The sequence below is a fragment of the Pleurodeles waltl genome, chromosome 3_1 (genome assembly GCF_031143425.1).
Source record: "Pleurodeles waltl isolate 20211129_DDA chromosome 3_1, aPleWal1.hap1.20221129, whole genome shotgun sequence".
Taxonomy (NCBI): Eukaryota; Metazoa; Chordata; class Amphibia; order Caudata; family Salamandridae; genus Pleurodeles; species Pleurodeles waltl.
In genome coordinates, this window is record NC_090440.1 from 1291084217 (window position 1) to 1291372574 (window position 288358).

Below are 288358 nucleotides of genomic sequence, written 5' to 3' on the forward strand. Positions count from 1 at the left end.
GGGGCACCTCAGCCGGATGAGTGCACGACGCCAGCTCCACGAGGGGGCACCATGCCCATTGATGTATCCTGGGGAGTGCAAAGCCACAGTCTCTCAAGTCTCTCCAGTGGGTGGGTTGCCCACTGCTATATCCTGGGGAGTGCAAAGCCACAGTCTCACAAGTCTCTCCAGTGGGTGGTTTGCCCACTGCTTTGTCCTGGGGAGTGTAAAGCCATAGTCTCTCAAGTCTCTCCAGTGGGTGGGTTGCCCACTGCTTTATCCTGGGGAGTGCAAAGCCACAGTCTCACAAGTCTCTCCAGTGGGTGGTTTGCCCACTGCTTTATCCTGGGGAGTGCAAAGCCACAGTCTCTAAAGTCTCTCCAGTGGGTGGTTTGCCCACTGCTTTATCCTGGGGAGTGCAAAGCCACAGTCTCTCAAGTGGATAACAGTTCTCCACTGGTTCTGGAGGGGGCTTTGTGCCCAGAGTGCTTCATCCTGCCAAGGACAGAGGTAGTGGATGTGATACTCCACTGGTTCTGGAGGGGGCTTTGTGCCCAGAGTGCTTCATCCTGCCAAGGACAGAGGTGGTGGATGCCTTTCTCCACTGGTTCTGGAGGGGGCTTTGTGCCCAGAGTGCTTCATCCTGCCTAGGACAGAGGTAGTGGATGTGATACTCCACTGGTTCTGGAGGGGGCTTTGTGCCCAGAGTGCTTCATCCTGCCAAGGACAGAGGTAGTGGATGCCTTTCTCCACTGGTTCTGGAGGGGGCTTTGTGCCCAGAGTGCTTCATCCTGCCAAGGACAGAGGTAGTGGATGCCTTTCTCCACTGGTTATGGAGGGGGATTTGTGCCCAGTGTGCTTCATCCTGCCAGGGACAGAGGTAGTGGATGCCTTTCTCCACTGGTTCTGGAGGGGGCTTTGTGTCCAGAGTGCTTCATCCTGCCAAGGACAGAGGCAGTGGATGTGACACTCCACTGACGGTGGGCCTACATGGAAGCTGTCCAGGCCCCTGGAACTGACCACCAGCTTTGTATGACTGACCACTGGGGATGGCAGCCATGTCTGCGATGGTGCCACTGGCACATGATATGGCGTGGCTGCTGGCGGTGCTTGTGGCGGCCTCCGTAGCGGCGGTGCTTGCGGGGGCTCATTGGCCAGCGGTGCTGGTGGGTGGCTCAGTGAGCGTGCTGCTGGCGGCGGTGTCCAGGGCAGCGGTGCTGGTGGCGGCGGTGTCCTGGGAAGCGGTGCTGGTGGCGGCGGTGCATGTGGCGGTCTTGTCCGCAGTGCAGGTTGGTGGCGACTTCCCTTTCTTTCTCTGTCCCTTCCCCACCTTGGATGGTGGCGCAGCTGTCTTGCCACTCCCAACTGTAGTCCTGGGGGAGCCCTTGGTGGCAGGTCTTTTGCCCTTCTCCCTCCGGGCTGTGGCCAACTTCTTATGTTTCTGAGGTGGGGGACTGTCCTTGGCCTGGCTCCTTGGCACACTGGCTGCCCTGCTACTTGGCGCACTCCAGGAGCCGGTTACTGCTGGCACCACTGTTCACGGTGATGTGGTGGCTGAGGTCCTGGGTTGGGACCTGGAAAGGCGGGCCCTAGGGAATGGAAGGGGTGGGGGGGGTGAAGGGAAGAGGTCAAGGTTTGACAGGAAATGTTTTTTAGACACACTGGGATGGGTAGATGGAGGGGTTTGGGGAGTGGAGGAAGAGGTAGTGGTTGTACGAAGTGTTCGTTTGCTGACTTTGGGTGAAGGTGCATGGGCTGGAGGCTGTTGTGAGGTGGATGGCTGTTGGGTGGGTGTGTGACTGCGTTTGTGTAGTTTGGGAGATGGGCTCACAGACACACTGGTAGAGGATACAGGGGATGTGTGAATGGTAGTGGGGTGGTGAGTGCATGTGAGCGGTGTGTGCAGATGGGCGTGCTGGTGATGGGCGTAGTGGCTGAAGATGTAGTGCATGCAGGTGTGAGTGGAGACGTGACAGGGGGAGAGGAGGGAGACGAGGCAGTGGATGTTGGTATGTGTGCATGGGTATGATGCTTGTGTGAGTGCCTGTGGGATGTGTGGTGCTTATGTTTGCCAGAGCTACCCTTGTGTGTTGAGGTGTGTGCATGCTGGTCTGATGGTGTGCTTGGGATAGGCTGAGGTACTGGGGATTGGGGCTGGGTGGAGGAAGTTGGATGGGTGAGGCTGGACACAGGGACAATAGCTGCCATCAGTGCTGAGGCCAGAATCCGAAAAGCTCGCTGTTGGGCTGCCTGACCAGAATGAATGCCCTCCAGGTATGCATTCGTCTGTTGCAACTGCCTCTCTACACCCTGGATGGCATTCAGAATGGTAGACTGCCCAACAGTGAGGGATCTGAGGAGGTCAATGGCCTCCTCACTGAGGGCAGCAGGGCTGACAGGGACAGGGGCTGAGGTGCCTGGGGCAAGGAGATGCCCACCCTCCTGGGTGAGCAGCCACAGGGCACACTCTGAGGGGCTGCTGGGGGGCGGTGCTGGTAGGGGGGGTGGTGGCTGTACCTGTAGATGCGGTGGGCACAGAGGGGCCCGCCACCACACGGGAGCTCCCATCAGAGGAGGAGTCGGTGTCGCTGGTCTCAGCTCCTGTCCCCGCCGTGGAGCTCCCCTCGCCCTCCGTCCCACTGGTGAATTCAGAGTCCGTAGTCTCGCCCTCCAGGGCCATGTGGGATGCAGCTCCCTCCTGCTCCAGTGGCACTGCTCCTCCGCGTGATGATACTAATGCACACAAGAAAAGGGAGACCACAAAAATGGGGGGGAAGAAAGTAGAAAGACATGTTCAGTGCATGCAATACCGCTACCGTTGGCGGACACTACAGACACAGCAGCCCTCTGCACTACGCCATGCACTTAGAGTTCCCTAATTAATCATAGGGCCATGGGGTACAAGGCCTATGCCCGATTGCTGCACACATGGAAGTCACAGGACCCTGACTAGGGGGAAATGGCTCTTAACACTGGTGGGATGGGATGCCACATGGCCTGCCTTACGAAGGGACCTTGCCTACAAAACTCACCCTGGCCTAGGGTTACCCACAGCCCACCTCCCCCACCCAGACATCTCCAATGCGCGCTGAATCAGATGAATGTGACTGTACTCACCCCCTTGTGGCTGCTGTGATGCCCTCAAGTGCCCATCCAACTCCGCATACGCCACCACCAGCATCCGGAACATCAGGGGGGTCATGGTGCGACAGGCACCCCTCCCACTTTGGGAGGCCATCCCCAGCTGGGCCTCCGCCATCTTCTTTCTCCAGTGGCGAATGTCCTCCCATCTTTTTCCGGCAGTGGGTGCTCCGTCTGTGGTGGACCCCCAGGGTCCGGACTTCCTTGGCGATGGCACGCCAAATATCCTTCTTCTGGTGGGAGCTGACCTACAGGAATAGTACAGGGGAAAAGGGGAAGATATAACCATCCAGACCGTCACAGTCATTGGCCCACTTTCCTACCCTTGCCATGACGCACATACACTCACCGTCGTTTCATGCACGCCTCATTCCCCCCCACCAATCTCCCATCCACACCACTCCAAACAGGCATTGCCCATACAGCATGCTCACAGTGTACTCACCTGTTTGTCTGGAGGACCATAGAGTAGCGTGTACTGGGGGAGGACCCCATCCACTAGTTTGTCCAACTCCTCCGATGTGAAGGCAGGGGCCCTTTCCCCAGACACTTGAGCCATTGTCACTTCCAGACTGAGGTCACAGCAGCACTTGCAGTGTAGGTCTTCTCCTGTTGAAGATCAGGTATCAAGTGAGTGAACAGTGAGAAAATGGCAGTCACGTCCGCGGCGGTGCGTACCGTCACCACTGGTGTACATCGTCATTGGCTCCTGGGACCCATAGGGTCCAATTTTAACCAATGCAGGATTGCGCCGCGGTCTTCGACCGCCTACCGCAACGGTGTACAACGCCAGCGCTGTTACCTCATATCCCCTTGTCCCACCTTACAGGTCAGACAGCCTCCATTTCAGGGGGCCACATGGCATTAATTGTTAATGGGTCACACATATCTAGGCCTTGCATACACACTAAGACAGGCACATAGCAGATTGAAAAATGTGTGCAATAAATATTCTATTCAATACCTCAGTGTTGGGTGACTCTGCTCGCTGTTCTCATCCATAGGGCACATCCGCTGGGGCAGGTGAGGAGATGGCGGCATCCTCCGGTGTGCAGATCGCTGGTGGGCCTGTCGACAATGGAAGAGCGACATGTAATTGTCACCTACAGACTTGATCGTGCCACAATCCAGGAACTGTGTGCCCGGTTGGAGCCAGACCTGATGTCAGCAATCTGCCATCCCACAGGGATCCCGCCTCTAGTGCAGGTCCTGTCAGTACTCCATTTCCTGGCAAGTGGGTCTTTTCAAACTACAGGGGCCATAGCATCAGGGATGTCCCAGCCTATGTTCTCCAACATGTTGTCCAGAGTGTTGTCTGCCCTGATGAAACACATGCGCAGCTACATCGTTTTCCCTCAGGTGGAGGATTTGCCTACAGTGAAAGGTGATTTCTATGCCCTGGGACATATCCCCAACATCATAGGTGCCATTGATGGGACACATGTGGCCTTGTTACCCGCCGCAGGAGTGAACAGGTGTACAGAAATCGGAAGAGTTACCATTCCATGAATGTGCAGATGGTGTGTTTGGACGACCAGTACATCTCCCATGTGAATGCCAAGTTTCCTGGTTCAGTGCATGACGCTTACATTCTAAGGAATAGCAGCATCCCGTATGTGATGGGCCAACTCCAGAGGCACCGTGTGTGGCATTTAGGTGAGGACAAGGACCCTATACCATGTGAATAGTTGTCTGGGTCTGGGGTTGTCCCTTAGGGTTAGTGTATGTCTAACAGTTGTCCCTCGACATTTGCAGGTGACTCTGGGTACCCCAAACTGTCATGGCTACTGACCCCAGTGAGGAATCCTAGGACAAGGGCAGAAGAACGCTACAATGAGGCACATGGCCGAACTAGGAGGGTTATAGAGAGGACCTTCGGCTTCCTGAAGGCCAGGTTCCGGTGCCTCCATATGACAGGTGGTTCCCTCTACTACTCACCAAAGAAGGTGTGCCAGATCATTGTGGCCTGCTGTATGCTGCACAACTTGGCTTTGCGACGACAGGTGCCTTTTCTGCAGGAGGATGGTCCAAATGGAGGTGTTGTGGAAGCTGTGGAGCCTGTGGACAGTGAAGAAGAGGAGGCAGAAGAAGAGGACATAGACAACAGAAACACTGTGATCCATCAATACTTCCAATGAGACACAGGTAAGAAGACAGCACTGCCTCCTACATCTGATACAATTGTTCGACCTCTCATCTGTCTGTCACTTTCACCCAGTGTATGGACCCTGATTTGTAACTTTTCCTTTCGATTTCACAGATGTGGGTCCCACTGTGTGACCTCTGCTATGTAACCTCATGGACTAGAGCTGTGTGACATAGGTATGTTGACAATACAATGGACATTGCTATTTCCCTCAGTTATTGCAAATACACATTTGTGAAAGCACAGACTGACTCCAGATAGTTTTGTGATTTAAGGGTGTTTATTTAAGTGCTAAATATTGGAGGGGTTGTAAAATGGTCAGGGGTGATGGTGGAGGAATGTCCATGGCAGAGTTCAGTCTATTAGTCTCACAGGTGCATTGTCCAAAGGGGCAAAGGAAGTGGAGCTGGGGCAGTTTAAGGATGGACAGGGTGACAAAGTGGGACAGAAGGATGACAATCAGGGTGGTCTCATTTCTTGGCGGGGGTCTTGGCATTGTTCTCTGTCTTTGTCCTGGATCTCAGGGACCACTTGTGGGGTGGTTCTTCATCTGCAGGGGGTGGGGTGCTGGTGTCGTGGTCCTGTGGCGGTGCCTCCTGTCCACTATCGCCGGCGGAGGTGGTGGGCAGTTCATCATCCAGGCTAGTGGCAGGGGCCCCTTGTTGAGCCACAGTGTCCCTCCTGGTGTTCACGAGTTCCTTCAGCACCCCTACAATGGTGCCCAGGGTGGTATTGATGGATTTGAGTTCCTCCCTGAACCCCAAATACTGTTCCTCTTGCAGCCACTGGGTCTCCTGAAACTTGGCCAGTACCGTTGCCATCGTCTCCTGGGAATGATGGTAGGCTCCCATGATGTTGGAGAGGGCCTAGTGGAGAGTGGGTTCCCTGGGCCTGTCCTCCCCCTGTCGCACAGCAGCCCTCCCAGTTCCCCTGTGTTCCTGGGCCTCTGTCCCCTGAACCGTGTGCCCACTACCACTGCCCCCAGGTCCCTGCTGTTCTTGGGGTGGTGGGTTAGCCTGGGTTCCCTGTAGTGGTGGACACACTGCTGCTTGACGTGTCCTGGGGACAGAGGTATGGGCCCGCTGGGTGGGTGCTGTGCTGGTGTTTCCAGAGGGGGGAGGCTCTGTTGTGGCTTGTGCCAGTGTGAGGGGAACCGACTGTCCTGAGTCCCAGATGGGCCAGGCTGGTCATCTAGATCCAGTTGGACAGAGCTGCTGTCATCACCGTGAGCCTCTTCTGTGGGTGGAGTGGACATGTCTGGACCCTCCTGTCCAGTGACGTTGGGTAGGGGTCCTGCAGGGGTGTAAAGGCATGATTATTGCATCTGTGTGTGCCATGGTGTGCAATGGGTGGGTTACCCTGTACCCCAGTGCTTGCATTCCTGTGTAGGACCTTGTGTGCTAATTGTTTAGGGGTCTGTGTGGGTATGTGTAGTGGCCATGCATTGGTGATGGGTGTCAATGCTTTGTTGTTGCATGCAGAGTTTGGTGTTGGGATGTGTGGTTTGTGATAGTGGGACATATGTGAGGAGTTGGAGTGATGGGGGTAAGGGTGAGGGTTGGGGTGGGGGTATGTGACTGCATGCAGGTAGGGTGGGGGATGTAATAGTTAAGATTTGAATTACCAGAGTCCATTCCTCCTGCTACTCCTGCGAGGCCCTCAGGATGCAGTATAGCCAAGACCTGCTCCTCCCATGTTGTTAGTTGTGGGGGAGGAGGTGAGGGTCCGCCGCCAGTCCTCTGAACTGCGATGTGGTGTCTTGAGACCACGGAACGCACCTTCCCCCGTAGGTCGTTCCACCTCTTCCTGATGTCATCACATGCTCTTGGGTGTTGTCCCACTGCGTTGACCCTGTCCACAATTCTGCACCATAGCTCCATCTTCCTAGCTATGGTGGTGTGCTGCACCTGTGATCCGAATAGCTGTGGCTCTACCCGGATGATTTCCTTCACCATGACCATGAGCTCCTCCTCAGGAAACCTGGGGTGTCTTTGCAGTGCCATGGGGTGGTGTGGGTGATGTGTGAGGCGGTGTGTGTTGTGATGTGTGGGGTGATGTTTAGGGGTGTGTGGTATTTTGTGAGTGGATGTGTATGTGTGATGGTGTTGTGTGCCTATGTATGCTGGTGTTGTCTTTGCTGTGCTGTCTCTCTGGTCTTCATCTAAATTTTTGGTAGTTAGGGTTTGTGGGTAATGTCGGTGTGTGTTTTATATTGTATTGGGTGTGTGGGAGTGGTGTGTGTATGTGTATCAGGGTGTGTGTATTTGGAATTGTCCAATGTGGTAGTGTTTTGTAAATGTGTGTGTACTTTGAGCGCGGCGGTGTGTACCGCCAATGGAATACCGCGGTTGAAAGACTGCTGCGTGGATTCGTGGGTCATGATAGTGTGGGCGTATTCCTGTTGGCGTGACGGTGGAGGTTTTGTTATCACCAGTTTATCACTGACCTTTGGTGTGGCTGACTTGTGTGGGTGTCTAGATTTTGGCAGATTCCGAGCTGTGGGTCGTAATAGCTGTGGCGGAATTCCGCAGCCGCGGCGGTGTGTGGTTGGTCTTCTGCACGGCGGTAAGCGTCATTTACCGCCAATGTTGTAATTGTTTAGTCTATTAATAGTTTTGATAATGGTCTCAAACGATGGCCATTAGTAGCATTCTCAAATGGTAGTCATTAGTAGCGCTTGCACATTAGTAACAGCTTCGATAAATATACGGTCTTGCTTGCGTGGCATACTTTTCTCTATTGGTTGTGATCTTGGATGCTGACGTCGCTTTTGTATTTATCCAATTCAGACAGGGCCGAGCCGCAACCTTTGGAGATCGTGGCAAGATCAGCAACCTTCTGTGACCTTCGGTGTTCGCAGCGAGAAGATGCAGACAGCAAAGTAGTAGAAGATGTTGAGGCCTAGATAAACTCTTTAGGGAGAGCTCGTCAGCGCATGATGTTTGCCTCACCAAGTTCTCTTGAGGCAAAGCGTCTTCCAGAACTTGGGCGAGCTTTAAATAACTGTGCCCAAGATGGCCGCTGGGATTTGCCGCATTCTTGCGAGAGCTTGGCAAATCCTGCGGTAGCGCTCCAGTGCAGTCCCCGACTAATATTCAGTGTTGGGAAATGTGAGTTCTTTACCAAACAGCATTGTGCTGGGAGGCTGAGATAATACAGGGGTCACACACTGTCCAAGGGTCAAAAGTCAGGAACAGGCACGAAGTGCCAGGTCAGAGGTTCCCTTGGATACTACAACATAACACTGTATCCTCAATTGTGGCATGATCATAATAACCTTTGGGCACTCAATAACTCAGGTGTTATGTACACAGGTAGGAGGTGGGTAACTATGGAACCTGACTATGGACTCTGACTATGGGACCTGTCTATGGCACATCAGTACCGTGTCATTCTGTGAAAGAGTTAGCATGGCTTCTCATGTATCTGAAAATAAAATAAAACATGAATGAAAGCAAATATAATCAAACAATTGTTGATAGCTTCTTTGTGCAGTTTCAGCAAAACTGATGACATCTTCACAATGAATTCAAGTTAATTTGTGTCAAAGTCAGACCCCAACTTCACCTTGTTCTTCTTCTAAGAGTGTTATCCTACTGAAGACTAGACCCTAAAGGTTGTTGCAAAGTTCAATTTACATGTTAATTTATTTAGAAATGTCAGTTGACTTCTGTCTAATCATAAAATCAAGAGTCTGTAAAAATCAAAAGTGGCAGCTTTAAACATGGAGATTTATTGAAGTCAGCCAGGGGATCATCTGTCACAAGTATGTTCAAGCTAGCTTCATTCTGTACAAAATATGTTGATTCAGAAACAGGGTACCTTCGACTAGCTTTCCGATTTCTACTTGATCTCCTGACAACTGGCTGTTCACAGTCACTGTTACTTCACTCACTTATCTCTGTCTCCTTGTTGATGACCTATGGAATGCGTTGTCTGGATAGAGAAACTCTTTGTCTTTCACCTCTCCTTGGACACAGCTAATTTCTAGGCCTGATTCTGGCCACACTACTCGTATCTTCTCCAAACCCATCACATGTTTGTAGGTCCTAAATTTGAGGTACCCATGGCTACTTGTAACTCATTCACAGTAGGCCACACACTTGCCTCAGACTGACTTTGAGGCACTTGAGTGCACTCTTTGTTTTCTCCTTCTGAGCTCTCAGGCTGCACTGGATTCAGCCTTTGTGCATAAGTAGTGGCTGTCACTACCTCTTCTTCAGCTTGTTTCACTCTACAAGTGTAGAATACATTTATACAATTCAGTACACCGCCACACTTAGGAGGGATATTAGTGCCCAATATGACCTCGAAGGGACCATGCCATCAAGGGATCCTTGTGTGCTTCTTCATCAAAAGCCAATCACCTCGATTGAGGTAATGACACTGCTCCTGCCTCTGGACTGAGGTCGCCAACTTAATCTGATGAAAGACAGAAAGCACCACATCAGCCAGGCAATATGGCTACAGTAAGACTGTCATTTCTTCTGTTAAGGTATTCCTCTACCCAACGGGAAAGAGGCAGACCACCATCAAGATGTTATACAGCCCATTGCAGACAGGCATCCCAACAAATTCAAGCTGTATGAGATTAAACGAACTACCTGATCTTCCTACGTGGTTCTTCTGCCTGTGTTCAACTGTTGACATGTAGCACACTGGTGACACAACTCAGCTGTAACTACACAAAGCCTAGGATTGAAACAATAAGTGCTACTCACATAAGTGGAAACCATTGCTTTTCCACCTATGTGAGTAGCACCAGGGAAATTACGTGCCATACAGGATGACATTGAATCATGCAAAATAAGACGACTATCAAAAGAGAACCAAACTTCATGCTCACTCTTAGTACACCCTGCTCGGACACACTTCTGCTCAAACTCTGGTGCTTCTTCTTCCAGTCTTTTCACCTCTTCCCACATATCAGCAGCAGCAATCAACAGATTCACAGAAGTGTTATATTCTGATTCCTTTGAAAATTCTCTATTAAACGCACAGAATCCAAGAGCACAATATCTGGGGATTTCACTGCAATACTCATTTCCAGCAGTGACAAAATCATTGTGGCTCATATTTGCTATGCAATTCACAACATCCACTTCAGTCAGCCTTTGTAAAGCTTTGAGGAGCTCCATAACATAATGGTCATCATGAATCAGGGAGCCAGGCGAGATCACGAATCCCCGCTGGGACCACAACTGTCCAAAATCAGGGATACACCAAACCTGTATTCCCAATCAGTATAAATGGTGACCCGTAAATTGTCAGAGACACATCACGGTGTGGTAAAAGCGATCAGTTCAGCCACCTGTGCAGAAGTTATATTGCACAAACGGGAGGCTTTCACTACACCTTCTAAGTGCAAATGACATAGGCTTATTTCAAATTCCCTTTATCATCTCTCAGAGCCATCAACAAACATCATATACTCCGGATCCTCTAGAAGGGCATCTTGCATGTCAGGTCTTGGTTTGGCATGCAATTCTGTCACATCAAGAGAGTCATGATCAGCCCCATCTTCATTTTCACCCCGATCAGGCAATGGCAGCAACATTGCCGGATTAAGAAATTAACATCTTTTCAATGTTACATTTTCAGCTGCAAGGATTGGTGGCTCTTACTTTGTTAATTTGCTATGGGTCATGTATTGGGTTCAAGTGAGGGTAAGTAGAACTTCTACAGAGTGGGGTACCATAACTGTAAGGGGGTACTCTATTACTTCTCATTGTTGAATGTTGACACCTACTTTGGCCACTGCCTGTAGGCAATCCAGCAATGTTGCAGCGACTGGGTCAAGAGAGGACGAAAAATATGCCTCAGGACATTTGAAAGTTCTGTGTATCAGAGTAAGTACTGATGGGGAGCACCCATCTCACTCAGAACAGTAAAGAGTAAAAGGTTTCTCATAGTCTGGTATTCCTAGAGCCAATGCATGGCAGAGACTATCTCTAAGCTCCTGAAAAGCTTTTTCACTATCGTTGCCCCATGGTAGCAGATCTGGCACACCTTGTGTAAGCCTCTATTAATGTTTACCCACTAGGGAAAAGTTAGGAACCCACTAACAACAGTAGTCCACAATTCCCAGCTTATCTGAAACATAACAGATATTCTTTTCTAAGACACTTTTGTTGCTCCTTTTTCATTGCGGTGTCCTAGATACAGGACTTCTTTTCGGCAATACTGCAGCTTTGCTGGGGACACCTTATGCCAATTTTTAGCTAGGGGATCTAACAAGGCAATGGTATCTTCTTTGCATGTTTCTTGCGTTGTCGATGCCAGTAGCAGGACATTGATATACTGAATTAGGGCAGAATTACATGGCAACTCCAGGGTCTCCAGATTCTTTTTGAAGTTCTGGCCAGCCTGAATATTTCTGCCCCGCAAACACAGAAGCAGTGGACCCACACCCAATAGTGGGCACCTCAGATGGCTGATCCTCACGGGGGAAGTACTACCTTTGGGAGGGAAACTGAGGAACATTAACGGTGTTGGGGGGAACCTTGACAGCAGATATTGCAGTGTCTTCGTCAAACCCACCTCTAATGCTGACTGCACGTACCACCTTCCCCTAAGAGGACAGAGGGAAGGCAGGAGGGTTAGCATTTGGGTGCTGCACCTTCTGTTGCTTCTGGCTCCACTGTTCCATGGCCAGAGACAACTAAACCACAGCCTGGCAGGAAGCAAGGCGCCCATACAAGTTTAACCACTCAGGGACATCCCGCTACTGGTAGACTCCCAGGAGAAGGGAAGAGTGCAGCTGATACATCAGTGAATTTAGCCACCATCACCTAGTCCAGAGAGTCCTTGGAGGCCTGGAGTGCTGCAGTGTGAGCAGATGTAACGCTGTTCTGACAGAACTTGCAGCAAGTGGTGGACATAGTCACCGAGGAGGAGGGCAGGGTGTCAGAATCAGAAGAATCTGAAAACCCTGCAACATTCCATGGCTATAATGATGGCGGCAACCAGAGATTTATTATCCAGGTTGGAGGGAGTGGAGGGAAGGGCCAGTAGGAACAACCTACTCTTTGTGGCTTTCATGGAGGGCTGTGAAGATCCCCTCCCAAGATAAATTCTTGGAGCACTAGTGAAAATCCTTTCTACCACCAGATACATTGTCCCCATTTTTCATCCAATGGGCACACAGGGCTCTGGTGCAGTAACTGCCTGCGTGGGCTCCCACCCAATGATTGTAAGCTACTCATTTATGACACAGATGCCATTCTTCCTCATGGCCACTGCCAGATGTCATGACTCTTCGAGTCCCACTGGATTATGATCTTCCCAGATTACACATGCTTGGCTTAGCAACAACAGAAATACTTTGTTGAAGGTAAACAGAAACTATATAGAATATTAGACATATGCTCCTCTACCCTGTGAAGCTTTAGGTGATCTTTCAAGTTCAGACCTTAATTTTTGAAACAGCAGAGGAAGTGTGGGAATGGGCAGAGGAATGCAGTACTACAGTGCTGAATGCAGTACTTCCATTCAGTGGCAATCCTACCTATCGGATTGAAACAGAGGGTCTACTGCTAAAGCGCCCGCACCTGCAGCAGATTTTGATCCAGAATCAAGAGGACTATGATAGTGTTTCCCCCAGCGCAGGAAAAAGAGACTGAAGGCGAAACTGAAGTTGAATCAGGAGTGTTCGAGGCCCAGACAGAGTCATCCCCTCTAACCAGTAGGAGATGACAGTGGAATATCTCCCCAGACACAAGTCAGTGCCCACAACTGGACTCAATGGTCGAGTGGTGACAAGTTCCTCAGTGTACAGTCAGCTCCTCTGACTGACTTTGGAGATGGAATTCTAAGTAAAGAGGGGCTTGGGAGAAATACGTTACACCAACAAACCCCCTCCCTTTTTCATCCCTGTGTTTTCCTTCTTGCCTTTTTTCCTGTACTTATGATGAATGTTATAGGTGATGTAACGTCGAAGGAAGGTGTTTTAGGATTTATGAGAATGATGGGAAGTTCAATGCATAGCAATCTTATTTGTTGCTGGTTTGCACAAAGTTTGTTGGCCCCGTACAGTGTTATGACAGATGCTTTAAATTTTCAAAGTGTAGAGTGGGAGATGGGGGCAAAAAGATGAGGGGGGTTGTTGTTTCTGTTTTCTTGGTTGATCTCTTACTGTCATGGACACACAGCAAATGGAGACCTTCCCAACATACCCCCACCCCATGTTTTATCCCCGTCCTCTGTTCAGTGTCCATGACCCCGGAGGCTGATCCTGGAATAGTAAGAGTCTTCCACTGGAACATCAATGGAACTCTTAACTGCATTAAATGTCATGCAGTCCTGAGAGCAGCAAAATGCCCTCCTTTTATAAGAATCTCACCCAATGGACAACAACTGCCTTTTTGGCACACATCATTTTTCCAAGGGTGTACCATGAAGGCCTCCCCAGGGTTTCCAGGGGAGTACCTATTCTCCTACAAAATGGGCTACTAGGTTTAGCAAGATCCCCTTGACAGATACCTAGAAATAACTGGTCTCCTTTATTGGATACAACTCTCACTACTCTACTTAGATGACCCTCCTTTTGACTGCATGCTTTCTGGAAATGGTGGGGAAGCTAGTGGTGCAATTTCCCCATGGATTATGATTAACAGGGGGACATTTCAATGGGGTGGTGACCTGGGAGGGGACTGATGTGGGAGGCCGAGAGTTTTCGCTACGGGGTGACCCTGCTAGCTAAGTTCATGATAGACTTAGATCTGGCAGATTTGTGGAGGTTGCTTCACCCCAGGGAACCGGGGTACTTCTTTTACAGAAGGGGGAAGAAACATTTTTCCCACCTGGATTATTTCCTGGTACCCGACTACAGCATCCAGCAAATAGCTGATGATCAGATTCTGGCACCGGGACTCTCTGATCACACAAGCCGTGGAGCTTCTGTGGAGGATGAGTGCCATGACTGTGAGGCCAAATGAGGTAAAAGCAAAGGTTTTTTACATTATGAGTCTCTACAGTGGTTCTACACCTGACATCCATGTTTTCAGAGGCAGTGGCACAAGGAGTTCTACTTGCAGACCTCTGCTTGGCAGAGGTTGTAGTCATTCATAAATCAGGGAGACCCCCAGAGCAGAGTTCATCATACCATCCAATTTCCTTGCTGAATATAGAAGTGAATGTCTTCACCAAATTACTGCAGAATCACCTAATAACAGTTACTAACTCACTAGTGACAATAGACCAATCCAAATGTATGTTGAAAAGGGTGGCAGAACCCAAGATAAGCAAAGTTTTCAATGCGTTAGCACTGAGTGGCAGGTGCCAGAGCCCACTGGCGCTGTTCCTCGTCGAAGTTGAAAAAGCGTTTGATTTGGTAGGATTATCTGTTCCTTTATTGCAGAAACTCAAATTCAGCTCACAGTTTTGTCATTATGTCAAACTCTTGTATTCAGACCAGAAGGAGGGTTTCACTACCACTACAGACCCCCACTACGTAGGGGGTCTATGTCATGCTAGACCCTCAGCAAGCTTGGCAGAAAATCTTCCAAACCTTATTGGATAGGTTATTGGCAGATATTGTATTCTGGTCAGCATTACCTCTGTTGCTCCTCAGCAGGTTGGCTATCGTTGAAATGATTTTCCTGCCCCATGTAGTCTATCATCTACGGAATTACCCCTTCATTCTCCACAGAAGCATTTTCATTAGATTAGCTGTGATCCTGAGGGGCTTTCTGTGGCAAGAAAATGTAGCCAGAATCCCTCTGGGTAATTGCTTAAAATCAATTAATGGTGGGGATATAGCAATGACAGCCCTTCTGTTTATCCTCCATGAGTGATGGCATAATACAGACAATGATCCAGCCTTCACCTTGGAGTTATGGGCAATGCAAGGAGTATACGTACTACACCACCTAAATGGGAGAACAACTGCGTTGGATCTCCTGCTGGCCACAAGAGTTGTGTTGACAACTTGGAATGGCGCAATAAGGTCGTTAATGTAGAAGGGCAGACTATCTGAGGAGACCATGGTGTGGGTGGGGATCCAGCTCTCCAAGTGGTACACCTTATGGGTTCCACCACTGGGACATGATTGGGATATCTACACTTGGGACGTACTGCAGGGAGTCACCATGAAGTCCTTTGCTATGTTACAGGTGGAGTTTGATGCCCTTTGCAGTGAATTCTTGGTGCAAGCATTTGCGCCTTATGTCGGAGGACTGCCAAGTCTGCTCGTGCCAGCCCCCTAGAGACCAAAATATTGGCTGAAGACTTTAGAGCCCATACACTTTCACACATTTATAAAACCTTGGTGATCAATACACCTGACTTATTCCTGCATTTACAGGAAGCCTGGGGAGCTGACCATGGGCCACTTGAGGAGGACAATTGAATGGAGGCTCTGGCTTCACCACAGGAGGCAGCGGTAGTGGTATAATTCCATTTTATTAAATTACACTATTTCCATCGCACATATTGGATGCAATGCAAGCTATGGAAATGATTGTTGGTGTTGCCCTTGTGATGCGTACATTGCCAGGAGGAAGGGTGCAATATATTGCATATGGGACAAAGTTGTGAGGTACTGGGAAGTGGTACTTTCAGCAATAGGAGAAGTGTTAGGTTGGCACTTCCCAGGATAGCCCAGAATGGCCCTGTTACACATACAGATAGACCTGGATAGTAATAGATACAAGATGGCCCTGCTGTGGATTCCTTTGATGATGGCCAAGAGAGAAATCTGTAAGGTTGGACTACAGGGCTAGATCATTGTATGATTATGGAAGGCCCCGTATTTGCAGCCAGAGGTTGCCCACATAAATATTTGAAGGCTTTGGGAGAGGAATTCTGTTGGAACTCGGCAGGATCCAGCAGTGGTCCATAGACAAGGAAAACCAATCCTTCTTAATTATTGGTTAATGGATGAGATTTCTGTACTATTGACGGGAGGTTGAGAAGGGGACATGGAGGGAGACTGTTGTATAAATGATTATGTACTGCAAATGGCTAATGATGAGATCTGTGTTTGTCTTTGACAATGGTTTTGGAGGAAATGTAATAAAATGATTTTGAAACAAAAAATGAAGGGGCTCTCTGTATACCATTGTGGGACTTGCCACCATGCCATAACTGAATCCAAAATTGAAGAGAAACTGTCTGTCTTCGTGCAAATGGATTGAAAATAATTCTTGCCACAAGTCAATTACAAAGAACCACTTTGTGTCACAATCTATTTGGAACAATATTACAGCTAGATTCTGTACAACAGGACAACATGGGATGACAATATTATTGATTTTTTGCAGATCCTAAATGACCTGCCATTTTTGGTTTGATTTCTGTATTCCCATGACCAGTGAAATACAAGGACTTCCTAAGATATCCTTTAGGGTGCCTTGCTGTAAAATGGATTCAATCACAGGGGCAATACCAGCCACATTCTCTGCTGACAGGTTATATTGGGGCATTTGAGGAAACTCATAATCTTGTCCGAGAGTTATTTTCACAAGCTCAACATGGTTAATTAGACCAAGGTCTTCAACAGCATAATCTCAGGCTTCTGTTTTTACGTATCTCTCAAATTGGGCAGCAGATCTTTTTTTATAAAATGGGAGCAACCCAACAACAGGTTTCTTTGAACTCATGTTAAAATCTGTGTCTTTATCAAAGGTTCAACACCATCTGGGGTACAGCGATTAACACAATTGAACTTGCACAAAGATTCCTCCCCAAAAGACTTAGAGGAAGTAGGGCACAAAATTCCAAAGCTACCCTCTTTCGGGTTTTTCTAAAGGACAGTGCTAGTGGAACACTGACATAAGCCATTCGTAGTAGGCATACACTGAGTCCTTTGAATCTTATGTGGTTCTTGAGATTCTTTTTTAATCAATCAGTCTTTCCTGTAGAACCTTAGTTTTGAAAAAATTTATCACCTAGAGATATTTCTCAATAACTACAGGAGATAAAGCATTTATGAAAGCCTAACTTAGTGGCTCTGCTGCTGGCCATTGTACTGCAACCTTAAATTCAGCCCAAAAACCACTGAGGATGACCTGTCAAAGAAAGTATTCATATCCTCCCAAAGTACCTTTACCATTTTCACAAATTTGTCAGCCTGAGTATACCACTGATCAGGACTTTTTCTCAACTGTGGAAATAGTTTTGTAAATGTAATACGATCAGCACAACTCCGAAGCACATGCACATAATCTCTTCCATGTACTTCCCTCAACAGATAAGCCTTGACCTGAGAATCACTCCTCCTCTCAGTCTACTCAAACCCTCCTTATTGTAGGAAGCTGGCCTGGTGTGTGGTGGGTACCTAAGGTACTTACACCTTATACCAGGTCCAGGTATCCCCTATTAGTGAAGTGTGGGCAGTGCCCAGAAGCCAGGCTCTCTAGAGGTAGCTGTGGATGAGCAGCCAAGGCTTATCTAGGAGATATGCAAAGCTCATACAAAACCACTATAGTCACACAGCACTTACAGACATGAAAGAAAAAACTCACTTGTACAAAAATAAAGGTACTTTATTTTTTAAACACAATTCCACAAAATACTAAACAGGCAACCCTTTAATAGGAGGTAAGTAATAGACTAGATATATACACCAGTAAACAGTAACAGCATAGAAAAGGTTAGAGGGGAGCTGGAAGTACTAGAAAACTACAGAAGTAAGTAACACAGCACACCCCAGCGACCAGAAATGTAGGCGTAAATCACTGGAATTTCCCCACCCACTGAAAAAGAAGGAAAAGAAGAAAATAAGACACCCAGACAAGACTGCAAGAACCCAGCAGTGGATTCCTGGAAAAGAAGATCTGTGGAGATAGGGGACCAAGTCTAAGAGTCACAGCGGAGTCCAGGAGGAGTAGGAGCTACTACCCACCCAGCTGTACTTGCAGGAGTTAGTCAACGGTGAGGAAGAACAGGTCAGCACTGCAGCCCTGGAGCCGGAGAAGAGTTCCAGATGGATGCAGAACATGTCCCTCGCTGGAGTGAAAATTGCAGGTGGGTGTCGGTGCAGGAATTCCACCAACAAGCCTTGGCAAAGGCAAATTTGCGGTTAGTGGAAAAGTGCTGCTGCCAGGGACCAGCAAGGCCCAGGAGGACTCAACCCAGAAGGGGGAGCCAGAGGGGACCCTCAGCAACACAGAAAGCCCACAGGAGCAAAGACAGCACCCACAGGACGGGACACAGAAGTTGCAGAAGAAGCCCACGCAACACTGCAGAAAGGGATCCCATGCCACAGGAGAACCACACAGAGGGCTGTGCGTCACAGGAAGGAGTGCTGGGGGCTGGAGCTGCAAGGAGCCTGAAGTTCCCTCAGAGGAGATGCAAACAAGCTTTGGAAGCTGCAAGAGACGAGGTGCACAGGGGTACTGTCCTGCGTGGGAAGGCAAGGGCTTACCTCCACCAAAGTTGGACAGAGAAGACCAAGAGAACTACTCCAGACCACCACCCGGAATACAGGATCCACACAGCTTAGGATGAGAGGAGATCCATGCAGCGGGTAGTCATTGCAGTAGGTGCCTGCCGATGCAGGGGAGTGACTCCTTCACTCCAAGGGAGATTCCTTCTTCCTTCTCATGCAGACTGAAAACTTGCACCCTCAGAGGATGCACAGCTCGGGAAATGTTGCAGAAGCTGGAAGGAGCCATGGAAACAATGTTGCAAGAAGAGTCTTCTTCGTGGATGCAGATTGTCGGTTCCTGGAGGGTCCAGTGGCAGTTCCAGTGGATAGAAGTCGAAGTGGAGATCGCAGAGGAGTCCTGCTGGAATCTTGGAAGCAGACTCTGAGGACCCAACCAAGAGGAAGATCCTAAACAGCCCTAAGAATGGTCTTGGTCACCTAGCCAGGTGACTACCTATCAGAAGGTGCCTCTGACATCACCTGCCTGGCTTGGCCACTCAGATGCTCCCAGAGTTCCCTGCCAACCTTGGAAACAAGATGGCAGAACCTAGAAACCCTCTGGAGGAGCACTGAGCACCACCACTGGGATATTGATGGACAGGGGAGAGGTGACTCCCCTTTCCATTGTCCTGTTTCGCACCAGAGCAGGAACTGGGGGTCCCTGAACTGGTGTGGACTGGTTTATGCACGGAGGGCACCAAATGTGCCCTTCAAAGCACACTAGTTGCTTGGGGAAGCTACCCCTCCCAATCCAGTCACACCTATTTCAAATGGGAAAGGGTGTTACCTCCCTCTCTTAAAGGAAATCCTTTGTTCTGCCATCCTGGCCTTGATCAGATCAAGCAGCTGGAGGGCAGAAATCTGGCTGAGGGGTGGCAGCAGCTTGGGCTGCCCGGACAGGGTTGCTGTCCTAAGGATTGTAAAGCTAGACAGAAGTGCTGTTTTAGCAGGGCTATAGCAGGACAAAATAAGGGTTCAAAAGGCTCTAAAGGAGAACAGGGTTGTTGTCCAACCTGAGGTAGAGCAAGACAGGGTTGCTGTCCTAAAGGCTCTACCGAAGGACAGGTTTGCTGTCCTAAGGTGTTATGAGTGGTGCAGGGTTGCTGCACTGAAGTTTCTCTGGGAGGGCAGGAGGTCTAATCCAAGTTTTCTAAGACAGGGTAGGTTTGGTTTTCTGTCCTAGGTTTCTTCCAAAGGGGTGCGTTTACCCTGGGAGCTCAGCTGCTGTAGCTTTTGGCACCTGTGGTACAGGCTCCACCCTGGGGGTTGTATCCTCCCTCAGAGTAGTGAGATCCTAAGTGGGAGGGCGGGCAGGGGATAATTTGGTATCCTGCATGCCTGTGTTTGTAGGAGTGCTCTGGGCCATTATTACAGGTCCCAGGGCTCCTTCCCTACTTTGCTCTTTAGTCTGCTTAGAGAGTAAAGGGAACAAATATTTTGGGATGCCCAGCATGGCAGCATGGGCAAGGAACTCTACCACAGTCCAATCTGAGGTCTCCAGGTCATTCCCAAAGAGACACCCAATAGGTAGGTTAGGTGAGACTGCCACCTATTTAGAGCCAGTAACTCCACCCCAGCTAAAGTGTACTACAGCTAAGGGGAGGCACTGAGTGGAGTTGTTGACATCAGTGACTTGGTACTGGTGACCAAGTAGGTGTTGTGCAAGTGACACTAACTTTTCAGTAGCTATGGTGACACTGGCACCCGTGTCCCTGTAGGCCTCAGCCTCAACACCATTTACCTGGATGTGCTGCTTGTACTTACCCATATTAAGGGGCAAGGCAGCTAGGGTGGCAAGGCCAGTACCACCCTGGGAGACAGAAAGTGTCTTAGAGGTCTCTAAACCTACCCCGGATTCCACTATGGACTCAATTGTGAACCCAACTACAATTTTGGGCTGACAACTGCCAGTAATCCCACCACTACTACTACTACTACTACTACTAGGGGCACTAGGCCTGGAAGTGGAGGTAGTAGTGTTGGAAGGCTCAGGGTCTTTACCAAGGCAGGAGCTGTCCCTTGGCCCATGGCCTTTATTTCTGCACACATAGCACCAGGGCTTTTTAATATGTACAGAGGGGGAAGGGGTTTTAGCCCCACACCAGAGGCGTTTTGTGGGCCTGATGGAGAGTCCTTACTTTTGTCTTTGTTCCACCCTTGTCCTGTGACTTACTTGTTTCCTAGTTCTTGTCACCCCCTGTATGAGCTTTTCTGCTCACCTTTGTTCTGGCCCATTTGTCTGCCTTCTTTCCCAATTCTTGTCGAGAGGTCAGATCTGAGTCAACCAAGTACCGGTGCAACAACTCAGACACACAATTATTGTTAAGTATATGCTCTCTCAGAATAAGATTGTGTAAGCCCTCATTATCATTGGCTTTGCTACCATGTAACCAGCCTTCCAAAGCTTTCACAGAGCAATCCACAAAATCAACTGAATCCTGGGAGGGCTCTTTCCTGATCTCTCTGAACTTTCTCCTGTATCGTTCAGTGGTAAGACCAAACCCATCCAAAAGAGCAGACTTCAACATAGTGTAATTATCAGCATCTTCCTCTCTGAAAGTAAGGAGTCTATCCCTTCCCTTGCCAGGGAAGGAGAGCCAAAGGATAGCATCCCACTGTCTCTGGGGGACCCTCTGTACTTTATAGGACCTCTCTGGAGCAGGGAACCACTTGTCGTTGTCATCCGCCACCTTGTAAGGGGGAACAACTTTACTTAAGCTTCTGGAATTAAAAGAGTCCTCCTTGGAGTTGTGCAGTGGGTCCCCTCAGATGCTGAGGAGATGTGAGATTGGGCAGAGGAGGATCTATTCCTACTCTGGGGCACCCTCTAAACCAGCCTTCTAGGGACAAAGGTGGACCTACGATCATGCCCCCCATTACACTACTGACAGTGCTCCTAGCAGGACTGTGTGTGTACCTAGGCTTTGCCTGATCCTCCTTGGGTATGTCCTGACCCAACTCAGTGGCTACATTCTCTTTTTCTAGCACTGGGGGGGGGCAGAGTCTACTTCATCTGCCTCCTCCTCCTCCTGGCTACCAGCATGTTCCTGGTTATCCTGGAGGAGCAGGCCCAGAAGTAGAGTCTCCCAGCCTTCAGCTTTCTTTCTGCACATAACTCCTTAAGCTCTTGGAATGTCATTTCCTCATAAGGAGACTCCATGACCTTAGTTGTGCGCTCTGCTGAAGACATGTCAGCTAGCTGGAGTGGTGTAGGATCCATAACTACTCTAACTAAGTCCCTAAAAAGAGGTTTGGAGTAAGGGCTGTGCTTAAAACCCTTCTGTTACCCAATCTCAAGAGACTGTTTCCCTGTTACCAGGTACAGTATAGACCCCTAGGTAGTAAGTGGTCTTACCTGTGGAAAGTATCAAGTGACAGAGTGGTAAGGCAATACCCACCTCTGAACCACCAATGTAGGAAGCTGGCTTAGTGTGTGCTGGGTACCGAAGGTACGTACACCTCAAACCAGGTCCAGGTATCACCTATTAGTGAAGGTAGGCAGTGTCTAGAGGCCAGGCTCTCTAGAGGTAGATGTAGATGAGCAGCCAAGGCTTATCTAGGAGACATGCAAAGCTTATGTAAAACCACTATAGTCACACAGCACTTACAGATAAAAACTCAGTTGTACAAAAATAAAGGTACTTTATTTTTTAAATACAATTCCACAAAATACTAAAGAGGCAACCCTCTAATAGGAGGTAAGTAATACACTAAATATATATACTAGTAAACAGTACTAGGCATTGAAAAGGTTAGAAAACAGTGCAAAATGCAATAACCAGTAGTGACCCTAGTGGAAGACCAAACGATATACAAAAATAATGGAATGCAAACACAGGACCCCCACCTAAGTAAGTGTAATGTGTTGAGGGGAGCTGGGAGTACTAGAAAATCACAGAGGTAAGTAACACAGTACCCCCCAGCGACCAGAAAAATAGGAGTAAATCACAAGAATTTGCCCACCCACCGAAAAGGATGGAAAAGAAGAAAAGAAGACACCCAGACAAGACTGCAAGAAACCAGCGGTGGATTCCTGGAGAAGAAGATCTGTGGAAAGAGGGGACCAAGTCTAAGAGTCACAGTGGAGTCCAGGAGCAGTAGGAGCTACTACCCACCCAGCTGTACTTGCAGGAGTTAGTCAACGGTGAGGAAGAACAGGTCAGCACTGCAGCCCTGGAGTCAGAGAAGAGTTCCATATGGATGCAGAAAATGTCCCACGCTGGAGTGAAGATTGCAGGTGGGTGTTGGTGCAGGAATTGCACCAACAAGCCTGTGCAAAGGCAAATGTGCTGTTAGTGGAAAAGTGGTGCTGCTGGGGACTAGCAAGGCCCAGGAGGACTCAACCCAGTAGGGGGAGTCAGAGGGGATCCTCAGCAACACAGAGAGCCCACAGGAGCAAAGACAGCACCCACAGGAGTCCCACATGACAGGAATACAGAAGTCGCAGAAGGAGCCCACGCAACACTGCAGAAAAGGATCTCATGCCGCAGGAGAACGACAAAGAGGGCTGTGCATCCCAGGAAGGAGTGCTGGAGGTTGGAACTGCACATAGCCTTAAGTTCCCTCGGAGGAGATGCAAACGAGCCTTGGCAGTACAAGATACGCAGTGCACAGGGGTACTGTCCTGCGTGGGTAGGCAAGGGCTTACCTCCACCAAAGTTAGACAGATGGCAGAGAGGACCAAGAGGACTACTCCAGACCACCATCCGTGATGCAGGACCCATGCAGCTCAAGGTGAGAGGAGATCCACGCAGCCAGTCATCATTGCAGGAGGTGCCTGCAGATGCAGGGGAGTGACTCCTTCACTCCAAGGGAGATTCCTTCTTCCTTCTTGTGCAGACTGAAGACTTGCTGCCCTCAAAGGATGCACAGCTGGGGAAATGTGGCAGAAGCTGGAAGGAGCCGTGAAAACAATGTTGCAAGAAGAGTCTTCTTCGTGGATGCAGATTGTCGGTTCCTGGAGGGTCCAGTGGCGGTTCCAGTGGCTAGAAGTCGAAGTGGAGGTTGCAGAGGAGTCCTGCTAGAATCTTGAAAGCCAACTCTGAGGACCCACCCAAGAGGAAGACCCTAAATAGCCCTAAGAGTAGGTTTGGTCACCTAGCCAGGTGACCACCTATCAGAAGGTGCCTCTGACTTCACCTGCCTGGCTTGGCCACTCAGATGCACCCAGAGTTTCCTGCCACCCTTAGAAACAAGATGGCAGAACCCAGGGACCCCCTGGAGGAGCACTGAGTACCAACCCTGGGGTGTTGATGGACAGGGGGGTGGTCACTCCCCTTTCCATTGTCCAGTTCCATGCCAGAGCAGGGGTTGGGGCCCCTGAACCGGTGTGGACTGGTTTATGTATGGAGGACACCAAATGTGCCCTTCAAAGCACACCAGTGGCTTGGGGAGGCTACCCCTCCCAAGCCAGTCACATCTATTTCCAAAGGGAGAGGGTGTTACCTCCCTCTCCCAAAGGAAATCCTTTGTTCTGCCTTCCTGTCTTGATCAGATCAAGCAGCAGGAGGGCAGAAACCTGTCTGAGGGGTGGCAGCAGCTTGGACTGCCCGGAAATCCCTGTAAGACTAGTGGTAGCAATTTTGAGGGTCCTCTAAGGATCCCGCAGAGTGCATGGAATCAGACTTCCAATACTTGCAACAGTATTGGGGTATGATTCCGACATGTTTGATACCAAACATGCCTAGGTTCAGAGTAACCATTATGTAGCTGAACATAGGCATTGACCTATGTCCAGTACACGCATAAAATGGCATCGCCGCACTCACGAAGTCTAGGAAAATGAAGCTGGAGTTCGTGGGGGCACCTCTGCTAGTGCAGGGGTGCCCTCACACACAGGTACTAGAGCCCTGCCCTCTGGGCTAAGAGGGCCTGTCATAGGGGTGACTTACAGTGACCTGGTGCAGTGACCTGGTAGTGAATGGGTGCATGCACCCTTTCACGCAGGCTGCAGTGACAGGCCTGCAGAACACTTTGCATGGGCTCCCTATGGATGGCATAATACATGCTGCAGCCCACAGGCATCCCCTGGTACCCCAATGCCCTGGGTACCTATGTACCATATACTAGGGACTTACATGGGGGCACCAGTATGCCAAATGTAAGGTGAAAAAAAGATTCCAGCAACCATGTTTAAAAGGAGAGAGTATAATCACTGGGGTCCTGGTTAGCAGTATCCTAGTGAACACAGTCAAATACACTAACAAACAGGCAAAAAGTGGGGGTAACCATGCTAGAAAGAGGCTACTTTCCTACACTTATCATCCTTCTTTTCCCTTTTCCTTTTCTGAGCTCACCTATTTCTAAACTTTTGGGTGAATGTTATCAACTAGTTCCTTTAATTGCACCTTTAACCCTGGGTCAGCATACTAGTAAGAACATCTTCTGTCATAAATATTTTGAAGCTCTTTCTGATACTCGCACTTGAATCCCAAACTCAGTATTGATGCCTACAAGAGCCTCTTGTGTCACAGCAGCACCTCTAGTGGCTTCCTTATACAGATGCAAACGTTCTTCTTCATTCTACCTTTCTATGAACCCCAAATCCAAAGTTCCCTTAATGATTTCATCCGGCTCTACCTTCACTCTCATATCTTCCTCTCTCAAAGGGGCGTTGGACTCTGTTGACTGGGACATAGGGCTATCAATCTCTTTTGTCAATCCACAGACAATGGTAGCTGCTCCTGTTTGGGGTCTAGCTCCCAAGTTCAAAGGGAGCTCTGGGCCGGAAGCAGCACTAGAATTCCCAGGGGACTTTCTCTGTTCGGTTGAAGGGAAATCTGTGGCCACTTCTGTTGAGTTGTAAGTAGAATGGGCAGCATTTCCTTGGGAGCTTGAAGTGGAAATGGCGCTAACTGAGGACTTTGAGATGCCACAGGCATTAACTGTAGTGAAGGAAGTGTACCTGGTACTTTTTTGTCAAGGAAATCCTGGTCCAAAGGTGCACTGGCAGTCGCCTTGACAGGAGACAGGAGTCCAACAGAAGGCTGACCTTCCCTACCTATGAAGCTACATGATATGGGGGTTGTCAAGAAAGCGGTAATTCATCTATGAAATCATCACCAGAATTGCTATCATTCTTCACTTTAGCCACATTCCCCTCTTGTACTTTCTTTTTCTACAAGTTAGTCAATGCAGGATACATCCTAACTCCCCTGGTTATATCTCTCATCTATACCTGTTGCTCAGCATTCTACTTTGAATCTGTGCAATTGTGGATTGACTTTTTATCTTGAGTCTGATATTTCTCCATATCCTTTGCATGTGCAGCATGCTTCCATGCTTCCATGCATTCAAAACTTCATACTGAGCAGGTCTAGGTGGGGGTTTCATCTCATATAGTACTCACCTCAATGAGCAGGCGTACCCTTAGGAGGTGCCCCCTCACCCTTTCAGACAGGTATTCCCACACTGTCGCTGAATAAAGCCTTTCATTTCTTTAGAAATGTAATTTTTTCAAAATTCCTAAAATGATACAATTCAATTAAGTGGCAATTGAAATAACCAGCTGCACCCAGCAAATCACAGGAACAACACTATCTTGCAATCCCAGTGCAGCAAAATTAAGCTGTCTACTCATATTGCAACACTGTCTGATGTAATGACCAACCTAAGCATGTATCACACCAATCAATGCAGAACCTTATGACGCAACACACACACCCTCACAGCAACTCCCTCTCAGTACCATTTCAGTTTGGCAAAAGCACACTAATGAAATACAAAAACTTGTCTGTTCCACTAAAAAAATTCAAGATACACAATCATACTAAAGGGGATCAGGGTAAACAAAAAAAGGACATCTACACATACAAAGTGAAACCTCAACCAGCGGGAAATCACCTTGACTAGTGCAGTCTACTCCCCTGAGCAAAGGGATAATCAAACACCAGTCTCTATTGTATGTCTATTGGACAACCTCACTGTTAGACTTGGCATCCTTGGCGTGGTCTCCCCAAACTTTTTGCCTCTATTTCCCAGGTTGTTGATGTGTGCTGGACTCTGTGTTTGCTGTTTTTGATACTCTGGGCACTATACCACTGCTATCCAGTGCTAAAGTACAAGTGCTCCTATGTAAAATATATGTGTAATTGCCTTTCCATGATTGGCATATTTGATTTACTAGTAAGTCCCCACTACAGTGCACTAAAGGTGCCCAGGGATTGTAAACCAAATGCTAGTAGCGGGCCTGCATCACTGGTTGTGCCACCCACATTAGTAGCTCTGTAAACATGGCTCAGACCTACTACTGCAGTGTCTGTGTGTGCAGTTATAAAATGCCAATTTGACTCGACAAGTGTAGCCACTTGCCAGGCCTAAGCTTTCCCTTTTCATACAGGTAAGGCACCCCTGAGGTAGGCCCTAGGTAGCCTCATGAGCAGTGTGCAGTGTATGTTTAAGGGAGGACATATACTAATGTGTTTTATATGTCCTAACAGTGAAATACTGCCAAAGTCGGTTTTCACTGTACAAGTCATGTCTCTCTCATAGGTTAACATGGGCGCTGCCATTAAATATTATTAAAGTGCAGATTCGCTTTGGGAGCAGATAGAAATTTGGAGTTTAGGGTCTCTGCACTCACAATTTAAAAATCCATCTTTTGGTAAAGGTTGTTTTTAGACTGTGGGCCTGATTCCCCCAGGAGCCCCAGGACACCCCTTACCGCCAGCCTCTTCCTGGTGGTGAAAACCGCCAGAAACAGGCTGGCGGTACAGGGGTCAGAATCCCTAGGGTAGCGCTGCTTGCAGCGCTGCCCTGGCGGATTCTCCCAGCCGGGGCAAAAACGGCGGATGACCGCCGGCCCCGGCAATCCGACCGCGGGTTTACCGCCGTGGTCGGAATGGGGATTGAAGCACCGCCAGCCTGTTGGCGGTGCTTCCGTCATTCGTGGCCCTGGCGGTCTTGGACCGCCAGGGTCAGAATGACCCCCTGTGTGTTTGAAAATACCACTTTTAAAAAGTAGGCATTTTCTTGCTTAAACTGTTCTGTGACTCTGCCTGTTTGTGGATTCCCTGTCTGGGTCAGTTTGACAGTTGAGCTGTTTGCACCTCTCCTCTAGACAGTGACACAACAGGAACTGGGGTGTAGCCTGCATATCCTGATGAGCCATCTGTGCTGTCAGGGAGGGGAGGATTGGTCACTCACACCTGAAAGGGTTGTGCCTGCCCTCACACGATGCAGTCTCCAACCCCCTGGTGTGTGTCTGGGGCCTGGAAGGATCTTACAAATAGGAGAGACTTTCCTTTGACGTTGCCCATTTCAAAGGCAGAAAGGGGTATAAGTAGTGGACCCAAACCCCCTGAAAATTAGATCTCTTCTGGAATCAAGAGGAACCTCTGCCAAGGAGAAGAGCTGAAAAGAAGGTCTGCCGCTGCCTGTGACTGTGCTTTGTTGGGCTCTTCTGCAGTTGTTGCTTCTGCCTGTGAAAGGGGGCAAAGACTGGACTTTGTTGTGCATTCCTGCTTGAGAAGACTCTCCAAGGGCTTGAATTGAGCTTGCCTCCTGTTGTTGACATCTAAGGGCCTTCAAAGACTTTCCCTTCCAGCACCTGGCCAATTGGTGCCCTTTCCAGTCCCTAGGCCCCTGAAAGGTGAAGCTAGCAGACAAGAGCTGAAAATTCAAGAACAGAACGCCATGCGGGGAAATGTACGCACCTTCTGCAAATCGGCTGATAAACAATGCGCCACCAGCTTCGCGGCTGAAATCAATGCTCCACCTGCATCGCGGCTGGGAGATCGACACATCGCGGCTGGAGAAACAACGCGCAACACCCACTTACGGAGGCTGATAACGACACAAAACCCACGCGGCATGGTTTTCTGATACCGTGTGACCAGATTTTCCACGCATCGTCCCAGGGCTTCCAAGTCAACCCGACTCTGCGCGGATCCTAGGTACCCCATCCGGAAATCGATGCATCGCTCTCTTGGGAGGGAGAAAAACGATGCATCGGCAACTCGATCGGAGAAAAAAACAATTCACTGCCTCACCTGCGAGTAAGGAATTGACGCTGACTTTTCCGATGCACATTTGCCTGAGCAGCTTTATTTTTTACTCTAACCAGGGACTTTATGTACCAATAGCATTCTCACTGTTTTCTAAGGTTTAAGACTCCTATTCTTTTGAAAATGTATATCTTGACTTGTGTATGTTGGATTTTTGTTGTTTTGGTCTTGTTTGATTTAGATCAATATTACCTAAGTTTCTAAACTGGTGTGGTGTCCATTTTGTAGTGTTTTCACTGTATTACTGTGTGTGTTGGTACAAATACTTTACAAATTGCTTCTGAAGTTAAGCCTGCCTGCTCGTGCTAAGCTACCAAGGGGGTGAGCGTGGGTTAACTGAGTGTGATTCTCCTTTACCCTGAGTAGAGTGAGGGTCCTTGCTTGGACAGGAGGTAACCTGACTGCAAACCAAATACCCCATTTTTAACATTGGTGATCAGCAGTGAGGATTTGAACTTGTATTTGTACTTGACATACAGTGATTAAGTGTAAACTACTGTTTTTAGTGCAGGCCATTACATAACCACATACAGCTTGTTTTTGCTTTTTCTATTTTTGGAATTTGTTTTCCCTACTTTTATATATTTGCTGATCTTTTATTGACTTTTGATCTTCACTGGAAACTCTTTTTTTCTGCCTTGGAACTTGACTTTTGTTGATTCTTCATCATGTCTCAATCTGGAGATTGAGCTGCTTTCGACTTAGGGAAACTGGAGAGCTATACAGTTGCTCAGTTGAGGCAGTTCTGCAAACTCTTGCCTGTCCCATTAAGGGCTCCACCAGGAATTAGGAGCTGCAGAAGGCACTGAGGGGCTGGATGACAGCCAAGGATGCTGAGGGGCACACAGAGAAGGAGGAGGGTGAGGGTGAGGTGGTGCAATCCATACACAATGGTATAGTGGGTGGGCCTGTTCTGTCCAGGGATGGTGTCTCCAGGGCAGGTAGCAGTGTGTCATCCAAGGGTCTGACTCCTGAAGAGTTAAAGGACAACAGACAGGCAGTGAGGGCACACCAGTTGGAGTTGGAGAAGTTTAGGATGCAAAGGGAGATGGAAGAAAGGAGGATGACCATAGAGGAGAAGAAGATAGTGCTGGATCATGAGGTCAGCTTGAAGGAGCTAGATCAGAGGAGCCAGCCCAGTAGGGATGGTGGCAGCAATATCACAGTGCAGCCTGAGAGGAGGGTGTATATTCCTAGGGACCTTGTGATGGATTATAAAAGGGAGGATGACATAATCTTGTGGTTCAAGGGGTATGAGTCTGCTCTCCATATGAATCTGGTCCCTGAAGCTCATTGGGGGGTGTGTCTGTGGAAGCACTTTGAGGTAGAGGGGAGGGGTACTCTGACATCCTTAGGGGATCTTCAGGGGCTCACTTACTCTATGATGAAGGACACCCTACTTATAAGGTATGGTCTCAGCCCTGAGCAGAATAAGGACAACTTTAGGTCCTATAAAAAGAAGGAATCCCAAATATGGTTGGAATATATTGATTCTTTTTGCAGGTCACTGGATGGTTGGGTGAAGCGTATGAGGGGCTTTTGCAATTTAATTGGTTAGGAGCACTTGTACAGTTTATATTTTCCAGAGCTGCACCAGCACTTAATTGACAGCAAGCTGACTGACCCCAGGAAGCTTGCACAGGAAGCGGAACGCTGGGAGAGCACAAGGGTCCAGAAGAGGTATGGGGGAGACCACGCCAAGGGTGGGCAGCGTCCCTCTCAGAAGAAAGGGGGGTAAGGGTAAACAAGGGGAGTTCTCAAAAGGGTCCCAACCTAGTTCCCAGGGTAAGGATTCCCAGCCCCCCCAGTGAAAATAAAATATGGGTCTCCAAAGGGAAACCTGTGGAAGGGGGCCCCACTCCTAAGTGTTATGCATGTGACCAGGTGGGTCATGTGAGAGGGGACCCCAAGTGTCCCAAGGGTACACCAGCACCCACTGGTGCTCAGTCACAGGGTTTGGCCAGTGTAGTGCTTGGGGAGGAGTTGGTTCCACGTGGGTGGGAGCCAGCTGAGATGAGCCTTGTCTCACTAGGGGACAGTGAGATGGTCCAGAGAATCGTAGTGCCTGAGAACACTAAAAAGTACAGGCAGTGGGTGACCGTTATTGGGCAGACAGTGGAGGCTCTGAGAGACACAGGAGCCAGTGTGACTACAGTGAGGAGTCACCTGGTGTCTGAAAAGCAGATAGATCCCTGTGTATTTCATCAAGCAATTGCAGTGGACAACTCAGAGCGCCTGTGCAGAGTGGTGCAGGTTTCCTTTGAATGGGGGGGGGTCTCAGGTTTCTTGAAGGTAGCTGTGAGTCAACCATACCTGTGGAGTTTTTGCTTGACAATGATCTGGGGGATTCCCCTTGGATGAAGTTGTAGCACAGGTCACATTGGAGATGTTGGGTCTGCCTGGGTGGGTATAAGTATCCACCCAGTCAATGGCAGCCCATCAGGGTGGTCAGAAGCCCTGGCGCCTGAAACAGTGGCCCAGGGCACTGACAAAAAGAGGAAGGGCAAAGGGGTACAGGAAACTGGTCCCAGAAGTTCCCGCGGTCTGGGAGGAGGTGGAGCCTGAGGATGAAGCCCCAGAGCCGAAAGGGGAACAGGTGGTTGAGCTGGGGGAGGTCCCTGAGCTGTCACAGTGGAAACAGGAAGGGGGACCCACCAGGGAGGCATTCTGTGAGGCACAGAAGACATGCCGTACTCTAGTGGGTTTGCAGCAGCAGGAGGCAAACCAGGCGGCTGGCAAGGAGCCAGGATCTCACCTGATTTATTGGGAGGACGGCCTCCTGTATAGTGAGCCTACGTTTGCTGAGCCTGGGTCAGCCCGTGTGCTGGTGGTACCCTAGTGCTTCAGAGCCTTCCTACTGGGTCTGGCTCATGATGTGCCTTTAGCTGGGCATTTGGGGCAGGACAAGACCTTTGAACGGCTTGTCACCCACTTTTACTGGCCCCTAATGCACAGGCACTCGGATGCTCATTGTAGGTCTTTCTCAACTTGTCAGACAAGTGGCAAGAGTGGGGGGAAATGCAAGGCTCCCCTCCAACCTTTTCCAGTGGCTAGTACCCCCTTTAAAAAGGGTTGGTATTGACATTATGGGGCCTCTGGATTCCCAAGACAGCCATGGGCAACAGGGTCATCCTGGTCTTGGTGGACCATGCCACTTGGTACCCAGAAGCTATTCCTATGAGGTCAATCACCTTCCCTGTGGTGGGTCGTGCATTGATGGGGGTTTTTACCCACATGGGGTTCCCCAAGAAAGTGGTATCTGATAGGGGTACCAACTTCATATCTACTTATATGAATTCTCTGTGAAAGGAGTGTGGGGTAACGTATAAGTTCACCACTCCTTACCACCCCCAAAGCAATGGTCTGGTTGAGAGATTCAACCACAGCTTAAAAGGCATGATCATGGGCCTGTCAGAGCCCTTGAGGCGGAATTGGGACGTCCTCTTGCCATGCCTTCTGTTCACCTAAAGGGAGGTACTTCAAAAATGACTTGGAATTAGTCCTTTTGAGTTACTGTATGACCACCCTGCTAGGGGACCTTCGAGTCTGGTGAAGGAGGGCTTAGAGAAAGCCCTCCTTAAACTTCCCCAGGATGTATTTAGGTTCATGCTGGCCTTCGGAAACCAGACTGCCTGCTTCAGAGCTCTCGCACAAGAGAACCTGGAAGCAAGCCAGGCAGACATGAAACGGTGGTATGACCAGAATGCCAATCTGGTCGAGTTTCAGCCTGGGCAAAAAGTGTGGGCAATGGCGCCAGTGGAGCCCAGAGTGCTCCAGGACAAGTGGACAGGGCCATTTGGGATGGTGGAGCGCAAGTGCAAAGTCACCTATCTGGTAGACTTGCGGACTCCCAGTAACCTCTTAAGGGTCCTGCATGTGAACCGTCTCAAGCCACACTTTGACCGGACTGAATTGTCCATGCTCCTAGCGACAGATGATGGGGTGGAGGAAGAGAGTGAGCCTCTTCTTTTCCTCCTGTCTGCTGGAGAGAAGGATGGGTCTGTGGAGGGAGTGAACCTTTCTCCCTCCCTAACCTCAGAACAACAGAGGGACTGTCACCAGGTACTGGGTCAGTTCACCTCCCTGTTCTCCTTGATCCCAGGGGTCACACACTTGTGCACACATGATGTGGACACTGGGGACAGTCCACCCATTAAGCAGAAGGTTTATAGGGTGACTGATAAGGTCAGGGCAAGCATCAAAGATGAGGTGTCTAAGATAATATCCCTCTGGGTAACTGAGTTTTCTAGCAGTCCCTGGGCCAGCCCTGTGATCTTGGTCCCAAAGGCTGCTGCTCCTGGTGCCGCTCCATAACTCCAGTTCTGTGTGGACTACCGGGATCTCAATGCAGTCACTAAAACTGACGTGCACCCCATTCCCCGTGCTGATGAGCTCATTGATCGGTTGGGAGCTGCCAAATACCTCAGCACATTTGATTTGACATCTGGGTATTGGCAGATTGCCCTAACTGAAGGGGCCAAGGAGAGGCCAGCATTTTCTACCCCAGATGGACACTTCCAATTTAAAGTGATGCCATTTGGGATGAAAAATGCCCCTACCACATTCCAGAAGTTGGTCAACCAGGTGTTGACTGGGCTGGATGACTTCAGCGCAGCATACCTGGATGACACTGCAGTGTTCAGTTCCACTTAGGAGGAACATTTTCAGCACCTCTACAGAGTGTAGAGGCCCTGCAAAAGACAGGCCTCACTGTTAAGACAAGCAAGTGCCAAATAGGGCAGGGTTCAGTGGTGTATTTGAGACATCAGGTAGGGAGTGACCAGGTGACACCGCTACAGCCCAAAATTTACACCATTCTGGTTTGGGAGCCTCCCAAGACCCAGACTGAGGTGAGGCCTTTTACTGGAGGTTTGTCAAAGGGTATGGCACCATTGTTGCCCCCTTGAATGAGTTGACTTCCAAGAAGCAACCAAAGAAGGTGATCTGGACAGAGGCTTGCCAGACCGCCTCTGATGCCCTGAGGGCTGCCATGTGCACAGCACCCATGCTGAAGGCACCTGACTATTCCAAGGAGTTTGTTGTGCGAACAGATGCCTCAGAGCATAGTATAGGAGCAGTACTCTCACAGCTTAATGAAGAGGGTACAGAACAACCTGTAGCCTTCATTACCAGGAGGTTACTTCCCAGGGAACGTAGGTGGAGTGCAATGGAGCGTGAAGCTTTTGCTGTGGTCTGGGTGCTGAAGACGCTACGACCCTACTTGAGACTCACTTCCCGGTTAAGACCGACCACAGGTCCCTCACATGGTTAATGCAGATGAGGGGTGAGAATCCAAAATTGTTGAGGTGGTCCATTTCCCTACAGGGAATGAACTTTATGGTGGAACACCGCCCTGGCACAGAACACACCAATGCTGATGGTCTGTCCAGATTCATCTGCCTTAGTGATGAGAACTCCAAAGAGGTTGGGTAGTTGCTCTCCCCTTTTTCAGCTGGGGGAACAAGTGTTAGGCTTGGCATCCTTAGCATTGTCTCCCCTAACTTTTTACCTTTGTTTTCCTGGTTGTTGAAGTGTGCTGGACTCTGTTTTTGCTGTTTTTGATACTCTGGGCACTTTACCACTGCTACCCAGTGGTAAAGTACAAGTGTGCTCCTATGTAAAATATATGTGTAATTGGCTTTCCAGGATTGGCATATTTGATTTACTAATACGTACCTAGTACAGTGCACTAGAGGTGCCCAGGGCCTGTAAACCAAATGCTACTTTTGGGCCTGCAGCAATGGTTGTGCCACTCACATTAGTAGCCCTGTAAACATGGCTCAGACCTGCCACTGCAGTGTCTGTGTGTGCAGTTTTAAACTGCCAATTCGATTTGGCAAGTGCACCCACCTGCCAGGCCCAAACCTTCCCTTTTCATACATGCAAGGCACCCCTGAGGTAGGCCCTAGGTATCCCCATGAGCAGGGTGCAGCGTATGTTTAAGGTAGGACATATACTAATGTGTTTTATATGTCCTAACAGTGAAATACTGCCAAATTCGGTTTTCACTGTGCAAGGCCTGTCTCTCTCATAGGTTAACATGGGGGCTGCCTTTAAATATTATTGAAGTGCAGATTCCCTTTAGAAGCAGATAGAAATATGGAGTTTAGAGTCTCTGAACTCACAGTTTGAAAATACATTTTTTGGTAACGGTTGTTTTTAGACTGTGGGGGTCATTCCGACCCCGGCGGTCAAGGACCGCCGGGGTCGGCGGGAGCACCGCCAACAGGCTGGCGGTGCTCCGCAGGGCATTCTGACTGCGGCGGTATGGCCGCGGTCAGAACAGGAAAACCGGCAGTGTCCCGCCGGTTTTCCGCGGCCCTGAGGAATCCCCCATGGCGGCGCAGCTTGCTGCGCTGCCATGGGGGATTCCGACCCCCTCACCGCCATCCTGTTCCTGGCAGTTCCGACCGCCAGGAACAGGATGGCGGTGAGGGGTGTCGTGGGGCCCCTGGGGGCCCCTGCAGTGCCCATGCCAATGGCATGGGCACTGCAGGGGCCCCCGTAAGAGGGCCCCACTTTGAATTTCAGTGTCTGCTTAGCAGACACTGAAATTTGCGACGGGTGCTACTGCACCCGTCGCACCCTTCCCACTCCGCCGGCTCCATTCGGAGCCGGCTTCCTCGTCGGAAGGGGTTTCCCGCTGGGCTGGCGGGCGGCCTTCTGGCGGTCGCCCGCCAGCCCAGCGGGAAAGCCAGAATGGCCTCCGCGGTCTTTTGACCGCGGAGCGGCCATATGGCGGTTCCCGCCAGGCGGGCGGCGACCGCCGCCCGCCGGCCTCAGAATGAGGCCCTGTGTGTTTGAAAATACCACTGTTTTAGAGTAGGCATTTTCTTACTTAAATCATTCTGTGACTCTGCCTGTTTGTGGATTCCCTGTCTGGGTCAGTTTGACAGTTGGTCTGTTTGCACCTCTGTGAGAAAGTAGCCTCTTTCTAGCCTTGTTACCCCCACTTTTGGCCTGTTTGTGAGTATATGTCAGGGTGTTTTCACTGTCTCACTGGGATCCTGCTAGCCAGGGCCCAGTGCTCATAGTGGAAACCCTATGTTGTCAGTATGTTTGTTATGTGTCACTGGGACCCTGCTAGCCAGGACCCCAGTGCTCATAAGTTTGTGGCCTATATGTATGTGTTCCCTGTGTGATGCCTAACTGTCTCACTGAGGCTCTGCTAACCAGAACCTCAGTGGTTATTACTCTCTCTGCTTTCCAAATTTGTCACTAACAGGCTAGTGACTAAATTTACCAATTCACATTGGCATACTGGTACACCCATATAATTCCCTAGTATATGGTACTGAGGTACCCAGGGTATTGGGGTTCCAGAAGATCCCTATGGGCTGCAGCATTTCTTTTGCCACCCATAGGGAGCTCTGACAATTCATACACAGGCCTGCCACTGCAGCCTGCGTGAAATAACGTCCACGTTATTTCACAGCCATTTATCACTGCACTTAAGTAACTTATAAGTCACCTATATGTCTAACCTTCACCTGGTGAAGGTTGGGTGCAAAGTTACTTAGTGTGTGGGCACCCTGGCACTAGCCAAGGTGCCCCCACATCGTTCAGGGCAAATTCCCCAGACTTTGTGAGTGCGGGGACATCATTACATGTGTGCACTGTAAATAGGTCACTACCTATGTACAGCGTCACAATGGTAACTCCGAACATGGCCATGTAACGTGTCTAAGAGCATGGAATTGTCACCCCAATGCCATTCTGGCATTGGGGTGACAATTCCATGATCCCCCGGGTCTCTAGCACAGAACCCGGGTACTGCCAAACTGCCTTTCCGGGGTCTCCACTGCAGCTGCTGCTGCTGCTGCCAACCCCTCAGACAGGTTTCTGCCCTCCTGGGGTCCAGGCAGCCCTGGCCCAGGAAGGCAGAACAAAGAACTTCCTTTGAGGGAGGGTGTAACACCCTCTCCCTTTGGAAATAGGTGTGAAGGCTGGGAAGGAGAAGCCTCCCCCAGCCTCTGGAAATGCTTTGATGGGCACTGATGCTGCCCATCTCTGCATAAGCCAGTCTACACCGGTTCAGGGATCCCCCAGCCCTGCTCTGGCGCGAAACTGGACAAAGGAAAGGGGAGTGACCACTCCCCTGACCTGCACCTCCCAGGGGAGGTGCCCAGAGCTCCTCCAGTGTGTCCCAGACCTCTGCCATCTTGGAAACAGAGGTGTTTGTGGCACACTGGACTGCTCTGAGTGGCCAGTGCCAGCAGGTGACATCAGAGGCTCCTTCTGATAGGCTCTTACCTCTCTTGGTAGCCAATCCTCCTTCCTAGGTAGCCAAACCTCCTTTTCTGGCTATTTAGGGACTCTGCTGTGGGGATCTCATCAGATAACGAATGCAAGAGCTCACCAGAGTTCCTCTGCATCTCCCTCTTCATTTCTGGCAAAGGATCAACCGCTGACTGCTCAGGACGCCTGCAAAACCGCAACAAAGTAGCAAGACGACTACTAGCAACCTTGTATCGCCTCATCCTGACGGCTTTCTCAATTGTTTCCAGGTTGTGCATGCTCTGGGGGTAGCCTGCCTCCTATCTGCACCAGGAGCTCTGAAAAAATCTCCTGTGGGTCGACGGAATTTTCCCCCTGCAACCGCAGACAACAAAAGACTGCATCACCGGTCCTCTGGGTCCCCTCTCAGCACGACGAGTGTGGTCCCTGGAACTCAGCAACTCTGTCCAAGTGACTCCCACAGTCCAGTGCCTCTTCAGTCCAAGTTTGGTGGAGGTAAGTCCTTGCCTCCCCACGCCAGACTGCATTGCTGGGTACCGCGTGATTTGTAGCTGCTCCGGCTCCTGTGCACTCTTCCAGGATTTCCTTTGTGCACAGCCAAGCTTGGGTCCCCGACACTCTAACCTGCAGTGCCCAACCTTCTGAGTTGTCCTCCGGCGTCGTGGGACTCCCTTTTGTGACTTCGGGTGGACTCTGGTTTACTTTTCTTCTAAGTGCCTGTTCAGGTACTTCTGCGGGTGCTGCTTGCTTCTGTGAGGGCTACCTACGTTGCTGGGCACCCCCTCTGTCTCCTCATCCAAGTGGCAAAATCCTGGTCCCTTCTGGGCCACAGCAGCACCCAAAAACCCTAACAGCGACACTTGCAGCTAGCAAGGCTTGTTTGTGGTCTTTCTGCGTGGGAACACCTCTGCAAGCTTCTTCACGACGTGGGACATCCATCCTCCAAAGGGGAAGTTCCTAGTCCTCTTCGTTCTTGCAGAACACTAAGCTTCTTCCAGCAGGTGGCAGCTTCCTTGCACCCTCAGCTGGCATTTCTTGGGCTCCTGCCCACTCTCGACACTGTCGCGACTCTTGGACTTGGTCCCCTTGTCTTACAGGTACTCAGGTCCGGAAATCCACTGTTGTTGCATTGCTGGTGTTTGTTCTTCCTGCAGAATCCCCCTATCACGACTTCTGTGCTCTCTGGGGGTAGTAGGTGCACCTTACACCTACCTTTCAGGGTCTTGGGGTGGGCTATTTTTCTAACCCTCACTGTTTTCTTACAGTCCCAGCGACCCTCTACAAGCTCACCTAGGGTTGGGGTCCATTTGTGGTTCGCATTCCACTTTTGGAGTATATGGTTTGTGTTGTCCCATACCTATGTGCTCCTATTGCAATCTACTGTAACTTTACATTGCTTGTATTACTTCCTTTTGCTATTATCTGCATAATTTTGGTTTGTGTACATATATCTTGTGTATATTTCTTATCCTCATACTGAGGGTACTCACTGAGATACTTTTGGCATATTGTCATAAAAATAAAGTACCTTTATTTTTAGTATATCTGTGTATTGTGTTTTCTTATGATATTGTACATATGACATCAGTGGTATAGTAGGAGCTTTACATGTCTCCTAGTTCAGCCTAAGCTGCTTTGCCATAGCTACCTTCTATCAGCCTAAGCTGCTAGAAACACCTCTTCTACACTAATAAGGGATAAATGGACCTGGCACAAGGTCTAAGTACCTCTGGTACCCACTACAAGCCAGGCCAGCCTCCTACAACCTCTCCTCTAGACAGTGACAAAAGGGGAGCTGGGGTGTAGCTACCATATCCTGATGAGCCATCTGTGCTGGGAGGGAGGTGAGGATTGGTCACTCACATCTGAAAGGGCTGTGCCTGGCCTCACACAATGCAGTCTCCAACCCCCTGGTGTGTGCCTGGGGCCTGTCCAGGGCAAGGCAGGATCATACAAACAAGAGAGACTTTCCTTTGAAGTTGCCTACTTCAAAGGGAGAAAGGGGAATAACTAGTGTACCCAAAACACCCGAAAATTAGATCACTTCTGGAATCAAGAGGAACCTCTGCCAAGGAGAAGAGCTGAAAAGCTGAGGAGAAGTGCTGCCCCTGCCTGTGACTGTGCTTTGTTGGGCTATCTTGCAGTTGCTGTTTCTGCCTGCAAAAGGGGACAAAGACTGGATTTTGTTGTGCATTCCTGTTTCAGAAGAATGTCCAAGGGCTTGAATTAAGCTTGCCTCCTGTTGTTGAAGACTCAGGGCCATCAAAGACTTTCCCCGCCAGCACCTGGACTCTCTGCTGACACTCCTGCCCTGCCAGGTGGTGCCCTATCCAGTCCCTGGGCCCTTGACAGGTGAAGCTGGCAGACCAGAGCTGAAAATCCACGCACACAATGGAGTGCAGGGAAATTTACGACACACCTTCTGTAACGCAGCTGATAATCGACATGCTGCCGGCTTCGTAGCTGAAAACGACACTCCACCTGCATCACCGCTGGGAGATCACCGCATCGTGGCTGGAGAAACAACGCACAACACCCGCTTACGGAGGCTGACAATGATGCAAACCCCACGCAGCACGGTTTTCTGATACCGTTCGACCGGATTTTCCATGCATCGTCCCTCGGCGTCCAAGTCAACCCCACTCTGCGTGGATCCTAGGTACCCCATCCAGAAATCGACGCATCACTCTCTTGCGGGGGAGAAAAACGACGCATCTGCGACTCGATTCAGAGAAGGAAACAACGTACTGCCTCACCTGCGAGTAAGGAATTGACGCATTGCTGACGTTTCCGACGCACGTTTGCCCATGAGGATTTATTTTTGATGCTAACCAGGTAACAACAGCATTCTCACTGTTTTCTAAGGATTAAGACTCTTATTCTTTTGACAATTCAGATGTTGACTTGTGTATGTTGGATTTTTGTCATTTTTCTAAACTGGTGTGGTGTCCATTTTGTAGTGTTTTCACTGTATTATTTTGTGTGTTGGTACAAATACTTTACACATTGCTTCTGAAGTTAATCCTGCCTGCTCGTGCCAAGCTACCATGGGGTTGAGCGGGGGTTAACTGAGTGTGATTCTCCTTTACCCTGACTAGAGTGAGGGTCCTTGCTTGAACAGGGGGTAACCTGAATGCCAACCAAAGACCCCATTTCTAACACTCACAATAGAAGTTAAACTCCCTATCTCAATGTGCTGCAAATAGAGCTTCAAGGCACACACCACTAGCCTTAAAAAATAAAGTACAACTTAATGTACTTAATATCTATCCTGGGATCTCAGAATTCGATAAGTCTGATAACCAAAACTTCAACTATTGCAGCAAGTGCGCTTAGCTTCAAAAGCACAGGCAAAATACATAGTCAGCCTCATAATCCTATTAACAACACAAACCTCTCTCAGAATCAAAATGGACATCATTCTGCACAACATACTAATTCATCAAATCTCACAAAACACTGCAAAGATCAACAACACTTTCCAAGCCTACTATGCTCACACTCCTAGGTCTGTAACGGAAAACCACTAATTCTCCAAGTTGGACCATATGGAATTTGAGGGCGCGGATTTGGCATGGCCAGATTTGGACAGATTTTAAGGCAAATTCTATCCACGCCTCAGTGAGAACCATCCTTTTCTAACAGATTGATAGCAAGATTGAATAAATAAGGATGGTGTCCTGTGCCTCGTTTATCTCAGTGCAAACTTGAAACTTTACTATCTCCACCCAGAGGAGTCTTTGTCGCAAACGGAGGCTGAAATCACTTAGTGCCAGATGTAGGTAGGTAAAATTTTGCGACTTGCAATTTGCGAGTCATACCGACTCGCAAATTGCAACTCGCAAAAGTGCATGCAGAAAGGTGTCTCAGACACCTTCTGCGACTCGCTATGGGGTCGCAAACACCCACCTCATGAATATTAATGAGGTGGGTCGCATTTTGCGACCCCATAGCGAGTCCATGCACTCACAGGGATTGTGGCCTGCTGGAGACAGCAGACCTCCATGTCTGTGACTGCTTTTTTTAATAAAGCAGTTTTTTTTTTCTTTTTGCAGCACGTTTTCCTTAAAGGTAAACGAGTTGCAAAAAGAAAAACTTCTGAAACCATTTGGTTTCGGTCCTGCTCTGAAAAAACATTTATTTTGTCATTCACAAAGGGGAAGGGATCCCATGGGGACCCCTTCCCTTTTGCAAATGAGTTACCATCCACTTCAAGTGGGTGGTAACTGCGAGTTGGTTTGCGGTCACAAAGCAACTCAGCATGGCGATGCGGTCGCAAATAGGAAGGGAACACCCCTTCTATTAGCGAGTCGCAGCCTCAAATTGCGAGTCGGTACCGACTCGCAATTTGAGGTTGTGCATCGCGTTAGGCCTTTTGCACGTCGCAAACTGCGTTTTTCGCAGTTTGCGACGTGCAAAAGGCTTTCTACATCTGGCCCAAAATGTGTTAACAATTCATTGACTGTGAATTAGATTTTCCCATAGTAAATACAGAAAATAATGCATTTGCAAACAATGTAGGCTCAATAATAAGATTGAGAAAATGTCCTCTTAGGTCAATTCAATTATGTACAATCGTTATTTCCTTGGATACAACATGCGTGAGTATAATCCAAGCAGTACAATCGATAATCCAAATGTTTAGTATGTCAAAAGCATAATGTGCAAAGTGTTTCCATAAAGAAAACATTTAATTCTATGCTAAACATTTTGGTAGATTGTTGAAATTTAATAGCAGTTGGTATCAGCAAATATAGAATCGAATGAGCAACCAAATAAAGGTTCCTATTAGAAACAGAAGAAAGGCACTTGCTCTTGAGATTATCTCAATGAACAGGAAATAAGGAGCAGTGGACTCAGTAGGTGAGAAAAGGCGTCCACTGGAACAAGTGTTATCTCTTTCTCCCACCGTGCCCTTCACGATATCACCCAAAGGAGCATCAACTCTGTAGCTTTCACTTCCACTGCAGGTGTTGAGTGTTCAGTCCAAACCACAAGTCACTGTACTCTTACCTTCAGAACGTAAGCTAGCAAAGAAAAACATTTTTAATGAGCACATAATGACGTTAGCATCTGCAATAGAAATTATTATGCTAAGCAATGGAAAAAACAATGTTCATTCCAATATTGCATGGAGCACCTAGGCTCACTCATGCTAACTTTAAATGCACACTGGCTAACTGAAGTTAATCAAATATATGTATGCTGTTCCCTCTACTAAATCTAAATGTAAATAGCATGGAACTAAAAAGTGACACAATTCAAGTATATAATGAACCACTCTACAAGTAACTAGCATGGAACTAAAAGTGACATAACTCAAGTATATAATGATCCAAGCATGTGTAAATCATGTATGCTAGAGTTAATGCAGGTTATAGGTTAACATTATCAAATTTGCGCCATTAACAGTACCCATCTTTTACATAAGATAGAAAGGGATGGGTTGTGCAATGACTGCAGGGAGATCTGTGGATGGAAATAGAAAACCACTGAGCAGGTATGCTGGATGAGACCGGGAGCCATGACAATAGAACTTTCCAAAAGGCCCCCAAACAGAATTGGCTTTTAATGGGAAACAATGCTGAGAGTGTTAAACAAGAAACTCAAATTCATGACAGAAAAGTAAACAATATGATGGCACAAGTGACAGCAAACTAACAAACCTGCAACAGAACACATGAGCTTGATTGACATCTCACAGAACACATTGAGCAGAACGCTTACCATACTTCCAACACATCGTAGAGGAACCGAACCCTGAAGTCAGCTATCAGGGTGCCAAACAACACTCATCACCAAAACACACACAGACACACACAACAGGTATGACCTTCGACCTAGAAATAGAAAATAAGAAATAATTGTGTCAAGTCCTCTGACCTTAACTGTTAAAATTCAAAGTTTTTCACTCACTTTTAAATGGTTAAGAAACAGTCACCTAACTAAGAATACCATCAGAACACAAATACCATAAATACATCATTGCAAGCCTAATCACACAGTGGTAGTCCCAGAACTGGGTGGAAAGTCAGCAACTGCTGAAAAACGATACCCATCCATACAATGGGAGAATATGCACTCTACACAAAGGACCATATTTTAAAATATAGTACTTTGAACTCAATACACACTTGATTATGTGCATGTAAATATGAATTATTATCCTAATGACCTTATATATATGGGAGCTAACTGTATTTGTGGATCTGACCTTGACAGTAGAGATTTCTTCATAGGCAGAGCAGAGACTATAATGCAGAGAAGAGCCCATAGAGCGAGTAAGGAATTAGTATTTGCAAAGAATTTGAGCTAGAGTTGTATTGTGGAGAATTTGTACTGCCAACAGTCAAAGTCCATGGGTTTAGGCACTCAGTGAAGGGCTACATACTTTCACAAACATTCACTTTGTGTAATTATATAGTCATAATTAGCAAAGAAATGCTGAGTTCTGAATCGCCTTGAAGAACTGCTTCCCAATTCGTAGAGCGGATCTGATGTGCCTGTTTTTATGAACAACTCTAAGCAAATGGCTGGGTTGATAGAGAAGCACTAACATCAATGTCTGATTAACAAACGGGGAGAGACCATACAATTTTAAGTTGAGCCTGTTGAGAGAGCTCAACCATAAAGCCCTTTATTTGAATTCAACATTTTCTTCTGGGGAGCTTTGCTGGCCTACATAAGTGGGTGATGCTATGAGTTCTTCAGAAATATTCAGTTATTACTAGTGCATTGTCATGGGCCCTTGCAAAAGCCTCAAGGTCACCTTAGCAGTTAGCCTTTCTTTGTCACATTGTTTCAAATTGTAGTTGCCTTGCATTGGAAAGCTCATTACATTTCCGACATCAAGCATGTTCACTATAAAGGTTAACAGTCAGAAGACTGCCAGAAAGATGCATCCAAATCTCTCATAATAAGTTGTTGTTGATGTAAGGAAATAGTTTCTTCAAGATCTTGAGTTGTCTAAAGCACATACCAGACACTTTAGTCACTTGTGTTTCGAGTGATGGACTAGTGTTGAAATAGATGCCCAGAGTGTGTGTGACCTTAGATTGGGATGGAGGAGGGTGCATAATTAAAGGCCAGTAGGCAAAGACCCAGGAAGGATATACTTTGGGTGTTAGCAGCACCTCAGTTTTGGGATAAATTATCTCCGGGAAGATAGAGGACACCTAACAAAGTACAGCAGTTGGTCAAAGACTTTACATCTTGAGAAACGTTTTTATTTGTACTAGGATTATACAGACTAAATATAATTTGAGTGACATCAACGTACATGTAGTGTCGCGTAGGCTCTCATTATTCTAATGAGACTACTAGATTTGAGCGGCAGAATCGCCTGTGGTGTGGTAGACTGAGTCTTAATCTACTACAGGTGACACAAGTCGCCCCAATCCGGGTTGCGCTCCAGCTAACTAGAAGAGCCTCATCTATACCCAAGAGCAGGGATGATTGGCAGCTGAGCGCATGACACAATTGACTCCTCAGGGAAATCGTGGTCACTCAGATCTCATCCATTTCTCTCAGTTACATCAGTCTCATGTATACAAGGACAAGCAGAGGCAGTATATGTTTCAATAAGGTTTTAATGAAGCAACTGCATCTTAGACAATAAAGCATGTACTGCAATAACCAGCACGATACAGCATGACAGGATTAAAATTGTGACAAGCAGAGTAAAATATAGAAATAATGCTACCATATGGTCACTAGAGTCAATGGACTAATTCCTATCTAGGCTATATTAGAGCACAGCATGTTAAGCTCCAGTTCTGCCCTTCAGGTTCCCCTGGGAAGACATCATCCTTCATACCTGAGTAAAGGCTTGAAGTCTGCATAGGCAGCTGTAGCGAAACGTTCAGCAATCAGCATGCAGTCGTGGTCATCTGTTCGGAATCTCCCTCTAATGTGTATGGGACAGGGAAGTGTTTTTATAATAAAAAAGCTGATGTTCTGAGAAAATGTCCCTACGCAAGGATGTGTATGTTTCTTCGAATACCAGAGACTAAACATTACCACGTTTACCGCACACCTATCTTACTGCAGCCTTGAGAGAAGCATTAATCTGACACTAGTCATTACTTGCGTGAAATTCCAGTCTATGTTTTTATTCACTGTGTTAATACTGTCAGGGACCAGCCTTGTGCAAATAGGTCTGGGTCCTGCTCAGGTAGGAAAACTTCCACTATGCCATCCCATGTCCTTCTCACCAGAAACACTAGATCCCCTGGACTGGAATGATTTGAAGATTGCATCTTATCACCCAGTAACCTACAGGCCCCACATCTGGACCTACTGAGTGCAGTTAGGAAGTTTCACTGAGAAGAAGAAAAAGGTGGAGGGCACAGCATTTAAAGTAGTTTTAACCCCTGATAATTACTGTAGTAAGCATTCCAGGTCATAATTTTGTTCCACAGTGTGCTACAGAAGAGGAACAAACATATGCAAATCAGTCTTGGTATTTCTACCGAAAACGTAGAAAAATGAATTTGGGCATGTGCTTTCCAGGTGTGCAAAACTGGGAAAAATCATTGTATGCGGGCAAAAGGATATATATCTCAAAACAGTTAACTGAATCTACATCTTGCTAATTCACAAAAGTTAATGTACTCTGGAACCGTCTCAATATATACTAATAATTAGTATCAGAACTTTTAAAGGCTGCACGGAGGTGCTAGGGGTATTGTAGACATAGCACAGGGAACACCCCTTTGAATCATTTCAACTTACATAGCATTGCATTCTAGTAGGTTCACTTTTAACAATGGTAATCACACTCAGAAAAAACCTAAACTGATAATGCTTTATTTGTAGAGCATTCTGCTGTCCTTTCACTAGGTCTGGCATGTGCTTTATAATCTTTCAAACTGAAAGGTAGAAGTAGCAGAATTCAGATTTATCTCATTTAGTCCTATTGCTTAACTGTATATAGACAAATATTACTTTCAATGAAAGTCAATCTATTTTCAACTATTTTGTTTTGTTTCATAACATTGTTGCTCAAAACCTTTCTGTTCAACACATCTTATCTTGTACTGGGAATCTGGGAAACCATCTTGAAATACATTTAAGCCACAATGACCCCTCCCCCCAAGGGCATACTACATTCTGCAACACGCCTCAACAACAATGCCCTGCAACAACGCATCAATAAAAACACCCACAACAGCAAGGAACTTTTCACCGTCATCAAAGAGTTCACCAACCCCAACTCCACCTCCACTGACATCCCCCGTCGCAAAAACTCTGCAAAAACCTTGCCAACTACTTCCACCGCAAGATCGCAGACATTTATGACAGCTTCACTACCCAGGGCCCCTCCACTACTCTCACCACCAGCCCATCAACCGAATCGTAACCACACCCCCTGCCCTCCTCCCCTGGAACAACATCACTGACAATGAGACCCGCAACATGATGGCAACCATCCACTCAGGAGCACCCACCGACCCCTGCCCTCCACACATCTTCAACAAAGCCAGCGACATCATCGCACCCAGACTCCGGCATACCATTAACCGCTCCCTCGAAATAGCCACCTTCCCAGAGAGTTGGAAACATGGCAAGATCTACCTTCTACTGAAGAAACCCACCTCCAACCCGACAGACCTCAAGAACTACCGGCCCATCGCCCTGCTCCCCTTTCCGGCCAAAGTCATCAAGAAGGCAGTCAACAAGCAACTCACTGCCTTCCTGAAAGCCAACAACATCATGGACCCCTCTCTGCCAGGATTCAGAAGCAACCATAGCACCGAGACCGCCCTCCTCGCCACCACAGATAACATCCGCACCCTCCTCGATCGAGGCGAGACCATCGCCCTCATCCTCTTGGACCTTTCTGCCGCCTTTGACACAGTCTCACACAAAACGCTACACACCCGTCTCCACGACGCCGGCATCCGGGACTTAGCACTGCAATGGCTCTCCTCGTTCCTCACCGGCAGAACACAGAAGGTCCGACTCCCCCCCTTTCTCTCGGAAGCCACCAAGATCACCTGTGGCATCCCCCAAGGATCCTGGCTGAGTCCCACCCTCTTCAACCTCTGCATGACCCCACTGGCCACCATCATCAGAAGCCACGCACTCCATATCGTCTCCTAAGCCGACGACACCCAACTTATCGTATCCCCACCAATCCGACCACCGCCAAAAACAATTTCCACGAAGGAATGAAAGCAGTCGCCGCCTGGGTGAAAGACAGTTGCTTCAAACTGAACTTGGACAAAACAGAAGTCCTCATCCTCGGCTCCACACCCTCCGCCTGGAATGATTGCTGGTGGCCCCCACCCTTGGGAATGCCCCCACCCCCACCTACTACACCTGCAAACTCGGCGTCATCTTAGATTCATCGCTCTCAATGGACCGACAGGTGAGCGCCACATCAACGGGCTGCTTCCACACCCTGTGCATGCTTTGAAAAATCTACAAGTGGATCCCTACCAAAGACAGAAGGACAGTCACACAGGCCCTTGTCAGCAGGCGCCTCGACTACCGCAATGCACTCCACGCTGGAACCACCGCCAAGACCTGGAAAAGACTACAACCCATTCAGAACACCTCTGCCCATCTCATCAAGAACACCCTCGACACAGCCACACCTCCGCCCTTCTGAGAGGCCTACACTGGATGCCTATCGACAAGAGAATCACCTTAAAGCTCTAGACCCTTACCTGCAAGGCCCTACACGACACCGGACCAGCCTACCTCCACTAAAGACTCTCCTTCTACACTCCCGCCAGACAACTCTGCTTCGCCAACCAGGCCCTCGCCAAGGTCCCCCGCATCCAGAAAACCACAGCCAGAGGAAGATCCTTCTTCCACATGACTGCCAAGACCTGGAACACCCTCCCCATTCATCTCAGGCAGTCCCCCACCCTGTCACAGTTCAGGAAGGACCTCAACACCTGGCTCTTCAACTGATCCTCAGCTGCCCCCCTAGCTTCCCCAGCGTCTTGAGACCCTCACTGAGTAGCCATGCTTTACAAATCCCTGATTGATTGATTGATTGGCCTGAATAAATATGACCACCTAACCCCAGCCTGGTTGAATTCCACAGGCTCCATATGCCGGCTAGCACCACCTTCACAAGCAGATACATTATCTACAAAAACATAATTTCGTTCCTCCATGCTTATTTGGATTTCAAGACCACACTCTCCTGTGGCTGTATCCACAACCACAGCCAGGAGAGCTTCAGTAGGAAGACAAATAAGAGTAAAAAAGTTAAAATCAAGGCAAAAGGCATTCTTCATCTATGCACCAGCGATCCGAACAGTATCCTCCTATTCTTCCAGATGGCCTTAACCCAGTTCCAATTTAGAAAACAGCTGAGTTTTCGCCTCTTTAAAAAAACACTACACCACAAAACCGAAACAGTCCCCAAACCTGCTACTCCTCCTAACACATGCTGAGGATGTCTTTGCGTTTGACCAAGGACAGTTCTTTGCTGCCTTACTATTAGGTATAAAAATATCACATGCAAACATCATAATGTACCAATCTCGAACAAAATTGTTAACACTGCAGTAGAGATATAGGCGTTATAAAGGACCAGGCCAAGTTTTTCCACCAAGTGAGACTGGTATAATGTATTTCCACTTAATAGGATTTTTAAATATATGTACTTATTTTATTAGGGCTACTATATCTGTATTGTTTTACTGGTCCCGCACCGGGAAAGTATTTTTTGCGACACTGCTTCAACAAAGTCAGAGGATTACTAGTTAGTTTATTGCATTTCCTGTGATGTCGTGTTGTATGTATTTTAGAAGAACCTTACACGTTTCGTTTTTGCCCAGAGCTCCAAAATCCTGATGCGACCATGTTGTCTTATGCAAGAGCGCCGTCCATCTTAATTATCAAGTGACGTGGACATTTTATAACAATGGCAAACGTTTGGTATGCTATGTGACTTTATGCAATCCCAAAATTGTTATGTGCGTAAAGCGGACATTTGTCATTTTGAAAGAGTTCACCATGGCAGTTAAACAATAAAAACTCAAAGATCGCACTTTTATAGCTGAGCTGTAGCCACCGCCACCTATTCCATTAGCACAGACCACCCTCAAATACCGAGGTCAAAATTCTTATTAAACATAAATACACTAGTAAATCCCAGTAACACCTCAGTGATTCTCATGAGTTAGATCGCCGGTTTAAAACGAGAATGTGTGTTAGAGTTTTACCAAGTTGACGACGTGCCAACATGCGCGTGCCCATTATATAACTGCAGTGTTTAACACACTGACCTGCAATGCTGCCGGTATTTTTAACCATAGTATTAAGGATGATTCTAAATTTTGAACTGCTAATTCACGCTGCTGGCAGTCAGTCCATGGAGAGATTTCTCTGTCTAGACCCCATACAAGTTTAATTGGATTGGAAGGACTCGAGGTAAGCCTGCGGCCTGAAGCCTAAATCCAGTGACACTTCAGCATGGCCGCCTCTCTGCATACACCTGTCGAACAAAGCAGCATTCAAGTTGCATAAAAAGCCACTTGCCCCGCACATGCATACCGCACGCCAAGACGTTCTCCCACATTCCAGTAGAGGGCTTTATTGTTCTGGCCATTGAAAGTTGTCGCTAGACCACCTGAAGACAAGCAGAAGAGCTTCGCGGCTCCCATTCATACAATTTTTCCGGCCTGGGTTTGCAATTCCCACTTCTATGGTGAATGGAGACGACTCCAAAGCTGACAATGGCTCCTAGTGCTGAGTGTCTTGTGAATGGGAGAAGGCACTGTGTTTTTTAATGTGAAGAAGTTGCTCATAGTCACGGAAGCCGCAATAGGGGCCTGGTTAAAATTTAACAACCCTAATTAGATAGACAACAAAGTGCCTCGAGTATACTCGGCTGCCAATATTTGTCCCCACTATTGCAAAGGCTCCGGGAAGAGGGAAGTTGGCTTTCAACCAGGTAGCGTTAAGGCCAAACAAACACTGATGCTGCTCATTCCCCACTGTGAAATATTTGACTGCTCCTCTCTTTATTGGGGCGTAAATTTGTGCTAGCAACAGGAAACGTTGGCACATTCCTTTCTGTGGAACAGAGAAACATGTGACAAGTTGGACCTCGACTTGGTAAACAGCAAGACTCCGATGCACTGTAGGGAGTTTTGTTGGCATTTTTGTAGGTGAGCTAACAGGAAAAAAGTGTCCACGTTTTGTGCACATTTCATGACGAAAGTAAAAACCATTATGAAGGGGTACAGAAACAGCAATTTAAACCACTTACTTATCTGTTGCTGCGATAGTGCACTGGTTTAGCAGTTCTTTTACAATGTCATGCATGTTGAAAATAAGAGAGGCGTTAGCAGCCACTTTTGATCAGACAATGACTGTGTGAGTCATAGTTGGTTCATACACATAGTCAACTATCTTTCAATTTTATCAAGCTATAAAGTCTTAAAATATATGTGCCTATGTGTTTGGCGGGATTCTATGAATTATATATGCGATGCATGCACATGATAAGAAAGTGGGGGCTCTCAACATTTTGAACCGGTACAGCACCAAGATTTGTATTGCTCAGTACCTGGATGCATGCACATTCAAAACCTCTTTGAAGAGCCTGTGACCTGTGTGCTTATCTAAGCATAGTTACCTAGGGCGTGGCTCTTCAACACAAATATCAAGACTCTGGATAACTGCAGGAGGACTTTGAGGATGCTGGTATGGAATATCACCTAAATGAGAATGGTGTTAGAACTTGAATAATGGTTTGCTCGTGTGCCTATACATTCCTCTCTGAGTTAAACACCCACCTGAGATATATTTCTCTAACCTTCATGTGACTCACGTCTTTACTGTATATATGCTGTAAGTGATAAAAGCTCATACTAGTCTGCTATCCCGGATCAGTTCTGCAGGAAATTGAAGATTACACTTGCTGCCTTCTGTACATCCTTGCCAACAAGCTTCGATGAGCACAGCAGCAGCTCTTGAGGAAAAATAAACTATAGTACTCTATTTTCCCTATTGATTCCCATTTGAGTGAAAGCAATTTTAGGCAGAGGAACAAAAATAAAGGCATTTTTGGCTTTAATTATAGGTAGTATCCTGCCTGAATCAGGTGCGTTGGCATGTATGCCTGCAAGAAGGGAAGTTTGCTATGCTACTTCTTCTATGAAAAAGCAAAGCTTACACTGCTGCGACTTGATTTGTATGAGTCCAGTGATGGGGATAGTGTGTTCTCATCCTGTCCTAGCTGTACCTGCCCTCTGAAGGAGAAAAGCTTGCAATGTGTCTCCCCATGGAGTAACTGTTCTATGAAGAAGGTTTTGCTATCGTCTTCTTATAAAAAAGAAAAGGTTATATTGAATGCACTATATGCACGCTATGTTACATAGCTTATCACCCTTTCTTGAGGAAGGTGCCTAACGGCTGTATTTAAGCACCGACACATTGGCAGTTTGTGAATGTTCACTCATTCAAAGAAAATAGGAGGGTCAGTTGCACGACTCTCTTGTCTGTAATCACCTACACGCAATTTTAATATAGGCCTGACAGTTTAACAAAGGAAGATCATAAATGTTAACATAAGGTACCTCACCCAAACTTCGGAACTCATAATTAGGAGACTATACAAGCAGTAAACAGTAGTACACTTGGATGCTTCCTAGTGCTAGATGCCGAACCTGCAAATTAAGCATACTATAAAAGGAAGGTGGGTTTTCATCATCATATAAGACTATATGAGTGTAAAGTAATTCAATAAGAGTTTTGACTGGTTTTTCCATGAATTTTGTAATTATTTTATGTTTATGTGTTTATAGCAAGCATAACACATTCATCAAACTCTACACACACCCTCTTCGGTGTGTTAGATAATTGTGTTGTAAATGTCCTGCATGTGTGACTAAGTGATGTGATGTTTCTCCTTATAATGTGACTTGCGCTTTGCCTATTCATTGCCTTAGAAAGGGTAGCACTGCTGCTGTCCATTTTGTACTTTTGTTATATTGTGAAGCTTAGTACAAAACGTTCCACTACACAAAAGACAATCGATTGCTACTGCATGTTTTAACTCATGATATAATTGAACGAATGAATATTTACAAAATGTGTGAGCATGGTTTACTTTTGTTTTAGATGTAGCGCAGTTTGGAAAATGGACTAGACGATTTTGTAAAAGTATAAAACAGCAGACTTTGTTCCATGTGATCTTTAATACCTTTAGACAATTCTGGCATTTCAACCAACAGCACTTTGCATTCTGTTGTTTGAAGTCCTCAATGAAACTTTTAAAAGAAAAACTAAAATACTCACAATGTAACACGCAGTTGGCTGAAAAGACCAGAATGACTGATGATATCATACATCTTAACGTCTTTTGTCAGACGTGTGAATTGCAAAATAAAATTGAAGTTCTTGACATTCTGTTTTTTTTCTTCTTGGGCATTCATCAAGGGTTAAACAGTCCAGTGAATGAGAGGGCAGAGTTAGCTTTTCAAATACAAATGCAACAACGTCGCTTCTAATGGTCTAACACTAATACTCTTTATTTAAACAAAAGTTTATGGTAAATTATGACAACAATGTGCTTGAGGGGCGGAGTCTGGTTCTTGGGATGGCAGCGCTTCATTAGAACTCCATGCTAATCAGCACTCATGAACTGATTTCGGCGCTCTCAATAACTGAAAAACGAACACATACTGGTGAGAAGGAAGCAGAGGTGGTGTAAACCCACAAATAGGGCAACCCAGAGACGGAGAGGAGATCAGACAGTGATCGAGGTGGCCTAGAGGGCAGGTCTCCGAATAGACATGGTGCTGCGAGCAGTAAGGAGGCCTACAGATCATGATACAACAGAGACAGGCTTGATACCCCTCCACCGCTGAAAGGCCCCCACACAATGCCGACAGAGACCAGCAAGAGCATGGAAAGAGAAAGCGAGGTGATGATGCCCATTTCTACTGACTATCCATCTGCACAGAAGTTCATGAGTGCTTGGTTAAAGGCTGTGAATAGATCAAGCCTTCTCACACATATGAAGAGCATACAGGAAATCGGCCATAGGCCAGAGTTGTGCTGTCTATGAGACAGAGTGGACCGGCACTGAATCAGAGAAAGGGGATCTTGAGCTTGGCAGTACACTCAAAGAGGAGACCTGTCCCTGTCTATGATAACAACTTTCATAAGCCAGCAGACTTCTGATTGAAGATGAGGGGATTATTACTGAATTCGGTTTCTTCAGATATTCAGTTATGTCACCCACTTAGGGAGGAACTGTCCCCCAATTCTAAATTGCGCAATAGGCATAGGTTGATATTCAAGTGACTATCAAGGACTGAAAAGGGGTGACAGAGCCCAATCACACATGAAATTAAAAGCACTTGGCAAGTAATGGGAATCCCACTTTACTTAACAGCTCAAGGAGTTCTTTATGAGTATGATAAGACCTGGAAGGAAACCAATACTTAAACAGTTGCTCTAAGCTTCCCTGCCACAATTTTGAAATCAGTTAGACCAGTGTTTCCCTATGGGTGGGTTACAATCTGTTTTTTGATGGTTTCTAAAAGTCCAAGTAATAAAAAAGATGCCTCTAAACTCTGTATTTAACTTGTCACATTTGCTGTACTTCAAAGACAGAGGTCAAATGTCAGGCTATGACTTCTGACAATTGGCTGCTTACCTTTTTTAACATGGGGGCTTGTGATCACAAACCCATTTCACTTTGCAGTCAGAGAAAGAGAGGTAAAGTCAGTTATTTGGCTATCTTGTTGAGGTACATTGAGTGTGAAAGGAAAGGCTGTAGGATGCTATTTTAACACACAACAAAATGTAAATACCTGTAAATGAACTTTACACATTCAGCAGTTAGGAAAGCAAAAATGAAGCACATTTTTTGTAATTCTGAAGTCTGATCGAAAACAAAGATTTTGATCAGATCATATAAAATCAAGACTCTTTACTTGGTGATGCACAAATAATGAATATTCACTGCAAGCCAATATGAATACATTATCATGAGTAAGTTGTATGGTCTTACCATCCTAGTAAAAATAGCCCAGTTCTTGATTATAAGGCCTCCTCCAGACATACCATAATGGAGATCTTGCTATCCTGATTGAAAGGGGACAGTCACTTAAGGTACACAAGACTTGGCATTACCCACATGGCTGCTTTGTTTTTATTAAAAGCACACCACAAACCCAAATGTTACATTACTCATTGTGTCAGTATAGGCACACCATTGAACAATAAGCATGAGAAATTGAGTGGACTACCCAAAATACTACTTCATCATACCAGAACTAAAGTGTTCTTAGGAGGGGTGTTGGAAATTGGGTCTCTAGTCGGCAGAGGTATGCACTCTGTCCAAGTAGGGACCACAATCCTAGTCAGGGTAAGTCTGATACACCCACCTAAATTAATATGTGCTCACTCTGGAGGAGTGTGGCTCAATGGTTAGAGCAGCAGAACCTGATGCAGAAAGCTAGCCTGGGACCAGGGTTCAAGTCCTGCCTCGGTGGGTCTTGGGCTCAGTTTCCTTGGACCTGATAATTCTCGCATTGGTGCCTAATCTAATTCATGGGTCCCACTCTGTAACTTGGGGCAATAGCTTGCTTAATCTCCACAATGGCCCCAACAGTGCTGGGATGCCTGGCTTCACCTTGGAGGTTGCCCAGGAGTGGGCACCTCACAGGGAAAAGCCAGGAGGGATTCCACAGTGGTATGCGTACAGTGCCTTGAGACCCTAACAGGTGAGTAGTGCGCTATACAAGTACGAAGTTTACTCTCTTGTAGCTTGGCACAGAGCAGTCAGGCTTAACTTAGGAGGGAATGTGTAAACTATTTGTGCAACACTTATATTACAATAACACAGCAAAAACACCACAAAAAGACTCCACACTAGTTTTGAAAAAATTAGAATATATATGTGAGTAAAACAAGACCAAAATGACAAAAATCCAGTAAGTATAAGTCGACACATGAATTGTTAAAGATTAAATGTGAAACACTGCATAGAAGTCAACAGCAGTCAAAAGGTTACTTGAGCTTGCGAGAGACAATCCAGGCAGACTACGAAGAAGGGGGGGGGGGAGCTACAGAACCCACGCAGGGTCAACTGAAACAGTACCTTTAATGGAGCAAAGCAGTGAGGGCACAATATTTAGGGATTTTCCACACAGTCGTGTCAAACTGAAGTGAATGAGATGTGTCGTCATCGAGCTGCACAGAGCATCGTTGTTGGGCCGTGCAGGCTGTTATTCTGCTGTCACCGAACAGCCTCTGTGATGACATCAAAGGAGAAATGCGCTGATTTTCTTCACACACCCGTGGCAATGTGTAGGTTTTTGCAGAACTCTGCTGGAGAACCCAGTTCTGAGACCCAGGACTGGAGGGGGGGCACCTCAGAAAAGGGTAGGACACACATATGGCACAGTCCAGAAGCACCAGGAGAGTTTGATGTCCCTGAGACTGCAGAAACAGGGGGCAAGCCAACAAGCCCTTGGAGAATTTTGGGTTCCAGGATGTAGAGAGAAAGTCCAGTCATTCTCACTGCAGGTAAGGAGAAACAGGCAGCAGGACAACACAGCAAAGCAAGTAGCAAAGTGGCAGTCCTTCCTACAGCACAGCACACAGCAAGCAGTAGGCCAACACAGCAATGCAGTTGCAGAATGGCAGTCTCTCCTGGCAGCACAGCAGTCCTTCTTCCTGGCAGAATGTCCTTGGTCCCAGTAGAGTTCTGATTTGGTGGGGTTTGGGGTCCAGTACTTATGCCCACATGTGCCTTTGAAGTGGGGGAGACTTCAACAAGGCCTTTGAAGATCACAAGATCCCTCATTTCTTCCCCTGGCTCCAGACACTCAGCACTGGGTTATGCAGCCCTTTGTGTGAGGAGAGGCACAGCCCTTTTCAAGTTTATCAGTTCCTCCCATCCATCTAGCCCACGAAGACCCATCAGCCTGGTGATGGGCCATCAGTATGCAAATGTCACACCCAAGCTACTTTTGTGCGTGACTGTCTAAATGGAATGCACAAAGCCAAAGTGTCATCCACCCCAGACGCGTATTCAGAGATAGGCAGAGGCACAAAATGGTTAAAGTAAGAAAATGCCAACATTCTGAAAGTGGCATTTTCAGACTTACAATTTTAAATCCGATTTCACCATAAGTTGTGATTTTAAATTGTGAATCTTCAGACACCAAACTCCATATTTCTATATTTTCCCAATTGAAAGTTACACTTAAAGGATGCTTCAAGACAAGCCCAATGTTAACTTATGGGAGAGACAGGCCTTGTAGTAGTGAAATACAAATTAATCAGTTTTTCACTACCTAGACATGTTAAACGTATATGTCCAACTTTTTAAATACACTGCACCCTGCACTTGGCGCAAACCAGGTCCTACCTCAGGGGTGACGTATATGTAATAAAAAGGAAGGTTTGGGTCTGGCAAGTGGGTGCACTTGCCAGGCCAAATTTCAGTTTAAAACTGCACACACAGGCTCTGCATTGGCAGGCCTGAGGCATATTTGTAAGGCTACTGTTGTGGGTGGCACAATCAGAGCTCCAGACCCACTAGTAGTATTTAATTTACAGGTCCTGGACACACATAGTTCTCTTTACTAGGGACTTAAGTAAATTAAATTTGCCAATTGTGGAGATGCCAATATTAACATGTTTAGAGTTCAAAGCACTTGCACTTTAGCACTTGTCAGCACTGGTAAGGTTCCCAGAATCCTAAAGCCAACAAAAACTAATTCAGCAAAGAGTAGAGGGAAAAGGTAAAAAGTCTGGGGATGACCCTGAAGAAAGGGCCAGGTCCAACAAGGGATTTGGGATATAGTTTTGGACCCATTTTGGTTATATTAGACCATCTGTTGATGTCACACAGATAAAGGCTTACTGGGAAACTTGATGGCAGACTGTTCCCTAATGGACACATGGAGGCTTGTGGACACAATGGGGAAAGACTGTACATATACCTCCTGTGCCCATGGCATGCGTACTCATATAGACTATTTATTGGCTTCAACCCCACTACAAAGCCAAGTAAATAACACATGTATACAACTGAGAAGCGTTTCAGACCATGATGCTATTCAGATATGGGTTGATTTTGATATTGTGAGACACCCTGCTGGCCAAAAGAGGTTGAAAATGTCCTAATATAGATTCTTTTTGATAAACAAAATTACTGAGAGCATTCCTTATTACATATCTGGGGGTAAATAAAAGCACACAAGCTTCCACCCTGATTGTAGTAGTGAAAGCATATTTACTGTGTGAGATTATGCAGGCCTTAGTGCACTGCAAAAGAGAAATGATCTAGAAATTGAAGTAAATACGTTAATTTCTAAATATTGCCCCACCATTTCACAAGAGACAGTCCATTTGTTGCTCAATGTGAAATTTGAGCTTAATAATGCGCATACCTCAAAAGCAGAAATAGTTTTGTGAAAGGGGAGAAAAAGCAGATGTACTGCCTATGCAGGTGAGACTGCAAAAGGCCTGTCACTCCATTCCAGCTATTTGAAATGCCCAAAGTAACACATTTAAGCAACCCATAGAAACTCCAGACACATTTAATTACTTTTATAAAGCTAGACAGTCCTCAAACATCCAGGATATTGAGTTGGAGGTGGACAAATGAATGTCCATTGTTGAGATAACAAAACTGCCACATGAACAGGCACAAAGTCTGGAACTGGAAGTTACACTAGACTAAATTAGGAAACTAGGAGACAAACTTCCCTATAACAAGGCCCACAGGGTTGATGGATATACTGCGGAAATTACAAAGTTAACAAGGACTCACTAGTCCCTTTACTCTACAAAGTATTCAGATAAGCCCAATGGGAACACTAGACCAGGGATGTGGAACTCCTATTGCCTGGGACATATTGTTTGGGGTCAAGGGCAACATGTTTATTTTGTCTTTAGGACAAGTAGGCCCAATCCTTTACCGGACAAACCCTTTGGCTGCCAGTTTACAGAGAATGGAACTGTCTCAGTTCAGGTAATATGTATGTCCATCTGTTAATGCTGTTCGAACTTGTAGTTATGGGTCATTAGTCAAAAGCCTTCATTACTACAGTCAGCGCTGCAAGGAAATTGTTTAGGGTCACACTGCACTACTGACAGTGGTTCCAGTAAAAAAAAAAAAAAAAGGTCACACATATATTAGAAAAGTTTAACAATACGAGGCTAAGTATAATGTTCCCAGAGTGCTCTCTGATTAAATGCAAATGTTTGCAGAAGGTTGTAAGCAAGAGTGACGATTCTTTGCTTTCAAAATAAAATGTTCAGAAAAGAATGCTAGTAGGAAAAAAAAACATTTGGCTACTGTGAAATTTTAGGTGCTATTTCTTTGAAGTGTAATTTTGTAAAATGTGCTGATGCATGCTAGCATTTCCAAAAATATTATTCCCAATGGAAAATCAGTGTAACCATTTTCAGCAAGATTATGGGAAGCATAAAAATAAACACGCGCTGGCAAAGCCAACCGATCCAATATTTTTTGCGAGTCTTTTTATTTCGTCAAAGCATGTCTTGTTTTGACATGGCTTTTATAACACTATTGTTGTGGGAGATGCCAGGCCCTCGCCATTGTAACAAACACTGTCAAAAAGAAAAACAAAGGTTTTGGTCTTAAAAAGCACACATTGCTACCAGTGGTGTAACAAAGGCCCCGCAGCCCACCCTCCAGGGGGCCCCTTCAACACAGCACCTGCCCAGAGTCTGGAGGTGGGGCCCCTCCATGTTCTTTGCATGGGGCCCCCCTCCAGTTTCGTTACGTCACTGACTGCCAGAGTAGTTCCTGGCACTGAACAAAACTACTTTGTGTGACAATATGATCCTTGTGGAAGAGCAGAATGCAAAAACTCACAGTAAAGCTAGCCAATAGACAGAGAAATAAAAGTTTAATGAAAACAAAATGTCTTTGTTAATGCCAGACCTAATTAGGGACCCAATTCTTAAAGAAAGTTACAAAAGTGCACCCATGGTATAAGTCTTTGAATTAGTGGCTTTCATGAATTCACAAGAACTTATAGAAGTAGACCAGGAAATTATACTCCTAGAAAATATTTGTGAACTGTATTTTAGCACAAGGAAATATGCATGTCCAGATTTGGTCATGTGAAAATCTATTGAGCGTTTACAAGTTCACTTTCCCTCCAACCACATTTTTCATAACTCTGGAAAAACTTCTACTTCTGCCACTGTCATGAGTAAATTTCCAACCTTTCTCATTATAGGAAAAGATTAGAGAAGATCTTGTGAAAATCCTTAAAACGTGCAGGGAAACGCAGACTCAAAGGCGTTCCAGCCCTGGAACTATTGCTTACTGCTTCCTCCAGCCCCAGTATGTAGATCTGCGGAAAGGTGGCAAAATAAAGAAATTACTATAGTAGGGATTAAATTGCAAGAATGCCCTACTATAGTAGTAGCCCTGGCATAATCAGAGAGGCTATTATCAAAGGTCATACTTAATGAGACTGCTGCCATAATTTGTCACCGCACTACTTGGCAGCAAAGTGACAAGTATATTTTTTTACAGGACCAGTAGATTTAAGAAGAAACTTGTCCCATGGACAAGTAGATATTGTATTAAGTTCCACACCCCTGCTAGACCTTTCAGGGTAATCAAGGGAGCCAAATATCACTGATCCACAAGCCCAGTAAAGATCAGCTGAGTGGTGCCATCTAGAGATCAACGTCCCTTCTTAATGTGAATACTACGATTGTGACCTAAGTCTTGGCCAGCAAACTGAAAGCCATTCTCTCTGTCCCTGTTCACCAGTACCAAGTAGGTTTTGTCCAATACTGACCCTCTCTGTCACATCTTAGATAACTCACACGTGTGCTTTGGCAAGTCCTTCAAACTCTAGATAGTTGTAACCATTCCTTGCTACTACTGCCTTTGGAGTTGTGTATGGTCATTTTACTTTTGCTATAATTGGTGCTCCTATGCTTATCTTTTCCATGACTTGGAACAAATACTCCCATTCAACCCTAACAAAGGTTTTGTCTGCGTCCAATGATACTGCCATACACAACATGATAGTCAGTGGCAACCATGCAATGGTTACAACTCCCCAGAGTTTGAAGTCAAGTGAAACATTAGGCAGAGATCACTTCTTTCATCTTTTGCCCTTTATGTTAGCGTTAGAATCTACACAAGTGCAATTCACCAAGCCAATGGCATAAAGAGGATAATGATGCCAGCATGGGACCACAAAGCCCTATTCTATGTGGCCCACATAGTTGTGACCCTATCAGAGATGACTACACCCATCACAGCCCTCACTGATGTAATCTCAAGCTTCTCAACCTTTTCTTGGTAGAGGAATAATTGGTAAAATTGTGCGTATCTAGTTTAAAATATTTGGGGATTGATAAAACAACTGGCCTGGACTCTGTAGCTAACTTCAACATAAACCGACAGATTGTGAATATCAAATCTGATATTTGCGAGGCAAAACACAGATGCCTCAGTTACGTATTTTAGAAGCTTCCACTATGTATTCCTACACAACTGATAAGAGACACACAAATTACTGAAAACTTTCAAATAGGGTGAGCGAAAACGGCGTTTAAAAATGTTTAAACTACATGCAGCAACTGATAATGGTATTTACAACTGCCCTACTGAGAAACTTGCTGGCTGTCTTCAGTTGGCTCAAATATGATACATATTACACGATTTCCCAGACACCCCCATGTGGATTGAAATGGAGAAAACCTTGTTAGGCAAAGCAGGTAGAATTGGAACACTGGCCACGGAGAACCCTAAGTGACTGATTGCCTCTAAACTCGTGTTGTCTCCAATGACATATGATTGATAAGCATATAACCTTATAGGAGAAACAAGAGGAGACATAATAATACACCTATATGGTGTAGTAGTGTCTTGTGAGGAATTTGAAGTCATAGCTATGACAAACATGAAAAACCTCCTCATTGATGGTGATCTGAAAATGTTTGCTGTTGCACAAGAGGTATTTGAACTACAACCTTGCCATTTTTGGAATTATTAACATCTCACTCACTGTCTCCATTGGCAACTGGGGCCCCAACCAATAGTACCTAATGAATCTTCCATTAAACAGTTATTGTATTGTATTGTAAGCATATTTATATAGCGCTTACTACCCCTGACGAGGCGTCGAAGCGCTTTTCGATGAGTAGCACGCTACTCTGGAACCCAACAAGAATTAGTGATGGATTAGTATCGGGAAATAATGAGTACAGTTTTAGTATTATTATGAGTTAATGTGAGCCGCGGATAAGAGAGTTTGTTAGTTAGATTGACTGGAGTAATGGAGGGGTGGAGGAGGAAAGAAATCCAGAAGTGTTAATTGGGAGTATATCCTTCATTTACTCAACCCAAAGGCTTGGGATGAGTAAAGGGGGGTGGAGGAGGGAAGAGTATGTGGAAGAGTTAGGGAGAGCATAGTAGCAGAGTGAGATAAATGCGGGAGAACTTAGTAGGGTTGTGTGGGAGGTCACAGTAGTAGAGTGAGGTTTGGTGAGTTAGATGTGGAAGCGGAGGGAAGAGTTTAGGCAGAGTTATTTAGGAGATGAAAGTAGTAGAAGGGATTTGGGATGAGTCAGAGTGAGAATGGAGGATAGTTTGATAGAGACATGACATATGATGATGAGTAGATAAGTGTGATAGGATGAGAGCAAGAATTCATAGATATCTAGTATAACAACCCACCCAGGAGTCATGCAATGATCCACGAACATGCCAAGCACAGAAACAGCATATACACATACATACATATCTATATCCACACACACACACACACGAATACACACACATATGCACATACAATACATAATTAGAACCATGGGTAAGAAATACTTAGTCAAACAGGTTTAAAGAATGTGTGTGTATTTTATAGTTATGACATAGTAGCGATACATATTTTCTAAAGAAACTATAAATAAATAGAAAGATACACATAATCTGAAAAAATATTTATCAACATAGGCACATGCAGTTCATAGTTGTTTGAATATGGTGGTTATGAAGGAAAGAGCCAACTCTTGAGTAGTTTTCTGAAGACAAGAAAGTTATCTGTAGCTCTTATAGTTGGGGGTAATGAATTCCATAGTTTGGCTGCTTGGACGGAGAAGGATGTACCACCTATAGTCTTTTTCTTGTATGGTGGTGTTCTAAGGCGGGGTGCCAATCTTGAGCAGAGGTTTCTTTGTTGGATGTATTTGGTAATTTTCTTTCTGATAAAAAGCGGTCCTGTTCCATGTATAGCTTTGTGGGTGATACAAAACAGCTTGAAAGTGCATCTTCTGGCAACTGGTAACCAGTGTAGTGCTCTCAAGGCAGGGGTGATGTGGGCTTGTGGCTTTACAGTAATAGTAGCCTGGCTGCGGAATTCTGGATACGTTGTAGTTGTTTCATAACAGATAGAGATGATCCATGGTAGAGACCACTGGCATAATCCAGTTTGGATAGTACAAGCGAGATAGTAGCTTGCACCTGGGGACATGCACATGGGGAACTAGGAACAATCATACGGGTATTATACAGACTTTAGAAAACTAATGATAGATTTGGTAATCTCAGACCTGGTATCAAACGACTGATAGACTGGTAGCCAACCCAACTACAGGTAGATTACTCAGATGAGGAGTGGACAGACCTTACAACACTGCATGTCAGGCCCCTAAGGGAAGAATGTTTAAAACTAGGTTGAGTCAAGATTTTACACAGATGACACAGATCCCAGAGTATCACTTTGATACTCCCTGACATAGAATTCTGGAGATGTAAAAACCTGAAAAGAGGTATTGTACACCTACTTTGGGGATGCCTACTTTAAATTACTGCTGGACTATAGTGTGGAGGAGAATGAATGAAACAATCAATATTGCGGGCCTGTGACAATCCAGGCAGACCTCTTACGTGAGTTTGCCCTGTACCCATAAATCACGCACCAATAAACGAGATGGTTTGCAACAACCATAACCATATAGAAGTTTGGAATCCTAAGGCATTGGGAAACTGATTGCTGCCCTAGCATAGAGTCATTGTTGCAAGAGATTCAAAACAAGCATTTGCAATGCAATTGGTCTCGCGTTTGCTCGAGTAAGAGCTGTTAGCATTGTAAATTTCTAACTGGACTTTTCTTGCCACATAAATTGAAAACAAAAAGTAAAACAGTTGACATAAGCAAGCTGATTCAAAGCACCACAGCCACCATGAGCGTGACCGCAAAGGAGAGACACAAAGGGAAAAAGAAGTTCGCTCGCAGTCAAAGGTATCGGCTAAAGTGCAATTATCCATGTAACAGGGTTGATGGCCAAGGCGGTAACAAAGTTACCCCAAGGAGGGACAAACGTAAAGCATTTACCAATAATAAAAAAGGTTTTTTGAAAGGCAAGCCCTTGAACAAGTGATAATGATGGGTATGCAGTGGGCGTGGTTAAAAGCCCACAGACAGATTACAACAGGCCAGAGCGCTTGCGGACTCGACCTAAAAACTGCTTAATAGGAAAGGGTGAATTACAGCATAAACAACCAGTTAGACACATTTCAAGAAATATGTGGTAGATTGATTAATTATTTAATGGCTGAAGACTCTTTGCTCCTTTAAGATGAAACATTTGTATAATCAAAAATACCCTACTCAGGATGTTTGAATTAACCTGGAAAGGCAGAGGGCATTGAAAGATCACACTTTAGCAGAATTGCTATGATTCAATACCTTCATATGATGCCACAGGTTTGTAAACATCCTCCAAAGATGTACGACTTCACAACGTAATAAAGAGGTTAAATATGCGAAAGGGAATGGCAGCCAGAAATCTGGATTGCGTTTTTAGGAGACTATTTGAAGCATAATTGTAAGGAGGTATATATTGTGATGTACGTTATTAAAGAATATATTTTCAATAGATCAGCAGTGCCCAAGGGAGGTTATATAGCTATAGATTCTAGTGTATTAGAAACTGGGGTAGGGAAAAAAGGGTGGAAAATGTGTATATGTATACTGATAATGACTGTTGTGGTTTGATGTCAGAAAAGTATAGTCGCTGTGCAAGGGAAAGAAGCTGTTAATAAATAATTGTTAAAACCAAAACAATGTGAGCAGCAACAGCTGAGCCTGTCTGAAGCAACACCGAGAAAGGACGTACTGGCTTCCCCATCTTCTTCACGAGCCCGTCCTCGGCTAAAGAGTGGATGTGATTTAGGTGAATCACCTACAAAACCAGTGGTGATCCTTCCTTGAACACGTGCAGCACTCGAGGGCCACCAGTGTGATGAGATATAAGCAGCGTGGTCACAGTGTTGGAGAGCTGCCAAGTTTTCCCAATTCTGAAATAAACCAAGCATTAACTAAAATACATTTTTCTAATGAAAAATCCCACATTGCCACATTTGACACTGGTACTGAAGGGGACTATTATTAAGGCAAATGTGCACTCTGTGAAAGAACAGAATGCCATTGCTCACAATTAAGTAAGCTAATGGCTGAAGTGGGCGAAACCTTTGCCCCATGTGCACGCTTCAATGGGCAGAATACAAATATGAATGACACAGTGACTGGCCAATGGATAAAAGGGGACTGACTGAAACTCTGGAAGTATACTGCATATATAATTTTATTAGCACCGAAATGTCTTAGCAAACTCCTAACACGCAATCCATCAGCTTAGTGGAACCTAACACAAAGAAATAAAAACAAGTCCCAACCAAAAAAGGATGACCACAACCTTCCTGTCTTCCCACGACTTGCCATGCAATGGCAGCAGAAGAGCCAATGCAGCTATAGGAGGAAAAGCGAGTTCAGTGGGGATCCTTCTCAATTCAGCATTATTGTTTTTAAGTGAAGAACATTGACAGAAATGGTGCATGGATAATGAATGGGAATGCTCTTCTGATATGCAGCAGTAAAGATGTTCCTACTGTGGAATGGAGAAGAAGGTCCCCAAGCAGAGGCAATTCTGGACTTTTTGTGGATGCGATGCCACTGTGCAAGTTTTAATCCCAGGATTAAAAACAAACCAGCACCAGTGTGTCCATAGAGAAAGAATGCCCTTGGGAGACTGGATGACCAGAACTGCTGCAGCACTGAATAGTCGGGTCACCTACACAAAATGAGAAGAAGAGGAGCCACTCTTAATGTCTGTGGAACTGGAGGGACCTGTGCAACATGCAGTGCTGGTCTGGCCATTTATTCCATTGGGAATTTACTGTAGTGACTTCAGCCATTGGAGGCCTGTTTTTGAATCTGGATAGGTGTCACATCTGTCTCCACTACCCGGGATTTGTGCAGCAGACACACCTGGATGGAAGGGAAGATCAAAAAAGAGATAAAGAATGAATGGGCGGAAAGAGAGAAGGAGGAGGTGGTTAGAACATTTTTGCCAGAAATTAATTTGCTTACCAATCTTACCCTAGGCATGTGTCAGACAATGTGGCTGGGGGTGGGGCATCACCGCAAAAATCCTGCTTGTAACAGAGATCTGAGTGCAATCAGTGTTGGAGTGTTGACTGGCCTACTGGCGTAATTAGCACTGCAAGAAGGGTCAGCTTGAAAGGGGCTGTGTATGGGCCATTTCTGTGGTCCTGTGGGCGTTTCCAGCAGGCCAACTTACGAAGCCAGACTGAATCAGTCCATGCCCGAGTGCAGGTAGGTGATGGCCTAATTATCTTTTCTTAGTCTTGTGTGCAAGAACATAATTAGAGCTGGTGTAAATAGTGGCCTGGCATTGGCCTTTTTTAAGATTGACCAGAGCTTGAAAGTATCCAAAATCCAAAGACTTTCCAGTGAAGATACAAGGATGAAGAAAGAAACGTAGAAAAATGAAGTAAAGCATGCTTTCTTCACAACGCAGATTTCAGACGTTGATTCTTTACACTGAGGCATGTGCTTAAAATGTATCAGACTTGTGCTTAAAAAGCATCAACGAGAACTCTGCTGTTTCTTGCTTCAGTCTCTTTTAAAGTCTAGTATGAGGAAGTTCTATTGCAGGTAAAAGTTCCTGTTGAGCATCAGAGTGCTTTCTTGCGTAGCAGAGAGAGGGCGTGAAAAGAATGACAATGTGTACTACTTTCCATATGTCCTCTATTTATTTGTACATTATCTATTCTAATTGCCTACCAGCGACCCACAAAGGTATTCAACCATATGCTGGTACTTTATGTAGGATCACTCAGGACCTGATAGAGACTTTCTTGAGCTATGGTGACAGTGACATGTGTGTTCGGCTAAATATACCTGTTACTCAATCTCACACAAGAAATAATACTTAATCCCTCTGGAATTCGCTGCGCTCTAGAAATGTCTTAACATAACATCTCTGGTTTGTTCCACATCACATTTGCTGAGTAAAGAACACGAAAGAAATACAGTTACCATGATAATTCTATCATTTCAAGACGGTATTGCTTTATTAGGTCACATGATTACCAAATCAGAATTCATGCTCAACTTGATGATGTTTGCCGGCATCTATTCTAGGCTGAAATAAATCAGTATCATAATAATTGCCAGTCTCGTCATAGGTTACAAAATCAGTTTTAAGGAGGTGAAAACTATTGTTAAAAATGAAATTGTAAGCTTGTGCACCTTATGCTAAATGCTAAAATACATGCTTTCAAAATTAAGCATATCCCTAAATGATTGTACATATTCCCAAATATGCTGCAGGATAGCTCAATAAAAGTGCTCCTCTGTCTTGAGGGTGACTCAGTTAATATGTATGAAGGGGCAAAAACATACTAAACATTGAGTGCTAATATGTCGATACATGTTCTAGATTTTTCTAGAAACATTGAGGGCGGTTTTCTAGAGCCGTGAAAGAGTGCCAATCTGAATCAGAAATCCAGTTGTACTACAACCATTCCACAACGCAATGAGTAGTATTTGAGTAAGATGTGTTCCAGGTAAGTAATCAATCCCATGAAACGTTACAGGGATAGTAAGTGCAAACCCAAAACTTTCTTTTATTAATGGCTACACACTCAAGAACACTAGTACAAAAGGGATACATTTTACACACATATATATATATATATATATATATATATATATATATATATATATATATATATATATATATATATATGTATATATATAGATATATAACATCAGAATCTTAGTCTAATGCCCACAGTATGAATTGTAATCACAATGAAGACAAATAAAATGGCAGCAGCAACGTTTACCTAAAGCAAAATAGGAGGAACCACTCTAAAACTGTTGCATTTATAAATCAGAAGTGATTCCTTAGTCTGCAGCTTGTAAGTGCACATGCAAAGCTAGCTCAGGCGAAAATAAAAACCTATTTTGTATTTCAAGTATGGTACACACCCATATATCGGTTTGATCAATAGCTCTCATGTTCGATGCAGTTGCAAGGTCTGCTATTTTCGTCTTACGAGGCCAGCTTCACTGATAACCCAGGGAACAAAGCCTTGATGCCTTCTGTTCCAGAAGCCCTCAAACTGGAACTGGAAATACATGGCTGTACGAATTGTTCCAGTGTCACGTGGCGTGAACATTACCCTTTACCTGTCACTCTCTGCACTAGACTTTTATAATATAATCTCATTGTTGTTAGAAACTCTTAGCAAAAACAATTGACAGAAGGTGTCCTGTTGTACTTTCAATTTGTTTCATTCCCCAAGATTGTGTTCTTTTGAAACACAGTTCCTAAGGTCTGACAGCCTGATGCTTCTGAACATTTCAAGAATAAAACTTTATTGGAGAGGGAAGTGCCCACTTATATTAGTACTCGGCCGACAAATATGGAACACCCTGCCAGAAGATATTACAACTAAGCCTACTCGCTGGGTTTCAGGAAAACATGTATTTTGACTCTCTAGTCTTGCCACGCTATTGATTACAATTGTGGTGAAGCACTACAACGTCCTAGCAAAGTTTCTATTTAGGTAAGGCACAAGAACTGGCACCTAGAGAGGATTCATTTTGTAGAGTGACATATAAATAAGTAAATAACACTCATTTAGCACAGACACACCTAAATAAATTCTGTAACCTACTGAAAAGGACATGATGGGATCCCTTTTGATTGTTACCATAATTATACGGACATATATTCCCATCAAAATAGAGCAAGTCTTTGAAGAGGCCGGCAATTCTACAAGATTGTGTTCTTTTGAAATAACAGTAAACTGGACACATAGCTGTCAACCTTGTACAGACTCTTAGAAATCAGTAACAAACTAATGTAAAATGAAGCAGGCAGCATTCAAAACGAATACTGCAAATATCGGCCCTCATTATGACATTGGCAGTAAATCCTACTTACCGTCATGCTGACTGCTGTCAACATACCGCCCCGCAGCGGATATCCGTTCACCATATTATGACACACACACAGCAATCCGTCACTATTCAGCCACAGACACAAGTCCGCCAAACCAAAGGTCAGTGATAAACTGGTGGTACAAAAACCCACACCATTACGCCAACAGAACTACGCCCATCACATTATGACCCATGAATCGCCATGGCTGACATTCAACTGCGGTAAACCATTGGCGGTACACACCGCAGTGCTCAAAATACACACATACAAAACAACACCACATTGGACAATCCGAACTACACACACCTGACACCCATACACACACCACACACCCACTATAAAACACACACCCACACTACCCACAACCCCTTACGAATACAAACCATTTCCAACAGACTGACATCACAACTGCAGACAAAACCAGACCCACACACCACTATCACCTATACACCACCCACGCACCTTGCATCACACAGTACAACACATCACCCTACACACCCTCACTCACACTACTCACACAACACCCATGGCACCACAAAGACACCCCCGATTCTCAGAGGAGGAGCTAAGGGTCATGGTGGAGGAAATCATCTGGGTAGAGCCACATCTATTTGGAGCACACGTCCAGCAGATATCCATTGCTAGGAAGATGGAGCTATGGCGGAGGATCGTGGACAGGGTCAATGCCGTGGGACAGCACCCCAGAACCAGGGATGACACCAGGAAGAGGTGGAACGATCTACGGGGGAAGGTACGTTCTACTGCAGAAAGACCCCAGCACGCTGTACAGAGGACTGGCAGTGGACCCCCACCTCCTCCCTCACAACTAACAACGTGGGAGGAGCAAGTCTTGGCAATCATGCATCCTGAGGGCCTGCCAGAGTAGCAGGAGGACTGGACTCTGGTAAGTGAACTCTATACTACTATCACCCCCACCTGCTTGCCATCACATACCACCACCTCACCCTCACTCCCATCACTCCACCACTTCCCACACTCCCCACATCGCATATCACTCCTCCCAATGCCAAGCCCTGCATGCCATACCAATGCATGGACACCACTCACAGACCTGCATGGACACCTGTCACCAAAGCATGCACACTAGAGAGAATCAGCTAGCCCACTACATACCAACTTACACAAGTAAAAGCTTCCAGGGCAAATCCAGCCAAAGAGGGCAACCCACTGATGCACAGTATGTCACACACAGAAACAATAACATTGCATTCACATCCCCACAGGTACCCCAGCCAATGTCACCCGAGAAGAGGTGCTAGCAATATCCAGTCCTCCCACAGAAGAGGCCCACAGTGATGACAGTGACTCTGGATGCCTGGATTTGGATGACCAATCTGGCCCATCAGGGACCTCTGGACAGTCGGTAACCCAGCCACAGTCACACACCACCACAGAGCCTCCCCCATCAGGAAACACCACCACAGCACCCACCCAGCGTACTCACACCTCTGTCCCCAGGACACGTCAATCAGCAGTGTGTCCACCACTCCAGGGACCCCAGGGCACATCTCGCCCCCAAGACAATCCGGGACCTGGGGTCAGTGGCAGTGGGAACACGATTCAGGGGACAGAGGCACAGGACAACAGGGAGGAGTGCTGTGCGCCGGGGGAGGACAGGCCCAGGGAATCCACTCTCCAAGAGGCACTCACCGAGATCCTGGGAGCCTACCATCATTCCCAGGATATGCTGGGCAAGATCCTGGCCAACGTGCAGGAGAACAGGCGGATGCAGGAGGGACAGTACCAGGGGATCAGGGAGGACTTGCAGGCCATTAACACCACCCTGGTCTCCATTGCAGGGATGCTGGCTGACATGGCCAACATTATGAGAGAGGCAGCGTCACAACAGCGGCCCCCCTGCCAATAGCCAGACATCTGAACTGCCTTCCACCTCCACTGCTGCTAGTGGACAGGAGGCCCTGCCAGAGGATCAACAGGCCACCAGCACCGCTCCCGCTGCAAAAGGAGAACCACCCCACAAACATTCCCTGTGATCCAGGCAGAAGCCAGAGACTATTGCCAAAACCCCGCGAGGAAATGATACTTTCCTGAATGTCACCCTTGTATCCCACTCTGTGATCCGGTCCACATTGAACTGCCATTGCTTCCCTTCCCCTTGGACAATGCACCTGTGCTACAAATAGACTGGAACTATACCCTGGACTTTCCTCCATCATCACCCCAGCCCAATGCACTTGCCCCCCTACTCTTTAGCCCTTAAATAAACACCCTTTGAAAAAATACAAGTATGGAGTATGTCAAATGATTTCAGCATGTATTCGTGTAACCAGATTCAAACATTGCATTACAAATATACAGTAATGTTCACATTGTAAAGACCTGTAGTTGGCTGCAGTGATCACACCAGGAGCGATAGTGGGGAACCAACATCTACAAAATGAGTTACCAAAGGGTACAGTGAGTGGGCATTGAAGTGGGAAATAACAGCATGCCAGTGATAAAGATAATCAAAATAATGACAATGAAATGTGAAGTAGCACTGTCCTACCTGTGTGTCATTTGAAGTATTGTCTGATCACTGCAGTTCTGTTGTCCTCATCTTCATCCTCTGCCTCCTCATCCTCACTGTCCACAGGGTCCACTGCTGCCACACGGCCATCACCAGCCTTCTCCTCCAGCAGAAAAGGCACAAAACGTCTCAAAGGCAAGGTTGTGCAACATGCAGCATGCCACGATGATCTGGCAGACGTTTTGGGTGAGTAGCACAGGGATCCACCTGTTAGATGGAGGCATGGAAACCTGGCCTTCAGGAGGCCAAAGGTATGTCCTATAATCCTTCTTGGTATGCCCAGGTGCCTTATTGTAACGTTCTTCTGCCCATGTCCTGGGATTCCTCACAGGGGTCAGTAGCCATGATAGGTTGGGGTAAAGTGAGTCACCTGCATATATGGAGGGACAACATTTAGCCACACCCATATGGCCTACACCATACCCATACACCAAGATCTACTGGGTTGGAACCAGGGCTCACCTATTAGCCACACCCTGTGCCTCTGTAGTTGGGCCATCACATTAGGGATGCTGCTATTCCTCAGGACAAAGGCATCATGCACCGACCCAGGATACTTAGCATTGGCATGGGAGATGTACTGGTCCGCCAGGCACACCATCTGGACATTCATGGAATGATATCTTTTTCGATTTTGGAATACCTGTTCATTTTGCCGGGGAGGGGGGCAAATGCAAAATGTGTTCCATCAATAGCCCCTATTATGTTTGGGATATGTCCCATTGCACAGAAGTCAGCCTTCACTGTGGATAAATCCTTGACTTGTGAGAAAACAATGTAGATGCACATGTGTTTAATCAGGGCAGACAACACTCTGGTCAGCACGTTAGAGAACATTGGCCGTGACATTCCTGCTGCCAAGCCCACTGTCTCTTGGAAAGAAACAGTAGCCAAGAAATGGAGCACAGATAGGACTTGCACAAGAAGGGGAATCCCAGTGGGGTGACGGATAGCAGATATCAGGTTAGGCTCCAGTTTGGCACACAGATCCGTTATTGTGGCCCTGTCAAGTCTGTAGGTGAGGATAATGTGCCTGTCCTCCATTGTTGCCAAGTCCACCAGGGGTCTGTACACAGGGGTATGTCTCCATCTCCTATTCATCTGCAGCGGTTACAGTCTAAGGGACAAAGGAGTGAGCAGCCAGTCACAAACTGAACATTGGAGCCACAACAGTACAATGCATGATGTCAATTTTAAATGTATAAGTAGCATTTGTCTTGTATGTCCAATTGTGAACGGTGACGAAGTTATAATCCAGGGCCTGCCCCCCCCCTGAAATGGCATCCACCTGTCCTGTGTGGAGGGACAGGTGGAAGTGAGGTAATGCCGCTGACGTTGTGCGCCGTTGCGGGAGGCGGTTGAGAACCGCCGTGCAACTCCTCATTGGATAACATTGGGCCCTACGGAGTACAGTGGCCAATGGTGACATACGCCGGCGGTGACGGAATGCACAGCCGCAGACATCATCGCCATTTTCTATCTGTTCTCTCACTTGCTACCTGACCTTCAAAAGGAGAGGACCTACACTGCATGTGCTGCTGTGACCTGTGTCTGGGACCTACCATGGCACGTGTGACTGGGGAAACGGCCCCTGCCTTCACCTCGGAGGAGTTGGAGTGATTGGTGGATGGGGTCCTACCCCTGTATGGACAGCTGTATGGGCCTCCAGACCAACAGGTGAGTACACTGCTGAGTACGATGCATGGGGCATGAATGTACTGGGGTGGTGTGTGTGAAGGGCTTGTGTGGGGGGGTTGGTGGATGTCCCATGGGCGGTGTACAGCTTGTGGGCTGGGCAAATGACGATGTGAAGGGGTATGGTGGGCCAAAAGTGTAACAGCCAGGACGGGTTGACTAATGGCTTTCCCTGTGTGTATTTCTCTGCAGGTCAGCGCCCATCAAAAGAAGGGTAGATGGCGTGCTATTGCCAAGGACGTGCGGACCCTGGGGGTCTACCCCAGGTGGAGCACCCACTGTCGGAAACGGTCGAATGACCTGAGACGCTGGGCATGGAAGATGGCAGAGGCCCAGCTGGGGATGGGCTCCCAACGAGGAAGAGGTGCCCGTCGAACCCTGGCCCCCCTGATGGCCCGCATACTGGAAGTGGCCTATCCTGAGCTGGATGGGCGCTTGAGGGCATCACAGTAGCCACAAGGGGGTGAGTACAGTGCCCATCATTACAACTTACGCCTGGTAGGGTGGTATCCGGGTGGAGGATGTGTGTCAGTGGGTACCCCTAAGCCAGGCCTGACATTACACAGTAGGTCCCGTGTTGGACAGAGTTCTAAAGTGATATTCCTCCTACCTAGCTTGTAGGTATCCTCTACTGGGCAGTGCTGTGTGGGTCCCAGGTATGCTGCAATTTGCGGGATGTGCCCCTCCCCATGCCCTGGAGGCTAGCATAGATACTGTTAGTGAATTGCACAGTGTGTACGCCTGTTACCTGTGTGTGAGTGTGGTATGTACACCAACGGTGGTGCTGGTGCAGCCATTGACCATGTGTATCCTTTGTCTCTCCCCCCCCTTTTTGTTTTGTCATCCTGTCCTTATGTCCATTAGCATCATCTGGCGGAGGAGCAGAGGCACAGGCGACGGAGGGAGCTGCATCCCACAGGACCCAGGAGGCAGAGTCCACCGACAGTGAGGGCACCAGTGGGACGGAGGGTAAGGTGAGCACCAAGGCAGAGACAGGAGGGGACAGTTCAGACACAGATACCTCCTCCGATGGAAGCTCCCTGGTGGCGGTGGACACTTCTGTGATCACTCCAGCAACAGGTACATCCGCCACCCCCGTACCAGCACCGCCCTCCTAGCAGCCCCTAATCGAGTTGCCTGTTGACGTTCACCCAGAAGGGTGGGCATCTCCTTAGACCCAGGCACCTCAGGCCCTGCCCCAGTTAGCCCTGCTGCCCTGAGTGAGGAGGCTATTGACCTCTTGCGATCCATCTCTGTAGGGCAGCCAACCATTGTGAATGCCATCCAGGGGCTGGCAGCCCGAATGCAACAGAAAAATGCATTTCTGGATGGCATTCACACTGGCTTGGCGGCCGAACAGAGATCAATCCAGGCTCTGGCCTCCTCTCTGATGGCAGCCATTGTCCCTGTTTCCACCCTCCCTCCTTCAACTTCCTCTTCCCAATCCCATTCCCCTCAACCCCAAGCACACAGGCAGACAAGCATGCACACAGGACAACACACAAGAGTGGACATGGCAAACACAAGTATCACGCATCATTCCACAGGCACTCACACAAACACCATTCAGATGCAGACATACCAACATCTACTGCCTCCACTGTGTCCCCTTCCTCCTCCTCCCCCAGCTCCCTCCCAGTTGCATCTACACTCACACCTGCATGCACTACACCATCATCCACTACCAGCATACACACATCCCCTGTGTCCTCTCCCACTGTGTCTGTCCCCCCCTCCCAAGGTACACAAACACAAACACTCAGACACCCAACAGCCATCCACCTCACAACAGCATTCAGCCCATGCACCTGCACCCAAACACAGCAGACAGACACCTCCTGCAACCACTCCCTCTTCCTCCACTCCCACACCTTCTCCCTCTTCCCACCCCAGTGTCCCTAATCAGCTTTTCCTCTCAATCATTGACCTCTTCCCTACCCCTCCACCCCATCCTTCACGTCTGGCTAGGGTGGCAAAAACCCAGGCAAGCACCCCACCCACCCAGTCCACGGGCACAGTAGTGTCCACACCCACTCATGGTGGTAAAGGATCCAGGGCACCTGGCAGCCTCAAGGAAGGGGTGCCATCCCCAAGTGCTGCCCGGTAGGGCAAGGAGCCTGCTCTACTGCTGCCAGGAATAGCAAGGTGCAATCCCCAGCTGCTAACAGGAAGGGCAAGGACCAATCCCCAGCTGCTGCCAGGAAGGGCAAGGGGCCTGCAGCAGCAGGCAGGAAGGACAAGGGGCCTGGTGCTGGGACTCAGTCGGAGCCCACACCACCAACCATGGTTGTGCAGCTGTCCGAGGCTGCAGGGGATGGGATGGAGCTTCACCCCACAACCGCCTCCACCAGCAGCAGCAGCACCAGCACCAGTGGGCAGCCATCCGAGGCTGCAGGGGATGGGCTGGAGCTTCCCCCCACAACCGCCACCACCAGCAGAAGCAGCACCACCACCAGTGGGCACCCATCTGAAGCTGCAGGGGATGGGCTGGAGCCTCCCCCCACGAGAAGCAGCAGCACCACCCCCGCCACTACCAGTGGGCAGCCATCCGAGGCTGCAGGGCATGGGCTGAAGCTTCCCCCCACCAGCGGCTGCAGCAGCACCTCTACCACCACTGAGCGGCCGTCACCACCGGCGGATGGTCTGTAGTCCTGCCTCCATGGGCTGTTGTGCTGACTGCCCCCTGCAAATCCAGTGGGTATGACACCTAGCTGAGAGACTGTGACCTTGCACTCCCCAGGATCAGAAGCACAGGGCACGATGCCCCCTCCAGAACCAGTGGGTATGCCACCCACTCACCCCATCCTCCCAGGATCAGACGCACAGTGCACAATACCCCCTCCAGAACCAGTGGGTATGCCACCCACTCACCCCAACCTCCCAAGATCAGAAGCACAGGGCACAATGACCCCTCCAGAACCAGTGGGTATGCCACCCACTCACCCCATCCTTCCCAGGATCAAAAGCCCAGGGCACGATGCCCCCCTCCAGAGCATGTGGGAAAGTCACCCACTTGAGAGACTGTGGCCTTGCACTTCCAGGACAGAGCACAGGGCATGTTGCCCCCTCCAGAGCGTGTGGGCAAGTCACCCAATTGAAAGTCTGTGGCTTTGCACTCCCCAGGATCAAGCACACGGCATGTTGCCCCCTCAAGAGCATGTGGGCAAGTTAACCAATTGAGAGACAGTGGCCTTGTACTCCCCAGGATCAAGCACAGGACATGTTGCCCCCACCAGGGCATGTGGGAAGGTCACCCACTTGAGAGACTGTGGCCTTGCACTACCCAGCACCAAGCACAGGGCATGTTGTCCCCTCCAGAACCAGTGGATTTATTCCATCTGCCGGCTGAGGTACTCCCCGTTACCTGTCCCCCTGAGGTGCCTGCCTATTTTCCAACTGATGCCCCTACAGTGTTCTCTCTGTTTTGGTGCAGCAGACAGGTAGGGCCTTGGACTTTGTCATGTGGCTCTGTGGGCCACGCACATTGAGGACGGGGCAGTGTCCCTTGTAATGTACATATGTATATACTTGTAGATTGAATGTTTGTATTTTTACTGTTTTTATATTATTGTATTCACTTTCATCTATTCCTTTTGTCCTTGCATTATTCCTGAGGGGTACGGGGTAGATATGTTGTCTTACTGCATCTGATTGTATCTATGGTGTTGGGGGTGGGGTGTGTGTTGTGCATGTGTGTGTCACTCCCTTTCTCCTCCCCCCCTCCCCTGTGTGCTAGGAGGCTGTACTCACCGTGGTCATCTTTGCCGTTGTTGGGGTTCGTGGTGGAGCAGGACGTAAAATATCATGAGAAATATTTGCAGCTCGGGCTCCATGGCATTGTTGTGCTTTCCCTTCTGAGGTCTGTTTCCACCCACCTTTTGATGTAGTTGGTACCGCCCCAGAAAAGGTAGTGGTTTCAGGGGTCCTAATATGGTGGGCAGAACATTGACTTTGACTTCCGCATGGCAGTGGCTGTGGTGGCTGTTGTTTCTGCACTGGCAGTTGGTGCGGGTAAGTGGCTGTCTATCTGAGTTTTTGCCGCCATGTTCATAATTTGGCAGTAGTTACCGCCAGCCTGTTGGCGGTATTACTGCCACTTTATCACCGACTGCCAGGGTTGAAATGAGAACCATGGTCATGTAAGCCTGATTATCACATTTCAGAACATAATACTATATATACTGTGTCATATTAATCACACAGATTCAGCAGTTTACTAATCTGACGTATTCACTTTTTGATTGATTGTCACATACAAATCAAGTAGGTGAATATACCCAGAAAAATAAATATATAATATTCATAACAATATGAGGTTGCCAGTTTGAAACTCTATAAATATATTCAAACTGTGGTTTGTTAAAAAAATACGACCCTATAAAAGAAATTGAGGCACAAGTAATGAGCCCATTAAACGTAAAGTAGATTTTTTATTCAGAAGTATCACATTCCCAAAAAATACCAAGTATCCTGTGGCAGGCAAAGTCCAAAGGTCATGATTTAAACAACTGCAGAAGCAAGGAATCGTGAGAAAGGCATCCAAACAAAAAAATATAGCATTAATGCCTTTCACGTCCTATTCTTCCTCCCCTAACTCTGTACAATTTACACATATCCAGATGTGTGATGCATGCAGAATTATAGGAGTTAAGTATTCATATATTGTGAGCGATTATATAATTTACAAAAGCCTATGAGACCAAGTAGTTCTCCATAGAACACTAGATTCAATTCACCCGGCTTTGTCCCTTGGTGAAGAAGAATGGAGGGGTTAAAAACATTGACAGGATTCTTGGTGCCTTGGAAAAAATGCAGAATTAGAACATTCAGATCTCTTTTCTTTTTAAGTGTCAAGTAGCAGGATAAAAAAACATGAACTTCTATGCATCCATGGTCCCACCTAGTGACGGGTAATTTGATTATTTAGAGTTCACCATGTTTGTCACAATTGTAAATATAACGGAAGTAGATAATAGAACTGTATGTGTGACAATGTAATCGTGGAATATTATATTTTCCTTCAATTGCTATCTTTTATTAATCTTTTCATTTAGTTTGTTGAATTTGCCCTATCTCTTATTACTTGGGCGACACTATTAGTGTAACTGGAGTATATTTTCTCTCTTGTTCAGTGTTGTTTGCCTGTGTTAATGGTCATGGTAATTGTTTGTGTTGCTGTGTATTATGTACTTCTACAACTAGAATACTTCCAGGGAATGAACTGTCTGTCTGCTTAAAAGCGTCCGTTTACGTGAGAGATAGAGATATTTCCCCTCGAAGGTAACACATACTTCCACCTCCATTTTCTTGCTGACAACCGAAGAGCTCATTATCAAGTGCAGAAGTGGAAATAAACTTGTGTCGATGCAGTATTTACTGTTCATCCAAATAAATAAGGGGTGTCCTTTGCTTAGAAGCAGAGGTGAAAACATTTTTGGACACTTTTAACTGTTATTAGAATGGGACAGGATGCACTGAATGACTGTATATGTTACATACGATGGTCAGATATACATTTCAACACTAAATAAAGTGAGGGCACGGAACTCCATCATTTCAGGAAGAAGGTGCAAAATAAGAGTATATTACAAACAGCCATGATTCACTGTTTGAAAGGAGGAAAGACTAACATATAATGTTGGCAAACAATTACTAGAAATAATTTGAGATCAATTTATGTTATGTTGCAGGAAGTAAGGAAGGAACTTTGCTTGAAAAGGGATCTTTCTCCAAAGAGGGTTTTAGCTGGAGAATAGAACCGATGCAGAGTGCCAAATGCACTAGGCCAATTGAGCTGTAGAAAAGTTGGAAAGAGAGGGCAGGCACAGGCATCATAGGCGTATGTTACAAGAGTCACATGTTTGCAAAAAATAATGCCATTGTAAAGATGGAAAGGAATATTGGGTAACTCAGTTTTGTCACTATTATGCTTTTCTTAAAGTCGGGACCTATGGAATTAGGTATTTATGTCCTTGCAGCCTTTTTTGCACGATCATGGATTTGTTGCACTTGCCAAATAATCCATCATCTTATCCACATAATATACATATTCTTAAAAACATGTTTCTATCTAAAACCGACCAAAAGTTAGAAAAACATTACCACATTTGTTGCTGTACAGAGGCAGGCCTTTTGCGGTGCAGAGGGAGGTTACCTTTCGTAACATAATTCCAATGGCCTTGCTCCAAGGACTGTCCTGCAGTGAAAATGGCTTGAGGACATTGTGAAAAACAGAACATATCATCAAATATTGCAGACATGATAACACAGATGAGGCCCATATCATTGGGGAGTTGGAGAAACAATGAGAAGGCATAATATTTCCAAAGGGATGTATGTGAACTACAGAGCCCCATTTATGCGATTCATGGAAGCAGCAGAAATACATGGGACTGTTATTTATATCTGTTAATTATCACTACTTATTTGTTTCCAGTAACTTAATCGAAACAAAAAAAGTCAAACTTTTCCAAAGCAGAGAATTTACCTTCAAATTGGGACGGTGTACTGGCAAACACACTTCTTTTATAGGAATGGATGATATAAAGTGACAACTGAAAGTGCTAATTTAATGTGTCCTCTCTGTCTCAGTTTTGAGCTGAAAAATGTTTAAACAAGCATTGGCAATGCCAAGAGGTCTGGCTTTAAAGGAGAATTGCACAGTAATGTAAAGTATAACAAGTAAATTGCATGGGGATAGACATTTACTTGTGTGGAAGCAAAGAACTGTAGAATAATATTGGTGAAGGTTAAAAGGTCAGATGATGGTTGTACTGTCAAGCCTGACCTAAAAATCCATGTAGGTTAATGACTGCCCCTCCGATCTGTTTTTTGTGCCAGAGAAAAACAATTTAAATTATGCAGTTATCTAAGACACTTTAATAGCATTCTGTTAGAAATTGGGTTTTTGGTTGGCAGTCAAGTTACCCTCTGTCCAAGCAAGAACCCTCACTCTAGTCAGGGTAAGTCACACACAATCCAAATTATCCTGTGCCCACCCTCTGGTAGCTTGGCACGAGCAGTCAGGCTTAACTTAGAAGGCAATGTGTAAAGTATTTGTGCAATAAATCATACACTAACACAATATAGCACCACAAAAATACACCACACAGTGTTTAGAAAAATATATAATATTTATCTGGATATTTGCAGGTCAAAACGAATAAAGATGCAATATGAAATTGTAGAGATATCACTGAAAAGTGATATAAAGTGTCTTAAGCAAACAAAGTCTCTTTCAAGCACAAAGTACCTGGTTTAAAGTGGAAAATCTCTGCAAAGGGCCGCAGAGGAAGAGATACGTGGAAAAATGGTGTGTGCGTCGATTTCTCCCCTGCACACACGGACTTGCGTCGATATTTTTTACGCGGGGAAGTCGTGCGTCATTTTCTGGCGCGCGGACAGTCTCCTTCTGTGGTTCACAGGATTACCAGATGTCCCAGGGTCTGTGCGTTGAATCCTAGGCTTGTTTTCCGGCTGCGTGTCGTTCCGGTGGGCTGTGCGTGGAATCTTCTCCCTCTCGGCAGGCGTCGTGTCGATTTCCTTTCTGAAGTCGGGCGGCGTCGTCCAGGCGAGGCCATGCGTCGAAGTTCCGGTCGCACCGCAGGAGTGGCGTCGAGCGGTGTCTTTCCGGATCGGCGTGCGGTCAATTTTTCACTGCGGAGCAAGCTGTGCGTCAAATTTTTCGGCGCACAGGGCGTCCAAATGAAAAAGAGAAGTCTTTGTGGTCCTGAGACTTCAGGGAACAGGAGGCAAGCTCTATCCAAGCCCTTGGAGAGCACTTCAGCAGCAAGACAACAGTTCAGCAAGGCAGCAGGGCAACAGCAAGGCAGCAGTCCTTTGTAGAAAGCAGTCAGGTGAGTCCTTTAGGCAGCCAGGCAGTTCTTCTTGGCAGGATGCAGGTTCAGGTTCAGGTTTCTTCTCCAGCAAGTGTCTGATGAGGTAGGGCAGAGGCCCTGTTTTATACTAAATTGTGCCTTTGAAGTGGGGGTGACTTCAAAGAGTGTCTAAGAAATGCACCAGGTCCTCTTTCAGTTCAATCCTGTCTGCCAGGGTCCCAGTAGGGGGTGTGGCAGTCCTTTGTGTGAGGGCAGGCCCTCCACCCTCCCAGCCCAGGAAGACCCATTCAAAATGCAGATGTATGCAAGTGAGACTGAGTACCCTGTGTTTGGGGTGTGTCTGAGTGAATGCACAAGGAGCTGTCAACTAAACCTAGCCAGACTTGGATTGAAAGGCACAGAAAGATTTAAGTGCAGAGAAATGCTCACTTTCTGAAAGTGGCATTTCTAACATAATCATATTAAATCCAACTTCACCAGTCAGCAGGATTTTGTATTACCATTCTGAACATACTAAATATGACCTTCCTGCTCCTTTCAGAGCAGCAGCTGCCACTTCAACAATGTATGAGGGCAGCCCCAATGTTAGCCTATGAAGGGAGCAGGCCTCACAGTAGTGTAAAAACGAATTTAGGAGTTTTACACTACCAGGACATATAAACTACACAGGTACATGTCCTGCCTTTTACCCACACAGCACCCTGCTCTAGGAGTTACCTAGGGCACACATTAGGGGTGACTTATATGTAGAAAAAGGGGAGGTTTAGGCTTGGCAAGTACTTTTAAATGGCAAGTCGAAGTGGCAGTGAAAGTGCACACACAGGCCTTGCAATGGCAGGCCTGAGACAAGGTTAAGGGAATACTGAAGTGGGTGGAACAACCAGTGCTGCAGGCCCACTAGTAGCATTTAATCTACAGGCCCTAGGCACATATAGTGCACTCTACTAGGGTCTTACAAGTAAATCAAATAGCCAATCATGGATAAACCAATCAACAGTACAATTTATACAGAGAGCATATGCACTTTAGCACTGGTTAGCAGTGGTAAGGTGCCCAGAGTTCAAAAGCCAACAACAACAGGTCAGAAAAAATAGGAGGAATGAGGCAAAAAGTTTGGTCAAACACATTCCAATGTCATGTGTGCCCCTGAAAGTTCACACTTAGGCAGCTGGATAAAAAAAATACATAACGATCACCGCTGCATGGAGGGCAAGTACCTTTTGTGGAAGCACACAACCTCTGCCAAATCAAAACATGTACTCCTGCCTCCCAACCTGTGGGTGGAGCCAAAGCCCCTCTCTAGTAATGCTCAAATAATTACCTGGCGACAGCTGCACTGTTAAGCCAGATCATAAATAGCTGAAGGTGGAAAGCCCTGATAGGTTACCATCTTAGGCACTGGTAAGTGTTTGTTACTAGAACAGTGGCAGTGTTTAGGCTACAGCAGCATTTGTTCATGTTTCAAAAGTAACTAAAAGCACAATAACATAACAAAAAGCTAAAATAGTAGCAAAACAAATAATGTTGCATAATACAACTGAACAAACCAGGTAGGTAAATATTTATTGTTTCAGTTGATTAAAACCATAACAATTTTGCCAAATTACATGGTGAAAACATTCTAAGGAAAAGAAAGAAAATTAAGATTGTGATTCAAGAAAATTAGGTGTGGATGAAAAAATTTGTGTTACAATTAGTTAAGACCATAACAGTTTTGAAGGTTAAAATTAATAAATCATTAAAAAATGACTTGATTATAGTGGGGGGGGTAAAAGATATGCAGGCCGAGGATTCAGAATACAGTTAGAGATAAGTTTATTACTGTCCCGGTCTTGAGAAGTATCATTGGTACTTATATGCCTTTTGTGGTGTGCGAGCACTTGGCACGCTGGAGCTAAGCACCTGAACATCATTTTCTACATAGATTTTTTCAGGAACTTATTTGGATTACAGTTTAACTGAGGGGACACTATGCATAACGTGTTTCAAAAACTTGACGAACTTGAAATTTAACTGGGGATCGTGTGGATTAAAGCAGTCTACAATGGCCCCCTCAAGTTCTAATAACTCTGTCAATGAACAGCCTCTTGAGGAATCTCTTTCGTAGTTCTAGCAGGCCCGACAGATGCAGATTATGTATATTAGATCTTCCTTTTGGTAAGCACAGTGCCTGCACTGCTGTGAGGTAATGTTCTTCCAGGACGGAGCGTTGGTCATAGTTGCCAGGTTGCCTAGTCGCATTGTTAAGATTATGTTTCATGAGTGGTGCAAACGTTGTGGAGAGGTAGGCAGCCGGTTCAAGTTTGGCATAGTGTTTTATGTTCATCCATACGTGTGCCCGGACACTCAATTTTTCTTTGTCTTCTATGACCAAAAGGATTTTGGTGGTCTTGGTAGCCCCTCTAAAAAAAGAATTGTATGTTGGGGCTGCCTCCACAGATCCTTGAGTCGTAACTCGACAATTGAGGATCAAAGGTACTTATGGTAGGCTGGTCATATTCTAGGGCCTGCCAAACAGCCTAGTTCAGTATGTCTGCAGAGCGAATGATTTTGTACCAGGGTTTAACCGCTTCTGCTCTTGCAGCCAGGTCTTTCCAAACAAGTCCAAATTCAAGGGGGAGCTGTGCCGGGGAGGCGGAGTTTGGTAATTTGAATTCTAGCCTGAATACTTTGAGCTGTGCTTTATCTATCAGGGGCTCGTCTTGACCGTGCATAGCCACTCTGGTGTAGGTTAGGGTGAGAAGCAGTTTAGATTAAATGACTGTTAGCAGAGGGCAAAGTGACGGCCCATGTAGTCCTTTGGCCTGTAAGAAGAAAGCGTAAGTTAGTGCTGGGACTCTTTGCGCAATGTATTTCTTCTGATGACAGAAGGAGCCCTGGACATCTTAAATTACTCCAAGATATTTGTAATATGGCACCATCTATAATGAAACATTGTTTAAAGCCATCCTGGATTTGAGGCAGTCCTTGCAGTCAACAGACATTATTTTTTATTTTGAGACATTGATTTCCTGCTGGTTGGATTGAATATAGTCATAGACAGGTCTAGCGTCAAAATATAAATATGGAGTTCAGTTTGCACTGAATTAGCGTAAAAAAAATAACGCTAATTCAGGCCAAAGATAGTATAAATATGTCCCTTAGTCTATCCAAGGTTCTGCTCCCAGATCCAGAGCACTAGTGACAACAGGTTAATTAGGGGTTATTGTGACCACAGTTGCATGAGGGGCAGTAACGAAAACAGATTTACTAAGTACACCTAATGAAGGGTCTGTGGCAGCAGGGTGCAAACACCCTCTAGAGGCTCATGCTCCACTGGTGCACTTGCACTTCCTATAGGGGCTGTCCTACCTCCCATGGCCCCCCAATTGCGGTTGTGGTGCATTACAGGTTGATGATAGTCAATATCTTTACCATTCTTAGTCTCTCTTGTTATCCCCACCATCCTCTTGTGACTCTTTTTCACTGCTGTCCTTTACTTAACGATTGCAGAATATACACCCAAACATCTAGTACACTTTCTTGCCATCCCTGCTGACTCACATTCTGTCTTGTCTCCATTCAATTTACAGAGCTTATTTCTTGTTTAGTTTGTATGTTTCTCCTTCTCCTTTTCATGTGCTGCAAGTTTCCCTGGCATTCATTATTTCAAACTGTACAGGCATGACTGGGGTCATTTCATAAATCACTAGTCTCAATTTTTTTATTTTTCTCACAGTGCAGGTACTATGTAGATGAAAATTCAAGTGGCCATCAATCATTGTGATCTTATTCCATTGTTTGATCCAAACACAAGTGTGAAATCCGACAGTAGTGACCATATCATATGTGGGTGTGACCTCACTGACAGGTGTATCAACAGTTTTCAACATAGCTCCAATTTTCTTAAAGAATTTCATTTTTGCAACCCACAAAATGTGAACATAAGATTTGTCAATCTTAAATTGAAATATCCTGCAGTTTGTCCAGGCAGAAGAGATTTAAGGAGAAATTAATGCTGGCACAGACTAGGTTGGCACAAAAGGGACATCAAAACGGTCCGTATGTGGTGGATTCAGGGTTTAAATCTGTCCCTTTTGTCAGGTGAGGAATGCAGGGAGCCAGTTTCAAAGTTGTTGATCAGATAGTAGAAGCATTACATTTTGGTCTGCAAGTCAGAGGCTGAGAAATAGCTGTTGATTCAAATGCAGAGATAAACATGTCGAAGAAGACTACTCCTTGTCACATTTTTATAACAAGGTGGGCTTTTGGGAATGAGTATGTAGATTGAACCCAAATCGTGTGCAAAATGAGGTTCACATGTCATAAGTGAATCTAATGCCAATGCAGAATATGCTGGTTCAAAGGTCATATAATGCTAGTGTGCCCCATGCCCCAATGATGCAACAAAACACTGAAGGTACAGCTTGAATACGAACGCCATGATTCATCAGAATCCCTTCATAGCTGTTGACAACCTTCAACAATTCCCATTTTGTTGCAGTTCCACTGGACTGGAACCTGATCAATCACAATGACAAGATGGGAGGAGGATTGCATGCTTGCCACTGTTTTAGAGGTAGTCTAGAGTGGGCCATATGTAGAAGGAGAGGGGACAAGCAACTTTGTAACATTTCTGACTGCTACTGGAGCTACCCACTCTACTGTGGGAAAAAGTGGCAGTCCCAAACCTACCCATGTAAAAAAAACAAGTCCAAGTTATGAGCATTTGAAACAAACAGAACAAATCCAGTTTCAACTAAGGTCACTAAAAATAATGTTCTTCGAGAATGAACACCAGTTTGTAATATGTGACTTTAGTTCAGTTAATCTGTTGAGCAGGGGTTAACTCTGCACACTAAACTGTGTGATCAATTGCACACTCAACATTGTGGAGCTTCAGATACATGATGAGGATGTAGCCTTTAAGTTGAAAGCATGAGAATAAGCAGTTGGCCCTTTTCCAGTCCTGACAAAGGAGGACTTACCTTCCAACTTAAGATGTACGGTGAATGAGGAAGTCTGGCACTCTACAGGCAAAGACATTTGCTTGATTAAGAGTGTCAAACCAGTGAAAATCACAGAGAAGCTTAATAAAGAGTATCCCCAAATGCCCCAGAACAACCTCCAACCTGAAGTGCTGTTAGGAATCATGCCCGTCATTGAATCCATGATAGAACAGAGCATCCTGAAGGAAGTGCTAGGGAATCTCTGCAACTCAGCAGTGATAGGTCTGCAGAAACCAAATAAGAAATGGAGAATAGTTTAGGACCTGAGAAGTGTGAATCAAATTGTTGTCCCATGTTGTTCTGTGACACTGAATCCTGCCATTATACTTTTTCAAATTCCATGTGATGTCGAATGCTTCTTGTTCATTTGTGTCAAGCATTCTTCTCCGTCCTCTTACTTGAGGGTAGTCAGTTTTTTTGCATTCCGATTTTTAAGGAAAATCCTTGTGTGGTGGTGAGTAACACAAGCGTATACAGAGAGCCCCCTCATAGGATCTTGAAGAAAATTCTGGAGACCTAGCAGTTGCCTTTAATTCTGTCCTGATCCATTATATTGACAACCTACTAGTGGTTTCAATAGCACAAGGAGCTTGCAAGCAAGACACAATTGCACTGCTAAATCACCTCACAGAAAATGGGCATAAGGTGTCCCATACAAAATTACAGAAGTAGGGGCCAGATGTAGCAAACGATTGCGACTCGCAAACGGACCGATTCGCAATTTGAGACAGTGCAAAATCGGAAATGGGATGCAAAAAGCCCATTTCCGACTCGCAAAAAGCGATGGGACCCGTTTGCGAGTCGCATCCGTTGCAACCCCATTTTGCGACCCGCAAATTGCAAGTCGCAATTTGCGAGTCGCAAACCTTATGCAATTGCAACTCGCAAATTGCGACTAGTCGCAAAAAGCCCAGTTTGCAAGTCGCATTTACCACTAACTCAGAGCAGGTGGTAACCATTACCAAAGTATAAAAGGAGACCCAGAAGGCATCTGGGTCACTCAAGATGGCGGACATATACCTGATAGCAGTGAGGAGGAGAGTCTACGCAGCCCAGCAGAGGAGGAGGAGGGGCCACAGACAGGAGAAGATATATAGAACAAGGCAGACCCTTTTCCAGCAAACTGAAGAGGAGATCTATGATAAATACCGCCTTAGCAGCGCTGCCATTCTAGAATTAATAGATTTACTAAAACCACAGCTAGAACACAAGACTCTGCGTGGCTGCGCCATCCCTACGCATGTGCAAGTACTATGCGCACTGCACCTCTTGGCCTCAGGGAGCTATCAGGGGGTCATTGCCGTGGCAGGTGGGGTATCCCAAAGTGCAGTGTCAAGGTTCCTCAGGGCATTCCTAGATGCCTTAGTAGCGCACAGGTCTCAGTTCATATACTTACCAAGGAATGAGGCAGAAATTAACAGCACGAAGCTGGACTTTTACCGCATTGCCCACTTCCCCCATGTCATTGGATGTGTAGATGGGACACACATTCAAATATGCCCCCGCTAATCTGGAACATATTTTCCGCAACAGAAAGTGTACCCACTCACTCAACATACAGGTTGTTTGTGATGCCCATTATGTCATCACGGACATCGTAGCTAAGTTTCCAGGCAGTACCCATGACTCATAAATTTTTAGACATAGTGGGATACATCAACGCCTGGAACGTGGGGAGTTTGGAGACGGATACCTCCTAGGTCGCGCTGCATACACCTTGCAGACATACACAAGGTCACTGTGCACGACTATCTGGACTTACTAACAGTGTACTTTTGTGCCCAACAGGTGACAGTGCATATGCTCTAAGGCCATGGATCATGACTCCATTTTTAACACCCAGCAATGATTCAGAGAGGCAATACAACAGTGCGCATAAGAGGACCAGGAACCTCATAGAGCGCACCTTCGGACTCCTGAAGGCAAGATTCCGATGCCTCCATCGCAGCGGAGGCGCCCTCCAATACACCCCCCCATTACCGCCTTCAAAATTGTGGTCGCATGCGCCATCCTCCACAACATAGCCACCAGACGTGGGCTACCTCTCACCCCTGCAGACCCAGATCCTGATGAGGAAGAGCAAGAACAACCACACCGCCATCATGGGGATAGGAGTCTAGCTAATCAAGGCAGACTGAGACGGGAACACATTGCAACGCAATATTTTGGATGGTACGTGTAAACTCCCACCATACTCACCCATTAACCAAACACTCCTTTTGTTAAGTGGAAGAAAAATAACTGTTTTAATAATGTAATGCATGAACTATATACAAGATGAAATTGTCCATGGGCAGGGAAATGCCAACCACTCATGTGGCACATTAAAGCCATGTGCCACATTTGTTTGTCCGGGCTGTTGGCTAACTTCTCCTGCCCCTCCTGCCAGCCTGGCTGGTCCCAGCCGCATCTATGGTGCTCTGCCTCCCACTCCTTAGCACCCTACTGTCAGTGGCAGATACACTGCTCACTGTGGAGCCCTCTTCACTATCTTGGGGTGTTTCCCCGGTGGCCCTCGACATCTCACGTGTCTCCATTAGTTCTATGATATGTGTGAGACGTCCCAGGCCCCTGGCAACATCCCCAGCAAAATGGCCCATCTCAATTTGCAGGCCAACTGTCCTCCTCGACAGGCCTGTTGTGTTGATGGCTAGCCTGCCGATTGATGTGGCCATCCTGTCCAGTCTTAACATAATCTGGCGATCCCTGCGCCGCCCTGCCTCTGCCTGACCCAGCAGTCCGGCCGCCAGTTCCCTGATGGCAGAGGCAATGTCCCCAGTGTTCTGGCACATCAGGTCCATCCGCCTCTTGAGGTGCTGCATGCTTGCATGGTTTTGTCTTTCAATGCGGTGCAGCACCCCACTGATCCTGCCCAATATTGTGTTCTGCAGGCGCTGAACCCGCAGCAGATGTGCCTCACTGCTGGTTGGAGGATGAATCCGGAAATCAAATGCTCTTGCCCTGCGACGCCTGCGCAGTGGTGGCTGCCCTGTCCTCGCACCTGTATCCTCCCTGGCTGTTGCTGGGGCAGCTCCTGGCGTTGCTGTTGCAGCAGGCGTTACAACTGCAGGAATGCTGCTGACTGTGCATGTGGGGGTGCTGGAGGGTCCTGGGGTGTCCTCCTGGGCCTGGGTGCTTGGGGTGTAGGGGGTGTCTTGCTGGAGACCTGTGGGACATGGGGAACACACTGTCAGTGTCTAGTATCTTTTGCACAATTCCTAATAAACATTTGCCTATGCACTGCCTATTGGACTACATTTCCCATAATGCATCATTCTGGCTTTTTCTACCCTGAAATAGAGCTAATTTGGTTGTGCATGCACATGTGTACATGGTGGGTGGGGTATGACATTGATAGGGGTACAGGCTTATCACATGGTACTCACCGGTTGATGTGCTGGGCTCTGAAGTGTCCAGGTCCCCAAATCCACACACTGCCTCCGGCTCAAAGGTTTGCTCAATCCTGCCTTCAAGGGGTGTGGGTGGTGGCACAGATGATGGTCCCCCTCCAGTGCCTCTCATCTCCCGGAGCCTTTCTGCCACCCTCTTCTTGGTCCGGGAGCGGAGGTCATACCACCTCTTCCTTATGTCCTCAATTGTCCTGTGGCTCACCCCCAGGGCATTGATTTTCTCTTGCATTTCCTGCCAGATTTTCTTTTTGGTGGCCTCTGGAACAGTGAGGGCAGCTCTCCCAAAGAGCTCATCATGGTGCTGACAACATTCTTCGGTCAGCACCTCAAGCTCCCTCTCAGAGAATTTAATTTTCCTTTTTCGGGGGGTTCCCTCCATGGCTGCTGCAGCTAGCTCAGTGTGCAGACTGGCAGTTGTAAAAGGGTGTGGTCCAGCCTCCTCCCAGGTGTATTTGTTAACTTCCTGGCTGTGATGTCATCATCATGTGCCAGGAAGTGTTTCCAGAGTGTTTTGGTGTGCTTTCTGGAGTGTTCTGCTGCACCTGCAAGCAATTTTGAGGGAACTCGCAATTTGCGACTCCAACTCGCTAATTGCGAGTTCGTTTTTTGCACACTCGCAAACAGCGACCTCGCAATCTGCGGACTCGCACACAGCGTTGCGAGTCCGGATGCGAGTCGCTAAATCGGACCGGTTTATTTCCTGGCATACCAAATTGCGAGTCGCATTTTGCGAGTCGCATTGACTCGCAAAATGCGACTCGCAATTTTTATTTTTCCTACATCTGGCCCTAGGTTCTCTATCTTTGACATCACATTGAGAAACAATCTAGGAAAGTGTCCCAAACACATATCTCTACAGGCTTGAAAATTGAGCCCCATATAACGCTGAGAGAAGGCAGGATGTTCCTAGAAATGGGAGCCTACTGTATTAGATACCACAGAGACATACACACAATGAAGTGACAGATCTGCTACCCTGGGACAGCTAGTGTATGAACATCTTCTTAGAACTCAGAGAGAAACTACTGCATACCAGCACTAGGAATTTTTGATTATGTCAAGGACTTTGGTGGTCATTACAACCCTAGCGGTCGGTGTTAAAGCGGCGGTAAGACCACCAACAGGCCGGCGAAAAACAAAAATGGAACTACGACCGTGGTGGAAACTGCCAACAAAGACAGCCACTTTAACACTCCGACTGCCACGGCGGTACAAACATACAGCGCGGCGGTCACCGCCAGCAGACAGGCGGGAGACAATGTACCGCCCACAGTATTACAACCTACCAATCCGCCACCTTTTCCGGGGCGGATTCACCGCGAACAAAAACACAGCGGAAACAGGACTTCGAAGGGAAAACGCTCACCTCTGCACACCCCATGAGGAACCAGGACGTCATAGAACCAGAGCTCCACATTTTTTCAGCCTTTATCTTCTTGCTCCTCTACCAGGAGCACGAACGCCGGCGGCGAAGACCACGGTGAGTCCTGCACCTACGACACAGGGGAGGGAAAAAACAGTGACACACACATGCAACACGCAACACCCTCATCCCCACCCTCATCCACGACAACACACACACTAATACAGAATGATACATTACAGTTACACCCCGCAACCCCCAGGAAGAATGCAAAGACAAAAGGAAATGAGGTGAACGATTGTAATATACTAAAATTCAGTAGTCAAATAATATACATACACTATTTACAAATATATACACCAAGAATAATAGTCCAAGGTATTCCACCCTTAAAGTCCGTGGACCACTGGGCCCACACTGCATGGGCGAGGCCCACACAAGATACCCGAACATGACGGAGAGAACACTGCAGGGGCATCAGATAGAAATAAAACAGGCACCTCAGGGGGAAGGGAAAGGGTGGGCACCTCAGCGGGTTGAGTTCACAACGCCAAATCCACGAGGGGGCCCCATGCCCACTGTTCCATCCTGGGGAATGCAAAACCACAGTCTCACAAGTCTCTACAGTGGGTGGGTTTCCCACTGCTATATCCTAGGGAGTGCAAAGCCACAGTCTCTCAAGTCTCTACAGTGGGTGGGTTGCCCACTGCTATATCCTGGGGAGTGCAAAGCCACAGTCTCACAAGTCTCTACAGTGGGTGGGTTGCCCACTGCTATATCCTGGGGAGTGCAAAGCCACAGTCTCTCAAGTCTCTACAGTGGGTGGTTTGCCCACTGTTCAATCCTGGGGAGTGCAAAGCCACAGTCTCTCAAGTCTCTACAGTGGGTGGGTTGCCCACTGCTTTATCCTGGGGAGTGCAAAGCCACAGTCTCTCAAGTCTCTACAGTGGGTGGGTTGCCCACTGTTCAATCCTGGGGAGTGCAAAGCCACAGTCTCTCAAGTGGATAACAGTCTCTACTGGTTCTGGAGGGGGCTTTGTGCCCAGAGTGCTTCACCCTGCCAAGGACAGAGGCAGTGGATGTAAATCTCCACTGGTTCTGGAGGGGGCTGTGTGCCCAGAGTGCTTCATCCTGCCAAGGACAGAGGTAGTGGATGTAAATCTCCACTGGTTCTGGAGGGGGCTTTGTGCCCAGAGTGCTTCATCCTGCCAAGGACAGAGGTAGTGGATGTAAATCTCCACTGGTTCTGGAGGGGGCTTGGTGCCCAGAGTGCTTCATCCTGCCAGGGACAGAGGTAGTGGATGTAAATCTCCACTGGTTCTGGAGGGGGCTGTGTGCCCAGAGTGCTTCATCCTGCCAAGGACACATTTGTGCCCAGAGTGCTTCATCCTGCCAAGGACAGAGGATGTAAATCTCCACTGGTTTTGGAGGGTGCTTGGTGCCCAGAGTGCTTCATCCTGCTCGTGGCGGCCTCAGTAGCGTCAGTGCTTTTGGCGCTCATGGGCCTGTGGTGCTTGTGGCGGCGGTGTCTTTGGCAGAGGTGCTTGTGGCGGCGGTGTCCTTGGCAGCGGTGCTTGTGGTGGTGGTGTCCTTGGCAGTGGTGCCTGTGGCGGCTGTGTCCTTGGCAGCGGTGATTGTGGCGGTGGTGTCCTTGGCAGCGCTTCAGCTGCTGGCGGTCCTGTCTTGGGCAGCGGGCTGCTGGCAGTCGCCTCCTGGGCAGCGGGGCTGCTGCTGGCGGTCCTGTCTGGGCCAGCGGGGCTCATGGCAGTCGCCTCCTGGGCAGCGGGGCTGATGCTGGCGGTCCTGTCTGGGCCAGCGGGGCTGCTGGCGGTCGCCTCTTAGGCAGCGGGGCTGCTGCTGGCGGTCCTGTCTGGACCAGCAGGGCTGCTGGCGGTCCTGTCTGGGCCAGTGGGGCTGCTGCTGTCGGTCCTGTCTGGGCCAGCGGGGCTGCTGCTGTCGGTCCTGTCTGGACCAGCGGGGCTGCTGGAGGTCACCTCCTGGGCAGCGGGCAGATGCTGGCGGTCCTGTCTGGGCCAGCGGGGCTGCTGCTGTCGGTCCTGTCTGGGGCAGAGGGGCTGCTGCTGCCCGGCTCCTGGGCAGCAGGGCTGATGGCGGTCTTCTCCGCCGTGCTGATCTTCTCAGACTTGCCGGGTTTCTTGTGCTCTTCCCCACCTTGGAAGGTGTCGCAGCAGACTCCACACTCCCACCTGTACCCCTGGGAGCGGCTTTGGTGGCTGTTGTCTTCACCCTCTCCCGCCGGGCACTGGCCAACTTTTGATGCTTGACAGGTGGGGGACTGTCCCTGCTGTGGCTCCTTGCCACACTTGCTGCCCTGCTGCCTGGTGCACTCCAGAATCTGGTGACTACTGGCACCACTGGTCCCGCCGATGTTGTGGCTGAGGTGCTAGGCTGGGACCTGGAGAGTCGGGCCCTAGGAGACTGACGGGGTGGGGAAGGTGAGGGAAAGAGGTCAAGGGTGGACAGGAAAAGTTTCTTAGGAACACTGGGACGGGTAGCTGGAGGGGGTTTGGGAGTGGAGGAAGAGGTTGTGGTTGTAGGAGGTGTACGTTTGGTGACTTTGGGTGAAGGTGCATGCGCTGGAGGCTGTCGTGAGGTGGATGGCTGTTGGGTGGGTGTGTGCCTGCGTTTGTGTACCTTGGGAGGTGGCGTCACAGACACACTGGGAGAGGACACAGGGGATGTGTGAATGCTAGTGGGGGTGGTGACTGCACGTGAGCGGGGTGTGGTGGTGGGTGTGCTGGTGATGGAAGTAGTGGCTGTAGAGGTAGTGCATGCAGGTGTGAGTGGAGACGAGACTGGGAGGGAGGAGGGAGACGAGGAGGAGGGGGACACAGTGGAGGCAGTGGATGTTGCTATGTCTGCATGTGTGTGATGCTTGCGTGAGTGCCTGTGGGATGTGTGGTGCTTATGTTTGCCTGAGCTTCCCTTGTGTGTTGAGGTGTGTGCATGCTGGTCTGATGGTGTGCTTGGGGTAGGCAGAGGTACATGGGATTGGGTCTGGGTGGAGGAAGTTGGAGGGGGGAGGCTAGAGACAGGGACAATGGCTGCCATCAGGGCTGAGGCCAGAGTCTGAAAAGCTCGCTGAAGGGCTGCCTGACCAGAATAAATGCCCTCCAGGAATGCATTGGTTTGTTGCAACTGCCTCTCTACACCCTGGATGGCATTCAAAATGGTAGACTGCCCAACAGTGAGGGACCTGAGGAGGTCAATGGCCTCCTCACTGAGAGCAGGAGGGGTGACTGGGGCAGAGGCTGAGGTGCCTGGGGCGAAGGAGATGCCCACCCTCCTGGGTGAGCGGGCACGGGGCAAAGGCTGAGGGGCTCCTGGGAGGGCGGTGCTGGGGGTGGGGTGGCGGCTGTACCTGTAGATGTGGGGGGCACAGATGGGGCCGCCACCACAAGGGAGCTCCCATCAGAGGATGAGTCCTATCACTGGAGTCAGCTCCTGTCCCCGCTGTGGAGCTCCCCTCGCCCTCCGTCCCACTGGTGAAATCAGACTCCGTGGTGTCCCTCTCCAGGGCCATGTGGGATGCAGCTCCCTCCTGCTCTGGTGCCACTGCTCCCCTGTCTGATGATGCTAATGCACACATGTACAGGGAGACCAGAAAAAGGGGGGGGAGACAGAAGAAAGACATGTTGAGTGCATGCATTACCGCTACCGTTGGCGGACACGACAGACACAGAAGCCCCCTGCACTATGCCGCGCAGTTGGGGTCCACTATTCAATCCCTGGGACATGGCCTACAAGGCCATGGCCGATATCTGCACACATGGATGTCTCAGGACCCTGACTAGGTGTAGTTGGCACTGTACCCAGATGGGGTTGAGTGCCACAGGGTCTGCCTGAAAAAGGGGGACTTAACTAGCACACTCGCCCTGGCCTAGGGAAACCCACAGCCCACCTCCCCCACCCAGACACCTCCACTGCGTGCTGAATCCGCAGAATGAGAGTGTACTCACCCCCTTGTTGCTGCTGTGATGCCCTCAAGCGCCCATCCAACTCCAGGTACGCTACCGCCAGGATCCTGAACATCATGGGGGTCATGGTGCGACGGGCACCCCTCCCACATTGGGAGGCCATCTCCAGCTGGGCCTCCGCCGTCTTCTTGCTCCAGCGGCGAATGTTCTCCCATCTTTTCCGGCAGTGGGTGCTCCATCTGTGATAGACCCCCAGGGTCCGGACGTCCTTGGCGATGGCACGCCAAATATCCTTCTTCTGGTGGGCACTGACCTACATGAATTGAACAGGGGGAAAAGAGAAGTTATTATCAACTGCACTGTCACAGTCATTGGCCCGCATCCCTATCCTTGCCATGTGGCACATGAACTCACCGTCATTTCATGCACGCATCATTCCCCCCCCAACCCCCCATCTTTCATCCACACCACTCCACACAGGCATTGCCCATACAGCATGCTCACAGTGTACATACCTGTTTGTCTGGAGGACCGTAGAGTATCGTGTCCTGGGGGAGGACCCCATCCACAAGTTTCTCTAACTCCTCGGTGCTGAAGGCAGGGTCCCTTTCCCCAGACTTACAAGCCATTGTCTCTTCCAGACTGAGGTCACAGCAGCACTTGCAGTGTTGGTCCTCTCCTGTCGAAGATCAGGTATCGAGTGATTGAACAGATAGAAAATGGCGGTCATGTCCGCGGCAGTGCGTATCGTCACCGCCAGCGTACATCGTCATTGGCTCCTGGGACCCATAGGGTCCAATGTTAACCAATGCAGAATTGCACCACAGTCTTCGACCGCCTACCGCGACGGTGTACAACGCCAGTGCAGTTACCTCACATCCCATCGTCCGCGCAGCGGGCGCGCCAGAGGCAAGCCCGTCTGCGCCCGTCCGCGCCTGTACCGCGCCCAGGGCCACCCCCCCTGGTCCTCGCGCCTCCCGCGCCCACTTCTCGGCCGAAGAGCTCCGCGCCCTCAACCCCGGGCCCTCCACTGAATGCTTCCGGGCATCCCCGAAGCTCCTCAAGACCTGGCTCTTCGACCGCTAAACAGCCTCTCCACCCCCCCCACCTCAGCGCCTCGAAACCCTAACGGGTACATAGCGCGCTTTATAAATACTATGATTGATTGATTGATGGATTACCTCAGGTCATTATCTCGGATCGGGGTCCTCAAAATATCTCCCGCTTCTGGAAACAGTTCTGTAAGACCCTGGGGATAGAAGTGGCCTTATCATCAGGGTTCCATCCTCAAAATAATGGACAGACAGAACGACTAAATCAAGGCCTCAAACAATATTTACGCAGCTTCTGCAATGCTACGCAGAGTAATTGGTCAACCTATTTACCACTGGCAGAATTCTCCTACAACAACTCAATACATAGTGCCTCGAAAGTCTCCCCTTTCTATGGATCTTACGGTTTCCATCCTAAGGCCTTTCCAACGCCCCTGAAAGATATTTCCAATCTTCCGGCCATCTCCTCCTATGTTCGGCAGCTACGGAGTGTCCAACGTGTTATCCATTCCAACCTTGTGGCCACTAAGGCACGCATGAAAAGAATGGCTGATAAAAGAAGTTGTGAGGCTCCACAATATCAGGTCCACGATAAGGTTTGGCTTTCCTCTAGATTTTTACCTCTCCGACTTACCCAGAACAAATTTAAGCCTCGTTATTATGGTCCATTCCTGATTCTCCGGAAGATTAATCCAGTTTCTGTGTGTCTTCGTTTACCCCAGACATGGAAGATTCATCCTGTGTTCCATGTCTCACAACTTAAACTTTACCTTCCTGATCCTTATCACAGACAATTTTCCTATCCTCCCCCTCTACTGATTGATGACGTACCCGAATACGTGGTCCAGGAAATCTGTGACTCTCGGTTTTTCCATGGGCGCCTTCAATATCTTGTTCATTGGAAAGGGTACCCTATGAGTGAGTGTTCCTGGGAAGATGCCCCTTCAGTTCATGCCCCTCTTTTGGTCCGTCACTTTTTCCGGCTTTTCCCTCACAAACATGGGGCCTCGGGGGGGACCTATTGTCGCGCCGCGGCCGCGAGCACAGGCCGCCGCGGTACGGCACTTTGGAGACGCTGCGGCCCGCAAACAGGCCGCGGGGGAAACCGCGGCTCGAGTCAGGGGTCGCAGCACTCGCCGCGCCCCCTTTCTTCGTCCGCCGCTTCCAGGGCAGACGCGGCAGGGGAAGAGACTCCGAGTTGGGTCTCAAACCTGCCGCGCATAGCGCATTCAGCGCGCATAACACTCCTTTTAATTTACACATGTTTGGGACACCCAGGTAAACCCTCTTTGCCCTCACTTACCGGTCACACTGGAAAAAGCCGAATGCATGCACATGATTGCCTTTTATGCATGCTTTTCCCTTTCTCAGCATGCTGTTCACATCCTCTCTTCCCTGCATGCATTACTTCTCTTTTCTAGATGCATGTTCTCTATCATTAATCATGACTTTTCCCCAATCTAAGATGGTGGTATTTCTACTTCCTGTTTTTCACTTCCTGTCTAGGGGTATATAAGGGGAATCTAGCTTCGTTCTCATTGCGTTGCAACACTCCTGTGGTGGTAGTCACGCTCCGGCTGGTTTCCTCTTGTGAAGCCAGTTATTCTTGACCTATCTTTCGTCTCCAGTATTCCTGAACTCCAGTATCTTCCGTCCTAACGTCCTTGTGTCCTCCTTCTGTTTCAGGGAGTTCCTGTTGGAGGTTTTTTACCCGTTTTGGGGTTTTTCCTCTGGGACTCCTTCTGGAGGGCACGGACTGTAGTGGCTTACTATTGTCAAACAGCACCGTGGCTACCGGAAGGGGTCGCCCCTACCTCGGCCAAAGCAGGACCTGCAGGAACCGGGGCCGTTCACCACCTCTCACCAACCTCGACGGTAAGCCCAGGGTGAATCGTGACAGTCCCACTGCGTTGACCCTGTCCACTATTCTTCGCCATAGCTCCATCTTCCTAGCTATGGAGGTGTGCTGCACCTGTGATCCGAATAGCTGTGGCTCTACCTGGATGATTTCCTCCACCATGACCCTGAGCTCCTCCTCAGAGAACCTGGGGTGTCTTTGCCGTGCCATGGGGTGGTGTGGGTGATGTGTGGGGTGGTGTGTGTTGTGATATGTGGGGTGATATTTTGTGGTGTGTTGTGTGAGGTGCGTGGATGTTATGTGGGTGATGGTATTGTGTGCCTGTGGATGCTTGGTTGTAGATTGTAGTGTCTCTCTGGTCTTCTGTCACAATTGTGGTCGTAGGGGTTTGTGGGTGACGTGGGTGTGTGTTTTATATTGTATTGGGTGTGTGGGAGTGGTGTGTGTATGTGTATCAGGTGTGTGTATTTTGAATTGTCCAATGTGGTAGTGTTTGGTATATGTGTGTGTATTTTCAGCGCGGCCGTGTGTACAGCCAATGGAATACCGTGGTTGAAAGACCGCTGCGTGGATTTGTGGGTCGTGATAGTGTGGGCGTATTTCTGTTGGCGTGACTGTGGAGGTTTTGTTATCGCCAGTTTATCACGGACCTTTGGTGTGGCGGACTTGTGTGGGTGACTCAATTTGGGCAGATTACGAGCTGTGGGTCATAATGACCGTGGTGAAATTCGGCTGCCGCGGCGGTGTGTTGGAAGCCTTCTGCACGGTGGTAAGTGGCTTTTACCGCCAATGTTGTAATGAGGGCCTTTGTCCTCTACTGCCATGAGAAAGAAGGGTGCACCTTGCCTGTGCTGACACAGACCCATGGTGAAGCAACACAACTAGTGGCTTATTTCTCTACCATGCTTGATCGAGTGGCTGCCCCCTTCCCAGAGTAACATAATATTGCAGCCACTGTGGGTGTTTAGCATCCAGCAATGTGGAGGTATTCATTATGGGCTACTCTCCTATATTGATAGTTCCACTTTCAGTTGAGATTTTCCTGACCTGCACTTGAACTCAACACAAGACAAACAGCAGTCTCACTAAACATGAACAAGTAATTTGGGCTGCAGTATATGTCTCTCAGGATATGCAATGTTTTGAACGCTGATACTCTTTTGCCCCTTTCAGAAGGTAATTCTGATGATGGTGACATTGTCCATGACTCAATTGATGTTACTGTATTGTACACCAAGCCAAGACCTGACATTCAAGATGTTCCCCCCGAAGAGGACAATTTTACCTTGTTTGTGGATGGCTCTTGTTTAAGTGACAGGCAAGGAATTCTGAGAGCAAAATATGTCAGGTGTGCAACACAGCTGGTGTTGTGGAAGCCTTCTATTTGTACAATGTAATTTCCACACAGATGGCTGAACTTGATTGCCCTTTCCAGATCATGTTGCCTTTCCAAAAGTTTGAGTGTCACCATCTATACCGACAGTGAAAGCGGGTTTGGTATGGTTCACAATTTTGGGCACCTGTGGTTACAGAGGGATTTCCTGACTTCCTGTGGTTCCCCAATTAGGAATGGAAAATATGTTATGGATTTGTTGGAAGCATTGATACTGCCTAAAGATATATCAGTTGCAAGTGCACAAGAGTGGATCGGATTTTGTCACTTCCAGAAACCACAATTCGGGTAGGATGGCGAGCTAGAGTGCTCCTAAGTCCTGTACATTTAATGGAGAAGAACAAGGTGAAACTGACAATGACTCCATTCCAAAGTGTTATTCAGTACTATCAATACCTTTGAGGAATAGAGAGAATTACAAATGAAGCACAGATAAGGAAAAGTGGGCAAGGTCAGAGTGTGTAAAGAATCAGAGTGAAATTTGGGCTTCAAGGGACGTGAGACCTGTTTTGCCTGAAGCTATGTTATCTCCTATGGCCCAACATTCCATGGTTACACTCATATAGGAAGAGGTGCTATGATTCACACCTTCAGGACTTACTGGTATAACTTTCTTTTTCATGTCATTGCTGAGACCCTGTGTCACAGATGAATTATGTGCCAGCAGTTAAATGTAGGCAAGAGGACAGTTGTGACCACAAGTCACACTGGAAAGTCTGATGGTCCTCTGAATCGAATGCTGTTGGATTTCATATAGATTATTATCTGTAGTGGACTCCGCTAAATTCTGATAGTGGATTATCTCTTTTCCTGTTGGGCTGAGCTCACACAACCAGGAGAAGTGATACCATTTCCACTGCCAAATTATTATTAAGGGAACTTGTTCCTGAGTTTGGACATTAGTTTCTCTGTGTCATGTCCCAGTCATGCTGCATGGTGTGTACCTTGCATTTCCAGACCCTCCGTGGTTCCATGCCCTGCTCCCCAGACTGACAAGATCCAGGAAGCTGGCCACCGCAATGTGGACCCTTTCAGGTCTTTTACTTGTTTACTGTTGCTTTTCCATTGTCCCAATAGCCCCATTTAAAGGCCTCCACTCGGGTGTATGACATGTTCTGGATGGTCCATCCTTTCCAAACTCTTGGGAGATCTCGGGAGAGGTGACCATCTTGAGCATGGTACAATTTATACTGTGCCACTCCATGTTAGCCTTGCTTGACTTTGAGACCTCCTGGTGAAAGGAAGTCTTGCTCAATGCCTCTACTTCAGGGCTTAACTCATGCTTGTTTTTTCCGGTGCTGAGCACCAGCACTTATTTTTTAGGGCCGGGGCTTATTCTTCTGCCTCAAGCATTTGCTGCGAGCAAAAGACACATATGGAAAAGAAAGAGGAATGGAAAAACAAAAAAGCGTCGTAAAGGGAGAAAGTAGAAAGCTGCAAGAGTGAGCTGAAGGGGCAGGGAGTGGCTTTATTTGGATTGAAGAAGCACGAGATGGCTTCAGGATTACGCCGCCTCAGTATTCTGTGTTCACACATTTAATTGCAAAAGCCGCATGTTTAAGAGTAGGGCTTTGCGCACCGCCACCTTTTTCTTTACAAATTATGCACTGCTCTACTTACCTGGATCGAATTTGGAGTCCCTTAGCAGCTCCAGCAGCTCCTCATGATGCTCCTTCTCACTGACTCACCTCCTCTCGGGAATCTTCCCCCTGTAAGAAAGAAAGACATATTCAGAAAAGATACAACAGTTCAGTAAAACACAGAATGGCGTGGCAACAAGAAACTATGGAACAATGAAGGTTAGTGCACTAATCAAACAAAAGTTAAAGCATTGTGTTTAAACAACATTGTTACTCTATTAAAAAAGAAACTGTGAGCACTACAAAAAATAGAACTTTCTAATAACTTTAAAAAATACTTGCAAGGTGAGTCAAAGACAAGAGACAATAGCGTGCATAAGCAACTCACATGAACTAATGTTGCCTCTATGTTTATGACCTAATTCATCTGTTATTGTTGTAATTTTGTTTAATGGAGGCGCAAAAACCCAACAGTGGAAAACTGGCAGAATATTTATAAGAGGGTGTGACATTCCAGGCTTACACGTACTGGAGGTATTTTTGGGATAGCTCTGGGGCTGTGGGGGGGCGCTAAAAGAATGAGAAGGAAACTAAAAAATATGTAAGAGCTAAATGGTTGATGTTCATTTGTTTTCAAGGAGCAAATAGAAAACCCTGAGTTCCCTGTCTGAGATCCGTTAGAATCCATGACTTCACATGAAACCAAACACATCCAAGGTCATATGAGCGTTGGCAGTAAGAAACAGAAGGCATTGCATTTCATCTCTCTTCTGTTCCCCCTCCCTCACACTATATATCCCCTCCCCTTTTCCCATGGAGAAATTTCTTCTCTGAATAACATAGCATGGGGGAGACATGTTCACAGGGGTATTAATGGTTTGTTCTTCGCGACTGCAGATCCATGGAACTCAGGTGAGTGGATTTGGCATCTTAACACTCTGGAGTCAGATCGTGGTAACATTTTTAGAGTGAAATCTCAAAATTGTTGTGTGCATCACTAGGGATTGACCAGAGATTCCACTGCAGTTACAGGCTTGAAGCTTCTAGTATTGCGTAGCACAGTGGTTCCCAAACTTTTTCACTCCCCGGCTCCTTTGACCTATTGGCCATGTGGGCCACGGCTCCCCATTATGTTATTTTTTTTTGGCAGTTGGGGGAATGTAATCCCAGCCTCGGGAGTACTTCCATTTTTAGCCTGGAAAATAATTGGGATGAAACTGATGAAGGTATTATATTCATAGATGTAACAAAATAAAAATATAACAGTTGTTTAATAAAAAACTTTAATTGGTTAAGTGAGAAACAATAGAAGGGAAACCCTGAAAACTGGTGTCTGCATACGGAATCATGGGTGTCCAAATTACTAAAGAAATTCCACTGGTGGATTCATCTTTAGATTAGCACTTGCTTCATAAATCAAGAGATTCTTCTTTACCATCTACCACTAAATTAGGGCCTAGACTGCTGGACTGTGAGGGAACTACGCTAGTGTGTGTGATACACTATCCATCCTTCCCTGGAGACACCCTCTCTCCTTCTTAAGTCTTCACTTTGCCATTTAGTTTTCTATATGTTCTTTGGCTCCCTGGCCTAGAATGTTCCTTCTCATTCTACTCTCTTTCAATTTACTAATCCATTGCTCTCTCCCTCTTCTCCATTCATTCTTTCTCCATTCTTTCATTTTGCCTTGCCTTCATCAATCTGCTTCTCTAGCTTTGCTTTCCTTTATTCTGTGCTCTTTCTTCTTTTCCATATGTCGCCTCTCTCTCTCTTCTTTCCTCTTCCCATCTCGTCATGACAGTGTGTGTGGCAGTATGATGATGAAGTACTAGTTTACTTGCAGTGCACTTCACTGTTGCCTGTTGCCCAAGCCACTCCGAGTTGGAAATTTTTAAATCCCAAATGAAAAGCCATTAATGAGCCAGAGCTGCATTGATATTTACAATGCATCTTCCTTCCTAGGAGTGAAGACACATTTTTCTTTCATTTCTGCTTCTTTATTGTTTGAATCAGAAGTGTTATACAAACTCCTTCAATAAATGAAATTGTCGTCCTGTCATGCTTGAATCGATCTCACTATAGGTCTCACAAGAGTTAAATTTACTTTACTCTGGAAAGAGAAGTCCAATTGTTTTTTTAGAATCAATTGGACACAGTTTACTATCTCACAGTCAACAATAAAGTAAAACCCTTCTGTTGAGGTTACTATTGAGATCGCTGGAGTGTACAGTGACTTTACAAACTTCATAAAGGTGGATTCTGTGACACAAATGGGCATGGTCTGGTACAAGGAGATCAACTGTGGGAATGCTTGCAAATTGAAGAGTTTATATGGTTGCATGGATGTCACCAAATTTCAGGACCTACCATTATAAACTTAAAATAGCATTTATGTACTAAAGATGCTGGATAAAAAACTATTTAACTTGCTCTAAGTGCTCTACGAATACCAATCCAACCACATCAGTAAACAGTAGTTTCTGTGCAAAATTCCCCAAAGGAGACTGTTTGCTTAAAAAATATTACATCATTACAGACAACAATCATGAATCAGACCCTCACATATTCACCAACTACCCTGTTCTTCAAAGGTCTCTGGTCACAAAAGGCAGAGCCTTGCTTACATTCCGTAGTTTTTTTTAAAGCTCCCAGTGCAGAAGATCTTCCCACACTGATTCTTCCTCCCATGAAAATGCTTAGCATGCTTCAGGACTTCCTGCACACGCCAGAACCGGTCCTGGCCTCTTCTCGGTATCCAACCTGCACAAACTAAGGAACACCATGCTTGGGTCGGCAGTGACTACCGGTCAACAACTTCTTTAACCACTTGAGGGCGCTCTAGGACAAAATTAAAGATCTGCTACAACTGCGTTTTCAAATTGTTTAGTTTTATTTTGTCCGAACTGGCCCAAGGGCAATGGATAGCTCAGTGATTCCCAAACTGTGTGCGGCGCCCCTGGCTTGTTTTGACGGTGCACCAGGGAGCCGCGGCGCACAGATTGGGAATCACTGGCGTAGCAGATTAACGGCAGTCTAAAATCTCAATTGGCCAAGGTGTGTGTCTCTACCTTTTTAAAATGGCCTGACACTCATTCTCTTGTTCTGATGAACCTTCAACGTACCTCAAATTGTAGGACTGGCCTCTCTCTCTCCATTAAGTCCAGATAGGGAGAGCTATGAAAATCCCATTTGTGCCTACGACAATGCTTGTGAATATATCAGATGATATGGTTCTTGACTATTGCAAACGATTGGCTGAGGTGGTGCATTCTGTTCCTCATCAGGTTGACTTAACTTCATCATCTTCAAGACAAGAACTGTGACATGACCTGAGTGCAAGTGGTTGGGTCCTGGTGAAAAAACACTTCAGGAAATCGTATCTTGAACCCCAATGGTTCAAGACACTAAGGGGCTCATTATGAACCCGGCCTGTCAGACCGCCATGCCGGCGGCGGTGGTAAATACCGCCACCAGCATGGCGGTCTGAACCGCTGACAGGCAGCCTGACAATGGCAGATATCATTATCCGACAGGGCAGCGCCGCAAGCAGCGCCACCCTACGGATAATGAAGCCTGTTTCCTCCAGCCTTTCCCTTGCGAAGGCTGGCAGAAGGGGTGTTCTGGGGCAATCCTGGGGGCCCCTGCACTGCCCATGCACATGGCATGGGCAGTGCAGGGGGCCCCCATGCAGTGCCCCGTCACGCAGGTCACTGCCCGATTTAAGGGCAGTGATCTGCGCGACGGGTGCTGCTGCACCCGCCGCACTGAGACATTGACGGCAGCTCCATGTGGAGCCGTCGGCAATGTCCTGGCCCAGTAGAATGTTTATAATTCGGCCAGCAAAGTCTCAAGGGGGCTGGCAGTCTATGAAAAGACCGCCAGCATGAACTCGGTGGGGTTTCCCGCAATGTTTATAATGAGCCCCTAAATCTTTCTTGTGATTAACAATAGTGTATAGCATGGGATATTACCATACTGTATCCATGCCTCTCATACGAAGGGCGTGAAACATTCGGTGAACAAGTGGAAGAAACAACCACTGATTCACAAAGTGAAACGTAAGTGGTCCATATTCACTTGTAATTAGTAGGACCATGCAGCTAGGTGGACTAAAACACTGTCCTGTTTGGTTAGTAATAATAATAATAGTTCTGCTGTATCCAAGAGGAACTCTGATGAACGCCAGGTAATATCTGAAAGTAAATGACATAATCAACCCCATCAGGAATAAGAAACCCAGAGCTACTGCTAGACCAAAGGCAGTAGAGGAAGCCTAGACCTACCTAATTGACATGTCCCACATAATTGATATATGTTTATATCTGTGTACACCAAAATTTACAGATGAGCTAGCCCCCTACCCCCAAAACGGATGAGAAATACAAGATGACACTGGAATAGTAGGCTCAATCCCATGGAGAGGCAGCAGAGAGTGGAACCTAGTGGACATATGTGACCCAGTCCTAACATCAAGTGAGCGGACCAACTCCCGGGCACAAATAGACTGAATTCTGGCTCTGGTACAAGAGACTAGAACAGTACTTGAATCCATAATTGACACCGTGACCCTGGTCGTGCCCCTGCTATGTACAGACAAATGTAAGAATAAGCCATACCAAAACGACTTTAGAAGAGATAACGTCACAAATGCTGGGTGTACAAATTAACTTTGTAGGCATGTATGAGAGAGTAAGATTCTTGGAATACAGGGTCAGGCATGCTGAAGGCCAGGCACAGAGAAGTAATATCAGTGTGGATGATATCAGTTTGGATACCCAAATAAACAGAAGGAGACGATAGAAGATACTGAACACTTCCTAATGAATCGGCTGTCCACCACTGGTGCCCAGGGAGCCCTGAGGATTGATTTGCTGTGAAAAGAGCACATCTGGCCACCTCCTCCAGGGGTACACCCCCTCCCCCCCACAGGCCCATCATTGCTAAATTGCTGCATTACTGTCATTGGGGAAGTATCCTACAATATGCCCCTACAAATAGCCACTCTAAAATCAATAGTGCCAATGCGCGGATTTTTGCTGAATATGTCGATGCAGCACAATCACAGAGGCATTCTTTCTTTGATGTGGAGGGGAAACTTTGGGAACTACAAATCAAATATATTATTTTGTTTGCAGCCACAATTAAAATGTATTAGAAAGCCAAAAAGACTTCTTCAAAAGACTGGGGGAGTCTAGGATTGGCTGGAGCAGAATAATGAACAACCATGTACAAATGCCAGAACCTTAAACAATGGCCCTACACCGCAGAGAACACAAGGAATCCTTCATAATGAAGGAGGAATTGGAACAGGCAAGATGCTAGCAGATCAGAAGGCAATGGTGTCAGCTGTCAAGCACATGAATAAAGCAACGGCCTCATCCATGTCCATTAGCTCTGCTAACAGTGCTAGGACTGGCCTGGAAGACGCAACTGCATAAGTGATGGAGGGTAAGAAGGGAGCTTGTAACACCCTGATGACCTATGAATATGTCACTTGAAGTGGGGCTGTAAGCGTGACTATGGCCCTCATTACAACATTGGCGGTAAAAGCCGCTTACCGCCGTGCAGAAGACCGCCAACACACGGCCGCGGAAATCCGCCACAGCTATTATGACCCACATCTCGGAATCCGCCAAAAGTCAGACACCCACACAAGCCCGCCACACCAAAGGTCAGTGATAAACTGGCGAAAACAAATCCTCCACCGTCACACCAACAGGAATATGCTCACACTATCACGACACACAAATCCACGCAGCGGTCTTTAATCCGCGGTATTCCATTGGTGGTACACACCGCCTCGCTCAAAATACACACACTCTTACAAAACATAGCCACATTGGACAATTCCAAATACACACACCTGATACACATACACACACCACTCCCACACACACAGTACAATATAAAACACACACCCACATCACCCACAAACCCCCACGACCGAAAATTCCAAAAGAAGGCCAGAGAGAGACACCACCAGCAAGAACAACAGCATCCACAGGCACACAACACCATCACCCACACAACTTCCACGCACCTCACTCAACACACCAATACATATCACCACACTTATCACCACACACTCCACCCCACACATCACCTACACCACCCCAAGGCACGGGAAAAACACCACAGGTTCTCGGAGGAGGAGTTCAGGGTCATGGTGGAGGAAATTGTCCGGGTAGAGCCACAGCTATTTGGATCACAGGTGCAGCACACCTCCATAGCTAGGAAGATGGAGTTATGGCGAAGAATAGTGGACAGGGTCAACGCAGTGGGACAGCACCCAAGAAATCGGGAGGACATCAGAAAGAGGTGGAACGATCTACGGGGAAGGTGCGTTCCGTGGTCTCAAGACACCACCTGGTGGTTCAGCGGACTGGCAGCGGACCCCCACCTCCTCCCCCACAACTAACAACATGGGAGGAGCAGGTCTTGGCGATTCTGCCTCCTGAGGGCCTCGCAGGAGTAGGTGGAGGAATGGACTCTGGGAAGTCAAAGCTTTACTATCACATACCCCCACCCTCACCCTCAACCCCAGCACCCCAACTTCTCACATATGTCCCAACATCACAAACCACACATCCCAACACCAAGCCCTGCATGCAACAACAAAGCATGGACGCCCATCACCAAAGCATGCCCACTGCACATACCCATACACCACCCTAAACCATCATAATACAAGCTCCCACACAGGAATGCTAGCACTGGGGTACACAGTCACCCACCCATTGCACACCATTACACACACAGATTTAATAAACATCCTTTTATACCCCTGCAGGACCACTACCCAACGTCACCAGACAGGAGGGTCCACACACGTCCACACCACCAACAGAAGAGGCCCACAGTGATGACAGCAGCTCTGTCCAACTGGATCTAGATGACCAGCCCAGACCATCGGGGACCTCTGGACAGTCGGTTCCCCTCACACATGCACAGGCCATCACAGACCTTCCCCCCTCTGGAAACAACAGCACAGCACCCACCCAGCGGGCCCATATCTCCGTCCCCAGGACACGTCAATCAGCAGTGTGTCCACCACTACAGGGAACCTAGGCTAACCCACCACCCCAACAACAACAGGGACCTGGGGGCAGTGGTAGTGGGCACACAGTCCAGGGGACGGAGGCCCAGGAACACAGGGGAACTGGGAGGGCTGCTGTGCGACAGGGGACGGACAGGCCAAGGGAACCCACTTTCCACGAGGCCCTCTCCTCCATCATGGGAGCCTACCACCACTCCCAGGAGACGATGGCAGCGGTACTGGCCAAGTTTCAGGAGACCCAGCGCATGCAGGAGGAACAGTATATGGCCTTCAGGGAGGAACTCAGAACCATCAGCTCCACCCTGGGCACCATCGTAGGGGTGCTGAAGGAAGTACTCAACACCAGGAGGGACACTGTGGCACTAAAGGGGCCCTTGACACTAGCATGGACGATGAACTGCCCACCACCTCCGCCGGCGCTAGTGGACAGGACGCCCCGCCACAGGACCACCACACCAGCACCCCACCCCCTGCAGAGGGAGAACCACCCCGCAAACGGTCCCTGAGATCCAGGACAAAGACAGAGCACGATGCCAAGACCCCCGCCAAGAAATGAGACCACCCTGATTGTCATCCTACTGTTCCACTTTGTCACCCTGTCCATAATTAAACTGCCCGAGCTCCACTTCCTATGCCCATGTGGGCAATGCACCTGTGAGTCTAATAGACTGGACTCTGCCATGGACACTCCTCCGCCATCACCCCACATCATTTCACTACCCCCTCCAATATTGAGCATTTAAATAAACACACCTAAAGCACAAAACGATCTGGAGTCTGTCTGTGATTTTGAAATAGTGTATTAGCAATTACAGTGCTAAAATGTTTTTTAAATAGTAATGTCAACATACCTATGTTACACAGCTCTAGTCCATGAGGAATCTAAGCAGATGTCACACAGTGGGACCCACATCTGTGAAATCGTAAGGGAAAGTGACAACTCAGTGACCATACACTGGGTGAAAACGACAGACAGGAGAGAGGTAGTAGTGTCAAAGTACATGTAGTAAGCAGGTTTGGATTCCTACCTGTGTCGCATTGGAAATATTGCAGGATCACTGAGTCCCTGTTGTGCATGTCTTCTTCCTCGGCTTCCTCCTCATCACTGTCCATAGGCTCCACAGCTGCCACAACACCGCCATCTGGACCACCCTCCTGCAGAAAAGGCACATGGCATCGCAAAGCCAAGTTGTGAAGCATACAGCAGGCCACGATGATCTGGCACACCTTCTTTGGTGAGTAGAATAGGGATCCACCTGTCATATGGAGGCACCGGAACCTGGCCTTCAGGAGGCCGAAGGTCCGCTCGATCACCCTCCTAGTTCGCCCATGGGCCTCATTGTAGCGTTCCTCTGCCCTTGTCCTGGTATTCCTCACTGGGGTCAGTAGCCATGACAGGATGGGGTAACCAGAGTCACCTGCAAATGACGAGGGACAACTGTTAGACACACACTAACCTGTAGGGATAACTCCAGACCCAGACAACCATTCCCAATGACTTGCTCCCAGGTGCCTCTGGAGTTGACCCATCACATAAGGGATGCTGCTATTACGCAGGATGTAGGCGTCATGCACTGAGCCAGGGAACATGGCATTCACATGGGAGATGTACTGGTCTGCCAAACATACCATCTGTACATTCATAGAATGATAACTCCTCCGGTTTCTGTACACCTGTTCACTCCTGTGGGGGGGGACCAAAGCCACAGGGGTCCCATCAATGGCACCTATGATGTTGGGGATATGTTCTAGGGCATAGAAATCACCTTTCACTGTAGGCAAATCCTCCACCTGAGGGAAAACGATGTAGCTCCGCATGTGTTTCAGAAGGGCAGACAACACTCTGGACAATACGTTGGAAAACATAGGCTGGGACATCCCTGATGCCATGGCCACAGTTGTTTGAAAAGAGCCACTACCAAGGAAATGGAGCACTGACAGCACCTGCACTTGAGGGGGATTCCTGTGGGATGGCGGATTGCTGACATCAGGTATGGCTCCAACTGGGTACACAGTTCCTGGATTGTGGCCCGGTCAAGCCTGTAGGTGATAATCAAATGTCGCTCCTCCATTGTCGACAGGTCCACCAACGGTCGGTACACCGGAGGATGCCTCCATCTCCTCACATGTCCCAGTGGACGGTGCCTATGAAGGATAACAGCGAGCACAGAGTCACCCAACTCAGAGGTACGTACCCACAGTTTACACAGAATACCATCCATACACAAAAGGTGGCTTGTATGTGTGTTGAGTCTGGGCCTAGGTATATGTGACGCAGTTGAAAATGAAGCCATGTGGGCCCCTGAAATGGCGGCTGCCTGACCTCTTAAGTGGGGCATTGGGATGTGAGGTAACTGCGCTGGCGTTGTACACCGTTGCGGTAGGTGGTTGAAGACCGCGGCGCAATGCTGCATTGGTTAACATTGGACCCTATGGGTCCCAGGAGCCAATAACGATGTACGCTGGCGGTGACGGTACGCACCGCTGCGGACGTGACCGCCATTTTCTATCTGTTCAATCACTCGATACCTGATCTTCGACAGGAGAGGACCTACACTGCAAGTGCTGCTGTGACCTCGGTCTGGAAGAGACAATGGCTCGTGCGTCTGGGGAAAGGGCCCCTGCCTTCATATCGGAGGAGTTGGAGAAACTCGTGGACGGGGTCCTCCCCCAGTACACGCTACTCTACAGTCCTCCAGACAAACAGGTAAGTACACAGGGAGCATGTTGTATGGGCTATGCCTGTGTGGAGAGGGCTGGATGTAAGAAGGAAGGGAGCAGAGTGCTGCGTGCATGAAAGACGGTGAATGCATGTGCCACATGGCAAGGGTAGGGATGGGGGCCAATCACTTTGACGGTGCAGTTGGTAATGACTTCTCCTTTTCCCCTGTACATTTCATGTAGGTCAGCGCACACCAGAAGAAAGATATTTGCCGTGCCATCGCCAAGGACGTCCGGACCCTGGGGGTCTACCACAGACAGAGCACCCACTGCCGGAAAAGATGGGAGGACATTCGCCGCTGGAGCAAGAATACGGCGGAGGCTCAGCTGGGGATGGCCTCCCAACGTGGGAGGGGTGCCCGTCGCACCATGACCCCCTTGATGTTCAGGATCCTGGCAGTGGCCTACCCGGAGTTGGATGGGCGCTTGAGGGCATCACAGCAGACACAAGGGGGTGAGTACACTCTCATTCTGCTGACTGTGCGTGCAGTGGAGGTGTCTGGGTGGGGAAGGAGGGCTGTGGGTTTCCCTAGGGCAGGGCGAGTTCCGTAGGCAAGGTCCCTCCATAAGGCAGGCCATGTGGCACCCCACACCACCTCTGTAGAGTGCCAAGTACAGCTATTCATGCCCCTGTGTCATCTATGTGTGCAGATGTCGTCCATAGCCTTGTAGGCCATTTCCCAGGAATTGAACAGTGGAGCCCAAGAGCGCGGCGTAGTGCAGGGGGCTTCTGTGTCTGTCGTGTCCGCCAACTGTAGCGGTAATCCATGCACTCAACATGTCTTTCTTCTGTCGTTCCCCCCCCTTTTTGTGGTCTCCCTGTTCTTGTGTGCATTAGCATCATCAGGCGGAGGAGCAGTGGCACCGGAGCACGAGGGAGCTGCATCCCACATGGCCCTGGAGGGCAAGAATACGGACTCGGAAATCACGAGTTTGACGGAGGGCGAGGGGAGCTCCACAGCGGGGACAGGAGCTGAGACCAGCGACACAGACTCGTACTCTGATGGGAACTCCCTTGTGGTGGCGGCAACATCTGTGCCCCCGCATCTACAGGTACAGCCGCCACCCCCCCTACCAGCACCGCCCTCCCAGCAGCCCCTCAGTCTTCGCCCGCTCACTTGGGAGGGTGGGCATCACCTTCGCCCAAGGCACCTCCGGCCCTGCCCCAGTCACCTGTGCTGCCCTCAGTGAGGAGGCCATTGACCTCCTCAGGTCCCTCACTGTTGGGCAGTCTACCATTTTGAATGCCATCCAGGGTGTAGAAAGGCAGTTGCAACAAACCAATGCATTCCTGGAGGGCATTCATTCTGGTCAGGCGGCCCTTCACCGAGCTTTTCAGACTCTGGCCTCAGCACTGATGGCAGCTATTGTCCCCGTCTCTAGCCTCCCCCCTACAACTTCCTCCACCCAGACCCAATCCCCTGTACCTCTGCTTATCCCAAGCACACCATCAGACCAGCCTGCACACACCTCAACACACAAGGGAAGCTCAGGCAAACATAAGCACCACACATCCCACAGGCCCTCACGCAAGCAACACACACATACAGACACACCAACATCCACTGCCTCCACTGTGTCCCCCTCCTCGTCGTCTCCCTCCTTCCTCCCAGTCTCGTCTACACTCACACCTGCATGCACTACCTCTACAGCCACTACGTCCCTCACCAGCACACCCACCAGCACACCACGCTCACGTGCAGTCACCACCCCCACTACCATTCACACGTCCACTGTGTCCTCTCCCAGTGTGTTGTGACGCCCCCTCCCAAGATACACAAACGCAGGCACACACCCACCCAACAGCCATCCACATCACAACAGCCTCCAGCGCATGCACCTTCACCCAAAGTCACCAAACGTACACCTCCTACTACCACCACCTCTTCCTCCACTCCCAAACCCCCTCCAGCTACCCGTCCCAGTGTATCCCAAAAACTTTTCCTGTCCACCCTTGACCTTTTTCCCCACACCTCCCCTCCCTGTCCATCTGATAGGTCCCGAAGTTGCATCTCAGCCACAACATCTCCGGGACCAGTGGTGCCTGTAGTCACCGGTATGTGGAGTGCACCGGCCACCAGGACAGCCAGTGTGGCACGGAGCCACAGCACAGACAGTCCCCCACCTGTGAAGCATCAGAAGTTGGCCAGTGCCTGGCGGGAGAGGGGGAAGACTCCAGCCACCAAAGCCGCTCCCAGGGGTCCCGTTGGGAGTGTGGAGTCAGCTGTGACACCTTCCAAGGTTGGGAAGGGCCACAAGAAACCCGGCAAGTCTGGGAAGAGCAGCAGGGCGGAGAAGTCCGCCATCATCCGCGCGGCCCAGGAGGCCACCGCCAGCCCCATCCCAGCTGCCCAGGAGGCCACCGCCAGCCCCATCCCAGCTGCCCAGGAGGCCACTGCCAGCCCCAGCTCAGCTGCCCAGGAGGTCACCGCCAGCCCCAGCCCAGCTGCCCAGGAGGCCACCGCCAGCCCCAGCCCAGCTGCTCAGGAGGCCACCGCCAGCCCCATCCCAGCTGCCCAGGAGGCCACCGCCAGCCCCAGCCCAGCTGCCCAGGAGGCCACCGCCAGCCCCAGCCCAGCTGCCCAGGAGGCCACTGCCAGCACCAGCCCCGCTGGGCCATGAAGGACCGCCAGCACAAGCCCTGCTGGGCCATGAAGGACCGTCAGCACAAGCCCCGCTGGGCCATGAAGGACCGCTAGCAGCTGAGACCCTGCAATGTAGACCGCCATCTGAAGCACCGCTGAACAGGGCACCGCCATCACAAGCACCGCTGAACAGGGCACCGCCATCACAAGCACAGCTGAACAGGGCACCGCCATCTGAAGCACCGCTAGCCCATGAGCGGCAGGGGCACTGACGCAACTGGGTCCGTCACGGGGTGAGTGATGCACTCTGGGCACCAGTCCCCCTCCAGAACCAGTGGAGAGATCCATCCACTACCTCTGTCCTTCACAGGATGAAGCACTCTGGGCACCAGTCCCCCTCCAGAACCAGTGGAGACTGTCATCCACTACCTCCGTCCTTCACAGAATGAAGCACTCTGGGCACCAGTCCCCCTCCAGAACCAGTGGAAAGATCCATCCACTACCTCTGTCCTTCACAGGATGAAGCACTCTGGGCACCAGTCCCCCTCCAGAACCAGTGGAGAGATCCATCCACTACCTCTGTCCTTCACAGGATGAAGCACTCTGGGCACCAGTCCCCCTCCAGAACCAGTGGAGACTGTCATCCACTTGAGAGACTGTGGCTTTGCACTCCCCAGGATTGAACAGTGGGCAAGCCACCCACTGTAGAGACTTGTGAGACTGTGGCTTTGCACTCCCCAGGATTGAACAGTGGGCAAGCCACCCACTGTAGAGACTTGAGAGACTGTGGCTTTGCACTCCCCAGGATTGAACAGTGGGCAACCCACCCACTGTATAGACTTGAGAGACTGTGGCTTTGCACTCCCCAGGATGGAACAGTGGGCAAGCCACCCACTGTAGAGACTTGAGAGACTGTGGCTTTGCACTCCCCAGAATTGAACAGTGGGCAACCCACCCACTGTATAGACTTGAGAGACTGTGGCTTTGCACTCCCCAGGATGGAACAGTGGGCAAGCCACCCACTGTAGAGACTTGAGAGACTGTGGCTTTGCACTCCCCAGGATTGAACAGTGGGCAACCCACCCCTGTATAGACTTGAGAGACTGTGGCTTTGCACTCCCCAGGATGGAACAGTGGGCAAGCCACCCACTGTAGAGACTTGAGAGACTGTGGCTTTGCACACCCCACGATTGAACAGTGGGCAACCCACCCACTGTATAGACTTTGGAGACTGTGGCTTTGCACTCCCCAGGATGGAACAGTGGGCAAGCCACCCACTGTAGAGACTTGAGAGACTGTGGCTTTGCACTCCTCAGGATTGAACAGTGGGCAACCCACCCACAGTATAGACTTGAGAGACTGTGGCTTTGCACTCCCCAGGATGGAACAGTGGGCATGTGGCCCCCTCGTTGATTTGGCGTCGTGCACTCAAGCGGCTGAGGTGCCCCCCCTTTCCCTCCCCCTGAGGTGCCTGTTTTCTTGCTCTCTGATGCCCCTGCAGTGTTCTCTCCGTCATGGTGGGGGATCTTGTGTGTGCCTCGCCCATACTGTGTGGTCCCAGTGTTCCACGGACTTTCTTTGTGCAGTACCTGGACTACTATGCCTGGTATTTATTTTGTACATTGTGTATATATATATTTCTGCCTACTTGTTTTTAATATATTCCGATGGTTACACTCATTTTCTTTGGTCTTTGCATTCTTCTGGGGGATTTGGGGGGTGTAACTGTGATGTATTGATATGCATTAGTGAGTGTGTTGTGGTGGGTGAGGGTGGGGGTGTTGCGTGTGTGTGTCCCTGTTTTTTCCCTCCCCCCTCCCCTGTGTCGTAGGTGCAGTACTCACCGTGGTCTTCGCCGCCGGCATTCGTGCTCCTGGTAGAGGAGCAGGAAGACTATCGCATCACTGACTGCAATGCAGAAGCCATAATCTGAGATGGTATCCTTGTTAACCATATGGGTGTTATTGTGAACGCACAAACAGTGCTAAATGACATATTCGCAGATTAATACAATTTCCTCTACACACGTCCCCCAGATATTGCACTGATACATAAATTCATTGAGACATCTATCTTAATGACACTAAAGAGAGACGGGCAGAGATTCTGGAATTACTAGTAATGACTAAAGAGCTGAAGGAGGAAATCCCAATCCTTGGGAGAAGCAAGAGAACTGATTTGGATGTCTAGCAGTGGAGTTTCATGATTCTATGATAACTTTGCCTCTAAATGATGTTGCAACAGCGTGAAGATGAACTGGAAAGAAAATCAAACAAACCACTGTTGCTATTGAACCCTAATAACAAAGTACTTGCTAAGGTAGGGTCGAAGAAGGTTACTCTAAATGCTGCCTAATTTGATCCACACATATCAAAGCAGATTTATTCTGGATTGAAACCCTCATAGAAGGTTTCAATGAGCTGTCTTCAGTTCCTCTAGATTTTTGAAATGCTGCAGTTATTCCATTTGGACACAGAGAGAGCATTGTATTCTTGGGGTGGATTTGCAGTGTTGGAGAAATTTGGGATTGACCGTCAAATGTTGGATTGGGTTGTTATGCTCATCCCCTGCCGATAGGGTCAAGAGAGGTCAGGTTTGCTGTGCAAGATGGGGTGTTGATTGATGTACAAGGTAGGATTCCCCTTCTCAATCATGATGTTTGCAATGGCGAAGGAAACCCTAGTGTGGCACTTTAGAACGTATAGTGCAGAGCAAGAGTCGGAGGTGGTGGGATACTGTCATATAATAAACCTTTATGCAGATGACATAGTGTTGTATATTAAATTACATAATCAGCGTTATTATTATGTTGCTAAAAGGGCTCCCACCTCTTTAACACTGTAAACCTGACTCCCTATATTAGTGCTTGTGCAGACTTTTACTGCTGAGCGCCATGCACGCACCTTTGCACCATAGTGCAAGGGTGTGTCCATAAGGCTAGCATAGGTCCCCTTCCAGTACAAAATAATAAGCCTAGACAACTTTAAAAATGTTTCCTACTTTGTATGTGTGTTGTACAGTGCCGCACATGTAAATAGTGGGAAAAGAAATGAGAAATGCAAACATTTCTCCTTTAAATGCCTTTTTTCAAGTAGCGTTAATTTTATTAGCAAAACCCTGTCTCATATTTTTGGCAGATAGGGTTTTGCATCAAAAAGCATTAGTAGTTGCCTGGGAATGCCCATGTACCACCATGTAATGACCACTTGATGCTAAACAACTCAAACAGTGCTTTGTGCTGCTTTGTGTTACTTTTAGACAAGTTTTTTGCTGGAAAGTAAATAACAAAAAAACATTTTGTGCTGATTTGTGTCACTCTTGTGATGCAAATACAGCGCAAAGTGTTTGTAAATCTGGCCACGTGAGTACTGCATAATCCCACACATAACCATCCCTAGCCGCTTCACTCTGCTTCTGCGGGGTATCTGTAGATTGGAAACGAGTCACCGAATTCGGCAAGAACTTTGATATTGTAGATTTGAAGATAACGCCTGCCCTGCGTCTGTTGAGATGTTGCCTTCTCTGTATGTTTTTTTTTTTTCATTTTTGATGTCTTGCTCATGGTTAACATGTTTTTCCATGAAGAAAACGCTCTTCAATATGCAATGAGTTGTATATAGTGTGTCGGGAATATGTAGAATTTGACTCTATTTACATTTAACAATTAAAATGTGTTTCAAAAGATACTAGAGATCAGAGTATATTCACATTACAGAGTTTTAAAATGTATTTGTATGAAAAAAAATTCAAGCAGATTTTCAAAAATGTTTTTTGAATACTTTTCATCGGGAAATTCTCCTGGGCCTCAGAAATTAGGGTGATCAAGAACTGGCACTTGAAACACCCAATGGTGTAATACCAAAATATAGAGGGTTTTTTACATCGACCTGCACATATATCATGTACACAATATTGACCTTCAAAAATCGTCATGGTAAGTAAATGTGCAGATTGAATAGTAAAATCTACTTACTCGACTTTTGCTTGATGGCAGGGCCAGATAAGTCTTTAATTCCACTGCCATTTCCTCAGTGTGCTGGAGCACTAGGTCAGTTTTGAAAGCCCAGGACCGCTCCTGGTGCCTTTGCCATCTTCCGCAGAAGTTAATAGCAGGCAGACAGTGGAGGCTTCCATATAGAGAGAAAGAGAGGAAGGGAGGGAGAAGGCAGAGAGAAAGCAATCAGGGAGAAGAGAGGAGAGTGGGAGAATGGATGGATGGAAAGGGAATAGTTGTGCAAGAAGCTGAAGGGAGTGGGCCTGGTTTGTGCATTTTTGCCAGGGCTGCTTTTGATTCCCTAGTCGGCCCTGCTTTATGATTTGTTAGAAAGTGGTATTATGCAATTGATATGCACGTCGATATATTTGACCTCCATATTTTGACCTACAACCAATTTGAACAAACAATGGATTGAGTTGACTGGAAACATTAACATATGCTCTTCAGAAGGGTTTACATTATTGAGTATAAGGACATACTTTATTTTCTGACAGCTACCATATAAGAAAACGTACTTAAGTAATCCTGGACATCTGTTCTCTTACGCATTGCATCCTTTCTCCCTACCCACTTAGGAAAACTACATTTTAATAAAGCCTACTATGACAATGTGGTATATTTATGGTTATGAGAAAAGATAATATAGCCAGGTGGCCTAATGCATATCCCAGGAGGCCGATACAGTATGACTTTGACTTTGGAAAAACATCTACTATTCTGCAGACGAGACATGGCCAATCAAATCTGATAGAAGAGGCAGATGGATCCTCAAAGCTGAAAGAGTTAAAACATTAGTAAACAAATGACATATAAAGGAACATACGGAAGAAGGATGCTAATGGGTGAATAATTGTCTGGTTTAAAGTCACCAAGTGTCTGGTGCATGTTAAACCCTAAATTAATCAACAGGAAATATGTTGTGGAGGGAATTTAATGCCAACTTATGTGAGCTGTATGTATCCTGCCAGCTCTCACTTATACCGACTGACAGGGGTACAAAGCAGATCTATGTTTCTTTCACATGTGGCAGTTGTGCCATGACTGTAAGATTTGGTAGAAAGAAACACTGCATCAGGAAAGTCATTATTTGGGCATTAGGAAGAAAAGAAGACTAGGATATGCAATTCCACCAATCAACTGCAACCAGAAATGGAAGGTTTTCCACAATAATGGTGACAGAAGCTGGCAGAGGTTGCATCCAAGTTGATCAGGTGTCAGCAGGGTTCTTAGCTTCATCTTTGGACACGTGGCTCTCAACCACAGTCAATAAATACCTAGGGATACCCTTCTCCCTGTAACTTAATTAATTTGATGGTTAAAGATTAACCTGGGGGCATTTGATCAAGAAGTAAGCCAACATGGGAGGCACTGTTTTAATTGAGTGATCATTTACCGGCTCACAGGGAGAAAGCTAAAGGATTTTGCCTTCCCCAAAGAACGGGGGCCTTTTGCTTCACAAAATGCATCTGAATTCGAATTAGTTGCCAGTGCAGTAACACAGCATCTGTTTAACAGCTTTGTAGAATTAGTTGGAGGCAACTCTGATTGCCATGGTGACGCTAAGAGTCAAATCGAGAATGTTAGGACTTCTCAGCCAAGTTAAGCAGATCAGATGCCCTATTTTTTTAGAAGGGATACTCTGGCAACAAGCAAAATGCCTCCAAGTAACCCCTAAGAGTCGCTAGAAGCTTTGTTGTTTCTGGCCCCCAGCGTGGGGTATCAGTGTTTTTTGTTTTTTTTTAAAGAGGATCACATGCTCCTGAAGCTGTAAACAAGTCATAGGGAGGTGGGGAAAAAGTGAGGCCTTGTTGACAATCTCAGCCAATCAAGATGTGACATGCACAAAGGCATCACACATTACTCTGACTCTCATGGAGCTAATCCCTCGTGAATTGCTAGTAAATATTTCTTCCCGATCTGTCCAACCGAACAGAGGCTCCTTTGAGCAAACTTTGTTTGTTAGGTTGTTTTCTGAGGTATTGGATTTGTTGTGGTCTATTGGTGACTAAAATAACATGCTATGTTTTACCATTGTTGGGGAAAGGGAGCAGCATCATAATCCATTTGAATCTTCCCCTCTTAGACAGTCATTGCCACTCCCTACATTCAACAAGGTAATAATTATCAAATTGTACCGACTAGGAACAGCCATATGAGTTAATTGATCAGTAAATATGGTTTATTCCATGCTGATTTTTCATTTGCATGCATTGTAAACAAAGTTATTTAACCAGAACACAATATCCAGTGGCTGAACCTGGGTAACAGCATTGATTCTTTTTTTAAATCATGAAAGAAACTCTGAACCCAACAACTGATTCAAGTATTACATTAAAATTAAAAATGCATTTAAATATACCTGTTCTGGAAAAGATGGATACAACTATCATACTCTAGATTTCTCAAGAAATATTGAGGCAAATAATGATCTGCTTGGCAGCCTGTGTATTATCACCATCTCTTCCAAGTACATTCTGGTTGTTGCAACGCATAGTAGGTTTAGGTACTCACAAGAAGAAAATGTGTTAGTGCATCCAGAGCTTGACATCTGGGGACACAGTGATTTGTTGATTATTGCCAATCATCCGCAGGGAGTAGCCATTTGGATTTGGGCGGTGCATGAAATGCTCCATACAGTTTATCAAATGAGGGACTACTCCAAAGCATGCATGTGCATCCCAAGACTGTCCAGCCAAACAGCTTCATGGAGCCTAACAATTACAAGTGGGTGAGAGCACTCTACCAGCATATCAGCACTTTCTACGAGAGTGCACTTCCTAGACTGCCTGAGAGGGGCTTCAGAAATTTACTCTAAAAGGTTGTGTTTTTGAGAGGTGGGCTGAATGCCCCAGGATGGTTAGTGCAACACACTCTCTCATTTTACAGATCCAAAAGAGATGTGTTCACCGCCTCCATCCCCTACCTTTTGACAAAGCAAGTCTGTCACACACTGATAGTACAACATTGTTCTGGTAGCGGAACCAAGTATGTGCCCTGACATACATCCCTCTTGTCACTGCAGAAAAGGACTCAGGACCCGACAATATCAAGGGTGTCACTTGTTGAATGCATACGTCGGCATCCGCTTACAGGGTTCATATGGGCCTTTTGTAGAGGCCAGGTACAAAATGCATAAAGCTCCACTCCAAAAAATGTGTGCCAGTGTGCTCTCTCCGCTGGTGATGAAGTAATGCCCTTCAGTCCGCCATTGTATATAAAATGGTCCTACAAGCTTACATTAATTTACTCACTCATGTGTGGTCTAGAGATTCTCATTATGACATTCCTCAGCAGTCTAAACATCTAATCAGTGTTATAACAACCTGTATTACAGTTGGGGAGTGAGTGAGTAAGTAAGTGAGTGAGTGAGTGGATTTTCAAAGATTAACTATGAAGGGCACTGCAGCTATTGGTTAACATTGGGTATCACATCGCTTGGCTGATATTGGTGTTCAGTATTCGACAACACCATACCAAGCAGCAAAACTGCATTGGCAAAGCAACACACACTGGATAAAGAAGAAACTCAAGAAATATTAGGACAAAATATCAGACATTTTTTGGGGAATCCAAAGAAATGATGCACACTGAGCATTCTCTTAAAAGCTAAGTTTAGACCTGGGGAATGTGGAACTTTGCGTATCATTCCAAAAAAATGAAAAATACTCAATCATTATAACTCAAAAGCAGATGCATTTAGGAACTATCTCACAGTACTTGGTTAAATGTTATTTGGCCGGATTACATATACTGCCTGGTTGTAAAGTCTTTATTGGTGTTCTGCTTTGCTTCATTCCTATAGCAGCAGCAAAAAACATAAATGTTACAATTACCAAGAGCAATACAATAAATACCATTTTGCATACTGTAACAGTGTGCTCTTTTACATCATTTAGTTTGCAACCATCAGTGATGGTTTCAGACAGTAGAAATCGATGTTATGAACTGTTTATACAGACAAAAAAACATTGTCCTTTTCTCATTCAAGAGAACATGAGAGGGGTCTCATCAGCTTTTGTTTTTGGAGGGGTCAACCCCTTATCTTCTCTTCGTCTCAGGTGCAGGAGGCATATGTCCTATTAGCCTAGAATACTCTTCCCCTGTTGTCTTTCACTGAAGGCATGGACCACCTAGTCTAACACTTAATCATTTTCTCCATGTATAATACAGACTCACTAGCACAGAAATGAACCTCAGAGACAGCAGTTTGCACCAACAGAACACATATTTGCAAGTAAATGGTCGTTGGGGAATTTGACCTTTGGTGATTAGTGCACACTCAGAAATTTGAGACCTAATTATGGGTTCACATGGCAAGATATTCTTGCGCATTTTTTAAACTGAGTTAAAAAGGGTCTCCAAGTATTTAACTATTTTTTAAGTTGGATTTGGGCGTTCCATGTGTTCAAACAAACAAAATGTTTGTGAAGATTAATATTTTTTATTGAAATGTCTAAAGTGCTATTAGGTTTTTAATGGTTTTATAAGTGGTTGCATTAAGTATGACTAAACTGTCTTTTTAAGTTTTAAAATCTCCACAAGGATGATCTAAAAGGTTTAAACGCTGCAAGTGTTTAAATGTTCTAGTGCTACAGTTTTTCTTTTACATTTTTACAAAAGCTTATTGTAAAGTTGTACATTCGAAGACTGTCAAGAAAATGGGCCAACCTTAATTAGCAGGTTAAACAAAAGCTATACGTATTTTTTCGAAAGTAAGAGCACCTTGATAACTGTTGGAAACATTATTTGAACATTATATTCAATTTTAAAGGATTTGTTCTAAGTTTTCAACTTGTGAATTAAACTTCTGTATATGTGTTGGAACCTGAAATTCACACTTTAAACTTGTTTTAAAATCCTACACAGCTTAAATAAACAAATGTACATAATATAGATATACCCATTAGTTGATAACTTGGAACCTTTGCAGTAAATACAGTCAATGTGTTTAAAGTATTCCTTAACAGAAAGAGCTCTGCAAAGTTTCTGCATGTTTGCTACTGTGACAAATACATTTAAAAAATGTTACAACTTTTCTAAAACAACGTTCATATTAGAAATGCCATCATCAATAGCTTCTGAAAAATATTTTGGACTTTGTAATAAAGTGTTAAAATGTATTTAAACCTTAAAAAGAATGGTAGACAATGTTAATGTAACATTTGCAAACTGTTTTTAAAAAAAAAATAATTATTTGAATAGCATTTTGACAAATTACTTTGTTATATCCATATACTTAGAGCTTAAAACATATGTGGTTTAAATCACTGTGTAACTCCTTTTACCAGAATGCTTTTATGTAAACTCATTCAATCAAACTAACAGATTTTTTAAAATATTACTCCAACTTTTCAAGAACCTCTCAAAAAACACTGGAATTTTAATAAACCACTTCAAACTGTTTTCAGTTCTTTAAAAGACACCCTTAACGTTAATTTTACATTATCTGTACCACGAAGAGCTTGTTTTAAAAAGCAAAGGTACTCAAAACATTTGAGAAAATACTTATGGGTTTTAGAAAAGGTACAACATATATTTTCCAGAACCACCAAATTTTCTTCAGACACAGCTAAAAAACCTGAACTTGCCAAAAATGTGGGTGGTAGGCTTTAGAAACATGAATTGGTAAGATTTGTTAGTGAATTAGACGAGATGAGGTGGTTGTCTATTGACACTTTGTGCATATCTATGAATACGGAAGCACCTTTTGAATTCCACTAAACTCACTACAATGTGGGGAACTATGTGGCACATAGTTTCTACTTGAACGGTCTCTTTCATATGTTTGTTAGCTGTAGCTCAACTTGAAAGCATGAGCTAGCTTTTGATTATGGAACCTTATGAATATGAAGAGAAACTATTCATGGAAAAAGACCCTCCTCCAAGGAAGCTAGCACAAGATAATCCTGTAAGAACGCTGATTTATGTTTCATATTATGTACATGTACATCACTTTACCTTTTCACAACTTCAGCAGGATATTGAAAGACTTTAAGCGACTGCTTGTTGTAAGAATACATCCATTTTCTCACTTTGACGCTTTCTCATAAGTTGAGTAAACAGTAGGTTGAAAATTTTTTCATGTCCCATACACTTTTCAATTCACCACGGCTCAGGAAGTGGCTTTGACTCTCGGTCTTCAAAGTCGGCCATTATAGATCCCAGTGTATTCATTACATTACTGCTGTAGTTAGAAACCTTTCATTTACATCTTTTCACACTGCTTTGCAATCTGTCATCTATATTCGAGCAAAAGCTTCAACTAAGAGTGAAATAATTACTTTTATCAACAGCTCAGTTTTAGGGCTAGGTTCTCCACACCAGTTTCAGATTGATAGATCCATTTAGGTCAGTTCAGGGGTGTATCTTGATAACTCAGATTTCAGGGTATCAACAAACTATGAGTTAGTACATACTGTTGTGCTCTGGTGCAAAAATTGGTGATTTTAACTTAGAGCGCTCTCAACTTGTATCAATTAACAATGAAATGGGAGAAAAGATACCAAAAGCATCTGAGATTAATTTAGTGTACATAACCATAACACTCTACAAAGTCTGATTGAATATTCATTCTTTGGTTTGAGTGCAATAGCTACTCTTGCTGTTTAATTTGATTCTGTTGCAATATGTTTAATATTTGATTTGTTCACTGAGAAAGTTATCGCATCTATAATCTGGTATTCTGTTGCATACCCTTTTTAACATACAGAAAAAAAATATATATTTTTTAAAATCATTGAACCAACCTTTTTTGAATTTATAACCACAATCTTTTGCCTTGCAGAACAAAGCGATGGCTTTCCCTACTTCTGTTTTCTTGAATCTTGATAGTTTTCACTGCTGCACAGAGCACCTTTATGTTCAATGGTTTAAGTATGGATAGTGCATACGTCATAACACAGTACGCTATGTGCAATAAGAAGCAACTAACACCCAAACTTGTTTGAGTCTTTCAAATATCACTGTAAGGGCTCTCTACAGCTTCGCTTCATGCTACTGCAGGCTCTCGTCAGTAATCACAGCATCAGGGGATGTCTTCATGTAGCAAAACTCCACTTCACAAGTGCAAATCTTTAGTCCTTTTTTAAAGACTCTAGAAGCAAAAGGCTATGTCCAAATCAGAGATGTTAGATTATACTTATTTCTTTGATGCTAGTTCCAAGCTCTTGAAGGTCGTCAGCATTTCACTAAGTCCTTTGAGGGATCTCTCTACAATATGGCTTGCAATAAATTGTTCTGTAGCTATCGTGCTCTCACCTGGCGCCTAGCATACAGCTGCCTGGGGTATATATTCTGAATGCCACCATGCAGGATAATTAGGTAGTAAAGTATTACAGCTGCTCCCATTGCTCCGCTAATAAAAGTGTCTTCCAAATTTCACGGCGCTCTCCACATTTCGTAGGACGAATGTCCCTGGTTCCCCATCTTCCTCGCCATCCGCCGTCTCATACACTTCTTGCGTGGTTTTCAGCAGGGTCTGCTGCCTGACAAAATTCAAAAGTGAATGTCCAGGCATATATCAGATTTTTTAAACTGTGCTATCTGCATCAGATCCTGTTCGCAGTTGCTGAAATGAGAGCCTAGTCATTTAGACATTTTTTTTCACCCAATGTTCCCATCCTGTATCTGATGTTACAGAGCCTTCCCCTGAATAAAGCCTAAGCTTGTGCTGTGTGGTCTTTTCGTACTTTTGAGAACAAGGATGAATGATTAAAAGTACAAAACTCTTGCTCTTCCGCCATTTGAGGTTCTTTGCAAAATGTTCAGTACATCTCTGACCCCAAGATTCTCAGCCTTTCCAATGTACTAGGGGATCAGAGGAGAAAGATCCCATCAGACACTAAAATAAAGGAAAAGGAAACCAGATGATAATGTCCACTGACTGCTCTGTGTTGTTGGGGTGTACTTGTGTATTTCATTCCACCCATGCCTGACTGGCAGCATGCCTGCTGGATGGCGTGTAGGACTGCACTGGGTACATCCTTTCATCCGCAAAGGCTGCGGCTTGAGTCCAATGGCAGCACTCCTGATCCATGAATGGGCTAAATAAATTACTCCACTATGAATAAACAAACAAAGGGGTTTGTCACCCTTCCTGCCGAGGACATCTGGGAAGGAGGGGAAGAGAGGAGCTTTCATTTAGTAGTACACAGAGGCTTGCGGGTTCCCCTGAGGTGAAGCGTTTTGTAGTGAGGTGGTGTTGAGAGACTGGGTGACTCTGAATTTGTCATTTTCTTTTCTGCTTGAATTCTCCAGCTGCGTAATTTAGGAGGCAATGTTATTTTGTTTTCACTCTGCTACCAGATGCGGGAGATAGCATTGAATCACTAAAGGAGTCCATGATTTTCAGAAGGCAGTGAGAAATGCTACTTGAGTGCAGTGCCTAATTTGTGCAGGTGGTAGCAGGTGGTGGGCAGTTGTACTCACAGTAAGGGACCGGAACTTATTTTGCATCGTTAAACAACTGTGGATAACTGTTGTAATTACGTTGTATGTTTGAGCATGTAATTGAGAAAGTAAGTGGGTCGACAGTGGGAAATGACTGATGGTACGGTGTTTGAAAGCTGCTAAGTTGTTTATACTGAATTTAAAACAATAGAAAGAAATATAAAAAAGAGAGGAAGTCAGAAAAGTGATAAATAATGGGGAAAAGAGACATGAAAACAGTGGCAAAGGAATAAAGGAACCACTGAAAAGAGCATAACGAGACAGGAAGTGTGGATGACGTGTTAAGAACAGGGCTGAGGTGGAGTCAAAACTAATCAGCCTAGTTACTTGGCAACACTGGCGTTTGGCAGTGCCTGCGGCGGGCTAAACATTTTTACAAGCTAGACACTTGAAGGGGCAACAGCAGAGATAGGTGCTCGGTAACATCTGCCAAGATTTGAGACATATTCAAATTAAGCATTTGTGAGGTGAGCTCCACCCACGGACCCTAAACCTTTGCAGTCTGCTAGACAAACTAGGCTTCTACCCACTGAATCAACAGAAGTCGAAGCCGTATTTCTGCTACGTATGATTGGCAGCCAGGTTGGACTCTGACATTGAAAACCCCACGACTTTACTTCGTTCCTTTTCCAGTTTTGCTTCAACAATATAGAACAAAATACCCTTATTTTAAGAAAAGCCCCCCCCCCCCCTCCTTCAAAACCCACCGGAAGAATGGGCCGCTCCAGAAGCAGACTGTTACGTCATGACGCGCTGGTCCGTCGCACGTGACGTTTGTTGGAGGAAGTAGCACAAGAGTATTTTTTCCTCCTCACGAGCGTCTCCGGGACACCCTCCATCTTTCAGTGATCCTCTGCCAACTTTTCTCCTCTCTCTTCCTATTACCTTCCTCGCGTTCCTCTCTCATCTCCTCGTGTACCGTCTGCCACCTTGCTGAATACTCTCTCTATACTTATCAGTATGTTACTGTGGATTATTGTTGTAAACTATTATCATTTATGTGCAATGAGCACACGCGGTGTCACTCTTCCCCTAACAGGTGAATGTAAGCTGGGGTGAACACTGTCACCACAAAAACGAACATCTTACATTTTCCTGCATTCTTTGAAGAGCGCACTAACTACGTTCTTCAAGAACGTCCGTTCTATACACAGCGCACAATAAATAGTCTCCAAAAACAATGTATTGCACTTGGTAGAGTGAGCTAAAACTATTCTTCTAGTTTCCCCTACTGATGGGGCCTGATACACTGGAACCCCTAAGTTCCCAGAACAGAGTCATAAATTGTAGGCTGTGTAGTGGGCCTGCGCAGGTCAATAATGAGACACACACACACAGTGTAGTTGACGGCACAGGGGAAACTGCGTCAGCGCAGCCCCGTCTTCATTTCTATAAGCTTGGTCCGCGCTCTGCCCAGACACGCGGAACAGGACACAAAGTATAGGAGAGTCCGGATGGCTCGCTACATCCCTACCATGTTTTACTTCACACAGAAGGAAAGTGATCACATAGAAAGAAAAGACATAACCAAATAATAGGATCCAAGACTGGAGTGGGGAGGGAAAAAGAGAGAGAACGGAAAAAGAGAGAGGAGAAGAAGAACAAACAGAGAACAGAACCAGAAAAATTCCATTGTTCATATGAGCACCGGAGTGGTGCGCACCCAGCCTTCGCACAGTAGTCCACTTGTTTCTCCAGATCTCTGGATCTGTCCTCCTGTCGCCGACTCATGACGCCACAGAGGTCCAGCAGATGGATGGTGGTGCTGGGATACAGTTCATGACTGATCTAGCTTACAGACAAAGTCCTTCAGCTGACTGTTCGGTGCTGGGTTGGGACGCAGATGATACTTTCCACTTCGGGTGAGCGATCCCTCGTGGCCGGTGTCACCAGACGGCGGGTCTTGCGTACTAGGCACTGCTACCCGGGCACTCCCTGTCCCTTCATCTCCGCTCTTGGATATACCCGTCGCTTCGTCTATCTCTTCTTCCTCTTCAGACGGGGCCGAGACTCCAGCTCTCCTGAAGTGTGACGCGTTCCTGGTAACCATCTGCCTGCCTCGGGCTGCCGTTATCATGGCGCCTCGAATACCGATGATCTCCCACGCTTCAGGCTCGAACAGTGTTTGGAACTTTCCTCCTGCCCGACGACTCTTCACTACCACCCTATCACCTTCCTGAAGGTCTCGATGTCCAGTTCGCCGTTTTGCATTAGCCTTTTGCTTAGTGAGTTTTTGGCGTCGCTGGGTGGCTTCTACATCTAGTTCTGGTGACTCCCAGTGAGGGCCAACCGGGATGCAATCTTGTGGTGGGACCTTGAACATCAAAGCTGCGGGTGCACACCCAGTGGTACTATGGGGTGTCTGGCGATAGGCGCTCAGGAATTGCTTCAGGCATTGTTCCACCTCTTCTCTCTGTTCCACGCCTATCCGGAGGGCCCGATTCAGAGTTCACATGAACCTTTCAACGTCACCGTTTGCCTGAGGCCAGTACGGCATGATCTTGCAGTGACGTATGGCCAAGCCATCAAGGTAGGACCGGAATTCTTGTCCATGGAAAGGGGGCCCATTGTCTGTCCTGATCTCGACAGGGAGCCCAAACATCGCAAATGTCTTTTGAAGTACTGGACGTACGGTTTCAAACGAGGTAGATGCTATGACCTCAACAACGGGAAATTTAGTGTATGTGTCCATAAGAACGACTGTCAGCCGAGCATCTGGGAAGCTTCCGAAATCCAGGCTCACCTTCACCCATTGTTTCTGACTGGCAGGTTCGGTGATGATTGGGCAGCTGGGTGGTTCTCCAGATGTGATGACGCATGAATTACATCTCCCCACCATTTTGTCCACCTGGCTGTCCATGCCAGGGAACCATACCTTGGCGCGCAACCAAGCCTTGGTTTTTGCAGCACCTTGGTGGCCCTGGTGTGCTAACTCTATCATTCGAGTCCACAAGCTCTGAGGAAGTACAATTCTCCTTCCTCGAAGAATCAGGCCTTCACTGTCCGTGGACAGCTCATTGCACGCCCTCCACATCCCTTGCATCGCCATCTTGTTTTCATGGTTGGACACGTTCGTTTTTTCCAAGAAGTGCTTCCATTTTCTGTGGTCTAACGCTTCCTTGACCTGGTTCAGCACCGCATCAGCCTTGGTGGCGTTTACAATGTCTGCTATGACAAGGGCATTGGGACATGCGGATTGTACGACCATGCTTACAAAGACTTCGGTGCTCTCCTCGTCTTGTTCTTGGTATTCATCCGATGTTTTCGGGGACAGGTGACGAGATAAGTAATCAGCCGGGGTGTTCACCCCCGGTCGATAGACGACTGTAAACCGGTAGGGTTGGAGCAGGACGGTCTATCGTTCGATTCGGGGAGGTACCAGCCGCGGGCTTCCGGCAAATAGCGAAACTAAAGGCTTATGATCAGTCACCACTTGGAACTCGTGCCCGTAGATATATAAATGAAAGTGTTTGCATGCCCATCGGATCGCTAAGGCCTCCCGCTCAATCTGAGCATATTGTGTTTCGACTACGGATAGCGCCCTGCTGGCATATGCAACTGGAACCCACTCCTGATGGTTTTGCTCCTGGAGGAGAACGGCCCCAAGACCCACAGGGCTAGCGTCTACCACCACCTCCGTCCTTTTGTGAGGGTTGAAGTAAGCCAGGGTTGACTTGTCCAGCAGTGCTGCTTTAATGTCAGCAAACACCTTGTCCGCGGCCTGGCTCCACTCCCAGCGGTGCGCTCCTTTGGTGAGCTGTCGGAGAGGCTCCGCCATTGTGGCAAACTGCGATATGATCCTGCTGCAATACGTCGCCATTCCCAAGAAACTCATTACTTCGGTGGGACTTTGGGGAAGTAGAGCTTGACGAATGGCATCTGCTTTGCGCGGGTCCACTTGCAGACCATCCTTCGAGAAGATGTAACCAAAGAATTCCACAGACGTTTGATAAAACACGCATTTCTTCTTGTGGAGGGTCAGCCCCGCATCTGCTAGTCTCCGCAACGTGGCCCTTAGATGGCGATGGTGTTCGTCCCTTGTCCTAGAGTGGATTAGGATATCGTCACTCAAGTTGGTCACCCCCGGCAGCTCTGACAGGGTCTCTCTGATGGCATTCTGGAACACTTCCACTGCTGAGGACACCCAAAGCTCAGCCTCCTATACCGCCGGAGCCCCATGTGTGTTGAGAAGGTGGTGATGTTCCTGCTATCGGGGTCCAGTTCCAGCTGATGATAACCAGCGTTGAGATCCAGTTTTGAGAACCACTGCGCCCTGTTCAGATCTGCTATGATGTCGTCCATCGTGGGCGTTATGTGTCTCTCTCTCCGGATGGCTTTGTTGGGTATACGCATATCAACGCAGAGGCAAATGGCTCCGGGTTGCTTGGGTTTCGGTGCTATCACCAAAAGCGAAACCCACAGTGTTGGCTCTTCTACCTTTTCTTTGACTCCCTGTTCTTCGAGCAACTGCAGTTCTTTTTCCACCACTGGTCGTACGTGAAACGGCACACGGCGGTGTCTTAGGGCGACTGGAGTGACACCTGGGTCTATGTGGAGCTTGATGCGTTTCCCTTTAAGCCGTCCCAACCCTTCAAAGAGCTGCGGAAACTCACTGATGAGGTGTTTGACGTGAGAGTCATATACTTGGCGTGCAAAGAATACTAACTCCACATCCTCTGCGGTGTGACACCCCAACAGGGTGCCTTGATCTGCGGTCACCACATAAAACTTTGCTTGTGTCGAGAATTTTCCACTGGTTACTGATACATCCACCGTGCCCTTCAGAGGAAGGGGCTCTCGTCCTCCATAGTTGTATATATTGGTGGTGGTTGGGGTGAGAGATGGTGTAGGGGTTAACTGTTGGAACAGGGTCTCATCCATTACGTTAACTGACATCCCCGTATCTATGAGTACTGTTGCTAACGTGCCGTTGACCTGTACGTTGCTCATGGGAGGCGGATGCTTCTTCTGTTGTCTCCCGCCGGTGAATGAGATTACAAAGATGTCTTCGTCCTCATCTTCCTCAAAGATGGACATTCCAGGGGCTGTGTTTTCTCTGGAGTCATCATTTTCTTTGGTTATGCTCTGACCTTGGCGTCCTTTCCCTTCTGGTCTCCTTGCCTGTTTCTTCCTGACTTACACATTTTTGCAAAATGGTTGCTTTTGCCACACCTAATACATGATTTTCCTTTTGCCGGGCAGCCCATTGCTAATTTGTGTTCATTTCCACAGCTTCTGCAGGTACATTCGCTGGGACTAAAGGAGTTTGGTCTGCGTCCTGGTGGTTGGCGTGTTTGAATGGCACCTACCTGCTCTTCTTTCACCTGGACTAGACGTGTGGTCGAGGCAGCTGCCAACGATTGTCCTCTCACCGTCGTCATGGCATCCGCCCGGACCGCTGATAGTTCGTAGGAGCGTGCAAGGACCAGGATTTCGTCGAGGGAGATGCCTTGCTGGCGCAAGATGAGCTTTCTCAGAGCATTGGACCGGCATCCCTCGATGATCTGGGCTCTAATCTCCTCTTGTTGATTGAGGCCTACGCACGAGCTTGCTAGCTTTCTCAGTCGTGCGTAGAACATGTCCACTGACTTGACATCCGTTTGTTGTGCCTGGCGAAGTTTGAAGCGTTCATAGTCTGGATTCAGTTGGGGGTCAAAGTGTTTATTTAGGGCTCCTACTGCCGCATCAAAGTCAGATTTGTCGCCTGTGTCTGGGAGCAAATCAAATAATTCTTGCAGTTCGTCCCCGCCCATCAACAACATGAGACACCTGTGCACTGCTCCATCCGTTTCCCTGGTGGCGCAGAAATAGTTGTCTAGACGATTTAACCATAGGCGCCATCTTGGCACCGCTGTGGCCGGATCAATAATTTGGCTGAACGAGGGCAATGCTGGGATTGAGGAGTGGGCACTGGTGTTCAGTTGTGCGGGCAGCTGGGGATTTTCCTGTGGTGGTGCACTCATCCTGTCACCCCCTATGTATGTACTTTCTAGTTACTTGCTGCTTGGGTGCAGTTTTCCTCTCTGTGTTTTTCTTTTCTTTTATTGTTATATATTTTTTTCTAGTGTCTATTTCCCCACGCCAGTGCTCTTTCTATATATATATTTTTTTTCTATTGTGCTTGTCAGTATATATATATTTTTTTCTTTTGCTCTTGGGCACCACCGGGGTATTCTCCTGTGTTAGAGACGGGGACTTACCCCTCCGGCGATGATCCACTCGCTCCCCGGGCCCCTCACCTCCAGGGAACACGATCTAGGCTTTTTGTTGCAGTTGCTCGGCAACAGGGTGTGCGTGTGTCTCCAGCCGCGCACCCCCCACGTGTTGTCTTTGCGTCTTTGACGGGAGCACAGGGCCGGGCTCACCGTTGGAGGCTGGACGGCGTTGTCACTCCCGCAGGCCACATCGAGGGAAGCCACCGGACCCATTGCGGCACAGGCGGTCCAGGTGAGGTGGCAGCTGCTACCGTGCGTCTGCACTCGCAGGTGGTGGTGCGAGGCGCGCCCTTCGACGCACTTCAGCTGGCGCAGAGAGAGGGTGGGAGAAGGGGCAGACACAGGTCCGTTCGCTGCCGGGCGTCGTTTTTTTTTTCTTCTCTTCGTGCCCTTCTTCACGACACCGTTCTCCGGGGCCCGATGTTGCGCTGTGCGGGTGATCTTAGTCCCGCTTGTCGCCAATGTAGTGGGCCTGCGCAGGTCAATAATGAGACACACACACACACAGTGTAGTTGACGGCACACGGGAAACTGCGTCAGCGAAGCCCCATCTTTATTTTTATAAGCTCACTCCACCAGGACGCACGGAACAGGACACAAAGTATAGGAGAGTCCGGATGGCTCTCTACAGGCTGCAGTAATCATACGCTCATACCGTCACTGCTTCTAGAAAGAAATAGGTAACTAGATCCTCATCTTCAAATACAATAGACTTCTAGGTTGGAGAAACTTCCATTGATTGGTGGTGGTGTCTGCCTTAAAGGGCGATTATACTAGTGTTCCCTAATATTTTAATTTGTTTGGATTCATCTGATCTAACAAATACCCTTTACTTGCCATTGGGCTGTCAGCCTCTAAGCATGAATATCATTAACAAGAAAAGAACTGCAAAAGAGCCATTTAGCTGAATAAGATCGGACTCTACATGTAGTAGCTGTGGCAACTACCGGCAGTGCCCACTACCGGCTGTTAACCAAGAGGCAGCAAGAGGCCAATGCTGCTTTGCAGTGCCACCACTGTACGCTTTGGGAATATCCTTAAGGGCAGAGTTCCCAGTCTGTATCATGCACATTGGGAGTAGCTTGCCCACTGCTTGATTAAGGAATTCACAAAGTTGGTCTTATTCCATCACCCAGACAAACTCTCTAGCTTTTCCTAAGATGTGGTTGTGTGGAACCCGTACACATCTGGCCATGTTGTGCATGTTCCAGTGCTGTGTGTGTTTTTTCTGCAGTGCTGCGAGAGCTTGTCACCCACAGAATGGTGGGTTCTAAAAACACGACTGCCTGCCCACCACCAGTACTGAATATGAGACAAGGAAATGCCTCAGGAGGCTATTTTATCCGAAGCAGAGTAAGAACACTTTCTGCGATCTGATTTCACCTCAGATGACTGCCATCTATTATAAAATGCAGCTCAACAACGTAAGTGCTACTTGTCACATAAGGGGACCAAGCTGGTAAAGGAAAACTTGATATTACACACACATGTGCAAGATTTCCCCTTTTGCATTTCTTCCCAGCTATTTGAGCCAGACTTAAGGATTTCCTGACAGGCAGTAGTAGTTTTTTACAGCGACGTATGTTTTTATTTTATCCTGCCAATATTAAGGCGCAGGTGAAAGGTAAGAAGTGTGAGCTCTTAAGTACTACAGTGTGATTCTATTAAAAAAAACATCTTTTGGATTATTCTATCATTGTTCAGTGAAAACACCTCCAGAGATCCAGGACACATAACAGTAGCATTGGAAAAACCAGTAGGTTTGACATTAGTGTGATGTTCAGATGAGGCGTGCAGATCTGATGTACAAACATGTTGGAAATGGCCTTTGTACAGGGTCACACCCAAACTTTTTGCCTTCCTCCTCCTCTTTTTCTGACCTCATTTTTGCTCACTTTAGGACTCTGCACACTTTACCACTGCTAATCAGTGCTGAAGTGCACATGCTCTCTCCTTAAAACATGGTGACATTGGCTCATACCCAATTGGCTTATTTAATTTACTCGTAAGTCCCTAGTCAAGGGCACTATATGTGCCCAGGGCCTGTAAATTAAATGCTACTAGTGGTCTGCAGCACTGGTTGTGCCACCCACATAAGTAGCCTCCTAACCATGGCTCAGGCCTGCCATTGCAGGGCCTGTGAGTGCAGTTTCACTGCCACTTCGACTTGGCATTTAAAAGTAATTGCCAAGCCTTAAATTCCCCTTTTCTAATATACGTCACCCCTAAGGTAGGCCCTAGGTAGCCCATAGGACAGGGTGCTATATAGGTAAAAGGCAGGACATGAACGTGTGTTCTATATGTCCGGATAGTGTAAAACTCCTAAATTCGTTTTACACTGCTGTGAGGCCTGCTTCTTTCATAGGATAGTATTAGGGCTACCCTCATACACTGTTTGAGTGGTAGATTCTGATCTGAAAGGAGTAGCCAGGTGATATTTAGTATGGGCAGAATAGTAACAGAAAATCCTGCTTATTGGTGAAGTTGGACTTAATATTGCTGTTCTAAAAATGCCCCTTTTAGAAAGTGAGCATTTCTCTACACTCAAATCCTTCTGTGCCTTACAATCCACCTCTGGCTAGGTTTAGTTGACAGCTCCCTTGTGCATTCACTCAGACAATCCCAAACCCAGGATGCTCACATCTGCACTTTGAATGGGTCTTCCTGGGCTGGGAGGGTGGAGGGCTTGACACTTACATGTCAAAGGACAGTAGCCTGCCCTCACACAAAGGACTGCCACACCCCCTACAGGGACCCTGGCAGACATGATGGAACTGAAAGGGGACATTGTGCACTTATAAGCCACTCTTTTAAGTCTCCCCACTTCAAAGGCACATTTGGGTATTTAAGCAGGGTCTCTGTCCCTACCAACTCAGACACTTCTACTTCACAAGACACTTCCGGACAAGGTACCACTGGAGACGAAACACTGAACCAGAACCTGCAACCTGTCAAGAGAAACTGCCTGGCTGCTGAAAGGACTCACATGACTGCTTTTCTGCAAAGGACTGCTGCCCTGCTGTTGCCCTGCTGCCTTGCTGTCCTCTGGCTCTGCTGAGAAGTGCTCTCCAAGGGTTGGATTGGGCTTGCTTCCTGTTCCCTGAAGTCTCAGGACCAAAAATACTTAATTCCTGCAAAAGAACTCCTTGTGCAGTGCAAATCGACGCACAGCCTGCCAGAAACGACACACAGCCTGCATCGCGGTGAGAAAATCACTGCAAGCCAAACCGGATCGACGCAGCCCGACTTCCTGAAGAGGAGAATGACACAGCACCAACGTTGCGATCGAAAATTCAACATACGACCCACTGGATCGACGCAAAGCTGAGCCGGAATGACGCAGCCTGACTTCGTTGGGGGAATTGATGTAGCGCCTGCCGTGTGGCAGAAATTTCCACGCATCGCCCACCGGTTCGACGCAGCCCCTGTGACTTCGCCCTGCACACCCATGATTTCAACACATCGTCCCTGGGGTGTCCGAAAACCCCACAACCTGAAGAGGATCCCAGTCTACGTGCCAGAAATCGACACAAAGCCTGCCCTGTGTGAAAACTCACTGGCACATCGTCTGTGTGCGCCGGAAAAATTCAACACCACCTACCTGTTTTCCACACAACTCCTCCTCTGTGGTCCCTTCTGGAGAATTTGATCAATAACCTGGTACTTTGTGCTTGCAAGAGACATTTGTTGCTTTTTAAGAACTAAAGACTCTTTATATAATTTTCTAAGTGCTATTTCAACGTGTACTTATTGAACTTTAATCATTTTGATCTGCATTTAACCCAATAAAAATTATATATTTTTCTTAACACTGTGTTGTGTACTTTTGTGGTGTTATACTGTGTGATTACATGATTTATTACACAAATACTTTACACATTGCCTTCTAAGTTAAGCCGACAGCTCAGTGTCAAGCTACCAGAGGGTTGGCACAGGATAATTTAGATTGTGTGTGACTTGCCCTGACTAGAGTGAGGGTCCTTGCTTGGACAGGGAGTAACCTGACTGCCAACCAAAGACCCCATTTCTAACATTGGTGATCAGTGGTGAGGATAGGACTTATATTTGTGCAGTGAAATACAATAGCTATGTGTACACTACCTACCCACAGTTAAAGGCCATTACACGTTGTTTTCTCCTTTTTTCTCTCCATTGGTCATTTTTTCCAATTTGAATCCTACCTCTCCTTTGTAAATTTGGAACTTTATGTTGTGCCTATGATATCTTAGAACAGCTTGGAAATGGATTCCAGCTTCACAGAAGACTGCAACAAGTCAGACCTTGTCCCAACCGAAACCCACACCAAGGCTGAGTTGAGGGAGCTTTGCAAAGACAGAGGGCTGACTGTGTCAAGGAGATCCACTGAGCAGGAACTGCAGGATGCCTTTGTAGCCTTTGAGGAAGCACGCTGGGAAGAGGAACAGGCAGCAAAGAACCAAAAGGGTGATGGCCCTGAGAAGGGTAAGGAGGAGGAGGAGAAAAATGACTTAGCAGTGGCTCCAGAGGAGAAAAGGGAACCCACAGAGAGTGAGTCCCTTACTGGATCATATGCGGGAAGCAGGGTCTTCTCCTATGCCGTGTCTTCTGAAGAGCTGAGGGACAGACAGGCTGTGAGGGACCTGAAGCTGCAGCAAGCTCAACTGGCTGCAGAGGAGAAAAGAGCTGAGGCTGACAAAGCCCTGGCAGAGGGGAGAAGAGCTGAGGCTGAGAAAGCTTTAGCAGAAAGAAAAATCTTGTTGGCTCATGAACTGAGCCTGAAGGAACTGGACTTAAAAGCGCAGAAAGTAGAGTCCAGTGGTGGCAGCAAAACTTCAATGTCCAGTGCTGAGAAAGAGGTCAAACCACCCAGAGATTTGGTACCTGACTTCAGTGAGGAGGATGACATAGACAAGTGGTTTGAGGTGTATGAGTTCACTCTAGTAGCGCACAGGATCCCTGAAGAGGATTGGGGGGCTGTCCTATGGGGGCATATACCTGGTAATGGGAGGGATGCCCTTCTGGCTCTAGTTGGGAGAGACAGATTGAGGTATCCAACCATGAAGGCGACCTTTGTCAAGAGATATGGCTTCCTCCCAGAGGAGTGCAGGTTGAGATTCAGGGGAAGTAGGAAACTGGCTCACCAGTCATGGGTGGATTTTGTGGGACACGTTTGCAAGGCACTCGATGGCTGGGTGAAGGGTAGTATGGTAAACACTTTTGAGGGGGCTGTACAATTTGATGGCCAGAGAGCACATGTTCAGTCACTGTTTTCCAGGGCTACGCCAACACTTGGTTGATTGTAAGTTCTCTGCCCGCAGGGAACTTGCAAAAGAGGCAGACCTCTGGGTGCGTACCAGAGTGTCTGAAAAGGCATTTGGGAGTGATCCTAAGGAGAGTGGTTTAGGTTCCCCTCAACAGAGTTGGGGGGAGGTACACAGTGACCAAGATTGGTCCCATAATGGTAAGGGGGAAAGGCGCCCCATGTCCCTTCTAAAGGTAGGAGGAGAGGTGGGGGTGGGCAAAGGCCCAGGGTACCCTATTTCCAGCCCCAGTGCTTGGCCTGTTCCCACGGGTGACCCAAGCAGGGAAACCTAGTCTGCACTGAGAGACCGTCCCCTGATGGGAGCTCCTCAGTGTCAGGAGAGTTGAGAGCGGTGACCCCTAAGTGCACCCTGACAGTTCAGTTATCTGGCAGTACCCCTCCCCAGAGGAGGGCACGGATGTCCAGAGGTAGGGGCAAGGTGAGGGAGGACTAACCCTTGTCCCCTGTTCAGCCTCAGGGTACAGACCCTGGGTTGAGTGACCAGTATCACTGAACTGATGGGAGGTAGGATGGAGAAGGGGTTCAAGACCCCTGGGTCACTGCCCCCCATTCTGAGATGCCTCAGGAGCCCATTGGGAGCTCCCTGTCAGCCCTCCAGCTGAAGGAGAAGCTCATCCAAAAGCCCCACTCAGGGTTTCCACTTAGCAGTGGATGGTCTGGGGCCTGGCTCATGACACTGACAGCTGTGAGTGACCTCTTTTGGTTACTGTCCTTGTGGACAGAATTTTCCCTGGGATGGGGACAGAAGTCAGACCCAAGGGGTGGAATGGGGACACATCACTTTGTTGGCCATAGTGGTACTGTTTGCATACTGGGATGCATCTGTGAGCAAATTAAAGTTAGGAGCTTCACAGATGTGGTCCTCAGATGATGATGATGGTTCCCCATGGGTCAGTTCAGTGGCCCCAGAGAGTATAGATGGAGGAGACTCACTGAGTTCAGAAAGGCGTAGAACTGGCAAATGCCCCGGCAGTACTGGACCATTGTCCATGTTCTATTGCCTTAAGCAGGGAAGTCCATCAGAGTATTGATTAACCTACCCTGGCTTTAAGCTGGAAGGGGGATATGTTGGAAATGGCCTTTCTACAGGGTCACCCCCAAACCTTTTGCCTTCCTTCTCCTCTTTTTCTGACCTCATTTTTGCTCACTTTAGGACTCTGCGCAATTTACCACTGCTAATCAGTGCTAAAGTGCATATGCTCTCTCCTTAAAACATAGTGACATTGGCTCATACCCAACTGGCTTATTTAATTTACTTGTAAGTTCCTAGTCAAGTGCACTAACTGTGCCCAGGCCCTGTAAATTAAATGTTACTAGTGGGCTGCAGCACTGGTTGTGCCACCCACATAAGTAGCCCCCTAACCATGTCTCAGGCCTGCCATTGCAGGGCCTGTGTGTGCAGTTTCACTGCCACTTCAACTTGGCATTTAAAAGTAATTGCCAAGCCTTAAACTCCCCTTTTTCTACATATAAGTCACCCCTAAGGTAGGCCCTAGGTAGCCCATAGGACAGGGTTCTATATAGGTAAAAGGCATGACATGAACGTGTGTTCTATATGTCCTGATAGTGTAAAACTCCTGCAAGAAACGACGCACAGCCTGCATCGCGGTGAGAAAATCACTGCACGCCAGCCGGATCGAAGCAGCCCGACTTCCCGAAGAGGAGAACGATGCAGTGCCAGCGTTGCGATCGGAAATTCAATGCACGGCCCACTGGATCGACTTCGAGCTGGAACGACGCAGCCCAGCTTCCTGAGAGGAATTGATGCCTGCCGTGCGGCAGAAATTTCCACGCATCACCCACCGGATCGACGCAGCCCTGTGACTTCGTCCTGAATGCCCAGGATTTAAAGCACCGTCCCCGGGGCGTCCGAAAACCTCGCAACCCGAAGAGGATTCCAGTCTACGCGCCGGAAATCGACGCAAGGCCTGCCCTGCGTGAAAACTCACCAACGCATCGTCTGTGTGCGCTGGAAAAATCGATGCACACCTCCCCGTTTTCCACACAACTCAACCTCTGCGGTCCCTTGCGGAGAATTTGAATGCAAACCAGGTACTTTGTGCTTGCAATAGACATTTGTTGCTTTTTAAGAACTAAAGACTCTTTATATCATTTTCTAAGTGATATTTCAATGTGTACTTATTGAACTTTAATCATTTTGACCTGCATTTAACCAGATAAATATTATATATTTTTCTAAATACTGTGTGGTGTATTTTAGTGGTGTTATAATGTGCTATTGCATGATTTATTGCACAACTACTTTACATATTGCCTTCTAAGTTAAGCCTGACTGCCCAGTGCCAAGCTACCAGAGCGTGGGCACAGAATACATTGCATTATGTGTGACTTGCCCTGACTAGAGTGAGGGTCCTTGCTTGGACAGGGTGTAACCTGACTGCCAACAAGGACCCCATTTCTAACAGAACACTTTCACAAATCAGACCTTTTGGCTTTCCAATGTTTAATTTTTTTCTGCAGCACTGGGGAGTCAGTACAGTAAAAGGCAACAGAAAAAAGGATCCTTAAGAAAAAAGGTTTCTTTCTATTCTGTAGCTTTCATTTTTTCAGATACTTCCTCCGTGCTCCATCCGTTCTAAAGGCCACTTGCTGACAAATTTCTGTTGGGAAAGTCTCTTGTGCATTCAAGTGGGGAAGGAGGGGCATTTTCAAACAGCCAAAAGAAAAACTGTGAGACAAAAACATCATGAAGGTGGATACAGGAAGTCATTAACAATGTCTCATGACAGTGGCTGAAGATTCTGGAGCACCAGGAGCCAGTGGTTAAAGGAAGCAGACCCAAAGCCCCTTAAAGTAGATATAGATCACATTTTGTTCATCATGAATGGCACCAGGGTCATACACAATACCCAAAAATAAAATCAGAGATCGGCTTATAGGGTAGGTTATGACTTCAATCACAGTTGTGGAGTGGGACTATTATACAAGACACCAAGGGGAGAATAAAAGGCAAAGTAAGTTTGTTTCCTGAGTAGATTGCTTGCCAAGAATATTTATTTTATTCAGTTCAACCCTTGGTCATCACATTCCTTTGAGTTTGAAGGACAGATGACCAGGCTTCCCTTTTTTTTTGTTTCTCCTATTTTCTCTTTGTAGTTACAAGGTGGTCATTTTTGAGAGTAATGACTTTCAGGGGTTTCTCTAAAGAGCATCTATGATCTCTAATGGGAGCAACACCCAGTACATTCCGATGGCAATATCCTAAATGAATAAAGGTTCAGATTCATAAGTTGTGATAAATTGGGTTTTCATTCATTCAAACATGCATTTTGCAGCATTTGTTACTCATGGTAGTCAGTACTCATACACAAGGAAGTTCACTTGAAATGCTATTATGGCCTAGGTGCATCCTCAAACTGCAAGAATTTGGTCAAGTTAATCAAGCAAAGCAGCAATGCTCTGATTACTTACTGACAAGGTTTTATTCATTGCAATGAGTCTAACTTTTCCGTGTTGCAGTCTTGGTGGTCCATCCTTAGCAGACTCATAGGGCCTGAATCAAGGTTGGCTGGTAATGGGAATTCACCTGGAAAATATTGATACAGCTGGAGTAGTATTTACCCAGATGTGGAAAATACCCATTATTCCGTCATACAATCTGACAAATTAGGAATTTCATGCGAAATGCAACATTTCCACACCAATTTGCGCTTGTATCAGAACTTACCACACGTTTTTCCCACTTATTTCAGAAGGTTTGACCTGCTGAAATTTACCCCAGGAAAATTGTGGGGATGCGGCATTAACCATAGCACTCAGGATTTGGATCCAGGCATAAATAGGAGTTTGTGCAGTGATTAGCTCTGTACCAGCCCACTTGTAATCATGGTCTTAGTATAATCTTTAACCAATATTGATAATGCATTTGGATATACAGAGGTTAAAAACTAAACAGGGATGGCCCCATAAATATAAAATTCAGAAATCTGCACCCAGAGGTTTATTAGCATGCATGGGTCCAGATTATTGAATTTTCATACTTCTCAAAGGTTTCAAAGAGTACACCTGGAGACCTGTGACAGTCACAGGTTTACTGGAGTACTAATTGAAATCTATTTTGGGTTATCACCTATTTTCACCCTAGATACAATGCCAGCATCTCAAAACCACCACATTCCACACTACTGCAAGTCCAAAACCTCAGTCTGTGACATTTCAACACCTTACCACTTAAGATGCTACTACCATCCCGCTTTCTTCCTATAATGCCAGCATGCCTTATTGAAAAATGACTGGCATCCGTAACCTCTTCAGAATATCACATCCTTCAACCAACCACGTCCTTTGGGAAGATTCCCTTTTATTAAAGTTTCTTGTCTCATGTTCCACACTGCCACCTCCTAATACACCACTCAGTCTGAACCATCTAAAACCCAGGATCATCTCCTGTAGCTACTTACTCCATCAACAACTTCCCAGACCTTCAGATCCTCGAAGTCTGTTGATAAAATGTGGCCTTATGACTACCAGCCCAGCCTTGAAGCACGTATTGGACATCTGTGATCTCTTTGAGACAAGTTGCAATCTAGTTGAAGTAACTGAATCTTGTTTTCGATGTGCCTCCATATCCTCTCTCGACAACCTGCTCCCCTTGTCACAAAAACATATTGATGAACTGAAAGAGGCAGAAGGGAGGTGGAGTAGCACAAGGATAGGATAGGATAGGCTAGCTTCTTAATATGCATATTGTACCTCACATAACTCACTCATCATTCATTTGCTGAGATGTCTGTTGAGCAATCAGACACATTTAATCCTTCTTCACAGCAGTGGTCTACCCCTCCCATGGGTGTGCCCTCCAGATTCATGAATGACTGTGTAGAAATGGCAATACTTTTACAGGTTAAAGTCAATACAATCCTGATCTTATATGATTTCAACAAATGGGCGAACAAGTTAGGTTTAGTACCTGCTGCAAACCTCATTGAGATCATGTAAGTCCTATGCTTCTCACAGGTGGTGAGTTCCATAACACATACTGATGGGGGTACACTACATCTCACATTCTATGGCCTAGATGACCTTAGAGGTGCAAACAAAGCTCTGGTTGGATCACTCCTTCTTAATCATGAGCCTCACAAATGTACCTTAGGTTGAAATGTAGAGAAGACAGATATTAGTAGTGGTGGGGCAATGAATGCGGGTCAGGTGATTCCAAAGAACTGGCAATTGTTTCACAAATCTATGCAGTTTTAAATTCAAAGAACTAAAGAAGGTCTTGGTGTAGTTTTGGAAAACACAATTTAAGAACATTGGACTGTTCAATGTAAATGTTAACCATTTACCTGATTTTATTGAGTGTTTTATTGATGGGTTTGGAATAGTAAGCATTCTTTACCTCATAACTACTCTGTGGTATGCTCTGCAGTATATTATCCATCTGGCATTGTGTTCTTGGGTCCGGCATGTGGGGTGGTGCTTGGGCTTATTCTTTGGGTGAGAACTAAAAGACTATGCAGGTGTTTAAATTGTAATGTAACTATCATAATGAGCACCCAATTGAGCTATGTTCAGTTGGGTGCTAACTATGATAGTTGTATTAAAATTCTTAAGGGTTTCAACAGCTTCCCAAATGATGGCCTGCACACAAAAAGTATGTTGATCCTTGGTCACAGGAACTGCTTTTCATACAACCTTGTTTCAACATCAGTCCCCCTGTCATTGTCTTGAATGTCTTGAAATTATCCTTTCAGTCCTGGCAAGAGGCGAAGATGTGACCATCTGCTCTTGGAAATCATTACGGTCAGGCTGTACAGATGCAGGAAGGTGCAAGATACAAGAATAGCTGTTTGCTGGTTCTTGGGGCTGGCAGGGCAGGGCAGGTACTTATCCATTGGGCAGTCTACCTTCCCTTCTCTAGTTCAAAGCAAAATAAGCTCATCTGCAGCCCTTTAGGTCTGATCCCAACACCTGATAGGATTACAGCCAGCCTTCCTCTCTTTTGTGCATTCCTTATATAGCCAGACTCAGCAGTTCCACTGAGATGTAAGGGTGAACACATTTCTTGGCCCATAAGCCTATTTAATTCTTTAGACAGTGTGGAACATGGAATTTAACCATACATTCTGAATGTGTGCAGCACTTGAATGTGTGGAGGAAATCTGACCAGGTAAATTTTTTAAAATTTGCATTTAACTGCCTGGAAATGAACATCCCATTCTTTTCTCAAAGTTCAGGTTCCATGTTGATGCCATACATCCCACAGCATCACCAAGGTTAGTAGATTCAACTCAGACAGTCCATCACCAACTTCTGTATTTGTTACTGAGTCTCATTCTTCTTATGCCAGATTTGACTGCAGCGGGTGTGGGGTGGAGGAAGGCATTCAGGCCATATTTATTGTTTAGGTGTTGCCTTGATTTGGCCCTTAGCAGAGTCTTTGGAAAGAAGATGCTTTCTTACAGGCCTTAGTCTGACCTGTGTCAGTTGGTAGGAACCAAGGAAGGTATCACAAATATTCGCACCATGTTCAATCAGTATTTTTGTGTACAGGAAGTAGACATACAATACCCAGGCTACAATGGCCTGGGGAAGGAGGAGGATGAGAACAACAGGTATCTGCAGAGAAACAGGGATATTGCAATCATTGTACCCATGTTGGCCAAACATGGCATGAAATCCTTTTAGGGTCCACACATACTCTGGGGGACCCACTGCAGTCACCCAGCCCCTGCTACACACACATCACATAATCTGGGTAGGGAGATTCCGCAGACTACATAGATTTACATAAGCGAGCTAGGGCATATTTAAGAGCCTCTAGTGCCACCGGAGCATCACATTTTGTGACGCTTCATTGGCACAGTGCCCTGCGCCATGTTTACAAGGCGGTGTTAAGCCACTTTTTGTGGCTTAACGCCACCTTGTAAATACGGCCCCTTCACATGCAGTACTTTGCGTTGAAGGGGCATGCAATGGGTGTTGCTGTGGGCGTGCCACAGCAACACCCATTGCATTTTGACACTGCCTCAGATTTACGGGTTTTCATAAACCTGAGGCAGCGCCAAAATCTAATGCCACCCCAGAGGTAGGGTTAGAGTGGTGCAACGAGGAGAAATGCTTTCATTTCTCCTCGTTTTTTGCCCTTTCCATGTGTGCTGCATTCTGCAGCACACATAGAAAGACCAAATCGCCATTTAAGACAGTTTTTGTGCAGGAAGGTTTTCCCTCCTCAACGCAGCCATCCTTGAACTATGGTGCAAGAGTTGCTGCTTTAGGGCACTGCAGCAAATGTAGCGATGGCGCAGCGGGAAACACAGGGGTGCGCCATATTCTATTAAATACGGTGCATCCCTGCATTTTGAAAATGACGGTATGCGACGCTGACAAATTTGGCGCAGCAACGCTCATCGTCATTTTCTGTTAAATCTGGCCCCTAGTCGGCAACCTCCCCAACTTGGAGGACAGATAAAAAGCCGTTTTCCAATGACTCCCTCATCAACGTCTGCAATCCATCAGTCATGTCATAGCATAAACATAGTAGTCATCCCTATTAAAAAGTATATTGCTTCTCTAGTGGCAGTTTATGAACAGTGAGTGTAGCGAGGCTGCTGACAGAAAGACAATTCAAAGTACACATTTTTTTGCACTTAGGCCACTGATATCTGCACACACATGCACCACACATTCAGATGTACACCCAGATTCATGTATGCACACATTCTGGCACACTCTTACCCACACATGCTCATGCACAAATACACACGCACATAGCATTTGACAGTTTTACTTAATTGTTTGTACCCTCTTGCTTGACCATGTTCTGCTTCTGGTCCTCACAGTTGAAGCCCCCCTGAGAAAAGACCTGGAGTCACACCCACAGTGTGATTGACAAGACAGGCCTGATTTGGTCTTGCACTGTCAATCACACGGTAAACGCAACAAGTGGCCTTACAATTGGTTAGAGCACTGTGAAGCAGCACTTTTTATGAGAGCTGCAAGGCATGCTTGAAGGTATACCTCTACTTAAACAGAGCTCTGTCTGTCAGGTCTGTACGTACGCAAGCTATGCCTGAGTCCTTGGATGAAGTTTTGTCGCCAGCCCAGACGTGCACAGTTTGTGTACCATTTTCTAATGTCACTTCAAAAGTCTGAAGCTGTGATGCATGGTGGGGAAAAAAGCAAGTGTGCAACGACAGAATGCCTTAATGGGTAAGCTGCCACTAGTTGGACTCCGTCTAGGGCAGAGTTGCGTATACAATTGGTGAGTTACTCATTAGTGAAAACATATACAGTACCTGCCAGGGTACGGAATATGTGAGTCTTTGAGCAGACAGCATGCTAAGGGGCCTATTCACAAAAGTGAATTTTCACATATATATTTATTCAGGTGTATATTTACTACTAAACCAAGGTGTAACTCTATACTTTTTTATAACCACCATTTCTGAATGTAGATTCACACCTAGGTGTAAACAATCAGTGGGCGAAGCCTCCTACAACAGTGTTTACATGTGTAAAGTTACTACTAGGAAGGTTGCACACATATCTGAATCTCTCCTCTACCTTAGATCTTCCTATGTGAAAGTATAGGGAAAATTATTATATAAATTATAATTTGTTTTTTATTCTTTAAAATTAACTCCCCACCATCGTAGCTTCTATCTACCTATGGGAATGTATATGGAAAATTATTATTTGCTTACTCTTTAAATACAACTAATAAAGTATGTTAATTCAAAAGGTAAATGTACAGTATTGAAGCACAATAACTGATCAAGTGAAATGCGTATTAAACATTGAATTAATTTGAATACATTCATTTAATTAAAAAAAGCTTTTAAGTAGTAAACAAAAAAACAACGTTTTTCTTTTTTATTTATTGTGTAATACATTCTTGTTAGAAATTCTGGGCCTGATTAACAAGCTACACTTTGTAGTACATTTTGTGGTATTATAAAACGTTGTATGAAGCTTTATGATGCTGCACTCCTTATACTGGTGTGTGCGGAGTTCTCAGCTCTGCTTACTGAGTCTCTGGATGCAGAGAACACCGCACACTTAGACAAAGGGAGTGTGGAGTCATAGAACTCCACACATGGGCCCATATTTATATCTTTTTTGCGCCGTTTTTATGTAATTTTTTTACGGGAAAGCGGCGCAAACGTACAAAATACAGTTATATTTTGTAAGTTTGCGCCGCTTTTGTGTCAAAAAATGATGCAAATGCGGCACAAAAAAAGTATAAATATGAGCCATAGTTTGTGAATAACAAAAAGTAGTAAATGGAGACAAAAATATTAGTTTACCTATGTGAATCAGGCCCCCATGTGGCTGAAAAACACGTGTAAGAGTAGTTTGTGAATTACAGTAGTCTTACTCATTTGTGGATGTGGATGTTTTACCATGTACCTTCCGAAACTCCTCCTTAAGTTTCCCTAAACACCTCTCATTTTAGTAGAAAATATTCCCCATTTTCCAGCCACTCCCCGTCCTTTCCAAATTTACTACTAAAATATATACTTATGTGCGCAGATCTCCTCACAGAATAGGTAGGTGAAGAGGAGGTGTCAGTCTCCAGTTATAGGGTTTTGGATAGCATTTTGTAGTACTACGTAGGCACTACAAAATGCAGTTTATAAATAGGCCCCTGAGTGTGTTAGAAAATGAAATGATGCAATACGGAAATGGACAGCACAGCATGACGGCATCAGGAAAGCATGATCCTACAATGCAAATGTCCATGGATACTCATCCACCTAAGTTACACCTGGGAAATATATGCTATTGTTTAAACTTCGCACAAAGAAGCGCAAAGTGATAAATACTTGTACTGAGAAAGCTTTGCAGCACAACATACCATTTGCATTGGAAAGTAAATATCTTCGCAAAAAATAATTGTTGTGACTTTGCCAAAAAGATTCGGAATAAATCGGACATAAAATATATAAAAAGAGGAGGACTGCCATGAACTGCCACTTTAGCAGCTTGAAGTGGTGGGTGCCACTGGGTAGTTTGTTGTGCAGGTATAAAGGGAGGGGCAAATGGAGAGAAAGATGGATGGAGAGAAGGAAGGGTGGAGAGGAGAAAGGAAATAGGATGTATGGAGGGATACAGAGGTAGATGGATGGAGAAAAGGACTGATGGATAGATAGATGAATCAATGCAGAGAAGAGTGGATAGGCAAAATGATCAGTTGAGTGATAGAAGGAGGGGAAGATGATGGGTGGATGGTGGGAAGGATGAAGGTAAGGATATACATGGATGGATCAGAGAAATAAGGATGTAGGGATGGATGACAGAAGGAAGAGTGGAAGGAGATGTAAAAGAAGGAAGTCAAATAAGATAGAGAGAAGGTAGGAAAGACTGATAAAAGGAAGGATGTGAGAAATATAGAGGAATGTCAAAAACTGAAAGAATGATGAAGCATGGATGGTTGGATGGAAATACAGAAAGGATATAAAGAAGGAAAGAAAGCAAAGTTGAAAAAAGACAGGAATAAGGATAAAGGAAGGAAGGAAGGAAGGAAGGAAGGAAGGAAGGAAGGAAGGAAGGAAGGAAGGATGAAAAAGAGGCCCTGGCAGTTCAGGGTCAATTGCTGCAGGTTCGGAATGGACTTTTCCCAAGAAGAGCACGGTCAATACTGGTTTGGATAAGACTGGCACATGAGCGAATAACAGGTTGGAATGCTACCCAGAGCATTTGCCAGTGGTTTAATTATTTGCAAACGTTTCTCCCATCACCTTTTTGTGTGACTGATGTATTGCCCTAAGTGGCCAAGGGTATACCTAAATGTGGGCCCCTTGTTCCCTCTTTCATAGGATCCAAGCTATACCTCACTTAAGAGGCCTAAAAAGCCTGAAACTGGTCTGGGGTTGCTTGTGTTTCTTTCTGGAGGTGGCACTGCATGGTGAACCCCATGGTTGAGCCAGAAAGCTATAGATTTCTGAAAAGTAAACAAAATTCCAAATTCACCAAGGGGTCATACCTGTAGATCCTTCAAGGTTTTGCCAAAGAAAATAACTCCTGAAATAAAGAATTATTGAAACTTAGTAGAAGAAAATGGGCTTTTGTGACAACATTTTAATCTATAACTTTTGTCATGATGGCTGGTTGGCAAAACAATATAAAATTAAGTCTGCTAGACCATCTAGGTGTGGGTGATTTATATGGTTTGTAGGTTCTCCAAGAGCCCCAGGTACCCAGAGCCAGCAACTGAGCTGCACCATACAATGTTTTTTTATTGAGAACGGCATATATCACAATTGTTACAGAGAAATAGGCACAGTGAAAACATGGGTATCAAGGAAACATGTATTTCCGAAATGGGCACAAGATATAGGGTCATATTAAGAGCAGTGGTTATTTCTACATCTCTGAATTTGTAGGCACCCATACTAGTGTACAATTTGGAGGGTATTTTTCAAAATTTCATCTTCCTTACACACTGGCTTACATTTAAAAGGCCCAAATACAGCGAAATCTAATAATCCAAGAATGTTCTGCTATTCTGTGCTCCCACAAGTATCCAAATAAAAATGGTACCTCACTTGTGTGGGTAGGATTAGTGCCCATGACAGGAAAAGCCCCAAAACTCAAAATGGACACAGCACATTTTTTTCACAAAAAAATTGCCTTTTTTCCAATGTAGCTAGCTCGCGATTGTGGACCTTGCTCAGCCGGCACCTCAGGTTGCCTCTGGGCCTGGAACACACTGAGGCCCCTTTGGTAATCACCATTGGGCACTTGAAATCCCCCTGGACTGTGCACTGGGTGTTGGGTGTGATCTGAGCAATGGCAAACCACTGTGAATCTCAACTCCTACCATGACTCATCCCACAGCAAAATACCCTAAGAGGGCTCCTGCCCTGTCCCTCCCCCCCCCCACTGTTGGATGGCCTTTCACACCATTCAGACAATCACAATGGGCATGCTCTGTTCTGCCACACCAGCACCACCTTCAAACACCACCCTTCCATTCACTGTGTGGGACAGCCCAATGCTGGAAGCATCCTCATCTCTCTCTGTGTCCAACAAGTTGGAACAAGTGTTGGCTGCCATCGAGCACTCCATAGTTTCTATGGAAACTAGATTTGGGACACTAGCCACCGAGTTGAGTTTTTGCTGCATGACAACCGGAAACTGGTGGACAAAGTTTCAGAAGATGAAAAGACACTCACCTCCCTCCAGCCATTAGTAACCAACAACCAGGCTGCACTCCAGGGCTTGCGAACTAAGGTTCAGCAACTCGAAAACCTAGCAGAGGATGCGGAGGGACGCTCCCACAGGAGTAACATCCGCATACAGGGGTTGCCGGAGTGAATTAAGGGCCCCAACCCTGCATCCTACTTGGAACAATGGTTCAAGACATTTACTCCAGCAAAGGATCTTACTCCCTTCTACACACTGGAGTGAGCCCACAGAGTCCTGGCCAGCCATCTTCCGCCGGATGCTCCACCGTGTCCCATGCTGGTCAAACTTCCACATTATCAAGATCATGATACCATCCTCTGAGCGGCCAGGCAGGCAGGTCCATTGCATGTTGTGGACAAAACAGTTATGCTCTTCCTGGACTATGCCCATTCAGTGAAACAGAGGAGATCCTCATTCTTGGTGGTCAAAAACCACCTCTGCCAGCTTGGGGTCCAATACTCACTACTATTGCTAGCACAGTTAAAGGTCTTGTCCAACGAAACCCCCACTTTTTTCACAGACCGCAAGGATGCCTAAGATTGAGCAGATCGGCATGAAGGCACACGCTCGTCATCTCTTCCTAGGCTTCCAGCCCATCCACCACCCTGGATGACACCATAAAGGTAAGGCGAGACTGACCAACACCCTCCACCCCACCAAATATGCATCTGCAGATCACGAGCAAATTATCACAGAGCAGAAAAGTCTAAAGACAGCAGCCAACTTAGGTTCCATAGCAGCATCCACAGATAAGGAATCCAGTCCACACATCTATAGCTCTGGTGATGGCTCTATACCATCTGCTGACACCCACCAGGACTTGCAGTCGCTCCCATTGGTGACCCCCACAGACAGTGGATAGTTTGGCATAACTGTTTAGCACCTTTAATCGTCACAATGCATGCTCATCTTTCTATATGCTAGGCACTTTAGCACTCCTCTTGCTTCTTTGCATGCCTTGTCATGCGCTTGCTCTCAACCTTGCATATTGCTCAATTCACTACCACTATATTGGAGCTTGGTGGTTTTAACCACCGCAATCAATCACGCTGTCTTGCTGACCTCTTTATTCAGTCTTTCTCTTGCAATGCGGATCTACACAACCCAGCAATCTCCCGCGCCAGACGGAATCTTACATTTATTACACAGGGCTTAATGGACACATAGGCCCTCATTAAGATCCTGGTGGTGTGTGATAAAGTGGCGGTAATCCTGCCAACAGGCTGGCGGTAAGTACCACCAAATTATGACCATGGCGGTGATATCTCCAATAGACAGCCAATCTACCACACCAACTGCCAGGGCGGAAACAACAGACACCACAGAAGTCAAAGTTCCACCCACCATATTTTTACCATGCAAACCACCACCTTTTCTTGGGTGGTAACAACGCCAACAAAAGCCTGGCGGAAACAGAGCACAGAAGTGAAAGGACTCACCATTGGAGACACATGGAAGAACCACGCTGCCACGGAAACTGCACTGCAAGTTTTCCCAATGATCTTCTAAGTCATGCTCCACAACGAACACCAACGCCAATGAAGACGACGACGGTGAGTCAATAGCCTCCTCACTCAGGGCAGCAGGGCTCACTGGGACAGGGCCTGAGGTGCCTGGGGCGAAGGAGATGCCCACCTCCTGGGTGAGCGGGCATGGGCAACTCGCTGAGGGGCTACTGGGAGGGCGGTGCTTGAATGGGAGGTGGAGTAGGAGGCTGGCATGGTTTGTAGTGGGTACCTTGGGTACTTACACCTTATACCAGGTCCATTTATCCATTATTAGTAAAGTAGTAGTGTTCTAGCAGCTTAGGCTGATAGAGGTAGCTATAGCAGAGCAGCTTAGGTTGAACTAGGAGACATGCAAAGCTCATGCAATACCACTTATAGTTACACAGTACTCATACCCAAGTAAAGACAATACTCAGTGTTACCAAAAATAAAGGTATTTATTTGGGTGACACAGTACCAAAAATCTCTTAGAGACAATACTCCTTCTGGACGGAAGTATTATACACAATATATACACTAGACACCAAAATTAGACAAGTAAATAATCATAGAACAGTGCAAGCAATAGGAAATGCTGTAGAATGCAATGGGAGAAAACAGGCCTGGGACAACACAAACCATATACTAAGAAAGTGGAATGTGAATCACGAATTCCCCCCTAGACAAGTGCAGTGTGCAGAATCGCTTGGAGAATAAGAATACAGTAAAGGTAAGTAAATTACCCCACCCCAGAGCCCAGAAAAGCAGGAGTAAAGTACTGCAAGTTTCCTTAGGACACACTACACCTCATGATTGGCATTTTGTAGTAACCAACCAAGTCTGCAAACAACAACTGCTGGATTCCTGGACCTGAAGACCTGCAAAAGAAGGGTACCAAGTCCAGAAGTCGAAAGAAGTTCCAGGAAGGACAGGAGCCCCTGCCAAACTGGAAGAATAGTCCCCTGTTAGTTGAAGACTGCAGGAATGCACCCTAGGAAGGTGCCAGTGGGTTCCTGCATGATGCAAAGGATGTCCCACGACGTGAGGATGGATGCAGAAGTGATTTTGTGGTGGAAGTTGCCAACAAGCCTTGGTTACGACACACAATGGCACTGGCTGGACCCAGGAGGGACCTGGGGGCCTCAACTCTGTGTGAGGAGGAAGAGGGGGCTCTCAGCACTTTAGAGAGCCCTCAGGATGCCAGACAGCACCCCTGGGAGTCCCAGGACACGGGGACAAAGGAGGTGCAAAACACGGTTGGTGCAGCACAACAAAGGAAGGTCCCACGCCGCCGGAGAACAACTCAGCAAGTTTAGCATTGCAGGATGGAGTGCTGGGGACCTGGGCCAGGCTGTGCACAAAGGACATTTACAAATAGTGAACAGAGGCCTCAGGAGGTGAAGAAGACACAGTACACAGGGGTACCGTCGCTCTCAGGGAAGGCAAGGTATTACCTCCTCCAAATTGCATCAGCAGGACCTCAGGACAGTCTATGTCGATGGGGTCCAACCGCTATGTCCTTAGGAGCATGCTTGTTGCTGTGAGAGGAGTCCAAGGGTACCGGACCTTATTTTAGAAGGTGCCTGCTGGAGCAGGGGAGTGACTCTGTCACCCCACAGGAGATTTCTTCAGTCCTTCTGGTGCAGGGTGAAGACAGGGAGTCCTCAGAGTGTGCACACCATGGAAACCGTTGCAGTTGCTGGCTGGAGCTGAATTTGCAGAGGAAAAGTATCCCTTGTGGATACTTTGTTGCTGTTACAGCGGTTCCTGGAGCAGGCTGCGGTTGATCTGAGGTCAGAGGATGATGAAGTAGTTGCAGAGGATTCCTGAAGGAAACTTGCAAGCAGAATATGAAGAGAACCCACAGGAGAGACCCTAAATAGCCCTGAGAGGGGGATTGGCTACCTTATCAGGTATGGACCTGTCAGGAGGGGTCCCTGACGTCACCAGCTGGCACTGGCCACTCAGAGCCCTCCAGAGTGCCCCCAGACCTTGCAAAGCAAGATGGCGGAAGTCTGGGACACACTGGAGGAGTTCTGGGCACCACCCCTAGGGTAGTGATGGACAGGGGAGTGGTCACTCCCCTTTCCTTTGTCCAGTTGTCCAGTTTCGCACCAGAGCAGGGTACAAGGGGTCCCTGAACCGGTGTAGATTGGCTTATGCAAGGAGGCACCATCTGTGCGCTTCTAAACATATCCAGAGACTAGTGGAGGATTCCCCTTCCCAGCCTGTAACACCTATTTCCAAAGGGAGAGGGTGTAACACCCTGCTCTCAGAGGAAATGCTTTGTTCTGCCTTCCTGGGACTGGGCTGCCCAGATCCCAGGAGGGCAGAACCCTGACTGTGAGGTGAGGTGGCAGCAGCTGCAGTGCAAGCCTCATAGAGCTGGTTTGGCAGTACTGGGGGTCCATGGTGGAGCCCCCAGTATGCATGGAGTTGGCTCCCCAATATCAGATTTGGAATGGGGGGACAATTCCATGATCTTACCATTGTGAAGCTACATATAGGTATTGACCTATATGTAGTGCACGCGTGTAATGGCGTCCCCGCACTCACAAAGTCCCGGGAAATGGCCCTGAACTATGTGGGGGCACCTTTGCTAGTGCAAGGGTGCCCTCACACTAAGTAACTTTGCACCTAACCTTCAGTAAGTGAAGGTTAGACATTTAGGAGACTTATAAGTTACTTAAGTGCAGTTAAAATGCCTGTGAAATAACGTGTGCGTTATTTCATGAAGGCTGCAATGGCAGGCCTGTGCAACGGTTTGTCTGAGCTCCCTATGGGTGGCAAAAGAAATGCTGCAGCCCATATGGATCCCCAATGCCCTGGGTATCTAGGTACCATATACTAGGGACTTATAAGGGGGGTCCAGTGTGCCAAATGAAATTGGTAAATGAAGTCACTAGCCTATAGTGACAAATTTAAAAGCAGAGCGAGCATAAGCACTGAGGTTCTGATTAGCAGAGCCTCAGTGACACAGTCAAGCACTATACAGACACATGCATTAGACATAAACTATGACCACTGGGGTCCTGACCAGCAGGATCCCACTGAGACAGGCAAAAACATACTGACAAATAGGTAAAAATGGGGGTAACATGCCAAGAAAGATGGTCCTTTCCTACAGGTGGCGGCTGTACCTGCAGCTGGGGGGTCACAGAGGTGTCCGCCACTACCAGGGAGCTCCCAACGTAGGAGGTATCTGAGTCTGTGTTGTCACCTCCAGTCTCCGCCGTGGTGCTCCCCTCGCCCTCCGTCCCACTGGTTCCCTCAGCGTCAGTGGACTCTGCCTCTGGGTCCTGTGGGATGCTGCTCCCTCTGTCGCCAGTGACTCTGCTCCTCCGCCAGATGATGCTAATGCATATAAGGACAGGATGACTAAAAAAAAGGGAGAGAGAGAGAGAGACAAAGGATACACTGGGTCAATGACTGCATCAACACCACCGTTGGTGTACACACCACTCTCACACACAGGGAACAGGCCTATGCACTATGTATTGCACTACCAGTGAAATGGCTAGTCACCAAGGCATAAGGTGGGGCACACACCGCCAACTGCGCCCACTTGGGACCCACACAGATCTGCCTAGAAGTGAATACTGGGTAACGTATTTTCTCTTCAACCCTTAGCCTCCAGAGGACCGACACTGCTAAGTCTGGCCTGGCCTTAGGGGCACCCATTAACACAACCACCACCCGGATACCACCCCACCAGCCATAAGTTGTAATTATAGTCACTGTACTCACCCCCTTGTGGCTGCTGTGATGTCTTCATGCACCCATCCAGCTCAGGGTAGGCCACTGCCAGTATGCGGGCCATCAGGGGGGGTCAGGGTCCAACGGTACCCCTTCCTCGTTGAGAGGCCATTCCAGTGTTTCCGACAGTGGGTGCTCCACCTATCATTGACCCCCAGGGTCAGCACATCCTTGGCGATGGCACGCCATATTCCCTTCTTTTGATGGGCGCTGACCTGCAGAGGCAAAACAGACAGGAGAACATCATTAGACAAACAGTCCAGCCTGTCACACAAATGGCCCACCATACCCGTTTCCATCACCACTGGCACACACATAGCCCAGCACACACCATTTACACCGCTAAGAGGAAATCTACTCCCCCTTACATGATGCCTTCACACACAACTCCATGCATTCATGCCACATGGATTGTGCCCACAGTGCACTCACCTGTTGGTCTGGAGGCCCATACAGCTGTCTGCACTGGTGTAGGACCCTATCCACGAGTCGCTCTAACTCCTCCGAAGTGAAGGCTGGGGCCCTTTCCCCGGTCACACAGGCCATGGTAGGTTCCAGACACAGGTCGCAACAGTACATGCATTGTAGGTCCTCTCCTATGGAAGGTCAGGAAACAAGTGAGGAATGTGAAATAAAATGGCAGTCACGTCCACGGCGGTGCATACGTCACTGCCGGCATAGATCCCCATTGGCCACTGTACCCCATAGGGCCCAATATAAACCAATGAGGAATTGCACGTCAGTTCACGACCGCCTACTGCCACGGTGAACAACGTCAGTGGCATCACCTCACTTCCACCTCTCCCTCCACACAGGACAGGTGGATGCCATTTTAGGGGGGGGGGGGTCAGCAGGCTTATTAATAATTTCTGCGTCACAGGATATATGGGCACATACTTTTAAATTACACTTTCCCAAAACATGATTGCACAATGTGGACTGCTGTTGTGGTATAGTTGTTCAAATTGTGACAGCCTACTCACTCTTGTGTCCCTTAGATACCTACAGATGCGGATGAACAGTAGATGGAGACATACCCCCGTATACAGGCTCCGGGTGGACTTGGCTACACTGGAGTACAGGCACATTATACTCACCTATAGACTGGACAGGGCCACAATCACAGAGCTGTGTGCCTAGGTGGAGCCTGACCTGATCACAGCTATCCGTCACCTGACTGGGATCCCCCCTCTTGTGCAAGTTCTATCAGTGCTCCATTTCCTGGCAACTGGTTCTTTCCAAGTGACAGTGGGCTTGGCAGCAGGAATGTCACAGCCAATGTTCTCAATTGTGCTGGCAAGAGTCTTGTCTGTCCTGATAAAACACATGTGAAGCTGCATTGCTTCCCCACAAGTAGAGGATTTGGCCACTATTAAGGCCGGTTTTTATGCAGTATGAAATATCCCCAATATAATTCGGGCGATTGATGGAACACATATTACTTTTGTCCCCCCCCCGGCAAAATGAACAGGTGTACAGGAATCGTAAGAGTTTCCACTCCATGAATGTGCAGATGGTGTGCCTGGCTCAACAGAACATCTTCCACGTCAATGCTAAGTATCCTGGGTCGGTGCATGGTGCCTTTGTCCTAAGGAACAGCAGCATCCCAAATGTGATGTCCCAACTACAGAAGAACAGGGTGTGGCTAATAGGTGAGCCTTGGTCCCCACCCAGTGTATGTTGATGTATGCCTATGCTGTTGGCCCAATAGGATAGTGTGTGGCTAAACATTGTCCCTCAATATTTGCAGGTGACTCTGGTTACCCAAACCTATTGTGGTTGCTGACCCCTGTGAGGAATGCCAGGTCAAGGGCAGAAGAATGTTATAATGAGGCACATGGGCGAACCAGAAGGATCATTCAGAGGACTTCGGCCTGCTGAAGGCCAGGTTCAGGTGCCTCCATCTGACAGGTGGATCCCTCTGCTACTTACCGAAGAACGTCTGCCAGATAGTAATGGCATGTTGCATGTTGCACAACCTGGCCCTCAGACGCCATGTACCTTTTCTGTAGGAGGAGGAGACTGGAGATGCCCCTGTGATAGCAGTGGACCCTGAGGTTAGTGAGGATGAGGAGGCAGAGGATGAGGATGTGGACAACAGAACATTAGTGATACGTCAGTACTTCCAATGACACACAGGTGAGACAGTGCAACTTCACATTTCTATGACTATTGGTGTATTCTGTGTGGCATTGGCATGCTGGCATTACCCACTTATTTCCCCTACTTACTGTAACCTATGGATATTCATTTTACAGATGTTGGTGATTTGACAACAATGTCCTGATGTGATCACAACAGCCAGCAACAGGTCATTCATTCTATGCTCACACTATGTACAGTTCATTTGCAATGGTCGTAGTTGTTTCAATCAATACCAAAAATACTTAATTCCTGCAAAAGAACTCCTTGTGCAGTGCAAATCGACGCACAGCCTGCCAGAAACGACACACAGCCTGCATCGCGGTGAGAAAATCACTGCAAGCCAAACCGGATCGACGCAGCCCGACTTCCTGAAGAGGAGAATGACACAGCACCAACGTTGCGATCGAAAATTCAACATACGACCCACTGGATCGACGCAAAGCTGAGCCGGAATGACGCAGCCTGACTTCGTTGGGGGAATTGATGTAGCGCCTGCCGTGTGGCAGAAATTTCCACGCATCGCCCACCGGTTCGACGCAGCCCCTGTGACTTCGCCCTGCACACCCATGATTTCAACACATCGTCCCTGGGGTGTCCGAAAACCCCACAACCTGAAGAGGATCCCAGTCTACGTGCCAGAAATCGACACAAAGCCTGCCCTGTGTGAAAACTCACTGGCACATCGTCTGTGTGCGCCGGAAAAATTCAACACCACCTACCTGTTTTCCACACAACTCCTCCTCTGTGGTCCCTTCTGGAGAATGTGATCAATAACCTGGTACTTTGTGCTTGCAAGAGACATTTGTTGCTTTTTAAGAACTAAAGACTCTTTATATAATTTTCTAAGTGCTATTTCAACGTGTACTTATTGAACTTTAATCATTTTGATCTGCATTTAACCCAATAAAAATTATATATTTTTCTTAACACTGTGTTGTGTACTTTTGTGGTGTTATACTGTGTGATTACATGATTTATTACACAAATACTTTACACATTGCCTTCTAAGTTAAGCCGACAGCTCAGTGTCAAGCTACCAGAGGGTTGGCACAGGATAATTTAGATTGTGTGTGACTTGCCCTGACTAGAGTGAGGGTCCTTGCTTGGACAGGGAGTAACCTGACTGCCAACCAAAGACCCCATTTCTAACATTGGTGATCAGTGGTGAGGATAGGACTTATATTTGTGCAGTGAAATACAATAGCTATGTGTACACTACCTACCCACAGTTAAAGGCCATTACACGTTGTTTTCTCCTTTTTTCTCTCCATTGGTCATTTTTTCCAATTTGAATCCTACCTCTCCTTTGTAAACTTGGAACTTTATGTTGTGCCTATGATATCTTAGAACAGCTTGGAAATGGATTCCAGCTTCACAGAAGACTGCAACAAGTCAGACCTTGTCCCAACCGAAACCCACACCAAGGCTGAGTTGAGGGAGCTTTGCAAAGACAGAGGGCTGACTGTGTCAAGGAGATCCACTGAGCAGGAACTGCAGGATGCCTTTGTAGCCTTTGAGGAAGCACGCTGGGAAGAGGAACAGGCAGCAAAGAACCAAAAGGGTGATGGCCCTGAGAAGGGTAAGGAGGAGGAGGAGAAAAATGACTTAGCAGTGGCTCCAGAGGAGAAAAGGGAACCCACAGAGAGTGAGTCCCTTACTGGATCATATGCGGGAAGCAGGGTCTTCTCCTATGCCGTGTCTTCTGAAGAGCTGAGGGACAGACAGGCTGTGAGGGACCTGAAGCTGCAGCAAGCTCAACTGGCTGCAGAGGAGAAAAGAGCTGAGGCTGACAAAGCCCTGGCAGAGGGGAGAAGAGCTGAGGCTGAGAAAGCTTTAGCAGAAAGAAAAATCTTGTTGGCTCATGAACTGAGCCTGAAGGAACTGGACTTAAAAGCGCAGAAAGTAGAGTCCAGTGGTGGCAGCAAAACTTCAATGTCCAGTGCTGAGAAAGAGGTCAAACCACCCAGAGATTTGGTACCTGACTTCAGTGAGGAGGATGACATAGACAAGTGGTTTGAGGTGTATGAGTTCACTCTAGTAGCGCACAGGATCCCTGAAGAGGATTGGGGGGCTGTCCTATGGGGGCATATACCTGGTAATGGGAGGGATGCCCTTCTGGCTCTAGTTGGGAGAGACAGATTGAGGTATCCAACCATGAAGGCGACCTTTGTCAAGAGATATGGCTTCCTCCCAGAGGAGTGCAGGTTGAGATTCAGGGGAAGTAGGAAACTGGCTCACCAGTCATGGGTGGATTTTGTGGGACACGTTTGCAAGGCACTCGATGGCTGGGTGAAGGGTAGTATGGTAAACACTTTTGAGGGGGCTGTACAATTTGATGGCCAGAGAGCACATGTTCAGTCACTGTTTTCCAGGGCTACGCCAACACTTGGTTGATTGTAAGTTCTCTGCCCGCAGGGAACTTGCAAAAGAGGCAGACCTCTGGGTGCGTACCAGAGTGTCTGAAAAGGCATTTGGGAGTGATCCTAAGGAGAGTGGTTTAGGTTCCCCTCAACAGAGTTGGGGGGAGGTACACAGTGACCAAGATTGGTCCCATAATGGTAAGGGGGAAAGGCGCCCCATGTCCCTTCTAAAGGTAGGAGGAGAGGTGGGGGTGGGCAAAGGCCCAGGGTACCCTATTTCCAGCCCCAGTGCTTGGCCTGTTCCCACGGGTGACCCAAGCAGGGAAACCTAGTCTGCACTGAGAGACCGTCCCCTGATGGGAGCTCCTCAGTGTCAGGAGAGTTGAGAGCGGTGACCCCTAAGTGCACCCTGACAGTTCAGTTATCTGGCAGTACCCCTCCCCAGAGGAGGGCACGGATGTCCAGAGGTAGGGGCAAGGTGAGGGAGGACTAACCCTTGTCCCCTGTTCAGCCTCAGGGTACAGACCCTGGGTTGAGTGACCAGTATCACTGAACTGATGGGAGGTAGGATGGAGAAGGGGTTCAAGACCCCTGGGTCACTGCCCCCCATTCTGAGATGCCTCAGGAGCCCATTGGGAGCTCCCTGTCAGCCCTCCAGCTGAAGGAGAAGCTCATCCAAAAGCCCCACTCAGGGTTTCCACTTAGCAGTGGATGGTCTGGGGCCTGGCTCATGACACTGACAGCTGTGAGTGACCTCTTTTGGTTACTGTCCTTGTGGACAGAATTTTCCCTGGGATGGGGACAGAAGTCAGACCCAAGGGGTGGAATGGGGACACATCACTTTGTTGGCCATAGTGGTACTGTTTGCATACTGGGATGCATCTGTGAGCAAATTAAAGTTAGGAGCTTCACAGATGTGGTCCTCAGATGATGATGATGGTTCCCCATGGGTCAGTTCAGTGGCCCCAGAGAGTATAGATGGAGGAGACTCACTGAGTTCAGAAAGGCGTAGAACTGGCAAATGCCCCGGCAGTACTGGACCATTGTCCATGTTCTATTGCCTTAAGCAGGGAAGTCCATCAGAGTATTGATTAACCTACCCTGGCTTTAAGCTGGAAGGGGGATATGTTGGAAATGGCCTTTCTACAGGGTCACCCCCAAACCTTTTGCCTTCCTTCTCCTCTTTTTCTGACCTCATTTTTGCTCACTTTAGGACTCTGCGCAATTTACCACTGCTAATCAGTGCTAAAGTGCATATGCTCTCTCCTTAAAACATAGTGACATTGGCTCATACCCAACTGGCTTATTTAATTTACTTGTAAGTTCCTAGTCAAGTGCACTAACTGTGCCCAGGCCCTGTAAATTAAATGTTACTAGTGGGCTGCAGCACTGGTTGTGCCACCCACATAAGTAGCCCCCTAACCATGTCTCAGGCCTGCCATTGCAGGGCCTGTGTGTGCAGTTTCACTGCCACTTCAACTTGGCATTTAAAAGTAATTGCCAAGCCTTAAACTCCCCTTTTTCTACATATAAGTCACCCCTAAGGTAGGCCCTAGGTAGCCCATAGGACAGGGTTCTATATAGGTAAAAGGCATGACATGAACGTGTGTTCTATATGTCCTGATAGTGTAAAACTCCTGCAAGAAACGACGCACAGCCTGCATCGCGGTGAGAAAATCACTGCACGCCAGCCGGATCGATGCAGCCCGACTTCCCGAAGAGGAGAACGATGCAGTGCCAGCGTTGCGATCGGAAATTCAATGCACGGCCCACTGGATCGACTTCGAGCTGGAACGACGCAGCCCAGCTTCCTGAGAGGAATTGATGCCTGCCGTGCGGCAGAAATTTCCACGCATCACCCACCGGATCGACGCAGCCCTGTGACTTCGTCCTGAATGCCCAGGATTTAAAGCACCGTCCCCGGGGCGTCCGAAAACCTCGCAACCCGAAGAGGATTCCAGTCTACGCGCCGGAAATCGACGCAAGGCCTGCCCTGCGTGAAAACTCACCAACGCATCGTCTGTGTGCGCTGGAAAAATCGATGCACACCTCCCCGTTTTCCACACAACTCAACCTCTGCGGTCCCTTGCGGAGAATTTGAATGCAAACCAGGTACTTTGTGCTTGCAATAGACATTTGTTGCTTTTTAAGAACTAAAGACTCTTTATATCATTTTCTAAGTGATATTTCAATGTGTACTTATTGAACTTTAATCATTTTGACCTGCATTTAACCAGATAAATATTATATATTTTTCTAAATACTGTGTGGTGTATTTTAGTGGTGTTATAATGTGCTATTGCATGATTTATTGCACAACTACTTTACATATTGCCTTCTAAGTTAAGCCTGACTGCCCAGTGCCAAGCTACCAGAGCGTGGGCACAGAATACATTGCATTATGTGTGACTTGCCCTGACTAGAGTGAGGGTCCTTGCTTGGACAGGGTGTAACCTGACTGCCAACAAGGACCCCATTTCTAACAGAACACTTTCACAAATCAGACCTTTTGGCTTTCCAATGTTTAATTTTTTTCTGCAGCACTGGGGAGTCAGTACAGTAAAAGGCAACAGAAAAAAGGATCCTTAAGAAAAAAGGTTTCTTTCTATTCTGTAGCTTTCATTTTTTCAGATACTTCCTCCGTGCTCCATCCGTTCTAAAGGCCACTTGCTGACAAATTTCTGTTGGGAAAGTCTCTTGTGCATTCAAGTGGGGAAGGAGGGGCATTTTCAAACAGCCAAAAGAAAAACTGTGAGACAAAAACATCATGAAGGTGGATACAGGAAGTCATTAACAATGTCTCATGACAGTGGCTGAAGATTCTGGAGCACCAGGAGCCAGTGGTTAAAGGAAGCAGACCCAAAGCCCCTTAAAGTAGATATAGATCACATTTTGTTCATCATGAATGGCACCAGGGTCATACACAATACCCAAAAATAAAATCAGAGATCGGCTTATAGGGTAGGTTATGACTTCAATCACAGTTGTGGAGTGGGACTATTATACAAGACACCAAGGGGAGAATAAAAGGCAAAGTAAGTTTGTTTCCTGAGTAGATTGCTTGCCAAGAATATTTATTTTATTCAGTTCAACCCTTGGTCATCACATTCCTTTGAGTTTGAAGGACAGATGACCAGGCTTCCCTTTTTTTTTGTTTCTCCTATTTTCTCTTTGTAGTTACAAGGTGGTCATTTTTGAGAGTAATGACTTTCAGGGGTTTCTCTAAAGAGCATCTATGATCTCTAATGGGAGCAACACCCAGTACATTCCGATGGCAATATCCTAAATGAATAAAGGTTCAGATTCATAAGTTGTGATAAATTGGGTTTTCATTCATTCAAACATGCATTTTGCAGCATTTGTTACTCATGGTAGTCAGTACTCATACACAAGGAAGTTCACTTGAAATGCTATTATGGCCTAGGTGCATCCTCAAACTGCAAGAATTTGGTCAAGTTAATCAAGCAAAGCAGCAATGCTCTGATTACTTACTGACAAGGTTTTATTCATTGCAATGAGTCTAACTTTTCCGTGTTGCAGTCTTGGTGGTCCATCCTTAGCAGACTCATAGGGCCTGAATCAAGGTTGGCTGGTAATGGGAATTCACCTGGAAAATATTGATACAGCTGGAGTAGTATTTACCCAGATGTGGAAAATACCCATTATTCCGTCATACAATCTGACAAATTAGGAATTTCATGCGAAATGCAACATTTCCACACCAATTTGCGCTTGTATCAGAACTTACCACACGTTTTTCCCACTTATTTCAGAAGGTTTGACCTGCTGAAATTTACCCCAGGAAAATTGTGGGGATGCGGCATTAACCATAGCACTCAGGATTTGGATCCAGGCATAAATAGGAGTTTGTGCAGTGATTAGCTCTGTACCAGCCCACTTGTAATCATGGTCTTAGTATAATCTTTAACCAATATTGATAATGCATTTGGATATACAGATGTTAAAAACTAAACAGGGATGGCCCCATAAATATAAAATTCAGAAATCTGCACCCAGAGGTTTATTAGCATGCATGGGTCCAGATTATTGAATTTTCATACTTCTCAAAGGTTTCAAAGAGTACACCTGGAGACCTGTGACAGTCACAGGTTTACTGGAGTACTAATTGAAATCTATTTTGGGTTATCACCTATTTTCACCCTAGATACAATGCCAGCATCTCAAAACCACCACATTCCACACTACTGCAAGTCCAAAACCTCAGTCTGTGACATTTCAACACCTTACCACTTAAGATGCTACTACCATCCCGCTTTCTTCCTATAATGCCAGCATGCCTTATTGAAAAATGACTGGCATCCGTAACCTCTTCAGAATATCACATCCTTCAACCAACCACGTCCTTTGGGAAGATTCCCTTTTATTAAAGTTTCTTGTCTCATGTTCCACACTGCCACCTCCTAATACACCACTCAGTCTGAACCATCTAAAACCCAGGATCATCTCCTGTAGCTACTTACTCCATCAACAACTTCCCAGACCTTCAGATCCTCGAAGTCTGTTGATAAAATGTGGCCTTATGACTACCAGCCCAGCCTTGAAGCACGTATTGGACATCTGTGATCTCTTTGAGACAAGTTGCAATCTAGTTGAAGTAACTGAATCTTGTTTTCGATGTGCCTCCATATCCTCTCTCGACAACCTGCTCCCCTTGTCACAAAAACATATTGATGAACTGAAAGAGGCAGAAGGGAGGTGGAGTAGCACAAGGATAGGATAGGATAGGCTAGCTTCTTAATATGCATATTGTACCTCACATAACTCACTCATCATTCATTTGCTGAGATGTCTGTTGAGCAATCAGACACATTTAATCCTTCTTCACAGCAGTGGTCTACCCCTCCCATGGGTGTGCCCTCCAGATTCATGAATGACTGTGTAGAAATGGCAATACTTTTACAGGTTAAAGTCAATACAATCCTGATCTTATATGATTTCAACAAATGGGCGAACAAGTTAGGTTTAGTACCTGCTGCAAACCTCATTGAGATCATGTAAGTCCTATGCTTCTCACAGGTGGTGAGTTCCATAACACATACTGATGGGGGTACACTACATCTCACATTCTATGGCCTAGATGACCTTAGAGGTGCAAACAAAGCTCTGGTTGGATCACTCCTTCTTAATCATGAGCCTCACAAATGTACCTTAGGTTGAAATGTAGAGAAGACAGATATTAGTAGTGGTGGGGCAATGAATGCGGGTCAGGTGATTCCAAAGAACTGGCAATTGTTTCACAAATCTATGCAGTTTTAAATTCAAAGAACTAAAGAAGGTCTTGGTGTAGTTTTGGAAAACACAATTTAAGAACATTGGACTGTTCAATGTAAATGTTAACCATTTACCTGATTTTATTGAGTGTTTTATTGATGGGTTTGGAATAGTAAGCATTCTTTACCTCATAACTACTCTGTGGTATGCTCTGCAGTATATTATCCATCTGGCATTGTGTTCTTGGGTCCGGCATGTGGGGTGGTGCTTGGGCTTATTCTTTGGGTGAGAACTAAAAGACTATGCAGGTGTTTAAATTGTAATGTAACTATCATAATGAGCACCCAATTGAGCTATGTTCAGTTGGGTGCTAACTATGATAGTTGTATTAAAATTCTTAAGGGTTTCAACAGCTTCCCAAATGATGGCCTGCACACAAAAAGTATGTTGATCCTTGGTCACAGGAACTGCTTTTCATACAACCTTGTTTCAACATCAGTCCCCCTGTCATTGTCTTGAATGTCTTGAAATTATCCTTTCAGTCCTGGCAAGAGGCGAAGATGTGACCATCTGCTCTTGGAAATCATTACGGTCAGGCTGTACAGATGCAGGAAGGTGCAAGATACAAGAATAGCTGTTTGCTGGTTCTTGGGGCTGGCAGGGCAGGGCAGGTACTTATCCATTGGGCAGTCTACCTTCCCTTCTCTGGTTCAAAGCAAAATAAGCTCATCTGCAGCCCTTTAGGTCTGATCCCAACACCTGATAGGATTACAGCCAGCCTTCCTCTCTTTTGTGCATTCCTTATATAGCCAGACTCAGCAGTTCCACTGAGATGTAAGGGTGAACACATTTCTTGGCCCATAAGCCTATTTAATTCTTTAGACAGTGTGGAACATGGAATTTAACCATACATTCTGAATGTGTGCAGCACTTGAATGTGTGGAGGAAATCTGACCAGGTAAATTTTTTAAAATTTGCATTTAACTGCCTGGAAATGAACATCCCATTCTTTTCTCAAAGTTCAGGTTCCATGTTGATGCCATACATCCCACAGCATCACCAAGGTTAGTAGATTCAACTCAGACAGTCCATCACCAACTTCTGTATTTGTTACTGAGTCTCATTCTTCTTATGCCAGATTTGACTGCAGCGGGTGTGGGGTGGAGGAAGGCATTCAGGCCATATTTATTGTTTAGGTGTTGCCTTGATTTGGCCCTTAGCAGAGTCTTTGGAAAGAAGATGCTTTCTTACAGGCCTTAGTCTGACCTGTGTCAGTTGGTAGGAACCAAGGAAGGTATCACAAATATTCGCACCATGTTCAATCAGTATTTTTGTGTACAGGAAGTAGACATACAATACCCAGGCTACAATGGCCTGGGGAAGGAGGAGGATGAGAACAACAGGTATCTGCAGAGAAACAGGGATATTGCAATCATTGTACCCATCATTGTACCCATGTTGGCCAAACATGGCATGAAATCCTTTTAGGGTCCACACATACTCTGGGGGACCCACTGCAGTCACCCAGCCCCTGCTACACACACATCACATAATCTGGGTAGGGAGATTCCGCAGACTACATAGATTTACATAAGCGAGCTAGGGCATATTTAAGAGCCTCTAGTGCCACCGGAGCATCACATTTTGTGACGCTTCATTGGCACAGTGCCCTGCGCCATGTTTACAAGGCGGTGTTAAGCCACTTTTTGTGGCTTAACGCCACCTTGTAAATACGGCCCCTTCACATGCAGTACTTTGCGTTGAAGGGGCATGCAATGGGTGTTGCTGTGGGCGTGCCACAGCAACACCCATTGCATTTTGACACTGCCTCAGATTTACGGGTTTTCATAAACCTGAGGCAGCGCCAAAATCTAATGCCACCCCAGAGGTAGGGTTAGAGTGGTGCAACGAGGAGAAATGCTTTCATTTCTCCTCGTTTTTTGCCCTTTCCATGTGTGCTGCATTCTGCAGCACACATAGAAAGACCAAATCGCCATTTAAGACAGTTTTTGTGCAGGAAGGTTTTCCCTCCTCAACGCAGCCATCCTTGAACTATGGTGCAAGAGTTGCTGCTTTAGGGCACTGCAGCAAATGTAGCGATGGCGCAGCGGGAAACACAGGGGTGCGCCATATTCTATTAAATACGGTGCATCCCTGCATTTTGAAAATGACGGTATGCGACGCTGACAAATTTGGCGCAGCAACGCTCATCGTCATTTTCTGTTAAATCTGGCCCCTAGTCGGCAACCTCCCCAACTTGGAGGACAGATAAAAAGCCGTTTTCCAATGACTCCCTCATCAACGTCTGCAATCCATCAGTCATGTCATAGCATAAACATAGTAGTCATCCCTATTAAAAAGTATATTGCTTCTCTAGTGGCAGTTTATGAACAGTGAGTGTAGCGAGGCTGCTGACAGAAAGACAATTCAAAGTACACATTTTTTTGCACTTAGGCCACTGATATCTGCACACACATGCACCACACATTCAGATGTACACCCAGATTCATGTATGCACACATTCTGGCACACTCTTACCCACACATGCTCATGCACAAATACACACGCACATAGCATTTGACAGTTTTACTTAATTGTTTGTACCCTCTTGCTTGACCATGTTCTGCTTCTGGTCCTCACAGTTGAAGCCCCCCTGAGAAAAGACCTGGAGTCACACCCACAGTGTGATTGACAAGACAGGCCTGATTTGGTCTTGCACTGTCAATCACACGGTAAACGCAACAAGTGGCCTTACAATTGGTTAGAGCACTGTGAAGCAGCACTTTTTATGAGAGCTGCAAGGCATGCTTGAAGGTATACCTCTACTTAAACAGAGCTCTGTCTGTCAGGTCTGTACGTACGCAAGCTATGCCTGAGTCCTTGGATGAAGTTTTGTCGCCAGCCCAGACGTGCACAGTTTGTGTACCATTTTCTAATGTCACTTCAAAAGTCTGAAGCTGTGATGCATGGTGGGGAAAAAAGCAAGTGTGCAACGACAGAATGCCTTAATGGGTAAGCTGCCACTAGTTGGACTCCGTCTAGGGCAGAGTTGCGTATACAATTGGTGAGTTACTCATTAGTGAAAACATATACAGTACCTGCCAGGGTACGGAATATGTGAGTCTTTGAGCAGACAGCATGCTAAGGGGCCTATTCACAAAAGTGAATTTTCACATATATATTTATTCAGGTGTATATTTACTACTAAACCAAGGTGTAACTCTATACTTTTTTATAACCACCATTTCTGAATGTAGATTCACACCTAGGTGTAAACAATCAGTGGGCGAAGCCTCCTACAACAGTGTTTACATGTGTAAAGTTACTACTAGGAAGGTTGCACACATATCTGAATCTCTCCTCTACCTTAGATCTTCCTATGTGAAAGTATAGGGAAAATTATTATATAAATTATAATTTGTTTTTTATTCTTTAAAATTAACTCCCCACCATCGTAGCTTCTATCTACCTATGGGAATGTATATGGAAAATTATTATTTGCTTACTCTTTAAATACAACTAATAAAGTATGTTAATTCAAAAGGTAAATGTACAGTATTGAAGCACAATAACTGATCAAGTGAAATGCGTATTAAACATTGAATTAATTTGAATACATTCATTTAATTAAAAAAAGCTTTTAAGTAGTAAACAAAAAAACAACGTTTTTCTTTTTTATTTATTGTGTAATACATTCTTGTTAGAAATTCTGGGCCTGATTAACAAGCTACACTTTGTAGTACATTTTGTGGTATTATAAAACGTTGTATGAAGCTTTATGATGCTGCACTCCTTATACTGGTGTGTGCGGAGTTCTCAGCTCTGCTTACTGAGTCTCTGGATGCAGAGAACACCGCACACTTAGACAAAGGGAGTGTGGAGTCATAGAACTCCACACATGGGCCCATATTTATATCTTTTTTGCGCCGTTTTTATGTAATTTTTTTACGGGAAAGCGGCGCAAACGTACAAAATACAGTTATATTTTGTAAGTTTGCGCCGCTTTTGTGTCAAAAAATGATGCAAATGCGGCACAAAAAAAGTATAAATATGAGCCATAGTTTGTGAATAACAAAAAGTAGTAAATGGAGACAAAAATATTAGTTTACCTATGTGAATCAGGCCCCCATGTGGCTGAAAAACACGTGTAAGAGTAGTTTGTGAATTACAGTAGTCTTACTCATTTGTGGATGTGGATGTTTTACCATGTACCTTCCGAAACTCCTCCTTAAGTTTCCCTAAACACCTCTCATTTTAGTAGAAAATATTCCCCATTTTCCAGCCACTCCCCGTCCTTTCCAAATTTACTACTAAAATATATACTTATGTGCGCAGATCTCCTCACAGAATAGGTAGGTGAAGAGGAGGTGTCAGTCTCCAGTTATAGGGTTTTGGATAGCATTTTGTAGTACTACGTAGGCACTACAAAATGCAGTTTATAAATAGGCCCCTGAGTGTGTTAGAAAATGAAATGATGCAATACGGAAATGGACAGCACAGCATGACGGCATCAGGAAAGCATGATCCTACAATGCAAATGTCCATGGATACTCATCCACCTAAGTTACACCTGGGAAATATATGCTATTGTTTAAACTTCGCACAAAGAAGCGCAAAGTGATAAATACTTGTACTGAGAAAGCTTTGCAGCACAACATACCATTTGCATTGGAAAGTAAATATCTTCGCAAAAAATAATTGTTGTGACTTTGCCAAAAAGATTCGGAATAAATCGGACATAAAATATATAAAAAGAGGAGGACTGCCATGAACTGCCACTTTAGCAGCTTGAAGTGGTGGGTGCCACTGGGTAGTTTGTTGTGCAGGTATAAAGGGAGGGGCAAATGGAGAGAAAGATGGATGGAGAGAAGGAAGGGTGGAGAGGAGAAAGGAAATAGGATGTATGGAGGGATACAGAGGTAGATGGATGGAGAAAAGGACTGATGGATAGATAGATGAATCAATGCAGAGAAGAGTGGATAGGCAAAATGATCAGTTGAGTGATAGAAGGAGGGGAAGATGATGGGTGGATGGTGGGAAGGATGAAGGTAAGGATATACATGGATGGATCAGAGAAATAAGGATGTAGGGATGGATGACAGAAGGAAGAGTGGAAGGAGATGTAAAAGAAGGAAGTCAAATAAGATAGAGAGAAGGTAGGAAAGACTGATAAAAGGAAGGATGTGAGAAATATAGAGGAATGTCAAAAACTGAAAGAATGATGAAGCATGGATGGTTGGATGGAAATACAGAAAGGATATAAAGAAGGAAAGAAAGCAAAGTTGAAAAAAGACAGGAATAAGGATAAAGGAAGGAAGGAAGGAAGGAAGGAAGGAAGGAAGGAAGGAAGGAAGGAAGGAAGGAAGGATGAAAAAGAGGCCCTGGCAGTTCAGGGTCAATTGCTGCAGGTTCGGAATGGACTTTTCCCAAGAAGAGCACGGTCAATACTGGTTTGGATAAGACTGGCACATGAGCGAATAACAGGTTGGAATGCTACCCAGAGCATTTGCCAGTGGTTTAATTATTTGCAAACGTTTCTCCCATCACCTTTTTGTGTGACTGATGTATTGCCCTAAGTGGCCAAGGGTATACCTAAATGTGGGCCCCTTGTTCCCTCTTTCATAGGATCCAAGCTATACCTCACTTAAGAGGCCTAAAAAGCCTGAAACTGGTCTGGGGTTGCTTGTGTTTCTTTCTGGAGGTGGCACTGCATGGTGAACCCCATGGTTGAGCCAGAAAGCTATAGATTTCTGAAAAGTAAACAAAATTCCAAATTCACCAAGGGGTCATACCTGTAGATCCTTCAAGGTTTTGCCAAAGAAAATAACTCCTGAAATAAAGAATTATTGAAACTTAGTAGAAGAAAATGGGCTTTTGTGACAACATTTTAATCTATAACTTTTGTCATGATGGCTGGTTGGCAAAACAATATAAAATTAAGTCTGCTAGACCATCTAGGTGTGGGTGATTTATATGGTTTGTAGGTTCTCCAAGAGCCCCAGGTACCCAGAGCCAGCAACTGAGCTGCACCATACAATGTTTTTTTATTGAGAACGGCATATATCACAATTGTTACAGAGAAATAGGCACAGTGAAAACATGGGTATCAAGGAAACATGTATTTCCGAAATGGGCACAAGATATAGGGTCATATTAAGAGCAGTGGTTATTTCTACATCTCTGAATTTGTAGGCACCCATACTAGTGTACAATTTGGAGGGTATTTTTCAAAATTTCATCTTCCTTACACACTGGCTTACATTTAAAAGGCCCAAATACAGCGAAATCTAATAATCCAAGAATGTTCTGCTATTCTGTGCTCCCACAAGTATCCAAATAAAAATGGTACCTCACTTGTGTGGGTAGGATTAGTGCCCATGACAGGAAAAGCCCCAAAACTCAAAATGGACACAGCACATTTTTTTCACAAAAAAATTGCCTTTTTTCCAATGTAGCTAGCTCGCGATTGTGGACCTTGCTCAGCCGGCACCTCAGGTTGCCTCTGGGCCTGGAACACACTGAGGCCCCTTTGGTAATCACCATTGGGCACTTGAAATCCCCCTGGACTGTGCACTGGGTGTTGGGTGTGATCTGAGCAATGGCAAACCACTGTGAATCTCAACTCCTACCATGACTCATCCCACAGCAAAATACCCTAAGAGGGCTCCTGCCCTGTCCCTCCCCCCCCCCACTGTTGGATGGCCTTTCACACCATTCAGACAATCACAATGGGCATGCTCTGTTCTGCCACACCAGCACCACCTTCAAACACCACCCTTCCATTCACTGTGTGGGACAGCCCAATGCTGGAAGCATCCTCATCTCTCTCTGTGTCCAACAAGTTGGAACAAGTGTTGGCTGCCATCGAGCACTCCATAGTTTCTATGGAAACTAGATTTGGGACACTAGCCACCGAGTTGAGTTTTTGCTGCATGACAACCGGAAACTGGTGGACAAAGTTTCAGAAGATGAAAAGACACTCACCTCCCTCCAGCCATTAGTAACCAACAACCAGGCTGCACTCCAGGGCTTGCGAACTAAGGTTCAGCAACTCGAAAACCTAGCAGAGGATGCGGAGGGACGCTCCCACAGGAGTAACATCCGCATACAGGGGTTGCCGGAGTGAATTAAGGGCCCCAACCCTGCATCCTACTTGGAACAATGGTTCAAGACATTTACTCCAGCAAAGGATCTTACTCCCTTCTACACACTGGAGTGAGCCCACAGAGTCCTGGCCAGCCATCTTCCGCCGGATGCTCCACCGTGTCCCATGCTGGTCAAACTTCCACATTATCAAGATCATGATACCATCCTCTGAGCGGCCAGGCAGGCAGGTCCATTGCATGTTGTGGACAAAACAGTTATGCTCTTCCTGGACTATGCCCATTCAGTGAAACAGAGGAGATCCTCATTCTTGGTGGTCAAAAACCACCTCTGCCAGCTTGGGGTCCAATACTCACTACTATTGCTAGCACAGTTAAAGGTCTTGTCCAACGAAACCCCCACTTTTTTCACAGACCGCAAGGATGCCTAAGATTGAGCAGATCGGCATGAAGGCACACGCTCGTCATCTCTTCCTAGGCTTCCAGCCCATCCACCACCCTGGATGACACCATAAAGGTAAGGCGAGACTGACCAACACCCTCCACCCCACCAAATATGCATCTGCAGATCACGAGCAAATTATCACAGAGCAGAAAAGTCTAAAGACAGCAGCCAACTTAGGTTCCATAGCAGCATCCACAGATAAGGAATCCAGTCCACACATCTATAGCTCTGGTGATGGCTCTATACCATCTGCTGACACCCACCAGGACTTGCAGTCGCTCCCATTGGTGACCCCCACAGACAGTGGATAGTTTGGCATAACTGTTTAGCACCTTTAATCGTCACAATGCATGCTCATCTTTCTATATGCTAGGCACTTTAGCACTCCTCTTGCTTCTTTGCATGCCTTGTCATGCGCTTGCTCTCAACCTTGCATATTGCTCAATTCACTACCACTATATTGGAGCTTGGTGGTTTTAACCACCGCAATCAATCACGCTGTCTTGCTGACCTCTTTATTCAGTCTTTCTCTTGCAATGCGGATCTACACAACCCAGCAATCTCCCGCGCCAGACGGAATCTTACATTTATTACACAGGGCTTAATGGACACATAGGCCCTCATTAAGATCCTGGCGGTGTGTGATAAAGTGGCGGTAATCCTGCCAACAGGCTGGCGGTAAGTACCACCAAATTATGACCATGGCGGTGATATCTCCAATAGACAGCCAATCTACCACACCAACTGCCAGGGCGGAAACAACAGACACCACAGAAGTCAAAGTTCCACCCACCATATTTTTACCATGCAAACCACCACCTTTTCTTGGGTGGTAACAACGCCAACAAAAGCCTGGCGGAAACAGAGCACAGAAGTGAAAGGACTCACCATTGGAGACACATGGAAGAACCACGCTGCCACGGAAACTGCACTGCAAGTTTTCCCAATGATCTTCTAAGTCATGCTCCACAACGAACACCAACGCCAATGAAGACGACGACGGTGAGTCAATAGCCTCCTCACTCAGGGCAGCAGGGCTCACTGGGACAGGGCCTGAGGTGCCTGGGGCGAAGGAGATGCCCACCTCCTGGGTGAGCGGGCACGGGCAACTCGCTGAGGGGCTACTGGGAGGGCGGTGCTTGAATGGGAGGTGGAGTAGGAGGCTGGCATGGTTTGTAGTGGGTACCTTGGGTACTTACACCTTATACCAGGTCCATTTATCCATTATTAGTAAAGTAGTAGTGTTCTAGCAGCTTAGGCTGATAGAGGTAGCTATAGCAGAGCAGCTTAGGTTGAACTAGGAGACATGCAAAGCTCATGCAATACCACTTATAGTTACACAGTACTCATACCCAAGTAAAGACAATACTCAGTGTTACCAAAAATAAAGGTATTTATTTGGGTGACACAGTACCAAAAATCTCTTAGAGACAATACTCCTTCTGGACGGAAGTATTATACACAATATATACACTAGACACCAAAATTAGACAAGTAAATAATCATAGAACAGTGCAAGCAAATGGAAATGCTGTAGAATGCAATGGGAGAAAACAGGCCTGGGACAACACAAACCATATACTAAGAAAGTGGAATGTGAATCACGAATTCCCCCCTAGACAAGTGCAGTGTGCAGAATCGCTTGGAGAATAAGAATACAGTAAAGGTAAGTAAATTACCCCACCCCAGAGCCCAGAAAAGCAGGAGTAAAGTACTGCAAGTTTCCTTAGGACACACTACACCTCATGATTGGCATTTTGTAGTAACCAACCAAGTCTGCAAACAACAACTGCTGGATTCCTGGACCTGAAGACCTGCAAAAGAAGGGTACCAAGTCCAGAAGTCGAAAGAAGTTCCAGGAAGGACAGGAGCCCCTGCCAAACTGGAAGAATAGTCCCCTGTTAGTTGAAGACTGCAGGAATGCACCCTAGGAAGGTGCCAGTGGGTTCCTGCATGATGCAAAGGATGTCCCACGACGTGAGGATGGATGCAGAAGTGATTTTGTGGTGGAAGTTGCCAACAAGCCTTGGTTACGACACACAATGGCACTGGCTGGACCCAGGAGGGACCTGGGGGCCTCAACTCTGTGTGAGGAGGAAGAGGGGGCTCTCAGCACTTTAGAGAGCCCTCAGGATGCCAGACAGCACCCCTGGGAGTCCCAGGACACGGGGACAAAGGAGGTGCAAAACACGGTTGGTGCAGCACAACAAAGGAAGGTCCCACGCCGCCGGAGAACAACTCAGCAAGTTTAGCATTGCAGGATGGAGTGCTGGGGACCTGGGCCAGGCTGTGCACAAAGGACATTTACAAATAGTGAACAGAGGCCTCAGGAGGTGAAGAAGACACAGTACACAGGGGTACCGTCGCTCTCAGGGAAGGCAAGGTATTACCTCCTCCAAATTGCATCAGCAGGACCTCAGGACAGTCTATGTCGATGGGGTCCAACCGCTATGTCCTTAGGAGCATGCTTGTTGCTGTGAGAGGAGTCCAAGGGTACCGGACCTTATTTTAGAAGGTGCCTGCTGGAGCAGGGGAGTGACTCTGTCACCCCACAGGAGATTTCTTCAGTCCTTCTGGTGCAGGGTGAAGACAGGGAGTCCTCAGAGTGTGCACACCATGGAAACCGTTGCAGTTGCTGGCTGGAGCTGAATTTGCAGAGGAAAAGTATCCCTTGTGGATACTTTGTTGCTGTTACAGCGGTTCCTGGAGCAGGCTGCGGTTGATCTGAGGTCAGAGGATGATGAAGTAGTTGCAGAGGATTCCTGAAGGAAACTTGCAAGCAGAATATGAAGAGAACCCACAGGAGAGACCCTAAATAGCCCTGAGAGGGGGATTGGCTACCTTATCAGGTATGGACCTGTCAGGAGGGGTCCCTGACGTCACCAGCTGGCACTGGCCACTCAGAGCCCTCCAGAGTGCCCCCAGACCTTGCAAAGCAAGATGGCGGAAGTCTGGGACACACTGGAGGAGTTCTGGGCACCACCCCTAGGGTAGTGATGGACAGGGGAGTGGTCACTCCCCTTTCCTTTGTCCAGTTGTCCAGTTTCGCACCAGAGCAGGGTACAAGGGGTCCCTGAACCGGTGTAGATTGGCTTATGCAAGGAGGCACCATCTGTGCGCTTCTAAACATATCCAGAGACTAGTGGAGGATTCCCCTTCCCAGCCTGTAACACCTATTTCCAAAGGGAGAGGGTGTAACACCCTGCTCTCAGAGGAAATGCTTTGTTCTGCCTTCCTGGGACTGGGCTGCCCAGATCCCAGGAGGGCAGAACCCTGACTGTGAGGTGAGGTGGCAGCAGCTGCAGTGCAAGCCTCATAGAGCTGGTTTGGCAGTACTGGGGGTCCATGGTGGAGCCCCCAGTATGCATGGAGTTGGCTCCCCAATATCAGATTTGGAATGGGGGGACAATTCCATGATCTTACCATTGTGAAGCTACATATAGGTATTGACCTATATGTAGTGCACGCGTGTAATGGCGTCCCCGCACTCACAAAGTCCCGGGAAATGGCCCTGAACTATGTGGGGGCACCTTTGCTAGTGCAAGGGTGCCCTCACACTAAGTAACTTTGCACCTAACCTTCAGTAAGTGAAGGTTAGACATTTAGGAGACTTATAAGTTACTTAAGTGCAGTTAAAATGCCTGTGAAATAACGTGTGCGTTATTTCATGAAGGCTGCAATGGCAGGCCTGTGCAACGGTTTGTCTGAGCTCCCTATGGGTGGCAAAAGAAATGCTGCAGCCCATATGGATCCCCAATGCCCTGGGTATCTAGGTACCATATACTAGGGACTTATAAGGGGGGTCCAGTGTGCCAAATGAAATTGGTAAATGAAGTCACTAGCCTATAGTGACAAATTTAAAAGCAGAGCGAGCATAAGCACTGAGGTTCTGATTAGCAGAGCCTCAGTGACACAGTCAAGCACTATACAGACACATGCATTAGACATAAACTATGACCACTGGGGTCCTGACCAGCAGGATCCCACTGAGACAGGCAAAAACATACTGACAAATAGGTAAAAATGGGGGTAACATGCCAAGAAAGATGGTCCTTTCCTACAGGTGGCGGCTGTACCTGCAGCTGGGGGGTCACAGAGGTGTCCGCCACTACCAGGGAGCTCCCAACGTAGGAGGTATCTGAGTCTGTGTTGTCACCTCCAGTCTCCGCCGTGGTGCTCCCCTCGCCCTCCGTCCCACTGGTTCCCTCAGCGTCAGTGGACTCTGCCTCTGGGTCCTGTGGGATGCTGCTCCCTCTGTCGCCAGTGACTCTGCTCCTCCGCCAGATGATGCTAATGCATATAAGGACAGGATGACTAAAAAAAAGGGAGAGAGAGAGAGAGACAAAGGATACACTGGGTCAATGACTGCATCAACACCACCGTTGGTGTACACACCACTCTCACACACAGGGAACAGGCCTATGCACTATGTATTGCACTACCAGTGAAATGGCTAGTCACCAAGGCATAAGGTGGGGCACACACCGCCAACTGCGCCCACTTGGGACCCACACAGATCTGCCTAGAAGTGAATACTGGGTAACGTATTTTCTCTTCAACCCTTAGCCTCCAGAGGACCGACACTGCTAAGTCTGGCCTGGCCTTAGGGGCACCCATTAACACAACCACCACCCGGATACCACCCCACCAGCCATAAGTTGTAATTATAGTGACTGTACTCACCCCCTTGTGGCTGCTGTGATGTCTTCATGCACCCATCCAGCTCAGGGTAGGCCACTGCCAGTATGCGGGCCATCAGGGGGGGTCAGGGTCCAACGGTACCCCTTCCTCGTTGAGAGGCCATTCCAGTGTTTCCGACAGTGGGTGCTCCACCTATCATTGACCCCCAGGGTCAGCACATCCTTGGCGATGGCACGCCATATTCCCTTCTTTTGATGGGCGCTGACCTGCAGAGGCAAAACAGACAGGAGAACATCATTAGACAAACAGTCCAGCCTGTCACACAAATGGCCCACCATACCCGTTTCCATCACCACTGGCACACACATAGCCCAGCACACACCATTTACACCGCTAAGAGGAAATCTACTCCCCCTTACATGATGCCTTCACACACAACTCCATGCATTCATGCCACATGGATTGTGCCCACAGTGCACTCACCTGTTGGTCTGGAGGCCCATACAGCTGTCTGCACTGGTGTAGGACCCTATCCACGAGTCGCTCTAACTCCTCCGAAGTGAAGGCTGGGGCCCTTTCCCCGGTCACACAGGCCATGGTAGGTTCCAGACACAGGTCGCAACAGTACATGCATTGTAGGTCCTCTCCTATGGAAGGTCAGGAAACAAGTGAGGAATGTGAAATAAAATGGCAGTCACGTCCACGGCGGTGCATACGTCACTGCCGGCATAGATCCCCATTGGCCACTGTACCCCATAGGGCCCAATATAAACCAATGAGGAATTGCACGTCAGTTCACGACCGCCTACTGCCACGGTGAACAACGTCAGTGGCATCACCTCACTTCCACCTCTCCCTCCACACAGGACAGGTGGATGCCATTTTAGGGGGGGGGGGTCAGCAGGCTTATTAATAATTTCTGCGTCACAGGATATATGGGCACATACTTTTAAATTACACTTTCCCAAAACATGATTGCACAATGTGGACTGCTATTGTGGTATAGTTGTTCAAATTGTGACAGCCTACTCACTCTTGTGTCCCTTAGATACCTACAGATGCGGATGAACAGTAGATGGAGACATACCCCCGTATACAGGCTCCGGGTGGACTTGGCTACACTGGAGTACAGGCACATTATACTCACCTATAGACTGGACAGGGCCACAATCACAGAGCTGTGTGCCTAGGTGGAGCCTGACCTGATCACAGCTATCCGTCACCTGACTGGGATCCCCCCTCTTGTGCAAGTTCTATCAGTGCTCCATTTCCTGGCAACTGGTTCTTTCCAAGTGACAGTGGGCTTGGCAGCAGGAATGTCACAGCCAATGTTCTCAATTGTGCTGGCAAGAGTCTTGTCTGTCCTGATAAAACACATGTGAAGCTGCATTGCTTCCCCACAAGTAGAGGATTTGGCCACTATTAAGGCCGGTTTTTATGCAGTATGAAATATCCCCAATATAATTCGGGCGATTGATGGAACACATATTACTTTTGTCCCCCCCCCGGCAAAATGAACAGGTGTACAGGAATCGTAAGAGTTTCCACTCCATGAATGTGCAGATGGTGTGCCTGGCTCAACAGAACATCTTCCACGTCAATGCTAAGTATCCTGGGTCGGTGCATGGTGCCTTTGTCCTAAGGAACAGCAGCATCCCAAATGTGATGTCCCAACTACAGAAGAACAGGGTGTGGCTAATAGGTGAGCCTTGGTCCCCACCCAGTGTATGTTGATGTATGCCTATGCTGTTGGCCCAATAGGATAGTGTGTGGCTAAACATTGTCCCTCAATATTTGCAGGTGACTCTGGTTACCCAAACCTATTGTGGTTGCTGACCCCTGTGAGGAATGCCAGGTCAAGGGCAGAAGAATGTTATAATGAGGCACATGGGCGAACCAGAAGGATCATTCAGAGGACTTCGGCCTGCTGAAGGCCAGGTTCAGGTGCCTCCATCTGACAGGTGGATCCCTCTGCTACTTACCGAAGAACGTCTGCCAGATAGTAATGGCATGTTGCATGTTGCACAACCTGGCCCTCAGACGCCATGTACCTTTTCTGTAGGAGGAGGAGACTGGAGATGCCCCTGTGATAGCAGTGGACCCTGAGGTTAGTGAGGATGAGGAGGCAGAGGATGAGGATGTGGACAACAGAACATTAGTGATACGTCAGTACTTCCAATGACACACAGGTGAGACAGTGCAACTTCACATTTCTATGACTATTGGTGTATTCTGTGTGGCATTGGCATGCTGGCATTACCCACTTATTTCCCCTACTTACTGTAACCTATGGATATTCATTTTACAGATGTTGGTGATTTGACAACAATGTCCTGATGTGATCACAACAGCCAGCAACAGGTCATTCATTCTATGCTCACACTATGTACAGTTCATTTGCAATGGTCGTAGTTGTTTCAATCAATACAAAATTGCAATACATGAAATACTAGTAGTCGAGTTTTATCCAAGGGTGTTTATTGTTGTGCTAAAATATAGAGGGGGAAGTGCAATGGAATGGGGTAATGATGGAGGAAAGGCCAGGGTATTGTTCCAGTCTGTTTGTAGCAGAGGTGCAGTGTCCATGGGGACATAGGAAGGGGAGAAATAGCAGTTTAAGGTGGACAAGGTGACTGAGTGGGACACAAGGGGGACAATCAGGAGAGTCTCATTTCTTGGCGGTGGTCTTGGCAAGTGACTCTGGCTTCTGTCTGGTTCACAGGGAACGTTTGCAGGGTGGTTCACCTTCTGCAGGGAGAGGGATGCTGACGGCCTGTGGGTCCTGTGGCAGACCCTCCTGACCACTAGTGGTAGCGGAAGTGGAGGGCTGTTCAGATGACTGGCTAGTGGTAGGGGCCGCTGGTGTGCTGTTGCCTCCTTGTTGGCCATGTCTGCCAGCACCCCTGCCATGGAGCTCAGGGTAGTGTTGATGGCCTGTCAGTCCTCCCTGCTCCCCTGATACTGTCCCTCCTGCAGCCACCTGTTCTCCTGCACGTTGTCTAGGATCTGGCCCATTGTGTTCTGGGAATGTTGGTAGGCTCCCAGGATCTCGGTGAGTGCCTCCTGGAGAGTCGGTTCCCTGGGCTTGTCCTCCCCCAGGTGCACAGCAGTCCTCCCAGTGTCCCTGTTGGCCTGTGCCTCTGTCCCCTGAACGGTGTGCCCACTGCCACTGACCCCAGGTCCCTGATTGTCTTGTGGGTGAGGTGTGGGCTGGGGACACTGTACAGGTTGGCACACTGCTGATTGTCGTGTCCTGGGGACAGAGTCGTGGGTTTGCTGGGTGGGTGTTGTGGTGTTGGTTCCTGATGGGGAGGCTCTGTGGTGGTCTGTGAGTGGCCTTGGGTGATCGGCTGCCAGTGGTCCCTGATGGGCCAGGTAGGTCAGTCGTCCAGATCCAGAAGTCCAGAGTTACTGTCATCACTGGGGGCCTCTTCTGTTGGGGGACTGGATTGTGGTGGCACCGCCTCTCCACTGACATTGGCTTGGGAATCTCTGGGGATGTAAATGATGTATTATGCTTCACGTGTATGACATTTGTACTTCCGTAGATTCCCCTTTATGGTTGGTGTTACCCTGCCAGCTTTTGCTTGTGTATTTTGGTGTATTGTGGGATTGTTAGTTTCCCTATGCTGTGCATGCTTTAGTGATGAGTGTCCATGCAGGGCTTGACATTGGGATTAGTGAGATGTGTTGGTGGAGTGATGGGAGTGAGGGTGAGGGTGTGTGATGGCATGCAGGTATGGGGGTGCTAATTGTTAAATGTTGACTTACCAGTGTCCAGACCTCTGGCAAATCCACCGAGTCCCTCAGGGTGCGGTATTGCCAGTACCTGCTCCTCCCATACTGTGAGCTGTGGGGGAGTAGGTGGGGGTCCACCGCCAGTCCTCTGTATGGTGAGCTGGTGTCTTGCTGCTATGGAACATACATCCCCCCGTAGCTCGTTCCTCCACTTCCTGATGTCGTCCCTTGTTCTTGGGTGCTGTCCTACGGCATTGATCCTGGCCATGATTCTCTGCCATAGCTCCATCTTCCTTGCTATAGATATTTGCTGTACCTGTGCTCCAAAGATCTGTGGCTCTACCCAGACAATTTCCTCCACCCTGACCCTTAACTCCTCCTCAGTGAAACGGGGATGCCTTTGTGGTGCCATGGGTGTTGTGTGATGTGTGTTGCTGAGGGTGTGTTGGGTAATGTGGAGAGGGGTGTGATGTGGAGTGCGTGAGGGGTGAGGGGTTCTCCTACCTGTTCAATTGAGGCACGCAAATCACATACAAGACACAATGCAGGTATACTTAATGCTTCAGACTCCGGCAGCCCTTCACCCCTTTCGCATCAATCCCTCGCAACACTATCTTTGCAATGCCTACCATGGGCATAAGATTCTTACCCTGAATGTCCGAGGCATGCACACGGCCAGAAAGTGCTATGTGGTATATTCCTATGCAAAACGCCACCGGGAGCACATTGTTTTTTTCCATTAATTCTATATGACAATTGAAAAGCTTGGGCACTCCGCAAGAGATGGTGGGGCACTTAACATGCCACAACCTACTCTGCATCAGCTCAAGGCGCTCTAGTCTGGATCAGACCAGGGGTCCCTTTTCAGAAGTTGGGTGTTACCCTGAACAGAGAAGGCAGATATGTCCTGCTGGAGGGGCATCTAGACAGTTGTGCTGTCCTAATTGGGAGCATTTATCCACCCAGTACGGAACAGGACACTTTTTGGGACATCGTGTCAGCTAACCTGGCCCTTAAACTTAAAATGCAAATACCCTGGATCATAGGCGGTGACTATACCTGTGTGCTGGACACCTTTCTCAGCAGGCATCACCAACAAGGCCATGACCCCCCATGCCCTGTGCGGAGGAGGCTTGATTCTGCAGCTGGATCCAGCACTGGTCCCTAGTAGACACCTGGAGGACTCAACATCCCAGTGCTAAAATATACTAATTTCACTCGATCCCACACAGCCTGTATGTCTGCCTTGATCTTTTTCTATGTTCAAGCTCCATCCTTTTCATAGTACGGCACTCGGACTACCTGGGTCAGCTGACCTCCGAACACTATGCCCATATTGTAGGCCTACAATGGCTACCTCCCCGCCCCCTGATGCCAATATGGCATCTCCCAATGACATCCTGGAGAACCCCTCCATCCTGGCATCGCAGGAGATGCATATCTGACACTACTCTACTGAGAATCACAATACAGCTGCAAAGAGGGCCATAGAATGTGTTAAAGGTTGACATTAGAGGTGCTTGCATACAGGAGATAACCGGGTCCGCAGGGCCCTAGAATGCAACATATTAAAAAAGGAGACCCGGCTTGCCGACTTAGGCAACAAAAGAGGACCACGAGCCCACCATTGTCCCCACTTATGAGGAGGCAAAATCGGATTGCACAGCTCTCTTAGAGCGTCTGCAATGCTTTAACTTTGCAGCCCACGTGACCAGGGTCCACAGGGGGGGAGAAAAGGCTGGGTGCTTGCTCACCTGACTTTTCAGACAGGACACCCACACGGCCCCCATTAAGGAGATCATGTCTCACTCAGGATTGATATTTCACTCCTAGGATGCGATTCTGCAGGAGTTTCACTCCTATTACTTGATGATCTACTAAGCCCCTCTGGATGTCCCACCAGCTACACTGCAGACTTTCCTAATGGACATACCACTACCACTTACTCACCACCTAACTACTATAGAGACCCTGGACGCCTTATTACCACACACGAGGTGACATAAGCCATTAAGGACCTAGAACACAATAAAGCCCCAGGCCTTGATGGCCTTCCCCTGGAATACTACTCAACCCTTTCAGCTGTCCTCACACCTCAACTCACAAAGATGTATGAAGCAACCCTTGAATATATTGAAGTCTCTCATTCCATGCGAGAATCCCTTTTAGTCTCTATTCCCAAGCCTAATCGGTGCCCTATGCAGTTAAAATCCTATTGACCCATTGAAATCAGGAGTGCTGATTATAAAACTCTCGGTAAGATCCTCGCCAGTAGATATTCCCAGGTTGTCCCAGCCCTTATTTATGCAGACCAAAAAAGGTTTAGTCCAGGCCATAACACCTCTTAAAATATCCGGCATCCTTTCCACATTCAGAATCTGGTTCAAACCTCTTTTTCAAATGCTGCTTTCCTCATATTTGATTTAGAGAGTGTTTGACATGCTCTGATGGGAATACCTCTTTCAAGTATTTACGCGCAAGGGTGACGAGAAAGGCCTACTTGCGTACACACAGTTGCTCTATTGGAACCCGATGTCCAGAATTTGGCATGGCTCTCTTATTTTGTCCAGTTAGCTGTGGCAATCGGCAAGGCTGCCCACTTTCTCCCTTACTTTTTACCCTGGCAATGGAACCACTGACCATATGCCTGCGACAGGAGGGTCACTCCTGGGGCATACCCATAGCGGATCGCACTCATGCGGTCTCTTTGTACGCTGATGATCTCCTACTTTACCTTTGTGACATGAAGACAACCCTCACTACACTCCATATCACCCTTTCCAGATTCATAGATGCCTCTGGACCATGGATAAAGTGGTCCAAGTCAGCAATTTACCCCCTTTGCCCCAACCAACTCCCATGCACCATCTACCTCAGTGAGTCCTTTTTTCATTACAGCCCTGGAGCAGCACAGTACCTGGGCATCCAACTCTGTCATACCCCTACAAACCTCTTTGAGGGAAATCTTCACAGAGCACTGATGGGCATCTGCTCTCTGGTTGTGTTCTGAAAATCCCATCCTCTTGCTCCTATTGGCAAGATAGCCTTGGTGAAAATGATCATATTACCCAGGTTGCCCAATTATTTTGCCAATCTTCCTCTCATCCCCCCATGATCCTACTTGGTGGGCCTTGATGCTGATATGGAGTTCCAAAACCTGCTGTATGTCCCTAAAAAACTACAGCTTTCGGTCAGTTTTGGTAGGCTAGGGACCCCCTCTTTTGATGCCTATTTTCTGGCTGTGCAGTTGCAGTAGCTCTTACACTGGGTGGCTGGCCGCCTCATGGATGAGACCAGTGACTCGTGGGGAATTCTGACAACAGCAACAGTGAGCAACCTGCTCCTCTCAAAGGCACTGCCTCCCTCCCCTTGGTCCCTGGAGGTGAAAGTGGCATGTAAATGCTTGCTACGGGTATATCGTCTCTCCTGGGGCAGGCCCTCCTACACATCCATCCTCCCCCTTGGTGGGATTCCCCCATTTCCCATGTTATTTTACTGCAATGCACATAATGGTGTGGACTACACACTCCCTTCACACAGTCAGAGACCTTCACTCTGAACGTCAGCTTCTCTCCTTTGACTAACTCACTACAGACTACACACTCCGCCCAGGTCATGGTCTGACTTATAGGCAACTCTGTCACACTTGCTTCACTCTATGGGGCTCGTTGGATTCTGAACCACCCGCTCATCCAGTTCTGCACACTATTTTTGAGATGGCCACTAGCAGACACCTTTCACCTAACTCTCTCTAAAAGGCCATTCTGGACCTCTTGGATGTCCCCCTTACAACGCTATGAAACAAGTGGGGGGAAGACTTTGGGAGGGCCTTAAATGTTAAGGAGTGGGAATTAACGCTAGAATATCCTCAACAGGTCTTGTGCAACTCCTGCTTCAAGAACATCCAATATTTCATGTTGCACAGAACATATCTTACCCATTCACATCTGAACCACTGTTGGTCCAAAGCACACACCACCTGCTCATGTTGCCATGTCACGGACCTGGACCTGGCATTCGATACATAACACACTATTAAAGGTCACAGAGCTCACCGACCTACAAATGTAGGAAGCACGTGCCTTAGGAATTTTCAAGAGTTGCAAGAGACATAAAGTACATAATCCTTCTTGTCATACTATCTCTCATGCTCCACTGGTGCTCCCCAATCCTGCCACCGGTAGAGGCATGGCATGGGGCACCCTGCATATGGGGCATCACTGAGGAAGAGGCGCTCTGCTATGAAGAAGCCCGTGGCCTCCGTAAGTGCCCTGTTTCTCCCTGCTGGGCCACCTTGCTGTCAGACTTTCAACAAAAAGTGAGTAGCAACGATATGTCCCCCCTGAGGCTGCTCATAGTTTTCGTATAGCTCCTTGCACTCCCATGATCCGTGTACCCGTGACCCTCTGGATGCCAAGCCCATCAATGCCCTTCCCCTCCCCTCGTATATATGTTGCGCGCTTGCACACCAGTCACCAAGCATTGCACTGTAATATTAGTTTTTGCATTGTGTCCTACCATGCTTTGTGTCTTTTTTACAGTGGGAACTTACTGCCTCGCCGATGTTGTCACCCCCTTGCCTTAGTCGTGTAACTTTATACTCCAGTTCACCTTTCCCACACTTAACACACTCTGGCCCTCATTATGAACATGGCAGTTGAAACTGCCGTGATCATGCTGGCGGTCAGCCGGCGGCCCACAGGAGTGCCTGGCCGGGACATTGACGGCAGCTCCACATGGAGCCGCAGCCAATGTCTCTGTGCGGCGGGTGCAGCTGCACCCGTTGTGCAGATCACTGCCAGAAAATTGAGCAGAGACCTGCGCGATGGGGCACTGCACAGGGGCCCCAGTACACCCCTTCCGCCAGCCTTTCCCTGGAGGGGAAACCCACCAGGGAAAGGCAGGAGGCTGAGGAATCATTATCCGAGGGGCAGCACTGCTGCCCTGTCGGATAATGATTATGACCGCTGCCAGGCTGCCTGACGGAGGCAGCCTGGCGGCCCTCATTGTGTTCATTATGTGGCAGTGTGGTCCGCCATGCCGGCTGGCGGGTTTTCCCACCACCGCCGGAATGGCGGGCCACACCGCCATGTTTGTAATGACATCCTCTATCCTCCCTAAGTTATTATGCGCTGCCTAACATCTTGATACTTTGATCTGAGATTGTATGTACCGGCTTCAGATTACTGTTGATTACATATATGCTACCCGATTTGTTGTGCCACTGTATCACGCTATGTAAACCTTTCTGAGTACCCAACTGCTTCATGTTAACTGTTTTAAAACCCAATAAAGAGACGTTACAAAAAGACAACTAGACACCTAGTGATATCCAGGGTGGGCTGACATGCGTGGCTCACGCCACATTTTGTACCCAGAATCCCTTGCAAACTTCAAACTTTCACTAAAAAACAGGTTTTCCTCACATTTCCGTGATCGTAAGTTCTGGACTCTGCGGGGATTCACAAACTTCCTTCCACCCGGCATTCCCCCTGGTCTCCTAATAAAAATCGAACCACACTTGTGTGGGTAAGCTAAGTGCCTACATCAGGAAATGGCCCAAAATGCACCATAGACGCTGCACATTTTTCCACCAAAAACTGACCCTCTTTCCAATGTGGGTAGCTTGCGATTGTGGACCTAGCTCAGCCAGCACCTAGGGAAATGTAGTGGGTATGTTAGTGCTTATCCTTACCAGGGTTATAGCTAATAAAGAAACAGACGGACGACTCCTTATATGGGGGTGAGAACGTGATTTATTTTTATTTTCTTTGTCTATTCTTTTATCTTTCTTATTTCTTATTTCTTTTCTCTTCTTTTCTTTCTCTCTAGTTGTCTTCCTCTTGGGACTTTTTATTAATGTTGTGTTTTTTCTTTTCTTCCTAGGTATGTCTCCGTTTCCGGACATGTCGGTCCCCACAGAAGGATGGGCAAGAGTGGAAAAATAACGAATAGAGGGAAAAGATGTACGGTTTGAAAATTTTATTATTGGCTAGTATAACCTGGTAGGAGGGGGAAGGGATAAGGAAGAACCGGGATCAGTGAGGGACCGTGTCTAATAGTGTACATTTAGGCCCTCATTACAACATTTGCGGTAAATGCCACCTACCGCCATGCTGACGGCCGCCAACATACCGTGACCGCGGCGGAATACCGCTACGGGTATTATGACCCACACAGAGAAATCTGCCATTATACAGACACACACAGAAGTCCACCAGCACAAAGGTCAGTGATAAACTGGCGGTAGCAGAACCCACACTGTTACGCCAACAGAAATACGCCCACAGCATCATGACCCACGAATCACCACAGTGGACATTTAACCGCAGTAAACCATTGGCTGTACATACCGCCGCGCTCATAATACACACACACTAACAAAACAGCACCACGTTGGACAATTCAAACTACACACACCTGACACACATACAATTACCACACCCACACACCCACAACACTATAAAACACACACACACACATTATCAAAAAACCCTTACAACGAAAAAAGAAATTGCCAACTGAGAGAGAGACAAGCCAGGAGCACCCACTGAATCAGAGCCACAGAACATCATCACCCATTCACCATCCACACACCCCAACACAGCACCCCACACACCCTCACACATACCACTCACACTACACCCATGGCACCCCAAAGACACCTCAGGTTCTCTGAGGAGGAGCTAAGAGTCATGGTGGAGGAAATCATCCGGGTAGAGCCACAGCTATTCGGATCACAGGTGCAGCAGACATCCATTGCTAGGAAGATGGAGTTATGGCGGAGAATCGTGGACAGAGTCAATGCCGTGGGACTGCACCCAAGAACAAGGGATGATATCAGGAAGAGGTGGAACCACCTATGGAGGAAGGTGCGTTCCGTGGTTGCAAGACACCAGGTAGCTGTACAGAGGACTGGCGGTGGACCCCGACATCCTCCCCCACAACTAACAACATGGGAGGAGCAAGTCTTGGTGATCATGTATCCTGAGGGCCTCGCAGGAGTAGCAGAACTGGACTCTGGTAAGTAAACTCTTTACTACTTTCACCCCCCCACCTGCATGCCATCACAAACCCCTACCCCTACCCACACCCCCATCACTCCACCACCTCACATATACCCCACCATCACAGCCCACCAATCCCAATACCAAGCCCTGCATGCAACACCAATGCATGGACCCCCATCACAGACCTGCATGGACACCCATCACCACAGCATGCACACTAGTGACAATCACTTAGCCAACAAAATCACAACTCACACAAGCCAATGCTGCCTTGGTAATACAAACCATAGAGAGAAACATATCCATGCACAAGATGACACATACAGATACAATAACACTGCATTTACATCCCCACAGGACCCCCACTCAACGACACCGGAGAGGAGGTGCCACCAACATCCAGTCCCCCCACAGAAGAGGCCCACAGTGATGACAGCAGCTTTGCATGCCTGGATCACGATGACCAACCTGGCCCATCAGGGACCTCTGGATAGTCGGTTGCCCTGCCACAGTCCCAAGCCACCACCGAGCCTCCCCCCTCAGGAAACACCAGCACAGCACCTACCCAGCGGGCCCATACTTCTGTCCCCAGGATACGTCAATCAGCAGTGTGTCCACCACTACAGGGACCCCAGGACACCCCACAAACCCAAGACAATCAGAGACCTGGGGTCAGTGGCAGTGGGCACACGTTTCAGGGAACAGAGGCACAGGACAACAGGGAAGCTGGGAGGACTGCTGTGCGGCAGTGGGAGGACAGGCCGAGGGAACCCACTCTCCACGAGGCACTCTCCAACATCCTGGGAGCATACCACCATTCCCAGGAGACCTTGGGCCAGATACCGTACAAATTGCAGGAGACCCAGCGGCTGGAGGAGGGACAGTACCTGGGGATCATGGAGGACCTCAAACACATCCACACCATCCTGGTCACCATTGCAGGGGTGCTAGCTGACATGGCCAACACCATGAGGGAGGCAGTGGTACACCAACGGGCCCCTGACACTAGCCACACTGAAGAACAGCCCTCCACCTCCGCCGGCACTACTGGACAGGAGGCCCGCCACAGGAACAACAGGTAACAGCACCCCACCCGCTGCAGAATGAGAACCACCCCGCAAACAGTCCCTGCGATCCAGGCAGAAGCCAGAGAACATTGCCAAGAGCCCAGCCAGGAAATAAGACTCTCCTGATTGTCACCCTTCTGTCCCATTCTGCCACCCTGTCCACCTTGAACTGCCATTGCTCCACTATCGATGCCCCTTGGACAATGCACCTGTGATACAAATAGACTGGACTCTACCCTGGACTTTCCTCCATCAGCAACCCAGCCCATGGCAATACCCCATACACTTATTAGCACCGAAATAAACACCTTTGGAACAAATACAAGTATGGAGTATGTCAATTGATTGAAATATGTATTCGTTTAACAATCTGTAAACATTTCATTTCTAATCTACTGTAATAGTAACATAGGTATAACCTGTAGTGGGCAGCAGTAAACACACCAGGAGCCAGAGTGGGGCACAGAGATCTGAAAATAGAGATGCCAAAGGGTACAGTAAATGACCATAGACATAGGGAAATTAGGCTGCCATGTTCAATGTCAAACACATAAATGCAATGGAAGGTGAAGTTACAGTGTCTTACCAGTGTGTCACTGGAACTACTGTTGAATGAGTGTACGTCTGTTGTCCACATCTTCTGCCTCTGCCTCCTCTTCGTCACTGTCTACAGGCTCCACCGCTGCCACAAGACCATTTCCAGGCTCATCCTCCTGCAGAAAAGGCGTCTCAAGGCCAGGTTGTGCAACATGCAACATGCAACGATGATCTGGCACATCTTCTTGGGTGAGTAGTACAGGGATCCACCTGTCAGATGGAGGCACCGGAATATGGCCTTCAGGAGGCCAAAGGTTCTTTCTATAATCCTCCTTGTTTGCCCATGTGCCTCATTGTAACGTTCCTCTACCCTTGTCCTGGCATTCCGCACTGGGGTCAGTAGCCATGAAAGGTTGGGGTAACCAGAGTCACCTGCAAATATCGAGGGATACCTATAGCCAGACACTCAACGTTAGGGCCAAACCCACACCCATAAACCTACATAAACTAGGTAGGGACCATGAGCTCACCTATTAGCCACACCCGGTGCCTCTGGAGTTGAGCCATCACATATTGGATGATGCTATTCCTCAAGATAAAGGCATCATGCACAGAGCCAGGATACTTGGCATTCACATGGGAGATGTACTGGTCTGCCAAACATACCATCTGCACATTCAGAGAGTGAAAGCTTTTTCTATTCCTGAACACTTGTTCATTTCTCCGGGGGGGGGGGACAAATGCATGTGTACCATCAACGGCCTCAATGATGTTGGGGATATGTCCCAGGGCATAAAAGTCAGCCTTCACTGTGGCCAAATCATCCACCTGGGGGAATACAATGTAGCTGCACGTGTTTCAGCAGGGCAGACAACACTCTGGTCAGCACGTTGGAGAACATTGGCTGAGACATCCCTGATGCCATGGCCACTGCCGCTTGGAAGGAACCACTTGCCAGGAAATGGAGCACTGACAGGACCTGCACTAGAGGGGGGATACCTGTGGGCTGGCGGATAGCTGAAATCAGGTCTGGCTCCAATTGGGCACACAGTTCTTGGATTGTGGCCCTATCAAGTCTGTAGGTCAGGATAATGTGCTGGCGTCCATTGTCGCCAGGTCCACCAGGGGTCTGTACACGGGGGATGTCTCCATCTCCTATTCATCCTCAGCGGTTGAAGTCTAGGGAGAAAAACGTTGAGCAGAGGGTTATATTCACACATGTGTTATAATAAAATGCATTTCTTCCCTTCCATAAACAGTATGTGAAATCGAGAGTCAGTTGATGTGCCAATGTCTGCTGTGACACAGTTAGGTGCCATGGCCTGTGCCCATGTGAAATGGCGGCTGCCTGACCTGTGAAGAGAGACAAGTGGAAATGAGATAATTCCGCTGGCGTTGTGCGCCGTTGCGGTTGGCGGTCGATGACCACTGCACGACTTCACATTGGTTATCATTGGGCCCTGTGGGTTCCAGGTGCCAATGGCGATGTACTGGGTGGTGACGGTACGCACCACCGTGGACTTGACCACCATTTTCTATCTGTTCACTCACTTGCTACATGACCTTCAACAGGAGAGGACCTACGCTGCAAGTGCTGCTGTGACCTGTGTCTGGAAGCGACAATGGCTCGAGTGTCTGGGGAAAGGGCCCCCCACCTTCACTTCGGAGGAGTTGGAGAGAAAGGTGGATGGGGTCCTACCCCAGTACACTTTACTCTATGGTCCTCCAGACAAACAGGTGAGTACACTGTGAGCATGATGCATGGGCCATGAATGTAGGGATAGCTGTGTGTGTAAGCCTTGTGTAGGGTCGGCTGAGGGGTCCTGGGCAGAGTGCTGCATGTCTGCTGGTCAATGTCTGTGCATAAGGGGATGGGAGGGATATTGTGGGCCATGAGTGTAACAGTCCGGACGGTATGAATAATCCCTTTTCTGCTGTATGTTTTCTGCAGGTCAGCGCCCATCAGAAAAAGGGTATTTGGCGTACCATCGGCAAGGAGGTGCGGACCCTGGGGGTCTTTGACAGGCGGAGCACCCACTGCTGCAAACGGTGGGAGGACCTGCGCTGCTGGGCAAGGAAAATGGCAGAGGCACAGCTGGTGCTGGCCTCCCATCAAGGAAGGGGTGCCCGATGTACCCTGACCCCCCTGTTGTTCTGCATCCTGGCGGTGGCCTATCCGGATTTGGATGGGCCCTTGAAGGCATCACAGCACCCACAAGGGGGTGAGTACAGATTCAGTATCATGACTTTGCTCACGTTAAGTCTTTACCTGGGTGGGGGCTGTGGGCTGTGGGTGCCCGTAGGCCAGGGTGAACTGGCAGGGTAGGTCCCTTGTTGGGCAGGCTCTGAAGCACTCCAACCCCAATAGTGTTAGTGGCCATCTACTACTGGGCATGGTCCTGTTGGTTTCAGACTTGCAGCTAATGGCGTTAGGCAATGTACCCCATGGGCTGGTGACTGGTATTGTAATTGGTAGTGCATAGGGCTGAGCCCTGTGTGTTGTGTACACCAACTGTAGTGTTGCTGCTGGCATTGACCAAGTGTATCGTCTGTCTCTCCCCCTCCCTTTTTGTTTTGTCACCCTGTCATTGTGTGCATTAGCATTATCTGGCAGAGGAGCAGAGGCAACGGCGACGGAGGGAGCTGCATCCCACATGGACCTGGAGGCCGAATCCACCGACAGTGAGGGCACCAGTGGGACGGAGGGCAAGGGGAGCACCACGACGGAGACAGGACAGCGACTCCTCCTCCGATGGAAGCTCCATGGCGGTGTCGGACACCTCTGTGCCCACCCCAACAACAGGTACAGCTGCCACCCCATACCAGCACCGCCTTCCCAGCAGTCCCTCAGCGTGTTTCCCGTGCCTGCTCACCCATGAGGGTGGGCATCTCCTTCGCCCCAGGCACCTCAGGCCCTGCCCCAGTAAGTCCTGCTGAACTCAGTGAGGAGGCTATTGACCTCCTGAGATCCCTCACTGCTGGGCAGTCAACCATACTGAATGCCATCCAGGGTGCTGAAAAGTAATTTGCAACAAACAAATGCATACCTGGAGGGCATTCACTCTGGTATGGCGGCCCAACAGAGAGCATTCCAGGCTCTGGCCTCCGCACTGATGGCAGCCATTTTCCCTGTCTCCAGCCTCCCCCCTCCAACTTCCTTTACCCAGTCCTAATTCCCTCAACCCCAACCTATCCCAAGCACACCTTCAGACCAGCAATCTCCCAAATCAATACACAGAAGTGGCTCAGGCAAACACAAGCACCACACTTCATCTCACAGACACTCACACAAGCACCATCCCCATGCAGACACACCAACATCCACTGCCTCCTCTGTGTCCCCTTCCTCCTCCTAGTCCACCTCCCTCCCAGTAGCGTATCCACTCACACCTGTATGCACCACAACCTCATCCACTACCTCCATCACCACCACGCCTATCACTACATGTCCCCCACTGCAGGCACCACCCCACATCCATGCACACGTCCCCTGTGTCCTCTCCCACTGTGTCTGTGCCCCCTCCGACCAAAGTACACAAACACAAGCACACACCCACCCAACAGCCATCCACCTCACAACAGCATCCAGCCCATGCACCGGCATACAAACACAGCAGACTGACACCTCCTACAACCACTCCCTCTTCCTCCACTCCCAAACCTTCACCCTCTTCCCACCCCAGTGTCCCTAAGAAGCTTTTCCTCACCATCATTGACCTCTTCCCTACCCCTTCCCTCCCCTGTCCTTCACCTCGGGCCAGGGTGTCCAGAACCCAGCCCAGGACCTCAGCCACCCAGTCCACATCCGCTGTGGTTTCAGCTGCTGTGAGAGGCTCCAAGGAGGCACCCGTCAGCCCAGCCAGTGTGCCACCAATACCTGCCAAGCCCCAGAAGGTTCCGCCACCTGCCAAGGGCCAGAAGGGGACAGCATCCAGCAAGGGGAAGGAGGCACAACCAGCCAGCAAGGCCAAGTCAAAGACTCCAGCTGGCAGAAGCAAGGAGGCACCACCATCTGCCAAGGGCAGGAAGGGCCACAGAACACCAGCCATGGCACTTTAGCCGTCTGAGGCTACAGGTGAAAGCCTTGAGGCTACCACCACAACCGCCAGCACCACCACCTGCACCGCGGCCAGCACTGCCACCTGCACTGTGGCCAGCACTGCCACTTGCACCGCCGCAAGGAGAAGCACTGCCAGCAGCAGCAGCCCCAGTGGGCAGCCTTCTGAGGTGAAGGCCTGGAGGCTACCACGACATCCGCCCGCACCGCCACCTGCACCGTCACCGTCACCAACACAGCCATCTGCACCGTGGCCAGCACCGCCACCTGCAATGCTGCAAGCAGCACCACTGCCAGCTGCAGTAGCCCCAGTGGGCAGCCATCCGAAGCTGCAGGTGAAGGCCTGGAGGCTACCACCACCACTGTCAGCACCGCCACCTGCAGCACAACTGCATCCACTGAGCAGCCGTCACCGCCGGAGAGCAGTGTGTAGTGGTGACTACATGGGCTGCAGTGCGTCCTGGCCCCTGCAAAAGCTGTTGTTGTGACACCGAGGTGAGAGACTGTGACCTTGCACTCCAAAACATCTGCATCACAGGGAGCAAAGCCCCCTCCAGAACCAGTGGATGAAGGCATCCACTCACTGCATTCTTGCCAGGATGACGCACACTGGGCACAAGGCCCCCTCCACTCAGCCCCTCCTTGCCAGGATGTAGCACACTGGGCACAAGGCCCCCTCCAGAACCAGAGGCGTTGTACCATCTTTCGGCTGAGGTGTCTCACTCTCTTTTTCCTCCTCCCTCCCTTGTGTGCTAGATGCAGTACTCACTGTAGTCGTCGTCGCCGGCGATCATGCTCCTGGTATATGAGAAGATACACCAGCATGGGGAAAACATGCAACTCGGGCTCCATGGCGTGCTGGTTCTTCCTTGAGTGTCGAGAGTTGAGTGGCTTCCCTTCAGAGTACTATTTCCGCCATGCTTTTGATGGCATTGGTACCACCCTGGAAAAGCTGGTGGATGGACGGGTTATAATGCTGTGGGCGGTACATTGTCTTCTGCCTGGCTGTTGGTGGTTACCGCCATGGTGTTTGTTGCTACCGCCGTGGCGGTCGGAGTGTTAAAGTGGCTGTGTTGTCGGTTTCCGCTGTGGTCAAGATTCCATTTTTTTTACCGCCGGCCTGTTGGCGGTGTTACTGCCTCTTTAACACCGACCGCCAGGGTTGTAATGAGGGCCACAGTGTATATTCCTTTAGTCTCAGTATAGTGGAAGGGTGTTCTAGTGTTAACGTGCAGCCAAGGGAAAGAAAAGGAAAAAAAACAAAGAAAATGATAAGTGAGTCCATTTAGGTTCTGCTTTCTATTATTTTATAGTTCTCGGCTGTTTCTGGCAATTTCTTTTGCTAAATTTAAATTTTCCCCTTGTCTCCCTCTTCTCTCATTCCTCTCTCCCCTCCTCCTCCTTTCCTCTTCCAAAATATGCACTGGGGTTCAGTATGTAGGCACATACCTGCTTTAGCCACATCCCTCTTCGGCTTCGGATCTCGTTTTCCCAACACGTTCTGTCTTGCCGGGACCTCCCACGCTCTCCTCTCTTTTCCCGGCATCCTCCTTTCTTTTCCCCGTGTCCTCCTTTCCTGGGACTCTCTGTTCAGCATCTCTCCCCTACGCATCTTCCTCGTCCGCTTCTTTCTCGCTCGCATCTTCCTTCTTCGCGCGCCTCTCCTCCTCCTCTGGCACCACTTCGCAACCCTCTATTTCCGGGTTAGCATGCGCATTTCTCCGTATGTAACTTTTTTTAGTGCCCCGGGGCACTCTCGTGTCGGCCTCACTCGCATAGTGGTGTCCAACTTAGTAGTAACCCTGTAACTCATGCTCCTCTGTGGAAAGGGCGGATCGAGTCCTGTTTCTAAGGGATTTCTGGACAAGTAGTCTGCAGAGATCAATTGACTTCCTGGACTATGTTGAATCTGAAACATAAAAGGTTGTTGTTCCATGAACCACCTCAATATCCTGGAGTAGGTATCCTTATTCCAAGCTAACCACTTAAGGGGAGCATGATCGGTGATTAATATGAACTGATGTCCCAGCAAATAATATTGTAAACTTTCAACAGCACATTTGTTCGCCAAACATTCTTTTTCAATCACAGGATAATGCTTTTCCCTTGGTAATAGCTTCCTGCTTATATAGACTATAGGGTCGTTTATATAATTTTCGGCTTTCTGTGACAAGACTGATTCTATTTCCACATCAGATGCGTCTGTTTGACAGTAAAAACTTTTATAAAGTCAGGGCAGCGCAAAACTGGTTTGGTTGTTAAATAATTTTTTTGTGTTTCATAACTATTGATCTGAGTTGCAGTGAGTCCCCTGAGTTTTGTCGGCTGTTCCTTTTTTAGGAGGTTAGTTAGAGGGGTTGCAATGGTGGAATAAATGGGAATGAAGCAATGGTAATAAGCAACCAACCCTAAAAACGACCATACTTCCTTCTTTGTTTGAGGTGGAAGTATCTTGAGGATAGCTTTGACTTTGGCAAGCTGCGGTCTTATGTGTCCCTTTTCTATATGATACCCGAGATAGGTAATGGACTCCCTTGCTAAATTACATTAATCCGGATTTGCGGTTAAACCTGCTTCAACTAGCGTATGGAAAACTTTAGATAGATGGAGTAAATGTTCTCCTCATGTTTCACTATAAATAACAATGTAGTCTAAATACGCAGAAGCATAACCCACATGAGGTCGCAATAGTCTATCCATTAATTGTTGGAAAGTAGTGGGAGCCCATGCAGACCGAATGGGAGTACGGTAAATTGATATAACCTGAGGAGGTAGAAAAATCAGTTTTCTCCTTATCTTGGGGATTTAATGGTATTTGCCAGTACCTTTTAGTCAGGTCCAATGTGGACATATATCGGGCTTTACCCAGTTGTTCAATGAACTCATCCACTCTTGGTATCGGATAATTATCAAAATCTGACAAGTTGTTTAATTGTCTAAAATCAATACAAAATCGAACTGTTCCATTAGGTTTTGGGACCAAGAATATGGGGAGCACCAAGGACTTATGGAGTACTCAATTATACCCATTTGTAGCATGTTCTGTACTTCTTGTTCAACCACTTTCCTACGGGCTTCAGGAATACGATAAGGTCAAAGAAGGACAACTTTCCCTTCTTTGGTATTAAATTTATGCTGTATCAAAGGGGTCTTCCCAGGGGTCAAAGAAAAAAGTTTCTGGTTCTGGTATAATACTTCTAATAGTTGTGCTCAGTGGTCATCAGGTATACTGGGATTAATGCGGGGAAGCCACTCACACGAATTACCCGGTTGGGGACACAAAATTATTTCTAGGGGTTTTACCTTATTTCCGAAAAACTCAGTATCTAGATTTGGGGATTATCACTTCCTTCCCATTTTTTTTAGTAAATTGATGTGGTAGATTTGTGTTTTCTTGGGTGTTTCGGATATCTGTAATCGGTAGGTAACGGAGTTTACTTTTTCTAATACTTCATATGGTCCTTGCCATTTAGCCAATAATTTATTTTCAGTGGGGGGGAAAAGCACTAGTATCTTCTGACCGACCTTTAGGTCCCTTAAGGTAGTTCCTCGATTGTAATATTTTTTTTGTTTCTCTTGGGAATCCTCTAAGTGGACTCTGACATCATCCCACACTGTTTGGATCTGATCTTTTAGTTGTTGGGTACATTCAACAATCTCTTTATAGTCAGTTTCTTTCTCCTCTCACCTCTCGGTGGCCATGTCTAATAGAGTTTGGGGTTGACGTCCAAAAACAAATTCAAATGGGCTATGCCCGGTTGAGGCCTGGACGTGAGTTCATATGGCATATGCCACTAAAGGTAACTTTTTGTCCCAATCTCGTCCAGAGTCAGATATGGTCTTTTTTAGTAGTGTTTTAATGGTCCGATTATATCTCTCTACCAACCCATCTGTTTGTGGGTGATAGACAGATGTGCGAATGTGTTTCACCCCGAATATTTGACATATTTGAGTAATTAAATGAGACATAAATGGAGTACCTTGATCAGTTAACAATTCTCTCGGGAAACCTACCCGAGAAAAAAATCCAATCATGGCACGTGCCACACTTTTGGTTGTCATACTGGTAAGAAGGATGGCCTCTGGATACTGTGTTGCATAATCCACAAGGACAAGAATATACATATATCCTCTAGAGGAAGGGGTTAAACGGCCTACTAAATCCATATCGACCCTGGAAAAAGGGATATCAATAACCAGTAGCGGGTATATGGGGGCTCTTTTAACTGCTTCAGGGTTGACCACTTGACACTTTGGACACTGTGCACAGAACTTACGAATGTCTGAAAATACCCCAGGCCAATAGAACCGCTGGAGTAGGTATTCCTCTGTTTTCTCTCTCCCATAATGTCCTCCCCCTGCTTGACCATATGCTTAATGTAGTACTTGTGTGCGATAGGAATTGGGTACCACTAATTGGGTAATTTCCTGATTATTATGTCATACAACCCTATATAGTAAACCAATGTGGGTAAGGAAATATGGACCCACCTGTCCCATTTTCTCAGTAACTGCAGAGGCCCAAGCATGTTGTAATGCGGGATCATCTCTCTGATTAACCCGAAAAGGTGGTAGTGTTGCCAGGATAGGCTTCTCTGTCGGGGTTAAAGGGAAAGAATCAGAATGATTAGTCATATGGTACAATCTTTTTTGTTCTCTTTTTTCACTTCTACTTAGTTTTATTTTCCCCTTACCCGAACTAATAAGAGTCTGGGCAAATGGTGCTTCCGGTAACCAAGAGTCTGTTTTCTGACTTGCGTGTATATTATCTAATAGCTCCGGAAAACCAACGTAATCAGTCCCTATAATGATATCTTTGACCTGATATGGTATTATTCCTACTAAGAGGGATTCTTTTAGTCCCTTCCATTCCATTTGATCTTCAGCTATTGGGTAATGTCTCATGTCTCCATGAATACAGCAAATGGAGACAAATTCATCTGGCTTGTTTGTTCCTTTGATACTAAGGCCCTCATTCTAAGTCTGGCGGGTGGCGGAGGCCGCCCGCCAGACTTCCCGCCTCCAAAATACCGCTCCGCGGTCCAGAGACCGCGGAGGGTATTCCAAGTTTTCCCCTGGGCTGGCAGGCGGCCGCCAAAAGGCCGCCCGCCAGCCCAGGGGAAAACAACCTTCCCACGATGAAGCCGGCTCGTAATCGAGCCGGCGGAGTGGGAAGGTGCGACGGGTGCTACTGCACCCATCGCGTATTTCACTGTCTGCTATGCAGACAGTGAAATACTAGCGGGGCCCTCTTACGGGGGCCCCGCGACACCCCCTACCGCCATCCTGTTCCTGGCGGGCGAACCGCCAGGAACAGGATGGCGGTAGGGGGTGTCAGAATCCCCAAGGCGGCGCAGCATGCTGCGCCGCCTTGGAGGATTCATTTGGGCAGCGGGAAACTGGCGGGAGACCGCCAGTTGTCCCGGTCCGACCGCGGCGTTACCGCCGCGGTCGGAATGCCCAAGGGAGCACCGCCGGCCTGTCGGCGGTGCTCCCGCCCCCGTTGACCCTGGCGGTTCTGTACCGCCAGGGTCATAATGAGGCCCTAAGTCTGCATTAGTCACTGATTGGCTGCACCCGGAGTCAACCAATACCCTAGTGGGGTTTTTGTTTACTAGCATTCCTTTCGTATACTGTGACACCCCTCGGACTGTACAAAGTACCCTTCCTCCAGTAACACTTATTTCCATTGGCTCTTGTTTGGATAGTTTGTGGAGGCAGTTGCGAGCGCTATGTCCCCACTTTGCACAGTTATTACATTGTGGTGTTTGATTATTCAAGCAATAGGAGAATCCTAAGGATTTCTCATTGGTGGCGGTCTGAAAGAGGGGATAGCTGATCTTCCTCCCGAGATCTGTCCTTTTTGGGGACTTATTCTAAACTTCGGAGGTCTGTGAAAGACACATGCTAATTCTATGGCTGTGGTCGTAGTTATATTAGGGTGTTGTTTAATTCAGTTGCGAGTTTGTAGGGGTAGGGCTACTAAAACCTGTTCTAATAATATTATCTGTATTTTTTCTTCTCTATTTGTCCCAATCGGACTCAACCATTTTAACCCTAAATCCTGTACCCTATAATATAGGGCTCGGGGGTTCTCCATTGTAATCCACTTTGTGTTCCTGAATTTTATACGGCAATACTCCGTATCAAAACCCACCCTCTCCAGAATGGCCTTCTTTATATCTGCATATGGTGTTGTTTCACCTGGATTTATGGCCTGCTAGGCGGCTTGCAAAGTTCCTGTCAGCAGGGGTGCTACATATTGGCCCCATCTGTCTTGAGGCCAGTTTGCGGATGCTGCGACCCTTTCAAAATTTGTGAAAAAAGCATTGGGATCTTCCCCCTCTTGGAACTTTTGTAGCACAGAACTGGGGACTTTAGGATGAACCCTGGTGGTAGCTATAGTGTCAGTTAATTTCTGAACAGCTGTTCCATGCACCAACTGATTATTTGCTATTATTGTAGCTTGACTTTTTAATGCATTCTGCAAAGCCTCTCTGTCGTTCCAGGCCTCTCCTAGCTGTTAAACTGTAAACTTCACACTTGTATAGCACACTACTCACCCGTTAGGGTCTCAAGGCACTGTACACATACCCCTGTGAAGCACCCACTCCTGGACAGCCCCAGGCATCCAAGCGCTGTGAGGGCCGTTGTGGAGATTAAGCAAGCTATTGCCCAGAGTTACAGAGTGTGACCCATCAATTAGATTAGGCACCGAGGCGAGAATTATCTGGTCCAAGGGAATTGAGCCCAAGACCCACTGAGGTGGGAATTGAACCCTGGTCCCAGGCCAGATCTCTGCATCAGGGTCTGCCGCTCTAACCATTGTGCCACACTTCTCCACTGTTCTTTCCATACTATCTGTAAATGCCTTTGTCCTTTGGCAAGTTGGTTAATCATGTCTTCTAAGGAGGGTTTTGCCTCCATATTCCGATCTATTTGTAGGGAATAAAATCCCACTTCTGACACCAATATGTCGTGGGTATGTTAGTGCTTATCCTAACCAGGGTTATAGCTAATAAAGGAATGGACATACGACTCCTTACATGGGGGTGAGAACGTGATTTCTTTTTATTTTCTTTGTCTATTCTTTTATTTTTCTTCTTTCTTTTCTCTTCTTTTCTCTCTCTCTAGTTGTCTTCTTCTTGTGACTTTTTATTAATGTAGTGTTCTTTCTTTTCTTCCTAGGTATGTCTCTGTTTCTGGATATGTCGTTCCCCACAGAAGGATGGGCAAGATTGGAAAAATAAGAAATATAAGGAAAAGAGGTAAGTATTTTACAGTTTATTATTGGCTAGTATAACCTGGTGGTAGGGGGAAGGGATAAGGAAGAACCCGTCATCAGTGAGGGACCGTGTCTAGTAGTGTACATTTAGTGTATATTCCATTAGTCTCAGTATAGTGACAGAGTGTTCTAGTGTTAACGTGCAGCCAAGGGAAAGAAAAGAAGAAAGAAAACAAAGAAAATGATAAGTGAGTCGATTTACGTTCTGCTTTCTATTATTTGATAGAGTTTTCATCTGTTTCTGGCAATTTCTTTTGGTAAATTAAAATTTTCCCCTCATCTCTCTCTTCTCTCATTCTTCTCTCCCCTCCTCCCCCTTTCCTCTTCCAAAATATGCACTGGGGTTCCGCATGCTGGCAAGTACCTGCATTAGCCACGTCCCTCCTGGGACGTGGCGGGCAGTTTCGGCTTCTTCCAGCGTTTGTACCTCTTTGGTTTGGGATCTTGTTTTCCCAACATGTTCTGTCTGGCCGGGACCTCCCACGCTCTCCTGTCTTTTCCCAGCAACCTCCTTTCTGTTCTCTGTGTCCTCCTCCTTTCTTGGGTCTTTCAGTCTTGTGTCTACCTTCTCTGGGTCCCTCCCGTATCCGTCTTCCTCGTCCGCTTCTTTCTCACCCATGCCGTCCTTCTTCGCAGACCTCTCCTCCTCTTCCTCCTCCGGCGCCGCTTCGCAACCCTGTATTTCCGGGTTGGCGTGCATGTTTCTCCATATGTAACTTTTTGTAGTGCCCCCAGGGCACTCTCCCATCGGCACCACTCACATAGTGGTGTCCGACACAGTAGTAACCCTGTTACAGGAAACCTAACCAACCTGTACATATATGAAAACTAGACACCTGAGGGAATCCAGGGTGGGCTGACTTGCATGGCTTACACCACATTTTTTTACCCAGAATCCCTTGCAAACCACAAACATTCACAAACAAAATCACATTTTCCTCGCATTTGTGTGATGGAAAGTTCTGGAATCTGTGGGGAGACACAAACTTCCTTACACTTAGCATTCCCCCGGGTCTCCTGCTAAAAATGGTACCTCACATGTGTGAGGAGGCCTAGTGCCTGTGACAGGAAACAGTCCAAAACGCAACATGGATGCAGCGCATTTTTCTATCAAAAATTGACCCTTTTTTCCAATGTGGGTAGCTCGAGATTTCGGACCCTATGCCAGCCAGTATCTTGGAAAACCTAGCCAACCTATACATTTTTGAAAATAAGACACTTATGGGTTTCCAGGGTAGGCTATCTTGTGTGTCTCTCACCATGTTTTTTACCCAGAATACCTTGCAAATCTCAAACATTCACTAAAAAAAGCACATTTTCCTCACATTTCTGTGATGGAAAGATCAGGAATATGCAGACAGTCACATATTTCCTACCACCCAACGTTCCCCCAAGTTTCCTTAGAAAAAGGGTGCTCACTTGTGTGTTGGTGGGGCAAATGTCCGCAGCAGGGAAGGGCCCAAAACATATTGGGGTGAGAATGATAACAATGGTGGGTGTACTAATTAGTCCTGAGATCGGCAACCATGTAGGGAAACCTATCATACCCAGACATTTCTGAAAAGTAGACATCAAGGGAAGGCCAGGAAGGTATCGCTTGTGTGGATCCCTGAAAGTAAACTCACTCAGAATACCCTGCAAAGTTGAAACATTGAATAAAAACACCTTTTATCTTTTCATTTCTGTGACATAAACTGCAGAAATATGCATGGACCCACAAACTTCCTACCACAAGTGTTCCCCAATTTGTTCCAATAAAATCAGTACCCCACTGGTGTGCCTGGGATTAGTGCCGATGACAGGAATAGATCATATAAGGGTCAAAGATAGTCAATCATCATACAAGATATTGGGTCCTGTACCCCTTTTTTAATAACACTCGTTACTCTACAAGTTACTAAGTGAGTTTGCAAACTTTTAAAGCAAGTAGAAATGTTAGTAAATAAGTTCCACAGGACATTTTTTTGACTCATTACACTTAATCCTGTTCTCATTGGCAATCAGGGTGCTCCTTGTGTAGTATACATAAGTTTCCTAACAAGCACCTCAAACTCCAGTCATTCATTTAACATTTTGCCACACAGGGTACTCTGTGACAACGTGGCATATGTTCTATCCACCAGTATGAGCAGTGAGGGGTCTGTAACGCACTTGTTGATCTGCGAACAGAACACCTACCACATTCTGACGGCGATAAAGGTGTCGAGAGGCCATGATTTCCTGAAGTATATGAGTTAAAATTCTGTGGATGCTTGTCTAGCAAAGAAGTTGCCGATGGACAGTAGGTATCCATGCACAGCCATTGAAAGCTTTACCTGCTGGCAGCTCCACCTCAGTCCATTTTCCCAAAGTTCATTTTAGTATGATACAACAGAAAGCAAGTAGGAAAACACAGGCCTGACTGAGTTGGGCACTGGGAATAGTATACACAACTCTCCTGCCTCTTTACCTGCTTTGAGCACACTTTACAACAATGACATGGTCAATCCTTTTTGTGTGTTTTAGGAATGCGATCAGCAAAGTGTCGCTCCTGCAGCCTTGCCACGTCCTCCAGAACATGTGAAGTGGAGGTTGCTGCTTTTGTAACAGAAGTGAGACTTTTAACCACAGACAACTGGAAGTCAATGAAAGGCATGCGTCTTCCTGTGGTTGTCTGATGATAAACAACATACGCATTGTATTTTGCCATCTGGATCAGGTGGGTAAACAGTTTCTTGTACCAAGTGCAAGTTTTATGACTTGCATTGTATGGCTGAAGAACCTGATTGTTCTTGTCCACTCCACCCATGTACTTGTTGAAATCAAGTATACAGGTGGGCTTGTGGACTTTAGCAATTTGACCCCAAACCGTGACATGTAAAAAACTCTATTTCTTCATGAATTGTAGTGAGCAGGTACACATCACACCTATCCGAGAACTTGACTGTAAGCAATTTGTTGGAAAACAACTCAGTGCTCTGGGATTTCTGGAGCTTCTTGTAAACAAGTTTCTATAGGAATCCTTTGTGGTGATAACAAGCTGTACAGCAGGCACAGTGCCAGCTTTGTAGAGCTCACTGAACAGCTCTACTCCTTTATAGAAATTGTCCACATAAAGGCTATAACCTTTGTGAAGGAGCGGCTGGACAAGTTCCCATACAATCTTTATAGTGACCCCTAGTGTTATTCTCAAGCTGTACCCATAGCCAGTAGAGCTGTCATTCAGCATGTACAGCTTAATGTCATAGCAAGATCTTTTGCCCGCAATGTACTCCCTGAACACAGCCTCCCATTATACAGGCTCAAGGACTACTTCACACCTATATTCTTTCCAGGAGTGTAAATCTCTTGAAATCTGGCAGACAAATGTTCCGCAACAGGCTGAATTTTTAACAACCTGTCATGGTCTGGATAACCCAGGGGTAATGCAGCAGAATTGTCACTGAAGTGCAGCATGCACTGCAATGGCAAAAAATAATTTCATATACGATGCGAAGATGGGGGTTACCCAAACCGTGCGTGTAGACCAGTAGGACTGCAAGGTTGGTTTCTACACTAATCCATTTTGAGCGTAAGGCCCAAAAACTTTTTCAACTGGGAGTACACTGGCCTGCCCTACAATGGGGCCCTAGAGTGCCTACATGCTCCCTCAGAAATTGTTCGGCACGCACATTCGTTTGCTGCACAATTTGCTCAACATCCAAAAAGAGATGGACAGTCAATATTCAAAAAGTTGCCCGTATCGACTTTACAGTAAATAACGTTTGTCACCTTACCTTGTCTTCTTCTCTCAATCAACAGGTTCTCCAAAAACACTAAAAAACAAAAAAGACACAGTATTACTTCACCTTGCAACATACTCATCCTCACAGCCTTTACCGTTGGTGGCTCCCAGTGTGACAACCATTTTTGCCCCCCCCCATGACCTCCTCCTTGGATTTTTTCACTACCCAGCAAAAATGCCCCTATTTTCTCCATAACCCCTCTCTCATATACATTTAATTTTGTTTTAAATCACTGGTAATGGCTGGCTTTACTAATCCACTCAGCCATCAACATAAAATACAGATCTGTCCTTTGCATTAGGCAGATTAACCCTCTGCACCACTATGCCATCAAAACCGCCACTAGACAAAAGTCTGATCCCTCTCTTTAGCAGGAGCATAATCACAAGACTTACCTTGACATGTGTATGTATTGTTGCCTGTGTACTGGCGGCTGCCAGTAGGTATAGTTAGGACCATGCGCCAGATGTATCAAGGTTCTTTGCATTCGCAAACGGTGCAAATGCCCGTTTGTGAATGCAAAAAGCCAGTTCAGAATGTATGAAAGACATTCTGAACGCAATTTTAAGGAATCGCAAAAATAGCGATTCCTTAAAATTGCGACCCTGTTTAGAGAGTCGCAAATAAGGATTTCTTATTGCGATTTCTTAGCACATGAAAGAAGCCATTCCTAAATGCGATTTGGGCATTTAGGAATCGCTATTTACCACCAGGTTGAACCTGGTGGTAACAATGTGCAAAATTAAAAAATGCATTCTAAATGCATTTTTAAAATGTACATGTAAAGCACACATGCCGTTTTGGCATGTGTGCACCTTACATGTCCCAAAAAATAATTTTGGGATGCAGCAGAGGGGGCCTTAGGCCCCCAGCACCCTAGGGTTTTGCATTTCCAAAATTGCGATTTCTGGTTAAGAAATCGCAATTTTGGAAATGCTAAAAATTAGCAGATATGGGCCAATAGGCCCATAGGTGCGAATGGTGCCGGTATTGCAATTTGCGATTCGGTAACAGCATCTGCGATTTTTAAGAAATCGCTATTACCGATTTGCAAATGTGATACATGGTATTTTGTGAGTCGGAAACAGCGATTTCTTAAAAATCGCTATTTCCGAATCGCAAAAGGCCTCCATGATACATCTGGCCCCATGTTTCCATTGAAAAATCGTTTTTTGACTTGCCTTTATCTTTGGCGCCGTTTGTTACAAAAGTTTCCAAAATAAGTGTTCCAGTGAATCTTGTTCTGGATGGAAAGTTTTGGGGTGATCCGTCAAGCGGGGCAGAGAAAAAGGGGGGGGGGTGTCAAAAATGTGTGTTTCTGATTATAATTCCCATAGGGATTATGGAAATGACTACAACCTGAACCCCTGGACCGAAATACATCAAATTTGGCAGAAAGTTAGAACTTGATCCAGAAAGTGCTTTTTGTTATTTGGTGTAAATCCATTCTGTACTTTTTTATATATTAAAAGAAAACTAATTATAGATTTCTAGAAGCGCAAAGGGTTTGCAATAATAATTAACATTTGCAGGGCAATGCAGGACAATGCAGAGCTCTGATTGACTGCCAACAGGTCAGTCAGGAAGTGCTGGCAGCCATCTTGGGACTCAGTTTTAGCCTCTTACCACAAAAAATGATAAAAAAAGAAAAGGGGCAAAGGTAGGGACACCATGAACCCTTAGCTCCGGTGGGTGGTGCTGGGGTACCCCATCCCCTGAGAAAAAAATATTTAAAAAAAAATAGTTTGGAACAACTTTGTGGTGGATCTGTAAATTCACAGCAAACTTTAAAAAAAAAAACAAGTATTAAAAAGTCCCCGGGTGGGCCAGGACCTGGGGGCATTTTGAAATATAGGATGGGGGCGCACAGGGCCCCCCTCCTAAGGCAGTTTGATGCCCCAGGTGCTGCTACCCCCTGGGGCATATTTAATATGAATGTGCCTCCCGTATCCCCAGGGACAGACACCTCCCCAGGGCTTTCATGAAATATAATGCAGGGGGCCCCAGCTGCTGTAATCGAATACAAGGTGGGGGGCTGCATGACTACCCCCTGGAGATAGCTGTTTGCTTTTGCTTGCAGAAGCTGTGACACCTCCCACCAAACAAAAGCAAACACTGCGCTTCCAGCAAGTGGGAGCTGTCAAAATGCTCCTGCTTGCTGGAAGCAGAGTTTTCATCTTTTTAGATGAAAGTATTTCTAGCAGCTCCTTGTGAGCGGGAGCAATGCTAGCTCCCCCAGAAGGAAGGGAGCCTGTTGGGACAGTGGTGGCCTTGAGGCTTCCCCTGCGGTCCCCGATATGAAAAGAGAAATCCAGGTATGTTTTCCCTGCAGTTCCACCTTGAAAGGTATCTAATGAAGACATTTGAGGAACAATAAGGTTGGCAAAGTTACAGACACCAGGGGTCTCATTAAGAGTTTGGTGGACAGAAAAGGCCACCCGCCAAACTCCCTTGTTCAGGAGACCACCAATGCATTCTCCTTCCCGCCGGCACTATGCTGAGTTTCCCGCTGAGTCAGTGGGCAGAAACACAGTTTCCACCCACTGGCCCAGCAGAAAATGAACAACAACATTGATGCTGGCTCATAATACGGCCGGCGGCAATGCTGTTGTGCATCAGGTGCACCAGCATCCGTCACACAAATCACTGTCTGCAAAGCTGGGTATGCCCATGCCTAGGTGGCTCCCGGCACCCCTTCTCTGCCAGCCTTTGTATGGTGGAAAAAACCGCCATGTAATCACTGGTGGAGATTACAGAGGGGTTGTGATCCCCAGGGCAGCGCTGCATGCAGCACTGCCCTGGCAGATTGGGACAGGCGGCTGAAAAGTGGCAGTCCGACCGTGGCCGCCAGACTCGTAATTAGGGCCCAGGTCTGTTACTTGAAATAACTCTAACTAAAAGTGCTGAATTTCTAGGATTTTGTATGTTTGTAATGTGAGGCTAAATATAACGTCCTTGTAACCTTTGTTTTTTAAGTGATTTTTTTATATATAGATACATAAAGATAGAGAGGTATCTCTCTCTCTCTCTCTTTCTCTCTCTCTCTCTCCCTCTCTCTCTCTCTATCTATCTATCTATAGAGATCATGTTTTTCAATAGATTTGTGGTTTTCTGGTGGCCAATCGTGGCCTCTGGGAAGGGGCCGCCCCTGCTCATAGGCCAATCCCTGTGATTTTTGCTGTTTATTCTTTTTTTATTTTAGTGTTTTACTTTTAAACCTTGGGGGCTGATGGCACTCCCCAGGGGGAAAATAACATATTTATTTTAAAAATGTATGCCCAATTTCACCAAGGATGACCCCTAGATGAAATACCAGGTGTCTAGTGGGGTTTCCTGTCCGTGGATCGCAGCATGGCCATGATCCACGGCCAGGAAACCCTTTCAGGAAGGCCTTTTTGAAGGGGGAGACTCTCCCTTTCAAACTATTCCTCCCTGAAAGTAAGGGAGGCCGTTATTCTCTATTGTTTCCCCACTGGAGTAGAGAGTAACCTTACCTGCTGTGTTGCTGCTCCAGAGGGGAAAAACATGTGATGTCAGCATGCCTCATGGCATGCTGATGTTCCAGACTGGGAGGTGGGGGCAGAATTCTCCAGTGCCTTACACCAGAGGATTTTTTAAAGCCCTCCCTGGTGATGGTCAATGGCCTTTAGACGCACCAGGGAGGGTGTGCGTGTGACAGCTATTGGGCGTCACACGCTATAATTAACAATACCTGTGCTTAATTCTGAGTAGCTTTTCACAAAAAGCAGTCAGGCTTAACTTAGAGGCAATGTGTAAAGTATTTATGCAGCACACAAACATTAATAAAGTAAAATACAACTCAAGAAAAATCCCAAACCAATTTAGGGAAATAGAGTAAATTGTAAAAAAAAAACATTTGACACCAAAACAATACACATTTATTCAATGGAACCAAAGCTATGAATCTTTAAAGTTTTAATTGAAATCTAGGGCCTAAAAGCTCAAAATGTTAAGGCCAACTGTGATGAAGCGTGGTTCAGATACACAAAGTGGATTGAGCACAGTCAGAGCTTAACTTCAGACTTGGAAAAATCCTTGAAGAAAAATGTCTGAGAAGGTAAAATTCAGTGGGGCAAGGCTCTCAGAGCACTTTTTTGCCACTTTTTGTCTAAGTCCTCAGTTTTGGAAATTGGCCATCATGACACATTTCGCACCACAACCATGGTTCCAAGACTCGTGGGACACCTCTTTGGGTTTCAGAACTCATTCTCAATATGGTGAGCGGCTTTTGTGTCCCTGTGGCTCTGAACAGGAGTCCATAAAACTAGCCCTTGTAGTCACTTCTGGCAGTCCTGGGTGCAGGTGAAATTCCAGGGCTCAACAGCAGGGCTGTTTCTGTGGGTTCAATGTGGGCTCCATGCAACAAAGCAGTCCTTTCAGGTACAGCAGCAGTCTTGCAGTGTGCACAGCAGATCACAGCAGCAGGTATTCCTCTCAAAGTTCCTCCGCAGGTTGAGTAGTGAACTGAAGAGTGGGTCTGGAGGTGCTATTGTATACCCTGGTGCCCTTCTTCTGGACAGTGGGAGAAGCTTCTGGAAAGGTTCTTTCTAGTGCATGTAATTTCCTGATGCACCTGCCCTTGCTAAGCTGGTTGCAGTGGCAAAACAGGACCATTAAGCCCTTTGTGTGAAGGCAGAGCAGAGGCTATTCAGGTGTAAATGGGGCTGTGCTGAGCTCTGTCCCCATCCTGCTATCAAATGGCCCATTCAGGAACACCTAATCCCTCTATTGTGTGAGTTTCTGGGAGACATTCACAATGTCTAACTATCAATTACACCCAGTCATGTGATCCAGGTCAGGGTAAAGACACCAAAGCGCTAAAGGCAGGAAAATGCCAACTTTCTAAACGTGGCAATTTCAAAATTGTAATGAGAAACCGGTCTTTTCAATTAAAGAGGGTTTTTCATTGCAATTTCATAGCTACCAAACATGAGATAACTACCTGCTCCCAATTCGGAATTACAACTTATTGAATGTAATACGGAGTCCCCAGTGTTATTCAATGGAAGGAGGAGGCCTCACGGTAATGAAAAACTAATTTAGGAGTTTTTCACTAACTGGACATGTAAAACTTAAAAGTACACATCCAACTTTTTAATTACACAGAACCCTTCCCTCTGGGCTACTTAGGACCTACCGTAGGGGGTGACTTAGATTTAATAAAAAAGGAATTTAAGGCTTGGCAGGGGGGTTTAAATGCCAAGTCGACATGGCAGTTTAACACTGGACTCAGGCTGCAATGGCAAGCATGGGACATAGTTTAAAAGGCTAGTTAAGTGGATGGCTCAATAAGTGCTGCAGACCCACTAGTAGCATTTACTTTAAAGGCCCTGAGTATGTGGTATACATCTCTACAAGAGACTTACAGGTGAGCTAAGTATGCCAATTGGATATAAGCCATAAGGATATAAGTTTTAGATTTTAGAGAGAGAGAGCACAAGCACTTTAGCACGCGATAGCAGTAGTAAAGTGCATAGTGTCCTAACAAAACAAAAATAATTCAGCAAAAATATGGAGATAAAAAGACAAACGATTTGTGGGTGACCCTGCTGTAAGGGCCAGGTCCAACTCCATCCACATACATATCCCTATTGAATACAAGCATGGAAAGTAGCACATCATGGTTACCCATATTGAATGTTATTTACAGGTCTACTTTGAGTAATTGGGTTGTTACAAAACTGTGGACCTTTCTTGAATATTATTCTATAGTTCATTAAGGGGATGTTCATGCTATGGCATGGTCTAATTCTGACTGAAGCAGATGCAACACGTTTCTACATTCCAAATGATTCTGCCAGTAACAATAATTAAAGCACATGAATACCTTAAAGCCAATATTCTACTAAAAGTGCATTGATACACTTGTTATTCTTGGTCAAAGTACACATTACATGTCATTACCATATTAAATATGGAAAAGACTACTTACTCGCTCACAGTTTGAAGGTTACTATGACATTAAGAGGAAAACAGCTCTGCTACTAGTCACACGGCTTACATAGTGTGATTTTATCTTAACCACTTGCATCCTTCTTTGGGTTGCTTCCTCATAACTACTACGCAAAACAAAACTTCATAACAAAAACATAAATGCCGATGCACAGAGAGTAATATACTATTTATTACTACTGTTCCAGAACATCATGAACCACTCAAGACCGCCTCTCATAAGACATGGTCTTTGCTCACGTGCAGCAATGGTAATAAATAGCAGATTAACTCTGCATTCCCGCTTAGACATTGTGGAGTCTGTTCACAAAGGGAAATGTCAGTGCCAGATGTTCGAACACAGAGATTTTGATTTGAATCTAGGCAGCGGTCTCAGCACAGAGCTATTCACCAATTCCTTGTGGAGATCCCCAAGGAGGTATAGACTTTCTAGCCTCCACCTCCTCATATGTGGGGGTGGAGTTTCCTATGACCGAATTTATGACTGTAAAGTCACTACAAGTAACTTTTCACATATTTAGGGTGCCCTGTTCCCTGGGAGCAAATATATCTGCCTAGGGCCAGACAACTCTGAATGGAAGGGATTGGGGAAGCAACACACGCTTGACACAAAACTCACAGAACTCATAAAACTCACATACAATAAACATAAAAAAGAAAAGAAAACTACAAATAACAACCTTATTTTTTGAAACAATTATTATTTAAAAAAAATCTAATGCTATTGACTAACAATTACACTGCAGCATTTTTGTATACTGACACCATATATAATAATATGTATTTAAACATTAATCAATATCCAATAAACCAGTATATGTAGGCAAATTGTAAAGGGATAGTACATCAAAAGTATAGGAACAAGGGTTCCCGAATTATGATTGATAAATAACTCAGTGGTGGGATTGGATGTATAGTGTCAATATTTCTAGTTACCTGATTGTTGGGGGAAGTGGAATCTGGAATAGGGCTGTACTACCATAATTGTGTATATTTTTAGTTTGCATCCCTTTGGTTCATCATGGATTTTTGTATGAAGGTCTCAGGCACCATACAACACTCTCATTACCTGTCACCTCTGTCTTCTAGAAGAGGACATGTGCTAGAAAACAATCCCTGCTGTGGCCTACTTTAGTCTGTCTATACACCATGGGGGTCATTACGACCTCAGGGGTCTTTTTGCATGACCGCCGAGGGACCGCTTTGCCGCCGTTTTCCGCTGGGCGTATTATGACTGTTGGCTGCTCTCCGTCGTTATTCCGACAGAGAGCCGCCAACAGCTATACTTGCGGGCGGCGGGGAAGTGGAGGTTGCTCCACCTCCACCGCCACGCCAACAGAACACCGCCCAGTGAATCACGTCCTGTGATTCGCCGTGGCGGTGTCGGCGGAGCTGCCCCCATTGCTCCCGTCCCCTCCCGGAGGATCGACAGAACAGGTAAGTCGATCGACTGTTAGGGGAGGGGGTGGGGGTTGTTGTGTGTTGTGTGCGTGCATGGGGGTGTGCGTGTGTGTATGTAAAGGGGGTGTGTGAGTGCGTGTATGCTTGCGGGGGTGTTGTGTGTATGGGAATGAGTGCGTGTATGGCTGTGGGTATGTCTGTATGGATGTGTGCGTGTATGTTTGAATGTGGGTGTGCATGCCTGACTGTGTGTGTGGCTGTGGGCATGTATGTCAGGGTGTGTGCGTGTGTGTGTTGGTGGTGCCTGCATGCGTGTCGGGTGTGTGTGAGTAATGTTATGTTGGGGGTCGGGTGGGGAGGGGGGCCCTGCCACCTTTGGGGGGTGGCAGGAGTGGTGGGGGGGTGTAGGGGAGGGAGTCAGGGTGGGGGGTGGGGGAGACCCCTATCAGTGCCAGGGAAGGAATTCCCTGGCACTGATAGTGCTTACCGCCATGGATTTCATGGCGGTTCAAACCGCTGGAAATCCACGGCGGTAAGCCGGGTCCAAATACCGCCGGCGGTATACTGACGGCCGCAGGGCTGGAGACCCAGGTCTCCAGCCCGGCGGGCGGGACGGAGAACCGGCGGATGACCATGGCGGTAACCGCCATGGTCATAATTCACCAAGGTAAGGCCGCCAGCCTGTTGGCGGTCTTACCGCCGGTTCTCCGCCATCCGCCAGGGTTGTAATGACCCCCCATATTCTTAGTAAAGGGGCATTTGGGGCTTCTCAAAATAATATTAACTAACAACCTTACCTAACCCCTCCTCCCCAGTACTACCACACTATCAGGTGGTTGAATTTAGAATCTGAGATCCACCCTACTCCATTTAAGGGAAACTGTCTAGAATTACAAACAATCTAGAATCCAAGATGCCTCCCATTCCACCCAAGAAGAAGAGAAACTTAACTGAGGAGGAGGCAGACCTAGTTTCCTTTACTTTGTATAATTGTAGGTAACGTCATAGTCCATTCCCATACGATGTCAGTGGCGTACATATGTTGCTATCACTTTTAAGTGTGGATTTGAGTGACAAGGTCTTGACTGATAAGTTCCTTTACTTCTTGCAATTTCAGGCATGTTGAATGTATATGAGGTTTGATTATAACATGTGTCCCATATTTATTGTAGAGTAAATCATTTTAATGAATGAAGAAATTACTTCCAAATATGAGGAATAAAAACAAAATCTTCCAAATGCATTGTACCGAAGCGTTTACATTTAAAATAATTTAGAAACATTTTTGTTTCAGAAAATTAACATTTAAAGTAAGAACAAAATACCAAAAATAGTTTGAACATTAACACTCATTAAAATATATTCACTTAAAATGTATCTTTAAAATAAATTATTTAATGCTTTCCCTATGTGAAGTAATTTGTCTTACTCATTTGTTGGTGTGTTTTTGAAATTTACACGCCCACTCTGAACACCTTCTTAAATTTCCCTACAACCCTCCCATTTTGTAGCAAATATTTCCCATTTTCCAACCGCTTCTCTGGCCCCTCCCACATTTACCACTAAAATAGAGACCTTCATTTGTGGAGATCTCTACACCCGTGGTCAGAGATTTGTGATTGGCATATGTGAGTATGGGAAGTAATATACAACTGGGGTACTACTCTGCTTACTCAGAAATGGGTTTTTGAATAGGCAACATTACATTACATTATATTATTTGATAAAAACATACTAAAAGCGATGCTGTGTTTCCAATCAAAGACATAATCCCTGAATTTTTCCAGTGTGCTAAACAAAACATAATGCCTCCACCCTCCACTGCTCATGACCTCACACATACCCTCACTATTGACATTTTAAACGTCATCCTTTATAACATTAGATAACATTACTGATGACATCCCAAATTATATTATTGATGACCTCATTGATTTAATCACATATGACATCATCAAAGAGCTCATCAATATTGTGGACACTTTTCATGTCTTAAAATGATTCCATGGTCATATCAAAAGTTTCCAAAAAGGTTCACCTTATGAGGTTTTATCTTATCCCAGCACCCAACGGTGGTAGCACATGTATAAAGAATGCTCTTGGCATACTTGTTTTTGTCATGTCATCTTATGCTATGTGTATTTATAAAGCACACTATCACCCGCAAGGGTATCCTGGTGCTGGGCAGGTGCGTGTGCCTAATATAGACTGAATTGAAAAGCCAGGTCTTCAGTTTCTTGTGGAATACAAGAAGAGAGGAGGAGGCTCGGATGTGGAGTGGGAGGTTGTACCACACATTAGAACACCCATCGTCCTGACTTGTTTTTGTGTGTGCATGGGACGTGTTTGAGTAAGAGTCTTGCAGAGTGGAGGTGTCAGGGTGGTTGATGGAAGGAGATACAACTGTTCAGGTAGGTGTAGTTTAAGCTGTTTAGCACCTTGAGTGTTCATGTTGAGGAATTTGAAATGTGTGCACTTGTGTGGTGAGCCACTGGAGCTCCCTGCAGTGTGTTGTGATGCGAATTCTGTGTGGGAGGTTGCGAATGAGTCTGGCTGCAGAGTTCTAAATGGTTTGTAGTCTTTTGATAAATTGCTTGATGATCCTGGCATAGAGGTTGTTTTCGTAGTTCTACCTTCTGGTAACTAGGGGTTGAGTGACAGTTTTCTGGTATTGCTTGGGAGCTATTTGAAGATCTTCCTCAGCATTTTCTGGGCGTGGAAGCAGGATGCACTGATGATACTGACTTGTGTAGTAAAGTTCAGTATGCTGCTGCTGATGATTCCGAAGTTCCTGGTTTTGGTGATGGGTGTGTTTTTGAGTTTGGCCGGCCACCAGTTGGAGACCCATGAAAAGGTGTTCTCGTCGAAGAGCACTACATTTATTCTGTCAGTGTTCAGCTCGAGACATTTGTTTTTCTTCAAGTTAGGGACTTTGGTCATGCGGGCAGTAAAATAGTTTCCTGTTTTGAGGGTCTTGTCCAAGTGGGAGAGTATGAGTTGCATCTCATCAGGGTAGGGGAGGATGTTGATGTTGAGTATGTTGATGACATTTGCCCGAGGGATCATGTGTGCATTGAGGAAAGTGGGGCTGAGGGCTGAACTTTGAGGCTCTCCGCAAATGTTTGTGAGCTTCTGAGCAGTACAGTGCTTGCCTTCTACTTGTTAATAATGAACAGATTCAGCGGAGATCGGGTCATTAGATGTCAATCTTGTGCATGGTGATGAGGTATGAGACTGTGTCAAATGTTGCAGAATAAGGACGGCCATGTCTCCTTTTTCAAGGAACAGACTGATGTCATCTCTGGCAGCGATGAGTTCTGTTTATGTATTGTGGTTGAGCCTGAATCCTACCTGTGTGGCATCAAGCTGGTGGGGGCTAAAGTGGTTGGTGAGGTGCCAGTAGATTTGTTTTTCTAAGACCTGTGGGGATCACTACAGACATCCTGGTGGGGATAGCTGTAGTGATGTGTTTAGCCATGTTTCCAAGAGAACGAACAGGTCCAGAGGATGGTTGTGCAGAAAGTCCCATATTTCCATGGCATATATGGTGAGCTAGTGGGTGTTGAGGAGTACGCATGCAAGTGTGGGGTGTTGCATGGGTGGTGGTTGGTCTGTCTGAGTGTGAGTGAGTGGTTGGTTTGTGTGAGTTTAAGCGAGTGGGAAGCTGGGTGCTGCTGATGTGATGGGTGTAAGGTATTGGAGAGTGCATAAGAACTTGCAGGAGGTGCATGTAAATGCTCCCTTCATGTTGTGTGGTGTGGTGTGGTAATAGTGTGGTGGCTGGGGTTGAGAGGGTGGAAACGTGCTGCAGTGTAGCAGTTGGTAGCAGTTGGTAGCAGAGTATCAAAGTTCCTGGTGCTGGGCACAGTCAGGGCATGGACTGGCACAGACAGTCTTACCTATGGCGTATGCTTGCAGGCCTGCTGAGCATCCATGCTGCTGCCGCAATTAAGTAGGTCTTGGGATTGGAGATGCGCGCTTGAGGTGGAGGGTGAGACTTAGTGGGTACTGGAAGCAGGAAGCGAGAAGGAAGTGGGAGAGCGGGAGAAAGTAAACGGAGCTGTGGGAGGAAAAGTGTTGAAAAATGAAGGGTACGGCCAAGGAGAACTGACACAAAGATGACAATTAGGCAGAGAAGCACAAATGGAGTGAAAAGGGAGCAGGAGACACAAATTAAAGGCTAAAAAACAGAGATATGGCACAAAACAAAGCAATAAAATGGTCTAAAGAGCCACAAAACATAGGTCACAATAGGTGTATGGCACACAACTGATCAAACATCGGGCAAAAGCGGAACAAAGCAAACATTACAACAGATGTATGGCCTATATACAGATTGAAATGATGATCAAAAGAGGAACAGAGCAAAAGGTCACAGCAGATATATGGCACACAAACAGATTGAAAAAAAACATGTAAAACAGGTACAAAGCAAGAGGTCACAAATAGATAAATGACACAGAACAGAGCAGGAGAGAGAGACAGTGACAGGGAGACAGTAAGCAAGATTGAGAGAGAGTGGCTGGGAGAGGAGCAAGGTAGGAGCCTAAAGGGGCTGGAGCTGGGTTGAAAAGGGCCCAGTTTGATCAGAGGACCACACACAGGTAAACCCTAGGGGTGTTATAGACAAACTGTTTAATGCTATGATATGATGTGCATTGATGGTGCACATCTTTTATAATTTTATATTTACATTTGCCTACCTGTATGATTATTTTAATTATTATTACTATTATTATTGTTATTATTATTATTATTATTCTTTCTTATAAAGCATCCAACTACCTGAAAAGGGCTTCCCGGCACTTAGCAAATGTGGGGCATACCAGACTGTTAGATTAAAACATCCAGGTCTTCAGTTTCTTACGAAACAGGGATAGTGAGGTGCAGCTCCTCATGAATTCCAGACGGGCCCAGGTATGCTAAGGAATGGCCTCCCATATGAGCCATTCGGATTCTGTGCACAGTATACAGGGTCTGGTTAAGTAATCCCAAAGAGCACGTGGGCTGATAAGGCACCACCAACTCTTGGATATATCGTGGGCCTTTGCCAGATCTAACCTTGTGCATAAAGTACAAGGGTTTAAAGTGTATTCACTTTTCCACAGTGACCAAATAAAGCTTGCAGAGGAGTTTGAAAAGGAGGCATGTTTCGGAAGGCAATACAAAAGTCTGCCAGCAGAGTTCTGTACTACCTGTAGGCATTGGATGGATGCCTTTTCTATTCCTAAGTACAAAATATTGCCATGATCTATTCTTGAAAGTATCAAAGCCTGGATCACTGTCTGTTGGGCTGACTGAGGAATCATCCAAATTACTTTTTTAACCCCCTTCAGCACTGCAAAGCAGGTAGAGGTCACTTTAACCATCTGAGGTTTCACAGAAAGACTCTCATTCAAACAGAAGCCAAGGATCTTTACCCCATGGACAGTTCAGGTAGGGCCCCTAGGGACTACGGCCAATATTGTGGGTCCCAGAGCTGAGGATTCTTGACCAAGATTATTGTCTTGGTCTTGGCACCAGTGAGTTTGAGTGAATTGATGTTTATCCAAGTGGGGAACCAAATTGAGGTCCCCAGGATTGTGACCCTTGCAGATGACAAAGGGAAATAATTTGTGTGTCATCTGCGTAAGAAAATAGGGTTAAGGCATAGTTTTTCACCACATTCACCAAAGGCCTTCCATAGATATTGAACAACATCGGGCTTAGGGCCGAGCCATGGGGAACTTCAGATGTCAGACCACATGGCTCTGACCTAGAGCCTTCCAAAAAAATCTGGAACATACGTTTTTCAGAAATGAGGTCATCCAGGCTACAGCTGTTCCCTTGAGACCCAATGTCTCCAATCTTTCCACCAGAAAGAAATGGGACACAGAATCAGAGGCTGAGCTAAAATCTAACAAAATCGCCCTTATCCAGGAGTTGTCTTAGATGTTCGGCTACTCCTAGGAGGGTGGATAAAGTGCTTTGCCCAGCCCCGAAGCCCTATTGTGAGGGGATTAGAAGATTTTGGGCTTCCACAAGGGTAGTGAGCCGCAAATTCTTATGTTTCTCTTCGGAGGAAATGGGTAGCATAGAAATTAGTCTAAAATCTGAATTCTTCACCACAGGAGGGTTATGTTCCACAGACGTGGAAACACGCAATGGTCCTACCGCTTTTACAAAAGCCTAACCTTTACCCTACCAACTGGTCAGATTTAACACTAATTGTAGCAGATCAAGGTCCAGGCGGCAGAGCTTGGTGAATGGAAGCGGCTCTAATGGGGAACCTGATTTAATCCACTGTAGTATAGTCAGAAAACGGAATATCCAAAAGACACCACAACTTCATTTTAAGAGCCATATGAGGCATATTTAAGGTAGTGTTTTCACCTATTCGGACTGGCTTCCATATGCTGGTGTTGGGAGCAGTCTCAGCAGACTGTCCTTTTACCCTCCTGCCTGATTAGGTTAGACAATACCCTCTATGAATATCTTGTACTGATCTGAAGTCTGTGCACACTAATTAATCATTAGAATTCCCCATAATTGGTGCAGTGTCCTCTCCATGATCCCATCTTCCTACACCATGTGTAGATTACCAAAGTTCCTACTGAATGCTTTTGTTAATTTGTAGTTTTCAGGGAAGCTTTACATGTTGATTGTCTCTACAATGAAATGCTACTCATAGCTTACCGAATGTAAAATTGGGGATAGATTTACCTGTTCCACCATGGTTAGCACATCTGGCCTTAAAAAGTAAACTTGCAAGGGGATGCGAATAGGTCGATGAACCTATTGACTCGCAGTTAAGATGTTCTTACCATAGCTCTAGTACATGCAAATCACTAATCAATAATCAATACACAACATGAATAATCAGCAATAATCAATAACATCAATATTCATTAGAGTCAGTAATAGTCACACACCATGACCTTTCAGTCATGAATAACCACACCTTTAGTAAAAGTTTGAATATTTCTTTCCGTTTATTAACAATGCTAAGGTCAAGTAGATTAATCTCAAAATCAAATGAAACACATACAGAAACAATACTGGCTGTCCGAAACAGCGGATGAAACGTAACCTAATCAAAGCTTAAACTACAACACATTCTAAGGTTACAGTGCAAAACAATAACAAAGTCAACTGTGTCAAAGTATTACACACATTTAAGTTTAGCAGAGAAATTCATCAAGCGTTATTCCCACTTAGCCTAATTTTATTAGTGAGGATCCTTAACTAACATCAGATTAGCATCAGCATGTTGGGCTTCATGCAAAACAATTTAGTAACACAAATTTGGAAAAACATCTAACTATGGCTCTATCAAAACAGTGCAGTTGTTACCTAGAAAGGAAAAGCAAATATGCATCATAATCAACAGTCTAATTCATAATACCTATCCTCAATATGGATCAGCAAGCAAAGTCAGTCTTTGTCCTCAGGACATCAGTTGATCAGCAGGGCATCAGGATTCAGCATCAAAGTTCAGAAAAGCAAAATCTTTAAGCAGTAAAATCAAGCACATCTCTTGTCAAGACACAAAAGAAAATAGTAACCCATCGGCCAGCAGGAAGATGGACAATTAATCTGTCTTCTCTCAGTGCAGTGTCATTAAATCAAAACTAGTAAAACTACTTCAAAAATCCCTATTGGTCAGTTAATTGCATGTTCACACTTTGTCCAATAAAACTAAAACTCCAAATCTATGAAATCTACTATAACTCTGTTCACATGTCATTGATTGGTTGTCCTACAATGTTTTCATCATCCGGCTTGTCAGGTAAGAATATTGTTTTAGCTTCCACTCCAGTCAGTATCTCCATTGTTCTTCTCCTGGGAAAGTCAGTCCCACACACATTACACACAAAATGTAACATTAGCAAGAGCAGCATCTTCTAGCATTCGGTCCTCATGAGAAACTTACGTTATGAGCACGTTTAAACAATACAATACAAATCACAGTTAACTCTCTAGGACAGCCATTTATTAAGCATTAAGAAATACAGCTTTGACATGAGGCCTGGCAAATAGGCCAAGACACTCGCTAAGTTAAGGCCTACAATTAATAAAACTAAAGCATAATACATACCCTTTAATATGACATATTACTACATTAGTCAAACATATATTCAACATTTCACACTATTAATATACTAGTAAGTACACTTTGTGAACACTAGCGGCCACTCTACGTAATCACATTTTCAAATGCGTGCATTATTTTTCTACATTATTATTTTTTCTACACAAATCACTTATTCAGAATACATGAACACTTGTTAATAATTTTTATTAATACAACTGCGCTAACAATCCCTCCTCTGATGACTAAATGCGTCATTACACTAATTAACCACACACAAATTTACGCATCAGCTAAAATTCTGTCAATTCAGTCCCTTCATACTTTTGTTTTCCTTTTGAATTTTATCTGTACAATTTTTCCCTTTTCTTTTCTTCCCTCTTCTGATTATTCGTTGACCTATTCAATTTAATTCTTTTGCATAATTTACACACTCCCCATATTCCAATTAGACAAACCACAATAATTAATATTCCCTGCAATATTTTCACTAGGATCCCATTCCAAATGTTAATGAACCAATTTCCCACTGAAGTAAAACACTTGCCAATCTTTTCCCAAACACCTGGTTCTTTCAATTCTTTCAAATTAGCACTTTCATTAGTCAGAATAATAATTAAGCCTCTAATTTCCTTACTATTATCAGGAATATACGAACAACAATGCCTAGAAAAATAATTCTACACCCCCCCTCCTTCACTAAAAGAATGTCTAAAGCAAGACGATTTTGAAGAGCCATTGCTCTATCTCAGTTTCTATCAGGAGTATGGCCCCTGAAAAGTTTGTCAGCATGTTATCCACAGTGATAGACAACTTTCGAATCTTTATCGAATTCAGAATGACTCCCACTGAAGGAATCACTGCTCCAAATATGTCTCCCACTATACCAGAAGAGGTCACTTTCGGAAACTTCTTCAAATCATCCATTTGATAAAAACTCTTTGGGAAACCTATCCACAAATAACCTGTACCATACCATCCCCTTGGAAGACGGTAATAAGCATTAAGACCACAAATATAATAAATTTTGGGAATCGCTGGGTCCTGTCCATTCATCATAAATGTCCATTTACTCTGAAACAAAAACACATGCTTGCATTCACTCATTCCTACAAATAAAGTATCAGTGCGTGATTTAGGCCTATATATGCAAAGTTTCCCTACATGTAGCGCATCTAAACCTAATTTCCCCTGCGTTTTAATTGCACTATAAGCATAATCATTCCTGAAAGTCCTTTTCTTTAAACCTTTTTCTAACTTCTCCTTAATGCCTTTCTCCTGTCATCTGCGTGATTTAAGGAGCTTTCCTCTAAAAGTGTAAGCAAGCATGTCAGATTATTTCTATGCGCATAAGCTGTGCCAAACGTCAATGTAGGTTCAAACAAACCTCGAACTATTACTATGTCATTATCCTTAGCTACTCCACTCCAAAACCTACTTATAGGAACAAACAAAAACACCATCTCATAATTTGAGTAAAAGTACTGTATGTACTCCTGGTTATAAAATCTTGTTAGTGGCAGGCTGCAACGTATTTCATACATTAATGGCAAACTATGGTAGGTAACTCCTTCCTCAACTGATGAAGGAATCTGCATACACACATAACAATTCCTCACATCCATTGTCTGAACATACTCACTCAATAAACGAAAGAAGACATTATAAGAAAGTTCTCCTTGCACATTAGTATCCCCATGCAAATATTTCTCATCTAACCTAAACTTCTCTATTGCCGTTAGTGCAGTAGTTGTATCAAAAGCAGAAGTATAGTTGGTTTCACTCTTATCAAGAACAGACATACCCACAATCAACACCACAAACAATATCCCACACATAATCTCCAAAGCAATACTCATATATTTACAGCGACTAGTATCTCTACCCTGTTGATTAATGTTACTCATGATCTGTAAAGAATCAGAAAGCAGAAGACAATTTAGAAAAACTTGCAACAAAAATCAAAAATAGACAACCTTTCTTTCAGCACTGATTTACAGCTTTCAGTCTCAATTCCAGGATCCTTCGTCAAAATCGGTAAGCAGCTAGTCAAAATCAGGTTTCAAAAGTCAAATCAGGTTATCAATGTCTCTTCCAGTTACTTTCAACAGTCTCCTTTCTCAAATATTTTCTCTCAGATTATTTCAACAGTTCAGTTCATAAGCTTTCCTTCAAGTGCCAAAATACTGACCTGGAATATCTCTATAAAAAAAAAAAAGACAAAAACTCTTGCTGCCATTTACTTGTAGTTGCATACGCCCATTCAGGACCTGCGTATCTTCGACTTGCTATTCTCTTTCTTTTCAACTTTCGATCACCATTCAATTCTCCTTCACTTAGATCTTCTCTCCTTGTTGTATCTATTTCTTCCTCAATTGTTGTCTCAACAACTACTTCTTTTCCTCTTTCTACTTGCAATTATGGCCACTTATCTCTTTTCAGTGGACCTTTTGTCAGTGTTCTCTTCAGAGTCAAATTTGAACCTTCTCCTTGTTCTGCAGTGTTTTCTCTTGACGGACCTGCAATAGGTTCAGGAGGAGTCAGATCACAATGGTTTTGATCCACCTCAACTCCTTTCCCCTCTGGGTCTGGCAATTGCTCTGTTTGTCTCTCAAAATCATCTGCTTCTGGGAAAGCCTCCTCTGACTAGGCTCTCCTGCTGCCTCATTTAAGATAGGCTCTCCGTCACCCTCCTGGAGGTCTTCTCCTTCGTCTCCCACAGGAGTGACTGAACCATCCTCAACGGGCTCAGATCCGATCTCAGGGCCCCTTTTGTTCTCCTCCCAGCCCTGAGTCTTGTTTTGCTGATGTTGGTACTCTCAACAACTCTTCTTCCTCATGATCCAGTGGACATGCCACCTTACTGATACAGTCCCTTCGAACGAGGTTATAAACACGTTTTCCTCACGTTTTCCGGACCACAACCCAGTCTCCAGCTCTCAGATTGTGCCCTGGGTCATGGATCGGTGGCAGTGTGGTGGCTTCCACCTGCTGAGAAAAAGAGCGAACCACATCAGCCAGACCTTTGCAGTAGTCCAACACCATATCATGTGTAATTTTGACAAGTGCATTTGCAGGCACAGCTGGCAACCTTATCGCTTGGCCCATAAGGATTTCATGCGGAGACAATCCTGTCTTCCTGTCGGGGTGTTTCTCATTGACATCAGCACTAAAGCCAATATGTCAGGCCATTTCAAATTCGTGGACCCACACATCTTTGCAACTCTTGACTTTAAGGTACCATTCATCTGTTCCACTAGTCCTGATGCTTCAGGGTGGTAACTACAATGCAACTTTTGCTCAATGTTCAATGCTACACTCAGTAATTTAATTACTTCATTGTTGAAGTGACTTGCCCTATCTGATTCTAAAGAGATCGGAAACCCGAAATGCGGTATCAGTTCCCTAAGCAGTAGTTTTGCTACTGTGAGACTGTCATTTCTTCGTGTAGGGTACTCTTCAATCAAGTGACTAAAGATGCAAACAATCACCAACACATATCTCAAACCTCCACTCACAAGCGCCTAAATAAAATCCATCTGTATTCTGCTGAATGGACCTCCCGCTTTTCCAATGTGGCTAAAATTAACCACTATCCCTTTTCCCGCATTTAGTTGCTGGCAAATGACACAACGATGGCAAACTGCTTCAGCAACTTGTCTAAACTTTGGTTTAAACCAAAATGTTTAAACAATCGAATCATTGCATTCCTTCCAATATGTGCTTGACCATGATAATACCTCACCATTTGCAACAATAGGCTATTTGGCAAAACCAATTAACCCTCTTCTGAAACCCACAATTCATCTTGTCTTTGCACACATTTCATCTTGCTCCATGAATGTTTTTCCTCCCCGTCAGCATTATTCTGCAACATTTTCAGTTCCTCCAAGGTGTCAATTACTTTCAATGCATAGCTTGGACAGGTTTCATCTTCTTCAAATAATAGTTGCCACTTGTCTTTGAATGATAGACAGTTCAATGCGCAAAACCTTGCATCTTGATCTGCATATCCATTTCCCAATGACACAAAGTCCTGCGACTTCAGATGTGCACTGCATTTCACCACAGCAATCTATTCAGGCATTTGAATAGCATGTAACAATTCTTTAATTCTTTCACCTTTTTTCATGGGTGAACCAGAAGAGACCATGAAACCTCTCTGTGACCACAACTGACCAAAATCATGGACTATTCCAAATCCATACTGGCTATCCATATAGATTGTATCTTTCAGCTGAGCAGAAACATGGCACGCTCTAGTAAGGGCTACCAGTTCTGCTACTTGGGAAGAATGCACTCCTCGAAGCCAAGAAGCTTCCAAAATACCAGTAATTGTGCACACAGCATAGCCTGCTCTCAGTGTCCCTGCATTGTATCTCAGATAAGAACCATCAACAAAGATAATATGGTCATTTTCTTCCAATCGGGTGTCTCTAATGTCAGGTCTTGGTTTTATGCACAAGTCAGTTACTTCAAGGCAATCATGCTCAATATCTTCCATCTTTTCAATTTTAACATTTTCATTTGGTTGCCGGGTTCATCACTGTACATCTTTTCATTGACACATTTGGTGACCCTAGAATACTCGTTTCATATCTGGTCAACCTTACTCCAGTCAAATATTGAGTTTTCGGCCTTGTAAGTGGAATCTCAATAGAGTGAAGGACCATTACTGTCAGGGGATGTCCCATCACAATGCCTTAACACTGTACAAGGCTTGGACCAACTGCTGCAACTGCACGCAAACAACCCGGTAAGGCTGCTGCAATGGGGCCCAAAGTACCTGAAAAATATGCTACTGGGTGGTTTACACCTCCATGAACATGTGTCAAGACAGACAAAGAACATGCATCACGCTCATGACAAAACAATGTGAAAGATTTCGTGTAGTCAGGCATACCCAACGCTGGAGCCTTGCACAAACTCTCTCTGAATTCAGTGAACACTTTCAATAGCCTGGTCTAACACTATAGAATGAGTGACTTCCTTATGAGTCAGCTTCTGCAATGGTCTCGAAATGACTGACAAATTTGGAATCTATTGGCGACAATAGCCTACCATCTCTAAAAACATCCTGACATCTCTCTGTGTGGTCGGGGGATTTATCTGCAATATTGTTGTAATCCTTTTTTCTGGATATCTTTCCTGAGCCCTTCTCAATCTGGTGAACCAAATGTTTCACTACCTTTTGACAATATTGCAGTTTAAGCGGAGACACTTTGCGAGCATTCTTTCCCAAATGGTTCAACAGGGCAATTGTATCATACTTGCACTCGTCCCTTGTTTTGGACGCAATCAGCAAGTCATCAATGTACTGCACCAAAGTCGACAGGAAAGGCAGTTCCAGCGATTCCAAATTCTTCTTCAAGATTTGATTGAATATAGAAGGTGACTCTGAATACCCTTGAGAAATTCTGCACCAGCAATAAACTTGATCGAGAAATTTGAAACAAAAGAGAAATTGGCTATCCTCATGAAGAGGCACAGAAAAGAAGGCTTGTGACAAATCAATGACAGTGAACCACTCACCATCACATGGAATCTAAAACTTTATCACAGTTGGATTTGGCCCCACGGGACAACACTTGACCAGAATCTCATGTATTTTTCTCGAGTCCTGAACAATTCGAATTTTCCTACAGGGCTTTTGCAAACCCATTATCGTGAATTACATGGACTGCTCAATACTTCCTTCAGAACCCCTTGCTTTAAAAGTCTGCAATTATCTGGGCAAGCTTCATAAAAACATCCTGAGGCATGTGGTACTGCAGAAGTTGAGGGAAAACTGCATTCGGCTTCACAGTAACTTTAACTGGCTCAGCTCCCTTTATCAGACCTACTTCTTTTCCTGTCAAATCTCACACTTCCTCATTACCGTTTCTTGCAAATCAGGATGAAGCTCTTTCATTCTAAACATCAGTAAAAATACAGTCAATGGGTACTTCTCATTTGTAGTCTCCTCCTCTATCTCTGGGGTATGGTTATCTTCATCATCACTATTCATCTGAATCTCAATTCCCTCATTTGAACAAGTTATCGAACACTTCGTTTTACACAGCAAATCTCTTCCCAGTAGAGATACCGGACTTGAATAGCAGACTACGAATTTTTGCAATCCCTGAAAGTTGCCAATCTCAACTTGAACTGAATCTGTAATCAGGTTTGTCAAAAACTGGTTCGCTACTCCCACAACCTGAACTGTTCTACCTGAAAGGGGCATATTTGGAACTTCTGCACTTCTTAATGTAGAGTGTGTATCTCCCATGTCAACCAAGAATGAAATTCTGTGACCCATAACCTTTCCCTTCACATAGGGTCCTCTTTGATCTACTTTTAATAAGGTTTCAAGCACACACTGCTCCTCATCTGAACTGTCACTCGTCCAGTCATCATTTATTCCATTCTCACTGTGTAACAGGAATTGGTGCACTGTGTTACTACTTTGGTTAAGCCTCTGACCTGTGACCTGTTGAGAAAGCATCATCTGTTGCTGTTCCATTGGGGCTTGAGGAATTTGAATTTGCTGTCTCTGTACCATGGGAACCTGCTGTTGCATTGGCGACAACTGTGTCATTTGCACACGTGGCATTTGCACCTGCTGCCTGGGCTGAAAATCCTGCATTTGATGCACATTATTCTGAAAATTTGGATTAGGACCTCTCAGTCCTCTCACGTTCTGGAATGAGTTGATGTCATTACTCTGCTGAACAACACCTTCCTGCACCATCATTAGGCATTCCAGTTTCCAATGTCAACAGCTCCGCAAACGTGACATGGCAATAACTTCTTAATTTCCTGCACATCAGTCTGAACCCCTACAGCACCTATGTCTGGACCACGAGTCATGTTTCCTCCATGACCTCTACCTCTCATCTGGGGCTGAAACATCATCTTTCCCTGCTGCTGCTTTGGTAACTACTGCAGAAAATTCACTCACACTCCTGTTTTCGCTGCTTTCATCTGCATCACCATCGCCTTCTCTTTCAACTTTTTCTGCTTCAACTCAGTCTTCTCACCACAGTATTTTGCATACTGCAACACCTCATCAATCAGTTTTGCTTGCCAGCAAATCAAATGACTCTTAATCATCTGGCTAATCTCAGGTCTCAATTCTTCCATGAACCTGAACACAAAGTGGAACATGTCTTTCGCCTTAATTGTTTCTGTACCACGATAATGCTTGAATGCCTGCAACAATCTCTCATAATACGCATGTATCGACTCCTTTGCTTCCTGAGCTGTCCGGTCAATCCTCTGTCAATCAATATTCTGAGGTGAAATTCTCATTTTCAAAAATTCAATCACCTTATAGTAATATTTCATTACCTGAGGAGATGGTGCATCTGTATTTTTGTCTCTCTCTGGTTCACTTGTTGGCCAATCTACACTCCTCTTACGTTGATCCACAGATCAGCTGAAACCACTATCTCTAGTAATGTGTTCAAGTCTTCCCACAGGCACTTTGCGAGTTTCACAAACCTGTCTGTCTGCTGATACCACTCAACTGGCTTCTCTCTCAATTTACGATAATCATTTGTAAATGATAGAATGTCCCTTATGCTCCATGGGACATGAACAAAATTCCCCCTGGAATCTCTCTCATTGGTAACATTTTCACTGGATCTTTCTCCTGCTGCACATTTACAGTCAGCTCCAAAGAATCCCTTTTTCTTTTGTCTCTCTTCTTTACCCATCTACCTTCCCATTTGTCTAACGCTGTCCAGGTCTGGGCACTTTGAAGCAATTCCTTAAGGTGTGTTTTCATTCCGGCAGATCTCATGTGTTCAAACTCTTTAGCCTCAAAATCTAAACTGTAACTCCTTTTCAAATGCTTCGTTTTCTTGATTTCTATGCCGTACTTCTCTGCCAAGTCTGCTAGTTTCTGATGCATATTGCTCACTTCTCTTGTAATCTTCGGGCACAAATATCTCAATTCTGCCTCTGTGTATGATTCTAACCTGTGCACCCTCATAGTTCCCCTTAATGAGTTCACTGCTTCCATGCTTAGCCTAGCATAATTCAAACACTCCTCTCCCTTAGGTGCACTCGGTGGGCTATTCAGTTTGTCTAACCATTCAGTCAGCTGCTGAGTTGTCAATCCTTGCAGAGAAGTGTTACTTGCTTGGACTGGTGGCACCTGCTGTGCAGCTACATTCGGGGTGTGCGGTGTCATCAATTTCAAACTCTGGCTAACGTTTGACCCTGCCGTAGTATCTGGAAGTGTTACAAATGGACTAAGGTCTAACAATGATCTTGGTCCACCAAAAGTCTGTCCCATAGGAGAGACTACTTGAGCATTTCCATTATGTCCTCCCCTCATCATACTCTGGGACATTGCTCCCTGTTCACCTACACTTGTTTTCTTCTGTGCAAATAAGGGTACAGCTGGACCAACAGTAATAGGTAGCGATATAGCATCTGGGGCTGTTCTGGCACTTACGCTCTGTGGGAGAGTAACTCCCATATTCTGCTTCATCATCGGAGTCACATCGGACTGTGTCCCTGTTACTGGAGTAAATCCTGGCATTACCTGCGGCTGCACTTGGGGCAGTAAAAGTGGAGTTGGTTCAGTCTGAACCAACATCGGTCCCGGGAAAACCTGTTCCGTAGGCACCAGTAAGTTCGAAGTTGTTCCCATAATGGGCACATCAGGATAAATTATCTGAACCTGTGGCGGATGCATCTGATTTTGCACTACAGGAGTAGTAGGCGTATTAAGACCACTCTGCATCGCATTCTGTTTCCGGCTAGCATTAACCTGCATCGGGCTCATTGTCCCATTAACATGTATCGGGGTTGTCAGCTCAGCACTGGTGCTTGGACCACTCTCATGTGCTGTATATGGTGGTGGGCGATTTCTCAATAACTGTGCAATAAACTCATCATCATCTGATTCCTCCTCCATTGTTGAAGACTTTCTAGCCTTCCTACCTTTGGACAGACGTCTGTTAGTTTTCCTAGTAGCTTTCCTTCCTTCCTTCCTTCTTATTGTCCTGCGTAATTGCCAGGAACAACTTAATTCCGTGCAAAGTCTGCATCCTCCAAACTCTCTGAGCACTGCCCCATCTAGCCTCTGTTGACATCTTTTCTGCCTTTCTCATCCTCCTCTCGAATTTCTGTTGCTGGTGCTGTCTGGCTACTAGCTCCCAAATCGCTAATGCCTCAAACTGTGCTGGTCTCGGAAAGGGGCTTCGACTCATATAGCACCATCCTTAAATGCTCCCAAACCCTCAAATTGAACGGCCCATTTGTGGGAAACGCTAAGTTCCCATCCATCTCTGACAATTTGCACCATTGCTTTAGCCAAAGAAAGGGAGCGACACTCTTCTCTTCCATTGCATTATAAGCTGGTGTACCGTCTGGCAGTGTAGCCTCGCCTACACTCGCTGTAATATACATATCTCCCCTTAAGGCACTCTTTAAAGCTTTAAAAAATGTAATTTTTTGACCTTTTTGTTATTCAAAATAAATCAGGAGGTGACTTTTAAACACAAGATTCCTTTCACCCACTTTCTCAATGAATTGCCTTTTACCGACGGCTGCCAATCCGTGTGTGACCTTTCTCACTAACCAACCTATACCAGCGCAGCTCGAATGACGTCACACTCACACGTACTGTGGCTGACAAATTCTTGCGGCTTGTCCTCTCAAACTCTGATTCACACAACTTAATGCAAAAACTGCGAGCTCAAATCAAAAACCTAAAAAACAAATCTGCTGGTTTACTACAGGAAAGGTAACACAATTGCTTCAGAAACCTTACGGATTTTTCACTGACGGCTCTTCCCACACACACAGCTACTCCTTCTTTCTCGGTCTCCCAGATTCGCAGGCAGCAAAATTCGACCCGCAAATTTTACTCTCAACTGATCAAGGGGTCTGTCCTGGTGCACATAGCACTCGCCAAATCTCAGTCTAAATTTTCTTTCACTCCCTTTGACTCACACTCTGACTTGTCGACCACGCCCAATCAACCTACTAAACCAGACAGAATACAACATAAAACCAAGTGTCTCATACACTTTTCAATAGTCTTAGGAGTCTTAGATCACGCAGGGTCCGTTCATCAACAATCACGTGGACAATTTTTTAGCACAAAGCGCCACACACATATGACGTTTGATGACTTCCCTACTCTCACACTGCCGAGTACGCACACACCTTCTCCAACTTCATTTGGAGTACGCAAACTCCCTAAACCATCGCACACCTCACAATTCACCTGCGATTTGCATAAGCCTTGCAAGCGCAACCTACTTCATTCACAATGTCATTAGAGCTCCGAGAACATACTCAAACAACCATTAGCAGGATGCAGGATTCTGAGAAAGTCATTTGTGGACTTAAGGGAACTTCATTTTCTCTCCAATTAGCATTATTGAAAAACAAAATCCAAATCTCAATAATAATGAACCTTCACCTCTGTTACTATCTCTGGACATCTATCACTGGCTCTTAAGGAGTCAAACCATCACTTCTCTCTACCAACACTGTTAACACCTGATACTCTGTACCAGATGTCCAAGGTAAGCGCTTAAGGAGACAAACCATTACCTATTGCTGATAACACCTGTTACTCTGTAGTGGACGTCTATGATATGCTCTTAAGGAGACGAACCATCAGTCTGCTACCATCGCTGTTAGCGCGTCTGGCCTTAATAAGTAAACTTACAAGGGGACGCAAATAGGTCGATGAACCTTTAGACTCGTAGTTAAGATGTTCTTACTTTAGCTCGAGTACATGTAAATCACTAATCAATAACCAATACACAGTATCAATATTCAGCAATAATCAATAACATCAATAATCATTAGGGTTAGGAATCACCACACACTTTCAGTCATGAATAACCAGACCTTTAGTAAAAGTTAGAATATTTATGTCCCTATATTAACAATGCTAAGGTCATGTAGATTAATCTCAAAATCAAAGGAAACACATACAGAAACAATACTGGTTATCTGAAACGGCGGAAGAAACATAATCTAATCAAAGCTTGAACTACAACACATTCTAAGGTTACAGTGCAAAATAATAACAAAGTCAACGGTGTAAAAGTAATTACATACATTTAAGTTTAGCAGAGAAATTCATCAAGCATTATTCCCACTTAGCCTAATTTCATTAGTGAGGATCCTTAACTAACATCAGATTATTATCATCATGTTGGGCTTCATGCAAAACAACAAAAAACATCTAACTATGGCCCTATCAAAACAGTGCAGTTGGTACCTAAAAAGGAAAAGGAAATATGCCTAATAATTAACAGTCTAATTCATAATACTTATCCTCAATGTGGATCAGCAAGCAAAGTCCTTCTTTGTCCTCAGGACATCAGGTGATCAGCAAAGCATCAGGATTCAGCATCAAAGTTCAGAAAACACAGTCTTTAAGCAGTAAAGTCAAGCACGTCTCTTGTCAAGACACAAAAGAAAATAGTGACTCTTCGGTCAGCAAGAAGATTGGCAATTAATCTGTCTTCTCTCAGTGCAGTGTCGTTAAATCAAAACTAGTAAAACTACTTTCCAAATCCCTATTGGTCAGTTAATCGCATTATCACACTTTGTCCAATAAAACGAAAACTCCAAATCTGTGAATTCTACTATTATTACTCAGTTCACATGTCATTGATTGGTTGTCCTACAATGTCCTCATCATCTGGCTTGTCAGGTAACAATATTGTTGCAGCTTCCACTCCAGTCAGTATCTCCATTGTTCTTCTCCTGAGAAAGTCAGTCTCACACACATTACCCCCAAAATGTAACATTAGCAAGAACAGCATCTTATAGCATTCGGTTCTCATGAGAAACTTACATTATGAGCACGTTTAAACAATACAATACAAATCACAGTTAACTCTCTAGGACAGCCATTTATTAAACGTTTAAGAAATACAGCTTTGACATGAGGCCTGTCTACTACATTAATCAAACATATATTCAACATTTCACACTATTAATTTACTACTAAGTACACTTTGTGAACATTGACGGCCACTCTTCAAAATCACATTTTCAAATGCGTGCATTATTTTTCTACATTATTATTTTTTCTGCACAAATCACTTATTCAGAATACATCAACACTTGTTAATAATTTTTATTAATACACCTGTGCTAGCACCATGATACAGTATTTTTATGCATCTGATAAAACGGAGAAAAAAAATTGAACTTAGGGCCAGATTTACAAGACCCTATCGCCACCGGAGCGTCACTATTTGCGACGCACTGGTGGCGCTAACCACTGCTCCGTATTTACAGGGAAGTGCAATGCCACTTTTCTCCTTGTAAATATGGGCCCCTCCAATGTAGTTTTCTACATCATAGGGGTATGCAACAGGTGTTGCAGTGGGTGCTCCATCGCAACATCCATTGCTTTTGATGCTGCCCCAGATTGACGAGAAATCGTAAATCTGTGGCATCTCCAAAAACACCCCAGGGTTGGCGTAAGCATGACAAAACGAGGAGGAATGCTTTTATTCCCCCTTGTTTTTTGTTTTCTGCATTCTGCAGCACACATAGAATAAGCAAAATGCCATGGATGATTGCTTATGTTCAGGAAGGCATACCTTCCTGCTCATAAACAATCACTCGCCTCAATGCAGACAACCTTGCACTATGGTGCAAAGATGCCTGCATTGGCAGCTTAATTTAGCGACAGCACAGGGTGAGACGTAGGGCTGTGCCATATTCTTGTGAATACGGCATAGCCCTGCATTTCAAAGTGGTGCAGCGCAGCGCTGCTGATTCTGGCGCAGCATCGTGCTGCACCAGTTTCTTGTAAATCTGGTGCTCAATGTCAATTGGTATGCAATACATATGAGTAGCTACACATACTAATTTTATTGACTACCTGACTGCCTCTTGTGTGCACAGAGCATACTCCATCATGATGCATATTATGCCACTAGCATTTCCCGCAAACACATTCTGAAGATACTCCTCCCCTGCCTGAAGTGTCTACAGTTTGGGATTAGGTTGACCATCCCATTGTCTCCTATGCACACACACAGTTCAAGTGTGCCTAGCATGTTAAACAATTTCAATGATTTTCACTTTCCTCAGTTTTAACTGTGAAGGTCCGGGCTGTTTTGCCTTTCATAGAGGCATGTGTTGAAATCGTAATTATTTCTTGATCTTACTTATTGTGCAGACACTTAGCCACACATTCTGATGTCGCCAATGGTGCCATTGCTCATTCATACGGTCATCAAATAGATGTTGGTTTGCACTAGAACAATAAAATGATTTGTTCTAAAATCAATAGCAAACCCACGCCAGACATCAACGTTTCATCAGATCACCAGAACCATTAAAGCAAGTGAAGACACTTTTCAAGGATGAAAACGTAAACTCTGGGGTTCCTGAAACAATACACAAGTTCATTTGTTCCCTGAATTGAACTAATGATACAAATCCCAACAGGCAAATTTGTCATCTAGGTTTTTGACTGTTAATAAAGTAAGAAAAAAGAAATTCCATTTGGGAACTACTAAATTCAGCCGGACATCCGATTTAATGGTGTGCTTCCATAAATTCTTTCCTCACCACGATATATTTGAATTATATATTTTTTTCATTCGTGGTATCAATTTTGTGCTGATGCATCCAATTAAATCCAAAGCTTTATGATGAAGGCAGTCCCGAGTCTAAAATGACTTTTTGTCTTTAATGCTAGTCTTAAATATTGAACTGGGATCATCCTAAACAGTAATTTCTGTAGATGACTAGGAATTGTGCCTTAGCCAGCCTTCAGGAAACTGCTGAATATTTGACCATGGACCTTCCTATAGTGGTATTTAGTCGGGGAACCTGAGTTCCGTGTTTTTAGTCTGCTCTACAGCAACATAAGAAATTGCCTGTTGATGCATATTTTCTTTTTTTTTTGTAAAAGCAGGGTAAGGGATGCGTTATCTCTCAGCAAGCATACTTCTGAGTTAATGGTACTGCATGTGGTTGTCAATTATCTGTTAAAAAGTTAGACAGGAAACCATCTTTCCTACAACAAATTATTTGCTTTTTTATTTGGTGCACATTTACCGGTAGTAAGTTGGAGAAAGAGTTAAGTTCTCATAAGAATCACAAATTCCAACTATGGATATGTGTAATGCAGCGGCGAAAGCCAAGCTGGACCCACACGCTCACTAAAAAATCCTAAATGTCTGGCACCCGTGGCATATTTTGCACATATCACATGGACATGCCCACTGTTGGCGCAATACTGGCGGAATATTTTTAGAAAAATATCTTTAATGATAGAAGTTACACTGGATCCCTGCTCTATGCTTGCACTTAATGGGTTTTGTAGCTGACAACCCCCAATCTGTCAGACAGTATACAGCACTAGCCCTGATACTAGCAAAACGTGAACTTGCCATACACTGGTGCACAGCAGGAGCATGGCTACACAGTCTTATCTATTGTGATACCACCTGGATGTTTTAATTTATATGCAGAGCTTCAACCACCCACATCACATCCTAAAAACATATGGCAGCCCCTGCATAATTATTTAGTGTTTGCTGACCCAGACCCAACATAACGCATTTGCGGGGTGGCCACTTGCAAGGACTGTGGGGATTAAAGGACAGTGGTGTACATGCGGTAACGAACCCGGATGACATCCTTTTATTTGCCACATCATACTCCCAAAATGGTCGCAATATTGTAATGCCTGGTCAGTGCACTGCTCTGCCTCCCGTGGCTCCACCTTGTAAGTAGAGCCCTTTCTCTGGCTCCTCTGAACTGCTGACCCCTGTCAGGAGTTCGAGGCCCTCCTCCACCCACAGGCTTCTGCCTGCACCTCATCCCTGGTGTCTAGTGGGAGAGCTCTGCTTTCCTACTAGGCTACCTTCTGCCTCTCTCCTTTTCTCTGCTTTGCTCTCTGTTCTGCTTCACTTCTGTCCCTTTGTGCTCCTTTTGCTTCCTGCTACACTCTTCCTCGTTTTTCTCTCACTCCACTCTCTCTCTCTCACTTTTGCTCTCCCCCTCACTCTCTCCCCTGTCGCTGCTGCCCCTGAGGCCTGCCCCCTTTTTCACGCCGTTTTTCGCTCCCGCTCCCGCCTCCCATCTGTCCTCTCCTCCCCCCCACCTCCCCACTTAATGGCGGCCACTGGTGCATCGAAGGACCGCACCCAGTGCCTGAACCTCTGGCACCTGCCCCCCTACTGCCACCCGCACGTCTTCACTAAGACGCCGCCACCCTCCGTGCCCTCAACACCGGCCGCTCTCCCGCCTGCCTTCAAGCCTCCCCGCATACCACCGGCGTACCTTCTCCTGCCGGAACTGCAACTTCACTAGTCTCCACGCCAACAACCCACCCACCAAGGCAGGACGCAACCATCTCAGATGTATCCTCCTCAACACCCGCTCTGTCCACAAGCACGCAGTAGAGCTATGGTATCTACTCGACTCAGCCTCCCCAGACGTCGCCTTTCTGACGAGACCTGGATGAACCCTTCCTCATTGCCTGACATAGCCATCCCGGACGACTACAAGATCACCTGCAGGGACCGCTCCAACAAACCAGGAGGAGGCATCGCCATCGTCCACAAGAACACCCTCAGGATTGCGACCAGCACTGAAGACACTCTCAGCACTGCCGAACACCTGCACTTCCAGATCCACATTGACCCAAACACCACCCTCTGAGGGACCCTTGTCTACAGGCCCCACAGCCCCGACAGCAGTTCAGTGACTCCATCACCGGCATCACCAGCACGCACACTCTCGCATCCACTGACTACATACTCCTTGGGACTTAAACTTCCACCTCGAGAACACCAATGACAACAACACCGCCACCCTGCTTGACAACCACTCCAACCTCGGCCTCAAACAGCTTGTCACAACACCGGCCCACTCCGAAGGACACACACTCAACCCTATTTTCTCTGCCAGCAATCATGTCTCCTTCAGCCACACCACCGAACTCAACTGGACAGATCACCGGTACATCCACTTCTCCTTCAAGAAACCCACAACACACCACCACCCACAACAGATCCACCACCGCAGTTGGACAAGGTCACCTAAGACCAACTTATCGCGACCCTCTCCTGGAACCCACCCATCAACACCACCAACACTGATGCAGCTGCCCGCAACTTCAGGCAATGGGTCGACAGCTGTGCCAATACTCTCGCCCCAATCAAGAATCCCTCCAACAGATGCACCAACAGACAGGCCTTCTGGTTTACCGCCGACCTCCACGAATCTAAGCAGACCTGCTGAAGACTCAAAAGAAAGTGGCACCAAGATAAGACTCGGGACAACCACACAGCCTTCAGAAACGCCATCCGCAGACACCACTGACTCATCCAAGCTGCCAAGACAACTGCCTTCAAAGACCGAATTAACAACAGCGCACACAGCCACAAGGAGCTCTTCAACGTTGTGAAGGAACTCTCCAACCCTATCCCCAACGCCAACCCAAGACCTCTGCGACTCCCTAGCCTCCTATTTCCACCACCACTTCCTCCACCACAAGACTGCTGACATCCATGACAGCTTCATCACCCAGACCCCCTGTCAACCACCAGCACCACATATTCACCTCCGACCAACCTCCTGGTCTCCTGGACCCCCGTCAATGACAACAACACCATCGAAATCATGAACACCATCTACTCTGGCTCTCCATCTGACCCCTGCCCTCACCACATCCTCAACAAAGCAAGCTCCGTCATTGCACCCCCAACTATGGATCATCATCAACAGCTCCTTCAAGTCCAGCACCTTCCCGGAGAGCAGGAAACACACTGAGCTCAACGCCCTCCTCAAAAAACCCAAGGCGGACCCAAAGGACCTTCAAGAACTTCCAGCCTATCTCCCTGCACCCCTACCTGGCAAAAGTCATCAAGAAGGCTGTAAACAGACAACTAACCTGCTTCCTCGAGGAGAACTGCATCCTGGACCCTTCCCAATCCGTATTCTGCAGCAAACACAGTACCAAAACTGCCCTCATCGCCACCAGCAACGACATCAGACACATACTAGACAACGGCGAAACTGCAGCCCTCATCCTCCTGGACCTCTCGGCCGCATTCGAAACCGTCTGCCACCACACCCTACACTCACGCCTCAGCAATTGAGTAATTCACGACAGAGCCCTGGACTGGGTCACCTCTTTTCTCACCGGCAGAACCCAGAGAGTCTACCTCCCCTGATTCTGCTCAGAGGCCACCAAAATCATCTGCAGTGTACCCCAGGGTTCATCCCTCAGCCCGACCCTTCAACGTCTACATGGCCCCACTCGCTAACATCGCCCAATCCCACAAACCTCAACATCATCTCATACGCCGACGACACCCAGCTGATCCTCTCCCTCACTAAGGAATCCGCCAAGACCAACCTTCACGAAGGAAGAAAGGCCATTACTGAATGGATGAAGAGCAGCTGCCTCAAACTCAATTCCGACAAGACGGAAGTCCTCATCTTCGGCTCCACCCCCTCCGCATGGGATGACTCCTAGTGGCCTGCCACTCTCTGAGCTGCTCCGACTCCCACAGACCACCCACGCAACCTAGGATTCATCTTGGACTCCTCATTATCCATGACCCAGCAAGTCAACGCCATCTCCTCCTCCTGCTTCAACACCCTCCACATGCTCCGAAAGATCTACAAATGGATACCCACCGAAACCAGAAGAACAGTCACCCAAGCCCTCGTAAGCACCAAACTGAACTACGGCAATGCCCTATACGCAGGAACCACAGCCAAACTCCAGAAGAAGCTACAACACATCTAGTACGCCTCTGCATGCCTCATCCTGGACATCCCCCGTCACTGCCACATCACAGACCATCTGAGAAACCTGCACTGGCTCCCAGTCAACAAGAGAATCACCATCAAACTCCTCACCAATGCTCACAAAGCACTGCACAATACCGGCCAGGATACCTCAACAGACGGTTCTCCTTCTACACCCCGACCCGGCATCTCTGCTCTGCCGACCTTGCCCTCGCAACCATCCCATGCGTCTGCAGAACTACAATCGGCGGTAGATCATTCTTGCACCTCGCCGCCAAAACGTGGAACACTCTTCCCACCCACCTGAACCAGACCAAAGACCTCCTTACCTTCAGGGCACTTCTCAAGACCTGGCTGTTTAGGCAGTAGCAGCACCTCCCCTCCCCCCCTCCTCAGCGCCTTGAGACCCTCACCAGTGAGTAGTGCACTTTACATATTCCTGATTGATTGATTGTACTCACATGGATGATGTAATGTTTGCCCTCATGGGCTGTACCATAACTTGAAATAATGGTAGCAATCTGTGTTTCTTCTTATTGTTTTGTTTGTTTTTTCTTTCTATTGAAAAATTCTAAATACAAATTTAAAAAAACTTCTCAATTGAATCCAGGTTCAGAAGGAAAGTGAGGGTTACTGATAGGCAATGCTGGTACCTCCCCAAAAAGAAATAGATGAGAACTGGCTACATTTTGTTCCTGAAAACGATTGCTATTTTATTGGATGCAAACATTAAACTAGGATTCATTTTGCTATGGCGTTGGCTTTTTCTGAGAAACATTTTAATATGGAGAAATCAAATCAAATTAATCATTAACAAAATTTATATGGTAAACAGAAAATTTACAAATCAATATTATGGTGAACATTGAATGCTGACAAACCGATATTATAGTATACTGTAGAGGAAAAACGTTGTATGTGTTTTATGTTAGAAGTGGTGAGGACCTGATGGCCTGTGAAATCATTTCAAGACCCTTCTAAGATGATGATGAGTCATTGTAAATATATCACTGCATTGGGACATTTATTTATGAAATAGCCTTTTGTTCATGCCGACGTCCATGGATTAATGCAGGTTTACTGCATCACTCTTAATCTGTGGAAATGTAGGAATGGTACCATCATGGGATTATGATTACTACACATTTTCCCTTTTTCACTCAACTCTTACTGAGCAAGTAAATAGTATTTTTGACGATGTTTTCTACCTGTAAGTGATATTTTTAGAATTTGGCAGACAGGGCACTCTGTCAAAAACATGACCGTCTACGATGTTTGCAAAACACTCAGTCCACCCACCTCTTTCCACTGTTTGCTCTATTTAGGGTGGATGGTGTCATTTTGTTTTACATACCGATCACTGACAGGACAAATGTGGCAGTGGGGACAGGAAAAAACACCATAATGACCCCCTCATCCTGGGAGAAAACAGCATATGGCGGTCATTTTTGTTTGTTTGTCTAAAACAGACTCCTGCTTGAAAGTTTCTTTTTTAAAACAAAACCCAAAAATGAAAGTTTTGTGAACAACGTCAAAATCAATGTGGACCTTTCACCAAAAGTTTAGCTGTTCCTTTCAATGTACACAGATAACCGCTAGGAAGATTGTAGTCTGTCAGGGTGGCAGATAATGAGCTGGGCATTCTGACAGACTGTGCTCCACCTGTCAAACATTATATAAGGCTCTAGGGGCCAGATTTAAAGAAAAGTGGCGCAGCGTGTTGCTGCGCCAAAATTGGAAGCGCCGCGCTGTGTCACTTTAGAAACGCAGGGATGTGCTGTATTTAAGGGAATACGGAACACCCCTGTGTTTCCCCCTGTGCTGGCGCTAAATTTAGCTCCCAACACAAGCATCCTTGCACCATCGTGCCAGGATGTCTGTATTGAGGGGTGTGATTGTTTATGTGTAGGAAGGTGTCCCTTCCTGCTCATAAACAATCACTAATGGCGCTCTGACTTCTGTGTGTTCTGCAAAATGCAGCACAGACAGAAGTGCCAAAGCTTCATTTTCAAATGATTGTTTATGTCCAGGAAGGGACACCTTCCCGCACATAAACAATAATTTCTGGCATTTTGTTATTTCTATGCATGCGGCAGAGTGCAGCACGCACAGAAAATGCAAAAAACGAGGAGGAATAAAAGTATTCCTCCTCGTTGCGCCCTGCTAACACCACCCCCGGAGGGGCCGTTAGATTCTGGCACTGCCTTAAGTTTATGAAATTTCCTAAATCTGAGGCAGCGTCAAAATGCAATGTGTGTTGCTGTGGAACACCCAATGCATGCCCCTTTCACGCACAGTGGTGCGTGGGAAGTGGCTGTATTTACAAGGTGACGTTAAGCCACAAAAAGTGGCTTAACGCCACATTGTAAATACAGAGCAGTGTTTAGCGTCATAGGAGCGTCACAAAAAGTGACGTTCCTGTGGCACCAGGGGCCTACAAAATATGGCCCATGGCTCATATTTATACTTTTTTACGCTGAACTGCACTAACGCGGTTCAGCGTCAAAAAGTTTCACGCCTGCTAACACAATACCAAGACGCCGGCAGGGCGTCATATTTATGGTATGATGCTAGCCGGCGGTAAGGTCCAGCTAGTGTCATAGAAAAGGATGCTAGCCGGGTGCGGGAGGCGTAGGGGGAGCAGGGGGGTTAGCGTCAGAGTATGACACTAGTACGGGCAGATGTAAAGAAAGTGCCCTGCCCAGACCAGCGTTATTTTCTGAAGTTAAAACCTCATGGAAATGACTCCTGTGTCAGTTAAGACAGGAGACATGCCCCTCAGCCCAATGGCCGTGCTCAGGGGACCTATGTCCTCTGGGCATGGCCTTTGGGCACAGTGCCATGAGGGGGACCCTAGTTAGTCCCCCCATGGCACTTAGAAAATAAATTTAAAATACATACCTGGACATACCTGGGATGGGTCCCCCCATCCTTACGTGTCTTCCAGGTGTGGGTGTAGATGGGCGGGGTTGTCCCTGGGGGCAGGGAAGGGCACTTGTGAGCTGTTTCCATGGTCTCTGACCATGGAAAAAGGCCAGCAGGTCCCCTAACGCCTGCCCATAGCCAGGCGTTAAATAATGGCGCTAAGCAGGCTTAGCGCCATTATTTAAGGCCCTCCTCCTCCTGTGTGTGAATTTAGCATGGTAGGAGAAATAAGGCGCTAGGGCCTTAGAGTAATTTTTTGCCCGGGACCGCCTACCTTGCATCTCATTGACGCAAGGTAGTTTTCCGCAGGCAAAAAATTACTATAACTCCAATATTTTGGTGCTAAACATGTCTAGCACCAAAATATAAATATGGAGTTAAGTTTGCGTCAGATTTGCATGAAAAGAAATGATGCAAATCCGACGCAAACAGAGTATAAATATGCCCCATATGTCGTAAATCAGGTTGCAACAAAGCAATAGTGTGCATAATTAGACACACTGACTAAATTATAAATGTCTTTGGCGAAGGCTAAATTAAAAATCATAAATTATCCTAGGCATTTCAAGGCATTAAAGTAATGTTGTTTGTTATTTTAAATAGTAAATTATAATGTAAATCTCCCCCACTAACGTGACAGGAGGTTTGGATTCTATTAAAGACAGGGAGGTGAAGATTATGATTTAACTTCTTTACTCATAGCTCTAGTAGCAAAGTGAAACAACATAACACAGCTGATCTCCTTCATACGTTTGCTTATAATTTTTCTTCAATGTTATGTTGTTTCACTTTGCTGCTACAGCTAGAAGTAAAGAAGTTCATTTATAATCCAGCCTCAGGTCTTGTAATAGAATTACTGCTAGGGAACACTAAATTGCAGTTATTTATGGTCACTCTAGCAATTCACAAGGCCTTGGGAATTCTAAATAACGTTAGGTGCAGAATGGTCTTAATTTGCAAGTGGATGAGGAAACCACATTCCAGAGCTCCTCGTCGTCATATTAAATCATCACCGAGGACGACACTACACAATAAGATAGTACCTTGCATCACTGTCAACATATGGAGATCTTTTTCAGCTTTGACCTCTGGGACATTGACAATGCAATAAAAACCAGAATCCAGGTGCCCAAGCACGAAGGAAAAGCAGCACATTAAGGAAAGGACATTTTGCTGAACTGGGAAGAGTGCACGGAAAGCCAGATCAGCATCCCGAGGGTCTCAGAGTGGTGCAGAGGAAAACGTTTTCTTAAAGGTCTTTTTAACTTCTCTTCCTCTGATAGCAGAGGCACCTGCAGTACCCAGAAAAAGGAGTGGGTGAGTAGGACCACCTACTGACCTGGCAGCGGAATGTATATGTGACGCCCGAAAGCACATCAGGCTGGGAGAGAGGTGCTGTCCCCTCTGACAGCTGAGTCATCACTGGTGGAAGTGGACGGGGTGCCTGATAATATTGGCAAGTTGATGCGGGTTGAGGGAGACCCCCACATTTGTGTTTGAATTGAGGACCTTGAAGCCTTAGCTTGGGTGGAATAGAACGTCAAGAAGATTGGACTGTGACAAAAGGTACTGGGGAAGATCTGACCCTAAAAGAGTGAACCTCAATTACTACAAAAATAAGGAGTCACACCTGCAGAAAGACACTGCACTACTCTGGGATATGAAGAGAGCCAGTAGTAAGCACGGAGGGGTAAAAGGAAAATACTGGGCATATTTTGCAATGGACTCAATACCACAAAGCTGGAAGGTCACATAAAAACATATTTTAACCCCTCTGCCACTGCTTCATAATTACCTCAATACACACCTCAAATTTTGCCAAGAGAGAGCACATTCTGAAGGGAAAGTGCACAACACTTGAGGAAATAAAACTGATCATCATAAAGTATATCCATTGTCAATATTAAGCAGGAACAGAGAAGCTGTAGGTTGATGTAATAGCAGCCAACTTTAGTCGGCAATCATAGGTACAAAAAGTGTGGTACAATAACATTAAAGTCCAGATGACTCGTTTCTAAACCTAAAGCATCCAAGATGCAAGCCACAAAACTGACTGAAACGGTAAGTACAGGAGCAGGAGCATCAATGAAACGTGTCTCTGACACAGGATCCCATTTTTAAGGGAATAAACTGATAAAGTCTTAACTGCAATAAGGGCCACTAGAGAGCACTTGAAATAGAAATCAGTTCAGTGGTGACTGAACTAGGTCTTCTGAGGGATTACTAAAGGAAGATTGTGGGCAGAGTCAGAGAAACAGAAGAGGCGACTAGCCAACTGCAACAGGCCACTACAGGCCTTAAAAAGCAAGTCCTAGACATGATTTTTAGAATACAGAACAAAGTTGCAAAAAGCTGCTCTAAAAGAAATAACATATGCATTGTGGGGTTACCTGAAAAGCAGAATACCGCAATAACAAGTAAGTCACTCCTTGAAGTCTGTGAAACTATAGTGACTGCACACACAAGATGCTATCATGGCCTCTCCCACTGGGAACACTTCCAAGGCCTGTACCATGCTCCATTGTCCATGCTGTGCAGTCCACTCTTCCCCGGGACTTCAGTTCTCCAGGCTCCCCAGAGCAAGACCCCATCATCAGACTACCTGTGTGATTTATTTTTTTCCCAGGTTATCTACTTGCCCCGTCCAATTTTACTGGTGGACCTCTCTTTCAAATATAGGCTTTACTCCTGCCTTGTTCTGGCACCGTGGGAGGGCCTCTCCCCTTCTTTTCTTGTGGGGTTCAATTATTTCTGTGCTTCTTCCTCGTGCTCAACATTCTCAGAGTCCTGATGATGGTTCTACATACCGTCAAAATGCCATTGACTTATAACAGGGACCCTATTTACATTGTTTTGTAAAAATCATCATTTACAGAAGAAAGCAGATTTCCAAAGGAGAGGCCGTTAAGACTGCAGCCCCCTACCTAACCACCTCAGCCTGAGCTTGACCTTATCCAATATTACGTCTTTCCAACCGGCTCGGTTTTTTCCATCTGTTGGTGCCTTGGTCTTACTCATTGAATACATTCTCACTGTGTTTCAATGGACTTCCATGGATACTTTCCAATCTTTCCACCAGTTCTTTAGTACTTTCCACATCTCTTTCCTCATTGTAGGACAATTACAGACAAGCTTACTAACCCGCTGAGCAGATAGTGCCCACTCAGTAAACCCAGTGGGACTAGTAGATTACCATTTCAAGCAAATCTCCTTTCTGGCCTACAAAACAAGCGCAAACACAAGTAAACATTGTCCCTTTTCTCTCTAGATGACAAAATACATAAGTGCCAGGCTTACCTCTATTTCTGTACCCAATATCTTGGATAGTTTTACTGTTGAGAAAATTGCAGTGTCAGGTTGACAGAGGTATGCACCCTGTCCAAGCAGGAACCACAATCCTGTTCAGGGTATCAGATACATACTAAAAGTTAACCTGTGCTCACCCTTTGGTAGCTTGGCACAGAGCAGTCAGGCTTAACTGAGGAGACAATGTGTAAAGTATTTTTACAACACTTCAAACAGTAAAAAAGTGAAAGCACTGCACAAAAATAATCCACTAGAGGTTAGAAAAATAGAGCTTAATTTAATGAACAAAACAGTTCAAAGGAACAAAAATCCAATAAAAAGAATTTGAGAACTGAACTTTTAAACATTAAGGGGCATATTTATGAAAAGAGGAGCTGCACCTAATGCAGCAGCACTTTTCTTGCACCCCTTAGCACTCACCCAAACGCCACCATGTGTGCATCTTATTTATTATACAGCACACCAAGGAGGTAGTTGAGGAACTAGCATCAAGAAGTTTTGATGCTAGTTTGACACTTTGCAGGATTAGCATCAAAAATGTTAACGCTAATCCTGCAAAGCACCCAGAGGCCCATTATAACCAATGGGAGCCTCCTTTTAACGCCTGCTAAAAGTGCCAAAAAAATTACGCAAAAAAATCTCTTTCTTTACGTAATTTTTCCGCCCCCCCTCCCCCCCCCAAATGGGGAACGGCCCCTTGCAAACATTATGCCTGGTGCAGGCATAATATAGCGCAAAGGGTTACAAAGTGGCGCAATGCATGCATTGCGCAACTTTGCAAATATGGAATGGTGTTTTTGCCCATCTAACGCCCCCTTAGCATCAGAAAAATGACGCTAATGTGTTGTTAGAATGTTGCTATGCCATTACAAATCTGGGCCTAAATGTGCAGGTAGCGCTTAGAAGCAAGCGGCTCCTGTTGGGACATCTGGTCGCACTAGACCGGGACAAGATGAGATTTCAGGCCGCCCACTATGAAACAGAGGCCGGCTACCAGACCCACGCAGGGCCCACTGAGCAACAGTACCTTAATTGTTGTCACAGCACGAGATGCGCAGCTGATCCCCACACAGTTAGTACATTGCACCATAATCCTGCATGCAACGGTGGAGATGCGTCAGGTTTGCGTGTGATGCGCCGGTTCCTGGTGCAGCAGTTGCACATGCAATGCGCCAGGTCAGTCCACTCTGGAGGGGCGATGTGCTGATCTTTTGCATGCAGTGGCAGCGATGCATTAGTTACGAAGCTGTGGTTCTGGGCAATGCAGCGGTTCTGAGTGTGATGCATCGGTCAGGTCCCTTCAGCAGTGATGCGTCAACCCTGATCTCACTGCAGGTGATGCTGCAGTTCGGATCAGCGCTACAGTGGCGGTGCACAGGTTCTGGCAGTTGCAGCAGTTTACACTTCCAAGAGCACTGAACTGAGTGACACCACTTGGTACAGCAAGACTTACAACAAGTAAAGTCCAGGTGCTGTTTGTAGATGGAAGTGACGTCTTTGATGTCCTTGAGACTTCAGAACAGGAGTAGGGGTGGGCGGAGCTCACAGAGTTCTACTCTGCGGAATTCCGCAGAGTTGAAAAAACTCTGTGGAATTCTACGGATTCCCACATGGGAGCAGAGTGCCACCTGCCCTATCAACCCTGGCGAAGAATGCACCCAGTCTCGAAGCACTAAGCAGAATTGGGCCTGCTTAGCGCTTCCGAGATCGGGCGCATTCAGGCCAGGCTGTGTGCCGGCCCTTTCAGGCCTCTTGTGCTGACACAGCCCACCGGCATGCAGCCTGCTGCTGTCAACCACATCTACACGCTTCCCTTCACTATTTGCCCGCCTTCACAAACTTTGCTACGCAGGGCCATGCACACACCCTCTCTTGCACCAGCCTTGCAATTGCTTCCCCTGCATGTGCACACAGCCTCAGACCGCCCTTTCTTTAGGGCCCAGCGCTAGCAGCAGAAAACCAGCTTATCATCAGCAGCCTGTTTTTTCACAAAGTTCCTAGCCTTGCTAGCCACTGGGCCCTAAGGCTGTACACATCTCTATCTGGCCGGGGCTGCTGGACTACCACTCAGCAGCTGATGCTGCTCGCCCAATTTCCAGCCCTCCCTGGTGGCCTCAGCACCGTATCACTATATCACAACTGTCTTTCCCATGGACTCTGTGGTGACAGGTTCTTTTCAAGTGAATCTCTGATGGAAAGTTTCCCTTTTTCCAAGCACAGACCGACCCCCCCATATGCACATCCTGTCCATGCCCAGTGCATGTCCCCATCTGCACACAGTAGACAAAGAGAAAGAACAAGGACTTACATGGGTCCAGGCAGGTCCTCGTTGCAAGCAGCCTGGCTGTCTGCCTCCTGCTGCCCCCTGCTCCCAGGTGGAGGACAATGAAAGGAGACCAGAGAGAGGCCTGGATCCAGAGCTGCCGCCGAAGCAGCCTCTCAGCAGAAGCTCTGGGGGCCACGCACCCAGCCGCCGACGTCTTCTTTGCGGTGAGTGCACACTGCAGGCCAGACTGTTTGCACTTGCACTGTGCGGTCCATAACTGGACTGCAGTGCGCATGTGGTGAGCTCCACTGCCAGGACTAGCAGAGTTCTTGGCCGAACTCCGTGCTCCAAGTGGAGTGCGGAATGCCAAAATCTCAGTTAACTCCACCGGCAGAGCAGAGCACACCGCCCACCCTTAAACAGGAGGCAAGTCAGCAAGCCCTAGGAGTCACTTTGGTTCTGGAATGGAGAGATGAATGTCCAATCCTTCTCATTCCAAGGCAAGAGAGCAGCGGGCAGCAAGCCACCTCAGCAAAGCAGGAGTCCAGCAAGGTAGCAGCTCAGCAGAGTGGCAGTCCTTGTAGCAGCACAGCAGTCATTCTTCCTGGCAGAGTATCCACAGGTTCAGAAGTGTACTGAGTTTGTGGTGTCAGAGTTCCAGTACTTATAGCCAGTTGTACCTTTGAAGTGGGGGAGACTTGAAAGAAAGGCACCAAGGTCCTCCCTTCCTGCCCTGACTTCAGACTCACTACGGGGGGCATTCAGCCCTTTGTGTGTGGACAGTGCCCTTTCAGTTGGAAGCATTAGCCACTCCCACCCATACTCCAGAGGATGGCCATCAGAATGCTGATGGCTTATCAGTCACATCTAAGCTCCGTTTGTGTGTGGCTCTCTAGAGGGAATGCACCAGCCAGCTGTCACCCCTAAACAGACATGTTTTGGAGACAGGAAGTGGGCACCAAATGGCTAAAGTGAGAAAAATGCCAACTTTTTAGAAGTGGCATTTTCAGAACTAAAATTTAAAATCCTTCTTTACCATAAGTTGTGATTTTAAATTGTGGGTTCAGAGACACCAAACTTGACAAACTTATCTTTTCCTGATCGTCAATTAATTTGTAATAAGGTAATCCCAATGTTATTTTATGGGGGAGATTGGCTTTGCAAAAGTGTAAAACGAATTTGGGAGTTTTTCATTACCAGGGCATGTAAAAATTAAAAGTACATGTTCTGCTTTTAAATACATTGTACCCTGCCCTGTGCATCATATAGGGGCTTCCTTAGGGGTGACTTATATGTATAAAAAGGGAAGGTATATTCCTGATTGGAGGTTTAACTTGCCAGGTCGGCATAGCGGTTTAAAACTGCACAAGCACGCTCTGCTATGACAGGCCTGAGACATGTTTAAGGAGCTGCTTAGGTGGGTGGCATAATCAGTACTGCAGACCTACTATCAGCATTTAACTTGCATGCCCTGGACACATGTAGTTGACTTTACTAGGGACTTATAAGTAAATTAAATATGCCAATTGGGGATCAGCCAATGTTACCATGATTTAGGGAAGAGAGCACAAGCACTTTTGCACTGGTTAGCAGTGGTAAAGTGCAGAGAGGCCTGAAACCAGCAAAAACGAGGTCAGAAATTGGAGGGAAGCAGGGAAAAGTTTGGGGACAAGACCATCCTAAGGCTATGTTATGTTATGTTATGTGTGATTTATGTAGCGCATAGCTGCCCTCAGTGCTTTTGAGGCAAAAAACTCCTTCAGATAGGCAAAAAGTGTAAGTGTTAAAACAACCAGATTTTTAAGAGATGACGGAATGATAGTTCATGACTCGTCTGCCGAAGAGAAAGAGGAAGAGAGATCCAAAGCTTAGCACCAAGAAAAGACATGGTTCTTCCGCCCCATCTAACTTTCTTTATCGGTGGTATCACTACTAATGCTGCTGCAGAAGACCTCAGGCATCTAGTGGGCTCATAAAAAGTGGCTAAGGAATGTAATAGTGAGGGACCCCTACCATACAGAGCTCTGTGGAAATAACATAGAGTCTTGAACTTTAGTTTCTGCTCCATGGGAAGCCAGTGAAGAGCCATGAGGGCTGGTTTAGCCGACTGATGTCTAGGCAAATTGAAGAGGTGGCATGCCGCCGTATTCTGAATCACCTGCAGCTTCTTCTTAGTGTAGACTGGTGAGCCCAGGAACAGGGCATTACCATAGTCCAGCCATGAGGTAATTAATGCTTGTACAATAATCCTCTTAGCAATAAATGGGAGGATTTTAAAGATTTTTCTAAGAAGTCTGAGTATCCCGACACAAATGGAAGATGTTTTCTTAGCCTGATAGTCCATTGTGAGCCAAGGGTCTAACCATACACCAAGGCTCTTAACCTGATCCTTAGGGGGTGGAAGGTCACCTAGTGAGTCCAGGATAGGTGTTACTTGAGATGGTAGTGAATGATGTCCCATGATCAAGACCTCTGTTTTATCTCCATTAAGTTTGAGCTTCCACTCTGCCATCCAGTTTGAGACCGCTCGTAGGCATGGTGCGAGCTGCGATTTAAAAGACTCATGAAAGGACGAAAAGGAGACTACGAGCTGGGTATCGTCAGCATAAGACACCAACGAGAGACCAAAGGGTTCCACTATTCTTGCCAGAGGACTCATATAGACATTGAAAAGTGTGGGGCTCAAGGATGAGCCCTGGGGGATTCCCCAAAGGCTCTTAAAGCTGTCTGAGAGAAAAGAATGATCGAGAACCTGAAAGGTTCATCCATCCAAAAAATCTGTAAACCATTTCAGGGCATTTCTGGTGATTCCAATTTCCGTCAATCTGTGAAGTAAAATACCATAGTCAACGGTATCAAAGGCAGCACTCAAATCGAGCAGCACCACCGCGGAGGCCTTACCCTGATCCATTTGTTTCCTGACTTCTTCTGTCATTCCCAACAGAGCTGACTCAGTACTGTGGGAGGGCCTAAAGCCCATCTGAGAAGGGTGAAGAATCTGGTTATCTTCCAGGAACTTAGAGAGATAGGTATTCACATGCTTTTCCAGACTTTTTGCAACAGTAGCTAGCATGGAAACAGCCTATAGTTGTTCAGTACCGCTGAGTCCAGATTGGGCTTTCTGAGCAGCGGCTTTACAATTGCATGCTTCCACTGAGGTGGCAAGGAGCTACAAGTCAATGATAGATTTAATAAATCTGTCAGGATGGGAACAATGGTAGATGCTCCCTGGACTAAGATAGAACGAGGAGCAGGGTCTAAAGGGGATACAGATTTGAGAGTAGTTAACAGATTCTGTGGACAGAGCCGGAATCTTCGCTAGGCTGACTGTGTCCGTGTCACCTGGTCCGCTCCCCTCCTGGGGGCCATAGGACTGTTTAGGGAAGGTTGAATATATGTCAACAATCTTTTTTTGAAAAAAAGAGCCAAGCTCATTGCTATGTTCAGCAGAGGCTTCTATATCTTCTGTTTGAGCCTGTGGATATACTATTTGTTTAAGAATGCAGAAGATTTCTTTAGGAGAGTTGGCGGTTTGTTCTATCTACGTTGCATAGTAACTGCTCTGCGCAGCTTTGATTTCCACATGAAATTGTCTGATAGCATCCCTGTACTCCTTTTTTATAGAACTATCATATGATTTCCTCCACTTTCTTTCAAGATGTCTGCAGTCTCTTTTTCGAGCTTGAAGCTGGAGGGAGAACCAGGGGTGGCATTTTTTCCGATTGCCAACTGTGCTAATTGTTAACGGAAGCGTAGCATCCAAGCTATTGGTTATCCACCTGTTGAAGGCACCTATGGAGTCATCTATATTTCCGTAAAAAGTTGGTATAGAATTGTTTAACATGCCACTCCATTCTTTGGAATTCAGCAAGTGCCACCGTCTGTATGGTTGAAATCTTGTGTAGAAGGTCTTGGTGGATTTTTTTAGAGTAAGAGTCAGCGGAATTAACATATGGTCTGACCAGGCTAGAGGGGAAGGTGGGAGGGTGCTTAATTCAGAAGAGCTGCTAAAGACTAAATCAATTGTGTGCCCTTTGTTGTGGGTAGGGCCTCTAACCAACTGAATAGGATCTAAGGCTTTCATATCATATATAAGAGTTCTTGCAGCATTATTCATAGTTTCCACATGGATGTTAAAATGCCCAAAATTCGTAAAATTCAGTCTGGTACAGACCAGATCCGCGACCTTCTCAGGAAGGGAGTCAAGAATTTTTTGTACTGGACCAGGAGGCCTATATATTAGGGTGCCTGTCATGGTATACTGCGGGTTCAGATAAATAGAAAAGAGAAGACTCTTACAATCAGGGAGGTGAAGAGGGTACGTAGAGACTCTTACTGTTTCTTTAAAAATGATGGCAATTCCCCCTAATTTCCCTGAGGGTCTGTCCAATCTCGTTATACGATAGTCACTGGGCAGAGCCAGCACTAAATCAGGCTATCAGGTCTAACACCTACTCACTTCTTGCCAGAAGAGCTGAATGCCTGACATTGCATCAACATATGTACATCATCAGCCAACTCTGCACCACATTTGAGGCAGGTCTTCACATCTCAATTTCCCAAGCTTGACTAATGAGATGTGTTTGTCTTCAGAGATTCAGATTCAGAAACTAGACCTAGATACTTACCAAAAACGTGTTAACTCCAATGTGGGCAGGTCCCTCTTCCAAATACCCTCTAGCAAGGTGAGGGCCTGATTAGGACCTTGGCGGATGGGATACTCCGTCCCAACGCGACAGTTATCCCGCCCGCCGTTTTACAAGTTCCATAAGATATAATGGAACTTGTAATACGGCGGGCGGGATATCTGTTTGGGACTGAGTATCCCATCCGCCAAGGTCATAATCAGGCCCTCTGTCCATGGCTTGTACTAACATCCAGTACCACCTTGCTACCTGTTTCTTTATAGGTGTGCTCCTTTGTAATTGTTCTTCCAACTCATTCACTCTGCAGTCCTCTTGACGTAACTCTCATAGCCAGCTGGTCAGTTGCAAATACTTGAAACTAGATAGTACATCTCCTGGAGCCAAGATATATCTTGTCACGATATCAAGTTATCCTATTTAATGATCTGTGTCCTTGTGTTAACTTCCGCTTCTCTCAGTGCCTTGCTAAGCTATCTCCCAGACATTCCATGGTTCCTGGTGAATACCAAAAAGGGGCAAATTCACTAAAGTAAAATGTCCCCAAAACCTACCTATGCTGCACCCAAAGTCTGGAGGTAGCACCCAAAGTCTTCAACCCGATCTGTTTAAAAAATTTAGGATTTCCAAACTTATATAGGAAGTACCTAGCCCCATATACCAGATCTCCCAGCATGGCATGAAGCATGGGGATTGACTGCGAATAATCCTCTCCCCTTAACAGAATTCTGATGTTCAGCTGGAAGGCCCAACAATAAAATTGGACATCTTCGTCAGCTATCCTGTAATCAATCAGTTTTCTACAAAGCTTTTTTTCTGGGCTATTCTAGGTCCCAAATAAAACTGTTTAGCTCTCCCTGCAATTTCTTAAACCACTCTGTTCTAAATGTTAACAGAATTGCATTGAAAATAAAAGTAAACTTTTTCTATATCACCATCTTTATAATAATGTTAACTGTTCCAAAGTTCATACACGGGAGATGCACCCTTTACCTTAATAGCCTTCTGGTTTCCATCATTACTTTTTTGGAATTAACTTAGGCCATCATGTCTAAGTCTTGTTGAACTAGAACCTTAAGGTACATGATTTCTTTTTTTAGAAGAGGGTTATCACTTGGGGTGTTCCAAGCCATTATCTTGCTTTTTGTGTGTTCACCAGATGGCCAGAAACCTGTCAAAGATCTGCTAGTGTTTGCCAGCTAGAGGGCAGGAGTCAACTAAATTTGAGGCATAGACCATCAGATCATCTGCGTGTAGTGCAACCTTACTCTCCTATCCGTTATATTTGAAAGGCACAAAGGCAGGATTTTCCTTCATCATAATCACTAGTGGTCCTATGTACAGGCTGAACAACAGCTGTGATAACGGACACCCTTGGGGATCGCCCTCTCTATAGAATCCTGCCTGGTCAGTCTCCCAGTCACTGCGACTCTCGCTGTCAGCTCACTACAAATTGACTGTGTAGCTCTTGAAAATTCCTGCCCCAGATTGTTATGTTTAATCACTTTATTACAGAAAGGCCAGCTAACTCTATCTAATGCTTTGGCAGCATCAAACGTTAAGACTGCTAATTACATTTTCCCTTCTATTGCCAAGTCCACTGCTACCACCAGGCTATGTGTAAGCTCATATAGCTGCCATCCTCTAATAAAACCTTTCTGCTCTTCCTGAACTAGGTCCACATCACCCTATTTAATCTGCTTGCTAAAAAGCATTTATAGATCTTATTTTCACAATTCAGCAGTGAAATAAGTCTATGGGATATACAGAATTTCAAATATTTGTTAGGTTTTAACGTCATCTTAACTGTGGCCTGTTCCCACGAGTGCGGTAAGGTATTTCCTCCTGAAAAGATATTGACCAACAATCTACTCAAAACAAGGGTTAACTTATCCATCAGGGCTACATACAGCTCATTCGGGAGGCCATTGAGGCTCAACAGTTTCCCCTTTTTTAACCCCCTGATTGTCGCACTCACGTCCTCCTGACATCTTCTAATTTGAAGCCCTTCTCAAATCCAAACCAAGCCTCGTGAGTGAGACAGTTCTAAACCAATTCTTTATTTGGCTCTTCAACATTACTGAATCTTCTATGTATAGCTCCTTAAAGAAATCGAAGAAAGTCTATTATATATCTGTCTTGTCTGTACACCATTCCCTGTTTCTCTGCCTGCAATACCCCTGATAACACTCCTTGCATTTTACACCTTTATTTTCTAGGCTAATCACTTACCACAACTCTCACCATACTCATAATGAGCTACTTTACTGGCCTTCCATTTTATATGTACAAAGCCTTCCAATGCTCAGCAAGTTCATTTCTTGCCTCTCTGATCTTATTTTTGAGGCTGTTCAAATCCTGCCCCCTCCCTATTAGTAGCCCAGTCCCTGTGTGCTTTTTCGATTTTCTCCTCCAACTCACTAAGTTTGCACCTGGATTTCTTATGCTTGCCCACCATTATAACTATGATCATCCCCCTGATAAAAGTTTGAAGGAGTCCCAGACAATGTGCAGTGGAGGTAATCCAACATTTACTTCAAAGTAACCTTATGCATCTTGCCTTAGCTGACTGATCACCATGTGATCCAGCAACAGTCTCCTGTCTAGTGTCCATCTAGGAGGAATAAGTCCCTTTCCCATATGTAGATCAATATTGACTGGCGAGAGATAAGACAAATGTTCAGGAAGATTTATCACCTCCTTCACTCTATTAGTCATCCTAATATCTGCGAGGCAAAAAAAATTCTGGAGGAATTACAATATTTCTTATTGTGAACGGTAAGGCTTTTATCACTGCCGACCCTTTGTCTCCACACAGCACAAAACCCAGATCATCCATCATCTGCCTCACTAACACAGACATCTTTGGTTAAATTAACCATTTTTCTCGTAATAGATTTATCACATAAAGGATCCAATCCCTCATCAAAATCTCCCCCTATTATTGTAGGTTCTTCTACCTGTACCAGTTGGTAATACTGGGACTGAAGAGGACCCAGATCATCAACATTTAGGCCACGAAACCCTGATAATATATGCCATTCACTGCAACCCTGAATTTTGGCAGTCAACCATCTCCCCCCAAGGTCCACCTTATAATCCCCAATGGCAGCATGAGTTGAAGTCTTAATCAAAAAGGCAACCCCCTTGTGCAACATAACTAGTCAGGACATACAAATTCCTTGATCCATTTCTGCCTCCTCTTTACTTTACTCACATTCCTTCTATAATAAATATATTTAGTGAAGTATCACTAATCCACGTCTGTTTGTCTCATGTATTCCAAGATTTTCAATTTTACCCTACGACAATTCACATTTCATGACAAAATTCTCAAAGAATGATTCCTATTAATGTCCGTCATTTTTCTTGGTTTCCTTATTTCTCCAATATCCAATAATGGTTCTTAGTCTAAATCCTCGCCACCCTGTAGCCATATGTCTTGTGTTAAAACTTGCTGCATACAGGACCTTTTCATTATGTTTTTACCCTGATACTCCCTACTCAGTGCCTACACAATCTCATACACTTTACCAGTTACAATCACCCACGCTGGGGATCCCTCCCTACTGTCTTTTTGGGTCTTTTTTGTTTACTTGTTTGAACCCCACCTCAAGTGCCAGCATCACTTCTTATATGCCTTAACCTACCTAATTAAGCTCTCTACCTCCCCTGAATCTCTTAAGCAGTGTATACTGTTATTCCAGATAAATTTAAGTGTTGCAGGAAACCTTAACTGAGAAGTAGCCCCCAGCTCCCTTAATTCTTGTATATGCTTCACCAACTCCCATTGCTGATCCAATGTAGCCTTTGAACCGTCTGATCTGAAGCAAAAAGACCAGTTACCTGTGCTAAAGCTACCTGCTTTCAAAGCGTCTGAGAGAACCTGCTATTTCAAGGTGTAGGATTTAAAATTAATCAATTTATTCCTCGTGATTTTTCTATTTAAGTTTCCCTTGAAAGGATCTTGGTGCACTCTCTGTATGTCTGCAGCCAACTCATTGGAGTCTACATATGGAATGAATTTTAAATTAAGTTAACCACAAACTCTTTCAGATTTTCCCCTTTGACCCCTTTAGGGCCATTCAGCATTCTCACATTATTGTGTCTCACATTATTTTCTAAGACAGTGGTCTTCAAACCTTTTAATTCCACAATGCCCCAGTGGGAAAAAAAAAATTGGGCCCCACTCCGAATTTTTCACAATTTCTTTTTTAAATTAGCAATGTTTAAATATATCTAAACGTACCTAAACTTTGCCACTCTAAAGTATCCACAGTGTGATCATTAGAATTGGAGGTGGGTGTTTTGAAGAGTATTTGGTGTCCCTTCCCTTTTGACATATACTCCCAGCTTGGATATAAATGAGAAAACATATTAGTGATGGCCCAGTACAGAGCAGTTTACTGCTGCACATTTTTTATCAGCTTAAAACAAAGCACTGCTATCAGCATATTGCTTTTTTTGGCCAGAGTATGGTGCCCCCCAGGGATCACTTGAGGTCCCCCTCGGGGAGCCTGCCCACCAGTTTCAAGACCTCTGCTCTATGGTTTCTAGATTATCTCATAGTTCTTTCTAGCTCCCACTTAATGCATGAATCTCTACACAATTGACCTTAACCTCTCCCCTCAGCACTTCCAACGAGGCCTCCAATTAGTTCACCCTTAACATTAGCATGTCCATTTTAACTTCCACGTCTAACAAGTGCTTTGTATTCTTTTCTGGTTCCTCTCTGAAATTGCAAACTTAGGTTTGATTTCTTCCATTAAACTTATTAGGGGTGTCTCCACTCCTGCCTGCCTCATTGAGTGAGGTGTGCCCTTCCTCTTCACTGTGAGATTGTGAATCTGTGTCCTGATCAGAGTCAGGCCCCTTCCCTGCCAAAGCCCGGTATCTATTTGCTGAGGGCACCCCTGCTATAGTATCCTATATACTTGTCACCTCTTGTGTACCCTCCCTTCCAGCCTTCATGGTGGGACAACCCTTTTACTTAATATCTGGAAGTCTTTATAAAGTAGGAGCCGGCTTGTCTGCCTCCTTGGTGAATTATACCTTGAAAAAGACCCTCAGGAAGAGAGTGGCCTTTTAGCCTTGTGGGCTTCTTGTTCCTCCCCTCCAAGTTATTCTCTTAACCTTGATCCCGCTGTCAGAAGTGGGTAGTGTTGCTAAAACCAATGTGGGCTCCAGAATGTGAATGCCAGCGTTACCTGGATCTCTGTCTGCAACACTTGTGTTTGCGCGTACTGCCCACCTCACAGAGGTAGTTTGAGTTAAAGTTTCTTCAGTACCCTGTTGCCTTATGTCATCATCCAATACTGGTGAGGCCTCAGGGGTTAGCTTGCTGTTCCTTAAAGAATAGCTCCCCCTGGCCTGCCACTCACTCCACCTTTTGCCTCTGGGTTTTTTCAGCTTTGGTTTCTACCTCTCGCGTGCACCAACCTCGTCTTGTAAAGACTTTCTCTCACTCAGCCACAAGTCTTTATGCCGTGTGCTGGCTCTGCCTGCCAAACCCCAGAGAGGAATCTGTACCACAGCCTGCTGATCCCTGTGGAGGCCCGCGCCGCTTCTACCCACAGCTGGGCTTCCTTTAAGGACTCTCCATGCCCTCCCTTGTGGCTCTGTTAAACGTTCACGCTTGCTGCAAATCTGCTCCCGCTGCGGTCCCGCCGAGACCCGTCCGTTCTTCTACTGGTGTGTAAGCTTTGATTTTAGTGCCGCATCTTGCGCACTGCCGGCTCCAGAGGGAAGCTCCCAGCCAGCTTCCTCAGCGAGCCGCCATGTTTCCCCATCAGCACCCCACTACATTGTTGTATTTGAACAAGTGGGCTGTCTTCTTATTTACATGATACATATGTTAATCACTTTATTCACTAGTGTGTATCGCACTAAAAAGAGCACTGAGCACCTTTTTGTCACTCCCGCACTTCATATACAAAGGTTCATATATATTTTGTATTAAATAAAAGCATCCTTTCTCCCAACCTCGCAAACTGTCCCAAACACAAGGCATGCTATTGCAAATGGTGTGTGGAGCATTTTTAGTTTTGCTCTTCAAATCAATATGTGATTTCCAACACAAGAAGTCATACAAGCCCCTATCCTTGCTGAATATAGTAATAACATACTAAGCAAAATTGAAGTTGATCGAATTACAAGAATAGTTCCAGACATAGGGCATCCCGATGTAGCATTCCCAATAATACTTTAAGATATTCGAATTCCTAGCTAAGTCAGAGAGCCCTGAAAGACCGTGAAAGACCACTGGTGGTCATGGCAATAGATTTAGAAAAAGCATTGAATACATTAGGATGGCTATACCTGCTGGCAGTTATGAGAAGTTTGAGCATAGGTTCAAGAGTTATTGCGTGGATTACTTTATTATACACTATCCCCACATCCCCAATGTGTTTTGGCTGAGTGATATCCAGAGCTTATGACTAGAAAGAGTAACCTTTCAGGGGTGTCCCCTATCCCAACTGTTATACGTAATGGTGATAGAACTGTTATAGAGAGATGGGAAAATGCATAGATCTGGCAATATCAGATAAAACCAACACTATCTCTGAATATGATGATGATATCTTAATACACTTTCAATATGCAAATTCTCGATTGGGGCTGAAAATAGAGGCCTTGCAATTGTTTGGCAATACTCTTGGGTTGGAATTAAACTTGAGAAAATAAGGCATATTCCTAACGTATTTTCCTAATAAGACATGTTAGTGACCCAAAAAGCAGTAATCAGTAGCACATCAAACTGCCATAGAAATTGTATACATTTCTGTATCTGGGAGTATAAGTGTATAATCTGAAAGCAGCTGTAGCAGCACTGAGGGCAGTGGTGCAGCAAGGGTTCAACTCTAGTGCTTAACCCCTTCCCCGTCATGGACGTAATGGTTACGTCCATGGCAGCGCCCGTGTGGCGCCATGGACGTAACCATTACGTCCAGCATACTGCCCTCGGGAGAAGCGCTAGCGCTCCCCCCGAGGGCCGCCCCCTACCCCCCCAGGTCAGGGCTGAAAGGGGAATCCCTTCCCCTTCAACCCCGACCCCCCCACCTCCCCTGTGACGTCAGCGCACGAGAGCGCGCTGACAATCACAGAGCCTCCCCCATCCTTCGATCACGTGGGGGAGGCAAGGAGAGGCTTCAAAGGGAAGGAAATGTATTTCCTTCCCTTTGAAGTCTCTCCCAGGGTTTCAAAAGCCGGATTGCTTGCAATCTGGCTTTTCAAACCCCACTAGACACCAGGGATGTTTTTTTTTTTTGTGAAAGTGACATAAGGGAGCGACCCCTTGGGCAAGGGTCGCTCCCAGGGGGGCATTTTTTTTTAAGGCCTTTTCTGCCCCCCCTGGGGGCAGAAACCTCTAGACACCAGGGATACTTTTTTTTTTTTTTGTTTTCTTTTGTGTTTTAGGTGTGGGGAGCGACCCCTTAGGCAAGGGTCGCTCCCATAGGGGGCAAATTATATTTAGGCCATTTCTGCCCCCCTTGGGGGCAGATCGGCCTATTTTTATGAGGCCAATCTGCCCCCAAGGGGGGTAGAAACCACTAGACACCAGGGAGTTTTTTTTTCTTCTTTGTTTTTCACGTAAGGGGAGCGACCCCTTAGGCAAGGGTCGATCCCCTGGGGGGCAAATTTATTTAGGCCATTTCTGCCCCCCATGGGGGCCGGTTCAGCCTATTGTAATTAGGCCGATCTGCCCCCAAGGGGGGCAGAAACCACTAGGCACCGGGGATTTTTGTTGTTGTTGTTGTTTTACAGATGGGGAGCCTCCCCTTAGGCAAGGGTCACTCCCCTGGAGGGGCAAATTGTATTTAGGCCATTTCTGCCCGCGTTGGGGGCAGATCGGCCGATTATAGGTCAATCTGCCCCCAAGGGGGGCAGAAACCACTAGGCACCAGGGATCTTTTTTTTGCTCTGTCACGCAAGGGGAGCGACCTTGTAGGCAAGGGTCGCTCCCCGGGGGGGTGGGGGGGCAAATTAATTTTAGGCCATTTCTGCCCCCCCTGGGGGCAGATCGGCCTATTGTTATTAGGCCGATCTGCCCCCAGGGGGGGCAGAAACCTCTAGGCGCCAGGGCAATTTTTTTTGTGTGTTTTTTTTTTTGTTTTTTTGTTTTTTTAGAGATGGGGAGCGACCCATTAGGCAAGGGTCGCGCCCCTGGGGGGCAAATTGTATTAAGACCATTTCTGCCCCCCTTGGGGGCAGATTGGCCGATTTTAGGTCAATCTGCCTCCAAGGGGGCAGAAACCACTAGGCACCAGGGATTTTTTTTTTGGCGCCAATGTCACGCAGGGGGAGTGACCCCGTAGGCAAGGGTCGCTCCCGGGGGGTTAGGGGGGTGGGGGACAAATTTATTTTAGGCCATTTCTCCCTCCCCTGGGGCCGGCTGAGCTAGAGGCCAAAATCCACAGGTAGGCACTGTTTTCTATGAAAAAATGTGATGTGACCACGTTGTGTTTTGGGACATTTCCTGTCACGGGCGCTAGGCCTACCCACACAAGTGAGGTATCATTTTTATCGGGAGACTTGGGGGAATGCTGGGTGTAAGGAAATTTGTGGCTCCTCTCAGATTCCAGAACTTTCTGTCACCGAAATGTGAGGAAAACGTGTTTTTTTAGCCAAATTTTGAGGTTTGCAAAGGATTCTGGGTAACAGAACCTGGTCAGAGCCCCACAAGTCACCCCATCTTGGATTCCCCTGGGTTTCTAGTTTTCAAAAATGCACTGGTTTGCTAGGTTTCCCCAGGTGCCGGCTGAGCTAGAGGCCAAAATCCTCAGGTAGGCACTGTTTTCTATTAAAAAAATGTGATGTGTCCACGTTGTGTTTTGGGCCATTTCCTGTCGCGGGCGCTAGGCCTACCCACACAAGTGAGATATCATTTTTATCGGGAGACTTGGGGGAACGCTGGGTGGAAGGAAATTTGTGGCTCCTCTCAGATTCCAGAACTTTCTGTCACCGAAACGTGAGGAAAATGTGTTTGTTTAGCCAAATTTTGAGGTTTGCAAAGGATTCTGGGTAACAGAACCTGGTCAGAGCCCCACAAGTCACCCCATCTTGAATTCCCCTAGGTCTCTAGTTTTCAAAAATGCACAGGTTTGGTAGGTTTCCCTAGGTGCCGGCTGAGCTAGAGGCCAAAATCTACAAGTAGGCACTTTGCAAAAAACACCTCTGTTTTCTTTCAAAAAATGTGATGTGTCCACGTTGTGTTTTGGGGCATTTCCTGTCACAGGCGCTAGGCTGACCCACACAAGTGAGGTATCATTTGTATCGGGAGACTTGGTGGAACGCTGGGTGGAAGGAAATTTGTGGCTCCTCTCAGATTCCAGAACTTTCTGTCACCGAAATGTGAGGAAAACTTGTTTTTTTAGCCAAATGTTGAGGCTTGCAAAGGATTCTGGGTAACAGAACCTGGTCAGAGCCCCACAAGTCACCCCATCTTGGATTCCCCTAGGTCTCTAGTTTTCGAAAATGCACAGGTTTGGTAGGTTTCCCTAGGTGCCGGCTGAGCTAGAGGCCAAAATCTACAGGTAGGCACTTTGCAAAAAACACCTCTGTTTTCTTTAAAAAAATGTGATGTGTCCACGTTGTGTTTTGGGACATTTCCTGTCACGGGCGCTAGGCCTATCCACACAAGTGAGGTATAATTTTTATCGGGAGACTTGGGGGAACGCTGGGTGGAAGGAAATTTGTGGCTCCTCTCAGACTCCAGAACTTTCTGTCACCGAAATGTGAGGAAAATGTGTTCTTTTAGCCAAATGTTGAGGTTTGCAAAGGATTCTGGGTAACAGAACCTGGTCAGAGTCTGACAAGTCACCCCATCTTGGATTCCCTTAGGCCTCTAGTTTTCAAAAATGCACAGGTTTGGTAGGTTTCCCTAGGTGCCGGCTGAGCTAGAGGCCAAAATCTACAGGTAGGCACTTTGCAAAAAACACCTCTGTTTTCTTTCAAAAAATGTGATGTGTCCACGTTGCGTTTTGGGGCATTTCCTGTCGCGGGCGCTAGGCCTACCCACACAAGTGAGGTATCATTTTTATTGGGAGACTTGGGGGAACGCTGGGTGGATGGAAATCTGTGGCTCCTCTCTGATTCCAGAACTTTCTGTCACCAAAATGTGAGGAAAATGTGTTTTTTAGACAAATTTTGAGGTTTGCAAAGGATTCTGGGTAACAGAACCTGGTCAGAGCCTCACAAGTCACCCCATCTTGGATTCCCCTAGGACTCTAGTTTTCAAAAATGCACAGGTTTGGTAGGTTTCCCTAGGTGCCGGCTGAGGTAGAGGCCAAAATCTACAGGTAGTCACTTTGCAAAAAACACCTCTGTTTTCTTTAAAAAAATGTGATGTGTCCACGTTGCGTTTTGGGGCATTTCCTGTTGCGGGCGCTAGGCCTACCCACACAAGTGAGGTATCATTTTTATTGGGAGACTTGAGGGAACGCTGGGTGGATGGAAATCTGTGGCTCCTCTCTGATTCCAGAACTTTCTGTCACCAAAATGTGAGGAAAATTTGTTTTTTAGACAAATTTTGAGGTTTGCAAAGGATTCTGGGTAACAGAACCTGGTCAGAGCCTCACAAGTCACCCCATCTTGGATTCCCCTAGGACTCTAGTTTTCAAAAATGCACAGGTTTGGTAGGTTTCCCTAGGTGCCGGCTGAGGTAGAGGCCAAAATCTACAGTTAGTCACTTTGCAAAAAACACCTCTGTTTTCTTTCAAAAAATGTGATGTGTCCATGTTGCGTTTTGGGGCATTTCCTGTCGCGGGCCCTAGGCCTACCCACACAAGTGAGGTATTATTTTTATCAGGAGACTTGGGGGAACGCTGGGTGGAAGGAAATTTGTGGCTCCTCTCTGATTCCAGAACTTTCTGTCACCAAAATATGAGGAAAATGTGTTTTTTTAGCCAAATTTTGAGGTTTGCAAAGGATTCTGGGTAACAGAACCTGGTCAAAGCCCCACAAGTCACCCCATCTTGAATTCCCCTAAGTCTCTAGTTTTCAAAAATGCACAGGTTTGGTAGGTTTCCCTAGGTGCCGGCTGAGCTAGAGGCCAAAATCTACAGGTAGGCACTTTGCAAAAAACACCACTGTTTTCTTTAAAAAAATGTGATGGGTCCACGTTGCGTTTTGGGGCATTTCCTGTCGCGGGCGCTAGGCCTACCCACACAAGTGAGGTATCATTTTTATCGGGAGACTTGGTGGAACGCTGGGTGGATGGAAATCTGTGGCTCCTCTCTGATTCCAGAACTTTCTGTCACCAAAATGTGAGGAAAATGTGTTTTTTTAGACAAATTTTGAGGTTTGCAAAGGATTCTGGGTAACAGAACCTGGTCAGAGCCTCACAAGTCACCCCATCTTGGATTCCCCTAGGACTCTAGTTTTCAAAATGCACAGGTTTGGTAGGTTTCCCTAGGTGCCGGCTGAGGTAGAGGCCAAAATCTACAGGTAGTCACTTTGCAAAAAACACCTCTGTTTTCTTTCAAAAAATGTGATGTGTCCACGTTGCGTTTTGGGGCATTTCCTGTCGCGGGCCCTAGGCCTACCCACACAAGTGAGGTATCATTTTTATCAGGAGACTTGGGGGAACGCTGGGTGGAAGGAAATTTGTGGCTCCTCTCAGATTCCAGAACTTTCTGTCACCGAAATGTGAGTAAAACTTGTTTTTTTAGCCAAATGTTGAGGTTTGCAAAGGATTCTGGGTAACAGAACCTGGTCAGAGCCCCACAAGTCACCCCATCTTGGATTCCCCTAGGTCTCTAGTTTTAAAAAATGCACAGGTTTGGTAGGTTTCCCTAGGTGCCGGCTGAGCTAGAGGCCAAAATCTACAGGTAGGCACTTTGCAAAAAACACCTCTGTTTTCATTCAAAAAATGTGATGTGTCCACGTTGTGTTTTGGGACATTTCCTGTCACGGGCGCTAGGCCTACCCACACAAGTGAGGTATCATTTTTATCGGGAGACTTGGGGGAACGCTGCCTGGAAGGAAATTTGTGGCTCCTCGCAGATTCCAGAACTTTCTGTCACCGAAATGTGAGAAAAATTTGTTCTTTTAGCCAAATTTTGAGGTTTGCAAAGGATTCTGGGTAACAGAACCTGGTCAGAGCCCCACAAGTCACCCCATCTTGGATTCCCCTAGGTCTCTAGTTTTCAAAAATGCACAGGTTTGGTAGGTTTCCCTAGGTGCCGGCTGAGCTAGAGGCCAAAATCTACAGGTAGGCACTTTGCAAAAAACACCTCTGTTTTCTTTAAAAAAATGTGATGTGTCCACGTTGCGTTTTGGAGCATTTCCTTTTGCGGGCGCTAGGCCTACCCACACAAGTGAGGTATCATTTTTATCGGGAGACTTGGGGGAACGCTGGGTGGATGGAAATCTGTGGCTCCTCTCTGATTCCAGAACTTTCTGTCACCGAAACGTGAGGAAAATGTGTTTTTTTAGCCAAATTTTGAGGTTTGCAAAGGATTCTGGGTAACAGAACCTGGTCAGAGCCTCACAAGTCACCCCATCTTGGATTCCCCTAGGACTCTAGTTTTAAAAAATGCACAGGTTTGGTAGGTTTCCCTAGGTGCCGGCTAAGGTAGAGGCTAAAATCTACAGGTAGTCACTTTGCAAAAAACACCTCTGTTTTCTTTCAAAAAATGTGATGTGTCCACGTTGCGTTTTGGAGCATTTCCTTTTGCGGGCGCTAGGCCTACCCACACAAGTGAGGTATCATTTTTATCGGGAGACTTGGGGGAACGCTGGGTGGATGGAAATCTGTGGCTCCTCTCTGATTCCAGAACTTTCTGTCACCGAAACGTGAGGAAAATGTGTTTTTTTAGCCAAATTTTGAGGTTTGCAAAGGATTCTGGGTAACAGAACCTGGTCAGAGCCTCACAAGTCACCCCATCTTGGATTCCCCTAGGACTCTAGTTTTAAAAAATGCACAGGTTTGGTAGGTTTCCCTAGGTGCCGGCTAAGGTAGAGGCTAAAATCTACAGGTAGTCACTTTGCAAAAAACACCTCTGTTTTCTTTCAAAAAATGTGATGTGTCCACGTTGCGTTTTGGGGCATTTCCTGTCGCGGGCCCTAGGCCTACCCACACAAGTGAGGTATCATTTTTATCAGGAGACTTGGGGGAATGCTGGGTGGAAGGAAATTTGTGGCTCCTCTCAGATTCCAGAACTTTCTGTCACCGAAATGTGAGTAAAACTTGTTTTTTTAGCCAAATGTTGAGGTTTGCAAAGGATTCTGGGTAACAGAACCTGGTCAGAGCCCCACAAGTCACCCCATCTTGGATTCCCCTAGGTCTCTAGTTTTAAAAAATGCACAGGTTTGGTAGGTTTCCCTAGGTGCCGGCTGAGCTAGAGGCCAAAATCTACAGGTAGGCACTTTGCAAAAAACACCTCTGTTTTCATTAAAAAAATGTGATGTGTCCACGTTGTGTTTTGGGACATTTCCTGTCACGGGCGCTAGGCCTACCCACACAAGTGAGGTATCATTTTTATCGGGAGACTTGGGGGAACGCTGGCTGGAAGGAAATTTGTGGCTCCTCGCAGATTCCAGAACTTTCTGTCACCGAAATGTGAGGAAAATGTGTTCTTTTAGCCAAATTTTGAGGTTTGCAAAGGATTCTGGGTAACAGAACCTGGTCAGAGCCCCACAAGTCACCCCATCTTGGATTCCCCTAGGACTCTAGTTTTCAAAAATGCACAGATTTGGTAGGTTTCCCTAGGTGCCGGCTAAGGTAGAGGCTAAAATCTACAGGTAGTCACTTTGCAAAAAACACCTCTGTTTTCTTTCAAAAAATGTGATGTGTCCACATTGCGTTTTGGGGCATTTCCTGTCGCGGGCCCTAGGCCTACCCACACAAGTGAGGTATCATTTTTATCAGGAGACTTGGGGGAACGCTGGGTGGAAGGAAATTTGTGGCTCCTCTCTGATTCCAGAACTTTCTGTCACCAAAATGTGAGGAAAATGTATTTTTTTAGCCAAATTTTGAGGTTTGCAAAGGATTCTGGGTAACAGAACCTGGTCAGAGCCCCACAAGTCACCCCATCTTGGATTCCCCTAGGTCTCTAGTTTTCAAAAATGCACAGGTTTGGTAGGTTTCCCTAGGTGCCGGCTGAGCTAGAGGCCAAAATCTACAGGTAGGCACTTTGCAAAAAACACCTCTGTTTTCTTTAAAAAAATGTGATGTGTCCACGTTGCGTTTTGGAGCATTTCCTTTTGCGGGCGCTAGGCCTACCCACACAAGTGAGGTATCATTTTTATCGGGAGACTTGGGGGAACGCTGGCTGGAAGGAAATTTGTGGCTCCTCGCAGATTCCAGAACTTTCTGTCACCGAAATGTGAGGAAAATGTGTTCTTTTAGCCAAATTTTGAGGTTTGCAAAGGATTCTGGGTAACAGAACCTGGTCAGAGCCCCACAAGTCACCCCATCTTGGATTCCCCTAGGTCTCTAGTTTTCAAAAATGCACAGGTTTGGTAGGTTTCCCTAGGTGCCGGCTGAGCTAGAGGCCAAAATCTACAGGTAGGCACTTTGCAAAAAACACCTCTGTTTTCTTTAAAAAAATGTGATGTGTCCACGTTGCGTTTTGGAGCATTTCCTTTTGCGGGCGCTAGGCCTACCCACACAAGTGAGGTATCATTTTTATCGGGAGACTTGGGGGAACGCTGGGTGGATGGAAATCTGTGGCTCCTCTCTGATTCCAGAACTTTCTGTCACCGAAACGTGAGGAAAATGTGTTTTTTTAGCCAAATTTTGAGGTTTGCAAAGGATTCTGGGTAACAGAACCTGGTCAGAGCCTCACAAGTCACCCCATCTTGGAAGCCCCTAGGACTCTAGTTTTCAAAAATGCACAGGTTTGGTAGGTTTCCCTAGGTGCCGGCTAAGGTAGAGGCTAAAATCTACAGGTAGTCACTTTGCAAAAAACACCTCTGTTTTCTTTCAAAAAATGTGATGTGTCCACGTTGCGTTTTGGGGCATTTCCTGTCGCGGGCCCTAGGCCTACCCACACAAGTGAGGTATCATTTTTATCAGGAGACTTGGGGGAACGCTGGGTGGTAGGAAATGTGTGGCTTCTCTCTGATTCCAGAACTTTCTGTCACCAAAAAGTGAGGAAAATGTGTTTTTTTAGCCAAATTTTGAGGTTTGCAAAGGATTCTGGGTAACAGAACCTGGTCAGAGCCCCACAAGTCACCCCATCTTGGATTCCCCTATGTCTCTAGTTTTCAAAAATGCACAGGTTTGGTAGGTTTCCCTAGGTGCCGGCTGAGCTAGAGGCCAAAATCTACAGGTAGGCACTTTGCAAAAAAACACCTCTGTTTTCTTTAAAAAAATGTGATGTGTCCACGTTGCGTTTTGGGGCATTTCCTGTCGCGGGCCCTAGGCCTACCCACACAAGTGAGGTATCATTTTTATCAGGAGACTTGGGGGAACGCTGGGTGGAAGGAAATTTGTGGCTCCTCTCTGATTCCAGAACTTTCTGTCACCATAATGTGAGGAAAATGTGTTTTTTTAGCCAAATTTTGAGGTTTGCAAAGGATTCTGGGTAACAGAACCTGGTCAGAGCCCCACAAGTCACCCCATCTTGAATTCCCCTAGGTCTCTAGTTTTCAAAAATGCACAGGTTTGGTAGGTTTCCCTAGGTGCCGGCTGAGCTAGAGGCCAAAATCTACAGGTAGGCAGTTTGCAAAAAACAGATCTGTTTTCTTTCAAAAAATGTGATGTGTCCACGTTGTGTTTTGGGGCATTTCCTGTCACAGGCGCTAGGCCGACCCACACAAGTGAGGTATCATTTCTATCGGGAGAATTGGTGGAACGCTGGGTGGAAGGAAATTTGTGGCTCCTCTCAGATTCCAGAACTTTCTGTCACCGAAATGTGAGGAAAATGTGTTCTTTTAGCCAAATTTTGAGGTTTGCAAAGGATTCTGGGTAACAGAACCTGGTCAGAGCCTCACAAGTCACCCCATCTTGGATTCCCCTAGGACTCTAGTTTTCAAAAATGCACAGGTTTGGTAGGTTTCCCTAGGTGCCGGCTAAGGTAGAGGCTAAAATCTACAGGTAGTCACTTTGCAAAAAACACCTCTGTTTTCTTTCAAAAAATGTGATGTGTCCACGTTGCGTTTTGGGGCATTTCCTGTCGCGGGCCCTAGGCCTACCCACACAAGTGAGGTATCATTTTTATCAGGAGACTTGGGGGAACGCTGGGTGGAAGGAAATGTGTGGCTTCTCTCTGATTCCAGAACTTTCTGTCACCAAAAAGTGAGGAAAATGTGTTTTTTTAGCCAAATTTTGAGGTTTGCAAAGGATTCTGGGTAACAGAACCTGGTCAGAGCCCCACAAGTCACCCCATCTTGGATTCCCCTATGTCTCTAGTTTTCAAAAATGCACAGGTTTGGTAGGTTTCCCTAGGTGCCGGCTGAGCTAGAGGCCAAAATCTACAGGTAGGCACTTTGCAAAAAACACCTCTGTTTTCTTTAAAAAAATGTGATGTGTCCACGTTGCGTTTTGGGGCATTTCCTGTCGCGGGCCCTAGGCCTACCCACACAAGTGAGGTATCATTTTTATCAGGAGACTTGGGGGAACGCTGGGTGGAAGGAAATTTGTGGCTCCTCTCTGATTCCAGAACTTTCTGTCACCAAAATGTGAGGAAAATGTGTTTTTTTAGCCAAATTTTGAGGTTTGCAAAGGATTCTGGGTAACAGAACCTGGTCAGAGCCCCACAAGTCACCCCATCTTGAATTCCCCTAGGTCTCTAGGGGCATATTTATACTCTGTTTGCACCAAATTAGTGTCATTTTTTTTTACTCTAATTCGGTGCAAAACTAACTCCATATTTATACTTTGGTGTTAGACCCCTCTAGCACCAAATTTATGGAGTTAAAGTCATTTTTTGAAAGTGGAGTCCTACTTTGCCTTAATGAGATTCAAGGTAGGCGTTCCCGTGCAAAAAATGACTCTATGGCCTTAACACCATATTTAGGGGCATATTTATACTCTGCGGCGTATTTATACTCTGTTTGCACCGAATTAGTGTCATTTTTTTTAACTCTAATTCGGTGCAAAACTAACTCCATATTTATACTTTGGTGCTAGACCCATCTAGCACCAAGGCCCTTATTTAAACTTTTTTTGCACTGCATTAACGTCATTTTATGACACAAAAGTGGCGCAAACTTACAAAATATTGGCCCTTATTTATACTTTTTGCTGCAAAACTGCACTAACTCAGTTTTGCACCAAAAAGTTGAGCACCGGCTTGCACCATTTCTGTGCACCAGCCGGGTACCATATTTATGGAATGGTGCAAGCCGGTGCAAAGGGTAGGCTAGAGTTTAAAAAAATGACTTTAGTCGGGTGGGGCTGGCAGTATAGAAGAAGAGGGTTTAGCACCAAAAAATGGCTTTAGGCAGGTTAGAGTAAAAATAAATGACTCTAACCAGATTAGCGTCATTTTATGGTGCTAAACCTACCATGCCACATGACTCCTGCCTTAGGAAAGGCAGGAGTCATGCCCACCACCCCAGTGGCCAGCACAGAGGACAGGGGTCCCCTGGGCATGGCCATTGCACCCGGTGCCATATATGGGGGCCCATTTCAGGGCCCCCTATGGCACTTTCAAAAATAAAATGCACTTACCTGTACTTACCTGGGATGGGGTCCCCCATCCTCGCAGTCCCTCTAGTGTGGGTGGGGGTGCCCCTAGGGCCTAGGGAGGGCACCTCTGGGCTTATTCCATGGTGTTCCACCATGGAAATAGGGCCACAGGTCCTCTAAGACCTGCCCTGACCCAGGTCTTAAAAAATGGGGCAAAGCAAGCTTTGCCCCATTTTTTGACCCTTCCTCCCTCCTTTGCACCATTTTTACATGGGAGTATAAATATGGTGTTAAGGCCATAGAGTCATTTTTTTGCACGGGAACGCATACCTTGCATCTCATTAAGGCAAGGTAGGTTTCCACTTCCAAAAAATGACTTTAACTCCATAAATTTGGTGCTAGACGGGTCTAGCACCAAAGTATAAATATGGAGTTAGTTTTGCACTGAATTAGAGTAAAAAAAAAATGACGCTAATTCATTGCAAACAGAGTATAAATACGCCCCTTAGCGTCAAAAAATGATGCTAATCTGCTCAGAATCATTTATTTTGACTCAAAACTGCCTAATGTAATTTTTTTTTTAAGCTAGCCTACCCTTTGCACCGGCTTGCACCATTCCATAAATATGGTGCCCAGCTGGTGCTAAAAAATGGTGCAAGCCGGTGCAAAACTTTTTGGGGCAAAACTGCCTTAGTGCAGTTTTGCACCAAAAAGTATAAATAAGGCCCCTAGTTTTCAAAAATGCACAGGTTTGGTAGGTTTCCCTAGGTGCCGGCTGAGCTAGAGGCCAAAATCTACAGGTAGGCACTTTGCAAAAAACACCTCTGTTTTCTTTAAAAAAATGTGATGTGTCCACGTTGCGTTTTGGGGCATTTCCTGTCGCGGGCCCTAGGCCTACCCACACAAGTGAGGTATAATTTTTATCGGGAGACTTGGGGGAACGCTGGGTGGATGGAAATCTGTGGCTCCTCTCTGATTCCAGAACTTTCTGTCACCGAAACGTGAGGAAAATGTGTTTTTTTAGCCAAATTTTGAGGTTTGCAAAGGATTCTGGGTAACAGAACCTGGTCAGAGCCTCACAAGTCACCCCATCTTGGATTCCCCTAGGACTCTAGTTTTCAAAAATGCACAGGTTTGGTAGGTTTCCCTAGGTGCCGGCTAAGGTAGAGGCTAAAATCTACAGGTAGTCACTTTGCAAAAAACACCTCTGTTTTCTTTCAAAAAATGTGATGTGTCCACGTTGCGTTTTGGGGCATTTCCTGTCGCGGGCCCTAGGCCTACCCACACAAGTGAGGTATCATTTTTATCAGGAGACTTGGGGGAACGCTGGGTGGAAGGAAATTTGTGGCTCCTCTCTGATTCCAGAACTTTCTGTCACCAAAATGTGAGGAAAATGTGTTTTTTTAGCCAAATTTTGAGGTTTGCAAAGGATTCTGGGTAACAGAACCTGGTCCGAGCCCCACAAGTCACCCCATCTTGGATTCCCCTATGTCTCTAGTTTTCAAAAATGCACAGGTTTGGTAGGTTTCCCTAGGTGCCGGCTGAGCAAGAGGCCAAAATCTACAGGTAGGCACTTTGCAAAAAACACCTCTGTTTTCTTTCAAAAAATGTGATGTGTCCACGTTGCGTTTTGGGGCATTTCCTGTCGCGGGCCCTAGGCCTACCCACACAAGTGAGGTATCATTTTTATCGGGAGACTTGGGGGAACGCTGGGTGGAAGGAAATTTGTGGCTCCCCTCTGATTCCAGAACTTTCTGTCACCAAAATGTGAGGAAAATGTGTTTTTTTAGCCAAAGTTTGAGGTTTGCAAAGGATTCTGGGTAACAGAACCTGGTCAGAGCCCCACACGTCACCCCATCTTGGATTCCCCTATGTCTCTAGTTTTAAAAAATGCACAGGTTTGGTAGGTTTCCCTAGGTGCCGGCTGAGCTAGAGGCCAAAATCTACAGGTAGGCACTTTGCAAAAAACACCTCTGTTTTCTTTCAAAAAATGTGATGTGTCCACGTTGCGTTTTGGGGCATTTCCTGTCGCGGGCTCTAGGCCTACCCACACAAGTGAGGTATCATTTTTATCAGGAGACTTGGGGGAACGCTGGGTGGAAGGAAATTTGTGGCTCCTCTCTGATTCCAGAACTTTTTGTCACCAAAATGTGAGGAAAATGTGTTTTTTTAGCCAAATTTTGAGGTTTGCAAAGGATTCTGGGTAACAGAACCTGGTCCGAGCCCCACAAGTCACCCCATCTTGGATTCCCCTATGTCTCTAGTTTTCAAAAATGCACAGGTTTGGTTGGTTTCCCTAGGTGCCGGCTGAGCTAGAGGCCAAAATCTACAGGTAGGCACTTTGCAAAAAACACCTCTGTTTTCTTTCAAAAAATGTGATGTGTCCACGTTGTGTTTTGGGGCATTTCCTGTCACAGGCGCTAGGCCGACCCACACAAGTGAGGTATCATTTGTATCGGGAGAATTGGTGGAACGCTGGTTGGAAGGAAATTTGTGGCTCCTCTCAGATTCCAGAACTTTCTGTCACCGAAATGTGAGGAAAATGTGTTCTTTTAGCCAAATTTTGAGGTTTGCAAAGGATTCTGGGTAACAGAACCTGGTCAGAGCCTCACAAGTCACCCCATCTTGGATTCCCCTAGGACTCTAGTTTTCAAAAATGCACAGGTTTGGTAGGTTTCCCTAGGTGCCGGCTAAGGTAGAGGCTAAAATCTACAGGTAGTCACTTTGCAAAAAACACCTCTGTTTTCTTTCAAAAAATGTGATGTGTCCACGTTGCGTTTTGGGGCATTTCCTGTCGCGGGCCCTAGGCCTACCCACACAAGTGAGGTATCATTTTTATCAGGAGACTTGGGGGAACGCTGGGTGGAAGGAAATGTGTGGCTTCTCTCTGATTCCAGAACTTTCTGTCACCAAAAAGTGAGGAAAATGTGTTTTTGTAGCCAAATTTTGAGGTTTGCAAAGGATTCTGGGTAACAGAACCTGGTCAGAGCCCCACAAGTCACCCCATCTTGGATTCCCCTATGTCTCTAGTTTTCAAAAATGCACAGGTTTGGTAGGTTTCCCTAGGTGCCGGCTGAGCTAGAGGCCAAAATCTACAGGTAGGCACTTTGCAAAAAACACCTCTGTTTTCTTTAAAAAAATGTGATGTGTCCACGTTGCGTTTTGGGGCATTTCCTGTCGCGGGCCCTAGGCCTACCCACACAAGTGAGGTATCATTTTTATCAGGAGACTTGGGGGAACGCTGGGTGGAAGGAAATTTGTGGCTCCTCTCTGATTCCAGAACTTTCTGTCACCAAAATGTGAGGAAAATGTGTTTTTTTAGCCAAATTTTGAGGTTTGCAAAGGATTCTGGGTAACAGAACCTGGTCAGAGCCCCACAAGTCACCCCATCTTGAATTCCCCTAGGTCTCTAGTTTTCAAAAATGCACAGGTTTGGTAGGTTTCCCTAGGTGCCGGCTGAGCTAGAGGCCAAAATCTACAGGTAGGCACTTTGCAAAAAGCACCTCTGTTTTCTTTAAAAAAATGTGATGTGTCCACGTTGCGTTTTGGGGCATTTCCTGTCGCGGGCCCTAGGCCTACCCACACAAGTGAGGTATCATTTTTATCGGGAGACTTGGGGGAACGCTGGGTGGATGGAAATCTGTGGCTCCTCTCTGATTCCAGAACTTTCTGTCACCGAAACGTGAGGAAAATGTGTTTTTTTAGCCAAATTTTGAGGTTTGCAAAGGATTCTGGGTAACAGAACCTGGTCAGAGCCTCACAAGTCACCCCATCTTGGATTCCCCTAGGACTCTAGTTTTCAAAAATGCACAGGTTTGGTAGGTTTCCCTAGGTGCCGGCTAAGGTAGAGGCTAAAATCTACAGGTAGTCACTTTGCAAAAAACACCTCTGTTTTCTTTCAAAAAATGTGATGTGTCCACGTTGCGTTTTGGGGCATTTCCTGTCGCGGGCCCTAGGCCTACCCACACAAGTGAGGTATCATTTTTATCAGGAGACTTGGGGGAACGCTGGGTGGAAGGAAATTTGTGGCTCCTCTCTGATTCCAGAACTTTCTGTCACCAAAATGTGAGGAAAATGTGTTTTTTTAGCCAAATTTTGAGGTTTGCAAAGGATTCTGGGTAACAGAACCTGGTCCGAGCCCCACAAGTCACCCCATCTTGGATTCCCCTATGTCTCTAGTTTTCAAAAATGCACAGGTTTGGTAGGTTTCCCTAGGTGCCGGCTGAGCTAGAGGCCAAAATCTACAGGTAGGCACTTTGCAAATAACACCTCTGTTTTCTTTCAAAAAATGTGATGTGTCCACGTTGTGTTTTGGGACATTTCCTGTCACGGGCGCTAGGCCTACCCACACTAGTGAGGTATCATTTTTATCGGGAGACTTGGGGGAACGCTGGGTGGAAGGAAATTTGTGGCTCCTCTCAGATTCCAGAACTTTCTGTCACCGAAATGTGAGGAAAATGTGTTCTTTTAGCCAAATTTTGAGGTGTGCAAAGGATTCTGGGTAACAGAACCTGGTCAGAGCCCCACAAGTCACCCCATCTTGGATTCCCCTAGGTCTCTAGTTTTAAAAAATGCACAGGTTTGGTAGGTTTTCCTAGGTGCCGGCTGAGCTAGAGGCCAAAATCTACAGGTAGACACTTTGCAAAAAACACCTCTGTTTTCTTTCAAAAAATGTTATGTGTCCACGTTGCGTTTTGGGGCATTTCCTGTCGCGGGCGCTAGGCCTACCCACACAAGTGAGGTATCATTTTTATCGGGAGACGTGGGGGAACGCTGGGTGGATGGAAATCTGTGGCTCCTCTCTGATTCCAGAACTTTCTGTCACCGAAACGTGAGGAAAATGTGTTTTTTTAGCCAAACGTTGAGGTTTGCAAAGGATTCTGGGTAACAGAACCTGGTCAGAGCCTCACAAGTCACCCCATCTTGGATTCCCCTAGGTCTCTAGTTTTCGAAAATGCACAGGTTTGGTAGGTTTCCTCAGGTGCCGGATGAGCTAGAAGCCAAAATCTACAGGTAGGCACTTTGCAAAAAACAGCTCTGTTTTCTTTAAAAAAATGTGATGTGTCCACGTTGTGTTTTGGGACATTTCCTGTCACGGGCGCTAGGCCTACCCACACAAGTGAGGTATCATTTTTATCGGGAGACTTGGGGGAACGCTGGGTGGAAGGAAATTTGTGGCTCCCCTCTGATTCCAGAACTTTCTGTCACCAAAATGTGAGGAAAATGTGTTTTTTTAGCCAAAGTTTGAGGTTTGCAAAGGATTCTGGGTAACAGAACCTGGTCAGGGCCCCACACGTCACCCCATCTTGGATTCCCCTATGTCTCTAGTTTTCAAAAATGCACAGGTTTGGTAGGTTTCCCTAGGTGCCGGCTGAGCTAGAGGCCAAAATCTACAGGTAGGCACTTTGCAAAAAACACCTCTGTTTTCTTTCAAAAAATGTGATGTGCCACGTTGTGTTTTGGGACATTTCCTGTCACGGGCGCTAGGCCTACCCACACAAGTGAGGTATCATTTTTATCGGGAGACTTGGGGGAACGCTGGGTGGAAGGAAATTTGTGGCTCCTCTCAGATTCCAGAACTTTCTGTCACCGAAATGTGAGGAAAATGTGTTCTTTTAGCCAAATTTTGAGGTGTGCAAAGGATTCTGGGTAACAGAACCTGGTCAGAGCCCCACAAGTCACCCCATCTTGGATTCCCCTAGGTCTCTAGTTTTAAAAAATGCACAGGTTTGGTAGGTTTTCCTAGGTGCCGGCTGAGCTAGAGGCCAAAATCTACAGGTAGACACTTTGCAAAAAACACCTCTGTTTTCTTTCAAAAAATGTTATGTGTCCACGTTGTGTTTTGGGGCATTTCCTGTCGCGGGCGCTAGGCCTACCCACACAAGTGAGGTATCATTTTTATCGGGAGACGTGGGGGAACGCTGGGTGGATGGAAATCTGTGGCTCCTCTCTGATTCCAGAACTTTCTGTCACCGAAACGTGAGGAAAATGTGTTTTTTTAGCCAAACGTTGAGGTTTGCAAAGGATTCTGGGTAACAGAACCTGGTCAGAGCCTCACAAGTCACCCCATCTTGGATTCCCCTAGGTCTCTAGTTTTCGAAAATGCACAGGTTTGGTAGGTTTCCTCAGGTGCCGGCTGAGCTAGAAGCCAAAATCTACAGGTAGGCACTTTGCAAAAAACAGCTCTGTTTTCTTTAAAAAAATGTGATGTGTCCACGTTGTGTTTTGGGACATTTCCTGTCACGGGCGCTAGGCCTACCCACACAAGTGAGGTATCATTTTTATCGGGAGACTTGGGGGAACGCTGGGTGGAAGGAAATTTGTGGCTCCTCTCAGATTCCAGAACTTTCTGTCACCGAAATGTGAGGAAAATGTGTTCTTTTAGCCACATTTTGAGGTGTGCAAAGGATTCTGGGTAACAGAACCTGGTCAGAGCCCCACAAGTCACCCCATCTTGGAGTCCCCTAGGTCTCTAGTTTTCAAAAATGCACAGGTTTGGTAGGTTTTCCTAGGTGCCGGCTGAGCTAGAGGCCAAAATCTACAGGTAGGCACTTTGCAAAAAACACCTCTGTTTTCTTTCAAAAAATGTGATGTGTCCACGTTGCGTTTTGGGGCATTTCCTGTCGCGGGCGCTAGGCCTACCCACACAAGTGAGGTATCATTTTTATCGGGAGACTTGGGGGAACGCTGGGTGGAAGGAAATTTGTGGCTCCTCTCAGATTCCAGAACTTTCTGTCACCGAAATGTGAGGAATATGTGTTCTTTTAGCCAAATTTTGAGTTTTGCAAAGGATTCTGGGTAACAGAACCTGGTCAGAGCCCCACAAGTCACCCCATCTTGGATTGCCCTAGGTCTCTAGTTTTCAAAAATGCACAGGTTTGGTAGGTTTCCCTAGGTGCCGGCTGAGCTAGAGGCCAAAATCTACAGGTAGGCACTTTGCAAAAAACACCTCTGTTTTCTTTCAAAAAATGTGATGTGTCCACGTTGCGTTTTGGAGCATTTCCTTTTGCGGGCGCTAGGCCTACCCACACAAGTGAGGTATCATTTTTATCGGGAGACTTGGGGGAACGCTGGGTGGATGGAAATCTGTGGCTCCTCTCTGATTCCAGAACTTTCTGTCACCGAAACTTGAGGAAAATGTTTTTTTTTTAGCCAAATTTTGAGGTTTGCAAAGGATTCTGGGTAACAGAACCTGGTCAGAGCCTCACAAGTCACCCCATCTTGGATTCCCCTAGGACTCTAGTTTTCAAAAATGCACAGGTTTGGTAGGTTTCCCTAGGTGCCGGCTAAGGTAGAGGCTAAAATCTACAGGTAGTCACTTTGCAAAAAATCACCTCTGTTTTCTTTCAAAAAATGCGATGTATCCACGTTGCGTTTTGGGGCATTTCCTGTCGCGGGCCCTAGGCCTACCCACACAAGTGAGGTATCATTTTTATCAGGAGACTTGGGGGAACGCTGGGTGGAAGGAAATTTGTGGCTCCTCTCTGATTCCAGAACTTTCTGTCACCAAAATGTGAGGAAAATGTGTTTTTTTAGCCAAATTTTGAGGTTTGCAAAGGATTCTGGGTAACAGAACCTGGTCAGAGCCCCACAAGTCACCCCATCTTGGATTCCCCTAGGTCTCTAGTTTTCGAAAATGCACAGGTTTGGTAGGTTTCCTCTGGTGCCGGCTGAGCTAGAAGCCAAAATCTACAGGTAGGCACTTTGCAAAAAACAGCTCTGTTTTCTTTAAAAAAATGTGATGTGTCCACGTTGTGTTTTGGGACATTTCCTGTCACGGGCGCTAGGCCTACCCACACAAGTGAGGTATCATTTTTATCGGGAGACTTGGGGGAACGCTGGGTGGAATGAAATTTGTGGCTCCTCTCAGATTCCAGAACTTTCTGTCACCGAAATGTGAGGAAAATGTGTTCTTTTAGCCAAATTTTGAGGTGTGCAAAGGGTTCTGGGTAACAGAACCTGGTCAGAGCCCCACAAGTCACCCCATCTTGGATTCCCCTAGGTCTCTAGTTTTAAAAAATGCACAGGTTTGGTAGGTTTTCCTAGGTGCCGGCTGAGCTAGAGGCCAAAATCTACAGGTAGGCACTTTGCAAAAAACACCTCTGTTTTCTTTCAAAAAATGTGATGTGTCCACATTGCGTTTTGGGGCATTTCTTGTCGCGGGCGCTAGGCCTACCCACACAAGTGAGGTATCATTTTTATCGGGAGACTTGGGGGGACGCTGGGTGGATGGAAATCTGTGGCTCCTCTCTGATTCCAGAACTTTCTGTCACCAAAATGTGAGGAAAATGTGTTTTTTTAGACAAATTTTGAGGTTTGCAAAGGATTCTGGGAAACTGAACCTGGTCAGAGCCTCACAAGTCACCCCATCTTGGATTCCCCTAGGACTCTAGTTTTCAAAATGCACAGGTTTGGTAGGTTTCCCTAGGTGCCGGCTGAGGTAGAGGCCAAAATCTACAGGTAGGCACTTTGCAAAAAACACCTCTGTTTTCTTTCAAAAAATGTGATGTGTCCACGTTGCGTTTTGGGGCATTTCCTGTCTCGGGCGCTAGGCCTACCCACACAAGTGAGGTATCATTTTTATCGGGAGACTTGGGGGAACGCTGGGTGGAAGGAAATTTGTGGCTCCTCTCAGATTCCAGAACTTTCTGTCACCGAAATGTGAGGAATATGTGTTCTTTTAGCCAAATTTTGAGTTTTGCAAAGGATTCTGGGTAACAGAACCTGGTCAGAGCCCCACAAGTCACCCCATCTTGGATTGCCCTAGGTCTCTAGTTTTCAAAAATGCACAGGTTTGGTAGGTTTCCCTAGGTGCCGGCTGAGCTAGAGGCCAAAATCTACAGGTAGGCACTTTGCAAAAAACACCTCTGTTTTCTTTCAAAAAATGTGATGTGTCCACGTTGCGTTTTGGAGCATTTCCTTTTGCGGGCGCTAGGCCTACCCACACAAGTGAGGTATCATTTTTATCGGGAGACTTGGGGGAACGCTGGGTGGATGGAAATCTGTGGCTCCTCTCTGATTCCAGAACTTTCTGTCACCGAAACTTGAGGAAAATGTTTTTTTTTTAGCCAAATTTTGAGGTTTGCAAAGGATTCTGGGTAACAGAACCTGGTCAGAGCCTCACAAGTCACCCCATCTTGGATTCCCCTAGGACTCTAGTTTTCAAAAATGCACAGGTTTGGTAGGTTTCCCTAGGTGCCGGCTAAGGTAGAGGCTAAAATCTACAGGTAGTCACTTTGCAAAAAACACCTCTGTTTTCTTTCAAAAAATGCGATGTATCCACGTTGCGTTTTGGGGCATTTCCTGTCGCGGGCCCTAGGCCTACCCACACAAGTGAGGTATCATTTTTATCAGGAGACTTGGGGGAACGCTGGGTGGAAGGAAATTTGTGGCTCCTCTCTGATTCCAGAACTTTCTGTCACCAAAATGTGAGGAAAATGTGTTTTTTTAGCCAAATTTTGAGTTTTGCAAAGGATTCTGGGTAACAGAACCTGGTCAGAGCCCCACAAGTCACCCCATCTTGGATTGCCCTAGGTCTCTAGTTTTCAAAAATGCACAGGTTTGGTAGGTTTCCCTAGGTGCCGGCTGAGCTAGAGGCCAAAATCTACAGGTAGGCACTTTGCAAAAAACACCTCTGTTTTCTTTAAAAAAATGCGATGTATCCACGTTGCGTTTTGGGGCATTTCCTGTCGCGGGCCCTAGGCCTACCCACACAAGTGAGGTATCATTTTTATCAGGAGACTTGGGGGAACGCTGGGTGGATGGAAATCTGTGGCTCCTCTCTGATTCCAGAACTTTCTGTCACCGAAACGTGAGGAAAATGTGTTTTTTTAGCCAAATTTTGAGGTTTGCAAAGGATTGTGGGTAACAGAACCTGGTCAGAGCCTCACAAGTCACCCCATCTTGGATTCCCCTAGGACTCTAGTTTTCAAAAATGCACAGGTTTGGTAGGTTTCCCTAGGTGCCGGCTAAGGTAGAGGCTAAAATCTACAGGTAGTCACTTTGCAAAAAACACCTCTGTTTTCTTTAAAAAAATGTGATGTGTCCACGTTGCGTTTTGGGGCATTTCCTGTCGCGGGCCCTAGGCCTACCCACACAAGTGAGGTATCATTTTTATCAGGAGACTTGGGGGAACGCTGGGTGGAAGGAAATTTGTGGCTCCTCTCTGATTCCAGAACTTTCTGTCACCAAAATGTGAGGAAAATGTGTTTTTTTAGCCAAATTTTGAGGTTTGCAAAGGATTCTGGGTAACAGAACCTGGTCAGAGCCCCACAAGTCACCCCATCTTGGATTCCCCTATGTCTCTAGTTTTCAAAAATGCACAGGTTTGGTAGGTTTCCCTAGGTGCCGGCTGAGCTAGAGGCCAAAATCTACAGGTAGGCACTTTGCAAATAAAACCTCTGTTTTCTTTCAAAAAATGTGATGTGTCCACGTTGTGTTTTGGGACATTTCCTGTCACGGGCGCTAGGCCTACCCACACAAGTGAGGTATCATTTTTATCGGGAGACTTGGGGGAACGCTGGGTGGAAGGAAATTTGTGGCTCCTCTCAGATTCCAGAACTTTCTGTCACCGAAATGTGAGGAAAATGTGTTCTTTTAGCCAAATTTTGAGGTGTGCAAAGGATTCTGGGTAACAGAACCTGGTCAGAGCCCCACAAGTCACCCCATCTTGGATTCCCCTAGGTCTCTAGTTTTAAAAAATGCACAGGTTTGGTAGGTTTTCCTAGGTGCCGGCTGAGCTAGAGGCCAAAATCTACAGGTAGACACTTTGCAAAAAACACCTCTGTTTTCTTTCAAAAAATGTTATGTGTCCACGTTGCGTTTTGGGGCATTTCCTGTCGCGGGCGCTAGGCCTACCCACACAAGTGAGGTATCATTTTTATCGGGAGACGTGGGGGAACGCTGGGTGGATGGAAATCTGTGGCTCCTCTCTGATTCCAGAACTTTCTGTCACCGAAACGTGAGGAAAATGTGTTTTTTTAGCCAAACGTTGAGGTTTGCAAAGGATTCTGGGTAACAGAACCTGGTCAGAGCCTCACAAGTCACCCCATCTTGGATTCCCCTAGGTCTCTAGTTTTCGAAAATGCACAGGTTTGGTAGGTTTCCTCAGGTGCCGGCTGAGCTAGAAGCCAAAATCTACAGGTAGGCACTTTGCAAAAAACAGCTCTGTTTTCTTTAAAAAAATGTGATGTGTCCACGTTGTGTTTTGGGACATTTCCTGTCACGGGCGCTAGGCCTACCCACACAAGTGAGGTATCATTTTTATCGGGAGACTTGGGGGAACGCTGGGTGGAAGGAAATTTGTGGCTCCCCTCTGATTCCAGAACTTTCTGTCACCAAAATGTGAGGAAAATGTGTTTTTTTAGCCAAAGTTTGAGGTTTGCAAAGGATTCTGGGTAACAGAACCTGGTCAGGGCCCCACACGTCACCCCATCTTGGATTCCCCTATGTCTCTAGTTTTCAAAAATGCACAGGTTTGGTAGGTTTCCCTAGGTGCCGGCTGAGCTAGAGGCCAAAATCTACAGGTAGGCACTTTGCAAAAAACACCTCTGTTTTCTTTCAAAAAATGTGATGTGCCACGTTGTGTTTTGGGACATTTCCTGTCACGGGCGCTAGGCCTACCCACACAAGTGAGGTATCATTTTTATCGGGAGACTTGGGGGAACGCTGGGTGGAAGGAAATTTGTGGCTCCTCTCAGATTCCAGAACTTTCTGTCACCGAAATGTGAGGAAAATGTGTTCTTTTAGCCAAATTTTGAGGTGTGCAAAGGATTCTGGGTAACAGAACCTGGTCAGAGCCCCACAAGTCACCCCATCTTGGATTCCCCTAGGTCTCTAGTTTTAAAAAATGCACAGGTTTGGTAGGTTTTCCTAGGTGCCGGCTGAGCTAGAGGCCAAAATCTACAGGTAGACACTTTGCAAAAAACACCTCTGTTTTCTTTCAAAAAATGTTATGTGTCCACGTTGCGTTTTGGGGCATTTCCTGTCGCGGGCGCTAGGCCTACCCACACAAGTGAGGTATCATTTTTATCGGGAGACGTGGGGGAACGCTGGGTGGATGGAAATCTGTGGCTCCTCTCTGATTCCAGAACTTTCTGTCACCGAAACGTGAGGAAAATGTGTTTTTTTAGCCAAACGTTGAGGTTTGCAAAGGATTCTGGGTAACAGAACCTGGTCAGAGCCTCACAAGTCACCCCATCTTGGATTCCCCTAGGTCTCTAGTTTTCGAAAATGCACAGGTTTGGTAGGTTTTCTCAGGTGCCGGCTGAGCTAGAAGCCAAAATCTACAGGTAGGCACTTTGCAAAAAACAGCTCTGTTTTCTTTAAAAAAATGTGATGTGTCCACGTTGTGTTTTGGGACATTTCCTGTCACGGGCGCTAGGCCTACCCACACAAGTGAGGTATCATTTTTATCGGGAGACTTGGGGGAACGCTGGGTGGAAGGAAATTTGTGGCTCCTCTCAGATTCCAGAACTTTCTGTCACCGAAATGTGAGGAAAATGTGTTCTTTTAGCCACATTTTGAGGTGTGCAAAGGATTCTGGGTAACAGAACCTGGTCAGAGCCCCACAAGTCACCCCATCTTGGAGTCCCCTAGGTCTCTAGTTTTCAAAAATGCACAGGTTTGGTAGGTTTTCCTAGGTGCCGGCTGAGCTAGAGGCCAAAATCTACAGGTAGGCACTTTGCAAAAAACACCTCTGTTTTCTTTCAAAAAATGTGATGTGTCCACGTTGCGTTTTGGGGCATTTCCTGTCGCGGGCGCTAGGCCTACCCACACAAGTGAGGTATCATTTTTATCGGGAGACTTGGGGGAACGCTGGGTGGAAGGAAATTTGTGGCTCCTCTCAGATTCCAGAACTTTCTGTCACCGAAATGTGAGGAATATGTGTTCTTTTAGCCAAATTTTGAGTTTTGCAAAGGATTCTGGGTAACAGAACCTGGTCAGAGCCCCACAAGTCACCCCATCTTGGATTGCCCTAGGTCTCTAGTTTTCAAAAATGCACAGGTTTGGTAGGTTTCCCTAGGTGCCGGCTGAGCTAGAGGCCAAAATCTACAGGTAGGCACTTTGCAAAAAACACCTCTGTTTTCTTTCAAAAAATGTGATGTGTCCACGTTGCGTTTTGGAGCATTTCCTTTTGCGGGCGCTAGGCCTACCCACACAAGTGAGGTATCATTTTTATCGGGAGACTTGGGGGAACGCTGGGTGGATGGAAATCTGTGGCTCCTCTCTGATTCCAGAACTTTCTGTCACCGAAACTTGAGGAAAATGTTTTTTTTTTAGCCAAATTTTGAGGTTTGCAAAGGATTCTGGGTAACAGAACCTGGTCAGAGCCTCACAAGTCACCCCATCTTGGATTCCCCTAGGACTCTAGTTTTCAAAAATGCACAGGTTTGGTAGGTTTCCCTAGGTGCCGGCTAAGGTAGAGGCTAAAATCTACAGGTAGTCACTTTGCAAAAAACACCTCTGTTTTCTTTCAAAAAATGCGATGTATCCACGTTGCGTTTTGGGGCATTTCCTGTCGCGGGCCCTAGGCCTACCCACACAAGTGAGGTATCATTTTTATCAGGAGACTTGGGGGAACGCTGGGTGGAAGGAAATTTGTGGCTCCTCTCTGATTCCAGAACTTTCTGTCACCAAAATGTGAGGAAAATGTGTTTTTTTAGCCAAATTTTGAGGTTTGCAAAGGATTCTGGGTAACAGAACCTGGTCAGAGCCCCACAAGTCACCCCATCTTGGATTCCCCTAGGTCTCTAGTTTTCGAAAATGCACAGGTTTGGTAGGTTTCCTCTGGTGCCGGCTGAGCTAGAAGCCAAAATCTACAGGTAGGCACTTTGCAAAAAACAGCTCTGTTTTCTTTAAAAAAATGTGATGTGTCCACGTTGTGTTTTGGGACATTTCCTGTCACGGGCGCTAGGCCTACCCACACAAGTGAGGTATCATTTTTATCAGGAGACTTGGGGGAACGCTGGGTGGAATGAAATTTGTGGCTCCTCTCAGATTCCAGAACTTTCTGTCACCGAAATGTGAGGAAAATGTGTTCTTTTAGCCAAATTTTGAGGTGTGCAAAGGGTTCTGGGTAACAGAACCTGGTCAGAGCCCCACAAGTCACCCCATCTTGGATTCCCCTAGGTCTCTAGTTTTCAAAAATGCACAGGTTTGGTAGGTTTTCCTAGGTGCCGGCTGAGCTAGAGGCCAAAATCTACAGGTAGGCACTTTGCAAAAAACACCTCTGTTTTCTTTCAAAAAATGTGATGTGTCCACGTTGCGTTTTGGGGCATTTCTTGTCGCGGGCGCTAGGCCTACCCACACAAGTGAGGTATCATTTTTATCGGGAGACTTGGGGGGACGCTGGGTGGATGGAAATCTGTGGCTCCTCTCTGATTCCAGAACTTTCTGTCACCAAAATGTGAGGAAAATGTGTTTTTTTAGACAAATTTTGAGGTTTGCAAAGGATTCTGGGAAACTGAACCTGGTCAGAGCCTCACAAGTCACCCCATCTTGGATTCCCCTAGGACTCTAGTTTTCAAAATGCACAGGTTTGGTAGGTTTCCCTAGGTGCCGGCTGAGGTAGAGGCCAAAATCTACAGGTAGGCACTTTGCAAAAAACACCTCTGTTTTCTTTCAAAAAATGTGATGTGTCCACGTTGCGTTTTGGGGCATTTCCTGTCGCGGGCGCTAGGCCTACCCACACAAGTGAGGTATCATTTTTATCGGGAGACTTGGGGGAACGCTGGGTGGAAGGAAATTTGTGGCTCCTCTCAGATTCCAGAACTTTCTGTCACCGAAATGTGAGGAATATGTGTTCTTTTAGCCAAATTTTGAGTTTTGCAAAGGATTCTGGGTAACAGAACCTGGTCAGAGCCCCACAAGTCACCCCATCTTGGATTGCCCTAGGTCTCTAGTTTTCAAAAATGCACAGGTTTGGTAGGTTTCCCTAGGTGCCGGCTGAGCTAGAGGCCAAAATCTACAGGTAGGCACTTTGCAAAAAACACCTCTGTTTTCTTTCAAAAAATGTGATGTGTCCACGTTGCGTTTTGGAGCATTTCCTTTTGCGGGCGCTAGGCCTACCCACACAAGTGAGGTATCATTTTTATCGGGAGACTTGGGGGAACGCTGGGTGGATGGAAATCTGTGGCTCCTCTCTGATTCCAGAACTTTCTGTCACCGAAACTTGAGGAAAATGTTTTTTTTTTAGCCAAATTTTGAGGTTTGCAAAGGATTCTGGTTAACAGAACCTGGTCAGAGCCTCACAAGTCACCCCATCTTGGATTCCCCTAGGACTCTAGTTTTCAAAAATGCACAGGTTTGGTAGGTTTCCCTAGGTGCCGGCTAAGGTAGAGGCTAAAATCTACAGGTAGTCACTTTGCAAAAAACACCTCTGTTTTCTTTCAAAAATTCGATGTATCCACGTTGCGTTTTGGGGCATTTCCTGTCGCGGGCCCTAGGCCTACCCACACAAGTGAGGTATCATTTTTATCAGGAGACTTGGGGGAACGCTGGGTGGAAGGAAATTTGTGGCTCCTCTCTGATTCCAGAACTTTCTGTCACCAAAATGTGAGGAAAATGTGTTTTTTTAGCCAAATTTTGAGGTTTGCAAAGGATTCTGGGTAACAGAACCTGGTCAGAGCCCCACAAGTCACCCCATCTTGGATTCCCCTAGGTCTCTAGTTTTCGAAAATGCACAGGTTTGGTAGGTTTCCTCTGGTGCCAGCTGAGCTAGAAGCCAAAATCTACAGGTAGGCACTTTGCAAAAAACAGCTCTGTTTTCTTGAAAAAAATGTGATGTGTCCACGTTGTGTTTTGGGACATTTCCTGTCACGGGCGCTAGGCCTACCCACACAAGTGAGGTATCATTTTTATCGGGAGACTTGGGGGAACGCTGGGTGGAATGAAATTTGTGGCTCCTCTCATATTCCAGAACTTTCTGTCACCGAAATGTGAGGAAAATGTGTTCTTTTAGCCAAATTTTGAGGTGTGCAAAGGGTTCTGGGTAACAGAACCTGGTCAGAGCCCCACAAGTCACCCCATCTTGGATTCCCATAGGTCTCTAGTTTTCAAAAATGCACAGGTTTGGTAGGTTTTCCTAGGTGCCGGCTGAGCTAGAGGCCAAAATCTACAGGTAGGCACTTTGCAAAAAACACCTCTGTTTTCTTTCAAAAAATGTGATGTGTCCACGTTGCGTTTTGGGGCATTTCTTGTCGCGGGCGCTAGGCCTACCCACACAAGTGAGGTATCATTTTTATCGGGAGACTTGGGGGGACGCTGGGTGGATGGAAATCTGTGGCTCCTCTCTGATTCCAGAACTTTCTGTCACCAAAATGTGAGGAAAATGTGTTTTTTTAGACAAATTTTGAGGTTTGCAAAGGATTCTGGGAAACTGAACCTGGTCAGAGCCTCACAAGTCACCCCATCTTGGATTCCCCTAGGACTCTAGTTTTCAAAATGCACAGGTTTGGTAGGTTTCCCTAGGTGCCGGCTGAGGTAGAGGCCAAAATCTACAGGTAGTCACTTTGCAAAAAACACCTCTGTTTTCTTTAAAAAAATGTGATGTGTCCACGTTGCGTTTTGGGGCATTTCCTGTCGCGGGCCCTAGGCCTACCCACACAAGTGAGGTATCATTTTTATCAGGAGACTTGGGGGAACGCTGGGTGGAAGGAAATTTGTGGCTCCTCTCAGATTCCAGAACTTTCTGTCACCGAAATGTGAGGAAAACGTGTTTTTTTAGCCAAATTTTGAGGTTTGCAAAGGATTCTGGGTAACAGAACCTGGTCAGAGCCCCACAAGTCACCCCATCTTGGATTCCCCTAGGTCTCTAGTTTTAAAAAATGCACAGGTTTGGTAGGTTTCCCTAGGTGCCGGCTGAGCTAGAGGCCAAAATCTACAGGTAGGCACTTTGCAAAAAACACCTCTGTTCTCTTTCAAAAAATGTGATGTGTCCACGTTGTGTTTTGGGACATTTCCTGTCACGGGCGCTAGGCCTACCCACACAAGTGAGGTATCATTTTTATCGGGAGACTTGGGGGAACGCTGGGTGGAAGGAAATTTGTGGCTCCTCTCAGATTCCAGAACTTTCTGTCACCGAAATGTGAGGAATATGTGTTCTTTTAGCCAAATTTTGAGTTTTGCAAAGGATTCTGGGTAACAGAACCTGGTCAGAGCCCCACAAGTCACCCCATCTTGGATTGCCCTAGGTCTCTAGTTTTCAAAAATGCACAGGTTTGGTAGGTTTCCCTAGGTGCCGGCTGAGCTAGAGGCCAAAATCTACAGGTAGGCACTTTGCAAAAAACACCTCTGTTTTCTTTAAAAAAATGTGATGTGTCCACGTTGCGTTTTGGAGCATTTCCTTTTGCGGGCGCTAGGCCTACCCACACAAGTGAGGTATCATTTTTATCGGGAGACTTGGGGGAACGCTGGGTGGATGGAAATCTGTGGCTCCTCTGTGATTCCAGAACTTTCTGTCACCGAAACGTGAGGAAAATGTGTTTTTTTAGCCAAATTTTGAGGTTTGCAAAGGATTCTGGGTAACAGAACCTGGTCAGAGCCTCACAAGTCACCCCATCTTGGATTCCCCTAGGACTCTAGTTTTCAAAAATGCACAGGTTTGGTAAGTTTCCCTAGGTGCCGGCTAAGGTAGAGGCTAAAATCTACAGGTAGTCACTTTGCAAAAAACACCACTGTTTTCTTTAAAAAAATGTGATGTGTCCACGTTGCGTTTTGGGGCATTTCCTGTCGCGGGCCCTAGGCCTACCCACACAAGTGAGGTATCATTTTTATCAGGAGACTTGGGGGAACGCTGGGTGGAAGGAAATTTGTGGCTCCTCTCTGATTCCAGAACTTTCTGTCACCAAAATGTGAGGAAAATGTGTTTTTTTAGCCAAATTTTGAGGTTTGCAAAGGATTCTGGGTAACAGAACCTGGTCAGAGCCCCACAAGTCACCCCATCTTGGATTCCCCTATGTCTCTAGTTTTCAAAAATGCACAGGTTTGGTAGGTTTCCCTAGGTGCCGGCTGAGCTAGAGGCCAAAATCTACAGGTAGGCACTTTGCAAAAAACACCTCTGTTTTCTTTAAAAAAATGTGATGTGTCCACGTTGTGTTTTGGGGCATTTCCTGTCACAGGCGCTAGGCCGACCCACACAAGTGAGGTATCATTTGTATCGGGAGACTTGGGGGAACGCTGGGTGGAAGGAAATTTGTGGCTCCTCTCAGATTCCAGAACTTTCTGTCACCGAAATGTGAGGAATATGTGTTCTTTTAGCCAAATTTTGAGGTTTGCAAAGGATTCTGGGTAACAGAACCTGGTCAGAGCCCCACAAGTCACCCCATCTTGGAGTCCCCTAGGTCTCTAGTTTTCAAAAATGCACAGGTTTGGTAGGTTTTCCTAGGTGCCGGCTGAGCTAGAGGCCAAAATCTACAGGTAGGCACTTTGCAAAAAACACCTCTGTTTTCTTTCAAAAAATGTGATGTGTCCACGTTGCGTTTTGGGGCATTTCCTGTCGCGGGCGCTAGGCCTACCCACACAAGTGAGGTATCATTTTTATCGGGAGACTTGGGGGAACGCTGGGTGGAAGGAAATTTGTGGCTCCTCTCAGATTCCAGAACTTTCTGTCACCGAAATGTGAGGAATATGTGTTCTTTTAGCCAAATTTTGAGTTTTGCAAAGGATTCTGGGTAACAGAACCTGGTCAGAGCCCCACAAGTCACCCCATCTTGGATTGCCCTAGGTCTCTAGTTTTCAAAAATGCACAGGTTTGGTAGGTTTCCCTAGGTGCCGGCTGAGCTAGAGGCCAAAATCTACAGGTAGGCACTTTGCAAAAAACACCTCTGTTTTCTTTCAAAAAATGTGATGTGTCCACGTTGCGTTTTGGAGCATTTCCTTTTGCGGGCGCTAGGCCTACCCACACAAGTGAGGTATCATTTTTATCGGGAGACTTGGGGGAACGCTGGGTGGATGGAAATCTGTGGCTCCTCTCTGATTCCAGAACTTTCTGTCACCGAAACTTGAGGAAAATGTTTTTTTTTTAGCAAAATTTTGAGGTTTGCAAAGGATTCTGGGTAACAGAACCTGGTCAGAGCCTCACAAGTCACCCCATCTTGGATTCCCCTAGGACTCTAGTTTTCAAAAATGCACAGGTTTGGTAGGTTTCCCTAGGTGCCGGCTAAGGTAGAGGCTAAAATCTACAGGTAGTCACTTTGCAAAAAACACCTCTGTTTTCTTTCAAAAAATGCGATGTATCCACGTTGCGTTTTGGGGCATTTCCTGTCGCGGGCCCTAGGCCTACCCACACAAGTGAGGTATCATTTTTATCAGGAGACTTGGGGGAACGCTGGGTGGAAGGAAATTTGTGGCTCCTCTCTGATTCCAGAACTTTCTGTCACCAAAATGTGAGGAAAATGTGTTTTTTTAGCCAAATTTTGAGGTTTGCAAAGGATTCTGGGTAACAGAACCTGGTCAGAGCCCCACAAGTCACCCCATCTTGGATTCCCCTAGGTCTCTAGTTTTCGAAAATGCACAGATTTGGTAGGTTTCCTCTGGTGCCGGCTGAGCTAGAAGCCAAAATCTACAGGTAGGCACTTTGCAAAAAACAGCTCTGTTTTCTTTAAAAAAATGTGATGTGTCCACGTTGTGTTTTGGGACATTTCCTGTCACGGGCGCTAGGCCTACCCACACAAGTGAGGTATCATTTTTATCGGGAGACTTGGGGGAACGCTGGGTGGAATGAAATTTGTGGCTCCTCTCAGATTCCAGAACTTTCTGTCACCGAAATGTGAGGAAAATGTGTTCTTTTAGCCAAATTTTGAGGTGTGCAAAGGGTTCTGGGTAACAGAACCTGGTCAGAGCCCCACAAGTCACCCCATCTTGGATTCCCCTAGGTCTCTAGTTTTCAAAAATGCACAGGTTTGGTAGGTTTTCCTAGGTGCCGGCTGAGCTAGAGGCCAAAATCTACAGGTAGGCACTTTGCAAAAAACACCTCTGTTTTCTTTCAAAAAATGTGATGTGTCCACGTTGCGTTTTGGGGCATTTCTTGTCGCGGGCGCTAGGCCTACCCACACAAGTGAGGTATCATTTTTATCGGGAGACTTGGGGGGACGCTGGGTGGATGGAAATCTGTGGCTCCTCTCTGATTCCAGAACTTTCTGTCACCAAAATGTGAGGAAAATGTGTTTTTTTAGACAAATTTTGAGGTTTGCAAAGGATTCTGGGAAACTGAACCTGGTCAGAGCCTCACAAGTCACCCCATCTTGGATTCCCCTAGGACTCTAGTTTTCAAAATGCACAGGTTTGGTAGGTTTCCCTAGGTGCCGGCTGAGGTAGAGGCCAAAATCTACAGGTAGGCACTTTGCAAAAAACACCTCTGTTTTCTTTCAAAAAATGTGATGTGTCCACGTTGCGTTTTGGGGCATTTCCTGTCGCGGGCGCTAGGCCTACCCACACAAGTGAGGTATCATTTTTATCGGGAGACTTGGGGGAACGCTGGGTGGAAGGAAATTTGTGGCTCCTCTCAGATTCCAGAACTTTCTGTCACCGAAATGTGAGGAATATGTGTTCTTTTAGCCAAATTTTGAGTTTTGCAAAGGATTCTGGGTAACAGAACCTGGTCAGAGCCCCACAAGTCACCCCATCTTGGATTGCCCTAGGTCTCTAGTTTTCAAAAATGCACAGGTTTGGTAGGTTTCCCTAGGTGCCGGCTGAGCTAGAGGCCAAAATCTACAGGTAGGCACTTTGCAAAAAACACCTCTGTTTTCTTTCAAAAAATGTGATGTGTCCACGTTGCGTTTTGGAGCATTTCCTTTTGCGGGCGCTAGGCCTACCCACACAAGTGAGGTATCATTTTTATCGGGAGACTTGGGGGAACGCTGGGTGGATGGAAATCTGTGGCTCCTCTCTGATTCCAGAACTTTCTGTCACCGAAACTTGAGGAAAATGTTTTTTTTTTAGCCAAATTTTGAGGTTTGCAAAGGATTCTGGTTAACAGAACCTGGTCAGAGCCTCACAAGTCACCCCATCTTGGATTCCCCTAGGACTCTAGTTTTCAAAAATGCACAGGTTTGGTAGGTTTCCCTAGGTGCCGGCTAAGGTAGAGGCTAAAATCTACAGGTAGTCACTTTGCAAAAAACACCTCTGTTTTCTTTCAAAAAATGCGATGTATCCACGTTGCGTTTTGGGGCATTTCCTGTCGCGGGCCCTAGGCCTACCCACACAAGTGAGGTATCATTTTTATCAGGAGACTTGGGGGAACGCTGGGTGGAAGGAAATTTGTGGCTCCTCTCTGATTCCAGAACTTTCTGTCACCAAAATGTGAGGAAAATGTGTTTTTTTAGCCAAATTTTGAGGTTTGCAAAGGATTCTGGGTAACAGAACCTGGTCAGAGCCCCACAAGTCACCCCATCTTGGATTCCCCTAGGTCTCTAGTTTTCGAAAATGCACAGGTTTGGTAGGTTTCCTCTGGTGCCGGCTGAGCTAGAAGCCAAAATCTACAGGTAGGCACTTTGCAAAAAACAGCTCTGTTTTCTTTAAAAAAATTTGAT